We start from the raw sequence: 232613 nt of genomic DNA, 5'->3' as shown, positions 1-232613 counted from the left end.
CCAGAAACTGTACATATAATTAAAAACCTTTTCTTATGACAACACTCAATACAATATCACTTAGATACTGAAGAAGTTATTTGTGAAGCTGGCCTTTATGGTATTTTTTCCAAAACTCCAGTGTTGTTCAGAGATCTTTCCCAATGCTGACAACTTAACAGTCTCCAATATGCAGGGAAAAGCCCCTCAGAGAAACTCTGAGCTCTCGGGTGCTTAACACTTCACAGATGGGGCCATAGCTGAAATAAAACTGCATTTACTGCACAGCATCAGAAGCAAACATCTGTTTCTAGATTTCATCTTAAATCTTGTTATATTAAAGAAAATAAAAAGTGGGTGGGGAGGGAAGACCACTACAGTAGTTATGGAACACAGTCATAGCCATAAAATGTTAAGATACATTCAGATTCACAGAACTACCAGGAGTAATTTTTTTTTATAACTGGTATGATACTGATGCAAAAAAAAATTCTAAATCTGCTAGAACAGAGTATAGAGCTGTTACATGATGGTTAAGGGGTATTGTAAAAGGTTTTGCATTAAATGAATTATCTACATGGCTAAACACCAGCCAAATTTTACAATACTTCCCAGTTCTCCCAGGCATATTTTCAAAAATCCCAAATTCTGCAACTACATCTGTACACAGTCCTGGGTACAATTCCACAGTGACATCTTTCTTTTAATGACAGGGCTGTGATTGAGACCTCTTATGGCAAGGATCATTTCCTTCAAGTTTAGATGATATTCAAATCAAATAATGCTTTGAAGAGGGAGCAAAGAAAACAGAAGAAATAAATTCATTTTTGTAGAAACAGATGGAGAAAATGCAGAACATTGTTATATTTCATGAAACTGCTGTCTGTGTAAGAAATGAAGCACAATTTATTATGTATTCATTTTGCCCATCTGCTAAGTGCATCATTAAGACAATGAATTCAGTTCATTTCCTTCACTCCCCAGCTAAGCAGTGCAATTAGAGTTTTAGAACACAGCTACTGATAAAAGGAACTTTTTGCCATTATTGTCTTTATTCCAAATATTCTATCATTAAATAGCTTGAAAGGTTTTCTTCCCCTCTCTTATTTTCTCTTCTAGTCTCACCAACTTCTCTTCCATGTTTTCAGACATTCTGAGTTGTAGGGTTCAATGCCCTTGGGGGCATTTTTTTTCCAAGTGCATTTTTAGCCACATTAGAACATCTAACATCACTCTTAATACCACAAAAGAGATGGTTTTGAGTTGCTGAAGTTTTTTCCTTCTTTTTAAGAAACAGTGTAATTTTCTGTAAAATGGAACACTTCAGAGATGACAACGTCAATGGTGAAATATGTTAACTCAGTAAGACAGGGCTCTTTATTGGTGTTACTCTACCACTGCCATGGAGGTGAGAGGTTGTGGGGAATAAACAACAATAAATTATAAATATAAATTATGTCTCCTCCTCAGTGTGGAATCTCAAAGGCTCAGGGATCACAGTATGCAAGAACCAGGACATTACCTGCTCCAGCACTGGCAGTATAAGCAGCTGGAACAGAGGATGGAGTGGGAACCCTCACATCACCTGAGTGGCTTCACAGAGCAGCACAAGAGTTCCACAGAGCCTGTGTCACTGGCAGTGATCAACACCAAGCCAAAAGAGAGGCAAACTGGGCCCTTCTACAATTTTCTTCTGCCCTTTTTATTGTTTTAACAGTATTCCAACACATAAAATAGCAGGAATATTTAGCTATATGCAGATGAGGTATAAAAAATCCCAAGAACAGAGTTCAAAGCTAGCAAGGTAAGATCTTCAGTACCATGATTTCTGCTATTCAAAGTCTTGGGCCTCCCTCACATTGTAATGTCTCATCTTGATCTGTATGAGGATCACTCAGCACAGATCCAAGAGGGCTGGAATTAGCAGCTCCAACACATCCCTATTTTTGGTAGTGTAGAGCAAGCAGCTTTTGTCAGCACAGTTATGTTGGACACAAATTATCCCTCAGATGCCACAGTGGTGTTTGTAGAAGCGTGGTTTGGACACCAAGCCAGACCATGCAGCTTCTCAGCAATCCTGTTTTGGCAGCCACCCTGATAGTTAAAGCTTTATCTTTGACAATTCTGACTTCAGCTTTACTGCCAGGCATCAAATATGTTATTTCATTAACTCCCTAGGCAAGTTCTCCAGCAGTAAAGGCTTTAGATGTAAAAATACTTGCAACAAAGTGATCAGGTGGTCTACTTCCACAAGAAACCCAGACAAACAACAAAACAAATTTTAAAAATCCAACCACCAAAAAAAAAAAAGGCAAAACAAAAACAATTTGAAAAAAACCAATACAAACCTTCCATAGTAACACACAAAAAGCACATCATTCTCTCAGGATAATGTGCTCCATATGGCTAAAACATTAAGGATGCCAATCTTTGTACATCAAGAAAATTGTTCAACAGAATTCAAATATACTGCAACTGAAAAATGATTCACATTAAATCATTTTCAGCAGAAGTTCCAACTAATATATGCTAGCCACAAAGTTTTCTAATTGTAATCAATGTGCACTCCATCAATTCAGCTCAGATGCATTCTTTGTTCAGCTCTCTAGCTGTTCTGACAAAATCCCTTCAAAAGAGAACTTGAATAAGACAATTAAAAATTGTGCTAAATGTCCCTTTCCTCAGTACTTACATCTCTCATCAACAGTTATCTTTACAGATGTAGGAGCAGCAGTGATCTCTTTAAACAAACACAATATTCACAAAAGCAAGAAAATTCCTAATTAAGGCTGATATCTCCAATTCATCCCATCCACCCTCCGTGCCCCTGCTTTCAGAGACTGCCAAGTCTGAAGACTGAAGCTGCATCACAGGATTCAACAGGAACTGAGAACAAGCTGGTTTGGAGCTCTCATGCTTTGAAATGGACTTGAAATTATATCAATCAGTAGTGGCTCCTGTGACACTTAAGATTTAATTCTCAGTGAATTGGTTTTCTTTTCACAGTATCTAAAATGTCCTTCTGCACTCACAACAGATTTCAATTCTGGTTTCATGCAGATGTTTGCTCTGACTCCAATACTAGTGCTGCATCTCATGCATGTCTCCTCCTCCTCATCAGGCACCCACTCACTGCTGGGGACTGAACAGGGTCCTTGGAACTCAGCAAAGCAGACACTGCTACTCTGACTGAAACCATCTTAAGAAATCTGATAACAATAACTGGGTTTCTTCCAGGAAGAGCTGACATTTTTCAGGCAGCTTCATTACACCTAGATTTTCCCAAATATTCTTAAAGCCACTGCAGACTGAAGCAAGAAGTAAGTTTTAGTCAAGATGAAGTATTCCATTGTATTTATCCATTTGTGATGCAAAGGAAAAACTCGGGGGAGGGGTGGGAAATCAGGGGATTCTCAGGTTTCTGTAATGCCCGTTAAATGTTAAGGCAGAAAAAGTATTTTGACATTAAAAAAAAGGACAAACTCCTCATGGCTTCCCTCATTTGTTTGTATTGTTCCATCACATTGAGCAAAGGAAGTTAAGAGAAATAACTTGGATCAAGACTGAAGTTGAGAGCATTCCTTGCATCAAAGTGAGGGAAATGCAGCAGGGAAAAGCCAGGTGAGGTGAGAAACTGCAGGCTCAAGCCTTGGTTTTACAGCTCTAAATGGCTGGTTTAGGAATGCCTGGAGCTAAGAAATGGTAGGAAAGGATATGCCTGTGTAAAGAGAAAAATCAATATAAATATGGCTTGCCTTTGTCAAAGGCAGGGAAAATACAGAACTGACTAGTGAGGTCATCTTGTTTACATCAAAGTGCTGCATGGCTTTGTTGATTAAACTGGTGAACATGAAACTGGCACAAGTTAGGATAAATCCAAAAAACTATTACTTCAAACAGGTAAAATATCAAAGCATTCCTTCACTTAATAGAATTTCTACACAAAAATTTCACAAGCCAGCATCTTTAAATTTTGCTGAACTGCAGCACAGAGTGTGGAAAAAATGGAATCCCACAGTCCCATTACCTAAAGACAGCTCATCCATCAGACACAAAATTGTTTATCACTGGGGTAATTGTTTGAATTATTCCCAGATCCCATGGCAAAACAGGATGCCCAGATCTAATTTTTATTGTACAAAATAAATTCTCCTCTGGAAATTTTGCCATAAAAAAAAGTTTTTCTGGAGCCAAAACTGTCACATCTTAACATAACTTGGGATTACAGTCTAAAACCTTTCTCCTTAGGGGAGGCCAAACAGGATCTCCCAATAATGTAAAACTATTTCTGATAAATTAACAAAGAGTAATTGTGGGTTCATTGACTCTTGAACCTTTGCAGTATGTTCATGCCCAGTGGCTGTCAGACATTCCCAGCACAATCTGCCCAATATAATCCACTCATGGGGTGCAGGATGCTCATCCCATGACTGTAAAAGTGGTATTTGTGCATATAAAACCTCCTCATGAGGAAAAAGGTTTTATTGAAGCAAGAGGATCAAGATGTTAATGAATCAGAAACAGACAACTCATCCAGGATTAAAGGATATTTTCCCTTATTCTCTAAAAGACAACTATCCAGTGCTAAAAGTGACAAAGTGTTAAAACCTGGAGCTCCAAGAGAGGAGTGTGGATGCCCTGATCCTGATGGGCCAGCTGAGCCCAGGATGGAGTGGCCACACCAGCACACCCTTCTCCCACCCTTCTCCTCATTCTTGAAAAACAATGTGAATTCTGCTGCAGTGAGAGCTCATTAAAACAGGTCACTTAGCCAAGGAGAAGCACTAAATATCAGTAGCCTGGAACAGAACTAAAGCAGAACTGCCCTAGCATGGTTGCAATTTTGTGAAAATATTTAGTGCATACACTTTTCTCAAACTGTTCTATTGCTTTATAAATTAAAACAGATTCATGAAAGGTTCTGCTAGAATACTGATGAGCACACAATGAATATTACTTTCTGGTTCATTTCTTGATATTAAAATATTCCCCACAAAGCAAAAGACATTTTTAAATGACCCCTGAAAGAATAAGCTATTTTCCAGGTATCAGTAAACAAATGTGGTTGTGCCATTTCAAACTGCTGATTTCTGAAGCAGATCTCCAGCACCTTTATCACTACAGACCTGGCTGCATTTTCCTTCTTATCCCTTCAGACACAATCTTTTTTGCTTTGCTTTGGGTATTTTTTGAGCTGGAAATCAATCAATAATCTTTGGCATGACAAATAGTTTACTTGCATTGTTTCCGTGCTGGTGGAAGCAACCCATTAAAATCAGAATTTTCTTTTTATATGTGAGGTAGCTTTACAGCTTTGCTTTCCAGCAAATAACACCACAGCTGAGAATCACATTTCCCCCCTTTTTCCTTCCACTTTCAACAGCTTTCTGTTATTACTTTTATCCACTAATGTTTTCTGAGTCACTCTGTTTTGCTGACAAGTATGGTCCCTCCCATAATGAGAAGATGTGCAATCTATTGTTCACTAGAGCCATTTTGGTTTTGACAATGACAAAATACCTACTTTATGTCATGTCCTACTGCATGGCTAACAAGAATACAACATTTGAGCTGTACATCTGTATTCTTAAAGCCTCAAATTAGCACCATTTTTAATATAACAATAATCCTATTAGCATAATTTCTCTGCTGTCGAATGATAACACACTCAAGTTAATTTAAGTGGTTGAAATTATAGACTTTTATAGATCATTAAGACTATTAAAAAGACCAAGCTAGCCCATTCTTGATCCAAAATTACATATCAGTCACCCTTACTATGGTTTGAATACAGACCCAAATAGTCTCATGTAATTTTTTTCTAATTGTTTCCAATTTGCTCAGTTCTACTCCTTTGCAGTTTTGTAACCTCCACATTATTATATCTGTTGCAACCAGGAATGTTTACACATGGCAGCTGATATTAAAGAACTGTATAAACATTATTGGCTTTGTAAGCATTCACAAAAAGCTTTGGCAATTACAGTCTGATAATGCAGTTTGAAGGTGTCATCGCCAATTTTGAAAAAAAGTTATGCTGATGAACATCACTGGAATTGATATTTAACTTAAATAACTCAAATACTCTTAGTTATATGTTTATATCCTTTAAATGAAATATGTTAATTGTTTTTCTTTCCTGGAGTGTACAAAGTGGAAAGCACAATCAACTTTAACTTTTTTGGGGAATTGTAGCATTTTAGTGCATCCGTCTTAAAGCATCAGCACTCTTACATTTTGTTCTAGTTTTTCTCTACATAAACCATGCACAATCTTTTTTCATTTGTAGTTTCCCCAATCCCTAAGCTCCTGAGAAAAGTCCTGTGGAGCCTTAGAGCCCTGTGGTGCTTTGTCCCTCCCCTGATGGAGCAGGGACTCCATCACTGCTGGAACCCGTTCCTCACCTGCTTGGCACCCACCGCCATCCTACGGCTGTCCCCTCCTCAAGATGCATCCTCGGCTGAGTGGGGAAAACGGGAATTGCCCCTCACAACTTCAGTGATTCCTCACCATCCTCTAGGCCAGGAATGTGTAAGGAGAAGGCTGAAGTGAGGCCGCCCCCAGGGCAGGCCAGCTCTGCTCCCTCACCAGAGCCCCACGTGAGGGCGTTCTGTGGAGCCTTTCCCAAAGCAGCGCCTAAGAAGGGAGCAGAGCACCAGAGAGAAGAGTGAAGACATGGCAGCCGACACGGAGGGGCAGCAGGAGCTTCCCCCGCTCCTCCTGCGGCCATCCCTACCCTCAGGTGTGAGGGGCGGGCCCGCTGCCCCTCAGCTGGGAGCCCGTCCCGGGTACAGTGGGGATGGCTCAGCCCTTCCCTTTTCCCGGCCCTGCCCTGGCCGCCCCGGGCCTTTCCCACAGAGCCGCTGGGTGCCCCGAGGCCGTTCCCGCTTCCCGGGGCTTCCCTCAGGCTCCCCCGCACGGCGCCCAGCGGCCTCTCGCACCTTCCGTGCCGGGCAGGCCCCTGCAGGGCGCTGGGGGAGGCTCAAACCAGTCCCCTTAGCGGCTCCTTCCTCTCAGGGTCCCATTTTACCATTTAATCTCTTGAGAAACCAACCCTGCATCGGTCTGGGGGCTTTGCCTCTCCCGGGTGGTGCCAGCTCAGTGTTTGACAAGAGGACTTTGGGCAGCTCCCGCTCCTCCATCCCACAGGGGCTGCTGCTCCTGCTCCTCCAGCTGGAGCTTTGCCAATGACTCTGGAAAGAGCGGCACGGAGGAAATGTCTTAGGTACAGTCCTTGTATTTTTCTTGCTGTGTATATACTTGGTGTTTTACTGCCCTGGCAAGCTGGTTGGTTTTTAGATACATAAATATGTAAATCTCAGTCGATAACGTTGCATAAGGTGATGTATAGAAAGCTCTCTATATTTTGGTAGCAAGATTTTAGGTGCAGAAAAATGAAAATTCCTGCAGCTAGTAGAAGGGAATAAAGATACATCGGGTTGGTTGGTTGGTTGAGTTTTTTGTTTTTGTTTTTGTCATTCAATATCTACTGGCCCTTTTCATTTGGTTAGTGGTTCTAGCAACAGAATCTCCTTAACAGTTAAATATCTTGGCTTTTCCCCAGTTTTATATCTTGTGCAAGATTTCTGCCATGACAAAATCATACATGTAGACACTATGTAAGAGTAGCATGGACGTTGCTTCAACCACTCTCGTTGATTTAGCAGAAATAAATGGGGACACAAAGGATAGGTGCAGCTAGAAAATGAACTTTTAACAGAATGAAAGGACTGAAGTTGAAGAGCAGGTATGAAGTTGGATGTACAGCTCAAAGCTCTGTTTCTGTGCATGTGTATTGCTGTGCTTGGCATTAAGGACCATTTGCTGCTTATCTCACTGCTAACTCTGATAAATATCCCTAAAGCAGCCATTTTTCTGCCTAAATCCAACATACAAGATCAGTAAGTGATGAAAAGCACACTGAGGTTGTGCCAGCAGGAGTGGTTGCTGCACAAAACCCAAAAGCATTCTTATTCAAGAATAAGGCATCTTATATTAAATTTGTGTAGAGGGCAAAAAGATCAGAGCTCCGCTATCAGATGAATTTTAACTTTGCTTTCCCAGATTGCTCTAAGGAAGTCATAGTTTCAAAATTAAAACAAAAAACAACCAACCAAATGAAAACAAACAAGAAAGTCAAATCCCAAGGGCCACAAAAGCACCAAATATTTAATTCTTAAGGGCATGTTTTGCTTATGTAAGATTGCACCAAGTGCAGAGAGGGGAAAGAAATAAAATAAACCTGTTACAGGTGTTTCTATGGGTGACATTTCTTCCATCCCTCTGACTGGTAGAGGTGGAGATACTATTCTAAAACACTGCACAGATATTTAAGAAATGGCTAGGAGTAATGTTTGCAGGCAAAATTAAGAAAATAAGATGGGAGGAAGGAGGTCAGAACTTCAGGAAAGCTTTTAGCCCTCTCGAACTGGTGGGTTCTCTTTATCAGAATAGCAGGAAAAGGTTAACAAAACTATCATAATCAAAGTTTTAGTTATCTTTTTGCTGATGCTTGAGTGTTATTTTCTTTGAGCTAGCTGTGCATTTCTCCTTCTGTCTCCTTGTAGTTGATGCATAACAATTTTTAATTTTAAAATATTACATCCCCTCAGTCTGTAAATAGCAGTTTGGCACCTGCGGCTTTTCCAGGACTAATTATGGAGTTTTATTTCCTGATGCTTTAATTAATCTTGTGCAAGCTGTAAATGTCAGTACACAGTTTTACAGCATCTTTGCTGTTGGGAAGTCAAATAGTTGAAGGATTTTCTAACAGAATAACTTCCTCTTCCCTTTCAATTTCCTGGGTCTAAATTTATGGCAAGATGCATCTGCCTGAAATGACTGCAGTGATTTTAGTTTAGTTGTGCATTTCTAAGCTCTGTTTCTTTGCAGGCTGTCACTCACTGTTTTGTCTGTGCTCCATTGGAATCCAAGTGATCCATGTTAGCTCAGACTCCATATCCTCTTACCTTCACTCACAATGCCTCCAGGCTGGAGCTGCCCTTCTGATGTTGATGTAACCTAAAGTTTTTCTACTCCAGAAATAAAAATAATGTTTCTGCCCAGTCACAGCTGGAAGAGTTGTTAGCCAGAGAACTGCATAAGAAGCAATTTCCAAACTTGTGTCTCCTCTGGCTATGCAATATCAGAATTATGAGAACCTAATGGCTGATAATGAGCTGCCTGTTTTTAATGAAAACTGTGTGCCAGTCTCACTGATAGCTCTTCCCTGTCCTTTTGCCAAAGACTTTTGGCCTCTTTATATTCTAGATAAAGCTTTCAAAATCTACCCAGTGTGCTTTTGATCTCTTCTTCACATGCACAATCCAGTGTTACATTTTCTGGGAATTGTTACAGCAGACATGTCACTGTATGAACTATTGGCAATCAGTTCCTAGTTAACTTTCAAAGTTTATATCACTCTATCATCCCAGCAGTTCTTTGCTGGTTTAGAGCTGAAGGCTGATTTGCATTTGAGGGTTTGGCTTGTTGGTTTGGGGGTTTCCTCCTTTGTATTGCCACTGCCACACAAACAGTTCTGTTTGGTTGCTTCATGCAATTTACTGAAGTTTTGTGATGATACCTAAAGTAAAATTAGAGCAAGGTAAACTCAAAGATTTTGCTTTCAGGTCCTGGGCAGTAAATAACTTGTGGCCACACGTGGAAGCAGCTTGCCAGGAACAGCTGCACATCCAAATGATGCCAGCAGCATTTTTCTGGTTATGGAAACAGTGATCTGACAAAAGATCCCTGGACTTTAGATGTTGATATCAAAACATCTTTGCCAACCAAATATTGTAACATCCATGATAAGCAGATCTGAGTTTAACAGTTTCTTCAAGTCCTCTAGTAAAATGCTCTACCAAAACACTCAACTTGTTTCATGCTTTTGTGTGTTCAAGGGGAATTCTGGAGAACATTGCTGTATAAACAAATATGTTAACATCAAATATTTCAGAAGCAATAGGGACTCATGGGAATAAGATCAAAGATTACTTTTTGATGTCTTGAGATAGAAGCCAGACGGGGATTTATGGTTCATGTCATCAGTAGGAAAAACATGGCAGAAACTAAACATGAAAAGCTGTTGTCTGGTCTGACTGCTTTGAAATGGAGCACACCAAGACCTCTCAGTGAGCTGCATTGTAAAGTAACAGGGGCCACTGAGCCTTTTTCATGTGTGTGAAGTTAAAAGTAGTTTTGCTTTTCATTTTGCTTCTCTCTGTGAGTCCTACAATATGCACTTGCATTGATACATTCACAATGTCCAACATAGTTTTAAATAAAGTGGATTTACATCAGTGTATCTGACAATTGCTGAGAAAGATGCTCACTTGCTATTTTTTAAAAACAGCATGTCTCCAAATAACTTTGGGTTTGAAATGTTACTTTCTGCTTCAGTTTCTCCTTTTTTAAAAATTTTGTGATATCCAAGTGTCTGTACATCATTTATTTTCTACTATATTTTTCCCACTTAGTGCTGGTTTTATTTCTTTTCTGCTTTTCTCTTAATTTTTCTTCAGGATTATCTCGAGCGATTGATTTTCATACCAGTCTACTTTTAAAGCAGTGGTTTATAGGACTGTGTTGCCATCCAGAAACATCTTTCTTTTCCCTTCCCTGCTATGTTTTATCAGCTGTGCTGGCAGAGATGTGTGTGAGCGAGGCAGAGGATGAAATCAGGCAGCAGCCTGAGGGGACAGCCAAGGTGGCACTTCCACATCAGGATCAGGATGGCCCTTGCACAAGAGGGGCAGGGGGCACTGGGCTCCTCTGCTCCCTGGTCTCACCTGCTGGACAGTGTCAGTAGAGTCAATAGTTAGATTTTTCTTTTGCTGTACTATTGCATTAAATCATGTGGAGAGCTGGGAGTGCTGTGACCTAACCCCAGACAGAAATGAGGAGAGCAGAGTAGAACAGAGCCATTTTGGGCTCAGAAGCTGTTGTGCTCCTTGCTGACTCTTCTGCTGGAGCCTCCTGCTTTTGGGTGTAGTGTCAAAAAATGTCTGAACTGATGCAGTGGTTTGCTACCAGGGAGGGCAGAACCACCTCTCACATGGATTGACTTTAGCACTGTAATCAGGAGCCAATTTGGCTCATTAAATGTCCTCATGAGGATCTTAGGGAAATATAATGAGCCCATGAAGAAGTGTCTTGTGGAATCTTCTTTTTGCCTTTTTCCTTATAATGGGGTCATGTAGTTCTGTGTCTTTAGCAGCAGCACTGGCTCATGTCAATTGACTGACATTAACTTCACCATCAGCAAGGGTGACAGATTAAGGGCACTCTGGAAATCTGTACAGACTGAAATGGGTGTCAAAATGCTGCATGCACTCTTTGCATATTAAGGTTTTAGTTTCATAGATATATATGAGTTTTAAGTCTGTCAGTACATGAACTATAAATGCAGATCCACAAGCCTTGGGAGCAAATATTGATTTGTTTCACTTTAACAAACTTAAAAATTCTGCTCAGTATGATGCTGATGGGATCTAAGTACTCGCTCACAATAGAGTAAAAGGGGTGGAAATCTGTTTCTAACTGAACTTCCAGTGTGTGATTGATGCTGCTGTTGATGTGCATTCATAGATGCTTGGCTCTGGATTATGCATGAGCTAATACATGGAACCAGAATGTCAGCTGAACTGGTGTGGAATTTATGTCCCCTGTGCAGGAGAATGGCCATGATGGTGATGCAGCTGCACTGTTTAGAGAATGCAGGTGTCAATGAAGTATTTTATCCGTTTTTTTTCTCAGATATTAAAAAATAAGCTGATGTTAAAAATAAAATATGTTTCATGTCACTGCAGCATTAGAGAAGTGCTTTTTCAGATTTTACAGATGACAACTCAGGTTCTGTTAAGTCAGGACGGATTGTGTCAGCCCCTCTCTGTTACATAACAGGATATGAGTGATAAAAACTGACAGTGTGCTGTGGATGGGAAATAAAATCTAGTTTCCTCAAACCTGGAATAGAATGAATGCAAATTCTCATGAAGCATTTTGGTACTCTTCTTGACACGGAGAGAGCTCTTAAGCAGAAATAACTCTGCTGATGTCTTGGAACTGGTTCTCTGCTCTGTACACCAAGTACTGCTCAATGCAAATAATTCTGCTCCAGTGGTGCTAACAAGAGAGTTTTGTTTTGCTGCTTATTTGTGTCTTTAAAGCAGTCCTTTCAATAAACATATTTAACTCTTCCTAGTTCGGAATTAAAAACCAAATATTTTGTGCTTAGATTATTCTCCTAGCCTGCTTTTATTTTCTTGTTGAATATTCTTTCTGAGGTGGTTTTGCAGCCATAGTAGTAGTAACTGAGGTAGTAACTGCAGCCATAGAAACAACTTAATGGCTCATTTTGCTCTTTGTCTTTTAATATCTCATTTCTTTTTTGTTTCTGCATAGCTTCAGAACCTACAGCATGTCAGATACCAGTTTCCTATTTTTTGTCCAATACAGATTTTTGAAATGTTGATGTTTTAATTTAACATAAACCTTTTAAATATTATTGTATTATTCGTTGTGTTCTCAATTCTAAATCTATTGAGACAATTAATTTCTTTTTTTACAGAATCACTCCTGTAAATAGTGTAGATATTGCACATACTCCAGAAAAACACAGTTTGGAGTACAATAAGGTATAAGCTGCACTAAACCTTATTTTTGAACTGGGCTTGGCCTAATGATGGTATGCAAGGACTAGAACAATTCCTGGTCAGACTGGGAAATTCTCATTTGGTGCAGCTGCTTTCCTGACCAGTGCTGGGTCCTTTCCTGGGGCTGACCTGCCCCAGTTTATTCCTCAGGCAGCATTGTGCAGTTTGTCCTGTGCTTTGGGGGGGCATTTTCAGCAGTTTGCCCTAGGAGGGAGGATATAAACTGTAACTCCAAGGCACCTGCTTTTTCTTACCTCTGTCTCCTTGAACTTCGAATTGATCCCTCTGATTCTCCTTTATGTGGAATTCTTTCCTGGAGGAACAACTCCAATCTCCTTTCAGGGTTCATTCTAGACTTAGTGAAGAGACAGAGCAGTTTGGGGCACAAAGCACCCCAGTGATGCCCTAATTAACCTCAGAGGGAAGGCAGGAGTGCAGTTGCAAGGAGGAATATTCTGAGTCTGTGTTGGTTCAAGATTTGGTCCTGTGGCAGGTAAGGAGCACGGGCCCATGGCTGTGCAGGGCAGTCACGGCAGCTCTTCCTGCCTGTTCCCCTTCCCTGAGTGTTACACACGGGCACTGGGCACTTCTGCTGCCATTGTGTCAGCAACACAACACCCTGAGCACAGACAGCAGCTCAGTGGGAGCCTCCCTGAGTGTTACACACGGGCACTGGGCACTTCTGCTGCCATTGTGTCACCAACACAACACCCTGAGCACAGACAGCAGCTCAGTGGGAGCCCTGCCTGCCTGCAGAGCTGTGCTGGTGATGCTGCAGACTGCACACCCTGAACTGCATTGCTGCTGCAAATGTGCTTTTCCTGTGTAACATCCCAGCCTGGCAGCTGGGATTAATGTACAGCATAGCAGGTGCCACACTTGGGCCATTTTCTGTCCCTTCCTCACACATGGGCAGCTCTGGGGGCTGAGAGTTCCCAGCTGCAGTGTTGGTTATGTGTGCTGCAGTTTGCTTTAATCCATGTGGTAATGCTCAAACTGCAGCTTCCAGCTGTTCCACTACATGCTGAACAAGTTTTTGACAATATTTGGTGTTTGAGGGATCAAACTCCCCTATTTATTCAGTTGGAATAGATACTGTCCTTTCATGGTGGTTGTTTTTAACACTGATATTATCTGTGTCAGTCTGCAGGAATTTCCTGCCACCCTAGCAAGCCATTCGAGGTGTCTGTGTCAATGGGAAGAGCAAGTTTGGTACATAACAAAGGTACAGGCTGTGCCCTCTGCATGCACTGCTTCACTTGGACTCCTTTCTTTTTGATATTGTGTGATGTGTGTCCCTTCTCCCCCTTTTTTTCCACTTTGGAAAATTGACCTCATACTCTAGTTTCCAGTTTTCACCTGATTTTTTAAACTGTGTATTAGAAATAACACAAAGAACAAAAGAAAAAATTTAATGATGGAAGGAGGTTTCTGTTTTGTTTTGTTTTGGTTTTTTTTTTTTTTTTTAATTCAAAGTTAAAATAATTTCACTGAGTGAATTATAGCCCTTGATTATGGGAGTTTGTCTCTGGAGTTTGTTTCCTTCTAAATTTCCTCACAATATTCATGTTTTTCACTCTTTATTATACCCAGTTACTAGTGAAAAATACTTCTATACCTTTATATTTTGTGGTAATACCTATTTAATTCTCAGTTTATTACTTGTTCTCTAATGACCCAAACCCTGATGTGTTTCCATTCTCTCTTAGTTTTCAATAATTTACCAGCCCACACAGAAGAATGGCTAAATCAATAAGCAACCAAAGAGCTCATCCAAGCTACTTAATATTCACTTTGTTAACTGATGTTGGTGAAAGCTACACATTGCTAGAGCCTCATGGGGCTCTGTATAAAAAATAAAATAATTCATTTATACTCTTTATCTCTTTGTCACCAGATACCTTTCATATGTGAAAGTTATTAAATATTCCTTCCCCCTCCCCCCCACCAAATTCTTTTAAATTTGCTGATGAAATATGCTGGCCTAGGTGTTCCTAGCAGATTTGTCTAGATGTGTTTATTGGATACCTGACTGTGTTTCCACTGAAAGCTACAAACATAACAAATGATATTTTCATAGTAACACTGCAACATCGACTCTCAGTGGAACTCTTTGAAAATATGCATGAAATTAACTAATTTATTTTACATTAAAATAATTGTATTATAGGATCATTACAAGTCAGATTTGAGAAGAAGAATAAAAAGACCTAAATGTAAATATTTTCTTGGAAAACTCCATAGAACACAAATCTAATGCTTTCCCAGAAACCTGCATTAATGCATTAAGGGCCTTAGCATCCCAGTTCAAGAGAAATTATTGTAATATAATGGAAAAGAATAACTGAGATGGACACGACCCCAGATTAGGGCACTTTCATTGACTATTATATACTGTTGACTTAGTCTGAGAAATTCATTTTCCAGCTTTAATGGTTTTATGTTCAGGACATTGTGGACTTGAGGGTTTACCCTTGCTGCTAAAGGGCAGAAGACCATTAAGGTTGTTATTTGATTTTTGTATCAATGTCATATTTTCCCTTGTGAAGTCTTGAGGGCTTGCCAGCAAGATTCCAAAGTTTGTGCTTTGGGAGCAGGGTACAATAAAGCTTTTGGAAGTCTATGTCTCTGCAAATGGTTCTGTTTTAATGCAGATCTCAGAGCAACATTTTGACATAAGGAAAAGATCTGACTAAAGGTAGGTTTGGTATTAAAGGGACTCAAATTCCTCAAGTATCTTGGACCAGCATAATCTTTTCAGGATAATTGCACCCCATTTTTTCTTGTGCACAAGAATATTTAATGTGATCTCCATAAAACATTAGTCACCAAAGATGTAGAGCGGGGTTAAAAGTATGCCTCAGATATTGTAAAAACAAACAACGAATTCAAAAAAAAGAAAAGAGAACCTTAATGCCTTACTAATTACCCTAAAATTGTTCCCATTATCAGGGAATTACAAAATCGGTGAGTTAATTATCCTGTGTAAGGGCAAATGGAAATCTCCAAGGGTAGCTGAAGTATTTTTAGATACAGAATGTGCCACATCTGAGGCTGAGGAGAGATTTGTTGTTCTGCAGAGTACATTTTGCTGAAGCGGGAAGAGCTGTGATTGCCTCAGTTTAGGAAATAAAGGGGGAAATCCATCCTGGAGAGGCTGGTTGTGTTTGGGAAAGAGGTCTGGCTGCTGCTGACTCACTGTGAGAGGAGGAGAAATTACTGCAGCTTTCTGGTTGGTTCTTGAGAAGCTTCTTTAATTATTTTGTAGCACTTCCTGAGTATTCCACCCTGGGGAAACAGAAGCTGTTTTCTGCTATTTCCAGAGGCCTAAAGAGAGTCCCAGAGAAGGGAACTGGATTGAGCACAGCTTTACAGAGTTAGTCAGAAAGATGGGTATAGTACTGACACCCCCAAAACTCATGTTGTGCAGTTTGCCTTGAGGCACACTGGCTCTGCAGACCAAACAGCAGAGGCTGCTCCATGGGCAGGGCTAAAGGCAGGGGCTGTTCACCCTGTGCACACATCAGTTTGTGCACAGCTGTGTGCAGATATACACATCAGTTTGTGCACAGCTGTGTGCAGATATACACATGTATTTGTGCACAGCTGTGTACAGATACACACATCAGTTTGTGCACAGATACACACATCAGTTTGTGCACAGCTGTGTGCAGATATACACATCAGTTTGTGCACAGATATACACATCAGTTTGTGCACAGGTATGTGCAGATATACACATGTATTTGTGCACAGCTATGTACAGATACACACATCAGTTTGTGCACAGATATACACATCAGTTTGTGCACAGATATACACATCAGTTTGTGCACAGATATACACATCAGTTTGTGCACAATGTACAGATATACACGTCAGTTTGTGCACAGCAATGTGCAGATATACACATCAGTTTGTGCACAGCAGTGTACAGATACACACATCAGTTTGTGTACAGATATACACATCAGTTTGTGCACAGCTGTGTGCAGATATACACATGTATTTGTGCAGAGCTGTGTACAGATACACATAAAATTGTGCACAGCAATGTGCAGATATACACATTTGTGCACAGCAATGTGCAGATATACACATCAGTTTGTGCACAATGTACAGATATACACATCAGTTTGTGCACAGCACTGTACAGATATACACATCAGTTTGTGCACAGCAATGTACAGATACACACACACACGTGCAGCACACACAGGGGCATGACTGAAGCCTGTGGTGGATGTGCTTTTTCAGCTCATGCTTAGAACACCAAACTCCTCAGCTTTAACATTTTCCTCTTTCTGCAGGGGCTGAGACATGGTTTGTGGGAATCTGACTTGGCTCTCATGTTTAAATAAATCCTGGGAATTGGGGGAGGATGTGAAGGGTCCAGGTCAAGATGAAGATTATTAAACTTGCTTAATGTGAAATGCTTTTATTTTGCTGTGTTTTGCAAATATGTGTGTGAGAGTGGATTGCCAGTTATCAGCAATGAATCTGAAATACATGTTGGGTCTTCTTTTGGCTAACATAAATGATTTCATAATGCAGGTTAAACCTGGCCTCTTCTCACTTACAACTTAGAATTTTTAGTGTCAAAACCATTTGTACTTTATATGGAAACCATAAAACAACTAATATGACTGGTAGGATTTGATAACAATTCTTGCCTGTCTAGGCACTGGAAAAATGAACAGATGCAATAGATGCCATCAAAGTAATTTTTTGGAAGTAGTGGAAACCCTCTTCACCTCTGGGTTCCATTGCCTGGCAGAAGTGCTGTTGATGCCCAGCTTTCCTCTTATTCCCATAACATTTTATGTTACACTACATTGAAAAGCTCACTGGAAGAAGCAATAAACAATCAAAATTTTCATGAGTTAAGCTATGAATCCCCCATTTGTCTAACTGATATAGCCTGGATGTTTACTGATAGAGCATTCCATGAGAGACAGATTGTCCTTATGTGCTTCTAGGTATCCCCAGAAATCTGTAATAGCAGGCTTTATAGTGACAGCAAGCTAGGAACATAGTGTGTGGCAGGATTAGACAGGGAAAGCTATCTAACAGAAATAAATTCTGCTTCCCCAGAATAGCTGGTGCTATTTCAGTCTTTAAATCATTTCATTTAAATAGTTCCTGTCTTGAATTGTTGACAGGCTCCACATTAATGTCTTAGGTTTTTTTAAACCTTGCCATGTAGACTTGTGATGAATATGTATATATATATCCCCTGCCCTCTGGTTATGGAGTGAGACACTAAACAGCATCCAGGAGTCTTTACTTAATTTTCAAGGCTTTCTTTAATCTGTTATTGGACTAACTTTTGTAGCACATAATATAAATTGGTCCTCTTCCAGTGGCCTAGCTCTCTCCTTTATAAAGAGAAAAGGAGAGATGTAAACTTGCCTGCTTAAGCCGTAGAGACAGGAAAAGAAAATACAGCAGTGCCAGTGAAGCTGTGCCATTCTCTGGTGGATTTTTCCTTTTTTTCCATTTTCCCACAGTCCTCCATGCCTGTTTTCCTTCTGCTGGTCCTTGCTGACTCTCATTTATAGTGAATATAGGGAAAGCTGTTTTAGAGGGGAACCTGAACAGTCCTTTTTCTCTAAATACAAATCATGTTTGAACTGTTTTGTCCCACACTGACACTTGGGGTGCCAGCCCTGTCACTGCTCCCTTTGGTGTCCCACAGTGACAATTGGGGTGCCAGCCCCGTCACTGCTCTCTCTGGTGTCCCACAGTGACAATTGGGGTGCCAGCCCTGTCACTGCTCTCTCTGGTGTCCCACAGTGACAATTGGGGTGCCAGCCCTGTCACTGCTCCCTCTGGTGTCCCACAGTGACAATTGGGAGGGTTTGCATCAACATTCAGTTCCCTCTCTCTGATATCTGAGTCTAGCACAACTTCTAAACCTAATTTGTCGCCTTATTTAGTGTGAGACATTCAGTCTTTAAATTTGCATGCTGTGAGAGTCCCTAAAACCCAGTTGTGCCCCAGTCTGTGACTGTGTGCTCTCTGGTGTAAATGCTGCCTGTTTGCCCATCAAAGGATCCACAGAGTGCTTTGTGGAATTTGTACAAAGTGTCTGAGGGTAGAACACTCTGAAAGGGAGTTTACTTTCAGTGTTGCTAGCCCTTCAATTGGGAAAACTCCGAGAAATCTGAAACCACTAGTACAAAAAGGTTATTTGATGTACTAACAAAAAAATGTAATTAATATTCAAAATGTATTGCACTTTCAATTTAAAGAGATCATTACAACCTTGGTTTTGGCTGGTTAATGGATATAGGCTTTGAATTTCTGAGTTATGAATGTTTTTAAATCATGGAAGAATTAATAACACTCATGAAGGATCTCAGCACAACAGTTCTTCTCAGAGAATTTAATAATTAATATCAAATCTGTAAGAGGAAGCTGTTTGTGGTTCAAAATAAATTCTAGGAGAAATCAACAGAGAAATCTCTCCTGGCAAACTTTGTGTGTTTAAGTCTGTAAAAACAGTGCCTGACGAGAAGGGAATCCAAACTTTCCTTCCTTGCATTCAGTCATGTTTTCCTGCATCTTGGAGCAGGCTGAGCTTTTCAGCTGCCTTCCCACTAGAAACAGAAGGCATTGGATTTGTTACACAATGATACAGAAACCACAGTGGATGTCTAAAATGAGACCTCTGAGAGAGACCAAAGGTAACAAAGCTTCTGACAAACTGTCCTGATTACCCAAGATTATTTTGTTTTGAGATTTTTGCTCAGCCTTCTATCTTTACAAGTTACCTGCTTGCAGTTATTGCATATTCCTGTTACTGGCTCCAATGTATGAAGTATTTCCAGTCAGTTTAATAATTTTTTTTTTTTGCTTGGCTCAGAATTTGTGTCTGTATCATATTTTGAGATCAGCAGAAGCAAGTTGGATGTATTTGCAAAGCTCCTGTTGCAGTTCTCCTGAAAGTACATACAGCTTCTCTGTTGGTGATGCTGGTTTGGTTTGATTTCCCCACCCCAGAAAAGAAGGTGAGCTTCTTTCTAAATTTTGTTGCTATTGCAAAAACACCTATGTAACTTGAAATAATTTTAAAGTAAATATTAATAGTAATCTTTCCTTTGCCATGTAGTCTTCCTTATCTAAAATGAGAAGGTAAAATGTTGGATTTATTTTCTTCTCTTATACAACCTTTATTTTAACAGTGTTGCCTCTGTGGGTGGGTTTTCAACTAAAAAATTTCAGTATTTTTAACATGTCTATTGTCACCAGGATTTTTGTGCAGAGGGTGATGTAAAATACTATTCATTTGAAAATTTCAGCTGCTTTGTTTGTGCTGATCTAATTGTTGTATCCATGGAAACTGCAGGGCTAATTCCAGACAGCTGCTGAGTTCTCTGCTAAAATGTTATTGAAGTTTGTCAGTACACAACTTCATGGGCCAGTTGCCAGTGTGCAGGCTTGGGGAGTGGAGATTTTCTGAATGATTATCTAAAAGGCATGGTGAATATTCTAAACTAATTTTTTGTTTCCTATCCCCCTGTAGACTGTTATTGAGCAAAATGAAAATTTGAGCTGAAAGCCTCGAACACCCAGTGCTGTAACCTCTGGAACAGCTGGATGGAGCAAGGAGCAGAGAGGAGTGACTGCAGTCACAGGAGGAGTCAGTGGCAGCCTCAGGGGAAAGCAAACATGGGTAACACTGGGGAATTGTTCATTATTCACTCAGACACTAATGGAAGCCTTACCATTGGTGTAGCAGAGAGCAGCATCCCACAGTTCAAGTGAATGGATTTGAAAATCCTGTCCAAAAATAGCCCCCCTTGCTGGCCTGGGTGCATTTTTAATAAAAGTAATTTAGTAGTGCTGTAGTAAAACTCGTGAATTTGTTGTAACTTTATGGCAGAAGTTTTTTTAGCAGAAAAAAGTAAAATGTGGTGTATTGAATTACCATGAACAGGCTGCAGTGGATTTCTGCATCAAAGAACTGTTGTTCTAGGAAAGTCTGGGTCTAGCTAATACTTTAGTATAGGTGTGGCTTATTCATGAGCTGTCCTGAGTCTCTGTTACCAGGGCTCTTCTAAGACAGGATCTAAAATAAAGTTTGTATCAGTTTTCACTTGGCTCTTTGATCCAAACCACTGAAGGTTTCAGAGGAAGTGTGTTTTGTATTGAAATTTTACATTGAAAGTGATTTGTCAGTGGGATTGTATTGGAGTCACCTTTCTGTACAAGACCTGGTTTTCAGCAATCTAAAATTAATTCCAGTTCATCTGGTAGGAAGCTCTGAGTAAATTAGTCTTACTGCCTTAACAGATCCCTGACTGAGATACAAATGAAATGTTGCCCATCTTGTCAGTGGAATGAACACAGGAATTGTTTGTCTAAAAGTCCAGTAGAATTTGAAGTTCTGATTCTGTACCTATGAAAGTTCTATAAGAATAGAATACAAATAACTTCCTATGCATTAACTGTCAGCTTTGAACTACAATTGAAAGCAGACTCAAGCCCTGCAATGACACCTTTGTGGGGTTTTTTGCTTCCTTGTCTTACACTGAGCCTATATCCTGTGGAGGCCTTTGCACTGGTGACAAAATCCTCTGCAAAAGCTGTTTTCAGGAGAGGGCTGGGATGGAGCTGTGCTTTGGGGTGAAGCCCATGACAGGGTTTGGAAACAGACCAAGTCTCCCCTGTAGGTTATCTACAGTGTAACTTGCTTATGAGTGCAGTGAAAAGGGAAATATTGCTTACAGTATGCCAAGGTGGTATTTTTTTTTCATGGAGAGGTCATTCCATCTTCCAGCAGTCATTACAGAGCATTGATGTTGGAGCTGGTGGCTCTAGTTGGCAGTGCCATGTAACAGTCTGCTCAAAGCCACAGCAAAACACAGGTACAGCTTTGAGGGGGCTGCACAGAGGTTTGTGCCAGCTCAGGCCAGAGTGACTTTGGTCATGGAAACAAGGGGGGCCATTAACAGAACATCCTACAAAAGCATTTTGGCTGTGTCTGCTCCTGTCTTTGTAGGAAGCCAAATGTTTTGATATCAGCTTTAAATATTTGCGTGTGAAATTTTATGTATGGAATTTGCAAGCCCAGAAACTTGCATGTGTAGAACTAGAACTCAGCTTAAAGGTGTGCAGGAATGCAGAACAGGTGTTTGCTGGTTTGTTGACTGCAAATTTGAGTCTTTTATGCTGCTTTTTAGTTTCTTGATATTGATTTCAATCACTTAGTGATGGTTTGGTTGTCAGTTAAGGCATAGGTGATTCCATTCCAAAGCAATGGCAGCAAAAATCTTTAAATGATTGGAAAGAATGAATGGCTGCTGCCTGTGCAGTGTAAGGACAGGTAAGCAGTTCTTGATTTGTCCTTGTCCTCCATCTTCTCTCTTACATAACATCTTCCATCTCAAATTCTTGCTTTGCAAGGAACTGCAAAATACTTGTTAAGCAATAATTTCTGTAACTGAAGCTTGGTTCAGAGCAGCATTCCAGTCTGACAGTGATTTAGGTACAGAAGAAATAATAATGTATCATGATGGACTAGAAGAGCTTGCTGACACCCATGGACAAATATTTACCTCTGCTTTATGCATTTTTTGGGTTGGTTACATTAAAATTAATGAACTGCTGCTCTCTTTGAAGGTTTCTCCTTTTCTATATGCAAATTGCAGTGTCATTAGAGCAGTTCCACTGCAATCTGTGTGAGGGGGGAGGTGTCAGTGACCACAGAACATCCACTCCAGCTGTCTCTTAACCTCTGTTATTTATATCTCAAAATGTGCAAATTTTGTGCATTTTGTTATATTTTTGCATGACAAGTAAAATGTTCTAAAACAAAAGCATTTCAAGCAAACCAGAGTCAGGTCCAATACAAGACTTGATATTGTAGCTGGGTAAAGACTTTTTTTAGTCAGTTGAGGCAATGGGATATTTAATATAAAGGCTTCAAGATACAAATGAGTTCTCATGAGCACACAATTAACCTGATCTAAGGTAATGAATAGGAGGCAGATAGCATTAAGCTGAAAAAATAAATATCCAGAAGCAGTAAATTCATTTTGTCACTTGAGGCTTGATCCAAAGCTTGTGTGAATCATGGAACTGAAACAGAGGCTGACAGCACTGAATCTGAAACCTGCATTGTGAAGAAAGCTTAATTTGAGAAGAGTTGATGAGTTTTCTCTGTCTTGGCCAATGCCTCAAAGGACAAGAAGGACATTACAATTTCTGCATGATAAGAGGATTTGGGAAACAACTTCAAAGATAAATGAGATCCAAGTACTATTACTTGTTTTCATATTCTCATATCTCCCTATAAAATGTTTTTAATACATCTAACAAAAGTAAACTTTCAAGGCTAAGGCTTCCCAATCTATTTGCATTTTAAAATATATATATTAAAATATTCCAATACTTTTTGTTATATGTGGCATAAAAGGTGTTAGCAGAAAATATACAGGAGGAGGGACTGTAGCCTCCCCAAGCATGGTACTTGAGCAGGTGCCTTCCTGCTCATAAAGGAGAGGCTCAGGAACCTGCCAGGGCTCTGGAGCAAAAGTCTCTTGGATCTTTGCTGTAAAGCCTATGCTTTGAAGAGAGAGAGCATCTATTGCAGCTGGACATACAACATACTTAACTGGGTGCTGTGAGGGCAGTTACCCATTGGTTGGTTGGGAGAAGAAAAATTTCTAACCATGGATCAGGTTCTCTCTAGCAGAGATCAGAAAATCAGACTGCCAACCTGGACTTCCCATTTTGAAGGATTCTTGTGAATACAATAATTTACCATTTCCAGCAGTACACCAGTGAGGTGTGTACAGTCTTTGGGGAATATTTTTGATGTTACTGCTTTGGCTGAGTGAAATCAGGCACAGGAACGTGGCCAGAGTGAGGCTGGGAGCAGCAGCCTCTGCTGTCTGCATGTCCAGGAGCAGCTTATGAGGGATCTTCTGATCCTGCCCAAAATCCTGTGGCCTCCCAGCCAAGAGGGAGCATCATGGGGGCTTGTCAGCCTGAGCTCCAGTGCAGATCTGGCTGCTGACAGTGGTGGGAGGGCACTCAGGTGAGGATGAGGGGATTCATTGATATTTTCCCTGCCATATCCTGCAGGTGTGCTCTGGGATGCAGGAGCAGGCTTGAGCATTGATTTCCCTGTGTGTGGTGCTTGCAGGGCTTACAGCAGCATGCTCAGCCATGTGACAGAACACCTTTCCTGAGTTCCTTTGCCTGGCTCTCTGTGCATCTCTTTTCTCTAATTTTACACTTGGGTCTTCTTCATCCTTGGAAATCACCAAAAGTAAGACCAAAGTACAGCAAGTGCTTAAATCATTTCACTTGTATTTAAACCTCTGAGGTCCCTAGCACTGCAGAGAAAACAGCATTGTGGGAGGGGTATTTGTTCACAAAGAAAAGCATTTGGATTTAGTGGATTAAGTTAGCTGGCTCAGTCTGGAGATGTGACATGAAACTGCAGGGGTTCATTTTTGCATTCTTAAAGGCAGTTTTCTTTTTTCTTGCAAGGCATTTATGTCTGAGCCAGCAATGTTAAACACCTTCCAAGTACATGAGAGTCTTGTTAACATTTTCTTTCTGCTTTGTTTTTATTACTTACCATTGATTATAGAGAGGATGCACAAACACTCAGGTTCACAGAATGTGCCACAATCTTCTCTAAGCACATGGTTAAGGTTTCCTTTAGAACTGCTGCAGCATAATTTATCTTAGGCAGTGCACAGTTCATCTGTGCAGCTCACCTCACCAAACACACCTGGCCTGTTACAGGAACCCACAAATCTGCTGGGTTTGCTCAGCCACAACTCAGATTAGTCCTGTGAGGGTCTGAGTGCAGCCAGGTGACCCCTCCATGGGCAGGAGCAGGAATTCCAGCTTTCCTGGCACTGCTGGCAGCCCTGCTGCAGGGACCCCTGACTGATCCAGGAGCCTCAACAAGCAAAGCAGGAACCTGAGATGCTTGTGGGCATCTTGGGCAGCAATGTCAAAAAAGACACACTTGGACAGAAAATCCCAGTCCTGTTCAAAGAGCAATTATGTTTTAGCTTTTGGAACATAACCCAGGGGGACATCCATACATTATTCTTCAGTGATGGGGTAGAAAGTGGGTTTAGGAGGTGTTATTTACTTGCAAGTTCTTTTTTAGTAAATTGTGTTTCCTGCCAGAATGGAGTGATATGCAAGGTTTAGGTCTGTGGTGCAGGTACAAACCAGCATGATGTCCTCTCCTCATACAGGCCCTTGCACCTGGATGGATTTCCTCATGTGGCAAGTGGATTTCTCAGTGGATTTCCTCATGTGGCAAGTGGATTTCTCATTGGATTTCCTCAGTGACAAGTGGATTTCTCAGTGGATTTCCTTGTTGTGGCAAGGCACAGAGACCTCTTTCTTTTGTTTCACTGGTATGAAAGTAAGAAATTATTCCTACATAAATTTATTTTCCTATGTATGATGTCACCCTTTCCCTCCTTCTGTCTGGCCTCAATTTCCATAAAAACATCAACTATGGCATTTTTTGTGGGCTTCCTGAGCTTCCTGCAGCTTTCCCAAAAGGACAAGGCTGAGGTGAGATCAGTCCTTACTGTTGGGTGGTAGCAGGACCCCCTGTTCCAAAGAACATCTCTTTTGTCTCAAAAGGTGATTTTTTATAAAATGAGAAACTTAATTTTTGACCTGATTTGAAAAAAGTAGCAATTATCCTGTATGTATTTATGTGAAGGGGGGAAGGAAGTTTTTAGTTCCTGTCTCCCTCCCCTTGTTAGAAGCATGCACTATTATGGAAGGTTACAGAAGGAACCCTTGCAGCCTTTTAGGAGACTCTGATTCAGGAAAAGACTCACCACATGGAGACTTTTACATTCCTTATATCTGCTTTTTCTGCATTTGTTTTTGTTCCAGCTCCCGCCAATGTGCAAGAGGAAGAAGCATGTTCAGGTGGAGAGAATAGCATTGATAGTTCCTAAAGTCAGAATGCTGCATGGGTAAATGCACATTCCTTATTCCACTCCCAAAACCAACCCCCTAGGGGAATCCTTTAACTTCTCTCCAGCCAAGACCCCAGCTGGGTTTCCTCCTTACCTTCTCCCCATATTCACACATCCCCATGACTGGAACTGAGTGTAGGTATGGACAGTGGATATAACAACCCTGCACATTTCCTTTGGGCTCTCAGCTGTGTTTTCCAACATTGTTGCATTTTGTGTTTATAGCACAGCAAAGATTTTCTTGCTCATTTAATTTTCTCTTCCCATGCTGCAAGGCTTAGTTCATTAGCTTAAAAGACTGTCACGCTTCTGGAGAACAGAATATATTTGGCAGGAGTGGATAGTAATTATCTAAAAATTCAATCAAGCCATTTTTTGATTGATTTTTGGGATGAAATATATAGGCTTCAGTGGAATTAATTGCATCCTAGTATTTTTTAAATTTATGTTTTAAGCATCAAATTGCCCCAGCACTCCCACTTTCTTTGGTACATTTATTTTTTCCTCTTACCAACTATATACAAAATCTCTTGTAGGTAAATGCTCTGACTGTATTGATTTTTTAAAAATTACATATGTCTTCCACTTCCAGTGATATTAGTATTGTAACACCCATGTAGCTGAAAAGGATTTTTACAGAAGGATAATTTTCAGTCTTAAAAATGCCACTGGCCCAGCAAGTAGACTTTCTTGAAACCTGCAGAAGGTGCATGAACATAACACTGATTCTGACTGATGACCAAATTTTCAGGAATTTGTTTTCATGACATGAACTTAATGTATAAGGCTTAAGGAAGTATTTTAAATAGCAGTGAAAACAAAAAATATGAGACCTAAATTACAAAAGCAGAATGGTTTTATGACAGTAATGCTAAAGCTGCTGTTATCAGACACTGCTTGCTGATGGACCTTGATGAGAAAACATTGCTCAGAAAAATGCCCCATCAGTGCTGTGATACCATCACATGCCCTGCTCCAGGGCTGAGCCAAAAAAAGCCTGCTCAGATCTGCATCTCTTGCTACATTCTCAGCTGTGATAGATTAGGAAGTAATGAAGAAGATTTCTCAGAGACTGATTTATTATTAACCTGATTGTGCATTTTTTTCTGTATCTGTTCTGTATCAGTTGTGCAGACTGATTTGTAAGAGAATAAGACTGAAAATTCATGTGGAGGAAAGCAACAAAGCCAACAGCAAAAATGCCAAGAGAGCCTTGAACTGCTTGTGTCACCTTCTTCCCTGCTGAATTCTCCTGAGGACTCCTGCAGTCTGAAATGTCTGATGCACTGGGAACATGACACCTGTTAGGGGCACAGGAATCCAGTGTGAGGACTGGTTTTGGTAAAATGGAAGGTGACTGAGTTTGGGGGTGGAGAGGGGAGTGGGGTTATGTGTGTTTCAGTCAGGAGTTGATACTGGAGATTGGTATATCCTCTAACAGTAGAGGATTTTTTTTCCTATGGTTTACTTAACTAAAATAATTTGGTCTTCTCAAGAGTGTCTGATAGAGGAATCTGGAAAAAAAGTGGTGCTAAAACCAACCTGCATTTACTGCACAGCTGAACTTTAAGTTTTTCAGCTGCTGTTTTCCTATTGTTTTAATGGATGTCTCTTCCCCTGGAAGCAGAATGGGTTCTCAGGTTGTGGAGCACTGTGAAGGTGTGTAATAAGGGAACTGAATGGTGTGAACCCTTTGGGACTTACTCCTTTCATACCTGGAGCAGCTCTATTGCCAGTAGGTCCTGCAAGTACACAGGGCCCTGCAGTGACTGCTGCACTGCAGTTACTCCCTTGTAACCCCAAAGGGATCTCCTTCCTTATCCTTTTGAGGCACAATGTTTTCAAAGAAATTAGGACCAAGTTTGTTAAATATTAACCACACATCACTTGGGATGTGACTGTTTAAAAAATGTCAGGTTTACCCAGAAAAATATTGAATATATTTTAGTTTCTATTCCAATTGCCTTGTGTTATCTTATAAAACTATAATTTAAAAGGTTCTACAAGAACCATTTGTGGCAAGCTCCTGTGTCTTGCTCCTGCTTCACCAAGAGAAAAATTAATGGTGTTGTCCCTTCAGATTCAAGAACCTTTTTCAGAGAATATGGACTCTGCTGGATTTTGGTATCTTCATCTTCCCATTTATCCTTATTTTGTAGCAGCTGAAAAACTGTCCCAATCATAATTTCATAAACCATGTGTTCAAGGTGATAAAGGAAAACAGGAACAGTTTGCATGCATTTTCATTCCAGGTCTGTATAAGGGTAAATGGTCACTGGCATTTTCATTCATTTGCAGTTCCAAAGTTCAGACCAAGATCAGCAAACCTGAGACCAATAACTGAGGTGCAAATGGAAGAAGAGAGAAGGAGAAAGCCAGGGGTAAGAATTAAACTGAGTTACACTTTAAATTATGTGCAATTGCAAAACCAGAACCTGAGCTGCTGTCTAAGAAACTCCAGTGCTCCTGGAGTCATGGGGAGGGTCTGCATGTAAAGGATTGTTTCCTTTCAATAGGATTTACAGTTTGCAGACAATGTTCTGTATTATATGGCCAGAGATATATTCATTTCAAATATTATTGGTGAAATCTGCTGGAAGCAGAGATCTTGGTGCTCATGTGGTCACTGAGCCAGGGCCAGCTGCAGGCACCATGGAACAGAAAGGACAAGGGGAGTCCAGTGCAGTTGGTACCTCACCCCCAGGGCAGTAATGCAGTTGGTACTTCACTCCCAGGGCAGTAATGCAGTTGGTACCTCACTCCCAGGGCAGTAATGCAGTTGGTACCTCACTCCCAGGGCAGTAATGCAGTGAAGTGCCAGGTCCTGTTGCACTGCTGGAAGCAGTGGTGGGGCAGTGTGCTCAGCACTCTGCCAGCTGGGGCTGCTGCTGAGCTGTCCCCTCCTTGCTGCTCCAGGGACAGGCCCTCCCCAGCCCCCCTGAGCCACGGGCTGTCCTCTGGCTCTGCTTCCCTGGGCCCTGGCACCCCCCTGCGTGCCCAGGGAAGTGTGTCACAGCCAGGGGACAGCAAGGGACAGGGGCTTTGCAGTGTGCCAGCAGCTCCTTCACAGGGAGCTGCAGCTCCTCAGCAGCAGGTTAATTAGCAAAATGTTTAAGGATCTGATCTAGAGCTTAATTGTGTTGTGTGCTGCTGGAAGTGGCACTTCAGTGCTGCCAGGTGGTTCCAGTAGCAGGTCAAAGGTGGCCACTGCAGTCAGCAGGAGGCTCTTTGCATGGCACTTAGAGTATTTCTGACAGGTTTTCCTTTTTTACAAGCATTTGCTTTTTATTATTTCACCAAAATAAAGCATATAGCATACAGTGTTTTCACACATTTAGGAGATAAATAAGTGTATCTTGGATTCTTTAACACCATGATAACATATGTAGTACAAAGTTATTTCTTCACTGATTTTAATTTAAATACAGCTTGTTTGCCTTTTTTTAAAAAACAAACTTTTATTGTGTTACATTTCCCTTGTTAACTTACAGATGTTTAAATAACAACTGGGAAAATACAGTGATGTGTATTGCTAGAGATAAAAAGTTGCTCTGTTAGGATGAAACCTGTATATCAAGTTACCAGCCTGTAAATTAAAAACCCCAACACATTAAATGAATGCTCTCACTTGAACTGATAAAGAAAACCTTAAGAGAATAACAAATACTTCACCTCCAATTTGTTTGTAGAATAATAAGAAAATAATCCAGTTTTTGTATTTCCACACTGATTGGTATGCATATTAATTTATCTTCTACTTGTTTGCAATTATAAATAAATAGAGGTATAAAGACAAAATCTCATACTGCCTTCCCTTGAATTTACCAGCTACAGTAGATGCATTTTTAAAATCATAAATACATTTCCATTCAACTTAATCAAATACCACAGGACTAACTTCATGTGCTCAGTTTCATGCTGCATAGCTGAGAAAGGAGAAAATCTGGTGGCACTTGGTATCTTTAATGGCACTTCTTTCAGCAAAGGAGAGGATGCATTTGTGTCACTAGCCAGGGTCACCCTTCAAACCAGTCCCTTAGAATTGGCCTGAAAAACACATGGAGCACTAAGTAAAGCAACAATTGCTGTGCTGTGTGCCAGCCTTAGCTAACGGTGCAAGGATCATCGTGGCTTGATTTCATCTCCCCTTCCAGCAGCAAAGTGATCACAGCCTTGCTCAGGTAGCTGCAAGTTCCCTTCTTTCCAAGTGGGTGGGTGTTGTAGAATGCAGTCATGTCACTCTGCAGAGGGAACAGAGGCTGCCATTAGTGTGCATGTGCAAAGCAGCCACACACAGGCAAACAAGAGCAACATCAGGGTATGTTCAAAATGCAAATGTGCTTTTTGGACTCTAAAACTAGAGAATAATTCTGCTCAATTTTCAGAAATCTCCCATATGTACTTACCTGCTTCTCTTTCCTCACTGAGTTTTCCAGGACTGCACAGATTCCACCTTCTTAGCATTTCTGAAAATGTCAGAGCTGTCAGAGAACAACTGCTCTGCTGAAACATGCAGCTGTGTGGGGGAATGGTGAGCCAGGCCTTGGGTGTACATGAGGTGTAAACTGACTGAAGATTTATTCAGAAGGAAAGAATCCAAGATCCAAACCACAGGTAGCACATGAACTCATTCATTAATCAGATCACCAAAATAGGTGTCCTTCACTGAACACCTGTTTTTCTCAGTTAGTGACATTAAAACACCTGCTTACTCTCAAATTATGTATTGGCTGCTCTAAAAAAGGTTTAATGCCTTAATTCAGGAAATTGGTTACTTTTATTAAATCAAGGGCAGAGATTGTGTGGAGAAAGTAATAAGACTTTTGTAGTTTTAGGGTGTTTCTGAACATACTAGAATAAATACTTTGGATATTTATTACATGTTAACAGGGAATCAACAAAGTTCAAAGTATTTGCAAATCCATTTAAGGGAAGACCATATTTCAGACAGATCAGGAGATTTTAGCAGTGTTAGGAAACCTTGAGGCAGCACCCTAAGAACAATCCCAGCCAGGGTTACAGCCACTGCCAGCAGGGATCCACCTGGGAATATGGGAGAGCCAGGTTCCAGAAAATTTCCATGCAAGGAGCTGAATTTCCAACAACAATCTTAAATATTAATCACAACTCCAAATTGGAGGCTCTTTCTGAGAGACAAAAAGGCATTATTCTAAGTAGGTCTGGGCTTGGAGAAAAAAAAAAAAAATCTGTCACTTCAACAGAGGCCAGAGCAGCACAAATAAAAACTGGGGTTTGCATGGAATTTCCCTTTCTGTTTGTAGCCATTGGGGATTTGCAGCTTGTGACAAAAGTCAGCAGCAAATTCCAAATTCCAGGTGCTGTGTGGAGCTGGCACTTGAGAGCCATTTGTGTGTATGATGGCCACAGAGTCACTGCCCTCCAACATGGACCAAAAGGATCATCACTTCCAGGAAATTGTGTTATTTTCTAAACAAAGGCATTGTGCAAATTGACACACTGCTGGGGCTGCCCATCTGCCTTGCTTTCAAATCTTAGTACAAAAAATCAGTGGCACAAGAGTGAACACTGAAACATTTGAAAGAGCTCTTAAGCAGCACATCCTTCCTCATCTTTTAAAGGAACTAAAAATTCAGCAAGATGAAGGGCTGCTGCATGTCAATGTTATGAATCAACACATCCTTCAGAGCAGCACAGATAACTTCAAATATCTGGTCCACAATAAAATGCCAGCTGCAGTGAGGAGGATCATCCTCAGTAGCTCTGGGACTTGTCCCACTGTTCTACTCTCATCTCCTCCTTCTACCAGGCCAATAAACCTGGCTTTATTACAGAATTTCAGAGCTTTGAGGCACCAAAAATTGTACTGAGACTATCCAGAGATCTTTAAAGCATAAAACCTGTAATTCTAGTGAAGAAAATACTAAAAGCATTTATTCCTTTATTTGAATTTTAGTCAAACTTTTGCCAGTTCATGAATGCAAATCTAACAGAAAAATCAGTAACTAACAACAGTTCTGTATCTCAAGTTCTTACTTTAATACTGTCAATATGAATTCTTTGGTTATTAAAGTTTTCTTAGTCTCTGTGTTCATAAGATCCTAAGTTCACACTTCCTTGCTGAACTTTAGTTTCTTTTATTTTTAACTCTTCTCAGTTCTAGTGCCCCTCCTTAATGAATCCTTTCCCCTTTGAGGAGAACTCTCCCAGCTCACTGCTAGTCCCATTTCAGAGCCATGGAACACAGAGTATTCTCCTTACTGTAGCATTCTGAATTTACAACTCAGCAATAAAGTGCACCTCTTTCATCTCTGCTTAGAGGCTCTTTGCAGACCTAGGCAGCACTTGGGTATATTAATTTCTTATTTGTGTTCCATTCTGAACTTCTGTCAATTGCTTTTTACTCTGAACTGCACAGAATTAACATTTAGAAGTAACTTCAATAAGAATGGTAAATTTGGTAAGACAGCAATATTTTACTCACTTGATTTTCAGCTCCCTTTGGACTGCTGTGATCTTTCTGAAAGTCATGAAATGCTTCTTGCACCACCTTGTCCAAGTCCACTTTGTCCTGGAACTCTAGCTCAGGATTTCTCTCCAGAATAACAGATATAACCATCAGCAACTAGAAGGCAGAAAAAGATTGTAAGGCTTGAAATTTCATTTTTTAAAATTCAGGTTACATAATAGCACTGTTAGTAACTGCATATGCCTCTCCCAAGCAGGAAGCCATTTAATAATGGCACAGGTAATAATGCACAGATAATAGAATCCTGACTTGGATAAAAATCACTGGAAAAGCAGGCTTTTATCAAAGGTTACAATTGCTGGGGACTGCCTGGGTAAGGGCATGGTGCAAATGATTGACATTAACATCCAGCTTGGCTGGGAGCCAGGGAAGTTATTTTCCATTTTATTCAGTTCATTCTGTGGCTGCACAAATCCTGTGGAGAGAGTGAAAGGCAGCAAACACTGAACCTCAGCATTTGGTGTTCTGAGGCACAATCACAGATGCTAAAATTCTGTTATGACAAAGTTTATCAAAACCAAAGAGAACAGCCAGCAGCAAAGCCTCAGCTCGTCAGAATTGATGTTACTTACATCTGAAAAGGGTTTAAAATAGGAAGGTGAACATGAAGAGTGTTCTGTTGTAACACCTGCAGGCAAGCAGTGGAGTCTGCACTGGCCACCTTGGGTTTGGGAATTTTGTTATCTGTTAGCAAAAACTGGGGGTGCTCCAGCAAGCAGGCTGAGCATGAGCTGTGAGGCAGAGTTTGGGGTGGGATGTTCCTGGGAGGGGCACTCACAGGCACAGGGGCACAGACCTGGGCACCAACAGCGAATGCTGCTGAAGGTACCAGGTACCAACAGTGCAGTGCTCCTGGTCTGTTCTAAAAGCAAACCTTGTGTGCACTGGGGGAAGGATTTAAACAGCACTGGGGGAAGGATTTAAACAGCACTGGGGGAAGGATTTAAACAGCCTCTTGCCCTCCTGTGAGGATGGGGAACACAAGGCAGTGGGAAGGTGGCTGACTCAGTAGTGCAAAGCTACTCACTAGGCACCCTGAGCACAAAGGGAAAGAAGAATCGTTCAGGGGGCAAGCTGGTTGTTTTATTTCGGTTTTCCTTAGATCTGGGAAATTGTTAGGAAAAGGCACAGGCTAAGGACTTGAAGGAAAGCTGCTCTGGAATTATCAGATTTTTACCTTCTCTGACCTAACTGTATTGCTAGTGTCATTAATATTTGCTGAAGGGGAAGAACACCATGAACTCACTCTGTTCTGAACATGTAACAGAACCTGTTTAATCATCAAAACCTCTGAAGCAAGTGTTTCTATGGAAAATCCTGTTTCTTCAGATATTTGAGTCTAGGTTATTTTTTTGTTTTAGGCTGTAACATACTAATGCACAGTATAAAATGTCATTGATTATTGGCCACAGACCTCCACGATGATCTGCCTGTATTGAGGCTGGTCAATGTTCTGCAGCATATCTTCAACTAGGAGGGAAAAGTTCATTTCATACATCGTCATATCCGATAAGGTTGGTTGCTGGAAAACAAACCATACTTTTATTAAAAGACCACATGCATTAAATCAAAGCCACCCCCAGGCAGAGCCTACTGGCTTGCTGAACAAATAATATTCAACTAAGAAATAATAACCTTTTTGTAGGATCAGAAAGGCTGCAGATTTCAGAGTTCATGACTTGGAAAGAATCTTCTACACTTACAGTTTTATAAATGTGCTTTAATAGAAATTATTTGCTTTCATTCTATCCCAATTGTATTTTACTCCTAATGAAATAGAAAACTTGAATTTTTTTTCCCCAATTACCAAGTTACTCTAAGTAAAACATGATGGCACAAATAGCCACTAATGATAATGTCACCATAGCTGGGCAGGTGGAACAGCAGGGGCTGAGCCTGTGTTGGGATTACCTGGGGCAGGAACCTCCCTGCCACGATGAGGCCGTTGGGGGTTCTCTCCAGGATCTGCCACACGCGGTCGTAGAAGCCTGCAGGAGTTCTGTTCAGGGAGCCATCCAGCTGCCTCCTGTTCAGCCAGCTCCTGGGGACACAGGAGGGGACAGCTCAGCACACCTGCACCCACAGCCTGGCAGCTGAGCAGTACAGACCCCTCTGCTGCACACACAGCACAGGGGCACCCCTGGGGCTGGCTGTGCTTCATGGAGCTGCAGAAGAAGCAGCAGCTCTGAAATCCACCCAGTGCAGGCCAGTAACAGTAGCAGATCAAATTCATCAGGTCTAATCATATAAGAAAAATGCATTGCAGCAGAATTGTTGAGGGCAGGGGTCTTTCCTGATGGTCTGTAGAAAACAAGTGGCCTGCAAATTTAGAAAATTCAACAGAATGGTTTTGTGAAACTAAGGCTTTGAGCAAACTGAGTCACATTCTTCATGAATCACAAATCCTTTTTGCCTTCAGAAATATACCAGCTTTTTTCTTTTTTACTTATGCTATCAAGTATGGAATTTAATTTTCCTATTTTTTCTTCTCAGTGTTACTAGAGAAATGGGGCTTTAGCCAAAATGTTTAAAACATCAGCAATGGAACTTGAAGAACTGGCATCCATGGGTATGAATTAATTACTAGATTCACCAGGTAAATTTAAGTCTTGTGTGGCTGTCCTGAATGTATTTGACAGAGAGGAGTTCCTCAAATTACTTAGTCCTTAGATGCTTTTTGAATTTTAAGTAGAAAAATCAATACACATTATTTTTTAGAAAAACTACAATTAAATTCCTGCTTTGCAACATGCCTCCTGCCTTTCTGTATTTCTGAGACCTGGTTCTGGTAGGCTGCTTGAAAAGAAAAAAAAAAAGGGAAATTCCCTGGTCAACTTGAACAATGTTGTTTTGCAGCCCTTTCTCAGCCTGGCTCAAATGAATTCAGCATTAATAACCTTGGGGGTTTAGGTTTTGCTCCATATGTATTGGGAGATTAACATGACATGCTTAGAATAAAAACACTTGTCTATAAAATTATCTGTTCCTGCAGACACCAGTGTGCTGGATGAAATTGCTAAAATATCTTGCATTAAAAAACTCTTATTAAATACTGGAGAAATTGTGAGAATTCCTTCTGAGATACAACCAGTAAAGAAAACAATAATTCTGACAACTGCATGCATGGTTTTACAGTTAAGTTTCTTAGTGTAGCTCAGTCCCAGCTACACCACAAGACAAAGCAGACAGCGTGTTGGTTTAGGTTTTTTCTGTGTTTTGTTTTTGTTTTGTTTTGTTTTTAAGAATAAAAGGGAAAAATTATCACTAGGTGGTGCATTTTCTGAGCAGGTTTGAGCTCTGGGTAATTGGGGTACACGTTCTGAGAACAAAGGAGATGTTTAAAGTTAACCCTATAAAGCCAGGGCTAAGCCAACATGCAATGTGGGCTCTTTCCCTGTATAACTGTATTGGATAAACATGGCAAGGTAAGAAAAAGTTTCTCATAAATCACCTCTCAATTAAACACTAAACTACCAAAAAGTCCTGTCTACTATGGCAGTTTCATCTTATTCTCTGTACAGCTCTGTCCTTGGATTAGGATAAGAAAACTTCCATAAAAGCAAAAAGATCACTGGTGTATTAAAAATAACAAGTTGTTTTCTTAAGACAAAAAAAAGAAGAATTTGAAGATGTCAGAAATGCTCTGACCCACCTACATTAACAGGGTCAGGAAGAGAGTCTTGCAAACTGAATAAGCAAAGTGAGTTTCAGAACTGTTTGGACCATTAAAAGAACAATGCTCTGTTTAAAAAAGAGTTTCTTGCACTCTTGTGACCCACATAAATAGATTAAAAAGTGTAATATGTGGAGTCTGTGCTTGCAAAAATGTCTTCTGTGAAAACCTGGAGAGAGGTGAGTTGTGGAGAGACGGTTAGGGAGGTAAATAGACCATTAGCCCTTTCTGTATGACAAATTAATTGGCAGTGAGCTATGGTATCACTTTACCAAAGATTTTTTTTTCTAAAAATATCATAAGAGTAGGAAAAACTGTCCTCAAAAAGAAAAAAAAGAAAAGGAGGAGGAAAAAGAAAAGTAGTATTCTGTATTTCCTGTCAGGAAGAAAACTTGTAAAAACAAGTCACTAATGGGCAAGGAAAAATGAGTTAGCAATACTGTACAGGAAGAAGTTAGAAAAGAAGTTAGAAGACTGAAAGATTTGAAGGATATGCTGGTGAGTTTTTGTACTCAGATAACCACACAAAGAATCCTCATCCTCAGAAACCCAAGCCAGTGCCCTTCAGTGACCTACCCTGTGTGTTACAGGCATCAAAAGCAGCAGCAGCTGTGGCAGTGCAGGTAAAATCTCTGACAAAAGGTGGTGCTTGAATTCCTTACTGAGACTGAGCAAGTGCTTCCCAAAGAGCATTAATTCTGAGTGGAGAATGCTGCAAAAGGTTCTGCTGTGGCTTCACAGGACAGTGGCAGCACCAACATGAGCAGAGGCAGCAGCAGGGACTGCTCAGCACAGCCAAAGCTCTGCAAAGCATCTGGGAGATGCAGAACAGAGCCCGTGGGACTGAGAGATGAGGCAGTGACTGAAGGAGCTCTTTTCTCAGGGATTATAGACTGGGGAAAGACACAGGTGTGTTTTGAATGAAGCAGGAACATAAACAGCAGGATGTGTGCTGTAATTCCTCTTTGCTGAGAGGAAAAGCCCATCACCCATTCAGTCAAGGACTGTGGAAATTATCAGCAATATTATGTGCCAAAGTTTAACTTAACCAGAAGTAAAACCAAGAGGAAGAGCTTTGACTTCACTCTTATCAATAAAGTTAAGTGGAAATATTGCAATTTTAACTTTTGTCTTGCATACCTGGTATCACAATGAATGTTCTTTTTGCAGCTGGTTACAGCTTGGAGAAAAGATTGCAACTTTCAGGCAGTACCACTATCTTTTAAGAATTCTAGAGAACATCTGCTCTTACTCATATAATAACCTAGAAGAAAGCAGGCACTGAACAGATAAACTGTTCCTACAAGTCACTTAAGTGGAGGTACTGAGTAATTTTTGGCTTCTTTCCCCACATCAAAGAGTGTAACAGTTCACATTATAGCAGACAGATCTCTATTCTCTGGCAGTAAAGAGATTTCCACAAAGATAAAGCTGAAAAGGGAATATGCAATAGAAAAGAAACAATTCTATAACCTGGGCCCATGTGAAAGAATGAAAAAGTGCTTTATTGCTATCTTCCCTTTAAAAATTACAGATGATTACAGATGCCTGGTGATTTCAGGTGCACACAAAGCAGCTCAGGAATGAAATGCACTTGAACTGTTGTGAATGAAATCAGGAGCCCCAGCTCAGCCCCCGTTACCTGCCCGGCTGCTGAGGCTGCAGAATGTCCAGCAGGAGCTGCTTCACCTCGCTGGGGGACATCTGGTACAAGTCCTTGGCTGGCATCTCCCCAGCTCTGATCTGCAGTTCATACTTCATAGCATGGATAATCCATCTACACAAGGAGAGGAATAGAGTTAGTCATTAAATACAAAGTTTCCAAATAGGAAAAATCAGTCTAATAAAACAGCTCCTAAGAATTCCACACAATCCTGCTATTTGGCTGTCAGGACTTGCATAAAATATCAGACAAATATTCTCCTACTCTTCCTGTTTGATTGGAACATGATACAAACTGAAAGGGATAATGCAATTAAGAAATGTGTTGTGGACCATGTTTTCCATAGAGAAGATTGATTGGACTACATTCCCTGTATTCCATGTTCATTAAAACCAACATTTACCTGCCTTTTGATGTTCAAATTCCTATTCAGAATTATGCTCTGCCTATATATGCATTTTGCTGATGAGTTTTAAAAAGCCATAAAATTTACAATATTTTACATTTACCAAGACTTCGGGGCTTATTTCTAGTTTTAGCCTTTGAAATTCAATTTTGCAATCTATCACACTTTCTTTTTCTGCTCCTTTTTGAAAAAAATTTGATTCAATAAAAATATAGCAGCAGTGAAGATTTTTAGCCTGAGGTATCAGAGGGGCAGAACTTGGCAAAGTGTTGAAGGAAAATGCTGAGCTTTGTTGTGCACATTATGTAAAAGCAGTGCTCCAGCCTCTGATGCAATATCAAAGATGAAACAAGGTACATCAGAAGCCAGGTAAGCACAGAGCTCAGCCTCTTACCCTCTCCACTGGTTCAATTCCAGTAGGCATTCCTAACAAAAGGAAACTGAACTAGCTTTTCTTCAAACAGTCCATAACAGCTGATCAAGGCTTGGGTACATCAGAGCCTTTCTGTGTTTATCTGAAAATGCAGTGAGAGATTCAGGCTGTCATCTCCACAGCCACATTCCATGGTCATTTACCTGTTTAGCTACCCAGGTGCAGAATGTTTCTGCTTACATAAGTCAAGTCACACTCCTTCCCAGGGAGTTCTTAGGAACTACACACAATTTGGAGATGCCTGGCCAGCTGATGCAGTGTTGATTTCATCTGAGGTTTCCAGGACTGTGCATTGGGAGGTGCAAGATACCAGGGAGCATTGAGGTCCATTACATTAGCAGAACATGCTACTTTCATTTAATTTAGCAGGTGATGAGCCCTTCTCTTGTTACTGATGAACAACACAGCTGGCTCAGGAGTTCTTTCCCCCCTCATGCCTCAGCTGTGTCTGTGTGAGTCCCTCACTGGTATTTTCCCTTTGCAGTGGCCTGCAAGCCACACCAAAGTCAAGGGTGGACCTTCTGCTGAGCTCTTCACTGATAAGAGGTGAATTCAAGTCACTTGGCTGGGAGTTTTTACAGTAATAGGGCTGTCAGAAACTTGATCTATTTCAACATGAAACCCTGAAAACAAATCAATAACAAGACACTAAATCAAATCATTATCAAACTGGAACGGCATTTCTGTGAGAAGGTTAATTTTGCTCACTGGAGTGGGTGATAACACTGAAATAAAGGAAATTGAATCTCTAGCATTAACCTTGGGAGAAAGAAAAAAAAATTGCAAAAAGGATTAGCTATAGAGAATAAGGAAGAGGAGGAAAGAGGAGTAACATGGATCTGTGGAGGGGACAGAAAAGCATTTAAGTGCAAAAGGATACTTCCAGTTAAATGTAATACAGGCAATTTTTTGTTTTATGATGACTGGAATGTACTGCTAAAGAAGAAATATGAATCTTGTATGCTAGAAAAAAGGCTGCTGGTATCTACCTTCAGTGCTGAAATGCTGTATTTTTCTCTATGGAAAAAAATATGGAAAATGAAACACTTAAGTTCTGATTCTAAAGCGTGCTCAGTGATTCAGTAAATCTCAGTCAGTAGCACCTGGCCTCTTCAAAGGAGTGCTTATTCAAATGCATGTCTCTTCCTAAATGTGAAAAAAATAATTAACTTCTGTGGGTAGCAAAGTAAGTGCAGATACCATGGAATGTGACAGCACTCCAGCACAGCCTGTTTGTAGGTCACCTTGTCAAAGAACAAAGAGAACAGGTGGGAGGTAGATGATGTTTGAACCTTGATTCAGGTTTGTGGCTCTCTGAAGTCTCCATTCCCCTGCTTTACTGACCCAATCCGTATCTTCAGCATTCCACTGAAGAGTTCTGGGGAGTTGGAGATGATCCAGCCAATGTGGATGACCAGCTCCTGCTGCAGCACAGCCTCTCTTTCATCCTGCAGCCGGCGTTTATCATAGATCATGTCCTTAATCACTGCGGGTGATAAGGGGTTAGAGATAACAGCTTCCTCCTGGCCAAACGCTCCCAGCGTCACCTGTGGCACAGGGAAAACAGTTCAGAGGCTGGGGCAGCAAGAACAGCAAAGCAATTCAGAAACTAAACTGCACCAACTTTCCTTTGTTTGTTAAAAGTTTCACAATACAAGGGTGATTTTAAGTCAATGGCTGATGCTTGTTAATACTGTTAATTAGATGCTATTGAAGTAATAAACTTCAATAACAACCACAGTGAATATGGAATCTATTTTTCCAAATTAAAATAAAAATACAAGACCACTGCTTTATAATCAGGACTGTACATTAGGTTTAGACAGTTATATAATTTCATACATTTCAGCTGTAGAACTCAATTAAAATTCAGAATTAAATTTATAGTTTTGTTTTCTTATTTCTACTAGCATGCTATAAGTTACAGCCTTAATTTTAAGAAGATATATTGCTGGTACCAGATTGTTTAACCACAAAAAAGGAATTTTATTAGAATTCTGTTTTGTTTTTAATCTACTGTCATTAAGACAGCAACACTAGTTTTTCTGCTGTAATAAAGACCGAGGAAGGGATGTTAGGTTAAAAAGTTGCCAATAGCCTCAAATTCTGCTGCATGCAGGTGTGACCTCCTCTACAGCTGAGCAGCACCAGAAGCACAAACCCAGACCTCAGTCTGGAGTAAGACAACAACATTGCATGTCAGCAGGTATACACATACACATATTTAACACAAAAATACAGAAATATTCAATTTGTATTATTTAGAAGCAACTGTTCATGAATTTAATTAAAATTACTGTGCTGGGGAAGAAAAACAATGTTCTCCTAGGAAAGGAAAAAACACAAACTTTCTTGGAAACAGAAAACCCTGACAGACCTTTTGCTCAGCTGCCACCCATGTGCTGTGTTATGTTCAATCACACAGAAAATGATTACATTTTCATTAAAGAAGTCTCTCAAGAGATGCCTTTATACTTCATCTACTTTTGTCAAGTAAGAGGGCATATAGATGCAATCACACGAAGGTTTGGGTGGGAAGGGACCTTAAAGATCATCATGTTGCAACATTCCTGCTCCAAACCCCATCCAACCTGAACATCCCAGGGATGGGGCAGCCACAGCTTCTCCAGGCAGCCTGTGCCAGGCCCTCCTCACTCCCACAGGGAAGAGTTTCTTCCTAAGATCTAATCTGAACCTGCCCTATTTCATTTTAAAGCAATTCCCTCTTGTCCTGTCTCTACATGTCCTTGTCAAAAGTCCCTCTCCAGCTCTATGAGCCCCTTTAGGCACTGGAAGGGTTTCCAAGGTCTCCCCAGAGACCTTAAACCCAAGGAGTTTCAGAAATCATGCCCCTTCCTGTCTTCCATAAATGCTGAACAGTCTTTTCAGTCTTATTCTTTCATTCATTAAAACTATTATTCAATTCCAAATACAATTATTAAACACATATTTATTTCCTCTGGATTTCTCTTCTTTGGTAAGGTTTTTTTTAAGCCATTGCATACTTTTAAAAGAAGCATCAGAGGCCTTGAAAATGAACAAGCCATTTGTTTAGTTTCTGTTATCATTCCTTAATGCAGTTCTGAGGAGCAAAGACTTACCTGCTTGCCCTGAACTAAAACATTAGTAATAGATGGTGCAAGGCTGTCCACTAGTTTACCTAAAAGACTTGCTGCGAAGCGCACAACAGACCTGAGGGCAGAAAACAGAGCAATCCCACTACATATCACATGCTAGTTTAATGAATTCAGATAGAAAGCTGCAGTCTGCCACAGCAGAATCTCAAAATTAACTCAGTGAATACATACAGTATGTACAAAGTGGAATTTGGATCAGATTTTATGCAATCTTCTGTAGGTTCTCATTTTTTAGTTCAGATATAGGTTAATGGATCAGAAATATATTTAGTTAGAACTCATTAAACTACCAGTTCCATAAAAAGCTTCTTGTTCTCTTCTCAACACCATCTTAACCAAAGGCAGGTAAGAAATGCCAGCTCCTCTTTTATGACATTTTCATCATTTTGCAAAATAACTTTGGTAATTTTAAAATCTATTTAAAAGAGTCAGAAAGATTTTGCAAGAGAAAGTATAACACATAACACCAAAGCCTTGCTGTGTGTTCCATGCTGAGGTAATATTTTGCATGTGCAGCATGAAAAGAAGAGGCTTGTGTCACCTGCCAGGTTAAAACAAGCTGTAACTTCTAAGAACCACATTTTTCTAGGTATGCAGTTAAAGATATGAACACATTTAATAGCAATTTCCTGACAAAATACAAACCTAACAGAACTGTAATTGAGCTTTTCTAGCATAGGTTTTGAGGCTACTAAGAATCATTTATTCACAGAGATGAGGAATAAGCTGTAATATTCTAAGGTGTTAGTAAAAAACTCAAACAGTTGATGTTGATTCCTGTGAAAAGTGCTACACACTCCTTAAGATCAAGAGCAAAGCATTTCAAAAATGCATTAGCTGATACTATCAAAATGCAAATAAGCAAAATAAAAAAATCTCACAGAGCTGCACTTCAGATTTCTGGGCACTTTACCTGTTTCCCATGTACCAGTAAAGTAGTAATATGTGGGGTTATAGAAGAAGAAAATTTCTGTGCAAATGCAGCACTGTAGCGCAACACCAACCTATATGTGTGTCACATGGCAATCAGGGAAGAGAAATGAAAACAGTTTACATATTTTGTTCCTAAAAATACTTCTGATTTTTATTAATTACAAAAAATACCATCAAGGTATTTTGGGTCTACCTCATTATTGGCAAAGGCCCATTTAACCGTACGTAGAGACAAAAACAAAAAACAAATTTATATTTACTGACCTGTTAGGAATAGTTACAGACTGAGAGAACAGAGTTCAGGACAGGCTTGACTTTGATAAAAAGAAATTAAACTTCTACTGATCTTCAGGGCAAAGAAATTAATAAACAACATGTAAATATCAACCTACGTGCTGAAACCTTTTAAAGTTATTTAAAGTGTCAAAGTCAGGCTCAAAGCAAATTACTTCAGGGCAATAAATCTGAGTTAGTGCATCAGCTTATGATTTATATCTTATCACCAGCCTTCCTACATGGAGCTATTGACAATATTTTTTCATGCCCTGTAAGAAATAAGAATATTAACATTCTTCTCACATTATTTCAATGTAATGGGGCCTGTGTAATGGCAATAGCACTCAGTGCAAAACCAGCCTATTGGTTTTGTATTTCAAAAGATAACAGTAAGAAACTGCTTCTTCATTTTTTAAACCAGACCTTTGGCTGCCATGCACCAATACAACTGTCAGGAAAGCTGCCATTTTCCTCCTTTAAGTGTGTGAGAATCCAGCCTTACTTTCTATATAAACATTAGGAAAACAAAACTGGTGTAAGCCAGAAGGAACATGATATTTGTATACAAACCAGAGCTTTCTGCTGCCAGCTCGTCTGTAGATTCTTTCAATGTGCTCAGCAACAGTACCTAAAGGGAATGAACAAAGAAAAGAAAACAAAACACAAGCAAAAAAAGATGCACAGGCTTTCACTTAATAGTAATAAGGCAAGTATGATGAGACCAGTTAATTCTGAAGCTGCTTTATAAAGCACGTATCTATTATGCTGTACATCTAAAATTCAGATGCAATCAAGTCCCATCTCCTAGTTTATGTTCTTATGAAAAAGCCAAACCAGATTTCAGCTCAATTTGCTGTGCCTGCTGTAGAGACACCTATAATATCACCTGCTCTTGCAATACACTGGGGAAAATTAATCTCCATATAGATTTGGCCTATAATGGTACACCCCATCACAAAGTACATCCTCATACTGCAGAACCTGAAGTTCTTCAGCCTCTGTGTTGAGATTTGTGTTTTATTGATTGGGTGATTACTGATGTCAGTCTCAGCAGTGTCCATGCAGAGAACTCAGTCAGTGACTCAGCCCATCCAATCCAAGGTGCATGTTAAAAGGTGATCAGCACCACCATTCCACATGGGATGGCACTGAGAGGTCTGCACAGGTTAGCTCTGAGCACCCAGAGGCACAACTGCACATTTTTGGATTTAATTGATTTCAACAGCGTTTTTAAGTTCATCATCACGACCCAGTGGTTGTAGTGGTAACACTGCTTGCTCACAGGGGTTAGGGAATCTGCCCTGAGCTGTTTCTAGAGCAAAGAACACAACCTGCAAAGGACTAAAGGAAGCTCCTGAGCTCCCAAAGCCTCCCAACACTCCAGGTGACTGCTGGAAAAGGCCTCTGCAGAGCCCACATGGCCTAATGTGCAGATTGCAGCCAGCACTTGCAGCAATGCACTGGGTTTCCAGCCAAGGGGCTTTATTCCCTAGAGGTGGCTTTCCAGGCCTGTGGGCAATTTTGGGCACCACAGCAGAGGAAAGATAAAAAGATATTAGAAAGTATCCAAAGGAGGCACAGGAAGATGGTGAAGGATTTAGCAGGAAACCATGTGAGGAGAGGCTGAGGTGACTTGGCTTGTGGAGCCCAGAGCAGAGGGGACTGAGGAGGGGCCTCACTGGGTCTGCAGGATCCTCACCAGGGCAGCAGAGGGGCAGGAGCAGATCTCCTCACTCTGTGACCAATAACAGGACTCAAGGAGATGGCTGGAGTTGAGGCAGGGGAGGTTTAGGTTGGAGATCAGGAAAAGGTTCCTCACCAGAGGGTGGCTGGGCACTGACCAGGCTCCCCAGGGCACAGCACCAGTCTGGCAGAGCTCAGGAAGCTCTCAGGCACATGGGGGGATGGCTGGGGTGTGCTGTGAAGGATGATGATCCTTGGGGGTCCCTTCCAACTCAGAATATCCTATAGATTCTATGATCTTTTTAACACAGCAATGCAGATATAATGTATGTTTATGTCAATATGACAGCTCTTCTCCACATGAAGCAGCCATCTCCTACCAAAATTAAGAAGCAGGACTCTGTAACATGAGGTGGGAAGTCCCACTGCTTGATGAATAACTAAGAGTATATTATTTGATTTGAACAGCCCTCTTTTTCTCAGTAATCATATATAAAAAGGCAACTAGAAAGCAATCTTTGGGAAAAAAGACAAAACAGCAAACTTTGCAGCACAAAACCCCAAAGCCTCAGTGGCCTTCTCAGAATTACATTACAGAAATTTAGACCCTCTGCTCTAAAACAAAGCCATAACACAAAACCAGAACTTCACAGATACATTGAACTGAAGTGAGATTACATCAAAGCAGAATAAAAATTCAGTATAAAGCCTCATATAGTACAGACTGTTACAGACATTTAGACTTGTCTTTTGTTTGTTTTCTTTGTAAAGGCAAATCCTGTATTTTTTTTCTAATCTATGCATTCAAAATTACAACCAGATACAGCACTGGCCTACAAACAGTCTAAAAGCATTCATATATCCAGCAGCTCATTCCCCACCACACCATCAATCTGCATCTCCTATTTAATGCAGAAATTGCTCTAAATGGCAGAGAAAAGAGCTCCACAACTGCTGGCAAGCACAGCTACTATTCCTGTTCATTGCAACTGAGCACAGAGCTGCTTCCTCAGGACAGTGCCATGGCAGGAGCTCTTACCTTCCTTGGTGATGAAATTCGGCCCTTCCCTTTTGAGCAGTATACTGGAGAGTAACACTTGGCTTGCCAGGCAACTGCAGTCCTTAAATAAAAAACAGCAACAGCAGAACCATAAACTGCCTTCAGATTGTCACTGAAGCAAAGCCAGAAGAGCTATTAAAAATTTCAGGTGAAACCAAAGGGCCTTTTTTTCTTTTCAATTTAAGGAAAAGTATAATTATTTTATTTTCAAGGGGATTTCACAATTATCCCATACCCTGTGTGTGCTGTATCCTTGTCACTGCTGCTTGAAGAGCCTTCTCTGTGGATCATATTAAGCTGTAATAATTTGACCTTGGAAAAGTTTCCTGATTTTTCAGTCTCAAGTCCTTTAATTTACAGCAAAAATGCTTGTAATGAAATAGGGAACCAAGCAGAACACTTGGTGTGTTTGTATCAACACCAGACCTAGAACAGTCACTGGTGGTTTTCCTCTAGGTACAGGAAACAAGTGGCAGATTGGAACTGTCCCTTGATGCTATTAAGAAGTTCCCAGTCCATCCTAGTAAATACCCACTGCTCAAGTCTCTTTTGATTAGCAGTTTATCAATAAAATATCTGTTCTTAGGACACATGCAAATGGATCCAGAGGGTCACCTGGCACCAGGGATGATTGGGGCACCTGGGAGAACTGAGAGCCAACAGTTACATGAAGGGCCAAGGAGCCCTGTGATGAGATAAAGAAGAGGATTCCCTGAGTATGGACAGGAATATCAGATATTTCATGTACCCCAACACTGATCATGCTGATCTAAGGCTGCTGGTAAAAAGAGTATCAGCACAGAATTTATTTCACAAGAATGAAGTTACACTGTACTTTTAGCAAGTTTTCTTACATTAAGTTTCTGCAGGATCTCATATGTTGACTTGTTTATCCAGTCATTAATATTTACATCTGGTTGCTGCTCAAGTTCAGAAGCATTGGGAGTACTAGATTGTCTCTTGACTTTTGAATGTTTTGGAAGATCCAGCTCCTCCAAACTCTTAAATACAGGAGCCCTGAAAAATAAGTATTTAATTTCTTCATGGTTCAGAAAGTATTTTAATAATCACATAAATCATCACCACTGTTTACACATAGCCTTACTCTTCTGTTTCAGTGATGCTTAGGAAGTCAAGTTGTTCAACAACTGCTCCAGATATTAATGTCTGCAATGAAAAATTGAAAACAAATTTTAAAATATATACAGAACTATATAGCTGTCTTCTAATCTCAGTATGTTGCTGCTGGTTTCCATTGAGAAAGTAGTTTTTTTAACTAAAGTTCCAAATATTTTATGCTTTCAGAGTATTTTTGCTCTTTCATGAGGAAAAAAAGCTTAAGGCAGCAGAAGTCTCCTGGGGCTGCTGTCTCCTTTTTGCTTGTGTTCCATTGTTCTTTTGTCCTGTCCAGCTCCATCCAGCACTGCCCACCCCAAAATGGAAACACTGAGACTGAGGATTTGCCTTCCTCAGAGTCCTGCACAGTCCCCACGTTCTGGAGCCCAAAGCTCATTCCTCCAGGCATGGCTGAAGGCCAGGAAGTTTTCCTGTCAGCCTCACTGATGTTTCAGGCAAAAACTACAAAGAGCATTCCCACTCTCTGCTCATTCCCTAATCCAAGCATGCCTGGCCTAAGTTTGCACATCAAATGCAGTTTACAAATACATCTCAAAAGATTACAGAGCTGAAACTCAGTGCTGCATTTATCTGATGTCATTACAATTCATTCACTCTGAATTTATAGGAATTCCCCATTTATCTACTGCCAGAGGAAATGTACTGTAATACAGCATTTTTAGGACTGCTTTTGATTGTTCTCATTAGCTAAATAAAACTGAGTGTGTTTTGTGAACTTTTATATTCCATTTTCATTGTACATGAGTTGCAGTAAAACATTGATCTGTTACACTGTGAGATGACAGAATATAAAAACCCTGCTTTGCTTTTATTACTGGTGCCATTCATTCTTTGCCTTGCACATCTGCTTGAACACATGATGACAATGAAGGTAAAAATCAGAAAAGAGCTACAAAACTTCTGAGCATACAAATTTTTAAATCAGATTTGATATACTTTATAGGAGAAAAAGAGCATTCACCCAATTAGAGATACACATTCTCTCTCAGGCATGTTTAACATGTGCACCTAAATGAAGCAGCTGAATGCAACTGACAAAGATCAATATATATTTTGTTGGAATAAATGAATTATTCAAGAAAACACCAGGAATTAGACATGTCCCTTGCTCTTTTCCCAAATCCTCCCCTATAATGAAACAAGACTGTTAATGAAATGCCAGCTGTGCAGTAAGACAGATTGCAGCTCAGCTGCTGCAGAGGCACAGGGTGCCCAGCAGGAAAGGCACCCACCACCTTCTCCACTGGCCTTCAAGTCAGACAAACATTTGTTTGTATCTTCCCATGTGCTCTGTTTAATGGCTAACAAATAAAGCAAAGACCAGTGACTGTCACCATCTTAAACCCTTTAAAACAAGTCCTTACTGTTTATATTGGAAAAAGATCTTTCCAGAAGGACAGTGAGTATGAAGGCAAAGTTTACTCCCCAATGGCTGTTCAGAGTAGTGCTTAGAATAAGGACACAGGTGGATGGAGAAATTTCTTGTCTGATAAATCTTTCTTGCAAGGCAAGAAAGTCATTGCAGTTGAATTCAAAAAACAATAACCAAACCAAATCACAACAACAACAGCCCTGCAGCCAAATGAAAGGTTTGCCATGGGCAGTGATGGCATCTGCTATAGGAAGAGTCAGTGGTACCAGGAGAGACTCCATGACCTGCATGTGAGCCCAAGAAATACATAAATACTTAAAGATTGCAAGGATATCTTAAACCATCCTAGCTAGAAGCATTCCCTTTCCCAAGCTCTTCTACAAATTAATAATCTTGTAGGAAACACGAAGGCATTACTCTGTCCTTAGTCTTCTCTCTTACATAAAAAATATAGTTCAACAGGTGTAAACTCAGATTAACTACCACACAGGAGTATGTAAAATCAGCACCTGTCTTGGTAATTTTCACATTTTAATGAAGGAATGTTCCTGCTTTAAGATTCATTCAAACAGTAAAGATGTTAAAACTAGACTTTAGTTCTTGTAAGAATTTTAATATATGTGAAGCACCTTTTTTCCCCCTCTGTGATTACCTAATCAAAAGAAATCCCTCAGTGCCTGACACCGTGGCTTTATGCTTTGGTAGTAATTTCACAAGATTGCCTAACAAAAAACACCCCTTTCCCTTCTGAAAATCCTCTGTGAAGATTATGACTTTCAAAAGACACATCAAAAGGAATGAAAATAAACCCATGTTTCTGTTGAGACAAAACAAACAGTACTAAATGTCTTGACTCCTTATCTGTATGAAACTAAATAAAATCAGAAGTCACATAAAGCTCCAAGCGGTAAGAATACACGTAGCAGTATCAGGAGGGAAGAACACAAGAGTCAGAAGAGACACCTTACCTGTACTCTGTCAACGTGAACCTTCACTCCTCCAACGAGTCCCTTTCTAAAGGCTGCCAGCATATCCAGTATGGGATTGAATCTGCTCCCTCTGCCATGTGAAACAGAACTCCATGAATCTTGCCCTCAGGTGAGCCCCACACTGCAAATGCTGCTTCTCTCCCTCCCTACCTGATGTTGTCCTCCCGGATGAGCACCACGAACAGCGGCCGGCCGTGCATTTTCCAGTACTGCTTAATGAACTGCAGGGCATTCTGGGCAAGGAGGAGCCTCAGTCACAACACACCCCAAAGAACACAGCCAGCACAGCACACAGTGCAAGACAGCACAGCACCTACAGCCCTGAGAACCCAGCAGCCTAAAAACTCCTCAGCTACTACAGCACCAACAGATTTCTGCAACAGAAAGCTGCTGTCAAGCCCTGCTATTCCCTAAGTGTTCTGAAAATACTCCTAAGAAAATGCATGGATCATGGAGCAAAGCATGAGACAGGGCAGTACTCTGAACTACAGGCAGCAACCTAGAAAAAGGGATCCAGGGCTTAAATCCCAGCCACTGGGATGGAAGCACCAGGGCCATCTTCTGTGCGTGTGGGGAGTGAGCTCTGAGCTGCTGTCAACCTTAGAGCAGGTTTAAATATTTGTGCAAAATCAAGTAGTGTTTCCTCCATGTAAGGCTTTCATATCTCCTGTAAACACCAGTCTTGTTCCTTTTTTCAGGCAAGAACATTTGTTCTCCCAAAGAAACTAATGATAATTTGCTTGCTGCCCTACAGCATTCCCAGTCACTTGGGGGGCAGGATTTTTTGTCACAGAGAGATACTCACTAGAACTCATACTGGGCTGACAGGATATTTGTCTCAATACAATTTCTAGCTGCAGGTTTATTTTTTTATTATAATAATACACACTGTACTGTGTTCCCCTTTCAGTCCCCTGTTTCATCAGACTGCACAGTTAATTCTTCTGCAGACTATTTTTGTCAGTTACTCAAATGAAAAGTTACAAATACCTTAATGTCATCAATCAACATCATAACATCCTGAGACATGTAGAAATCACTGAGATCAAAAATGATCGAGTAGCAAACTACAGTCTTGCCCAGGATTCGATAAATCTGTTGAGAAAGAACACTTCCATTAATCTTGTCCTTAAAACATCCATCAGAGCCAAATACCAGGACTTGAACAACATAAAATATGTATAAAATAACATTAGATTTCAATTCTAGTTAAAATTACAGACTAAATGTTTATCTGAAATATTTATCAATAATAAGAATATAAACTTTTCTTGTAATAACCTTTGATGTTCCAAGGCATCCTATGGGTCTGTCCGGTCTTCCTGATAATCCCAATTTCTCATTGACTCCCAAATGGAAGTAAGCCTGTGAAAGAGAGTCATGAAAACTGATAAAAACCTAGATCCCAGCCTTTTTCCTGCCACATCTCACAAAGAAAGCTGTGTGCAGTCTGCTTTGATTAGAAAATGATTTAGAAAATGTGGCTGCTATTGCTGTTCAGGGCTGTGTTTTCTAAAAAACACTTGTTGTTTCCTATAGTAGGTCTTCTTTTTAACTTCTTCCTCTGATTACTTTTCTATTCTCTGTAAGTAAAATATTTATTGATTTTTCAAATTGCTTATTGAAATAATTTTAAAGGATCATTTGCATTTATTGGCTAGCCAAATTTGCCTTCTGTAATGCTTTTCCAGAGTGGATACAAAAGTAAAAGAGTAATATAGGAACCCTTTAAATATCTTTGTACAAATTTGCAAAATTAATGCATCAGCAACACAAGCAAGAGGGAATTATCTCATTATTCACAGCTTGATTCTTATTAGTTATTTGTGCCTGTCATTCAACTGATGCAATTTTGCAAAAATAATCTTCCCTTATTACACTGTATCAGTACAAAACCATAAGAAAACAACTAATCTGTGAGCATTACAGTATAAATGCATCAGTTCAACCTGACTGAAAGATGTAATTTTTCCTTACTTGGCCTGTTTTGGGTAAGGAACACACCATTTCTGCAGAATATTCAGAATTCTGAACATTTTCCAAAGTTCAATCTTTCTTTGTGTTATAGGAAGATAATTCAGAAGCAAGTGAAAGCAAACACTTGAACAAACATTACACTCAGTAGCTTTCTATTGCTGTCAGCCTGGGGTCTTCCTGATCCTGCCCATGCTTCTGCACTAATACCAAGAGCTGTTTAAAAAAGAAAATAAACAAAATTACCTACAAGACCTGTTCATCCAGAGTAAGGAACTGGATTCAAGTGGGGCAGGATGGAGACATCAGAACACTGATAGCCTTTAATAACCCACCTGTACATAACAAACAATGCTGACCCTCTGCTGGGGTAAATAAGGGAGACTGGAAGAATGGCAGCAGTCAGGGCCAGTTCATGCTACAAGGACCTTCATTTTACTGGGATGCAGGACATGATTGCAGTATTGTCTGTTTCCTTGAGGACTCTGTAGCTTGGGGCCCCTGTTGGCACACAGGCTGCTGCAGCAGTTTCCTCCTCTAGTGAGAGTTCTCCAGCCTGATCTGTTACAATCAAAGCTCAGATGCAGCACCAGGCACAATTCATTCAAGTCCAGCTGCTTCAAGCACCTTTGGTTTTTTTTATTAAAAAGCCCTTCAATTCTGGATTATTAAGCTGCTAATAGCAAGAAATGTTTGTGAAAGCAGACTGGGCTGTGGGGTTGATTTATGAGCATGACCCAAAATGCAGCTGTCTTGCACACCATCTGCTTCTGTGCTCCCTCTCCTCCTCTCAGTCTGTGCCCAGGGGTTCTGCTCCTCTCCTGTGCTGTAATTCCACTCCACATGTGCTTTTTTCCTGTGTATTACATGTATCTTGTCCCATTTTTATTGTTTATCTCTTTGTTCTCTTTTCCCCACTGCCCTCTCTTTGTGGATATCTTTACATGGCTTAAAGTTCTACTTTCAGTCCCCATCCATTTGTTTTACAGTACTTTTTTGGACACATGCTTGTAAATAAGTCTAGAGATTTAAACTGTTACCATGTGCTACTAGAGCAGTTCAAAGATTTCTGATTAAATTAAATTCTCCTTAGAAATGACAGCATCAGAGTAAGGAATATTGAGATCCATATTTTCCACAGATCAACCTTCTATTCCCCAAAATACATTGACTGTTCCACTGTTGGCTTCCTTTCCCCTCAAAGGATGACAAATACTGCCAGGAGCTTTTGTTTGTTTGCTTTTTGGTTCATTTTGGTTATTGGCATAAGCCCCAAGATCAAACCCCAGTTCTCATAACATCCCAAACACTCTCTTTACTTCACAGCTCTGGCAGAGCCTTTATTAGAAGCCCATTAAGAAGAGGTTTTGTATCAGGTGAATTAATATTTTCATGGCGCTCCTTCACATAGAAAGTTTTGATGAGGCAGCTGTACCTACCCATCACGAGGATAAAGGAAGTGTCAGAATTGCCAGATGTCTCAACAGCTTTAGAAAAATAAATCCTAACACAGACTTTTCCATAGATAGGAATTTAAGTGATAATAATAAAACTTAATGAAGGTCTCATCTTTTTGGCAGGGAAACCAAAAAAGTGATGGATGACAGAGAGACAATGTATACCTTTACAGTAAAGTTATGGAGTATTCATTTGTTAAACCAAAGTTTCAGTACAGAACTTCAGGACAGATACAGACAGAGAGAACATATTTTGGAATATATTATCATGAAAGCTACTGAGTAAAAATGGGTTCAGAAATGAACAAGGATGAATGGAAACATGGATTTTTCTCTTCCCCCTGTTTTAGTCCTTCTCAGATGTTAGTGGCAGCCATTATCTGGGGTAAGCATTTTTCTGAATAAGCCACAGCCAGGTTTAGCACATCCTTCATCCTCACAAACTTAAGAAACCTGAAATATGTTGCTATATTCTCTATTTTTGGGTTGATTTTTTTTCTTGTGTCCTACAGATCCTGATACATCATGGCACTGGCCATGTGACCTGATTTCTGAGGGAGAGCCCTACACAAAGATCTGTTCTACAATGGGGCTGACAAACAGGATTTGTCACTGCACTGCCCCAGACATTCAACACTCTCATGTGTGACACCATTTGCACAACACAGGGCCAGCAGGAGCTTTGTGTCTGACCTATAGCCAGGACCAGCAGGGCCAGCCCAGGCCTGGAAGGATGTGACTGACCCTAAGGAGACTCCTTGCCCCAACAGAAAACAGATTCTTCAGGGAGGATGAAGGGGATGCTGACGATGATCCTTCATCCCAGTCATTTCTAACTGAGCTATGTTAAATGTGCTCAGCTAAAGGGGTAGACCAAGAAGGATTTCAAACCCAAAACTTCCTGGATATAGTCAATCCAAGGAAACCAGTGACAGAGCTGTGGATATTGCCTGTGCCAGGGGCTGCACTATGAAATCCTATGATGGTTTATGCCTACTGACTTAATCTATTTCTTTGACTATTGCTCATTTGCTTGTTTCTCCATCAACATTCATTCAGGTTACCAAGCTACTAATGTTATTAAAATTTTATTATTCATTCATTATACTTTGAAAGTGGCTCAGGCAATAAGCCTAATCAGATAATACAGAACATGTGGGCTCCTACATTTCCCTGAAAGCTGCAGGAATCTGTAACTTCCAGTGCCAGCACACCTTGCAACTGCTTTAGGAGGACAGAAATATGTAGACAACAGCTTAGGGAGATACAAGGCCAATAGCTTGATATAAATCTTTGTTTTTACAAAAGAAATACAGAGATGGAGAAATAATTTTAAATGCAGAATTCCTTACTTTGACAAGTTCTTTCTGAGCCCATATCTGAATTGGTTCCACCTGCTGGGGGGTCTGAGTTTGGATTCCATATGTGTTCAGAAATACTTGCAGGCTACAAATCAAATACAGATAGATTTAATAACAAATCACAGAATAGTTTCAATAATTCTCTTGGCAGCAGATGTATACAAGTAGCAGCATTTTATTCTACACCATTTCAGATGTATTGTTTAACTCTTCCTTAATACACAGGTACTCAACAAAAGCAAATACATACCGCTGGCTTTCTGCTATCAGGGCCACATGGACCACCAAATCATTTTCTAAGGGACCCTGCAAAATAATGACAAAATCATTACTGGCATTGCTAACTAAAGATTTTATTCAATATAGCATGACCAAGGTCAAACAATCCACAACTATGACAGACAGCACTGCCTGCATTGCTTTTTCTTGTGAGCAAAGGTGTGAGCAAATTGAAAGATTTATAAATCTTAAGAGTACAGGAAGCCTGTCCTACCAATAATAATTCTGCAAAACAAATTTTGGAGAATTAGTAATAAACAGATTTCTGGTAATCATTACACTGCTTGGATTAGTTTGGGGGTTTCTTTAATTAAGAAGAACTACGTAGGGAAAACATTTTATTTCATACAAAAATTTGGAATTTATCCAATCAGTATATCTCCTATATGCCTGATATGACCTAATGTTTTGATAAATATTTTTGTAATGAGCAAAATTCAGCTTTTTGGGTAAACAATAAAATTCCCTTAGAAATAATGACCTATGATTTCAAACCTTTACTGTGAAAAATTGTCATCACACAGCTGCTCTTTAGTGACATGAAAGACATAATACATTTACTGCAGACAGCTCCATTTCCTTGCACTGCTTATTACACTGACACTTCATGTCTGAAATAAATACCAGTATTTTACATCAGGAAACCATGCAGATAGGAGTGAATTCAACATGTTGGGTGAAATCATTGACTTGACTCTCTGTGTTTTGATCTGGCAGAATGAGCCATGAACACCCCCTGGTCCTTGTTCATCCTCTGGCATTCACTGACTGTAGATCAACACAACTAAGAGCAGCTCACATTTTCATTGCTAAAATGCTTTTGTCTGCTTTTGTCTAGAAACTACCAGAACATGAATGACAGAAGTTAAACACATCTTCTATCAATTGTACAAAGAGACAGCATTTTTTGTGATGATAGAGGGATAGACATTGATTTGGAAGGAGAGGTTCTGAGGGAACACTTGCTTGCTCAGGCAGCTGTGAGCTGTGAGACTTCATATCACTAAAGATCTTAGGGATTTGCAGGAGAAATTCTTGGTAACTTTTTCCCAGAAGTCTGCCAGCACTACATTTGCACTAAAAATTCTGGACTTTTTGCCACATGAAATGTTTCTGATGAAAGTATGTGCAGAGACTAGATGAAGCAGTCAGAAGTTCAAGCAACATTAGATTTTCCTGCTCAGAATAAGATCATTGTGCTATCACTTGTATTTATACAAACAATAGGGAAACTCAGCCCAAAACTCAGCCATAATCATTGTGTATAAACAAAAAGCAGAGCCCCCCCCAACCTGAAAATGAGAGAGCCCTTCCAAGAGTAATGATTTGCAGACAGCCTGTGATCTAACCTGGGCAGTGGCCTTTGAGCTAAGACTCAGTTCCCCTCTCACTGAAGAGCTGAGCAGGACTGTGTAAGCACAGCCTGTAAATTGTACATAACCCATGAGTTCTGCCTCACACACAGCCAAGGACAGGATTCACTTACAGCCAATCAATGGTGGCTCTAACACAGGCCAGAACTACATAAATGCAGCTACAGCACAACTGGCACAACACAAAATCTGTGTGAAACACTACTAGACCTTTGAGAGTATTGTGGAAAAAATATAACTATCATTGCAGTACAACTACAGGACTGCTGCAACATTCAACAGAAAGTTACTGTCATTTGACATGTCACAGCCTGGAGGATCACAAGTAGTGACCTAGAGAGACACAGATCAAAATAATAGATAAAACACTCAAAAAAAGGAAGGCACCTTTTCCAGTGGTGATTGTGCTATATAGTATTTGCTGTGTATTTTAATAAAAGAGATATGGAAAAGCATTTAACTGCTAAATATTCCACTAAATAAATCTTCTTGTTAAAAATTCCATTTTAATGTCTTGGCTTTCTCATTTCTAATAAGGCCAGCTCAGGTATTGTTCCCACAACATCCATCACTGTCTCCCCAAGACACCAGGACAGCCCCCCTGCCCAGGCTCCCCCTCCTGCCTTGTGCTGCCCCTTGGATCCTTGGCAGAAGGGCTGGTTTCAGCTGGATTCTGCATGCTGTGCAGATGATAAATATACTTCAGAAGAACAAGATAAAAGACTGATTAGTTGTTCTTCCTCTCCAAAAAGGAGAATAAAAAAAGATTAAAAAAAAAATATTCACAGTTTTTAACAAGGTTATAAACTGCTGGAGGTAGGATAAAGGGAAAAATCCCTGACTCCATTCCTGGCACAAGGAGACAAAGCAGCTCAGTATCAGCCTCTCACTGCACAGATGTTATCACTGTGCCTTTCTGCTTCCAGTGCCAGGAAACCTCAGAACTCTGAAAAACCATTCATTGAGCATGTCAGAAAGGGGGCAGAGCATTGAAGAGCCTGATGGAAATGGCACCCACAGGGATTCCTGAGCACACGGAGTGAGCAGAGGCAAATGGGAACAGCTCACAACAGGAGAGGCTGCACTGCCCCCCCATGAGCCCTGGCTGCTCCTGAGCCACACCCCAGCTAACCCAGGGCTGCCAGGCACCACTGACCACTGCTGACCACCCTGTGCCCACTGGCACTGAGCTCCTGGCACTGCTGATCACCCTGTGCCCACTGGCACTGAGCTCCTGGCACTGCTGATCACCCTGTGCCCACTGGCACTGAGCTCCTGGCACTGCTGACCACTGCTGACCACCCCGTGCCCACTGGCACTGAGCTCCTGGCACTGCTGATCACCCTGTGCCCACTGGCACTGAGCTCCTGGCACTGCTGACCACCCCGTGCCCACTGGCACAGACACACCAGCCCCTGAAATCAAACACAGCACACTTATGTGCCTCAAATTCCAAACCAGCATTGGCAGGTTTAGAACTGTGTTAACTGTGGTAGGCAATTGTATTAAAGGGAATAAAGCAAGGACATGTTTACAATTAACATGACAAAACAAATCATCCAATATGGCTCCATCCAAATTAGACAGGCTCTAATCCTAAACATAAAAATCTTAAAATATCTCAGTCTATCTACAAGTAATAAATTTAGTTCCTTATTTACATGTTATCTATTTCCCTGAATAAGTAAACAAAACAAGCAGTTTATTATTTTGACTATTCTCTTCCCAATTCTCTTCATCACTAGGCCTTAATCTTAATTCCCAGTACCTGAAATAAAATCCTTACAAATGCTTATTAACTCTACACAGTAAAACATTAAAAGAATACAGTAATCACATGCAGAGAATCCACTTACTTAACTGTAACCCTAAACACATATTTCAACTTAACTCAGAACATAAAATAATCCTACTCTGGCAATTTAGTCAGATTATGATTTTTTGCTAAAGATGAAATTTACACAAGACAGCAATAAATCAGCTTTCACATGTGCCAGTAAAATACAAAACAATTCCAGAAAAGCCCCACCCTAGCTCACTTCTCAAATGTTATTGTTACCATCCAGGCCCTCTCCTACACCACATCCTCCCAAAAGAGGATGCAACAACCCCAACCAAGACAGAATCTCCTGAATGTGGAGGCACTAAAGAGGAGTCACAAAAGCTCTTGAAGGAATTCAGCTCTAAAGAGTCCCCCTGAAGCAGAACCCTGCAGGATCTCCTTTCAAAGTAAAGGGAGTATGGCTGGTTCCATTTCTCTGGAACTCCTGGAGGGGCTCTGACCTGACTGTCAGGAGTGCAAAGCACACACAGTGTCCCAGTGTGCTCTGAACACAGACTGAGCCCACAAACACAGCCCTGCTCCAGCACCACACTGGCACTCCCCCAAGAAACAACATATGGATGGACACAGCCTCCTCAAAGTGGGAAATAACAGGTTCTGCCATTGAATTAGGTGAAAAAAACATTTCCTTCAAACTATAAACACACCAAATGAGTACTGGCAGCCATTATGTTTTTACTGTACTGCTCATTTGAGGCCTGTTTTCTACAAGCAATGAGATTGTCCTTGATCTGATTTTCTGATGCACTCCCACTGTAATTATACACACTTATATATACACAGCTTTCATAGCACTTTTACCTCTGGAGGTCCATATTACCTTACTTTCCTTCACCTAATTCTTCATTGATGCTTCTAAGCTGTAAAAATAAGGTTGGAATATTTGAAACACTTTCCATTGCTTGCTTAAATCTACACTATTGTGTGAGTATCAGGCATATTTTTGTAGTGGCACCAAAGCCACAAATATATTAAATTAATCACATTTTCAGTGGCAAGTGTTTAGAGTTTATAATTAATGCAACCACAAAATAAAAATATGCCTACATGGAAAACATATTTCTTGAAGAAATATTTACTTAGCACAGAGCTTCAAATAAAAATTTTAAAAGCCTTCTTTTTGGTACATCTCCTTTCAAAACACAGTATCACAACAAAATTTATAGACACAGGCTTCTGAAATGTTTACATATCCTTGTTTATTGCTTACAGGAATAAAATTTAATACAAATGGAAATAGTTTTCTGTTCAATTTAACTGACTAATTCTTTAGCTATATGGAAAAGAGAAGACATCATTAAAGAGAAGAAACTACTTTTGATTTCTAAAGACATCATTAAGATGTGCTGTGTTCTCATTTTGTATGGTATTTTTAGTCATTTTCCCTGCACTTTAAGGCAAATATGATACTGATTTTGCATAAATTAGCTCAATTAGATAAAATGGCATAATCAAATATTCAGACAAACTGGTTAAGCAAATCTAAAACATGGATTAAAAAAGCCAAACTCAAGATTCTTGTCTGGAACTTGAAGACCTTTGCTGGTACAGCTCCCCTGAGTCATGTCAGGGCATCTTCAACCTTCTCTTAACAAGGACCCATTTGACATCTGCATGAAGGAATATTTTGCTCTGATACTGCAGCAGTAAAACCACCCAAAATACTGCAGCAGCTGTTCCAGTACAAACTAAAGAAATCCCACAGCCTCCTGGCTGCCATGCCAAAGGCCTGATGCCACAGTCTCTATTTCCCACTAATTCAGAAGGGCATCCCTCCCTTCTAACCCCCACTGGGTACCATATCTTTAGTTCTGGCATTTACATTTCAAAGAAACACATGCACTGTCATCTCTGGGAAGAACACAGCTAGAAGCAGACCTGGGCATGCCCAGAATTTCCTTCCTTCTTCATGTACTGTCTGAAGTTGAAGTAAAATATCAAAATGCAACTGTTATTCTCAACACTGTTGACTTTTAAAGTCCCTACTGCATTGCTGAGTTTTACTGGGTAGCTGCATTTTACTAAGTTCTTTAGTGACTCACTAAGTGGCCCTCAATGTCTAAGCCATGAGAAAACAAATTATCATTGCATTATTTATTATCACTTTTGGGAAGCTCTCGGAGCAGAGGCTGTTTCTCTCTGAAGATCTGCAAACTGCCTGTCACATACTGGGTACCCCAAATAGTTGTAAAAGTGCTTTTCTGCTAAGACACTTCCTGATGAGTCACAGAGTGCCTGCAGAACAAAGCCTCATCTTCTTCAAAGTGCTCAGCTGTGGCATATTAAAACTGACTGGTTTGAAGAATCAAAGCAAGAGGAATCAGATGGGCTGACTCAACACAGGCCCCTCCTGAGGGCACCCCAAAAGGGCCAGCAGCCCCCAGGCTCTGTCACATTCATAATCCCATGATGAAGAACAAACAAAGAAACCAGCAACAAAGGACATCACTGAGCTTTCATTATGTCACAGGAACATGGCAAGTGCTGCACTGTGAGCAATGAAAGTCTCCTTATGAATGAACCAACATCAGGCACATGGATTACCTTGGAAACAGGAAATAGTAGCAAACTGAGGGGATAGCAGCATTTGGATAGAACAAGAAAAACATTGTTCAGTTCTGAACTTGGAGTGAATCTTAAGATAAATCTCTTATGCTTCAGTAACATCTCTTATGCTTCAGTAACAAATTCACAATGCTGAACAAGGAACTTCTCAAATATACATTCCTCATACAAAAATAAAAAAGGCTGAAACACATCTTTGAGCTAGACATTTCCACAGTTCTTACCTGTTTAACTCAAGGAGGTCCCTACACACAGACATGTACATATCTTGCTGTCTCATTCACTACAGATTTGAATTACCATGTTTCAAGCATTCCCCATCCCTGGTCACTCATTCCTGCTGTGCATTTAATCCAAATACAGAACATGGAATCATAGAATCATTAAAGGGCCTTTACAGTCAGAGTCCAACAATTGAGCCAGCACCCCTAAACCCACTGAACCCTGTCCTTAAATGTCACATCTGCACATCTTTTAAATATCTTCAGGGATGGTGTATCAACCATACAAAAAGAAAAAAAAACCCAAAAAACCCAAAACCAACAAAAAAACCCCAAAACCCTCATTCTTATAGCTCTTAGGAGCTCCAAATACAAAAAATATTAATATATTGCAGTTGAAATTACTTTGAAGGAATAAGAAAAGCAGATTCATTCTTGCCTTCCTGACACAACTTAAAACTCAAGACACATACCTGTTTATTAGCAGTTATTGATATTTACATTTTATCTATCATTTTCACTGCATCACTTAATTTGAAGGCAAACGCTCATCACTTCCTCAAAACTGAAGATGTTATAATTTCCTTCTAAAAGCAACCCTCCATCAGTTCAGAAAATGTACACACACTGAATATTTTCTTTGCACTTTAGCTGCAATATTAGAGGAGCATGCATAGCACCTAGATGACAATTTTTCAGTACAAATATAATAACAGCAGGCTGATGCTGACCTGGTTGGAGAACCTCATGCTGACGTTGCGCTGGTCCTGGGGAGCCACGTAGCGGCCAATGGGGTCCAGATCTTTAGGGCTCACTAATTTATCAGCTGAAAGGAAATGAGGATAGAAATGCAGAATGACTTCAGTACTTTCTGCAGCTTTTGTGAAGACATGTCAACTTTTGTGTTGTAGTTGGTTCTGCTTTGTTTTAGATCAATGATTCATAAAAGCACATTTTGAAAAATTCAGAATTCTATTAATTTTAAAATGGATGACTCAGGCTTTGTTCTTGCCACAGCTAATTACAGCACTGTGGTATAAAAACCCAAGCCTTTATTTGCTCACAGGGATATGTTAATAGATGATATGCAGACACCAGACTCCACAACATAAGTCACTTAAAAAGCCCTTAATCCACAACCATGGAATTATTCTAGAGCGTTAACTATGAACTCAATAACCAGAAAAACAGCCTCTATCTCAAGTTAATCACATGACTTGAATCCTGGAAAGAACAAGAGATATCAAAGGTGCCTCTCAATAGGTTAACTCAGGAAGAAATTGTGAAAAAAAACTAATTAAAAATATTTGAAATCTAGCAGTTGCTACCTGGAGTTCTTTTACATGGGGGAGAAAAACCCCACTAAACCTAAACCCCCAGTATTTTAACCTTCTCCTGAAAAAGCACTCCAATAAAAATACACAAGTAAAAACTTTAACAAATTCCTTGAATACAGGTTCATAATCTAGTATGAGCTATTATACCCTTAAAATAAGCTTTCTTCTACCAAAATTGTATTTTGACAGGAAACTGTCCAAACTTGATCTAATTTCTAACACAGAGTAAGTCACAATATATCAACAGACTAATATAAAACTTAAGCTAACTGCTAGTGAATATTCATCACCATTATCACAAGTATAAATGTGCTGGACTGCAAAAGCAGTTTCTTTTGTTAGCTCCCTATCTGCATCAGCAGCAGCTGACAACATTTAATCCATTTGGTTTACAAAAATATTGCTAAAATTCTTAGTTCTAGGCAGCACTGAATCCACAGAACAAGATATAAGAAGTCTAAGGAAAAACAACACAAAAGGAGCTACTACACAAAAGACTGAGTGAATTTTCAGTTGAGTGAATTTTCAGTTGCATGAAACAGCTAAATACCAGGGACTCCTTTCCCTTGCTCCAAAATGGGGACCTTAACATAAAGGTTTTACAAACCTCATCCAAAGCAAGAAGGAAATTCTGTGGAAAACAGCATCACCACCTGCAAAACACATGCTTTTTTCCTTCATAAACAGTTTTTTCAGTTGCAGAAATGTGCCCTCCAACAGTGACACACAGGCACTTTCACTCTGTTACTCAGCATTTGTAAGCAGGATCAAGATTTTGACTTCCCTGTTCCTGTTTGCCCCTCTGTGGGAGGGTAAGAATTGACTCAGGCTCACGTTGCTGCATTCAGAAATATTTGCACCTTGAGAGGCAGAGCCCAGGCCCAGAGACAGCAGCAAAGGCTACAAAGGTGGTACTGTGTGCTGCCTACACAGCACGAGCAAGGAGGCTGAACAAACACAGATTAATTGATACCCTGGAGGCAACACAATGATTTCTGAATGGATAATGAAATGGGAAACCAATACCTTCCCAGATATCAAAGTATTTGGAGCCAGGCTTCCACTTAATTAGCAACCACCAACAAGCAAAGTAAGACACACAAACACTTTCACCAAGGACAAGATTGTTATTCCAGTAGGTTTTCACCAGTAAGGAGCAAAATTGAATGCACCAAACTCTAAATTAGCAGGAATAAATGAAGTCCCTGATATAACAACCTCTGATGAACACATTGCTGTAAGATCTCCAAAAACTATGAGAGAAGCAGGGAAAAATTGCTATGAAATTTTGCATATTTTGAAAAAAAAATAAAAAATAAATAAAATAAAAAAGCAGTGTGTAAGAATGCTCAGCAAAGAACTGAAACACAAGAATGTTTATGTTACACAAACAACAGCTAGCAAACTATAAATAGAACTTATTAACCAGCATTCTGCAGGTACAGAAACACACAGAGATCAGTACAAGATCAATACTAGCTGAACTACTACAGCAACCTACACACACACTGGAGGATTACTTGGCTAATACTCTTATAAGATAAATTATTGTTTTAATTATTAGTGAGATTGCCTGCATTTACTTTGAAGTGTTGGCAAAAAGAGGAATTTTGCAAGCAAAACCAAACAGGTGGAGTACCAGACAGACTCTGTCCCTCTATACCTAAAGATACATCCTCCAGTCTTCTTGCCAACTGCTGAATTTTTAAACTCCTCTTAAATTTCTCTCATTTTTATTACCAACAACCTGTTTCCCTTCTGTGATAACAGAAAAATAGTTTCCAGAACCCCATCTACTGATTACTAGGTAACTGCTGATCGTGTTAAAATAAAGTAATATATCTTTCTCCTGAAAGAAATACTAAAGGAGAAACCCAACTGTGAAGATTTTTCTGGATTAAATATTCTTTTTGCATTAGCCTATAAAATCATTCCAAGTGAGACTGAGAGTTTGTGACTGAAAATCACCAAAACAACCTTCACTGGTCAAACTTTGACACAAACATTCAATTGCTCATACAATTGAAAAAGGGTAAAAATAACACAGATGAATGAATCATTGCCTTTCTCTGAGACCGCAACGACTCAAAGTTTCAACTTGTCTTGCTTAAGCAGTCAATAATTGGAATTAGATGCTATAAATCATTTACAATGTAATGTTAGTTCATAGGTGTTTGCATGAGGAGAGGAGGGTTAAGGGGAGGAGTATTGCAGTTGGGGTGATGATTTTTAGTGTATCTGTACAGTGATGAAGCTGATACACTTAACCCAGAAAGCATCACATTAATATACTCTGTCATGAAGAAAAGGAAATAGGAGGGAAAGCCAGAAAAAAAAGAAAACTCATCCTGTTTAGGTTTTCAGTACTCTATGAAATATTCCACTAAGCTGTATAGTACGCAGCATAAAACCAAGAAGACCGCAAAGCAATTTTGATCTGTCCCAGATAAAGGCAATGCCAGGTTGGATTGAGGAGGAAGGCAGGCCAAAGGGCAGGAGGCAGCTCTCACCCAGCAGCTTGGCAATGATGTACACGGCCTGGCCCCACAGGAACAGCTTCCCGTCCCGCCCGTTGTTGCTGGGGAAGCGCCGCTGGCTGCCCGGGCTCCTCTGCTCCGCCTCCACAAAGTCAGCAGGCACGTAGTAATACTTGGGGACAACAGGGCACCCTGGGGACAGCAAGCACAGCCAGAGAGCAAACATCACTGCCAGGACTCGATTGCAGTGCCCTAAGAAAGCTGAAGTGGATCCGGACCAGGAAATCTTGCACCCCAGTAACAGTTTGAACAGAGATTGTCATTTGTGTTATCTCAGTGAGCAATCCCAGGGCAATGTTAAACTGCTTTGGATTTCACCAGACATTTCCTCAGAATTTCTTCCCAGAACAGGTATGTTGTCTGCGCAGCACCTTCTGTGCCAACTGAAACTAACAGAAGTCACCTGAAGGAAAAAGCAGAAAGCCTTAACCAAAAGCCATGAAAGCTGGGTCCCAGTGAAACACTCAGGGGTGCTGTGCCCCCAGTTAGCACAGGCTCAGTATCAGACAACTCTTTCTAACTAAAACTCCTGCTCAAAAAAGAGTCAACTTGGTTTTGGATCATTTTATTCATCAAATGTTTAAAATGATTCTTGAAACACCATGAAACAAAATGGCATAACTTCTCTACTAAAGATACAGACCTTGTACCTAGAATTATGCCACAGGTATTGCTGATCATTTTAAACTTTATTTCAGAACTTTTTAAGTGGACATGCATCAGGAATTTAGAGACATGATTATAAATGACTGACCTAATTATATGAAATTGAAAAGCAAATTAATATGCTTCCTGCATAATTAAATTCCACCTTAATATTGCTCTACTCTTGAACTAATTTGGATAAACAACAGGTGATAAACAGAATAAAGCTGCAGTGTCTTACTATTTGCTTAGGAAAAAATCAAATTACTGGGAAGAAGCAGAGAAAAAATGGAAAAGCAACAGTTATTAGAGATATTAGATTCAAATGAGTGAGGCACCAAACAACACCCAGAAATTTTAAGATGTGACATTTGTGATGACATGCAACAAAAGAAACCATAAGATTAATTTAGTGTGCACGAACCTTCACATACTCATTATTAATCAGAAAAAAGTGACAACCAGCAAGAAAAATTTGCTACATAATGCAAATTTGGTAAGGGAATGTTTGACTGCCTTACAGAAATTAGTTCACTTCAAAAAGTTTAAAGAACAAGGCATATTCTGCATGCACTTGTGTAACTGTACCACAGATGTAAGAACAGGTGACTTAAATGCTGAGTTTTAAAATTGGATTGTTCTGTTCTCAGGCCATTTCTTTTCCTCCCACTCAAACTTATGGCCTTTTTCTTTTTTTAACTGAAGTTTGGATGGCTGTGCCTGTAGGCCACCACTAGCCTTTTCTGCAGTGCCACAAAAATTCTGAAGTGCTCACTTTAAATAAGAGAACATTTATAATAAAATTATTATGTAGCCACTTTCCCAGCTCTAAGGTAGAAACAATTTCACATGCATATACCAAATTATTTTTTAGAGCTTGCAAAATTAAGTGACAATGAATGATGAGAGTAATTCTCAGCTGGGTCCAGGTGGGACATTGAGACAATCTGACTGCTGGTAGTTAATACTTGCCTGAAAAGGAGAAGTGAACTTTGTAAACAATGAAGCAGAGGTGAAGGAGGGGAGGAACAAGTGGGCACAGTGTAAATCTTACTTTAGGATCACATAAATTGTGATAATTAAAGTAACATTTCTCTGGGAAAATGCTACTGATTTTTCCAGAAAAATGTTACCTTTATTATCACAATTTATGATGCAATATATCTACATAAAAGGTAATTTTAGAATTAGTATTTTTCCACTAGGAAACATGTTGATGCCCTTACTTCTCATTTGTTCTGACCACAATATACATTAGGAAAGCAATTAATACATTAATAGGTAAGTCAGGATTTTTACAATTTCAGGTCAATAAAAAGCTACAATTGTTTCAGAAGAACAATTTCCAGAGAATACCTTCAGGTGTATGTTGAAGCAAAGGGTCCAGAAGATCCTGATATTCCTTTACTTGTGTAGGATTTCCTCTAAAAATGCCTAAAAATAACCAAACAATAATTGATTTAATGGAAGAAATAATTTTTCCATGACCTCAAGGTTCATAAAAGAGGAATAAAAAAAAAACAAACCAGTGTTTACTTTTCAAAACTAACTATTAAGTGCCTAGACAGTAAATAGCTCACAAAAAGGAAAAGACTGAGCTGTAGATCACAACAGTCAACTCCCTGATGCTGCTTTTGGGGAGACACTGATATGTTAGGGACTACCAGTCCATTAAAAGCTGTTTTAGCAGAACTTCCCAAGATGAATCTGATGAATGCTAGCATGAGTAATGTTCAGTTCATGGAAAGTTCTTAAATGAAAACACATATTAACAATACAAACCCCATTTCTGTTCATCAAAGAAAATATTTGTCTATTTGACAAGCAAGGTGATGTTTTAAAGCAGAATATTTTTTAACATTCAAAGAGGAACAAGCTAGATGAAAACTTGGCATTATAAATCTTATACTAATATTCCCTTCTTCAACTATCAATTTTTTTTTCTTTCCATGGCTCTTCAACACTCCATCCAAACTCAAAGTTTAACAAGTATTGTTCACCATACTTTCAAATCTTCCTGAGTATATACACAGGAATATTTACAGCTATCAAGAGACACAGATGCAATCAAAGTTTGCACACAAAAAGGTGTGTGACAAGTGACACACTGAGCATTTCCAAACACTTGAGGATACTCATGACATAGGAGCAATGTCTGCTCCTCCCACATCCTTGTCTTTTTGCCATTGCTGCACTTCAAATCCACAAGCTTCCTTAATGCAAAATCTGGAGATATTTGCACAAAATCTACCAACAGAAATGTTCTGTTTCCTAAAAGTGTGGTCCAGGCAAAAAGGACAAGGACAATATGTGCAAAGTATGTAATTTTTAGGGTTTTTTGGATACAAGAAGCGTAAAATGCTTTTTTTATTCTTTTGTTAAGCTCAGTTGAAGATGACTATCTTTTTGTTCTCAAAACTGCAAGTGGGCAGCATTAAATGTCAGTGCCTTTCTCCTCAGTTTTGGGCCTCACTCTTTGAAAAATGTCAAATTCTTCTTTAGAAATATCAATTGTGAAACCTTATTATATCTTCAAACACAACATTTTAATCTGTGGGTGGCCACTGAGCAGTTGGGGCTGATGGAAGATTTCTGTGCCCCTCACTGTCTTCATCTGCAGACTATTCAACATGCTAGAAAAGATGGACAGATTTTAATCCATTAAAAAATCTTTTTGACAATTGTAACCCTACTCATGTTCTTATTCAGACTTCTGTTCTATGCAAGTTCCAGCTTCCATCCTGAGATCACCCCCTGAGCTCCTTTGGTGTGTCTCCCGTGCTCACGTCAAGACCGAGGGAGTGTCATTTTTGTTGGTTTTGTTTTGATGTTTTTATTTTGTTTTATTATTCAATCAGACTGACTATGTGAAAAATTGTGGCTAGAAGGAAATGAAACCTTTCCTGGTTGCCTTTCTTCTCTTCTGAATTCTGATTGAATTGCCACACAATGCTCAACTTGAGAAGCCCTGGTGCACATTGAGTGTGGCAGTATGCTCTCCCTCCCTTTTCTTTCCCGTGCTGCTCTGAAGTTCTGATACATCTGAAAGTTTTTCAGGCTTAAAAGGCAATGCAGGACAATGCCACAGACTGAAGCTTTTAACAAATCCTTACCAAGTTATATTCTAAAAACAGTTCACATTAGAAATGCTGAAATGCAGCGGGTTGGGATGCTTGGGGTTTTGTGAGCCAGGAGGCAGAACTCTCACTGAGACATTTAGTGCCACTGCATTATGGTTTATTTTGGCAGGACAGGAAAGTAATTTTGTATCTTTCCTCTAAAAGCTCATTTCTCTTATGCCTTTAAGGAGCAGGAATGTAAAACTATACTTACCATCAATTATCATGAAAATAAAAAAAATAGGGAATTCACACTCAATGCCATCAAAAAGCTGCAAAGAAGAAAAATTCATCAGACATTTCATCATTTTCATTTAAGTAAATATATATCTGAATAATCCTGCAGAGTAATTTCCTAGCAACAAAAGGCAAACTTGAATGCAAAAATATTTTAGTACATTTAGTATCAGTTATTTCTATGGGCACTTTAACTGTGCCTTTACATCTGCTGTGGCTTTTTCTCAAGCAGACTATTTAAATAATCTACTTTTCATTTTTTAGAGAGAAGCTATGGGGGAAAATATAAATAAATTTTCATTTAGATAACCTTAACTGATAAATACTGTGATCAAAAGCAAAATTGTTTTCCACACACTCAAACTGTAGTCAGCTGTGAAATTAAATGAAATGATAAATAATTTCCTTATTTGTTATGTGAAATCAACTGTACCCTAAATGTAAATGAAAGCACATTCATTACAAAACAAGCCAATGACTCAATGCTGACTGAGCAATCTCTGAAAACTGCAGATGCAAATTCCAGCAGGCACCTCCTTGCCTTGGAGGCTGTGGGAGCCCCTGAGCAGTGTGGCTGCAGGGGCTCAGGGTGTCAGGGGGGCAGATTTACCTTGATCTCTGCTGGTTTGTAGTAACGCCGTGTCCTGTCCTCCAGCGCCGTCCTGTAGCCATCCCTCAGAAACCTCTTAAAGCCATATTTGCCTTTCAACTTCCTAATAATTTTATCTAGTGTTTGACCAAACAGAACCTCATCATCCAAAGCAAATCCAGGATAACTAAGGCAGGGCAGAAGAGCTGCATCAGTATTCTGTAGGAGAGGGAGAAATGACATTATGAATTTAATTAGATCTCTGACAATTATTTGATGCACAAACAAAGACTGTTTAACTTGCTAAGTGAAATATACATTTGGAACATTATCTTATCAAAATCATAGTGCTAATATAGGAAATAGTGTGCAAAATAAGACTTCTTAGGAAGTATCAAGATAAACTACAAACCAAATGTGCAGATATACAATTTAGAAGATAACTAATTTAATTCAGAATGTCACCTGTTTTACAGCTGATAATGTGCAGGCACATTTGAAAACATAAAACTTTGTGTTTTGGGACATTTTTGTTTGTTTTTTAAATACATTCTCCAGATTATTCCTGGAGAAAACACAAACATTTGGGTATCATATGCTCAAAAAGAAGCACAAGTATTTCATAAAGGTGCAATGCTGAGAAGTATCTGTGATTAAATCGTCATTTTTGAACAGCTTTTGCAGAAACATTCTTAGGGTGCTGGAACAAACAAGCCTATCTGATTTACAATTAAGAAGATAAGGGAATAATTCCAGGAAAAAGTATGAGAAACCTTCTCAGGAACCATGCAGATCACTCATGAATTACAAACACTAGAAAAATTACTAATTAGCGCATCACCTCTACAGGTAAGCTTCCAAAAACACACAAAAAGTATCATTTTCTGCTGATATAGTCAGGATACTTAACTATTTAAAATTTCTGCCAATATGACTGAAATTAACCCAAAAAAGGAAGAAAAGAACACAAAGTTTTGTATGGGAGAAGTTATAAAATCAGCTTCTATTGGAATATTTCAAGTCTCCAGCAAATAACAAACAGCAAGAGCTCAAAAGACCATTTGACTATAGAAAAAGTAGCTGACAGTGCCTTTTATTTAAATTATCCAGCACTACAACTCTGCTATAATTCTTCTACACAATAAGTAAACTATTAATGTTTCAGATTAATAGCCTGTTTCATGAACAAAACTGCTATTATATTCCAGAATGAATAAAAAAGCAGAACCCTATTATCACTCATTTTAAATTACTGATTCTCTACCACCAAATTTACCTTTGATGGTAGCACTGAACTAGATGTTTTTTTAGCTAATCTATATTTATGTCATTTAGATTTACTCACTAAGGAAATACATTTGTAACGGTAGTTTATAACAACAAGAAATTGTTCATATTCAGCAATTTATGATAAGCCAAGCTTAAAGGCTTTTTTCCTAGACAAAAGAAAGAATTAAAGCTAAAACAAAGGGTTTCAAAAGTGCAGACACTGTGTATAGTGGAAACTAGGCCAAAAGAAAAACAAATCCCCAAGGCTGCAAATCTCACTTAAGTTATTTCAAATTTTATTTTAAAATTGTCTGGAAAGCTACCAAGAGGTTACCATTTTAATCTAACTATTAAAAAAATAAAGAAGATCATATTAATTCCATATCAACTACAATGCAGTGACACTTAACAAGCAGAACTTTAACAGCTTCCCAGCAAATTTCACATTTATCAAGCAGATCAGAAGGTCATATGCACTTGTTTCCCCCACACTCTGCTGAGGTGAATTTCTTTAATGACTTACATGAGACCTTGACTCCCGGGGCAGCAGCGAGCACAGGGTCTGTCTGTTCCTGTTATGGGCATCGAAATCCACAAATATGACAGACCAAGAGCAGCCCTGGAACACAACATTGCATTTGTTTAGGCAAAGGGAAGAAGCTTGGTGCATCCTGCTGAAACACTGCTCCTGTGTTTCATTTAGGTTATGTTGTCGTTGCTGAAAATTCTAATCAGAAAACACAGCACAACATCAAGTCGAAAATATTTTGATTTTTCAATATATTGAAGTATAGCCAAAATTAGATGGCTTTATCACTGATTAGTAATTATATGATTCATTCAAGCTGTTAACTCTTCTATTAATACTTGAAAAATGAGGCCTGTATTAAGGACAAACAAAAAAGAGTAGTTGTTCTTCCCTGTGAACACAGGAAATGTTCTAAACAGTGATGCTGAATATTTCATTACAAGTCAGTTAGAACACAAACAATTGGATATTCAGCACAGGTACTGCTTTGGAAAAGGACTTTCATAGCAAATAAAAATAGTCTGCTTTTCACTTATTTTAAGGTTTGCATTATCAACATCTATTCCTTGGTAAAATTCACTTCCTAGTAAAATCAGTAATTTCACACTGTATTTCTCTGTCAACTTCCTGATACTTCCTGAAACACTAAATTCCTCTGGCTGAGACAGAGTTTAAATAGAATCAATATAATTTAGAACTATTACCAGGAGGCAACTTCTTCTTCAGGTTTGTTAATGAATAGGTATCTTCATAAGTGTTGCAACTGATAATGAATTTCAGAATGTGAATCTCAGTCAATGTGAATTCATTCCACTAATGGTCATAAATCCTAGAAATTTTCATAAATCCACCAAATTTCTCCTAAACAGCAGCCAATTTTTTTGTATACAACTTTCCTAGGAAGACTGTTCCAGAGCCCACCATTCTAATTATTAAAAATTTCAATTTCCAGTGAAGTTTCTACATAAATACCTCACCACCCTTCTTTGTGTGCCAGTACCAACATCCACTAAGATGCTTCTCCAAAGGGTTTTATTCTTACTTATACTTTACTGCACTCTAATTATATATAGTTATCATAAAAATGCACAGCTTTTGCTTTACTAGGGTAAACAAAACCCCAATTTTTCCACTGTCCCCATGGGAAATAATCTGTTTTCTCAGTCATCATTCTAGCAAGATACACACTGACTAGTGTTGCAATAAGAATGTACACAAAAAAAAAAATCACATTGGCTTTGATGGTTTTAACTTTCTTCTTAATCCAGGTTCTGATTATTCACAATTCTCTAAACTCACCTACAAACCCTGAACACAAGCTGCCTCCACGTGCAGTTCCAAAGTCTGTGCTGCAGGGAAGGATCCTCTGGGGGTTCAGGAGCAGCCTCATTTGCATTCCCTAAACCCACAAGTACCTTGTTTGACAAATGAACTATTTTTCACTTCTCTAAAGACTGTAAACTTCTGGAGTAAGAACACTGTACAGAGACTTGATTTATGAAAAAAAAAATTTTAAAAATTGTTTTTGCCCAACCCAGTAGAGGGCATGCAGCTCATACACAAACAGCTCTGCCCAGGTCAGGCTTCAATGTGCTGCTCTTGCTGTGAGCAGTGCTCCCCAGCAGTGATTTCTGCAGGCTGTACCTGTGCAGCTGCAGGTGCAAACAAATCTCTTGAGGGGCTCAAGGGGGTTTCTCAGAGCCAATGGAACACAGCTGGAGCTAAGCACAAAGGCAAACTCTGCATAGACTGAAGGTCAAAATAGGTTCTGTTAATGCCAGCTACAGATCTCAGAAATAAACTCTCAAACAATCTCTCAAAGCATTTAAATGGGTCTTGCTTCAGCAATTTATTCATACTTTTTAGAATTCAGCAAAAAAAATTGAAAAAAACCTCAACAGCCACATTTACTGGTGCTTGAAACTATTGGGAAGGTAAAGATTATAGATAAATGTCATTTCTGAAAGAATAACAATGCATATACAGTGTGTGGTCATCACTAAAGATCCTTACTACTCCTAGTTCTGAACACCTGACATCAGCTTTTAGAATGTATGGCATCTCTCTCCCATATATACATTTTCTAAAGCATTAATTTGGAAGCTTTTAGCTACAGACTACTGTATAGCACCAAAGACAAAGATGCACACAGAAGGGGAACCCACAGCAGATATAAAAGTCTCAGAAAAGGCTTGCTTCCCAATTGATCCAAGCCATATAAAGGATGAGAAAACACTTCACAGATGTGCAACACACTGAAATTAAAAACAGGTTAAAAAGTGGGATTATATAAAAGCAGCTTGTTTAAAGTCTTGATCAAAAGGCACATGAAGGAAGCAGACAAAAGGAAGGTAATGCTTGAAGGGGGAAGTATATTCTAGTATCAGCAACAGATACAGTTCTGAAGGAAAAAAACATTTTGGCAACAAAATTCTTTTTCAGACTAAGCTACAACCACTTTAGAATTTTTCTAAGGAAAAATCTCAAGTGATTCTTGATAGAAAGGGCACTAATGATTTTATCAGATAAATTCTGTACCTGAAACAGCAGCAAGCAGTTTGCTGACTTTCTTTAAAGCTGGACTCTAACAAACTGTGCTAGACACTTCTAAATATCCTCTGATTTACCTGGTAAATCATTATTGCTAACAACAAAGGAGGGAAACAAACACTTCTATTACCTGATTTCCAAAGAGATTGAAACCATTAATTGCTTCTAAAGCTGCTTTTGCCAGTCCCACGGAGCTGAGGAGAAAGCAAAACAAAACCCAGAGGTATCACAATTCAAGCCCAGGCTAAAACTTGACACACTTGATAGCTTTGAGTGCCAGGACCTTTTCTTGATTTGAATTTCACGCTTAACCTTTATGTTACTAAAATGATGATGCAGCAGATTTGGGGTTGGTTTGGTGGTAGGTTGGGTTTTTTTTCTCTGAAGTACTAGCCAGCATTTTTATTTGTCTTCAAATGTCAGAGACCATCTCATAAATGAACTTTTGTTCTCACCTTGCTATCAGACATTGGCATTATGCATTTCAAGGTCTTGCTAATAGCACAGAGACAGAGGATTTAATTCAGCACAATTTTTCAAACCAGCTCTCGAGCATTAAACTTTAAAGACTGATTTCTAGCTTTCAATATAATAAAAGAGCTCATCAATCTGAACTCACAACAGAAGGATTTTCTGATGTCAACCATACAGTGACACATCTTTAATTTCACTTCATCACAAAGAAAACAGGACCCAGAAATTCCATCAACAATTCCACTCACATTTTAAGACACTATGGATTAAAATCACTAATAATTATATAATTAAAAATATCAAATTATATATTAAAATTATTTATTAACCCTTATGTAAATGCCACAGTACAAATAATACACATTTTAACAAAGTTTTCAACATTTTCATTTAAAAAGTGTCCTTTTCTATTTACCTTGTGAGAATTATTTAAAAAAGTGAAGGAGCATTCTTTTCCTTTCAGTTTCACTTCTCTTTTTCTCAGTTTTTAAGATTACATAATTATAGATAAATATTCAGATAATAAGCACTAACTCACACTTCTATGTAAGGGGTGTTGTGACTGTATTGACAAACAACATCATCATCGAGCCCCCCACCAAAAAACTGACAACAATTAAATTGGCAGAAATCTGCAAACAGGGACTGCTTCAATCTTTATTTTTCTATACTCCATGCAGCACTCTGGGATGGAAGCAAACATTTTACCTTACTCTAAATAAACTGATTTTTACTATCTAGTATTGTAAAATATGTAATTTCAAATGATTACAAACAAATTCATATTTTTAATATGGGGTCTAATTATGATTACACAGGAAATACTGAAAAGAATGAAAATAATTCATTGCAGTTCCAGAATTTGGTTTTTTAAGTATTATTTTACCTGTGTTAGTTCTAATATTAGAAATACTTTGTACTGTTTTCAGACTTTATCATTTACAAACCCCCATGTTCCTCTCTGAAACACTGCCAGGAATGATTCTCCTGGGCTCCAGTTCTAATTGCTCAACAAGAGAAGGCTGAAGCAGCCTAACCACAGCCTGCTCTGAGCAGCTGCCTCTGCCTGGTGCCCTCTGATGCTGAAAGCTTTGAGAGCTGCAGAATGAGATGAAGAAATAAACTGAACTCAGAAGAGCTGGGAATGTAATTATTTTTCTGGCTTTGTTTCATACCTAAAAAAAAAAAAAAGTAATTGTTCTAAAAATTGCTTTATTCTAATTATCACCTAGCCATTGACCAAATAAATTGGTATGATGACTCAGAACAGAACTTTTCAGACGAATTCAGTATTATCAAACTGCGTATACAGAAGGTAAAAATCAGAGAAATCTTGCACACTTGAGGTTGTATCACATGTTAAAATCTCATATTTTCCTTTCAAGTAACAGTCCTAATATCAACATGATCTATTTTCAGAGTGAGAAAAAACTTACTGATAAAAGGTAGAGAAGTAATAAATGTTCAGTTGGTATTCAGATAACGTAAAACTATTCAACCTGTCTACAAAATAGGCTGATACTGCTTGAATGACATTCAAGACAAACATGTACTCCTTCCTTGAAATCATCTCTGCTTTGCAGACTCAATCATTATTCTACAATAATAGTCATAAAAAATTTAGTAATTTACTGTAATTTATCAGCATTTTTCTACCTCTAGTTATTGAAAGCCCCTGGAAACTTCATTATTCTCACAATTACTTGCCAGTGACCATATAAACATCCCAACATTGTCAATCACTCTCTTCACCACACACACAATTACTACTTAAATTATCAAAAGTTTTATTGGGTAAATGACAGGAAGAAGTCCTTTAAAAGAAAAAAGAAGTCTGTGAAGAGCCTTTGTATCAAGTGTGTCTTTACAAGAGTGAACAATCACAGCACAGCACTCTTCAGGACTGTGATCACACTTCACACTCATTTCATTGCTACTGATTAATGCCTTCCTGTTGGGAAAATTGCTAAAGAGGTTCTGTAATAAACATTATGCTTATGTCTTTATATAGAAAATACATTCCTCAGACTCTACAATTTAGTAACAAAAGAAATGGAGTGTCTTAACTGAGTGGATGAATGGCAAAATGTATTTTAATAAATGTGTTGCTTCCTCCACTCATTAAGCCACTATGAATAGACCATACTGACCTGTGGGACTCTGCCTGGAGAAAAAGGAGATGGGCACAAAGCAAAACCTCACCCAAACCCTCTTCAAACAGCCCTCTAAAAATGTCACAGGATGATGAAGTCATTGGCCAGAAGGGACATATGGAACTTATCTAGCCCAACACACAAGCTCACTTGAAGGCCAATATCTAACCAAGACCAATTTAAGTAAACCACAGCCTATACTAGACAAGTCTCACAAACCTCCAGGGATGGTGACTCTGCTTTGAGCATCCTGCTCTTTCCTTCTCTGTGCTTCCAATGAAAAGGTTTCTTCTTCATGTCCCCACTGAACCTCACCAGGTGCAATTCTCAGACCTTACTGGAGCTGCCAGTTATTTTAGTGTGTCAAGGATTATCAAGAGCAGCCTTGCAATCATAATGCTGCTGCAAGGTAACATTTGACCTTGAGCCATATATAGGGCAGGGCAAGATGAGACTAACCTAGAGGAACCACTTCCAGCTTGCTAAAAGAGATTTTCTAAACACACTTAAACAACATTCATAATTCTCATTACTTTTTAATTGTTGGATTCAACCCCTCAGTAAAATACCTAAGGGCAAACACTAAAATTTGCACATTTTTAGCAAATGTAAATCAAAATACACCTTCAAGTATATCCATCCTTAATCCTCCTCCTATTCAATTTCTTGCCTCTATCTGAATGCTGTGCATTTCAACTGGAACATCAAGCAGATGTGAAAAATAAGCAAATGAGAAAAAAGTTTCTACATCACTAATAATTTTGTAACTCTATAACCCAAAAAAGAACAAGGAGGGACAGCACTACAGCAATGTGCTATATACCCCAGAGAAGAGCATGACTGAGGCCCTGCAGCTCCACATTTGGGATATGAGGATGCTGCTTTGGTGATTTCCTGATTCTCATATGGGAGGTGTCAGAGGCACTTGGCACAGCTCCTCAGCAATGCCTGCACAGCAGCTGGATCAAACAGCTACAGGACAAATTAATTTCTGTCAAGTTCAGCCGTATGGGAAGGGATCACACTACAATAAAAGCTGTTACAAATCTTGCCTTTGAACCAATAAAAGACATCAATTTGCATACATCAGTGCAGACGTGCTCCACAGAGTGTTCTGCTATTTATCATTTATCACAAGTGTTTGGAGCTGTACTGAGAGACTGTGAAGGCTTAAAATATCTGCATCTTTTAACATGGGCCATAATGTGCAGCTATTATTCACAGACTTCCAACTGTAAAATATCTTCTTTGAACAGAAAGCCTCTTTCAATAAAACACAAGAATTACCTACTTATTCTGAAAGCAAACACAGCCTGTATGGAGATTTCCATCACAGAATTTAAGTGTCAGGAGTGCACCATCCTTAACACTGCCCCTGAAGAGAGCACTTCGGGGTCCCTAATCACAGGAGACCCCCATATAGCATTTGTGAGTAGACCTGATATTCATAATTGCTTCATCAATTTGAAACAAAAGGGGGTTTTATAGCTCTCTTTGGTAGATACAATTGGAACATAAAGTATAAAGAACATTTCAGTGTACACAGAGCTTTCCTCAATAATATCTAAAAATGCCTTTTGATGCATGTTGCCCTCCCATTTTTCCTGATTTATGAGAACCAGGGAAATTGCCTACCAGCTTTCCACAGCGAAGCAGAGTATCCACATGTACACCAAGAATGATAAATAGAGGCAATACTTGTTTCTGATGACCAAAGTCTACTTCTTCAATTGGGACCAAGCTCTGTGCTTCCCCTTATGCTAGCTCAATGATCTGTTAGATTGGCCCAGTCCATCTCACTAAACTTTACCCTTAGAAAAACCAACCTATAAATGTCAGCCTAGATTAAGATAAAACAACATGCCCATTTCCATCTGTTTAAAAGATGCTCAGTTGTCCCTGAAGAAAATTCACATATTGAATAGCCAGGATGCTGAAAACAGGAGACACAGGAGTTTCAGTGCTCCTTTTGCACATTTTTACAAGGTGAGATCTGGAAAGAAGCATTTGTTTCTCTATGTAGTCATGTAGTCTGGCATTTGACAATTTTACAGACACAGTAGGAGAAAAGAAAATCAGCAAAGTCATAAAGCAGATTATGTAACAACTCTTTTTTTTTTAGCTCTCATATTGATAAAAAGGTTCTATAAAAGCCCTGAAAAACAGCCCTACATTAATAGTTTTGCTGCAAGGACATGTAAGTATATCTAAAGGTTAAAATATACATGCCTGCATGTGGGCTAAGGAAAATAATTCATTCTCAAATGACAAGACAGATTTCTTTGCAATATTGAAGGCTGGAAGAAATGTGTATTCTTTACAAGCCCTTGATAATAAGGATGATCAATAATATTTTCAAAATCCAAAGATATCCAAGCTATAGCCATTTTTATGATTATTAAAACCTCAGAAGTCAAAAGGTGAAGGAAACAATAGTAACACTGGAATAATCAAGTTGTCAGATTACAGATTTGATCCTTCAAGGCAGACAGCACATGAGTGATTCCACTGAGGTGAGCAGGACAACTCCAGCATTAAAATGCTCCCAGCATTGCTCCCTGTGCCTGACAGGACTCAGAACTTGCAGCATCTGAAGAACCTGGAAAAGAGCTTGGCCCTAGGCTGCTCTCCAGTCTACAGCATTTCCTTCCCACCACAGTGCAGAAGGGAAAATCTAATCTCATGATTCCACACCTTTTTAAAGCAGGATAATCCTAACCAGTTTTTTGAATATGATTCCAATCCCACTGCACATGCCTAAAGACCCTGAGCTGCTCTGAACACAAGTCTCAGAATTATATACATGCAGCTGCACATAATTACTGGAATTTGAATACTCAAATAGCTAAGCATCCATGTGGTTATTTCAGCATGCATATCATGATGAAATTATCCTCACATTTTCCCAAAATACATCCCTCAGTCTTTAGAGAACCTTAATCTAGTTCAAGCAGCATTTTCATGCATTATTATTTATAGCTTACCCATTATGAATTCTTTCCATTGATTTACTTGCCCTGGCTAACAGAGCTGCATTTGCTCACCCACCTTGAGTGCAGCTCTGGACAGCCATTGTTGTACTTGCTGCCTCTCTCCCACACACCAAAGTCTGGCACACGATAGGCTCTCTCCACACAAAACACAAGGTTCTGGATAAAGGACACCTACAGGGAAGAAAAGTGACTGGAGGAAAATGAAAGCACATCTTTTCTGTCTTTTTCCAAAAGATAAACTTGCTATTCCTTGTAACTGTTCTTTCCATCCTTTTCTGTCTCAACTCAAAGGATGGTGTTCTCAAGTTCAAATATTCTCCTTAAAACCAGTTTTTAACCACAATATGTTAAGAGCTGTCCCAACTGATGTGTGAATTTACACAGAAGTTGCAACAAAGGCAGGGATAAAAATGATTTCATATTGAAGACACATATTTGAAGAGCTCCAAAAAGCTCTTCAAAAAGGTGATACCCAAAAAGGTGATATTTTGATATTTTCAAAAAAATTTATACTAACAACATCAGAAACAAAACCAAAATTAGAACACATAAATCCTGGTGCTTTTTCTTAATTCATTTTAAGAGAACTGATATGCCAAAGTTTTATTAAATAAACTCCAGATAACATATATTTATGCAGATTCAAACACACTCCTTTGTAAACATAAATAAAACTCTAAGCCAATTTATTATAATTAAAATCTCTTCTGGGACCAACACATTTCAACTGAATACCAAAGTACTGAAGGTATTTAAGATGTATTCAACTATAGCTGGGAACTTATTTAAACAGATAATTTTTCCTGATTTACACTGTTGAAAGAGACATTTAGAGTTGCTTGACTGTAGAAAAATGAAATTGAACATAAGTTTTATAGTTCACTTTAAAGAGTCCACAGATTGGAGCTTAGAGAAAATGTAACCACAAGCACAAGATTTACACTGGTTCATCTCCAAAGCAGGGATTTCATCCCCTCCCATCCAAATTATTCTAGGGGACTGTGGAAAAGAAAATACTGCAATGGCTATTAGTAAAACCTTACTGAGGAACTACAGAGAAGCATCCACTTTGTTTTTTTTTTTCCAATGAGCTATGTAACAAAACCCCAATCTTTTACTGAAAGGTATTTGCCTGTACACCTTTGTTTTGCCTTTTTTCTCCATTTTTCTTTAAATTTTAAAAATTTACTATTTCAGATTTACTCTTTATATTTTTATATTTACTCTTTTATCTCATACCAATATTATAATTCTAGACACACTGGTCTGTCTTTATTTAATGTCTCTGCTAAAATGTCACTATGAGGTTCACAACTATCTGCACACTAGATCTGGTCATAGTTACTGCTTCCAAGAAACCTCTGTCTCACTCTTCAGCTATGCCCAGTATATTCATCCCTGTAATTTAGCATTTGGTTGTATTAAAATGAACTTTCTCTGAATGAAGCCAAACACCCAAATATTAAGAGTGTGGCTTTTCCCATGCTCTATCAGTAACTGAAATTTCTATGAAGGAGCAAATAGCACCACATAGAATCAGCCACACAAACCCAACAGAAAGTGCAGGTCTGTGGTAAAAAATCTGAGTATGAATGTCCATAGTGCAGAGATTGAGAGGGGACAGTTGCTAGGATAAGGACATCCTGGCAAGGAAGAGGAGAATATCCACTGATGGAGAGTCTATAAACATGCACTTCTTCTGCAGAATCTGTAATTAAATGCAAACATCTGGAGGATAACATAAATTATATATCAAGCTAATTAAATCCTTAATTATATACATTTGCCTCCTCACAGATATAAAGGCAGTTCAGAGGAAATAATATAGGCCTATCATATGATCTAAGAAAGAAAGAAGGCATGTTGCAAAATTTAGTTTTGTAATTATGTAAAAAAATAGATTACTGAAGATATATGTTATACAAAAATAATGCAAATTCACTATTAGTGGAAAAATCTTTCTTTTTAATAGTAGTACTGCAAGCACATTTAAGCTTTTTAAGGCAATACAGCAGCAACTATCAAACAGAACAGAGTAAATTTAAACAAATCCAGATTAAGAAAATTGGAGAAAAGAAGAATTAAAAAAGTATGTACATCTGTGCTTTCTATTCCAGTTTCAAAACATAACCTCATTTTAGAGCAGGCCAGCAGGTTGTCCTGACATGACTTGTACTCAAGCCAAGGCTATTATTATCTTATTTACAGAGGAGTTAACACTCTCTAGAAACATCCCTTACTATGATATAAAATTCTTTTATTTTCAATTAAAGATACAGCAAAAATTCTTAACACTCATATTCATATTGTTTGAAGAAAGCCCTGCAGCTTCCCTGAAAATTAACCCCAGTATTTATTACACTGAATTTTCATTGGACAGGGTGAACTGACAGAGTTTGAAATAATGTGAAAAGTGAGAGCAATGTAAGTAGAGGTTAATTGTCCTAACATGTTGGAACTCTGATCTTTTAATTCTTGACATTGCAGCTATCAGAAATAGCAGAGAACTATAAAACTTTCAATGTCATGTTATATTTACTCTTTGCACATCTAACACTTTTTTAGCTATTATTTCACTATCCATTCATTCCATTACTTTTTCTGAGTTCCACTCAAAGCACAGAATACCTGCAGCATATTTTCAGAACAATTAATTTGCAGTTGGTAATGAAATAAAAGCCAGAAAAAACAGAAACAATTTGAAGCATGTTTTAGGACAGGAAATCAATTTGTACCTCATCTGTGTTGTAGATAATCTGCAGCCCCGAAGAGATCATCTCAACCAAATAGAGAAGAAATAATGACAAAGCATTGATCTGGAGCAATTAAACACAGAAAGGAAACTGTAATTAACTTTATGTTCGTTGGAGTCATGTAAACAAAATAAACATGGTATAATTCACTAGCAAAGATGGTCCCACTGTAACACACTACTGCTTCTAAAAAAGCCTGCATCTAATGATGTGGAAACAATCAATAGGAAAAGGTGGCACAAACAAGCCTTGTCTTCTAGAACCTCTGATGTTTTATGACTTTTAAATTTCAAACTGTGCTAGCAAAATGTTCTCCCTTAGGCACATGCTTTGACCCACAGGTAATCACTTTGTCCCAAGCTGTTTTCATGTTTCCATACATGACAACTCACTAGCCAGTGGGTTACCAGAAAGGCAAGCAGCACATTGAATAGTGCACAGCACACCCAGAAAGCAAATCCCTTCTGCCCTGCTGGGAATTTTGGCATTATCAGCTGATAGGAGGAGAATTACAACATTCAGATATGATCAGATATTGAAAAACTATATTTTTAGTACCCATAAGCAGCATTTACTGTAAACAGTAATTACCTTCAGCAGCTGAACATCATCATGTCAACTCACTGAGGAATCAAAGGAAACTGCTGGTTTGGTTTTTATTACAGAACTTTCCTATACTTGAGAATTTCTATAACTTCAATAGAGAAACTAAGCTTATCACAGTATGAGGTATAAAATAACAATCTCATTCCATGAAATTTAAAGAAACCATCTAGAACAAAAAAAAGTGGACTCTTATCTGGAACATAGCAGATCAAAAATTCGGTCCAAATTCTAAAAATCCATAAATATTTAAAGACAATTGACTCTAGTGTCTTAATACAAACTGAAAAGCACCAAATACAGCAGTAAGGGCTAGATAACATATTCAGTGTTTCCCAGCTGAGCCCTCTCAGTTACTCTGTACTCTTGTCTCCACAGAGCTGAAAACCCTCTAATTCTTGAGGTATGCAGATGACAGATGGCAATGTGCATTCGTGTTTATGGGAAGGGTTGAGCTGCCACAAAAAGCAGACTCTAAACTGTCATACAGAGCTCCCCAGGTCCCCAGATTGTCTCCTCTCATAGATAAAACATGTGCCTTTTCATGAAATTTCCCACAGTCCAAAATGCTAACTTAAGATAATTCCATAAAGCATTTTCCCCAGAACATACAATTTCTGAATCCAACACATTCACTGTACAAACTATTTAAGTAATACTGTCACCATGAAATGAAATAATCATCAACCCACTGTGTCAGTTCTGAATAATTTCACTAGCAATTTCTGAGCTAGAAGTTGTGTGCAGACTTATGGAATGCAAAATAACAAGATCATGAAAGGAAAGGTGGGTCTGAAAGTAAAGAGAATGGGAAATAAAAGGAGTAAAGATTAAAACTCTGGAAAATGAGAGACAACAAAACTATCAGTTATGCAATTAGTCTGACTAGGAACCACTATGCAAAGCAGGGAACAATTCCTAACTGCTGTCAATGTGCATTAAATGAATGAAAATTGCTCAAAATGATGGAAAATGAAACTGGGAATATTCACCATAAGATTACTCTAAATCTTTCACTTTCCTGACCACAACATTCTTTTGCCAGGATTATTTATTGACAGCCATCTGTTGGTTTCAAAAAGAAGCAACTCTGTAAACAACCAACCATCTACCTCTACAATCTCACAGTTATCTCAGTCCCTTCTGACCAAAGCACATCATTCAGTTATGTTTCAAAACACTGTCTTTTTCAGCAGAAGATGGAAAGGAAACTGACTCACTTTTACCACAGACAGCACATCTAACACAAATCTAACCAAACTGAGACAGCTGCATGGAAGAATGGAAGACAATATTATTAAAAAATCAGCCAAACTTGGATTTACAACAGCATGGATGTGTTACCTGAAGGTGTCCATACTCCTCATGGGAGAAGACCTCATCTCCAGTTTGTGCATTGAACACAGAATGCAGACATGCAGATGGTTTGGGGTCTTGTTTAAATTTCTGAACCTAAAGGTGAATGAAAGGCAAAACATAAAAGCAAAGGCAATAATTTCAGTATGTTTGGCAACCACAAATTCACCATATTTAAATTATTATTACTATTGTTATTATTTCCAAACTAAAAACTTTTTTAATTTGACCACTATGTAAACCTTATCATCAACAGTGTATTTTCAGAACAATTACTTTATAGCTAGTAATTAAATGAAACCAAGATAACTCCATAACTCTAAGTCACACTTTGCTCTCCAACAAATTTTAAAATTTTATAACCATCATTGCCAGTACCTGATCCACTTTTCACAGAATTGCCAACATTGATGCTACCCTCATAAGATTTTCTTCTCTACCAACAAAACACAGCACGTGCCTCAGAACAAGCAAACAAGTACTGTATTGGAGTCTGCTCTACAAATACATTTAATAGACTTCAGGTCATGACTCACATTGGCAATAGAATGCAACATCTGCATTTTTGCTAAAAGCAGCAGCATTTCCTCAAGTCATGTCTTAAACAACTAGAACTAAAAATTATCTTCCTTTTATGAGGCCACACAGTCTCTCAGAATAAAGTCCAGCTTGACTTCTGTCTGTTGGCTACCAGAAACTGTTTATTACTACACTGTAGGAAGAGAAAAACATCTGTAGTAAACAAGGCAAAAGCAGACAGGCAGTGTGCCAGCAGTGGGACACCTCTGGTAATTTAATGCTCATTATTCTTATCTGGCACTCCTCACCCCAGAACAAAAACTGCACATCAAAGAGAAAAACAACAGCTTAAATGTAACAAGATCAATTTAGGTCAAGATTATTTAAAGATATGAGACTCTCAAGAAGCAATCCAACCCCTCAGAAAATATATGTCAGCATAGATACAAGAGGCAATACAATACTTGCTCATTATTACTGCTACTGATACCCCATACCTGTGGGCTTCCCATTTCAGATTGTGTGCTCAGCTGTGAGGGAAGCTATGGACTTACACAAAAACTATTTCTAATAATACAGTTAAAAGTCAGCGACCTGAAAATTCAAATAACCACATGGAATATGTGTATCTAACTACTTCTAGATCTGCTGCTGACCAATATGCAAAATTTATCCACCACACCAAATTTTAATAAGAAGGCCTGAATATTCAGAGTATATTCACAAGAGAATTAAGGGCTGACTAAATCAACTGTGTTGCAACATAAGTAGACTACTCTGTTTCCTTACTCATTTTGGAAATGTGTGCCCTTCTGAAGTTATGTCATTACATAAAATAGTGCTGGAAAATGTCTGCTAAAGAAACCAAGCAAAAAATTAAAATGATCACCTAGGTAAGGAGAACAACTACAAACACAATAACCAAGACAACAGTGCAAAAAACCCTCTCCAGCCTTAACAAAAAGTACTTCTACATCTTTCCAATTAATCACTATAAAAAGACATAAAATCCCCCACAAGTACTAATGGTGTAATATTTGAATGGGACAAATAACTGCAAAATGAACACAAAGAAGTTTCAAGCGTACCCTGCACTTTCCTACCCAAAATGCTCACATGTACACCCTAAATTGATGCTGCCACAACAATGAAGCAGCTGCTCTGTTAGGGGCACCCTAGCACTGAGAATTTGCTGTGTATTTAGGATTTGTCTCCCAGCTGAATGAATCCCTGGAGGGAGGCAAGGCTGTGCCCACAGCAGTCTCACCTTATCGGCCTGGCGCATGTAGCAGTAGAGAATTCCCCTCATGCACTTGATGGCAGAGTGCTCCAGCTCGTGGGTCCTGCCCTTGTCATCATCAATGCGCCTGCACGGGGAGAGAACTCACAAACAAACTGCAAATGCAGCACTGGGGGGAAAGGGGGACATTGGTGCTTGGGAATACTCAGTATTTAACTAATGCTGGTGCAGAGCGGTGCCCTCACTCATATCTACGTATTTACAGCCCTAGCCATCCCTCCTCATTAATAAAAATCATAATAAAAATAAGAAAAGGGGTTTTGTCTGGCAACTTACACAAGCATTCCTCTTTCAAAATTTAAGAATTAAAAAAAAAGTCCTTCTTGATATTATAACATCCAGTCCCTTGCAAGTAAATGATTCTTAGGACCAGCAACAAGGCTGCCAATGCCCTGAACTCTCCTGCTGGATTTAAAAGTATCCCGAGTACAATTTGCCAGAAGAAGCTCTATTTTTAGTAGCAGGCATTAATTCCACTGCAAAAAATGCTGGCACCAATTACATTATATGAAAACATGTTTACTAACCTAAAGAAGAGTGACATTTTTAACCTAACACCTTCATAAATATTTTTACTGAGATTTGGAAATGCACCATTCCCTATGGGTTTACAAATCTATTTTTGATAAAGCCTCATCTTTTAAAACTTTCCCAGGAAGCTGAATAAGAGAGGGGTAACCTGGCAGAGACATGAGGGTAGAAGTTATTCACCTGTAAGCAAGGGCCAGTGCCCAGGCACAGGCAGCACAGTAAAGGCTGTCATGGACTTTTGCCCTTTGGTTACTCCCAAAAGTCTTGGTAGGGAACAGACCTGTGGTTGGGCTTTGATAGACCAGCAACGTTGATTTAACTGGAAAAAGGAAAAATAAAACAGATTGTTAACAACATTTGTATTTCTTCCAGATTCTAAACAGATTTCCAGGAACAGATCAAGGTGTAAACAACCTGTTAGAGCATGCACAAGACAAAATAAGGGAAAGAAAGGTAAGGAGAAACACACACAAAAATTTGTTACATTGTTTTTTCAGACAAATTAGACCTTTTTACACAAAACGCCAGCAGTATTCAAAATTATTTCTATGACTGTTCTAGCACAACCCACTTTGTACAGAATTTCTACAAAGCAACCCAGTAACTTCCTTTCTATGAAAACAGAAGAAAAAAGTGACTACAGTATGTCAACTGCCCCCCAGTCAATTAAATGCTTAAACTCTCCAGAAGTCTACATTCATAAAAATTACATTTTTAACTCAGGCCTGATGATTGTATCAATACTTATATAAGTAGAGGGGAGTAAGCAAGGAGAAAGGACAACTACAATTATTTAACTCAGTACCTTGATATGAAAATAGATTAAGACAGGAATTTTCAGGTTGCCAAAACCAAAAATACATTATGGCACCATTAATAACAAAAAATAACTGCCAAACTGTTCCAAGTACTACACAAAAGCTTTTGTCCATTTAAATTTTTCCTCAGCTGGACCTGGTCAATGCTACAATCCTAAGCTACCCCTTTATTCAAAATAATTCTAAATTCAATCTTACAGCTGAACTGGAATTTCAACAGACATTTTGATTTACAGAAAAAAATGTAACTCAGCCCTTCTCTTTGCACCTTCCAAACTTCCAGCAGCAGTTTAGGAAACTATCCTTAAGTAGGAATAATGTAGAGCTGATATTTATCATGCAAATATCAATTCTAACTCACATCTGGGTTAGTTCAAGCATTATTAACTTACCAATTCTATAGTAATGATTTAATTTGTCCCACAGAGTTTCCCCCTCTGGCTTTGGGAGGTTAATACATTTAAGTGGCTCATAAATTGAACCTAAAATAAGAAGAAAAAAGAATACCAAAATCAAGATCAGAATGAGTTTCATAATTGTAATATTGCTAAAAATTACTGTGATAAGGCATTTCTTCATGTTTGTTATTCAAGAGCACAATTTATCAAATTTCAATTGAAATAGAAAAGTTGTTATCTCTACAGTCTCAGAGAATTTTTTTTTACACTACCTGTCTACAAACCAGACCTCCACCTGTATCTCCAGTGCCTTGCAGATACAGCAAATGCTACATAAGTGTAGAATTAATTATTGAAGACAACTATTAAATGTGGAGAATTTTCTATGAACATTTTCTTAGAACTTAAGTATGTTACAGAGAAAATTCAAGAAGTAGGAAAACAGAAGAGGGACAAAAGTAGACCATACTCAATTCTTAGTGCCCTACCTGCCTTCTAAATTGTGAAGGTGTTCAGCACCCTCAGTGTTTCACCTACCCTGTTTGCACCCACCAGCCAGCCCAGCTGATTCATGTCAGCACAGGGATTGGCTTGTTCCCACATGCTGCTAAAGCCTAAACAAGTTATCCAACAGATAAAGCCCTCAAGTCACCTATATTCCAGAGAAATCCAATGCTATCAAATCCCCATCTTTCATTCTCACTACTTCCCTACCTGCACCTGAAAAGTCACTTTTACTGAGAGCTGAAATGAGCCACCCATTCCAAATTATTGGGGTGAACCATTTCCAACTTCTGATTTCAGAGTAATCCTGCTCTCCCCCACAAATCACTCAGGATTTATTCAGTGTTCTGGATGGCAGGATCCCCACAAGAGCCATGTGCTAACAGAAGAATGAGAATTTCCCTTGCCAGCCTGCACCCTGCCCCTTGGGACAGCTCAGGGGATGCAGTGCCAGGGCAGCCCAGCCAGCCAAGCAGTTCTGGCAGGACACAGCCAGTGCTCCTTTTCACAGAGCCTCCTTGGCAATCCCAGCACCCTCCCTGGCATCAGACTCGTGACTGTCCATATACAGCACTCTCAGCCCAGGAAATAAAAAAACAAAATGAAGAAAAAGAAAAGTGTTGAAGAAACAAGCGGATGTGGGACTCAGTGCCCTGCCCAGCTGCCAAGATGGTGTTTGGTCAAATGTTGGAGTTGATGACCTCAGAGGTCCTTTCCAACCTAACTGGGATGTGTGCAGAATGGTGACAGAGCTTCATGAATCAAGTCCTTTGGGGGAGAATGAAAATGTGTAGCCATTCAAGATTGCAAACCTCACCCCAAGTTAGACTGCCTTGGCTTTGCCAGCACAGGAGAGAAAAAACCTCATCCCTCCCCAGGCAGGGCCCTGGGTGCCAGCTCTGCTTGGATGTCCTGGTGATGCTTCCCAACCCATCTGAGCTGCCCCTCCAGCCTTTCCTCCTTGGGACAGGTTAAATGAGAAATAAACACCTGCATGTAGGAAAGGGCCTGAAAGGGAAGCACAGAGAGCCCAGTGTATTTAAACTGCCTTAAAAAACAAAGGCAAAAGAAATGAAATTGTTCTGTAATGGAAAATAAAAACTTGCAACATATCACAGCTTTTGTATCTTCTATTAAAATAAATAAATAAATAAGTAAATAATGAACATTCTGAACCTATTTAAATCCATTTTTGAAGCTACTTTGTTTTCCTACTTCTTTTAGCCTATGAATCCCTGTCCATGAAATGATTAATAATTTATACAATTAATTACTGTTACACAGTTAATTCAGTTATCTTGCAAAAGCACACAATACAGTGAGCTGCAGTAACTGTAATCTTGTACAGTGTTGTAGTGAAAGCACAGAATAGACAAAAGAAAAAAATCTTCATAAAGAGCAGCAATTTTATGAGAAATTCACTTAGAAATTTTCAAAGGCAAAATAAAGATTCTAACTCTTAGATTAGCTGACTGAATATCCACCATTGTTTGTGTGTGAAACAGGTTCAGAACGTTCACCTCCTGCAGGCTGCCCACCCCAGTGTGGCACAGGACACACAGGCACACACACACAAGTCAAAAGGTCCTGAACTAAAATTGTTTTCATTTAAATACTCACCAGACAAACTGTGACCCTCTGTGGCCAACAGAGAAACAAAACAAAGGTATCAAGAACAAAAAGCAAGCATATTCTTCTATTTCAGAGCATTCAAAGATTTCAATTTAGTGCAGAAAGAAGATTAAACAGAACAGAAAGCATGAAAATGTCAAAATGTCACTACAAATTACATTATTCTAGATGTTTGAAACTTTAATACAAATATAGTAAAACAGTCAGAGTAGAGTGCTGATGGAACAGAAAGGTGAACAGAATTCAAAGTTTGAAAAACTGAGAAAAAATAGTTTTAAACTTTTGAGTATTCCCTAAAATTACTCCTACTATAAGGAGGAGAACTTGTTTAAATCAAAGTTTTTCACATACTCTTCATTAATTCCTTATTAGCATCTATATAGTTTATGTTTTGCTTGGCTGTTACAGCATTCTTCTGGAGAAATCATGTGGTAAATTGCATTTCATTATTGCCACAACCTAATCAAATCAAGGAACAGTCAGGACAAACACGAAGCTGCTCCTTCCTTGAGCTTTTGGAGAGAGCCCATAACAGAGGAAGCTATTTTAAGGATGGCTAAAAAAAGCCTGACTCCAGTCTCATCTAAAATCTATTTGAGCTCATTTCAGCAAGATAAAAACCTGTCACAGAAAGCTATTTTCAATTACATATTTAAAATCAATTTTCAAACTAAAGAAAAAAAAATTAAAGAGATGACAACAGCAAGACTGCAGCACTCTAAACGTAACAGAGGGACATTTGCAAATGGGAGCCTGGAGGTCTCACTTTGTACAGCAGCATTCAGAAGAAACAGAGTGAGGACATCAATTTTAAATACTGTTTTTCATAAATACATCACTTTGTTATAACCATACAGTGGGAGTTTTATTTTAGGCAAACAAGTAGGTATGCTAGGAGGAACACAAAAACCTGTTCTGTTGATTTACTAGTTTGTCTGCTGTCTAGGGGTGTAACAACCCCATCCAACATTTAAATAGGTTATTTGGGAATTCAGCTTTTCTTCCTACAAAGAATGAAGTGTGCCCATTATTTCCTTACACCACAAGAGCATTGCTGCAGGCAGTACCTACTTCACAATCAGTAAAAAACTGACCAAAACTCCCAGTGTCACTTTCTGGGTTAATATAAATAATGTCTGATAAGAGAACACTCAAAGTCTTGATCCCAAGTCCAATTAAATCCCTGTTTGTGGTCAGACATTGCACTGACTAAATGCCTTTATTCCTAATCTGAAGGAAAACTAATCCCCTTTCATTTCCCACCATTTACAGCTCCCAGAGTAATATGATTTCAACTCTCTTCAAGTTGATTAATCACTAAAAATGATAGAGATTCCTTTCAAAGTAATAGAGAACAGGAAGAAATTTCAATTCTTTGTACAACCTCTGGATACTGAATAAACTGTGTCATCCTGATGCTACTTTCCCATCCCCCTCATTTTTATTCCTTTTATACCTGAGATCAGCATTAACTGCTCTTCAGGGAAGAGATGTGAACTGCCCAGATGTTTGGATTCAGAAGCTATGGCCAAAATGGCTTTAAAACAACTCTGTTCCAAATTTGTATATATGGAAGCTTTGGACACACACACATCCTTGGAGATGGCAGTAATTGTGCAAATTAAAGAAAAATAGGGATTAGAATGGAATTCTGCACTGAGTCTATGGATAAAGATTTGCATATTTCAACAAGGACAGTTTATTCAAATCTTTCAAAGTACAGAATTAATATAAACAAACACTTCCACAAAGCTAATCCCACACAAATGGAAGCAACATGGCAAGAAATTTATTTCTAATATTTCACATGCCAGAATAAGAAAACATTGCTTTGCATAATTCTATCAGGCCAGGCCAAAAGAAAAAAGCTGAGAACACAAGATTTCTTTGGATATTTGATAAGAATGAAAACTGATCACAGGCTCTGATATGACATTAGGTCTGGACATAATCTAACACTTGAGACAGGCAAGCCCTGGAGCTCAGATCCCTGTAACTTTCATTACCCAGTAAGGGCAGTGGCAGCTTCACCTTACAGAAGGCACTGGGACCAAAGAGGATTTGATTTCTACTCACAGCAAAGTTTAAGAAAAGATATCCCAAGGGGATTTTAATCACTACATACAGGAGGAAACCATGATCTCATAGTTGATCCTGCTTTGAGCAAGAGGCTGGAGTAGGTGACATCCTGAGAACCCTTCCAGACTGAACTGTTCCACAAACCAGGGTAAGGGAACACCAGGAGAGGGCTTGGAGAGGCAGACAGAAAAGGTATTAAAGTATTCCTCTACCTGAATACACAGCAGAAGTAAGCAAAAAGTCATAAATCTTGGTTGAGTGACAATTACACATTAATAAAAATGAGTAAAATCTTGTAATAGTTTAATTTAAATAACACTAAAGAGAAAAGCTTTAAAACTATAATTGATCAAGAAAAATCACGTGTTACACTGTGCAAGCAATTCAGTCAGTATTTCACAGAGTGACAGAACATCCTGAGCTGGAAGGGACCCACCAGGACTGTCGAGGTCCAGCTGCTGGCCCTGCACAGAGCACGCCCAGGATGGCACCCTGTGCCTGAGAGCATTGTCCAGACCTTCCTGAGCTCTGTCAGGTTGGTGCTGTGCCCACTGTCCTGGGGAGCCTGTTCCAGTGCCCAGCCACCCTCTGGGTGAAGAACCTTTTCCTGATATCCAACCTAACCCTCCCCTAACACAGCTCCAACCATTTCTTCACTGATCACCACAGGGGAAAAAGAAAAAAATACACACAATTTATTCTGTCCTTTCTCTATTTCCTATTCATCCAAAGGCAGCTCTTTGTCAAGTATATTGCACTTAATGGAAACTATGATTTCAGGATTTACAGTAAAAAACAACAAAACCAACAAAAGCTACTAAATAGCAGAAATAAAATCCTGACCATCATGCCAGTACACAGGAGCTTCACACAACCAAAATGCCAAAGTCTACCACACAAGCCTTGTAAATGCTACAAGCAAGGCTGGAAACCACTCAGGATATTCAAGGCAGGCATTGTCATTTCTGAGAATTCAAAACAATAGGTGTCAAAACTATTAAAAATGTTTATTTTGCATCATAAAGGAGAAACATCAAAGATCTTTACAAGAATTAGGAAAGAGTAATTTTTCTTTAATGCTGTCAACACCTGACATTTTTTGATGGGTCAGAGAGGCACAACTGAAAAGCCACAGGAAGGGCAGGGGAGTCCAAGCCACCCAGTTGTGTTGCCTTAAACTTGTTCTCCTACTGAGTTTCAGCAAAGACTACCCAAGAGTTTCCCCCATCACAGAGTGTCACATATGGATACACCTCATCCCAAACTCCCTTCAAAACACTCAGGAATGGCCTTGACAGCTTCATATATTCCAGCTTCTGCTGCACCTGAGGAGAAGCTGTGCCAGGGGGCTTTACTTTGCTTCCACTTAATTTCCAAATGCCCAACTTTGTAACCAGTGACTGACTGACTGGAAATTTTACTTCTCTCTAAACTTGTCACGCTGGGGTTTTTTAGGAGTCAATTACAAACAGCATTCCTAATGCACCTTTTACATGACTGTCATCTTAAAAGAGAAATTGGAGGTCAGAGGTGGTTGCACTGAGGGATACTGACAGGAACACTAAACAAACAAAGCAGGAAGATTTGATAGTAGATTTCAATCTAAGTAGATTACAATTGTCAGAAATTTTTACTGAAAGAGTTCAAATTTTTAAGTTTTATTGTACAGTACTAAAGAGCTACTAACACAGAACACTGCATGAAACAAAACATACAATTATTTTTTGTTGAATCAAATAGCCACAAACAAAAACAAAACACAGAACTGCACACTTACCAAATTTTAAAAAAGCATGCGCAGAGGAGGCTCTGTCATCATCCAAACTGGCCATTTCAAATTGGTGCAGCTAATCACAAACGGCTCAGGCTAAGCTACAGCCATTTTCAAAACTGTTTAGTAAATGTTAAAGGCAATCAGCATTAAATTAAGTGAAAGCAATGTTAGTGGAGTTATTAACACAACACAGTGCACAGCACAAACTTTCATTACATCTTATGTTTCTTTCTTCTACACTGACCTCTTGGTTTTATTTTGTTTTACTTCCATAAAACTTAGTAGTTTACTCCTTCTGAGTGAAAGGACACAGTTTACAAAAAAATCCATCTTTTGGATATTGACATGAGCTTCCTTATTCAATAGGGAATTAGCTACAAACACCAAAAGGTGATTAATACCATCTGATATATTTCTAGATGAAATAAAGATACTGATTTAACTAAAGTGTTAAGGAACAATGATAAGGAGCTAAAACTGCTTATGCACAGTGCTGCTTTCATCCCATGTGAAATCTACACCAGGATGTTTCCTGCAGTCATACACATTACTTATGCACTGAATATCTCAGTTATTGGGGGTAGGACATCTTTCACTTTAGGAAAAACATGTCTGCAATTATGATAACAAGTTTTTCCAAATCTTTAAAGTTTATCTTTTTTAAAGTAAGAAAAATTTTGTGGGCTTTTAACTAATTAACTACTATATTTAGAATCTGCTCATAATCAGAGTAGCAACAAATGAAACAGTATTTTATTGCTTCAGGAAGGGAAATGAAAATTTCTGAATAAAATTTGGTTTTACTGGAAAAAAGTAATTCATCATTTAATACACATAAACATGAGGATACAAATTCCCTCCTACAGGATTTGAGTCTTACATGATCCATTGCTGCAGGCTATAAAACATGAGTCACTGGTGCATTTCAGGCACGTGTGTCTATACTCCACATTTACTACATCTTACTCCAAAAAGCACACTAGTAAAACAAAACCCAAATCAAACAAAACAGTGCTGTCTGTGAGCTGGGACTCCAGCACAGGCCTCAGCCAAACCAGGAACATGTGGGGGACTTTCAGTCACTTTCTATGACAATCCCAAACATGTCTCCTTCTGACAGGGCCAGGAAGGAAGAAAAAAGCCCTGAAGCTATACAAATTTCAACATAAAGACGCAGCAGTAAACTTGAAATGTAAGAACATTATTCTTATTTTTAGCTATGAATGTTACCTAAAAGATATTAAATAAAATTTGATTTTTAAATCAACTCTTTAATCAGAAAAACTTTTCAACTAAAAATAATGTTTATTTCTTGACCAAATTTATTCAGTTGTTATGTAAAATGCCATGAACAAATCTCTAGACAATGGGAAAGATGGAAGTGAACTACAACCTGTCATTGCTCAGAATACAATTCTTTATATATGTAACAAAAAAGTATCAGGCAGCAGCAGCAGCAAAGAAAACGCGAAGTGTTTGAAACCATCAAACACCTTCTGCAGGCAGGCTTGACCCTGCAGGGGATTCCCTTAGCCCTGCTCTCCCTGAGGGCTGACCCTGCAGGGAGATCCCAAACCCGAGTGCTCCCTGAGGGCTGACCCTGCAGGGAAATCCCAAACCCGAGTGCTCCCTGAGGGCTGACCCTGCAGGGAAATCCCAAACCCGAGTGCTCCCTGAGGGCTGACCCTGCAGGGGATCCCAAACCCGAGTGCTCCCTGAGGGCTGACCCTGCAGGGAAATCCCAAACCCGAGTGCTCCCTGAGGGCTGACCCTGCAGGGAAATCCCAAACCCGAGTGCTCCCTGAGGGCTGACCCTGCAGGGAAATCCCAAACCCGAGTGCTCCCTGAGGGCTGACCCTGCAGGGGATCCCAAACCCGAGTGCTCCCTGAGGGCTGACCCTGCAGGGGATCCCAAACCCGAGTGCTCCCTGAGGGCTGACCTTGCAGGGAAATCCCAAACCCGTGTGCTCCCTGAGGGCTGACCCTGCAGGGAGATCCCAAACCCGAGTGCTCCCTGAGGGCTGACCCTGCAGGGAAATCCCAAATCCTTGTGCTCACTGAGGCCTGACCCTGCAGGGGATCCCCAATCCTTGTGCTCCCTGAGGGCTGACCCTGCAGGGGATCCCAAACCCGAGTGCTCCCTGGGGCTCGGGATTCCCGATCCGCCCGGGGCTGCACTGCAGAGCCCCACGCTCCGTCTGTCAGTCACACTCCCGGCCCCGGTAATGGTAACCGGCCGCCAGTGACACCTCCTTCAGCGGGCAGTCCTCAGCGCGGGACTGCCAATCAGTCTATGCACAAACAGAACTTTTAAAGCCAAATTAATCGTACCAGACTTTAAACAATCAATTCTTTAGAGCCCTCCTAAAGCCCCGTTTTGGTCTCACAATGTCTGATCAGTTACTAGCAAAACAAAACTAACCAAACATGCAAATAAGCAACAACTGAGTGTTACAAGCATGTGTGGTGTATAAATAAACACAGGGATCTTCCCGAAAAGTTTTTCCGTTAGAACAACTAAACGCCTGCTATGACTGTACTTTACTTCAAAAAAAAAAAAAAAAAAAAACCCAAAAAAAACACCTACAAGTTTTTTGAAGTTTAGAAATTCAGGCTAACTCAGCAAACATCACCCTTTGGTTTAGGCCAGAACGAGCTGCCTCACGCTCAGAACACTGAATTCCCACGCTGTATAGCAGTTACCTTTAGCTAAGAGAAACCTGCCAAGAGCTGGGACTTTCCCCTAAACACTGTATCTGCTCCACAGCCGCAACACTTTATACAGCTGCGGTGCTGAACACGCTGCCTTTGCTACCATGGGCACAGGTGGCACATGAGGGCACCAGGGGCTGTGCCAGCCGAGGAGGGCTCGGGCGGGGCCGCCACCCCCAGCTGTCCCCTGCGCCCCTCAGGGCCGGGCCCGCCCGGGCACCGCCACCCGCGGTGGGGACGGGGAAACAGCCCCGGGCCGGGCCGGGAGCGGGGCGGTGAGTGACAGGAGGCACAGGGGTCCCCAGGGCTCCTGCCGGGCAAGCCAAGAGGTCAGACCTGAGCGTTTGGAGCGAGCGCGCAGCTCCAGCATCTTCCAGCTCACGTCAGCCATGTGAGTCGCCGCCATGGCGGAGCGGTCCCGGAGAGCCCCGGGCGCGGGTGCGCGGCGCCGGGCGGGCCCTGCCTGGCTCCCGCCGTAAAGCGCTCGCGCAGGCTCCGCCGCCGCTGCCGCAAACCGCGGCCGCCGGGCCGGGCCCGCCCCGCTGCCGTCAGAGCGCGGGCGGGGCGAGGCCGTGCGCGATGGGGGCCCGCGGGCCGTGCCCGCCGCTGGCCCCGCTGCTGGCCCTGGCCCTGCTGGCCCTGGCGGGGCCCGCCCGAGCCCTGCAGAATGTGACCGCTCAGCTCTTCGGGCCCGAGGCCCGCGGGACCCTGGCGGCCTTCGGCGACTTCAACTCGGACAAGCAGACGGACCTGTTCGTGCTGCGCGGCGGTGAGTGCGGCGCCGCGGCGGGCCCGGGGGCTGCGGGGCACGGGCGGTGTGAGCTGGGCTCCCCGTCCCTCATCCAAGGGGGACAGCCGAAGGTGCTGCCACCCCCGGGGCCCGGCAGCCCGTGCGGGGCGATGGCAGGGCTGGGGCTGCGGGGCAGCGCTGCCGGTGCGGGATGCCCGGCCCGAGAGGGATGGGCTCGCCGGGCCCTGCGGTCCCTGCGGTCCCTGTGGCCTGTCCCTTCCTGGCTGCTCGTTCGCTCCCCGAGCACGGCCCGAGTGCCGGGGCTGTGCTGCCGGGGCCGGCGCGGTGAGCACAGCGTTGTTTGCAGGATGAAATTGACACTTGTTTTGCTCCCAGGTATTTCCTGTGTGACATACGGTGTTCGGTTTGCACTAGAATGGTTCACATAGGGCGCATTTGTTTTTAAAGTTGAATTTCTGGTTGTGAAATAATGTAGAGACTTCATCCTACTACTTGAATGGTCACAAATTGTTGTTTTGCTCCTGCTTTCACTCTAGTTTTGGAAACAAAGATGAACATTTCACAGATGTGAAGGAAAAATTGCACATTGTTCTACTCTGACCATTAAAAGTTAAAGTGCCATGGTAGCTGTCACTTGCCGCAGGTTTCTCTTCAGGCTTCAGATATGGGGAGACCTCAAATCAGGATTTATTTTCAGTGGTCAGTGTTATTTGCAGACATTAATCTTAGAATATTTTACTTTCTTGAAGCACATTAAGATAGTAAATTTATTCTCCGATTCACCTTTTTTTATTCCTTCCATCTCAGAAATTTTTTTCTGAGTAGCTTTGGTAAAGCATGAGTGATTTTCCCATATAGTTGAGTTATTGAAATGCATGGCTCCCTGGAAATGCTCCACTGGCTCATCTACTGAAAAAATGGTCAGACTTAAAATGAATGTCTATGATAAGAGATTTAATTTTTACTTTCTTATCTTTCAGATGAGTGTGTATAAAAATGTGAATAGTTATAAGTTTCAGGAATGAGATTTGTGATTTCTTTAGCAGCACTTGATAAATAATTTTCCTATGTGGTACTTACTGTAAAAATCTGATTGAAATAACATAGTTATTCAAACATTATTTTTCATACCATAAGCCTTGGTGAAAAGTAACTACAGAATACTCTCAAAACAAAAGGTAGTAGTTCTCAATGGTGGCATTTATGGCAGCCAGTTGTAAACAGCATGAGCAGATGAGCACTGGAGATGACATGAGACTTTGAGGAACAGGAGTCTGTAAAGCAGCCTTGTCCTAATAATCCTGACCCTTAATAAAGAAATGGGGATGATGCCTTGGACCTTTGGCTGGATATATATTATTTTTCTGATCTTGCCTTACTTCAGTTGAGTGAGAGTAATGTTCCCGATACTCAGATACAGAAAAGAAATTCAGATTGTGCTGATACCTTTGTAGGAAATAGTCAACTCGCTGAATGTAAGGGATAGTCTGGATCCAGGAGTATCCCATTGCAAGGCTAATTCCAAAGTACCAGTGGCCTCTGGGTTTAGTCACTTTTTGAAACTCAGAATCTACAAATAAATGGAATTGTGCATACACTTACCTGTCTGTGAGTCTGTGCATGTAACAGCTCAGTGGGGAAGCTTGTGCTGGTTGCTTTTTCATGTACCAGCTCCTGGCTATGCTTGATGCCTCTGCTGGAAGTGAGTGAGCATTCCCTGTTCACCTGCTGCATTTCATTGGGGAATTTGGGAAATTTCTGTGCTATTTATTTCATATATACCTATATATGTGTGTGTGTGATATATGTCACACAGATACTCAGCCTGAAGACCTCTAATCTACATAATTGTTGTTTGTATGGGAACTGTTCCTGTTTTTTCACACCCTCCAATGCACTGATTTTTTCTTACTGTCCTCTTATCTCAAAAAGAATACAGAACTGCAAACAGCTTTTAGGATTGATTGTAGTGGCATAGTAATTCTCTTTTCTGTTCATGTAATAAATAATTTTTAATGGTTAATTTGCTTTGACTTGAGCACTGAGCTGAAATTTTTATATCTCTATCTTTAATGACCACAAAAATCTCATTTCTCAGTGTTGCAGCTAACTTGGAACCTGATATGTGTAAAAACACATTTCCTTCTTCATCCTAGTCATTACTTTACCAAGTAACCAGTAAAAAGGCAGGTGAGAGGTGAGAAATGGGAACTCAGGTTCAGCAGGCAGCCCCCAGGTGAGGCAGCCCCAGGCTCCCAGCCCTGGCCTGTCCAGGCCTTTCCCTGCCCCAGGAGCGTGGCTGCAGCTCAGGCAGGGTCACTCTGGCCTGAGCTGGCCTCTCTGAAAGGGCTCCTGGTCATTTGCTCATCTGCTGCTGGATTCTCCTTCTCCTCAAGAGGTTTGTGGCAGAAGCCTTGTGTTCCCTGCTATTTCCCAGCTCTGAACTCTGCCACAAAACAATACTCTAAAAAAGTACTGTGGTAGCTCAAGTTTGGAGCCTTAGAATTATTCTTTAATAGAGAATGATTTTGTGGTGCTGGAGGTGGGTTTATTGGAGAATGAAGCAAAGAAAAAATACTATTGTGGCACTGTGAGCTATGTTTTACTTACAGAGGTGTGTGTGTGTGTTTTGTGGTTTACTGACTGAAAATTTTTATTTCATCACTGAAGTTGAAATTCTTCCTTTCCTCCCTGAATTTCAGTTATTTCTGCAACATAAAATATGGGCTTTTATTTAGATTATCCTGAAATAATGAAACGATACTTACATCATTGCCTCTAGATGGGGAGATGCTGCAGGGAACCAAGTAAATTCTGAGTTTCCTTTAAAGTGCTTTGGACAGCTGACATGGGAAAGCAGTATCAGATCCTGCTATGTGAGACATACTATGAAAAGAATTAATTTGAGTTAGACTTTAAGCTTTAATTAGTTTTGTGGAGCTGCTGCCTATTACTTTTCCATGTGTAATATTTCTTAATTCATTACAGAAAGTTTTATTTTAAGCAATGTGATAAAAATAACAGAGGGAAAGTTCTAACACTAAACCCCCAAAGAAGATTTGTGATATTAGCATTCCTTTAAGATGCAACTGACTTTGTTTTGAAGAAGTGCTCCTTTTGTCTCCTTTTGGATGAGGAGGAAGTAGTGGTATGAGATGTCTTTGAAAGTTCTTGCTGCTGTGGGGAATGGTCATTTGTGGCAGTTGTTTAAATGTTGGGTTTGTATATAAGCCATTTCCAGTCTTCCTCTGTTGCTCATGGTCTGTTTGCCTTGGCAGGAAATGAGCTGGTGATTTTTTTGGCTGACCAGAAGGAGCCCTACTTTAAGCCCCGTGTTAAGCTACCAATGAAGTAAGTATGGCTGTTCAGAGTTTGCTTGGAAGGGCCTCTCTCCTCTCAGGGGGAGCTGCTGCACTTGTCTGTGCTCTTGTTGCCTCTTTGACTCATTGCTCACTTGTCATTCCAGCTCTGGTTCTTTGACCAACTTCCTGATCCATGCCCTGATGCATTTTTGTTTTGTTGGTCAGATGACAGAGTCTATGGAGATGAGTTGTGTCATTCAAGTTGTTTACTAAAAAGTGTTACTTCCCAACCCTTATGGAATATTTATGGTTTAGGTTTTGTCCTCAAATTAGTATTTAAAGTACCCATATGTGAAATATCTTTGCAGTTGATTTGGATTTTCAGGACTATTTCCTAGTGAGGTAAACTGTCGTTCCGTGGCATCCATAGGTCTTTGTGGTGGGCAGGTTTAGTATCAATGCCAAGACATGTTTTCAGGGAAATTCATGCATTTGCTGTAGTTACTAATGGAATCCAGCCAAAATCATCTGATTTAGAAGAGATATGAAAGGTGGTGTTCTGGTGTTTCTGTGTAGAGATGTTCCTTTGTCAAGTTTACATGTGGCCTTTAAAAAAACATCAGTTTTTAATAAATATAAACCAATCTGTTTATATGTGCATATATATATGTCTAGCTTCAATATCCTGTTATATTATTATGGCTATTGCTTAGGAATAATGCTTACCGATAGTATTATGTTTATTAAAAGTTAAAATGCCTTTATAGCTCAGCTTCATCTTCTGTACTCTACATATTTTTAGTTTTCCTTATTCCCTCCTGTCTTGGAAGGAACTAATTTGTTTAATGCATTAGAAAGGATCTGCTTTTAATCCTTAATGTGACCTGTGTTTGTGTGTGTAAAGCAGAGTAGGTAAGCAAATAAAAAAAGATAGAACAAACAAAGGTAGGAAGGAATAGTATGACCTGGCAGAAGGTGTAGGAGGAAATGGAATTGTCTTAAAAAATCCACCTGTGCCTGACTCCTGCTGTTTAAACAGCTCCTGTTGCCTTATGTTCTTGCTCTTGGAATGCAACCAGAAGATTCTGCTCTCTGAAACACATTTGGTTGACTGGTTCTAAACAAATGTGAGGATTTAATGAAGTGTAGATAGCATTAACAGGATATGGCTGAAGAATGTCTGGTAGCTGAAGTTTGAAGTGTCAATTTCCTTAGACAGGGACAGCCGATCAGGTGCCTGATTTTGAGATACTTTTGCAATAGGTAAGGACTTACCCTTCAACTACCTGGTTTAGGATTAAGATTGTATTGGACCAACTAATAATAATAGGGCAAGCCTTTGACTACACAAGTGCTTTTTACATGCACACCTTTTTACCATTATTTGCATGTGGGGGCTTTTGTTTTTAATTCCAGATCCCTTGGTGTCACCATAACCAGTGTAGTTCCTGGAGATTATGATGGAGATTCCCAAATGGATGTGCTCCTCACTACCCAGGCCCCAAGTCATGGCAAAGATGAACTTTCAGTGTTTATTTTCTGGGGACACAACCAAACCTTGGGTGAGTTGCTGAGACTGGTTCTTAGTAAGATTGTTAGATTTCCTTATTCAAAGTATTGTCAAGAAGTTACAACTCATTTTTACAATGTAATGATTGTTTTTAGCACTAAAATAGAGATTAGCAGCTATTCAGCTGCACACCCATATATTATCCTGCTGTTAAACTGTGTTCAATAATTAATGAAAGAGAACAATACTTGCAGTGTATTATGCAACAGATAGAACCAAACATTATTCTGATTTGGCAGTACCTATTAACTGAAGAGCTGCTTCTCATGGCTTCCCCATCATGCATGTCAGCTTCACAAAGACTATCTCAAAAAAATTATCTTCAGTTTAAAATGCACAGGGAACCTGCTGTGAACTTAAGTGCATCAGCTTTCAAAATCACATCCCTAAACCTACCACCAGTAATATAATATTTGTGTTAAACGAAATTCTTTAAAGACAGTGACACACTAAAGTGAGTATTGGAAGAAAGGTTTCTAGAGTCTCTATTGCTGAAAGTTTTCAAGACCTTTAGAATTGATTTTTCAGGAGTGTCTTAGCTGTGTTCAAGTTGTAGCTGATTCTGTCTTGGGGTAGAGTTATGGATTGTGTGAACTCTTGAGGTCTCCTCTGTTTTCTGTTGACTTTGCTAGGAAAGGGTTTGGGGAGGAATTTAGGGTTTGAACAAGGACAGATAAGCAAAAGAAAATACTGTTTAATCTACAAAAACTACTGAAGATTAATCACTATTGTAAAGAACTGTGTCATGGCATAGTTACAGGTGAGGCAAGTTTGCCTCAGACACCATTGCTTCTGGCTTTGATCAGAGCTGAAACAAGCAACCTGGAAACGTGCAGTGGATCAACATTAAGTGAATAGCAGGTATCTAGGATTGGGAAGAATATGAGGACTTGAATTAGGTTATTCTGTTTTGTTTCAGAAAAAAACCCCAAGTGTTGGGGGAAACACAATGAGCTATGGGGGCTGGAGGAGGAGTCAGAGGTTAAAAATTCAGGCAGTGGTTGGTTTGTGCTGAGGCCACTGGCAAGGTATGGGGTCTTCCCTTGGGTAATAGGAGTGTGACACACAAGTCAGTAGGAGGGGACTGCTGTATGAAATGTGGAAATTGTAAAGACAAACATTGTGGAGAGAGAAGGGAAATGGGAATAATCTGGCAAGGAGTTTGGATTACAAGTACAAGTGAAGTCTAAGGTGATAACCTGATTGGAGCTTAGTGCTCACTTCCCATTTAGAAAGTCTGCCTTGATTGCTTCTTTCAAATACTCAGTGTGTATAATTAAGAATGTTATTTAAACAGAAGTCTACCATACAATTAATGTTAAACTTCTAGCCTGTCTTCATCCCAACTGTTTCAGTTTCCCTGTATTGAGTTTGTAATCAGTTTCCTGACTGAGTGATTGCAGTCATACACAGAAATAGGTTTCACTGAGATCTACTTGGAATAATTTGTTTAGGAATTTGGTGGAGAGAGAAAAAGCCTCCAGTCTTTTAACTGTAACTCACCTTTCCTGCAAAATTTCAGGAAGCCATTTAGTTTTTTATATTAAATGGTGCCTTTTTTTTAATCATATGACAGACAGTTTTAAATAAATAGAAGAATTATGTCTTAGTTGCAAATGCAAATGTCAGAATATATTGGTAACTGAATCAAGTTAATATTTTCATTTTTCAGATCTTAACCATAAAACTGTGTTAAATAAGACTTTTCATGATGAGCCTCTAGTAATGGAGTAAGTATAACCTACATTTTTAGAAAACCACATTTATAATGGTGACTAAGAGCAACTTAAATATATTTTAATGCTAAAATTTGAAACATATGCTCATGTTCTTTATCTTTTAAGAACAGGGTGGTTTGTGTAATGTCAACTAATCCAACAAAAGATGATGAACCAAAATGGTTATCTTTACAATTCTCTCTGTTGTATATTATATTATCCTGGCAATAGTAACTGCATGATCTTTTAATTTCTTTCATTCCAGTACTGTGAGTATTCATTAAAAAAGCCATTCATTTCTCAGTGAATTTTGTAAAGCAAAAACCTTACTGGTTTACCACAGTGAGCAAATGTCCCTTTCATAACGTGCTTGCCTGTGTGTGAAATGCTGAACAGAAGTGGAGGGCAGTAGATCTGTAAGGCAGAGTGGGAAGCACTGACAGACCTTTACAGCAGCTCAGACAGGAGCCAAAATTCAGAGCCACAGCTGAGAGTTCTGCACGGCCTTTGTGAAAATGTCCCAGTGCAGATGAGTTTGGGAACAGGTGGTTTGAACTCCTGTGGGGACTGAGGTGGCACTGACATTGTGTTCCATTTTCAGCTTCAATGGAGATTTGATTCCTGATGTGTTTGGTGTCACCAGTGACTCGAGTAAGCCACAGATCCTGCTGGGAGGGTAAGCTGAGGGCTCAGCATGGCTTTGGAACTTGGGCATTGTGTATTCACTTCCCTTTAAAATGTAGGATTTGTGTGTGACTCTTCTTGCTGTCCCTGGCAAACACTCAGTGACACTCTTCATCTGCTCTTTAAAGTGCTATTTTATAGTGCAAGTAGAAATTCCATGAGAGCCGAGAAAACAGAGCCACTGACACTAGACATCAGAAAGAGGAAAACTGACTCTTGGAACAATTAGTTCCTAGAAGTTATAGTCTAGTCCCATTTGTTTAGTACATTTTTGGTGTTTAGTATTATAATCTGTTATGGAACTTGTGCTGTATAAAAGCTGCTCTCAGGTTGATGATGCAAGAACTACTGAAATAGATCTTATAATAAAAGGGATGGCAAAAGAAAAATCTGCAGATGTTTGGGGTAAACTTAAAAAAAACATTCTCATCTGTCTGGGAAATGATTTGTAATGGGAAGGTTGTGCACCATAGGAAATCAAAAGCACAGGAAGTGCAGGATGTAAAAGTATTGAACTAGATATATAAAGAAAATAAAGAGGAAGAGATTTCTGAAGTGGCATAAAGCAGAGGTGACTAAGCAGCAGCACAAGTGTGCATACAAGTGATGTCTGTATCACATCCCTTGTGTTAAGGAATGCCTCAGGCCACTCATGAGCAGGTAGAAGTTGACTGAAGCCTTATTAAATGAAATTGCAGCAAAGGGGACTAAGTTTCATGATTAAATTTCTGCTAGCCCTAAAATTTCTAGAATGGGCCCAGTTATCAAATACTGGAGTAAAAATAATGGCAAACTTAAATGTTTAACAAGGACTGTGAAAATGGTTATTTTTAACTGTCTTGGATATGAATGCTGAAATCAAAATATAACAAAAGATTGTCTCTACTGGCTCAGAAGAACCAGTCTGTAACCAAGTAATATAGAGTAGCAAAGTCTAGTATTGGGCAGGATGCCAAAGAACTTAAAGTCTATCATTTGAAAATAAAAACCCTTATACCTGTAGTTCCTGTCTCTTTTCCTTTCCTAGGTTAAATAACATTTGACTGTGTCAGTGGAAGCTGTGCCCTTCTTGGCAGTGTGCTTTTGTTCATTAATCCTAACTTGAATTGTATCACCATCCTTGTACTGGTGGCTTATGAAACAGATTTCAGGTTCACAAGGATGTTTCTGAGCACTTTGTAATGATTATATATAAAATAAATTGTATGAGCTCTTGAAGAAATGGAGAAGTGGGAAAGATTTGTTGCATTTTGTTGAAGAAATTCTTTCAGGACCTTTAAGATAAAAATAAAATTACTCATCAGAGCTCAAAATGAGACTGAGTGCTATAGGTAATAGCATAAGCCATGTCTTGTTCATGGAAAACAGCCTTGTCATCTGCTTAGAAAAGCACTTTTATATTTTAATCCAAAATATTTTAAGATTTATTCTAGAACTTTATGACTAACTTCAATGGCAGTCTTCAAGACTGAATACATAGAAAAACCTGGAGAAAATAATTATTTCTTTTGGACTAAGGGATGCATTTTAACATTTCTAAGACTTGGTTATGATCTTTGGGAAGTAATCAGAATATTATTTATTTTCTTACCATAAATTAGTCAAGGAAGATAAGGACTTCAATAAAATGTATGTAATGTCACTGGAATAAATAAAGCAGCTCCCAACTAGTAGTAGTATTTGTACCTGCTGTTGTATAGTGCACATTGAGATTTTCCTGAGTGTTTTAGGTAAGGGTTCTGAAAGTCATATTGTGACTTTTGAAGGATTTGTTGCACTTCAAATCACTGCTAACAGGGAGGCATGCTGGAATTTCAGCCATTTTTAGAACAGAAACCAGCAGGGCATGTATATTTATAAATAAATAAATAAAAGTATCACCTGCTTGGGAAATTACATAATTAGCTAGTAGTCCATTATAATGTGAAAGTTTAATTCATATGTTGATTTTTAGGTGAGCTGAAATAAAGTGAATTTTCATGCAGCCGGCATGAGCTGCTCTAGCAGCATGTGCTTGCTTCTGCTCATGTTTATTAATCAGAAAGTAAATTCCAGAAGTACTTGCAGCAGTAAAGCTGCTTGGGGAAACTGAGGACAGGGATCAGTGTCTCAGGATCTGCAGTACAGGAGCCTTGGCACTAACTATAACTTCGTGGCTAGTGACACTGTTCTGTGCAAAACAAAAAATGTTGCTTTAGAAAATTAATAAAATGGAACTCACAGAATCTTTCAAGCAATTCCTGGAGTTACTGAGTATATTGTAAGCTAAACATGAATTTTGTTTTAGCATTGGGAGAACATGCTTTCTGTCCCATTTTTATTTAAAGTTTCACTGTTTTTTAAGCTATAGTATCATGATTAACAGTCCCTACACATTGATGAAATGTATTTTTATTCTTGTCTGTAGGAACTTGTCATGGCATCCTGCACTGGAAACTCAAAGTAAAATGTATATACCACACTCCCATGCCTTTATAGATTTAAATAATGATTTCACTGCTGGTAAGTCATAGAAGTGTTAGATATCATCCTAAAAATAATTATCACTAAGTGTCAATGTCATGTGTTGCAGCTTCCTTCAGTAATTATGTGATTTTGCTACTTCTGATTCGGGTTTTCCAGTTACTTAATTTTAAAATCTATGATTTGAAAATTCTGGGTTTTAAAAAACAACTTTTAAAATAAATGTCCTAATAGCATTTGCTACTTCTTGATGATAATCATAACTGCTGCATGTTCTGAATGATGTTGTGTTCACCCTTAAAGTGTTGTTTGCTGCTCTCCACAATTCTGTACTCTAGTATTTGTGGCAACTGCTGCAGGGCTGCAGTTTTTCATTTGAGTATGGAAATAGGTAGTTTGATTCAGCAGAAGGTTTTTAAGACTGGACTTAAAATTTGCTTTCAGGATTTCATTATGGCTTCAGTCTATTATGGTGTAGTTAATTCTATCACTGATAGAACTAACTGTGTTCTCCCTTTATTTTGTTGGGGTATTTTGTCAATGTGATTCAGTTACCATGGTGAATCTGTTTATCATTTCCATACCTGACTCATATTTCCAAGCACATTTAAATATTGTGATAAACTTAATTTCTTCACACACTAAATTAATTCTGAAGTGCTTTATCTTCTGCTAGATGTGCAGTGTACACCAATTCATATATGGTAATTTTGGAAAGAGAGCTTATCTTTTTCCTGTTTAGTTGCATGGGAATGAGAGAGGAATGATTCCATAAATTTAATTAAGATGCTTATAAATGTTGGGGATTAAGTTAATTGCTTTAGTATGCAGTCAAACCTTAATATCCAGTTCTGGCACATTGCTATGTGAAGCTGTCAAGTGGAAATTCCAACTAGAAAATTAAATATATGGTTGCTTACCGTAATCAGTGTCATGTAATAACCAGTTCTAACACACTAGCTCTAGAAGCCTTCTGGAATTTTTTTTTAGTGGCATAAACAGCATAGATGAGCATTCCAGGTAGCATTTTAAGTGGAGTACATTGAAATCTAAACTCAGAGGTGAGTAAAGGTAAGAAGTCTAAGATCCTTGCATTGATCGGTCACACGCTGATCAATTTTTCAGGGTTTTTGACAGTTGCCAGACTAAAGAATGTTCCAAGAGTTCTGGTTAGTGCTGCTGCTGTGGAAGCTTCTCTATTAAACAGAGATGAGAGTCAGGATCTTTGTGTGGGTAGTGCTGGGAGCTTTTATAGAGTCACATCTATTTTTATATCTCAAGATGGGAGTAGAAGCTCCTGTGAAGCTCTTCCCATAAAGATCCTGACTTTTACTTTCTTGTAGCAGCAAGGCTGTGACACCTCAAGCTGAGGTACTATGTTAGGGTGTTAATGTTTAGTGCTGTGGGAAGTGTTTGTTACAGGAACCTGGGGAAAATTGTAAGGAAAATAATTCATCCTGACAAGAAAACTGGAGAAACTATTGCAGTATTATTATTTTTTTAAGTAATGTTTTACTTCTAAGGTGGGAATGATAATTTTTTTTTACTGTCCCTATGAAGATGGGACTAACCAAAAATAATGCTGAAAAATAGTATCAGTATATCTGATATTTCATGACTGATGTGTTTTTCCTGCCAAAATGAAAAGTTGCCAGTTTTCTAGTCCTGCCTGTGCATTTGTGGCAGTTCCCTGACATCAGCTCTAGTAACTGCTTGGAACTGGGGCTGCTGAGGAGCACAGTTCATTGTCACTGGAGTTATTAAGTTGATCCAGCTCCCTATGCAGGATTGTCAGAGCAGATGTAAGCACAGGGGAAAGGTTGACTCCTCTTTTAGTAGCAGCAGTTGTATGCTGCCTTTAACCAAGCATGAAATTGTACCTTGAATCTCACTGTGCCTCTTCCAAAAAATACCTGTGCAGTGTTCTCACCACGTCTGCTCTAATTGTGTCTGTACAGGGCTGGGAAGTGACTCACAGGCAGTCATCAAAGCAGTCAGGTGATAGAAATTCAGGGGAAAAAGGGCAAAACAACAGGAGCTGGAAGTGTGTGCAGGACTGGTGGGAATCCCTGGGGCAGGCAGGGCACAGCAGTGCTGGGTGCCAGTGTTTGCCATGGGGCTGCTGGGGAGGGGAGTGTGCTGTGGCTCAGAGCTCACCCACACAGCCACTCTGCAGGGGGAGCAAAGCCTCATCAGGAGCAGGGCTGCTGCACGTTACAATTGTATTAATTAAAAAGGAGGCATTCACAAGATGCAGGGGAATAATCTGCCTGCTGAAATCATGTGGCCCAAAACACTTAATAATCATGGGATTTGATGCTGCTGTGGGATTTTTGGACTGAAATATTCAGGCTGTTTACTCACAGGCAATGCTACTGTTCATGATTATAAGGATATAATTGCACCTAAAATTGATGGAGTGATTTTTGTTTACAAATAGATCACCAGGACATGCCATTTTACTTACTCTCCATGGGGTTTTTTTGCAGGTATTTTCAAGGTTTTTTTAATATTCTGCAATATTTTGGCGCTCTTTGTATTCTGTAACAGATGCAGCCAATTTGATGATTTTTAGCTGGGCTATTTTTGGCAACTCTATCATTATAAACAGCTTAGGAGATTTAAAGTGTGCTTGACATAAAACAAAAAATCCTCTCTGGGCTGAAAAGCTTTTTGCTAGTTTATTGCCTAACCCGTTTTCAACCTGCTGATATTAAACACTCAGAGCAGAGCTTTTAATTGCCACACTTCTCATGCTCTGGGTGAAATGAAGTTGAATTGTTATGATTTCATTATAGGAGAACTTGCTCATAAAGATGTGTTTAATCCCTGACAATGCTTCATGAAAGGCTAACAGTGTAAGGATTTTATAATCCAAAAATCCTCTAACCACAACAAAGATAATACTAATCTTTCTTGGTCAGAGATAAACTGGGCCATTTCAGAGAGTAATGCTGCTGCTGTTTTTAAAGAAAGCATCCTCATGCAGACGTCTCAGCTCCCTATAGTTATTAATTCAGTAAGGAATTCTGAGTTAGACCAGGAATTTCATTAAAACCATGCAAAAATTTGCAGGATAAAACCTTTACTAAAGGGTCTGTATGTGCTTAATGGATAAACTAAATAGCAAACTTTAAAGTATTTTTTGCATGCATATTAAGCATGTGTTGCTCCAGGGAGGAGTATCTGCTTCACAGAGAGGCTGAACTGGGAGGGATGTCTGGGAATGGGCTGGTCAGGCAGCTCCCATCACTGCTGGGACAATGGTCCTGAGGCTGCAAGGTGAGGAGCAAATGTGCTGGCCCCTGGTAGAACAGGGCTGCTGGGTGTCTGGAAATTCATACTCACCCTTGTCATTAGTTCTTTTTCACAGCTGGCTTAGGACAATGATCTCCAGCTAATAATAATAATAGGCTTGTGTGAACAGATTAACATTGGGTGTGTTTTAGGAAGCAAACAGTCCAGGTGAGCATTTCCAAAGAAGGATCATCAAGAGGCCTTTCTTAAAAATATCACAGTTGAAATTTTTAGGATAGTGATTATTTTGCTGTGTCATTTTTTTCTAATTAGACATCTTCATAACTTTTATTGTAAACATCCTACCATGTCAGGTATTCACTTAGTGCTAGTGCTCTCTTTTTAAACTTGGGGGAAAAAAAACAGAATTATTAAACCATAGATTAGTTTGCATTCAGAAATACAAGTCTTCTACCAAGAAGTTAGGCCCCACAAACACTTTTAAAGTGCTCAAATACATGAGACAAGCTGCCTTGGACTGTGAGTCCCACTGTAACTTCATACTGTACATGTGTCCCTGTATCCTTGAATGCTGTGAAAAATAGCTGATGTATTAAATACTCTGTGTGTCACTTGGATATGTGACTCCACAGCTTGGAAGTCCTGATCTCATGTTGAACACTAGCACGTGGTGTGTATAGTTGGAGATATTTCTGGAGCTGTTTATATAAAATGAAGGAAAAATCATAAATTTGGGTTTGGGAAAACTAAAATGGAAAAATCATTAGTCAGAAACAGCTTGCTGTAAGCTAATTGCTAGTCTCTTTACTGATTTCTGGTGTTAATTTTCTTATGTTGTTTTGCTTTGGGAATTTAGAAACCTAATGTACCAGAACGTTCACAATGTGTTTTCTTTTTGATTCCCACTTAGTTTAAATGTATAAATGTAGATAGTTTTCTTCTTGCAAACCAATCATTCAAATCACAGGTGATATTTCTGTTGTAGTCATTTAAACCTAGATTCTGAAAATAGTCTAATGCTCAGTGTCAGATTCTCTGGTCATATTTTCAGGGAGTTTGCTCTTCATGGAAGCTGGTAGTCTCTCTGCAGCTCATATTACCAGCAGAGCTGATTTTCTGCAGTAGATCTGCATTTATTCACTATTCAGATCACTGGCACACAAAGTATCTGGTGGCATTTTAAAACTTGGGTGGGGCATGGGGGTGTGTACATATATTTGAAGTTAATTTGTTCTCTCTGGTTCTGCCTCCTCCCTTATATCTCTTCCTGAACAAATATTCAGTAAAGCCATGTCACCGTGTCATTTGTTGAACAGGTACAATTTCTAAAATTTCTCAACTGTTTTAGCTCTGATAGCAGAGCATACCTCTGAGTTTACAGCAAATAATGGAGGCAAAAAATGTATCATGTAAGATAGACAGGATATATTTCAGAGGGCTTCAGTCTGTAAAGTTTGGTTTGTTTTTCATTACTTCTGCTCCTTACGTGTTTGTTATGTCTAATTAAAAATGTTTAGGTTATATGATACCCTGTCACCCTCATTCCTCCACTTGCTCCTTCCCAGGGTTCAATCCCACAGGAAGTTCCAGCACATAAAATCAAACCACAGCTGGGTGTAGCTGCATCTCCTCCTGCTGTGGGAATGACTTTTGCCAATGCCTTTTCTTACTCACAGCTTTCCTTGCAGAGAGAACCAGAGGATGGATAGAGATCATTAGAGAAAAGAAAGAGCTTTAGGTTTAACTTTTTTCCTAATCTTTCTAAAGAAGCCCATAATCTCTGCTATCTGCTTAGCAGTTTTAATTTTAAAATTGCCATTATGAAGTGTCTCAAAAGCTATTCCTTTTGCAGTTTTTAATTATATACTGATATAGTTATATACACTGGGGAGTTATATTATATTTTTATGGGAATCAATAACTCAATACAGGTGAGAAGTAAATTGGTTCTGCCCCAAATAGCATTTTGTTGAGAAAACATGAATGTGAAAATGGGTTCTGAAAGCACTCTTGAGGGACATTATTTTTTGTTCCTTAAAACAATGTTGTTGCCCATATTCTGAAAACAAAGAGCACTTTCTGTCTGAAAGCTCATGTTTAACAAGTACCACATGTAGAGGGTTTCTCTAACTGAATAAAATACTTAGGAACAGAAGCATGAAATTTATAAGATTTTGTTTTCTATTTTGATGTAGTAAAGAAATAAAACTCATTATATCTAACTTTTTTGTATAAAATTAGGTTTGTGCATAGTAGAAGTATTGTACAATTAATATTGTGTAGTTACAACAAAAAAATTGTAAGTAACGTTTGGTTTTGAATACTTTTTTTCCTACCAGTGTTCAATCTGTAATGTAAATAAAGTTATCTTTTATTTTGCCTTGGGTTCTAGGGTATTTAATGATTTAATACAGTTGTTACATTACCATTCTGTCAACACACTGCAAAGCAGAGATTTTTACTTCAGCGCATTATTTACATATAGATAAAGCAGGCACTTTTATCTCCAAAAGTAACTCCTGCTTAGAGAATATGCACAGACTCCTGTTCTTCCACACTGATGAAATCATTTTTAGGCATGTTTGGAGTGTACACATAAATGTTCTAATTGGGAACTGCCTTCTCCATGGCAATAGTGTTTATAAAAAGGGCACTTCCCCCCCTCCTTTATAAACTTAAACTTCTGAAGTCAATGTGAAATCAAACAGTTACTTCGTGTTGCTTGTACCCTGGTGGCTTCTCAAGACAGTCAGGTGCTGGGGGGTTTTATTCTGAAATAAAGCCCTCTGACATTAAACAGAAAGGTCAAAACAGTCATTAGTGAAATGAATGCTCCATCTAAAAATAGCACTATTTTTATAACACTCAAAAGTGACAGAAAATAACAAGGGTAATCAGAAGTGAACTTGCAGCAGGTTCTGTACAGTTAGGTTTTATTGCAATTTCTAGTTCTAGTAAGTAAAATCAGGGGAAGCAGGGTGAGACTGCACTGTACTTTTTTACCCTGACCTGTTTTATTTACTGTTGATTCAAAGATTCATTGAAGCTAACCAGTTTGAAACAGGTTTCAAATTCTCAGCTGGGGTGCTGTTGCTGTTTTCCTTACTGGCTCTCACTGCCTTTCTCAGGCAGCCATCAGGAGAGGCCAGGGGTTGTGGAACCTTTCCCTTGCATGGTGCCTCTGGGCTGTGGTCAGTGTTTGGGTGCTCAGCTGAGAGCAGGGGCACAGGCAGGAATGGCTGCAAAGGGGGAGGGGGAGAGGAAATCCAGACTGAAGGCAGAGAATTTAGTTGGAGATGGTGAAGAGCAAACCCTGGATGAATTTCTATAAAAGAGGATGTTCATTTCAGATGGACTTGAAATTCTGAGAGGAGGACTGACCTAATGGTGTGTGGGGTAAAGGAAGCACAGCTGCATAAGGCTGGGTTGGGGGGAGTCTAGGAGTCTTTCTGTGTGACAGAAACCATGGGATATGGATCAGGGCTGGACCTGCTGTTGGGTGTGGAGGTGGGTGGTTGGAAACTGCCTATATGTTTAGTTCTGCAGCAAAACATATAATAATCCCCTGTACCGATACAAGCTGGGGATGGAGTGGCTGGATAGTGCCCAGGTGGAAAGGGACCTGGGGGTGCTGGTTGACAGTCAATTGAATATGAGCCAGCAGTGTGCCCAGGTAGCCAAGAGGGCCAATGCCATCCTGGCCAGTATCAGAAATGGAGTGGCCAGCAGGAACAGAGAGGTCATTCTTCCCCTGTACTCGGCACTGGTGAGGCCTCACTTGGAGTATTGCATCCAGTTCTGGGCCCCTCACTTTAGGAGGGACGTTGAATTACTTGAGCGTGTCCAGAGGAGAGCAACGAAACTAATAAAGGGCTTGGAACACAAGCCATATGAAGAGCGACTGAGGGAGCTGGGGTTGTTCAGCCTGGAGAAAAGGAGACTCAGGGGTGACCTCATCACTCTCTACAACTTCCTGAAGGGTGGCTGTGGTGAGCTGGGGGTCGGCCTCTTTCTCCGGGCGACAACGGATAGAACAAGAGGACACAGTCTCAAGTTGCGTCAAGGTAGATGTAAGTTAGAAGTAAGAAGGAAATACTCCACAGAAAGAGTGGTCAGAAACTGGAATCATTTACCCAGTGAGGTGGTGGAGGCATCATCCCTTGAAGAATTTAAAAAAAGACTGGATGTGGCACTTGCTGCCATGATCTAGCTGAACAGTTAGAACATCGGCTGGACTAGATGATCTTATAGGTCTCTTCCAGTCTTGAAAATTCTGTGATTCTGTGATTCTGTGAAATGCTTTCATGTTAAAGGTGTTAGAGTGCTGTCCTGCATTTTAATCTGTCTTGTTTATGGATTTCCCTTGTCATGATCCATAAGCTGTTGCAATTCTCCCAGAGTTGTTTGGGTTAGAAGGTACCTTAGATCTCATCCAGTTACAACCCCTGCCATGGGCAGCACACCTTCCACTATCCCAGGCTGCTCCAAGCCCCATTCAGCCTGGCCTTGGGCACTGCCAGGGATCCAGGGGCAGCCTGTGCAAGGCCTCACCACCCTCACAGGGAAGAATTTCTTCCTTGTTTCTAACCTAAACCTGCTCTCTTCCAGCCTAAGGCCATTCCCCCTTGCCCTGTCTCTGCATGTCCTTGTCCAAAGCCCCTCCCCAGCTCTCTTTATGTCCTGGAAGGGGCTCTGGGGTTCTTCCTGCAGACTGAGCAGCCCCAGCTCCCAGCCCATCTGCACAGGAGAGGTGCTGCTGCCCTTGATCAGTTTGGTCCAGGCACTGGGTTCTCAGCAGCTGCTTCTCTCCAGTGCAGCTCTCTGGTTCCCAAGCCCCATGGCACAAAAGCTGTGCTCTTGCTGCTCAAGGTGGGCACCACAGACAGTAAAGCTCCTTTAGGTACATTGTACAAACACTGCCAAAAATATAGCTAGCTCAAGATGGGCTGTGCTGTGTTCAAATTACAGTTTTAGTGTTTGTGGCTGTGTCTGGGGTGACTTGGACATTGATACAGGGTAGTTCTAAATGCACTAAATAAACTCAATGCAGTCTAGCCAGTCAAGTTTTATGTTGCTTTTGGGGGAGATTTTTCAGTCTTCAGTGGGCAGTATGTTGATGCAGTGTCAAAATTCCCTGATCCTATCAAGAAAAGATGGATGGAGTGCTGTGCTTCCTCTGGAGCAAGCTTTAGGATCTTGGAGCTAGGAGCACTGTCCTCAAATAGCTTCCCTTTTACAGGCAGAAACATACATTCTAATAATCTGTTTCCTTTTTTTTGTAAGAATGAATGCTGAATTCAGTATTTATATATATATATATATTAACTGGTGATCAGATGTAGCAGAGGTGGGGTAGCAGCATCTTATTACTAAGCCAGTTACTAAGCTAAATTCAATTATAGCCAGATTTGCTCACCAACTCACTTTTTAGGGTGAGTTGTGAGTAAAATGCTAATGCACAGTGGTTTTGTGCTGCCACATTATGAGATATCTTTTGTATTAAGTGTCTGGTGTATATTTTAGTTGATTTTCATTATTGTAGATCTAAAATGCTGGATAACTTCCATGCTTCCTTATTGTATTCTCAGGCTGTTGAATTTTGTTGATGAATATTCCAATTGCTTATCTTGTATTTATGTTAATCACTGGCTGTTAAATCCAAAATAGGAAAGTGTATTTAAATGTGAACACATTTTGCATTTCTTTAAGAGAAAGGTTTCCTCTCAGGCAGCATTTGTTTTTTACTTCTATCCATTCATTTATGCCATAGGTGCTACATCTCAGGAAATCTGCCTGAATCTGACAACAAGATCTTCCCCCATCCCAACTATTGAGTGTTTTCCTTATCTTTGCTGCATCATGTCACAAATTAGGGATGCAAGAAATGCCCTGCAGGCTTAGTCTAGTGCTCCATCCAGCTAGCTCAATATTCTTTCCCTGGCAGCAGAAAAGTGGATTTTTTTTCCCCTTCCTTTTTCATATTTCCATTTTTATATCTATAGAATCTAAGGCTGTTAATACCCTAAGGCTGTTAAAGGTACCCCCTTGCCTTTTATTTTTACCATCTCTTCATGTACCTGTTGTCTGGTAAAACCATCACCTTTGTATTCTGTGAAGAATTGCTTGTTGAGCTCCAGATTAGTTGGTTTAATAACCTCAGGTTGGAAATATCTCTCACTATGCTGCCATGAGGGTCATAGGAATTTGAACAGCCCTCAGTACTTTGTCTGTGCTTTTTAAACTCAGAGATCTTTATGGAATAGATTCTAACAGCTGAAATTGCAACCTGAACTGCCTTCCAAAGACAGTGTGCGGCATAGCTACAGACAAGTGACTTTTTCTGAGCATATTTAACATGATAGGAATTCCTTGTAGGAACAAGGGGCTGAGTTTTCTTGATGCAGCCAGAAGCAAAACAGAAACGTTGCAGTTTTCAATGTGATTAGTGTATTGTAACACAGAAAGTGTAGAAAAGAACTGTACATGTCTTCATTGTTGTGTAACCCCAGTACTGATCATAGAGATATTAATGCATTTGTTGGCTCCATCTGTTCTCCTGCAGCTCTTACATCTTTAGGAATTTAGTAATAATAGACATGGAAAGCAGTGACAGTGAGGTGGGAGAGATGTTGTGGACACCATTCTTTTGGAGAGGAAACATTTGCAAGGATTCTTTGCTATGGCTGTTAGGTATTTTAAAGTGCACATATTCTTGTTGCCTCTCTCAGATTCTCTTGGGGTCAAAAACTTACATAATCAAACCAGAAAGAATCATGAAGTGAGGTAGGTTGAAAGTAAAATTTGGGAATTAACTGATCTAGAACACTGTTCCAGACAGGACTTGTGTTTTCTTACACATTTCTTTCACAAACTTAGGAGAAAATACTTGTAATTCTGAACTATACAAATTTGTGAGTAGTTATTTCAGGTGTCTAAATTGCATCACCTTTTTATACTGCTGTTGCAAAGAAATGCTTTTGTTTTGCTTGGTTTGAAATCTGACATTCTTGATCCAAATGGATAATTGCTTGTAAATATTAACAATTTGACTTGGATTCAGTGCAAGAGAGTTTAATCCCAGAATCATGCATAAGCATTTCAAACTTGTAGCTTCTAAGAAGGCTTAAGGATAAGAAAGAGGACAATTGGCAATAAGGTACCAGTGGAGCTGGCTCAGAGGGCTCTAGAACTAGAGGTGGTGTTGTTGTACCTGTATTAAGTTGTCCTGTGGGAAATCACAGCTTGTTCCTTTAATGCAGGAGCAGCGTGGCACCAGCTCCTCTAGACTATTTTTAGAAGATTATCTGCTCTCTTAGTCTGCCTTTGCATTTGCCAGTGTGACATTACAGCAGCCTTGGAGCTGCTCTGCTGTGTTGGTTCCATTTGTTCTGTACAGTGTTATGTGCCTGGAGTTAGGAAAAAGGAGATGGAGGAGTACAGGGAGAGGGGCAGAGAGCAAAATTATTTACTGACTTTAAAGAGAAGCTGGTTTGGGGGAGGGAGTTCAGTGCAAAGCAGGAATGTTGCTGAATGGAATTGTCTTTAAGCTGCTGGGGAGAAAGGCAGAGCAGGGTCCTGGGCAGGAACAACCCCAGCACCAGCACAGGCAGGGGGTGACCTGGAGCAGCTCTGAGAGGGGGCTGGGGGGTCCTGGTGGACAGCAGGAACCAGCACTGTGTCCTTGTGAGGCCACTGGGATCCTGGGGGCTTTGAGAAGAGCACTGAGCAGCTCAGGGAGGTGACCCTGCCCCTCTGCTCAGCCCTGGTGAGGAGCACTGGGGGGCTGTGCCCAGCTCTGGGCTCCCCAGTGCCAGAGTGACGTGTAGCTCCTGAGCAGGGCCAGCTGAGGGTGACACAGGTGGTGAGGGGACAGGAGCAGCTCTGCTGAGGGAAGGCTGAGGGAGCTGGGGCAGGTTCTGGCATGGTGCCATTGGGTGAGTTCTGTCTGGTGTTGGCAGCTGGGCCACTTTGTCTCAGTCTGGGGCAGAGTCCCAAAATGTGGGTGCAGAGCATTAGCAGAAGGAATGCTGAGTTACCCCTGGCCAGGATCTGCCCTTGCACTGAGGACTGAGCAGAGAGGACTCACTCAGCAGTGGAGGTGGGAGATCAGCTCAGCAGTGAGAGATGGAGTCAGAGGTGCTGGGCAGAGGTTACAGAGCAGACAGGATGGCTGAGGGTCACCCAGCCTGCCCCAGCTGGGGAGCAAATGCTCATCCTTGGCTGGGCATTTCAATAGAACACTTCAGAGCCTTGCAGCATAACCTGGGAGCACTTGTAACATAACCTGGCAGCAACAGAGCCCAGAGCTCAGAGTAAATTTCAGTAGCAAGTACAGCAAGAACCCTACTTGAAATGATTATTTAAACCTCAAAAACATTTTTTAAGAGCTAGGTGCATTTTGACCTGTAGGAAAATTAGTTAAGGCTTCTGTTATTTCATGTTTCTCTTTCTGCCCCTATGAAAATACAGGATTTTTAATATTTTTCTGGCTTATATCAATAGTAATCAACAGTATTGCACAAGCTTCCTTCTAGATGCAAAGTTAATATTTGAAAGTATATCTAAGTTTTCTAACTTACATTTATAGTGTCTTCAGATTATTTTCATTACTTCTGTCTCACCTTCAGGAAGTCCTTAAGTATCACTGTAATTCATTCCAATGAAGCACACACTATCATGCTTTTCATGTGTATGCTGTAAAGGAAATAGCCATTTCAGATATTCAGAGGAATAAAATGAAATGGTAAAGCTTTTAAGCTGTGGGGGGGAGACATCTGTAAGGAGAATCTTTGTTGTTTTTTGTGAGTATGTGGGGTTTTTGTTTGGGTTTTGCTTGTTAGGTGTGGGGAGGTTTCTAGTTTTGTGGTTGTTATTTGTTGCTGGGTTTTTTTTCCCTGGAATACAATATCCCTTATTGTGCCATTTGAAATTCCCTGTACAGCCATCTACCTGCTTATTCAGTAAAACACCTCAGGGTAAAGCATTAATATTCTTTTTTTCTTTTTTTTCTTTTTCCTGCAAAGTAACCATTGTGTTCTAGCTCAAAGAATGGCAGTTGAAATTGCAGGGAGGGAGGAGACAAAGAAAAAGAAAACAGGTGTTTAAATCTTAAAGAGTGGTTTTCTTAAATCTTGATTTCTAAACACTTGACTTAATTTTTAAAATTTTTTTTATTCCTCAACTGTAAGAGACAACCACTTTTTTTTTTTTTTTATTTTTAATAAAAGCTTTTTTTACCCATTTTCCTCATTTGGGGACTTCTCTCAAAGGCAGCAAATAAGCTTCTCTGCAGGCCTTGCCAGATAAATCCTTTGAAGCTCTATTTTGCACTGGTTTGATGTTTTAAAGAATTTTAGTGTATAGGAAGCCAGAAATATTTCTCCATCTACTTTTCTTCTTCTGTCAACAGTGTATCTGTTGCTTAATTCACCATATCCCAAATAAAAGGCTAGTTGGTATTTATTGATATCTATTTGTACAGAAGAGTACAAGACATGAAAATAGTTTTGAGGGTTGTGGTTTTAGTCTTTCTTACTTAATTTACCACTAGAATACAATGTATTTATAACTTCTAAAATATAGGTAATATTTTTAAACAATATATTTACTAAGTGATCATATATTTGAGAGTGTGGTCTACTGTTAAATATCTCTTTTCTCTTACATTTTCCTCACAGATTTGTTCCTTACCACATCACCAAATTCCAAAACCATTCAGTTTGAGACATGGGTAAATAAGGTAAGAAAGAAAAAGTTATAAACACCAAAGAGTTCTCTTCTGACATTTATGGTGATTTATAGATAGAAGACTGATCAGTTTGGTTTTATTCTTGCTGTCTGAAAGATTTTTTTTTTTATTTTAAGTGAGCTTTATTAGATGTATGACTCTAGGTCTTGGGTGAGATTTTCTGGGACAGAGGTTCAAAATGTCACTTCTGACTGTGCAAGTTACATTTGAGGAAATCCCAAGTCCTGTGTTAACTAAATATCATAACTGAAATTCAGGGGTGAGGAGTAATAGATCAAGGGATTAATAATTTATTGAGATTCTGCTTTTGTATTGTCTAACCTGGCCAGGGGCATCCTTTGTACCTTGATATCCAAAAGGACTAGAGCTATCAGTTCACGTTTTAATGATGATGGAAAGTGCTCAGTGTGTTTCTTGTTAGTTAAGGGATGAGGTTTTGCCTGAAAATGAATCCAGCAGATCACAGTGAGTCACTGCAGAACAGAGTCTTGTCTGAGATAACCTGGCCATCTTCTCCCAAGCAAGAGTACTGAAAGCACTGAGTCATGAATCCTGGATTTACAGCTTTAGGTAGACTGTAAAAATCATTGCCTGGTGAGTGTTTGTTAGTACACAAGGTGTTTGTCCCATTAGGGGGATTTCTTTGAATTTTCTTACAGATTTTGGACTCGTATTGTAAATATAATCCTGCATTATACATTTTGTACTGATAGATTTGCTTATCTTTAGAAAGAAAGAATTCTGTTCTTGGGAGTCAATCAACCCAGGAAAATAGGTTATACATGTAAAATGATTGGACATGTGTATGAAACTACAAATACTTTAACTGATCCATTAAAAGCTGGTAAACTGCTCTTTATAGAAAAAAGTAATTCCCTTCATTGATGCACTATAAAATGCTTTTTAAATATTTGCCTTACACAAGATATGCTTTTAGGGCCAATTCAGGACCTCTTCTATTTCACTGCATGGAAATGCTTCGATATTAATTTTCCTCATCAGAATCACTGTAAATTATGTGTCAAGGTAAAGATAAATAGTCAGACATGCAGTACAAGTAGCACTGTGTCCAGAGTTGCAGTGAAGTCTGCAAACTAAATATGATGTGGGTCCTGTTGGATATGGATAACTCTGCTCCTGTATGGCATGGATAACTCTGCTCCTGTTGGATATGGATAACTCTGCTCCTGTTGGATATGGATAACTAACTCTGCTCCTGTTGGATATGGATAACTAACTCTGCTCCCTTCCCAAGCCTTTGGCTCTGTGCCTGTGTGTGCAGAGCCCTGTGCTGAGCTGGTGGCAGTGCCTGGGGAAGGAGCCTTGGCTCCTCTAACATGGCTGCAAAAACTCAACACCTTCAAATGGGTTTGTGCCAGCTGTGATCCAGTTCTGTGATAAACAAAGACTCAGCACTTTTTATCTTTCTGATGGTATAATGAACTGTTGTTTTCTCCAGGCATAGATTTTAATAAAGGATAAATAAAACAAGTTCTAAGCCAGACCTAATAAAAATCAATTTATTTCCTAATTAGAAGGCAAATCAGGACCCTATTTTTAATTTTTATGCAGGTGTATTGTTATATATTACACGTGTCTATAAAATCACATGCTAATATGCAAAAATGCACAGTTGTATTCATAATCATGTAATTATCATTTAGATAATGTTGCTGAAATAATCCAATCTCTTCCTCATCGCACAGCAAAATTTATGGAAAGTGTATCTGAATATTACTATGGATGGATTCCCACAAGAATCCAGGAAGGATTAGAAATGCAAAATCTCAGTCCCAATTTTTGAAGAGTGCAGTTTTTTCCATAGCTGAGATGTCTCTTTCTTATCTGCTAAAGCCCTTCCCTAGTGATCTGTATTTTCTTTCATTCAAAAGTCAGGTTTTTTCACTTACTCTGCAATTCAGTCTTTCCATCATCCGTGTTCTGTTTTCCAGGATGGAAACTTCTCTAAAGTCGGAAAAAGTAAGGAAATGCCCAGTGGTGCCAAAGTTGTTGGACAGTCTGTGTTTGCAGATTTTGGTGAGTTTGCTTCTTTTACACTGCCCTCAGTGTTGCTTTCTCTTGTTTTGGTTAGCTGCTTTACACCAGAGAACAAATAAAGGTGCTTAGCTCCAAATGGGGCTTTTATGTTTCTCTGCTTTTTCTCTTTAATGTGTTATATTTGTTTGTAAATCTTGAAATGTCTGGGAATAATTATTTACAAATTCAGCTTTGGTTATCCCAGTACATTCTGCCTCACATGTATCTAATTTTAGTTGCTTTGAGGTGTGATGCTACACTAAACTTAATTTTATCACACACTTATTTTATTTGTCATGATTTTAATTTTGTTGTCTCTAACCTTGTTCAGAAAACATTATCTGATTAAATGTTTCTAAATTCTTCACTTGTACAAACTAATAAAGACTAAATGAAATAAAATTACTTGAATAAAAATTGCTGGAACATGGTAAAATCTTAATGGTTGTAATTGAAAATTCTGGAAGGCTTTTGGACAGAAGAAAAATTTAATTTATATGTAAATCTATTTTTGCAAGGGTTAGTGAAAGCCTATATTTTTCTATTAGAATGTACCTTCCCAGTCAATTGTGGCTTATCAATGTTTTGTCATGTTACAGAGAATGGGGCATGTTGGTTTTGTAGTGCAGACAATAATATTTTTCTATGCAGTAAAATAGCAATTTTCCAACCAGAGGCAAGGTGTTGCAGGCCTGACTCTGCTGATATAATTGACTGTAAATAACATCTTAAAAAAATTAATTTACTGTATTTATACAACACACTTGTTACAATGAGACTGACCCTGTCTTCAAATGTTGAAACAGTGCTATTGTTTGACAACATTTCCTTCAAAAACTTATTTTAAAGAAAATGACAATTTTTAAACTCCTCAGAGTGTGACTCACTTGCTCTGTGCTGCCACTTCCAAGTGTTTGGAGGCTGACCTGTGAATGCAAGGCACCTCTGCTGGATGGGCAATGGTCCCTAGATCAGATCTACAGGAGATGAACTCAGGTAGAACCTGAACTGTGCCCCAGGCTCTTCTGTGAAATGTTTGCCCCATTTTCTAAAATCTTTGGCAAAGTTTTAATAAAATATTTTACTATTTATCTTCAAGTTTGAATACTTACCTATGTAATATATGAAGGAAAGAATAGAATAATACAGTTTTTCCAGTTAAAAAAAAAAATTAAATGTGCTGGGTCTTTTGTAATAATTTTCCAAGCTGATGTTCTGAATAATGTGTCTTAATAGGTACTAAATAGAAATTTTAATAAGTTTTTAACAATGGCAATGTGAAGAGCTATCTTAATGTAGGATAATTTTATCTCTAATGAGCCCAAATGATAAATCATAATCTTAGAAATTCATAGTAATTAATAGAATTGTAATAAACCCTAGATATCTTCACAAAGAGAAGTGGAACTGTTCCAATGTTAAAGTTAAAATTTTGACTGTGTGGCTAAATGGAGAGCACAGTGCTGTGGCAGGGCAGTGGTTTGGTACAGCTGAGCTTGGGAGGAGGGGCAGTGGGCCAGGGACTGCTGGAGCTCCAGCACCCTTGTCCAATGCCCTCACTGCTAATTATCATCAGATTGATTGTTCTGCACCAGCCCAACCAAGGGGCAGCATCTCCCATGGTGGGTTTGCTGCTCTGGCACAGTACCTGCATTTCCCCCCTGTGCTATGTCTGCTCACATTTAGGTACTTCACAATGCTGGCTTTGAGCTTACAGCTGCTTGTGCTGAGCTGGAGTTAAAGACAATGATTACTAGAAATGGATTGTCAGACTTGAACCTCTCCTGTTTTCAGTTTTCCATTTCAAAACTGACAGAATCATGATTGTGAGTCAAAGGAAGTTAAGGTGTGGTGGTTTGCAGTTTGTAATAATGTGGCCATCTATAATAGGGCTTACTGATTGCACAACAAATCAAAATACCACAATGAAATGGAAAATGAGATATATTAGAAGATTGTGCTGCCTCTACCTTTGGCAGGTTCTGCCAAGCTGTGCATGATGCAGAATGTGCTGTGCACTCACACTCTGCTGTGCCACAGGCACCCTTGGCACGGGGACACGGCCACTGGCACTAGAAATGTTCAAAACACAGCACAAGCCTCTGACATTCTTACTTCTGGCTTGCCTGCCTCTATTTTTCTTCCCTTCCTTGACATTTTCTGTACCTCACAGCTGATGTGCCAGCTTTGCCATTTGCTCAAGGTCTCAGAGGGTTCTGTATCTCTGTGCTTTCCCTCTGGCACTTGCCATGAATTAACTGTGTGCCTGTTGGGCTCCGCAGCAGTGTCAGACCTGAGCTTGGGGCTGCTGCCTTCCCTCTCACACCCTCCTTTGTGCTTGTGCCTTCTTGCACTCCTGCAGTGCAAGGTTCTGATTTACTGATCACACCTGCCTCTTCACAAAACAAGCATTGTTTCAAAAGGTCACTTTGTCTAACATTCTTTCCTGCTTCTGAAATTTTTATTTCAAGTACCCTTTCCAGCCATGAGTATTTACCAGTCATTTGAAAAAAGGGGGGAGCTTTGTAGAAGCTCTGACTGAGCTTATACAAAGCTTATTCTGACTGAGAACTTCCAAAAGCAACTAATTTGGGGTAAGATTTCCTTTCTTAAACTAAGCACGTTGAACAACAGCTATCAAGTATAAATTATTTGGCTAAGTGGAGTTGGAAAAACCAGCAATTAGGTGACTCATGAGAACCTGTCACAGATGTTGGTATAATCTTAGTACCAAGTGTTCCTGAATACTGAAAAAATAAAGATTTTTTTTTCATTAAAAAAGTATGCAGATCTATGTTTGTATGCATCTGAAAGTCCAGTACATTTATATATGTGTGTGTGTGTGTGTGTGTGTGTGTGTGTGTGTGTACTTTAATGGAAAATTACATAGAAGGATGTGTGTGTATATCAATACACTGATGGTAATGGAGCAGACCTTACACTTTATGACTAAGTTGGAACCTCTGTAATAAGTAGCACTTCCCCCTGTTACATGATAGCAGTGATTTGTACATCAATCTGATCAAAGGACAGGGAACAATTGACAAATTTGTATTGCCCTTTTAAAAATAAATCAGAAATGCTTTTTGACATCTATTACAAATGGCATTTCAATTGATTAAGGTGAGCAGAGTTGGACGCTCGAGAATTCTGCACTTATTTAGTTGCCACATTGCTCCAAACAAGTAAGAGCTCTTCATTATTACTTTTTCTATTCTTCTCATGTCACTATGGTAATTGCAGTGCAGTGGTTGCTATAGCAAAAATGATTAATCCTGCACTGTTGTTATCTGTGAGCTGGCAGAGGAGTTTTATAAGATCTGCTTGTACTGTCTTTAGAGGAAATCATAGATGTTGTCTAGAATCCTGATAAATACTTGCAAGTATATAGAGAGTTTTATTAAATGTCACTTAAATTACTAGGAAAATGTGGTATTTTTAAAGAAATTGAAGGATTTCAATGGGACAATCTGAAAATGACCAGTTTTTTTAGCATTTAGATGAATGTGAACCATATTTTGGACACAATAACCTGCTATTTTCTCATTAATGTAAAGATTAATGACATGGTTTTGAAGTAGTGAGTCAGAAATGATTAGCACAGGATATTGTGCTGATTATACGAGCCATTAATTCATTTCTATAGGAAACTGGTGTTGTAATTGGTATTTAACTATGATTGCTTCAGTTGGATAGCAGAGATTTAAGATCATCCTTTGGTATCTGAGACTGTGAAAGTTTGATTAATCACTCATTGATTTTGCTTAGTTAAGGCAAAGAACTTTGTTTTGGCCTGTATTTAAAGGAGGGAGAAAATGGCTTTTTGAAATCAAACTTGATCATGGTGTCCTCATAAGTAAATACAGTGCAACTCCTCGTTTCTCTAGGTAGCTTTTAGCCAACCCAGTCCTTTGTTTTTTAGTCACCATTTGATTTCTTAGCTGCTGCCCTTTCTCTTCTCTAAGAAGTTTGCATTCACCTCTGCTGTGCACACTTTCTGAACTATGCTATGCTTTTTGAGCAAATATGAGTTGGGTTTGTTAAAGTTCCATCAAAGTCTTTTGAACTCAATTTTTTCTCATATTTAAAATCCAGTTATCCAACTAATAATCCTAATAGAATCCTCTCTGTTCTCCCCCCTACCAAGTAATTGAACTATTTGATGGATGTTAACTACTTGTATGACATGTGGTAGTAATTATCACTTTCCTTGTAGGAAATGATAGCTCATTATTGCCAATTAATTATGTTTAAAGAGGATAACATAGTGCCTAACCTTTGGGGGTTTTTCAACCTTTCATTGCACAGTGCCAAATGCATTTTGTTGAAAGATTTTTTTTAAAGTAGACCTTAATTATCCTGCAGCTGAATATACTTTAAATGCACTGCTTTTCTGCCTGCAGTTGCATTTTGATTTTGTACCTTTTCATTTTATCTGTCAGCTTCGTTCTAACATCTGAATTTCTTTTTTCACTCAGAATGTTGCATCCTCAGATGCAGTAGCAATGTATCAAAAGGAAATTTTATAGGTTCATTTTGGTAAATATGCCCTTAAGAAAACCATTCTCCTTTGAGCACTGTGTTGTGAAAATATTTAGTGCTCCTGTAGTCAATGGAAGGATTCTCTAAGAACCTTAAGATGCAGGGTGACAATACTTCTGTGTGTGAAATGCTCTGCATATGAGGGAAGCTGGGTTTACTGGGATCAGTTTGGGTGGAAAAGGTATGAAAGTTAATGGAAATGAAGCCCTATGAGAGACTTTAGATATGGAAGAGATTCTTTTAGTACCAGATGCACTTCTGAAGCAGCAGTGTATAGAGACATAGCAAGATAATTGGCACTTGTGTTTTGAGTCTGGGAAAGTGTCTTTAGGAGCTAAGTCTGTCTTCTTTGTTAATTTGTAACCAGCAGTGCTCTTCAGTGATACCTCAATGTTTTAAATGTAGGTCCCAAACAGTGTCAGTTTCTGAGGGGCGAAAATCAGGTTCCCATGTTTTGCCGAGGTCTTTATGTCCAGACAAATGCTAGAATCTCCTGGGAAAAAGAACTGCTGATGCTTCATATTATTTTTTGTCAAAGGGGCTTGAAACTTAAGAAGAACCTTTCTTTGTATCCAACAATAAAATTGGTGTAGTGCTGCATGTGTCACTTGATTGTCTGTTCCTTGTTGAACAACTTCACAGGATTGAGTTTTTCTTTGTTGATGGTTGGTGCAGGAGGAGCTCTGGGCCCAGGCTGAGCCGACCCAAGGCAGTTCCACCAGTGCCTTGCCTTGCTTTGTGTTACCCATCCCTTCCTTTGGCAGCACCTGGAGCTTTGTTGCCATGGGAGCTTTGAAGATGAGGAACATCACAGAGCTCCAAAAGTACAGCCAGGCTTGGGAGTTTGTTTTAATGTGAAATGGGTGAAACAAGCATCTTTCAGCAGAAACAGCCCAGGAGTTCAGCAGTGATTTTGTGTGGTGTGGGGGCAGTTCACATTGTATTTGCTGCAGTTTCTTTTCCCTGCTTGGATCACAGCTAGTGCTGGAATTGCCATTTGAGGCAGAAGGCTGCTCTGTTGGCTCTGCTGCAGCCTGGAAGTCTCACTGTGCAGTTTGCTGGCACGCTGTGTTTAAGTGCTTCTATGCAGTGGAGCTGTGAATATGCCTTCTTTGGAAGGACTTAAAATCAGAATTGATTTAGTGTGAAGAAGAGGGTTATGAGGCTTTCTTTAATGTCCACAGAACTTTGAATCATCTGTAAAAGCTCTTTGCATCTGTTTATTGAAGTTATGATTCACATTTGCTAAAGGCGGCTGACATTGATTGTTTTAATAATGTGTAATTATCTTAGTAATTTATTATAACTGCCTCTGTCATGACCATCTCACTGAACACCTAAAGGCACAGAGTGACAAAAGAATTCTAATGATTTAATTTAATTAATAATTTAATTCTAATTATTTGATTACTTGAGAAGATAAATTTAAGATAATCAGCTTTCAAACAAACCTTTATTTTATTTGAATATCAAGCTCAGTTGTACTTATTGTAGGCTTCTTGCCTGCCCCAGAAGGGTATTGCTGTAGTACAACCCTGACAGGGCTTTTTTCTTCTTTTTCCTCTTATTGTTCTTCAGAGCTGTAAATTGAAGACTCATGAGAGGATACTGAGAACTGAGCAAAGACAAGAGGGAGAGATGTATGAATGAGAACTTTGTGGTACATGAATGTTCTTGTTTTTATGTTCAGAATTATGAAAGCTGACTTTGTTGGCCAGTATAGTTAACATATTTCCATTTCACCAAATAGGGTTAGAAAGGACCTCTACAGATCATCAAGTCCAACCCCCAGCTTGCTAGAAAACTTCTTCTCTATTTAACAGAACTTTCAGAAGTTACAATGATCAGTCTATGATCTCAGAATAACCCCAAAAAGTTGATTCCATTTTTGTTTTTAAAGGAGCAGAAGATTACACTGCAGCAAAAGTACAGAGCATTTAAATTAAAAAGGTTTAGATCATACACCCACCAAAAGCTGTCTTGCTCTTCATAGCTACAACTTTATCTTGCAGTATTATGAAACAGTTTTGGAGTGAGTGATCACAGAACTTGCCATTGCCATCACAGAAATTGCCCAAGTGCTTTTCATAGCCCATGTTGGAAAGTACATTGCACAAGCATGAATCTAACAGTCCTTGAACCTGGTGTCACTTTGTGACACCTTTTCTATTTTTGTTAAGGAATTTGAACATTGAGGTTGAATTTCTTTTGCCTAGGTTTACACATGCTAAGGAAGTTACAAGTGTGTTTGTTTTATAAGCACCTCTGATAGCTCTGAGTTTGGGAAGAAGTTTCTTGTGTGGAGCTCCTTTGACCATTTGCTATTTGTGAATTCAGTTTAAAATGTGTTCTCAGACTGCAGTTCCTTGGTATTGCTTTTGGAGCATCTAACAATTCCAATAACATTATGTTGTGTTTAATCTGATTGACAAGACTTTTTCTGCTCACTCCCATTCAAATTTACTTTTAGAACAGATTGAAAATACTTGATCTGTGTGAACATTGACAATCAGTGTTAAAGCTCAGCAATGGCTCTCACACAGCCTGTCTGTGCAAGGTGTGCTCCCAGGACAGTGGTTTTGGGGTGCTGGGATGGGGCTGCCAGCCCTTGGCAAACATGGGCAAGTGTTGGAAAGAAGGTTCTTGTTAGAAATACAGCAAACAGGCAGTTGTAGGTAATGATTCTCACATGATTCCTAGATGGAATAAGACTTCTAATTTTATCTTTACATATTCAGACATAAGTGCTGTTTTGCAGGTGATGAGTACGTAGGACTGTTCTTTTTCTAGCCCTTTTCAAGCCTACAAGACTTGATCTTTATTAACCATGGGGTTATGCTGGATCACAGTCAAGCCAGAATTTGTGTAGAGAACTTGCTCATTAACAGTTGAGTTTTTGTTTCTTGCTCCAAGCTGAGTGCTACTAGCACAGGACATTTGGAGTCTGGAGTGTTGGGGCACACCTACTGCTGCAAATGATATTGAAATTGCAAATAAGATTTTCACCAGTTTGGAATGAGATTTCAGTTTTAAATGAAAGGGACAGAAAGACAGAGTGGTAGACCCCAGAACTCTGTGAAGATTACAGAGGGTCTCCATGACAGGTTTCCTAGGTAGACCTAGGCTGCAGGAGATTATTAAAGACATGTATTGCAAGGTATTTTTCATAAATACTTGAAACCAGCCTAGGTGTGATGGGATCATCCAGCTGCTGTCACCAATGCATGTTTTGTCACCTGTGCATACCTAATTGCACTGATCAGTTGTGCTAATGATACTCCTTTGAATTTGTGTCTTCCTTTGTGGAGAAATTTAACTTCAAGATCAGAATTAAAAACTGAAGGATGTTTATTTACATTGGGATTGAAACCAGGCATGAAGATAGGAAGTGTTTCTTCGATCCAAAGTGAATTTGTTGTTAGTTAAAACTCTTGAATTAGCTGCTGCTGGGGGTGTTTTTTCTGTGGTCTTCAAGGCCAGTAGTTTGCATTCCAGCAGGTGCTTCCAAGGTGGAATCATGTAAAGATGAAGAAGGAAATATTTTGGAAAAGCTGCTGTATCGATTTGTTGGTTTCACAGTGTCTTTGAAAAAGCTTCAGAAATGCAGGAAACATTTTATTTCTGGTTATAAAAGATGGATATGTACATCCTAAGATGTGCTTTAGAAATAAAAACTGTAAAGGAAATAAGATGAAATGTTATGATAGAAATGAAGAATGTCAGGCTTTTCTTCCTTTGATTGCATCTTTTCTGTAATACAGAATTTGACTAATTGTGGATTTTCTTAAACTATTTAGGTACAACTCAGAAGATATTCTTGTTTCATTGATGTCCTATTTCCATCTACATGTTCAATGCTGGAGCTTTACTTGAAACCTTTTAACATTTGTTCTGTCTGCTCTAAGTGCCGAATTAATGTTTTTATATCTCATCTTTGTGATCTTTAAATTCAGCTGAGCAGAGTGTAAACGAGGAAAATAAAGACCAAACAAACAAAATCCAAGCAATCTGATCCAGTCTCCATAGTATTTATCTGGGAAACTTCTGTGAGGTGGAAACAACAATAATTTGAGTTGTGTCAGCTTAAGAATGGCCTCTCATCTTGTTTTCAGGATGTTTTTTGACAAAAAAATTTTAAAATAAATATTTTTTTCAAAACTGTGCTGTAAATTTTCAACAGATTTTTCTCTTTATCTTGAATTTTTTTTTTGACTACTGGATTCTTAAATATCTGTTACACAGAACTGAAGAGAAATTGCAACTGAAAACATGATTCTGTAAGAGAAATTATGTAAATGGACGTTTATCTTCTGGTCAAAGGAATTGAGGAAACTCTGGCCTACCAATATGGAATATATATCCTAGTATTTTCAATTTGCAGGGACAAAGGCGTGGTGTTTGATGCATATTTGTATTTATTTATTCTTTGATCATACTGGATATTTTAATCAAATCTTTTAATCAAGTCTTGAGCTTGTAATTTATCTGCAGCACCTTCACGTGGAAGGTGATGGCTCTGTGTGTAATTGTGTGCCAGTTCTGTCCCTCCTGTCCTATGCATTGGTTATTCCTCAAAGCTCCAAGGGTGTTTTCATCAATGTCCTGCCCTACTCTGAGCATCTCCTACCCACACTATCAAACTGAGTTATTGGTATAACAAGATGAATGTTTGCAGTATAAGTAGAATCAAACATTTTATATTCTCCTCTGCTCCATAGCATAATTTAAAATGAGAACATCCTCATTCTTGTGCCTTTCTCAAACACAGGAAGGTGGCTCTTTGTCCTTGTGTGTTATTGAAAAACTTCTAAAATCACTTCAGACTGAAACTTTTGTGGAAATGTATTTAAAATGTTAGGGCTTAGTTTACATTTTATATTCAGAAAACACATATCTCTGCATCATTAATTAAATTTTAGCAAATCCTTCAATATTCCCATGGTTTATAATTTGCAAATTGAACACTTTCTTCCATTTAAGTTTAGAAAAAACTGTAGTCCAACAGCATTTTAATGTGTTCATGCAAGCAAAGATTGAAGATGACAACATGTTTTAATTGTTGTTCTTGAATGATGCAGAAGGAAAACCTGTGCTGATTTCAGACAGATTCAATAGTTGCTGTGTTGATTTCTCTGTTCAAGAGTGGGGATTCCCTTTCCCTTCTCTTTGGGTGTGAACTTCCTGGATTTCTATCACCTAGGCTACTTCACTTCCTAAATTCTCTATCCTGGAGCAGAGAGCTGCCACGAGGATTTGGGAGGGCTTTGGTGGTGAGGTAAAGTAATTCATGAGGCAGATGGGATGTAGGAAGCCACTAAAAGTTTGGCTTTATCACTTGGAGATATCTGGGGAAGTCTGATATTTTCATCACTCCTCCTCCCCTTATAACCCTCCTTTCCATCTCCCAGCTTGCTGATGGAATAGGGGAGGGACCCAGAGCTGCAGCTGCCCAGCCATGGATGTGCACACAGCCCCAGAGGGAGTGCAGCCTCACAGAGTCATGGGCTGGCAGCTGAGGGAGCTTTCCCATGGTGCTGGTGAAGTATGACAGGACCTCTGGGCTGGGGCCGGTTCTGGACTGGAAAATGAATAAGGGCTTCAGTGACAGGCAGCTCTGGGTTTTACATATTAGCTCAGGAGATTTCATCAAGGAATTTTACAAAATCCACTTCCCTAAATAAACTGGTTTGGATTTCTGCAAAGCCAAGCAGTAGATGTGCTTGAGGCCCCTTGGTGCTCTCAGCACCTTTGTGGTTCATACAGAAATCTGTTTTGTAGCATGTTCCTAAGCTGCATTTCTGAAACATCAGACCAGCACAAATTTCATTTATTGTGGGATAGCCAAGCAGCTGTCAGGGAGCCAGACTGAGAGGATGTTTGTGGCTGTAACCTGCAATATTTTATAGGTATAATATAAATCCAGTGTGGAAATGATTCAAGTAATTAACGTGCCAGCTGAGGACCTCTCTGTGTTTCAGTGCTCACAGTGAACACACCCAGCTCCTCAGAGCTGCACAGGCTAAGGGGCAGGGTGAAGAGGTGTTTTTGTTACACTGTGAGCTTTGGTTCCATGGGCTGCAGAGGTGGATTGCCTGCAGTGTGCCTGAGCTGGGGTGCCATGGCAGGCTGTGGTTCTGCTGGGGTCTGGCAGCCCAGGCTCTCAGTTCCTGCTGCTGCTGCCCCGGGCCCTCTGCTCCTCTCCCTCTGTGCCTCCCAGGGAGCTGCCACTGCTGGCCTGGCCCTGGAGGAAGGCAGGGCTGCAGGCTCACCATGGCAACACTGAGATTTCTCCCGCACTAGATAATGGACAGTAAATTATTACTTTTTCCCCACTCCATGCTCTGTGTGTCAGAACTCCAGATGCAAATAGTCATTGCTTGTTTAAATATTAAAAGGTCATTATTCTACTCAAGGTTTTGGAAATCCATGGATTAAAGGCTCTTAAAGAACATTTTTGAAAACCTGTAATTTACTCAAATTTACCTAATTCTGTAAGCCTGGGATTTATTAGCCATTGTGTTAATCAACTCCCCAGTGTTGTGTTTTGTGTTAAGTACAGATTAAGATATTACTTGTGAACTCATGACTCTTCCTGAAGTCTTGCTGACAGCACAAGAGTTTAAAACTAGTTCAGAAAATTAAATAAGTTTTTATGGTGGACTTGTAATGGTGGACTGGTATCAAAGGTAATTTTTTCCCCAACTGAACACAGGGATTAAATTACTAAGGACTTCCTCTTCTCAATATGTGAGGAAAATTTCAAATTCTCTCAATATTATGGGTCAAGATGAAAGTACATTAGCAAAGGCAATCTTCAAACAGAAAACATAAATTATTAAGGTTAAGGATTTGAACAGGTCTAGTTTATATAATGTAATTTTTTACATTTAAAAAAGGTGTAAATTATTCACAGCTGATTATTTCATATAAACAGGGTTTCTGATTTTGCAGATACAAAGCTGACAAGCTTTTTTTTTTTCTTTTTGACAGATGGGGATGGACAAAGTGAACATTTATTACCAGTCTGTGAAGATGAAGCATGTCAAAGAAGTGCCATCTACCTAACCAAGCTGGGACTGGACCAGGTAATGAGAATTTGGAATAGCAAACACAAAGCAAAGTACTGTGTTTATATAATTATATAAAAGAGAAATTTTTCAGGAAAGGAGTAAAATCTCCTCACCTTTAATTACAGAATACAAGAGACTTGTATTTATGTACTTGTGTGTTCCATATCTGAAAAAAACATGGGTTTGGTGAAAGAGGTTCCTAGAATTTTTTATAATGGAAAATTCTACTCAAAGAAATGATGGAGGCTCCTGAAGAGTGACTTTCTTGTAAAACACTGCATTCTAAGCACCATAACTGTTCCAGCATGAGATGAAAAACAAGGTTTGTGCTAAGAGCTGGAAACAAATCTAATTCAAATGAGCTTGTTTAATTTAACTTGGGGAGTTATTTTAGAGTAAAAATAGATATGCACACACATATATCATTGAATCAGCCCTCACTTCTTACCCCTAATTTCTACTTTGTCTTTGTTTCTTACTAAAGAAGTAAATTTCCAGGTGGTATAGAACACTTTTTAGGCTGTGTGTGTTCAGGGCTGGGATCTGTTAAATTATTGGAGGGTTGTTTGTTTGTGACACTACTGGCTTTCACAGACTTGGTTATAATTCATGGAATAGATTATTATATGTTCATTTATTTAAGGATGTGATCATCTGGTTTAAGAATATACAGGCTCTAATAAAGTTGCAGCACACAATAAATTAGCCAGATGTCTGTTGGATGGCTTAATAAATGTTTTACTAAATTAATACTTTGCAATGTGAACCTAAAGGCCAAGATGACATGTAAAGTGCTTGTACCTGACAGCAAAACCCACTGTAGGGTACTCAGAGAAATCTAAAATGTGTGCCATACATGTTGCTAACCATGTTATGAATTACTGATTATACCCTCACTGAAAAATTTTAAGTTGAATTTTGTGCTAAAAGTAGTACCCTCTCTGACCTAAAATTCAGAATTTATAGCTGAACTTGTTACAATCTGCAGCCTAAGTTTAGAGTGTAGATTTTGTCATGTAAAGAATCAAAATTTATAGAATACAGGCTGTAGCCTGCTAGTGAGGAAAGTCACTCTGTGTAGGAAAGGAAAGCACAGAGCTCCCAGTGAGTGCAGGGGGGATGACTGGGATGGAACATGACATCAGAACATGAAAGAATAACTCTAAATTTGGTCATTTATATCTTTCAGCCTTCTGAGCTCAGCAGCTCTGTTCTCCAAACCCCCTTTTGCTGTGCACACTGGTTGGTTGGTTCTGGGTTCTTGGGTTCTTGTTTGGGTTTGGATTTATTTTTTTTACATTCATTCATCCCCTCTACACACAGAGCACAGCCAGTGGAATGGAGCATTGCTGGGTGCTGGGGTACAGCAGGGTTTGAGTCAAGGGTCAGAGCCTTTGCAAAAGCAAGGGGATGCTCAGTTTGTGATCCTTGCAGTGCTCCAGGAGAACCAGGCTGTGTGGAACAGGGGTGCCTGGGCTGCTCCTTGCAAAGGACAGCTGCACTGGAGCCCTCAGCTTACTTCCTTACTCGGGATAATACAAGAATTAAAAGGAGTTTGAATTTTGCTCCTCAAGTAAATTTGAGACAAACACTGTAAATTAAAGTAATTTCTCTGTAGAAAGTGAACCCCTCACAAACAGCTGGAACCACTGGGAGCAGTGAGGTCTGAGGGTCCTGTTGGTCAGGTTATGTTCCCAAAAGGAAGTGGTGCAGTAGTGCCAGAGGAAGGTGTGGGTCAGTTTGCATAATTTCAGAAAGTTTCAGGATAGAATCTGTGATTGTAGCCTGCTCTGATCTAACATTGCATACAGCCAGTTTTTATAGTGCTTCATAAGTTCATTTTTTGACAATAAAAACTACTAGTTTGAATAAACTACTTAGTCACAGATAAATCAGATATTTAACCTATATTTAATTTGTTTACTCAATTTAGCAATTTCACTGTGTTGTTTAAATTTGAAAAAAAAATCCAAGTATAATGACTTCTGACATAAAAATTAGCAGTTAAATATTGCCCCTTTATTTTAAACAGCAAAGAACCCAAAAGATTCTCACCCTGCTAGGAAAAAAGTGTTAACAAGTATTTGGACTTACCTAGAAACGTTAAAGCAATTTTCCCTCCCTATTTTTAGAATTACTTTAATTAAAAATGACAGTATCAAATGGCATGCAATAATGACTTATTCTGGTCTAACCTTTTAAAGAATTCTATCTGGAATACTCTTTTCTTGCACTCATCTGGAGGTGATGCAGCTTTTTGCTTTTGAAACTTTTTCTCTTTTCTGTTCTGAAACAGTGAAAATATCATGTCTTCATTCTGCAGCTTTTCCCTTGTGCTGCATGCTTCCTTCAGGTAGAAATCTATTCAAATATGCCAATTCTTATGTTTATTTGGAAATAAATGTTTCATTTCACTGAATTTGGTCATTGTGAGGTCAGATGATTTTACTAAATCAGTTACTCTTCATGAGAAATGATAAACTTTATGGCAACAGACTGGAATAGATTCTGTTCACCAATCCCTTCACAGTTTGATGGAAATAATAAGGAGCCCTTGTAGTGGGCAGAATGTGTTTCAGCAAGGCAATGGTACTGGAGGGGAATCTGTGGGAAACTGAGAAATTGCAGGACTATCATTGAAAAAATAGAAGGCTTTGTATCTCCATTGTCTTTTTTCCATTTTTGCTGTGGGGTTTTGTGCCTTTTTTTTTTTATTTTTTTATAAGAAACTGATCTCAAATCTGAAAGACCTCAAATGAGATTACAGTCTTATAAAAAAATACTTTGCCTATTGGGCCTGGTTCTGTCTTTCTTGCTTGTTTGCTGTAGCATTTGATAAAACCAAACCGAAACAGTTACTGCAGTTCCATGATGGTGTGTGATGCTTTGGGATGAAATGCATAAAAGTCAGAAACACACATCTGTACAATTAGTGGCTCTAGAACTTACACTGAGGAGAGGCAGGCAATAGCTTGTCAGGCTTTGGAGTTGTTCCAGGAAGATCCTGTCTGTCAGGATATTTCTCCTGATGTCTTTGGCACAACTGGATGGCTCCTGGAAAGCCAGGCCAAGCTAGGAGAATTATGTCAAGGATAACCTTTCATCATAGGTTTTAATTTATGTGGTGCTTTTTGGGGGGGTTAAGTGTTAGGAATATCTCAGATTTTTTCTTTCAGATGATGGAGCAGAAGTAAAGGCCAACAAAATACACATGAGTGGCTTAAGGAGATACAGACCTCCTAAGGTTTTAAAGGAATGTGAGTGTTTCCATAGCAACAGCAGAATTGCTGTCAGATCCAAGTGGAATCCTATATGCTGCTTCAGATTGTGGCAGGTGTTAGGACACCTCAGACTTCTTTAAATTCACCTGCAATAACTACAGTCTAATCTGGGAAATGTTTTGAAGTCCTTGGTACTGTTTAATGTAGGAACTCTAGATGCTGTGATATTCTTAGAGATGACTAATTCTTCTTTAATTTTGCCAAGTATTCTGTATGATTTTTCATTTGTTTCCTGAGGCAAACACTATTATTTCAGTCCCTTCATCTGAGAGTTTCTTTGTGGGCTTGATAGTTCTCATAACCTTTTTCTGTACAATAGGAAGGTTATAGCTTTATTCCTCTAGGAAATGGAGCAGGTCTGAAGTAGAGCACAGCAGTACATGCTGCAGCAAACCCCAGGTCTTCATGGTGTCATTCTCTGGGCTAGGGAGGGAGGTGGCAGCATTGATTATCAGCTGCACTCAGTCAATGTCAGAAGTTTTTCCTCATTCCTGTGTAGCAGTTTAAAGGGGGAAATGGATTCATGCTGTAGTTTTTATAAATGTCATTTTCTGCAAGATCCTCTCATCATTTCTAAGTTGTTTCTCTTTCTGAAAGCAGCTGGGGGCTGTGAGCATTGAAAACATGACTTCTACTGCTTTGGTTACTTTTTTCTGTGATTCTGAACCAATGCTGGGGATTGTCACCTTCTGGGCTTTGAACACCATAAGTTAATGGTGCAAAGCACAGTAATTTCCTCAGCTGTTGAGGGATTCAGGTGCCCCTTGGATGCACTGAGAGCCTAATGCATGCTGAAATCCTGAGTTATTTGCTGTGTGCAGTGCACTGAGAGAGGGAGCCCCAGGGAAAGGACCTGGGGCACTGCTGGTGCTGGGGCAGCTCTTTCAGGCCACTCCTGATGCTCATCTTTGGCATTCCCAGGAAATGCATTGGCCAGGAAGGGGCTACTCATTTCCCAGCTTTGTGACTCTCAGCTGGCTCCCTGCCTGTGTTCTGTGGCCTGGAGGCAGCAGCTGGCTGGGGGTGGGTTTTGTGCTGCTGGGTTTCTGGCCATAATTTAAAAATGGAGACATGTTAATCCCACAGGTTGGGCTCAAAGACCAGCTCACAGGCTTTTGAGCAAGAGAAGTGCCTTCCCCAATGTATAGCAGAGTGTGAACTTTGTAAGAAATGAGCCCTTGACAGTGACTGCAAGGAGCTTTACATTTTTCTCAAATCCCTACATCTTTTTCAAAATGAGAATGATGCTGTTTTCACATTTCCCAGCAGGAAAGCATTCTCCATTCTGCTTCTTGAAAAACAAATATTTGAGGAGTTTAAAATTTTCAAACACATAAATATTTTTCCTGTATTAGCCTACAAATCATTATTTGAAGGATCCAAAATATCTATATAAATGTTTTAAGTGATGTTAGCAGTGATGCTATGCAGAAGAATTTAACAGAAAAGGAAGAAGTGAATCTGGTGAATCTGATTTCTCTGACTGAATTTTATGTGTTCATTTAAAATTTCTTTTAAAAATACACTTACTCAATTTTTTTGTCTTTCTCATTTGAGCTGTGTAGGAGAAATCATATGATCAGAAAACTGGAAAAAAATAGCTTCATGTGTCCTCATTATACCCTCCAATTTCTATCTTAGAAATTAAAAAATTAGTTTTAGTCTTTTCCTATTAACAGCAAATATGAAGCTTAAAGTAATTATCTGGATTATCAAATACAAAATAAGCAGGAGATTTATATTGTTGACAAACACATTTTCATTTTTCTGCCTTTTGTACTTAACTATATGTCCCGAGGCACAGGAACAATTAATTTTGCATTACATTACACAAAGTGGAGTTTGTAGTAGAAATCTACAGAAGGAGTTTCACCAAAAGCATGGATTACTCTAAATTTAAACTGTCAGTAAGGCACAGCTGGTGCTGGGATGTGATCTGGTTATGCATCTACCAAGGCTGATGTTCTGGGATGTTACAGAGCTGCTTTAGGGACAAGTCCCACAGCTGCTGCAGTGGCAGGGATGGATTTGCTCTGTGGTGTCAGGGGTGCTGGTGCTTGGTAGCAATAGATGCTGGTGTGCTCACCTGTTGTTTTGTATCTCATTGTAGACCTTAGGAATGTGAAATTGCATTCTATTAATCACTCTGAATAGAGGGAAAAGAGAAACAAATATGTATTTCTACCTAAAAATTCATTTTTAATTTTGTCTCTTTAAGATAGTATTACCATACCTGGGAACATTTAGAAAGTATATGATAGATATAATTGGATTTTACTGCAATGACTGTGTGAATGGTACCATGTAAAGGAAAAGCTATATTATATTTCATGGTTCTGATTTCAATCACTGTTTTTCAAAATTAGACTATTTTGCAGTAATATTGTTTCATCTGTCTTCTGCATGACAAATAAGTGCTAAGAAATCCAACCCTCTGAAAAATTTCCCTCACGATGAGAGTATTGTCGTTATTTTCTGTTTCTTAGATTTTTCCAAGCCTTCAGCACCTCCAGGTAACTAATGAGACACGTGCACGTTGTGGGTGTGAGGGTCCAAGTGTGTTTGCTGTCAGTGGAGTTTGCAGCAGGTGCTGCAGGTCAGATCCAGCTCGGGGCCGTGGCACACGCTGGGTGTGCCAGTGACAGGCAGGACTGGCCCAGGCTCCTCAGCCATGGCTGCACCCAGCTCCCCTCAGTGCACTGCTGCAGGCATCTGGGGCTTCTCCCGTCTGCCTGGGGTGGTTTGTAATCCCAGGGGAGCAGTCCAGTGTCACACACAGCTACCATGTGGCAGGAGTCTTGCTGACCACTGGACTGTGCAGCAAGGGGGTCTTTCCATGGCAGGATATGATACTGCCATGATCTCATTCTGGTTCCTGAAACAGTTGAATTGAGGCTTGGCTGAGAGAGAGATGCAAGATCTGTTAAGTGCTTTTGATGTTGGTGATAGTGATCCTTTAAGATGGCACCCCTCTGTCCTTTTGAAGGCATTGTCAGTTAGTTGACATATGAAATTACTCCTGACTTTTAAAATGACACTGATGGTTTTTTCTGTAGCATTGAAATGTTAACCCTGCCACTTCAGCTTCATACTAACTTGCAAAATTACCTTGATTTTAATTAAGATAAATTTTTATTTAGCACCTCGGCAGTACTTTGGAAAGTAAGTGCAGATGCATTCTATTTCCTGTCCTGGAGAAATTATACTTTGCATTTCTTTTGTAGTCTCAGTTTGATACTTTAATCTTAATTTCTTATCAAACAGTTCAGTATCTGATGCTTCTGGGGATATAAGAGGGGAATTGAAGCTCTTGAACTTCTAAATATCCATGAATAATAAAATTGTTCAAGCTGAATTGAACCTTAGGAGATCCAGCCTTCTGCTTTAAGCAGGAGCAAACTGAATTCAGACCATGTTGTTTAAAGCTTTGCCCAGGCAGATTTTGAAAACCCCCCAAGGACAAAGATCCTGCAACTTCTCAGGGCCTCGTTTGCTGTTTAATTAGGTTGTTTATCCCTAGTCAGAACCTCCCTGGTGTCAGTCTGACCATTTTCTCTGGCTCTTCTGCCATGTATCACAGCAGAGAGCCTGGCTCCATCTCCTCAGCTTTAGTGGTGCCTATTGCATTGCCTTGCAATTCCAGAGGAAAAAAGAGACTCAAGATCTCATGGCCCTGATGGTTTGGTCTTACCTACATTTAAAGATTAGTAGAAATTCCAGGCAAGCCTGAATTTCAGTTAAGGTGTTCCTGAATGTTTCCATATTCTGGTTGTATTCTTACAACCTTAACTATATTTCCCTGTTCCGGAATAACTGACTGCATAAAAAATACTTCAAATTATTTTTTTCTTTTGGTGACAGAGTTAGGAAATAATCCTTACTTGTACATGGTTAAGAATCCTGATGATGTGGTGTCAGCTGTTTTAAATAGAACTACATTGTTTAAATAAATAAAATTAATTTCTTTACGTTGTTGTTCTTTTTTGTTTTTGTTGTTTCACGTTACAGTGGATTCCAGTTTTGCAAGACTTCAGAAATAAAGACACAGTCTGGGGCTTTGTACCATATCAAAATGACAAATCTTCAGCAGAAATTTCATTTCCAATTACACTTCACATTGGAGATTACAATATGGATGGCTACCCTGATGCACTTGCTATATTGAAGAACACTTCTGGAAGGTAATGCAAACCTAGAAATAAAGCTATCAGATTCATGTTCAATCATCAGTCATGGAAATTACTAACTTTAGTGCATCTCATTCATTTTATCAAGTGAACAAGACTTTTGATCTCTGCTAAGTGTTTTCTGTTGAACCCAAGAGTGCATTTACATGCTGTATTCAGAATACATCCTGGGACTCTGGCTGGGGAATTCCATCAGGGACTGGAGTATGAGGCAGCATCTTAGGCACTCCTCCCAGAGCTCAGGGGCTGATTCTCTGCCTTTCTTTTCCCACATCATCTTCTGTAAATTCCTGACTTCAGCTGTCAGTGCTGACTAGTAACACCAGGCTGTGTGAGCTGGGGAACCTATTCTGTGCTCTCATGGAGTGAGCACTGACTGGTGACTGCTGGAAAATGCAGCCAGTAGTGCTTTGCCCTTTTTGAGAACCAGGAATTTACCAGTGATTTTTACATTGTCCAAGAGAACTGAAAATAGCACACACATCCAAGCCCGTCCAAAAAGAAACTTCTAACCCTTCTTATTAAATTTTTCTGTGTAATTTTCTCATCCTCCTTTTTTGCTTGCTTTCCCACTACTTTCTACTGCTACCATCTGGTGCTAGGTGGAAGAGGGCATGTGGGGATGCTCTCAGGGAGCCTGTTGTACACAGAGGAGTCAGTGATCCATGTAAGAGCTGACCTGGGTAGGTGAGCTCGTGCCGCCAGTGATGGGAACAGATCAGCCTGTGGGCAGCTCCCACCTGGCACCTGGGGATGCTGCTGCTGCCATGTCCTTATCTTTACCTTCAAGTGCAGCAGCATGTTTGCATGTGAACGTGCTTCTGCTTGACAGTAGGGATGATGAATAGACTTGTTTACTTGGGAGAAAAGCTGAGAGCCCCAGAGACCAGGATGCCAGGGAAGCTCAGCAGAGGCAGGATATGTGCACGTGAGGGCAGTCTGTCTGTGCTGCACAGCTGACTGCCAGCCTCTGCAGGGATGGAACCTTATCTGTGCTGTTCCCTTTTGCTTCATGTTACCACTTCTAAAATGTTTTTTAACCCTTGCTTTGTGGAGTCTTAATGTCTTCCTTACTTGACAAATACTTGCACTAATGCATTACAAAGCAGAATAAGTCTCATAGGTGTATTTGATATCTTCCTCTTGGTATTTGGAATGATCTTGGGTGCATAGTTTGAAAGTATACTCAATATGGAAAACAAGTGAGGACCTCACTTTGATGCATCTGATAGTAAGAGAATTTGGTGCTGAAGTCCAAGAAGTCAATTCAGGTCTTCTAGTGGTTGCCTAAACATGAGTCAACCCACTGACATTTTTGTGTTAGAACTCTTTAGATAGTGACACACCTAAAAATGACCCAGTTTGAAGAGTAGCGTGCCTGTGTTCAGCCTACATGATGTGATTCATGACAAGGCTGTGAGCAGCTGAGCTCTGTCTGTACCTCTGAGCCTTAAAATAACAGCAGAGCAGCTGTTTCTATTCAGACACGGCAGACGAGAGGGAGGTGATGCTGGTAGGGCCCAGACCTTGCCAGGCAAAGTTAAAGCACTCAGGCCCTGAATGTCAGGTGTTGCACTGCTTTCCTCAGCTGGGACTTTGCATTTTCTATTCAGCAGTCACTGAGCAGAGGCTGCACAGAGTCCAGAGAGTGAGCTGGAACCTGCCTTCCCTTTGCCAAAGTAACACAGTGATGTGGGAGCTGTAAAGTTGCTGTCTTTGCTTTTGCCTAAGCCTCAGAAATTTTGTGTTTTGATATACAGCATGTGTATCCTCATAGATGGATAGCCTGCATGAAGGTGTATGGAGTTCAAAAATGTACTTGAAGCTGTTTTAAGTCTTAAGAGCCTCTGTCCTCTGGCTGGAGTATAATTACACCAATGTAATGTCATGTAAAATCATTAAACAGTTTGTAAATAGTTACTCCTGTAGAAGCCCAGAAGTCACCTATGTCTTGTTGCAATGAACTACTTGATACACTTTTATTCTCCTTGCTTCTGAATTGTTTGCTTATTCAATTGAGTGCATTCAAAATTATTTTTAAACTTGACATCAAAGTTGAGTGACACAATAAGGCATAAGGACTGAAAGCACTGGCAGATGATGTGACAAGCTATTAAAAAGGAGATTCAGAAAACTGAGGAATTCTGGCAAAAACAGAGTAAAGTAACCTAAAAATCAAGAAATAAATTGCATATTACCATTGTATCTATCCAGTATTTCTAGAGAAGGAATGGAAGCATGCTTTGTAGTTCGAGATGGGAGCAAAAGTCACTTTTTTTTTACTCTCACTATGAAATGACACATTCAATAATAATTCATTGGTTCTGAGAGACTTAGGCAAATACTTTCTTTTAAAATGTATAACTGGGTCACTGATTGGAGAGTATTAAAACAGTGTGGGAATTAAATTAAAAGCTGTCCTTAAATTAGAGCAAATTAAAATGAAAACCTTATTTAATCGATTTTAAACACTTCTGGATCAAGCTGTTTATTTCTTTCTCTGAAGTCTTTCATGCTACATCTACAGATCTAATTTCAGTGATTGATTACTGTGATTAAATGATAAAAGCATTTTTGTAAACTCTTGACCTCAATCTGTGCTATCGTTTAGGAAGCCTGGTTTCTACTTGCTGTCTGTAATGTAAAGAAATTAAAGCAGGCAGAAACAATTTTGTTCATCTGAAGGTATACCAATACATGACGATGGAAGAAAAGGATTAAAATCAATTATAAGCCTCCATCACAATTCAAGAAAGCACTTTCAGATCAAATCCTTACAAATCCCTACAAAAGACTGAAATGAAGATACCACAGTTGGGCATTATGTTGGTTTAGTGTCCTGCCCAGTGAACAAGTCAAGAAAATTATCAATAGCTTCAATTACTGCCACAGCTGTTTTAACACTCTGCTGTTTCATCTCCTGCCATAATCCTTTGATTTGGAATTACACTGTGTAATATTCTGACAGTGTAGGGACATTTCTTTACCAGAAACAGCAAAAAGGAGTCTCACTTGTGGTTGCAGGTATTGTGGGGAGTTGAACCTTTATTAAGACTCAATGAATTCCATCAGGTACTCAATAAATTCCAACAGGTGAAGGTGCTAAATGCACTGTAGATCTTTACATAGTTATCTGTTCAGTCTGAATTCTTGTAACTTCTGACTTGAGTCAAAACCTGCACATTAGAATTCAAGTCCATGGGTTTTTCTTCAGGCTAGATATATACATGAATTCTGTATTAGAAATTGTGTGTGTATATAGAATAATAATAGGTGAAGGGATTTTATCAGTAGTTAGTAATTGGTTCACCTATACCTCCTGTCTTACCTAAATGAATTCATTTTTTCACATGCTGATTTTAAATTGACTCTGGTAACATTGGAATTGTAAGTACTGCATGTGAGTTTATAAGCATCTATCTCCCATCTAATTAGATGAAAGGAATTTTGTTTAACAATTGTTTCCAATTAGACACTAGTAATTGGCATCTGGCATTGTAAATATGTAATCTAAGTCTTTCAAATCCATTTTTATTCAAAGGGAATGTTTTCCACTGGTCAAATTGACAATACTTTATCTCCGATACATTGATAACAGTAAAGACTGAAACTTGGAGACAAAAGCAGCTGGATATGGAAAGCTAAATAAAAAACTTATAAGTATGAGAGACTTCTAGAAAGTTTTCTAGGTGTTCATGCTCAGTTTTAAATTAATGTATATATATTAATCCTTTATATGGAAGGACTCTTATTTGACCAAATTATCTCTTCCTATATCATTATTAGCTGTCACTTGTCAGAAGGAAGGTTGGATAGAGGACTTCTTTTAAATGAAGGATTGATGAGCACCTTGTAATTGAGCAAATCTAAAAAACCAGAGGCAAATTCAATTATTCTGAACGTCTGGAGTAAGATAGTGGTGATTTAGATGTCCCTGGTATTACTTTAAATGAACTACCCTAAAACTGACAGCATGAGAGATGTATGAAATTAGCAGTAAATATTTAATTCTAATTGCAAAGGAATATGTTAAAATAAAACTAAAATAAGTCTTCAGTCTGTCTTTGGTGTTAAGCCTTATTAAATCTCCTTTTCCTGCACAGATGCCTTTGGTCAGAAGGTACCAAATTGGGATATAATGTCCTTTGGAATAAAGCTGTGGGTAGTGCACCATTTATCTGCAGCTGTGGATTGGTGTGTATAGCTCAGTATCTGAAGTGCTGCAAATGGCATGTTAAGGGCAATGAGCTGGTCTTAGTTCAGAGTTCTTGTGCTCTCTCTTGTAGCATTGAAGCTGAGTTGTTTGGTATTGACTGTTACACTTTGTAGAGCACTTTAGCATTGATTTTTTAGGTTTTACCATTACAGTAGTGTCTGTCTTTATAGGCTTTCAAGGACATTGTTTTATCATTTTAAGGATGCAGATGATTATCTTTGTTACATGGAGATTTTTTCTGATGGGAACTCTTCAAAATTTTGTTCAAAATAATAGGAAGGTCATAAGCTTGCACTTATTTATTACAGTATGTATCAGAATGAAACATTGCAATAGATACTTCAATTCTAGGGATCCTTGTGTATCACAGGCCTAAATCATAGAAGAATTCAACTGGCAGCTCACAGGCCAAATCCTAGGAACAACCCGAGCAGCTGAGGAGGCAGAGAACAGCAGGTTCTCTCCCCCCTGCAGAAAATCAGGGCCTGCAACTCCTGTGGCTGCAGCATGGCCTGCACAGCAACATTTCCTCCTCCCAGGCACATGGGACAGGGGATGCTACATCTATGAATTAATTCATTTCCTCTACAAGAGAGCTCTCCCACAGTGCATTTCTTGGGTCTTCAGCATCTGTTTAAGGTTTCAGATTGCTTTTTTCTTCCTGCTGTTTGTCTTCTGTTTCTCTTGTAGATACAGAAGGGTGAAGGAAAGTGGCATTTCCATACTCAGTGCCACTTTGATTAATGTTTTCCTTTTTTCTCAGTTGTAAGGAAAAAAAATAAGAAAGTTTCCTGTAGTGAATAAACTACGTGTGTCTATCCATTCACAAGGCTTCTAGCTTAGACTTGAGTAGTGTGCAGAGTATAATGCAAACGTCTTTCATTATTAATTATTATCTAAGTAATTTCTGACAATTTAAAAAAATCTGAATGAGTCTTTGAGTCTTAAAATGAAAGAGTGTTTGTAAAAGTTTGTCCAAATTTTAAAAAGCTCTGTTGAGATAATGAAAAAGAGAAATTGAAAAAAACTGCGTAGCTCAGCTTGTCACCTTACCTTGGAGTTGGCTATTCTGATGTGGTCCTTAGGTAATACATTAAATGAATGTGAGCACTTAAGAATTTCAAGTTGTGATTATGAGCTCTCAGAGACAGATAATGCAGCACCTGGAATATTGCAGATGACCTCGTTTCCCTTTGGCCATAGTTAATTCAGTGATTTGCCTGAGGAGAAGTGCCTGTGTGTGCCTGTGCATGCTGGCTGCTGCTGAGGCACAGGAGCCACCTCGCTGTCCCCTCAGAGCCAGCAGCGTGTGCAGGCTCACACTGAGGACGTGGCTCTGGTGTTGCCCTGGGCTCTGACAGCTGAGCTGCCTTTACACAACACTGCTCTGGCTCCTGGCTCTGCCCCCACAAGGAGAGGAGGAAACTTCATCTGTTTCCATTGCTGAGGCAATGAAGGATTTTAGCAGGCTCCCAGGATGCAAACCTGCCTGAGGAGTTGGAGGCTGGTAAAGTGTGAGGTTTTCCCAGTTCCAGAAGCACTGATACATTCTCAGGGAGAGTGGGAACCTTGTGTCTCCCACTGACCCATAGGCACCTGTTGGATAGTCTTAAGAGGGGAGATTTTCCTACACTAGCCCAGGCACTCTGCTTGGTTTCTACATTTCTTGTTTAGTTTTGCACCTGTCTTTGTGTTACGTGTCAGCAAGTGCCTAACTTGGTTTGTATTGCCCTATTTTTACTGCACTTTAGCAGGTTGGGGTTTGTGTTTTGTATTTTGCTTGAAACAGTGGAAAATGTACAAATAGAGGTTTGGTTTAATCTCAGATTTGCTTAAAACATGCACTGTGTAAGAAAAAGTATTAATGGAGCTGGGATAGGAAGAAGCTGTCATGCAATAATGAAAAAGCATGGACATGTTTTAAATAATGTTTAAGCTGACAGACTGTGGCAGGGATTAAGAAAAATGGCAGATAAGTTCATTTGTAGTTTTTTCAGAATAAAGTAAGGATATGTTCAGTCCTTTGACTGAATGGTTAAGTTACTCCTGTTGGTTTGGATCCATTTATTTCTTGTTTTCATTGTTCTAAGTCAGGCATGACAATGATTGTAGTTCTGTCTGTAAAGTTCACATAAGTACTCATGGATTTTTCAAGTACCCAGCAGCTGCTAGCTGAGCTTTTATTACATCTAACTCCAGAGCACTTAAACTATTTAATGACAATATTTTTAAATTTCTGTAATTTAGACTTGTCTCAAGTTGGTCTATGTATTATATATGTATGTTTTACAGCAATCAACAAGCATTTTTGCTAGAAAATGTCCCATGCAACAACGTGAGCTGCAAGAGCGTGCGGCGCATGTTCAGGGTGTTCTGGGAGCTCTCAGATCTCAATCAGATCAAGGATGCTGTGGTTGCCACCTTCTTTGACATCTATGAGGATGTAAGTGCAGCTCCTTACCCAGCAAACAGGCTCTGGGTGTGGCTGTGCCCATCCCTGGGCCCTGCACAGACCTTACTGAGCTGTGGATGGCCCTCTCCATCCCAACTTGGTTTGCATGATATTCATAATGTTTGCAAGGTATTAAAATAAATAGCAAAGGTGTAAACTTTGCTGCACAGCTTTTTTTCCCAAGAGTAAATAAGCATTCTAATGTAAACTTGGGATTTTTTTCCTCCAGGGAATCTTGGATATCATTGTGCTAAGCAAAGGCTACTCCAACAAGGACTTTGCTATCCATACATTGAAAAATAACTTCGAAGCAGATGCCTATTTTGTTAAAGTTATTGGTAAGTTATCAATGCACAATAAAGTCAAAATGGGATATTGTGAATATTTGAGCCTTTGCCTATGAAAACCTTATGGTAATGTTCTGTATCTGTGCCATAGCAAGCCTGCTTTGCTGGAGTTCATGTGTGTGTGTCATGTGGGAGTGATGCAGAATCACCTTCCAAAGGGGCTGCTTTCATTTCAGGGACTCCTGCATGGTGTAGGACCCTCTGTTCTGAGGGTCACTTTGCATCCCTGTGGGAGTGACTTCTGTGTTCCAGCCCAAATCCATGTGGCACAAACCACACCCTGAGAGCAGAGTGGCCGTGAACATGGCCAGGGTGTGTGAATTAATGAGAGCTGGTTTAAAAGGCTTCAGTTAAATTACAATATTCATAATTAGGATTTTTAACTGCATGCCCTTCTGTGTTCTTCAACTGCAAAGGCATTGAGCTTTGAGCTCATTTCTCATCTGTCTTGCTTGATTTTTTGAGATTGAGTGAAAAATGAGGCTGTATGGGAGCCTATGAAGACAGAGCTCAGTAGCAACAACTGGAGGTTCACCTTCAAAAATTGTATTTGCCTTCATGTTATTTAAATGCACCCAATCCTCTAAAGCACACATTCTGCACACCAGAAGAGAACAGAACTGCAGCTACTGCTGGGGGCTGATGCTATTATTACTTTGTCCACAGCCTGAGCTCTGTTCTCATCGTGATAGTGTTTAATCATTTATCATGTTGGTGGAAGCCTTCTTTGAAATAATACCATGTATCTGTAGTGTAATTCACAAAAGCATGCAGAAAATCCTCTGGGAAAATCTTGCACTTCACAAAGCCCTACCAGAACTACAATTGTGTGATATTTTAATGGGGAAGGGAGTAATTTGCAACATGCTTTTTTGATTCACTCTGTGTAAATCTGTCTTAAAAACTGGGGCAAGCCTTTTTTTAGCACCCTTTTAGGGTGTGAGTATTTTTGCATAGAAACTCCAGGAAATGGGAATTAATGAGAGTCTAAAAATATTTTTGCTGTGATATTAGGGAAAGTATTTCTAACAAAATATGCTTTGTGTGATTTAGTGTATCAATAAATGCATTGTGTTCACTTATTTGGCATATGGACAATGAGAACAGCTTTGCTCATTATAACTGATGTCAAATATACTTGGCCAGGTAATTTGTTACAGGGGTGAAGCTGAACAGCAAATTTCAGTGTGCCCTTTTGCATCAAAATGGGAAGAGTTGGATCCACTTGCAGACTCACCTATGTTTAACAGATAAAATTAAAGCTGTAATGTTGAAAGTCTATCTGTAGGTGCATATAGTCTTCAAATTCTGCTTTGCCACACACATTTGCCTTAACTGTTCAGATATTGGGGGGTTTGGACTGCATAAAATATTACATCTTACTGTATATAGAAATTTCAACATTTTGAAATCACAAGCAAAGAATGGTAATTTAAGAGTCTTGACAATTGTTAATATTCACACACTAATTATTAGAAAACTTCGTTGACTAGAGCAGTGCCATTTCTGACTCACACAGGGAGTGATTTCTAATCAGACTATGAACATCTTACATGCACCTTTCAGTATTTCCCTGGTCCTAAACATTTTGTACCCTTAGCTCAGTGGACCCTTAAAGAAGACAGCAAATGCTTTAAGAAGCTCCTGATGGTTAGGATGACCTGCCCTCAAATCTGGTCCAAATCTTCATTTTCTGTCTGCCATGTTTGCTTTGTGATACCATAATTCATGGAGCAGTAATGTTTTTCCCTGGCCTCAGTACCTGGTGTGCATCCTCCTCCCTGCCCATGGCCATTGCTGGCCTGCTGCTCAACCAAACTGTTGTCATTAGAAGTCCAAATTTTGCACCAAAATGGACCTTAGATTGTTGTATGTGTGTGGGTTTTGTTGTTTTCTTCTAATACTCAGTGTGACAGGATATCCTGGCTTACAGAACAGATGGCTTTCACTGTCCCTCATTTAGGTTTTTAACAGAGATTTCTGAATGTAACTGATTTTTCAAACTAGTAAGTTTTAAACAATTAATTGGAACAAATGTCACAGGCTTTAGATATTAATTAGCATTATATACACCTGCTTATAATACTTTTGAATTAATAGACTAAATTGGTAATGGGATTTTTGCTTGTTACAGCTTTTTTGAATTCCTTTAAACCAAGTTCTAAAATGATGCTTTGTATAGAGGGAAAAGCCTTTATCTTTTACCAGTTAAAACAGTAAAGCTGAATCTCTGCCAGTATTTTAAATGATTAGAAATGAAGAATAATGAATAAAATGTATAGTTCACTGTTTTACAAATGTTTTAATTTGGAGTTTTTCTAACTGGGAAATTTGCCCTTTTGAAGCTGGTTTACCAGTGAGGTGGAGTAAAACAGTGATGAATTTCTGCCAAGTATGTTTCCAGCTGATTACATTACCATAAATCACAAAGAAGATATTTATTTTCTTTGTGTTTTAATGACCACCTGACACTTTTACCAGACTTTACCAGATTCCAAAGGTGGTGCTTCTAAGATGGTTTGTGAACATAAACACAACATGCTCACTTTTTGTTCTTGCAGTTCTCAGCGGCCTCTGTTCGAATGACTGCCCTCGGAAAATAACAGTAAGTGTAACCATGGCCTTGTTTAGTGTTTAGCCTCAAATCAGCTGAACTCTAATTATACCAAAAACTCTCAGCATATTAAAAGAGCTATTGACTGGAATAATGTGTAATCCAAGTCATGACTGGCCAACTTCTGCTTCTGTGAGACCCATAACTCTGGGCAGCTGCTGCTCAGAGCTGGAATCAGTTGATGGTTGTTGTGCAGGAGCTTTGTTACCCACACTGGGGGCTGGGAGGTACCAGAGACAGGAGGAACTTGGGTGCCCAAACTGTGAATTGTGCCAAGTCTTGGTGGGCACTTAGAAAGTCCAGGCAAAACTGACTGTAGGGTAGAGGCAGCCACTTCTGGGCCCACCTCCAGCAGTGGCACAGCCAAGGAAAAGTGCACTGGGCTCTGATGATTCTGCAGACAGTCATACACATGTGGTGTTTTCTGTTTAGATTATTTTATTCATCTCCAGAGACCTGCAACTCACCCACCAAACTGCCAGTTAGCAAATTTGTTTAGCAATGTTCACAGTGAAAGTTGGCCTGAAAGAAGAGCTTAGAGTAATCAGAGGTAGCAGAAGCACTTTAGCTCTGCAAAAGTTTCACATTTAATTTTGACTTGAAAATAGAAAAACTGCTTCAAATGGGGCTAACCTTTGCTTCAAGCCTATTTTGAGACATGGAGTTTAATTTCTGTTATAAAATAATGAGGTTTGATAGTATCATTAACTTAATTACAAAAATCGAGGGTTTAAAAAGCGAATCTTCACAGCAGATGTTGGTGGAAATTTCATTATTGAGATCACTGAAACACCATTGCTCCCATTGTAATAGGAGTTCTCTGACAAAGTAACATAAGGCACATTTTGCCAGAGTACAGCTATGTGGCACCAAAAAAAATTAAATTTCACCTTATTCACTCATCTTTCATAGATCTGCATTAGCATCACCTCTGTGGTCTCCTTACTTTTCATTCTAATCAGTTATTATTGTCAGGCTTTGATCTCATCTGTCATCATTATCACTTACTCTCATGGTTTAAACTTACTACTTTTGAGGCATGGTGTGAAACATGTCATCATCTCTTTTAGTGTTCCTTCTGTAACTTACTTGAAAGCTCTCTGTTGGATTTGATGTCCTAATATCAGCTTGAATTCAGACCTAGGGAAAAAAAAAAGAAGGAAAATTCCTTTAAAATCTGTTCTTGCAGTTGTCTCTCATCCTCTCCCTTCCCACCCTTTCTTACTTGGGTGCATTTCTTATGGTTCATCACTCAGTAATGCACAACTTCCTTGGGTGTTTGTTTGTTTTATTTTTCCTCATGACTTTACTTTGATGCTTAAATACATTTTCCTCCTCAAGAAAATTTGCTTAAAATAGATAACACTACTTGACAAGTAACTGTTCAATCACTTTCATTAATTAAATTAACTACTGCTAAATAATGATAAAAAAGATGAAATTTGTGTTGTATTTTTCAATTCAGAAATACCAACAAGATAGTGCATTTTCTTGGTATCAAATGTTCTGCTTTTCCAGAACATGCAGTTATTTCTTTGAATTTTAGGGGGTTTTACTTCATTAATAGCTTCCAAGGAAACATTAAACCTTTTGCCAGAGGACTGAATAGTAGAGCTTTCTTCATGAGAAACTAAACATTACTTAGCCAGCTGATTACTGTGATTTTGAAAATTGATTTCCACATAATGCTATGACCAAAACAGTTGCGAGATTTTGAAGTTAAAATATAAAAAATAAATTCTTTATATAAAAAAATGAATTTCTTAATTTCTTAAAAACGTTTTTCTTCAGTTTACTGTTTAATTACTATAGCTTGTTCTGTTCCTAAAATATTGCCTGCCTTTTTCTTTGACCCCTTGTAGCCCTTTGGAGTTAATCAGCCTGGTCCTTACATCATGTACACCACTGTAGATGCAAATGGGTACCTGAAGAATGGGTCAGGTAAGAGAAACTCACTGTGGGAGTACCCTGGGCACAGTCTGGCTGTGCTTGTGCTTCTCAGCAAGCTGAGGAGTTGGAAAGGTGGCAGAGGGAATGGGAATGGTTTCAATGTTGCTTTCAGTTTACAATGCCAAACCCCCCACTGTTCTCTTCCTTCTTTACAGATTGCATTTTTATTACAAACATTGCAATTGCATTATTTTTTCATTTGTCCTGTGCCAGTTAGGTTTGAACAGTTGGCTGTAGCAAAAAAATTGTTGGGTAAAATATCACCAGTTTGTGAAATAGCATAAGCTTCTAATTGCTTCCTAAGCAATTATGCATTAAGAAACAGCAGAGGCCTTGAAATAGCTCAATACAATCCTAGCAGCCAGATGAGAAAGGGTCAGGATAATGTTCAGGACACACAGGATGTGTTTGTCTGGAGTTGTTCACTACCACTGGCAGGTAACAAAATCACATTCTGAGTAGGCCTGTGTCCTTCCAGGTAAAGCAGGGAATCAATCCTCAGGGACCAGGGTCAAAATCAAGGGGAAGGGGTGCTTGGTGCAATTTGGAGCTAAAGCTTTAGTGGCTGAGATGGGGCAGCTGCCACAGGAGCAGGAGTCCAAAAACAAAGCAGCCAAAGAGAGAATCATCCATTGGGCTGTGCTCCAGGCAGTGCCTGATGTTAGAATGTCCTGGGGTTTGTGCTGCCTTCCTAGGTGTGTACTGATGGCTCCTAGAAATTACAGGAGACTGTACAAAGTGGTTTATTAGTCTCATTTATGATTGGTAATCTTAGGGCTATAATGGACTCATTTCTTGCTTAGGCAAAAATCCCAAACTCATAAGCTGAACATGATCAGTAGGTGCAGTCATCTGTAGCTGTCACTCCAGTTTCAGTTCAGATTAAACTAAGATTTTAAAAAATTGTTCCAGTAGTTCCAGATTATATTCTGCATAACTCTAACTTAAATAAAAGCAATAATTTAGAAGGGAAAATGCTGATATGTTAAGGTCCTGAGTCAATCTGAGTCACTGGCAATGCTCTCACCATGAGTAGTGTGCTCAGGACTGTTAATTCCACCTGGGAAAAATTAAAGACAAAGAAGATGTCCTGAAATACAAACTAGATAGCTTCAAAAACATATCTGGATACTCCAGCATTTCTGTGTTTGTACATGCTTAAATAAAGACATTTTTCCAACTCTGCGTCATGGAACAATTTACATCTTACAAATTGAATAAAACTAGCTTAAAATTTGGACCTATTCCATGTATCATTTTTCTAATTTTTTTCTGTTTCTCTCTTCCAAGAACAAAAGCAAATGCATTTTCCTTAAACATTTTCTTTAGGGTTTGCTGAGTTTGGTTGGTTGTGGCTTTGCTGGTTTTTTGTTTGTGTTTGGGGTGGGGGGAGCAGTTCTTCTAGAAATGCAATGTTTTTACTATTTACTCTAAGAAACAGTTATCAAATGTGATTTAATACTGCTATATTCCCTTCACACCATGTTTACAACAATAAAAACCTAACAGAGTCCAGGCATGATGAATTTCCTTTTCTGTTCTGACATTATGAAATAACAGTAATGAATTCCAAGGGTATTTATGACCCCAGCAGCATTGCTACAGGGAATTTTCTAATGCTGTCTTTGATCAGTTTCTCAACACTAATAAGTTAATAGATTTTTTTGAGTCTGTATAATTCCTGCAAGAACTTTTGAAAGTCATGTTTTCTGAGGGTGTGACATTACATTTGTAGCTAGATTTTCTTCTCCTGCAAATGTTATGTGTAAGATTCAGTAAATGTTCTAACTAGAATTACTGGTCTATACAGGCTGTTGTCTGGAAAAACAACCCATTACATCACAATCCTCTTTCATTTGACTATCAGGATAAATCAGGATAGATCATTTGATATATCAAATGATATCATCATCATTTTTGGGCCATGTATAAACTTTCAAAACATCTTTTCCACATTAAGCTTTTATTTGTATAGCATCCATATGCTATTTTAAAACTAATTTAATTTTCATCAACCTATCTGCCTGCCTTATGTAATATTACAGGACAATCCATGCTTGAAGCTTTTAATTCTCTGAAAGGAGTAATGAGCTAATCGAAATTTTAAAATAATTAATCCCTTTCCCAAGAAATAACATGAGTAAAAATATAGTTATTTTTCTGGTGAAAAGCAAACTCAGCATTCCTTTTCATGTCCCTACTGTTATTTATTGCCTTTATGGCTGCACTCAGTGGGGGAACAGTTGTTGGCTGGACACTGCAACCAATCACCTTAAGTTATCCCTCCAGCCCTGGGCTTAAGTACATCATAAAGTACTCAAAGCCATGGTCCCCACTCTGTTTGTGATCCCCTAAATCCTGCAGGACTTCAGTTGTGAGTTATGGCATCTTTCATATAGGCAATATTCATGCAAAGAGTAAAATAAAAAAGCCCATATGGCTGTCCTTATCTAATTCATTTTAAGGTTCTTTGATCTGCCAAGCCTTAACTACAGGAAATTTGCATAATTATGAGGGTTTTCTTCAAAACATTGTTAGAATTGTTCTGTCTCCTATTAACATTCCAGTATGTTGTTAAAAGATAGCAGAATAATAATTAGCATGTATTCTGTGCTTTTACTTTCACATTGCTCAATCCACTTGTAGTCTTACAAGAAATACTGTTAAATTAGCTACAAGGAGTAGCAATTGCCAACATGGGCATTAAAATTGAGAAGTTCTGGGCCTTACATCTGCAGTAAATATCTCCACAGAACTTCTCTTCCTGAGAGGAAAATCAACTGCAACAACTTCTTCAAATATTTAAGGAATTTCATGCTTGAGATCAGACCAGGTCCAATGTAAATTCAGGAGAAGTACACCAACTCAAATTTAAGTCATGCTTTCTGATCCGTGTCCTGCAACCTGCCTTCTCCCTTTTCTTTTGGAGTTATTATTTTTAAGGAGATCCCACAGTTAAGTGTGAGTGTCAGGATTTTCAGCTCTACATACACATTTCCAGGCTTTTATTGGGAGAATATCTTCTGTGTTTCAGCCTGTGCTATGCACATCTGAATTTTCTCTCCTGAAGTAAAAATATGCTGATAGAGTTTGGAATAAATAGGCTCATACTTGCAGCTTGTGTCTACCAAACATTAATTCTGTGGGCCAGGAACAGGTGGCAGTAAATATCTCAGGTTTCCTCAAAGCTCCATATCCATGGGAAGATGATAAGAGTAGTTTCACTCAATGGCTGATATGCATCAAGTCATAATTTGTTTAAGCATCTCTATGAGTGAAGCTGTGTGGACTGATGGCCTCTGCTGCTCTCATTCCAGAGCTCTTTCATTTTGCTGCTTTTGCTTTGTTTTGTTTTAAACCTTCCATGGCAGAATGACCTTTCACATGCTGTGAAGTCGTGCCCTTCTGGTTTTTTGAAATCTGCTTACTCTTCCCTGTTGTTGCATTGAGTTCTCCTGCTGTTTAACTAAATTGAATTGTGAGGTGAACACAAATGTCTAGCAGCTATTATAGTCGTGAATTTAAACATAAACATTGCAATATGTACCAGAAAAAAAGCAAAATAAGCTTATTTTCAATGGCCATTTGACACTGCAAGGTTCATTGTGTCGAATTCACTACACAGAAAGAAGAGTGTATTCATGGAACAAGCTGGAATAATTTAATAATTGAATAGCTGCATTCAATGAGAGGGATTTTCTGTTTGCTATAGGTAGGAGTAGTCTTCTAGTATGTTTTTCTGTATAACTCTCTTCTGTTTAGAAGGCGTACTTGAATTTGTAATGTTGCTTGCAATATTACCAAACCTTGGACATTTGGGCATTACAAATGACACAGCTTCCCCTATCAGCAATATGATAATTTTATTGTTTGAGGGGGTTTTTAAGTTACCAGTTTTACTTTTACAATTTTATGGTGTAAAGATATTTTTCACAAAAATACATATTCTCATAAAAATGCATCAGGTTTGGAGTTTGGGCTTGCAGAGGTGTCCCAGGTGTTGGCAGCTCTGCAATCATTGGTGTCCAAGTCCCAGGAGTGCTCTTTGAATTCCCTTTCCCATGTTTGTTATTTCTGGTACTCCAGAACCAGGTATTGCAGAAAAGGTTGAGAGGTGAAGCTGTGTTCTGCATTAATCTGGAATTCCCTATTAGGGAGACTAAGGAAGAGAGGCAACCAGCTGGGGAAAGCAGGGAGGCACTCCCAGCCCTTAGAAAAATGAAGTTACCATTGCATATTCTAAGCAGAAAAAGAACTCTTTGACCACTACATTTCTTTTTTCCAACCAGTGACCCCAAAGGCAATATGAAAGGAACTGAAGTAAAGCTTTCAACTAAAGCCAAGCAATTCAATTTCTCCAACTTTCTATGAAGCTTCCAAGTTTGAAGTTGTTGGGGTTTTGTTAGATTAGTTTTTTTCCTGCAAGCTTCTTTGTAAATTCTTAGGCACATTCCATGGGTTTTTCATTACTATCAGTTATATTTTCCCTTTCTCTTACCAGCAGTAAGTGGTTGGCATATTTTCAAATAAAAGAAGGAGCTGCCAGCTTTGAAAAAAGGGAGAATATTCAGTGCACTTTATGCCAGTGCTGGTAATGGCAGCAGAGGAAGCATCACTGCAGTGCTCCAGCTGTGCAGGGAGGGGACACTCGGTCACTGTGTGCCCCCAGGCTGCCTCTGTCCTGCTCCAGCTTGGCCTGGGTGCTGCTCCCAGCTGGGCAGCAATCCATGCAACCTCTGCATGGCAGCTTTGGACTCATTTTGACTTTTTCTAGGATACATGTGTTTGTCTAATCGACCTAAAATGTCATTAATGTGCTGACCTCAGTGATGATACAGAAGAATTTACATGCAGGTCTGAGACTAAAAGATACACTTTTGGAATCCTAAATAGTATTACTGAATTTTGAATTACACAGAATGGCTTCTAATTGGCTAATTAAATGCAAATAATATTTTGTTAAGAAGAGCATAATAAAAATAATTATAAGGAATGCTTTGGGAAACCACAAGTTTGAAATCAGATTTTCCATTAGTCTTTCAGTTTTGTGTAGTGATCTTGCATGTTCTGCTGTTATTTCACAAAATAAGTGTATTTAAACTGACTGAACACTATCAGTATTGTGCATCTATTTCTGTGGGTTCAGCGAGGCTGTTCCTAAATCAGCACCAGGTGTTGTCAGTGCTGTTTAAACAAGAGAAGGCATTGCTCCTACACGTAACTGCAACCACTTTGCCCTCACAAAGTTAAATTCTCCAGCCTGAAATAAGCTGTTGCGGACATTTCAGTTCAGCTCAGGGGAGAACAGGCTACCCTTGAGCTTTCAGCAAGTTTACATCAGGATAATGGAAACAGAAGGAAAATGACTTAATTCAGGTATAAAAGAACAAGTACTGGATCTGTCACAGACAACACATGGCTCTGGTTGTCAGACAAGACTTTAGAAAGGTTAATGATATGAATTGCTTCCAATTTTATATGCCAGACTTCAGAGGTAAGGAGATTGATTCCAAAAGGTCCAGAATGGTTTCTGAATATCAAACTCTGCAAAATCTTCTGAGGTTTGGCTGCCTAACATCATTAGCTTTTTCTACAAATTTGATCTCCGATAGGCTGAAACCACAGAAAACCATGTCCTAAAATGTTGGGGATTTTAGTCTGCCCAAGGTTTTTTGAAGCAATAAACTTAATGATTTATTATTTAAGACAAGAATATATATACCACCACTAATACCAGTACCATAGCCCATGATATCTGCATGCTTTGAAATGGCATTTTTGAAACAAGAAGCTTAAGGCAAAAGACATAGTATTGAATAGTCTTAAAAGTAATATTAAAAAGATCATGTGTAGCATGATCAGGAGAAGGTTTTTCAAGTCTTGTTTATAGTAACAGTTCTATGGATGAAGTAAAACAAACTGTGAATCAGCAGCCACTTCCTCCATCTTGCCTACACTGACCTCCAAAAACCTAAAGAACAATTTGAATGTAAGAAATAAATCCCACTTCCCTCCTTGAAGATGTAAAACTATTTTCAGATTTTCTTGAAGCAAGTAGAAAGTTGTTTCCAGTAGTTTTACAAGAGGGGAAATTGCTGTGGTTGCCATTTAATTAAATTTTAAATATTTTCATAAGTAAATTAATTACCAGTGACTGGGAACCTCAGATAATGTCAATAAACTGTTGACAGTACTCTCTGTAATTTCTCTTTTTATTTTTCATCTTGGTTCAGGGCTTTTATGTTTCTCAGGTGAGCACTTGTCATTCCTAATTACTTGGTTGCAATTCTATGTGGAACTTTCCAGTAAGCATCAAACAGAATTTATGATAGAAATAGGCTGAGGAAAGCAAGGAACAGTCTCAAAGTTCTGTGCTTAGTCAGCTTTAGTAAACTGGAACCTTCTACATGCTATCATCCTGCTTAGCCAACACTTCCCAGTTTTAAAGGCAAATAGAAAATAAGTATATGCACATTTCTGCCTGCTGTGTAGAAGAAAACATTCTTCTCTGACCTTTGCAAATGATCTGTTTACATCCTGAAGCGTAAGATTTTGTTATCCTTATCTTAGGCATAAGAACCAGCATTAGTAGCCATGAAATTATTCAATGCTTTAAGAATTCTGGATGCAGTATGTGACTCTCTAACCTCTTTAAGGCTGACTGCACACAGTATATGACATTTTCTTCTATTCTCTTTAATTTAGTTGACATTCATTTCATTTGTAAGATGAAAGAAAAAAAGCAAGATCTTAGTTGCAGTCTTCTCATGATCCTAAATATTTCACTCAAAAGTAATTCTAAAAGCTTTTCAATGTTACAGCAGTACCTTGTTCTTTTGGGGAAAGTCCTTCAGCATGCAGCATTAGTGAAAAGATGCTAAAAGAAAATCTTTCTTATATTGCAGTGTGATCAAGTAACATACTTGGTTTGTTTCTATAACCAAGTCAAATTAAATACTCCCACCTTTGCTCCTGAATATTTGTGTGTGGGTAACTGGAGGTGTCAGATATTATGTACTTTGAGAATTACTACCAGTTTAGATTTGGATACTGACACCTGGAGATTGAGCAGTTTAGCCAAGATGATGTTAGGGAAGTCACTGGCAAGGCAGGGACAGACTCAGGACTCAAACCCCTTCCTGTCCTATCCTGTGTTATCTCAACTTCCTGGAAAAATCCCTGTTCCTAAAGAGAAAAGCTGCTCAGTCAGTGCTTTGTGCCACATCTTCTGTAATTGAGAAATCTACCCAACAATGTGCACAGTGCACCTTGTCCTCCCAACAGAGACCTGAAAGTACAAATCCAACTTCAATATTTCCTCATCTGCTTGCTCATTACATGGTTCTATGTGAGGAAAAAATAAATCTACAATGTATATTATCATTAGGAAGACCATTATTGTTTCTTTTTGCTAATAGCATTTTTGCTTTATAACAAGATAACTGCATCAAGCTGATTTTTCAGATCTCAGTTGACATTTACCTTGCTTTTTAAAATATAGTTATTATAATTCTAAATGCACAATAATACAGAATATTTACCTCCTGATTAAACAGGCCTATCTCAAAACATGCCTGACAGCATAAGGCAAGTGGGTTCCTCCAAAGCTGGTAGGGGAAGGGAGGTTCACAAGAGCAGAGCCATGAAGCAATCACTGTAATGAGCAGGGGTCAGAATCCCCAGCCTGCACTACCAGTTTGTCCCCAGAGGAGCATACAGGAGCTGAGAGAACAAAGAACCCACACAGGAGCTGAATCTGTTGGCCAGAAATTAAACTATTAGAAGATTTTTTTATTTAAATTGAATACCTAGATACTTTGGAAATGAATCAACAGTGAACGTGTTGATAACTGCAACACTTGTCTGTTCAGGAAACCTGTTCTGTCTGTTCACTGCCTTTTCAGGAAACCAAGAATCGTATTTTCCATCTACAGTTTCTTCTAGAATTAACTTGCAACCACTGCAATCCTGTTTTCATTAAATTAATTTATTCTTTGAAAATTTGTTCATGAGAATTTACTTAGCTAATTTTATGACAGTAGCAATTACAGTTTAACACTGACAAGAATTAAAGTGAACCTTCACATGTTGAGTCTAATCTTGTAAATCAGTGGGCAAGAAACTTGGCACTAATCATATAAAAATACATGCAGATAGTTGATTTCTTCTCAGCTTGTAACAAATAATGGAGATTTGAGTTAACATAAAAATAGTACTCAAAAAAATATTTAAAGTATTTAAGCTCTTCTCCAAGTGAGTACTCACAGATGGTTTGGAAATGTGGGACTGAGCTTTAAGAATTAAATAATCACGCAATTGGTGAAAATCTTCAAACATTTTTATTACAGACGGGGTAATGTGTACTTGTGTAGCAAGTTGGTAGTTTGGAGGTTGATTGGTTGATTGATTGGAGTTTTTTTCCCCTAAAATACCCACTTGGCTTGCTGTGTGCTTTGCTTGCAGCTGGCCAGCTCAGCCAGTCAGCACATTACGCTCTGCAGCTGCCCTACAACGTGCTGGGCCTGGGCCGCAGCGCCAACTTCCTCGACCACCTGTACGTGGGCATCCCTCGGCCCCTGGGAGAAAAGGTTGGTTGGCATTTAAGGTTGTCAAGCTAATTGTTTATGGTGTTGCCTTTCCTAAGAGACTTTAGATGGAAATACTGCTGGGACACTGCTTTTTCATTTGCTGAAGTAAGAATATCAAAGAAGTTTGCATATAGAATGGTTTGCCCCAAAGAACCAGTTTGCCCAGTTTTTTGAGGAGTGTATAAACTCTGAAGCTCTGAAGCCAAAATAAAACCAAAAGATGACTGAAACTGTCTATAAATGGTATTCAGTGCTTGTTTGTAAAGCAAATGGGTATTAGGTCTGAGAGTCCAATTATTGTGGACTGCAGTAGCTGCAGGGCTTTCCCAGAGTTGCTTGGGCTGGGCTCACGTAATCCCTTCTGCCTCAGTGATAAAACCATGGGCACTGTCAGGGTGGGGGGAGATTGCTGTGATTGTCTAATCTTCACATGAAACATAAAAGTGGGGTCCTCACCACTTTCAGTCTTTAAAGATCTGATGGTACTACTTTGAAAAGTGAGATACTCAAATGGGCCAAAATTGTGGTTTGGATAATTGTTTTCCTGCCTCCTTTGTAGAATCAGCTCTTTTCTTCTTGCCCTATTATGTTGTTGCTTTGTACTTTTAAAGCAGATGCTGTGTTTCATGTCAGCAATAGTTATGTTGCTTTTTACTTTTGAGGAGTGGGTTTTAAAGCATTTTGGAGCTTTTAGAGGAACAGGCAACAAAGATAAAGGGATTAATCACTTATATTTAAAGTTTTTTTAAAAACCCACAATGTTTTTATTTCTCCTTTTGTATGTTTCAACAGAGAATTTCTTTGCTTGTATATATGTTGATTTGTTAGGAATTGACACAGCCTTTGTTTTTCTTTCAGTCCATAAGAAAACAAGAATGGACAGCTATCATACCAAACTCCCAGCTTATAGTCATTCCCTATCCACATAATGTTCCTCGAAGGTAATGTCATCATTTGGATTTGCACTTCCCAAAATTGCATTAATACCCAGGGTAAATTAGGCATTCTGTGTAGGTTTAGAAATAGTTACTTGTATAGAAAGTTACTGAAGAAGAAGGGCAGGGGGTCAGTGCTGAGCTGGAGCTGAAAATGCTGCTCAGGTATTTACAGAGCCTCTCAGATGGTGCCCATAAACAATCTACTAAAAAAAACCCTATTACCAGCTCAGGCAAACAATCAAAATGTATTACAAGCTCCACTCCTGTAAATAATAACATACTTGCTAGATTTAACAACATCCTCGGTGACAAATTATAAACACGGTAATGGTTGAATTAAGCATTTTTGTTTCACCAAACATGCAATTTCTGTCTGGTTCCATAGAAGAGCTTTGCTTCAGCCCTTCTGAATGCAGTAGCTGTTGCTACAGGAATTAATGTTTGCCTCTAAGTAAAGGTGAATGGGTTGGTTGCACGAGAGCTTGAACGTGGAATTCACTTTGCAATTAAAATGTTTCTCCCAGAAAGAGAGCATGTTTCTCTTTTTGCTATTAGAGAAAACATTAGTCAAATATTCCAGCTGCATTTTGCCGCTTGATCTACCAGTGAGGTCAGTTGCATTTATCATGCAGAAATGATTCTGACATCAGTTCAGCAGTTAATTTTACTAGAGAACAAATAACAGTGGAGAATTGATGTGCTGCTTGAGTTGCTAATTAACAACCACAGAAATAACATCTGCCAGATGAAAATTTAGTTACAGTCTTGCTGTATTTAAAGGTATGTGTTATGCAAAACCATTTCTGTTATAGTATCCTTAAACTATTTTTGCTTTCATATAAAGTCTGTTTATGGACATTGTAGAATAGCAGAGGATGGAATCCCCAGAAGAAATCTGATTTCATAATAAAAGCTTCTTAATTTATATATTTTTTAACATAGTATGTGATTGCCTGAGAGGCCTCAACACAGAGCCTGCTGCTGACAGCTTTCCCATGATAGGAAAGCTGTAGTACAAAAAAGGGGTTCCCTGGGACTCAGGACCTCACATGATTTGAGTTGTCTTCCAGGAGCCCTAAAGGGTTTAATTATGTTGATCTTCAGCCATAATCAACTGCTTATGTTTAGAACTGCAGTTGTCCCTGGGTAAACTTCAGAAAAAGGCCCATGAGCCTGTCCAAGAGGAGCTTCCCATGTGGTGGAAAAATCTTCCAGAATTATTTTCCCCTGCTGTTCTGTGTCCCCAGGCCCTAGGCATTCCTGTGAAAGGTTTCCCTATGCATTTTGCTTCGTCCTAGGCAAGGGCAGGAGATAAATCTCCTAATGAGAAAAAGCTAATTCCCTGAGGATATCCATAGCATTCATGAAAAGTTAAACAGAAACTGTACTTAGACGTGGTATTGCTCAAAAATAATTCTATTAAGCCATGTATTTCCAAGTAAACATCATTAAGCTTCAGTCTCTAAATAGAGCTGCTCATTTCTGTAGACCAGGTTGTCACCTGTCTTATCCTAACAGGTTCTTTTCATCTTTGTAAGCAAAATCTGTTTTCTGCTTCTTAATGAAGGGTATTAATGTTTCCTTGGATTTTCTTCTTTTGTATAGCTGGAGTGCCAAGCTGTATTTGACCCCAAGTAACATTGTACTGCTAACAGCTATAGCCTTAATTGGTGTCTGTGTTTTCATCCTGGCAATAATTGGCATATTACATTGGCAAGAAAAGGTAAGCTAATTTACTAGAATATTTTACACTCCCTAATATTTTACAGACCTGTACATTAGTTGTTGTCTTTTTTTTTTTTTTACATTTTTCTACAGTATAGTAACTTCTGACACAGACTGAATTGTCACAAAAGGTGTTACTACTAATTCAGTGTTTACCACAAATTTAAAAATTGGCATTATTTTTATTTAAGTTCTAAGACACTTGAGCTTGTCCATGTTGCTCTTCATTCCTTTTTTCCATTAAGCTGTTACTTCCAATTGAAATGAGCCATCTTTATTTCATATCTAAACTTTCCATTTTGCAGTTTTAAGGAGAATTGTTTTGGAAAATGGAACATAAACTCAGTTTACTTACCTTAAGTTCTGCTGGTAATCTAAAAACAAGGAGAAAGTCTTTTTTGTGTAACCCTCTTAGCTGGTTGCACTGACATTAGCATTCAGGAACATATAGGGAGTCAATTGTGCATATTGGCTGCTTTGCTGTCTGAGTCTGAATTACACATGCAGGGTATAGAAATCCATTGATTTGAAGAAGCATTTTGAAAGGGGCCTTTCTTGTCACAAAAGAAATGCATTCCCATTTTTCTTAACTATGCTCAGTTCACAGGCATACCCAGCTGGCAGAGTTGCCAATAAATGCTACTACATACCCAAACCATAATCTTAGCTGTCAGATAAAATTACTGCACATTCTGACATGGAATAACTGTTTGTTTTTGTGATGGTGAAAATAAAATGACCTTGTTAAACATTCAGACAAGTTTGCGCATGCTTCATATTTAAATGTTATTTGTCTGCCAGTCTTCACTCTTCAAAATTTTAAATATAGTCTCCAACTAATAACAAAGCTGGGAATAAGACACACAAAGCAAAGAAATACAAAGCTTATGATGGCTGTCATTAGCATGTCCTGTTGTACCAGGAAAGCACTGCTCACTTGCAGCTCAGGGCTGGGCACTGCCTGGGTTTGATTCTCTTTCCAACACATCTTTAGCAAATAAGGAGAGCAGAAAAGGTACTTGGACTTCAAGTTGGGGAAGGATTACCTGTGCATAATTCCATCTGGAGAAATGGAGATTTAATGGCAACATTCAAAACAGTTTCTATACAATAATTCAAGCATTGTAGAGTAAGGAAGGACTGAGCCCAGAGTGCTTTTAGAGCTGTTTTCAGTCCCAGGTTTGTGTGAATGAAACCTGGGATTTTATATTGTAAACTCATTTCCAACTCTGCAGCACAAAATAGGCACAAATATTTGGACAAATTGTGTGTCTTTTCAAACCATTGTATAAACAGGTATTAATTCCTATATTCTTCCTATAGATTTTTACCTTCCCAATGTTTAGAAGTACTTGAGATATTGAACAGATAAGAATGCTCACCAAGGCTGTGTTGTGCATCATTGACATGTGTAAAGTTAAACTCCAAACAAAGTTCCTTGTTTCTAAGCTTGTTCTTAGTTTACTGTCTCTCAGCAATCCTCTCCTAAAAATCCTGTCCTGGCTAAATGCCTGTCCCTTGCAGATCTCTGGAGTACATGTAGCAAAGAAAGGCAGGGGAAATGAACTGGCACTTAAAATCTTTTCTTTCCCCCAGGGAACATATGTTACTGTAAGCTGCAGTGTTTTATTCAGCAGTTTAAATAAATCCTGGACTTTGACCTCTGCAGATAAATAGCAAAGCCCTTTGTCTACACTAGTTCTTACACACTCATCTCCAGCCAGGTATTGGAGTACTGAAATAACTGTAGGGCTTAAGGATAGGTGTTGCTCTGTCTTGCCTTAGAAATTTTGAATGCATTGAAGAAAAAAAAAGCTTTGAAATCTCAGTTACCAGATTTTAGTTTTGATACACCAAATGAAAGAGAAAATGAGGAAGAATTGACACCATTATTCATCCTACAACAAAGACAATCCTGGTACATTTGCTACAGCCCTCCATAGTCCTTATCCTCATTCTTGAGAACTTGCTTTGGGGTCGTGAGGCCAGTCATGGAAACACTGCACAGTGATGGAAATACTGCTGGAAGGGGTTTGCTGGATCCAGCAGAGTATCAGTTACTGTCAAATTTGAAGCAGTAATTTTTTCAGGAAGCATACAAGAAATGGAGTGGAAATTGTTTTCTAAGTGAGACTGTGAAATTTTGTGGAATGTGACAAGCATTTCAGTGTAGGAAAGAGTGTGCCACTCCCTCCTTCCCACCCCTTTTTTGACATCCAGAATACTACTGACACTGATAAAGTCCCTGCCAAAAAAGCCAGACTGATATATCTTAAACCTCACTGACAGCTCTGCTGCTGCTACAAAATGCAGTAAAATCCATATTTAATCCAGTGGAGTTGCTATCACACATAAACATTGTGTAACGAGGAAGTCTTTGGCCTTGAGCCAAAGCAGAAGATGAACTCTCATGGCAGAAGACGGGCACCGATTTCTGCCACAATTGTTGTGTATTTTTATCAACTGAGACACAGTTCTGAATGCCCACGCAGCACCTACTGGAGAGGCTTTTCTTCATTTTACTCCTTAAGAAAAACAAAAAAGAAAGAAAGAACATGGGTCTGTGCAAGCTAAAAAGCATTTCAGTCTGCTTTGCCAAATTCTCTCATGCTGGGATTTACACATACTGTCTGTCATGACACAAGCACAAGTTTGCACTCTGTGTTCAAGAATCTTGAAGAAATGCTTCCATCCTCTGCTAAGTGCTTTAGCACACGAGAGCAGACGAGTGGGAGAGGACTTGTTTTGACACATGACATGAATTCTAGGTGCAATTTAAATGTGCTGTTTTTTTCCAAGCACCACCCAATTCATTCTTTCAGCAGGTCAGTGTGTGTTCTGCATAAATAAGCAGGGAAATGCATCCTACTTCACATTTTCATAATACAAACAAAAGACACAGAACATTTTTCACCTACTTGGTGCTGTTAGTTGTTGGTTGAACTGCTGTCTTGCTCTGAAGTTGCATTTAACAGAATGTTTTTTAAATGAGATTCTTTGTACATGTAACATAAATTACATTTACAGTTAGTCCAGAGTAATTTCATTTTATATTTCTAATGTAGACAAAATGGACACCAGAAAACAGTCTTCAGGTTTGAATCATTCCTTTTAAAAAGCATTATTAGAAATAACAGAAAAGAGTGGGTCGTAAATACTACGACAGCAGAGCAGTAACAGCAGAAGCCAATTTTGCGTAGATTATTGCTATTTCAAGCTGACATCATTTAAAAGTTAATTGTTGGGGCTTTTACTAAGCCTTTTTGCCTTTTGTCAAATGGCTTGAAAAAAATCAACCATTCTCTGACACTTGACAGCTCATTTCTGTAACAGTGTTGCTCTAGATTCCACAAAGTGTTTTTTTATTATTATTTTTCAGAAAGCAGATGACAGAGAGAAGCGACAGGAGGCTCATCGGTTCCATTTTGATGCTATGTGACATGCCTTAATATTTATGAAGGAGCTGCTACTCATTTGCTTAATTGAAAGACTAAATTCTGATTTTTAAAATTATTACCATGAAAGTACTGTTGGTGTGTTATTTGTAAATGTTGCATTATCTGGTATTTATTTGGAAAGTATTAAAATTAGACCTGAATGTCTCACAAGGCCTTTCAGTTAAGAGACTGTATATAATAGCATTTGGCCTTTATTTAACAGAACTGTAAATTTATTTTTCTTAGTAAAGGGATCAATTGCATGTACCAGTTTATGTACCAATTCTTTAGTAATATTTGATAGAAAGAAAGGTATGTAAATGAAGTGTAGCATTTCAGCGAGCAGAATACCTTGTATCACTTGAATTGGTCTTGTCCTTTGTTCATTCTGCAAAACAACCTGGTTTTTGAAAATTAAAGTTGTGCAATTTCTCAGATGACTTAATTGTTAATTGTCTTGATTGTATTAAATGGTGCTTAACCTAAAGTATTCTGTATTTTTCTTTGTTTAAATCCATATGTGCAATAGTTAAAGAGCTTAGGAATTAGAGAGCCAAAAGGAACCTGCAGTGTGATGTGAGTTCAGTCATCCTGGGATGGATGCAGTATTTATGTGTGCTACTTCAACAGAGAAGACAACGTATTAAAAAATTAAAATCATAAAAATGTATCAGCATTACATAAACTGCTTTTATAATTAAACTACAACTACATTTGTTTTAGAAAGGCACAATGTTGTTATGAAAGTAACTATTTTTTTTAACATAAAAAAGGTATGGGATTTTTTGTTTGGTTTTGTTTTTCAAGAAGTTAAAAGAAACATTTTTGAGGAGAGATTGACACCCTAAAATGTACTGCTAAGTGATGAGATATGCAAAGATTAAATTAAGAATGTAATAGGACACTAAGAATAATCAATGCACATTTTCCATGTACACTGCTATGCCCAGATTTCCTGAGGCTGTAATAATGACAGAAGACATATTGCTCAACTTTAGATATTTTTAGTGGTGATAAAGTAATGATTGCTCAGTGTACTTGGGATCCTGGAAGAATCTCTGAGAATGCTTTTACTTTACATGAGCTTACACTATTAATTCTGCAGTTACATCAGTTAATTTGCATTCCTAATACTGTTTGATAACCTAGAACATCTTTCTCAGCAAACTCAGTGTTGGTCATCGAGGCACTGCCGTGTGCAGGGGGTCCCTGCCGGGGCTGGCCCTGCCTGGAGCGTTCCCTGTGCCCCTGGGCAGCCCTGGGCACGCAGGAGGGAGCAGGTCCAGAGCTGGACCTGCTGGTGGTGCTCAGCTGAGTGCCAGTCAGCCCTGGGGTTAGCATGGCAGTGCTGAGCACTCACCCGTCCATACAGCAGCACCAAGCACCAGGCACAGCAGCCTTGTGTGCTGTGTCCTGAGCTCTGAAGGGTCACTGGGTGTTTCCAACATGCACTGATCAATGCCAGCACAAGAGACTCGCATGTCACATTGCTCTTATTATTCAGGATAGAATATTTCCTTCATGCACACCTTCAATTTTTCTCATGAAAAGCTTTTTTTTTTTTTTTTTTTAGATAAATACTTAATGCTTTTGGTCTTTTTAAACCACATTGATAGAATCGGCTCCTACCAGCAAAAGAAAGAACTAATTTCATGATTAGGACGATCCACAGTTCAATATATTTTCCTGTCTTTTTCAGATGGTTGGAGAATAATGCTAAATGCATAATGCACTGTGGTAACAAAGTTGTTTTTACCTTATCACAATACAGTACACATAGATTAGCTTCCTTTTGTTTTTGAAAAAGCAATTAGGAATAAAATAACCTCATGCTGACATTTAAGCTGTTGTACAAAACAATGAACTTGGTATCTTTTGCTCTGAGGTGTTTTGCATGCTCAGTAGTGCATCATTGCATCACTATATACAATATAATAAAGTTTACCCCAGGTTCTAAGTTCTTGTAGCATGGCTCACAGTCTATGCATACTGTTTTGAATTAAGGCATTAAATATTGTTGAACCTGTCATCAGAGGTTTCATGTTGTACTTTGGTTCTCTATTCTCTATTTGGGTAAGGTTATTGCCCTTCTTCCAGGAAGTTTAAGAAAGCAGCATCAATTAGAAAGTTGTAGTTCCAGGTGATTGTCACAGTAACTGAGAAGTGAGAAATAGTTTGAGCTACATAAATTTTCAAACTGCAGCCACTGTAACACAGCCCTGGTGAGAAATGCTATTGGAAGCTTCCTCGGTGTGAAATTTCACCTATATAAAAACACTGTTGACAGGCCAACTGACAGATGGCTGTTGAAATACCATCTTTCTTTGTTCTCATTTTCCATGAGAAGCTTTAAGACTGAATCTTCCTACCAGATTTATCATTAATGCACTATAATCCCCCAACAAAAGAACCAAGTTTTCTGCTGCAGATTAATAGGCATATTCTATATAGTATGATATTCCTCCTGTGCTGAGGCCATCATGCTTAACAGAGACATTAAAAACCCTACAGTTAATGGAGAAGTAATCACTGCAAACACAGCGAGTTTGGTCAATTCAGGGCTTCTGTAGAATCACAGAATGGTTTGGTTGGAAAGAACTTTAAAGATTATCCAATTCCAACCCCCCTGGTATGGGCAGGGACACCTTCCACTATCCCAGGTTGCTCCAAGCCCCATTTTTCACCTGGCCTTGAACATTTTCAGGGATCCAGGGGCAGCCACAGCTTCTCTGGGCAGCCTGTGCCCAGCCCTCACTGCCCTCACAGTAAAGAATTTATTCCTAACAATCTAAACCTCCTCCCTGCCAGTGTGAAGGCATTCCCGTGTCCTGGCACTCCATCCCCTGTACATTGTCTCTCTCCATGTTTCTCTGTAGGCTCCTTTCAGGCCCTGCAAGGCCACACTGAGCCCAGCCCAAAGCTTCTCCTCTCCGGGTGAACAATGGCAGCTGTGCCAGCCTTTCCTCCCAGCAGAGCTGCTCCATCCTCTGCTCATCCTGGAGCCCCCTCTGGGCTCTCTGAGCAGCTCCAGGTCCCTCCTGAGCTGGGGCAGCTCTGCAGGTGGGGTCTCACCCGGGCAGGGCAGAGGGGCAGGATCCCCCCTCCCTTACTGCCCCCCCTGGTCCTTCTCTGCAGGTTTGCTCTTGACCTATTGCCCCAGGCTGTGCCAATATTTGATATTGAATAGATACCAATGGATTGTAATTGATATATAACTTCTTTCAAATTAATGCCACAAAAACAGAGCAGGAGAAGTCAATCCATAAGCTTCTGCTATATTATAATCAACAGTGTAAAACCATTAACTGTCTCTGTTTTGAAGGTATTAATAAACAAATATTTTTTTAAAATTTAGAAAATACAATTATGCTTAAAATAATCCCATACTTTGCAAATATGTAGTACTAGTTCTATAGGGATAAGCAAATATTTTGTTCAAAGAATTATGTTATGAAATCAAGAGCAGTAGAGGAGTTAAATCTGGCACTGCTGTGCTGCTCTAGTAACCCTACTATCCACAGGAATAGGATCTAGTGGTTGAAGCAGTGGTAATATTGGCCTCCCTGTCACTTGAAAATAATCAGCCACACAGAACTAATTTTATAATTAATTCCTGACTTCAGTGAAAAATGGGATCCCATCTATGATACAATCCATAACAATTATAACCATTATAACCTAATGTTCAAATTAATGAGTTTTTCAACCTAAGCCAGAAAAGTCTGTAGGTATATTCTAACAGTCAGATCTAATGATATTACCTACCAAACAGAGAAGTGCACTGTAAGCTTTCTGAAAACTATGAGTTTCTTCCTGACTATTCAAAAGTTTGCAGTGTTCATTACTTAGTAGTAAATAACAAAGCCAACTGTGCATATTTATGTATGATTATGTATTACATATTGTAATGCAATTACATTTGCATTGAAATACAATACTGAGGTACTTGCATCTTCTATAATTTTCTAATTATAGAAATTATATCACAAAATTAGGATTTATCAAAGGCACCTAAACTGTACTGACAAAACCAAGTACCAGAACATTTAAAACATAATTCCTCATCTCCTTTCATAATTATCCACTGTTGACATCTATATTTTGCAACCTCTTTTAAAAACAATGTCCTAATAGCTGCTGGTCTAAGGCTGTTTGGGTTGTACACTTTGCTACTCAAGAGCAGAAAATATTTCAGGTAAATTAAAGTTAAAACTTCTCACAGAACAGCAAATCAAATGAAGTTTTAAGGAGGATGCAAACCCAGTTCTAATAATTCAAATGTAAGCCTTTAGCTGCAGTTCTAATAATTCAAATGTAAGCCTTTAGAGCACTGTTGTGACTCATTCCTCAGCTGCTCATGCAGGTGTTTACCTACATCAGAATGAGTCCCACTGCCTTCCCTGAACTACTGCTACTCAAAAATAATCATGAGGATAGAGCATCAGACCAATCCACAGCTGGCTGTCCAAAAGCTGTTTTCAACCTTTCTTGACTCCCAAACTTCAGTTTAATTAAGTGCAGCTTACTGCCGGCATGACCCAGCAGCAGAGAGTTTTCCTCCCTGGAAATCTGCACTCTGCAGGCTCAGAAGACAAGAACTGAAAGCTCCTTCAGACCTGTCACCAGTGAAAGCACCGCCTGTAACAAGAACTCCAGCAAAACAAAGCAACAGGGATGTCCACGGGAGAAATGTCCCTGAAAGCAGCAGTAAACAGGGGCAAAATGTGCTCCAAATTGTACAAATTGGTGCTACTCCCTGCCTCTCCCACACTGACAGCTTGACACAGCCCTGGAAAGAGAGAGGATGGAAAAGCTGTTCACTTCCCCAAGTGTGTAATAGCTCTGTTCAACCTTCTAATGGACAAACCAGAAGTTGAGCTCTTCAGTTAAATTGACTGTAGCAGATTGGGTCTTTGCAATTACAACCCAAACTTGTACTGAGCACACAGCATTACAAGAGTTTTCTCTCGTCTCTTTGGTGAGAGACAATTGACCACAAATAGTTCTCTTGAATGCAAATTCAGCCCAAGATCTAAGAATTGGGCCAGTTCTCATTTCCTATATCATCATGAGTAATAAAAATATCCAAGTCAAATTTTGCCATCAGCTGTACTGTGCATTCCAAAAAAATTAAAAAAGCAGGCAACCCCCTGTTTCCTAACAATCTGCACAACAGCACAGTCAGATTTTAATGATGTACTTGCAGAGAGGATAAAAAATGTGAACGATGCCAGATACAGCAGTCTTGGATATTTTCTTGCATTACTGCAGTAAACATTTTTGTTAGTAAAGAAAATGTGAAGTAGATACGCCTACTGAGGACTTCTCTATGTATAGGAGTTTCCACTAAAGAACTTCACATTTCATCACACTGCCCTAAATACATGTTTAAGAGGGGAACAGAGGAATCGCTTTGTCCACTGCTGGAATGTAGCAGCTATTTCACAACTCATGGAAAAACTATGCTTGGAGGAGGACTGTATCATCTCTATTTGAAATTGAAAGGACAATTCAAGTAAGTAGAATAATATAATTATGTAACTTGGGATTTTGCCAGACCATCAACCTTAATACTTCGTGAAGCTTCTTGCAACACTGAAATGGATCTTTAATACCCAGAAAAGCTCAGGACCTTTGCTGCGAGGTCTCGCCGGGGGTCTGGGAGGAGCTGCTGCCCCCGGGCCCGCTCCCTCCCGCTGCTCTCCGCTCACTCTCCATTGAATTCGCCCTCGCTGACAATCACACTGACTTGAAGCGCCTGAAATATTTAACAGATAATCTGAAGCAAGAGAATGACCTTTTCTAACAGGATAGGCTGACCTTTGAACATTGTAGAAAGAATTTAACATTCAAATGCACAGCACCTAACCACAAGGAAATCAGAGCTTCACCTCGCACACTCGTGTTAGACACTACTGAGCTGCCCTACTCCTTACGCAGACGGACTCCCAAGAGGCAATTACGCATATAATTTACAGTTTGCACAATCTGTTGGATGTAGCGAGTGGGTTGGTTCCGAATTGCTCCCACAAAGTGCCTGCTCTGGGGCAGCTGGAGGTGCAGCCGCGCTTCGCTGCGCAGGACCCGAGCGGGGACCGGACCTGCTCCGTCCCGGGGCAGCTCCGGGCACGGCGCCCCCGCTCAGCTCCTGCGGGCCCGGAGCGCTCCTGCCCCCTGCGCAGAGCTTGGCAACACGCACAGGTCTGAACATCTCCGCGTTTCAGCACTCCTGGAGCCTGAGTGAAAGATCCCAGCCTCGCCTAAATCGGCAGATGCAGGGAGGAGACATCCTGTAGGAAATGCCCAGCGATTCTTCAAGCCGTGTTGCTTATGGGAGATTTGAAAGCCTCTCTAGGGGACTACCGTGTCGCTATCATTTTACACGTAGCCTATGGGCAGCACAGCCTTTCCCGGGCATGCCCCGGCTGTCCGGCACGGCCGCGGCTCTCGCCTCACGCACCGCCCTGGGCAGCTCGGAGGGCTCTGGCAGGACGGAGTCCCCGCGGCGGGATCTGCTGCCCTTCCCCCGACATCGCCACCTGCCTCCTCCTCGGGCCCTTTCCCGAAGTAACATCTCCCCTCACAAGAGAACCCGATGTGATGGATAACCAGAGGGACGGGAGCCAGGGCAGGCAGCAGGCTAAGTGCGCCTTTTTATTAACTTCTTGTAAAGTAATAGCTCCATTTTAGCTGTCACTCTTATCAAACAACAGCCGCACAATAGCGTGTGATGGGCTCTTGCCGGCGCCGGAGCTGCAGGCAGCACACTGCAGCCAGGCAGGCAGGCAGGCAGGCAGGCAGCTGGGCACGCCGCACTGCCGGGGCCGCGCGGGCTCCCTGCCACCAGCGAGGGGGCGAAGGGGAGCCACGGAAGACCGAGGGAAGCACCGTGTCCCTTTTACCCCATGGGGACACACTCAGATCTCAAAGCCGAGCAGCCGGGATTCAGGCTTATCCAAGCCACCGCGTGCTGGAGTGGGGCCGCACGGCTCGGCCCCGGCGCCGCGGGGGACGCTGTCCGGGCACCCAGCACCGCACACGGGAAAAGCCCGGCACACGGGGGCAGGATGGGCCTGGGCGTGAGGCACGGCGGGGGCCGAGGTACGGGACCGAGGCGGGGCGCTGCACCGGGGCCAGCCCCGGCTCTCCGTGGGGACGGGGTGAGAACGGGCGCTGCTCCGGCGCTGTCGCCCCCGCCTCGGTGCCCGGCCGAGCGGGAGGAGCACAGCGGCCCCGCCGGCTGCGGCTGTGGCTGCTTGCGGGGCTCCGTCGGGGGCGGGCACATGCGTACAAGCGGCTCATCCAGGCAAACACCCCTCACATCTTAAATGAGCTTCATTTAGCAGCAGCCGCTTCAGTCGGGCTGGGAGCTGCCGGGCTGCGCTCCGAGCGCCGTGCGTGGAGCCCCCCGGGGCAGGCCAGCCTCGACGGAGCCCGCCGCGCCCCGCTCTCCATGGGACTGAGCGCGGCGGCGGCTCCGCGCTCGGGCGGCGGAGGCTGAGCGCGCCCCGCGGGGGCGCCGGGCATGGCCGCGGGCGGGCGGGGGCCGAGCCGTAGCCGCGGGCACAGCGCCCTCGCGGGGGGCACCGCCGCGGCCATGGAGCGCCGCTGATCGCCGCCGCCGCCGGGAGACAATGGCCCTGCACAAACTCTGCTCGGTGCTGGAAGGTAGGAGCCGCGGGCGGCACGGCGCCCGGCCGGAGCGGGGACCGCGGTACCCCCGGCGGTGCCGCCCCTTCGGCCGCCCCGCGCTGCCCCCGGCGCCCTCCCTGCGCCGGCAGAAACTTCGGGGCTGCGGGCGCGGGGGCTGCGCAGGGGCTCCGCTTCTGCCGGGGCTGCTCCTTTCGGGCAGCTGCCGGAGCTCCGCACCTCCCCATCGCACCGCCCCGCGCCCCTGCCCCGCGGCCGCCGCTCGCTGGCCCCTCTCTGCCCCACGGCAGACTCAGCGCTGCGGCGCCGGCTCGGGGCCGCGGCTGCCGGAGCCCAGCGGGGGTCGGCCCGGGGGCCCGCACCCATCCCGGGCTGCCCCCGGTCCCCCTAGTGCGGGCGGGCGGCCGAGACACCTCGGGCTTGGGGAGGGTCCCAGCGGCGGGGACACCTCCGTACCTCGAGTTTGGGGGTTTTAGGAACACCTCGGGTTCGGGGGGGTCCCAGCCTGCAGAAAGGTGGGTCACAGTAGCAGCGACCCTACCCCGGTGACCCGTATATTCTCGAGACACGCCGGCGGAATCCTACGCTCGTCTTTTCACAGTAAAAATACTCTCTGCTTTCGTGACTCTCCTGACGAGCTGCTCCACACTGTTCAGCTTATCACACTTGTTATCGGGAACACGGTCTGGTTTCAGTAAGGTTTTCATAAAATCAGTCACCCGAGTCACAAGCTACACGCTGACCGGTGTTTACATGTGCTTTTCTTCTTGAGGCTTTTAAATCTTGTTTCTAACTTATTTCTGTTCAGAGGTAAACAACGGAGCAAGGCTCCTCATCCGAGTATTTCTTTGTGCTATTATTTATGCAGCTCGACAATGGGCGAGAGGTTTCTGTTAGGAAAGAAATCTTGATGTGGCACTTAGGCTTGTGCCTCAAGAGATCATTTCTAGCATTCTGTATCTTCTTGAGCAATAGCAGACTTGATGGGGGTTCCAGTCTGTTGTTGTTTTGTTTTGGTTTTTTTTAATGATGATTGTTATTTTAAATTATTCTGTTAGGAGATGTTGTGACTGCATGCATTATTGAAGCCAACAAGGCACTACTGCAGAGTGGAGAATTGCTTAGTGTATACATTGATGTCTTCCCACAGTATGAAAGTTGTAAAGAAGTCTGTTTTAAATCCAGAATGTTTCCATGGGCCATAAAATCCCATGTTCCTGGCATGAAGGACTTTATGTCTTTAAGGTTTCAAAAAATATTTTTCATTTATTCACATCATAACTGAGAGATGGAAGATACTTGTTCTTAATAAATGTCTGTCTCTATATTGTTAACCACTCACAGAGTTTAGGAACAACGTAGGAACATATGGCTTACATGAGGAATACAAGGCATTTAGATTCTTTTTTCTACTACCTCTTTTAAGTAACATATCTAAATATCAGAAGCCACTATAAAACAACCATAAAATACATCTGTTGTATCTACTACTTAAATACTTTATACACATGCAGGTTTAATTACATTTCAAAAATATGTGATTGCTGCAAAATTGACTGTACAGGTTTTCCACTGAATAGACCTGTATATTTTTTTATGATCACACTAGTGTCCGGGTAAAAAGTCCCTCTACAGGAAGTTTTTTGTATTATCCATAATCCATAAATTGCACAAAGCCATTAGTCAATAAGCTGTTAGTATTCTAAACACATCCCTTGCCATGACTACAGAAACAACCTATCATTACTTAGCATCATAAACTCCCTTTTAGCTCTGCTTCAATAGAAGTCCTTACATAGTCCCATTATTACACCTAATCAGAAACAAAAAAGTGTATTCCTGTAGATAGGGGTATAGATTCAGTTCCAGAAGGAAATTGCTGGGAATAAAATTCAAAGTAAGCATCCATATTTTAAAAATGGCATCTTAAATTCTGCATGGAAGCTCTACCTAGATTGGCAGTAATTTTTTTTTTCTCCATACAAATAGCTTCATGTGCAGAACTGGGGGAGTTCTGCTAAACCACATGTAAAGTACTATGAAGCTTAGTGTATCATGAGAAGTCATATTTTATTTAATACTTCTTAGAAACAGCTTCTGTTCTTAACAGGGAATGCACGTATACATTTCTGTCATCCACAGAGATTCTATTTTGTGGCTGTTACATCAGAGCAGAAAAGAGCCCCTCATACTTTGTGGCTGTTGGAATTTCTTACATTAAGCTTGTTCAGAGCTATTCATCTGTTCTTCCTCAGCTATCAATATCAAGGACTATTTAAATAAAAACCTAATGTAATTCTTTGTCTCTGTCTGTAGTGTTCAGCAGAACTTTTAAAAGTCTCATCCTGAGCCCACCATCCTGCCTGGATTCTTTGCTCTCCTCCAGCTCTCCCAGGCAGCAGTGCTGCTGGAGCACGACAGCCCTGAGATTTCAGTGGCTGCAGCTTTTGCTCGAGTGGAGCTCAGCCAATGCCCACCTGCTTTCTCAGTGGGCTCTGGAACCCTTAGGAGGCCAAGAGCTTGCTGCATTTGGGCTGTTGGAGGACAAAGCCTTTGCCTCCTGCCTTCAGTTCTCAATGCCATCTTAAACATGCTAGAATCCTTCCCTGAGCCTGGCACAGCTTGCAAAATGCAACTGCTCTACAAGAGTGAAGCACCAGAACCTCCAGTTCATGAGAGAGAAAAGCAGCTGCTTTCGTAGTAAAGCCATGCCCCTGTCAGGCTTAGGAAGTAAATATACCTACCCTGAATTTCCTCATACCTGGTGTTCCCCCAAAATGGGTTTGCTAAGGGCTTGTTCCCATGCTTCAAATATGCTCCCTCTTTCATTTCCATATGCTGTTATTTGCTTTAAAAAACTGTACAAGCTGTCAGTTAAATCCTTCCTCTACATTAGTTTTGGTCTATTTCAGTTAATATATTGGATTAATTTAGAAAGCCAAAAAGAGAATTCTCTAGCTTCTGACCCAGTAATTCAACAAGCAGCCAGGGGTAGAACAAGTTACTGCTACATTCTCAACCTTCCAGTGGACTACAGAATTATTTCCAACTCCATCAGGTTGCAAGAATGTGGACTGCTATGATTTAACTTCCTGCCATTCTGCTCCAGCTTCTCATTTGCATTTTGGCATGATTTTAACAGTTAATTTCTCACAAACAAGTAGTGTTAGGAAGTAATGCTTCCTTCCACACAAAAGCTAGAAATTATGGCTGCCTATTTCCAAAACCAAAAGGTGTAGTAATGCCACAAAAAGCTGAAAACAAGCAGGAAAAAAAGGTTATTCAAAAATCTCCTAATAGTTTCATGATTTGTTCATTGAAGCCAAAAGCAAAAGTACTGACTGTAGAAGCTACAGTGACCCTAATAAAGGCAGTATCAAGTGATACTTGATATTTTTTACTTAAACAGTATCTACTTTCCACCTTTTCTGCTGCACTGAAAGAAAAAAGTGAAGCTCCAAACTGCTTGCAGTGCTAAGCAGTTCAGCAAAAGTAACTCAGGTAACTGCAGACCAGGATTCAAAAAGCTGCAGTTAAAAACAAGGCAAGTGTTTGGTGGTGTGTATTACACCTTGCTCTTCATACACATACAAACTTCATATTCAAAATGCACCACCCTGAAGCATAACTTGAAATACATTAACTCCCTCTTTTTCCTAAGACATAGATGGCAGTGACTGCTAAAATTCTTACAGAACAGCTTGGTTACAATTACATTGATATTAATAGCAAATTTTGGTGGGTAAGTCATGTATATGGCTGTAGCCAGAGTATACTGTAACACTGGGTTGAAGCTAAAGGAACTACTAAATTATGTATCCCTATCTAATGAAAAAGTTAAGATTTTCAGCATCTTCCTTAAGGTTTAATTCACAGGGAGAGATTAGACAGAAAAATTACCCTTGAAGTAAAACTTTATAAGCTATTCATCATTTATGAACCTGTCAGAAAGTCATAATTCACTGGAGGAATGAAGAGAGCTGCTAATTGCACATACTCCAGTACTTGCAGTTTACATACAAAACAAACCCAGCACTAGGAGTATAACTTGTCTGGACTGAAGCAAAATTTTAGTGTCTTGGATTCAAGCTGGGATTCTAACACTGCAGACAAGCTTGCTGCTTGTCTGCCTTGTACATTCCAATTTGGTTTTTTTTAACTAACGAAGCACTTAACAGTTTAGGACAACTTAAACAGCTTGCTACCTTTAAACAGCTTGCTGCCTCTGTCAACATACAACTGGCAACTGCCACCTCAAATACTGCAAGATATGGGATTGGGTGAGTGTAAATTATACAACAAAAACCAGCAGGTAACTTTTATTTTAAAAAATCCACATTTCTTTCAGATTATCTTTGTGCTTCACTCAGTTTTCTGTTACTACAAAGCTGACTCGACTATGCAGCAGTAAAGGATGGCCAATATGTTAAGAAAACATTTCACAAAACCTCCTTCTATATCATATGGTAAAATTGATGAACACTAAGTTAAGTGTCTTTTTAAGGGACTGAGACTGAAAAGGGGGAAAATAAAAAATTATAGTCTGTACATAAATTGTTGCTAGACATGAAGGAAGATAGCAGAAGAGAGCTTTAAATACTAATTTTGTAATAGACATTCCAGAAATTATTTCCACTGAAAAATATAGTATATTGCTAATAAATAAGAGGAGATAAAGAACTCTGGTATAATCTGATCGATTTTTAAGTCAAAAGTATCACTATCCAATTTCTCTAGGAATAAGCTATTTCTGGGAAAGATGTATTCAGAATAGTCATATGCAGCAGGATTAGCTCTTAGCTCTGTCAGCCAGAGGGAAGTCATCTGAACTTAGAAGTCAGTGTACATATTTTAATAAGGTTTTGAAACCCCTCATCAACATGGTTTGCACATGCAGTCTTCTCATCAGTCTCTTGCTGCACACAGCTTGGAGATGAAAAAAGGGCTCTTCCATATAAAAAGGAAAGTTTCTATTTTAAAAATGAAAGCTATCATTATTCTGGCAGAAGTTTTGCTGGCAGACAGAGCCAGGGATGGATTATAAGTAACAGGATGTGGAGCAACTGGTAAAATGAAGCAGCTCACAGCTGCTTATACATTTCTAATGGGGGACAGGATCAGAAACATTAAATGTTCTTAGCCAACCTAGAGGGGACTCTGTCACAGATCCATCCAAGCATGAATTGTTCTGGAGATGATTTTTATCAAAGGGACGTGGGAGAACTGCACTTACTTCCTGAATCAGTTAACCTGGTTTCTCTGCAGAGATAGAGTCCCAATTTGTTTCTCTGGCAATCTTAAAGAGAGGAATCCCTACTGGAAACAGCTGGAGTGAGATGAAACTGTTATATCTGAGAATAGACCTGAGTGCATTCAGATACCCTGCTGGCAGTTAATGGCTAACAAGATTTGGATCTTAGAAGGCACCAGAGTCACTGTTAATAGCTGGTGAAGCCCACTTCTGCTATCAAGCTTCTGTGAGAAGGATTAAAAATGTGTTGGCAGCTCCACTAGCATGCTCTGGGTAAGACTTAAACCAGCTAAAATATGTCTTGCCTGATGCACACCTTCATCTCTGTACTTCATTCTGTGACAATCCTGCTGTATGTTCCAATATGAGGAAACCACTGGAGCTGTTAATAGGATAAGTTGTAGGCAGCCACCTTAAATGCTCTTTGATACTCATTTTACCAATCTGCAAATGTTCTGTTGAGACTGCAATAGATTAAGAAATGTATACAGGCTATGAACTATAAAAATGTTGGGGATTCAAAAACTGCCATGTTTTCATCCTCAGCAGCAGAACTGTTAGCCTTAAATACAGCAGCAACAGATGCAATCCAGTATTCCTTTTGTCAATTAACAAACACAGCAAATGCTAGGAAGAGAGAGAAAAGTCTCATTCCTTGAAATTTACAGTTTCTGTTTCTGAGCTAAAAATGGCTTGAATCCTAAAGCCATTAACAAGCTTTTTGAAAGAAAAGGAGGTGACCATGCACACAGAATTACATGAAATCCAAGGTGTCTGGACACTTTACCTGTCTGTCTAAATTGTACAAGTTCTTTATGAGACCATCCACCAAGGATTCACTTTGAATTTGTGCAGCAACTAATCCTTGATCAGAGTCCTTACAAGCAACCAAACATGTAGTTAATGTTGGCCAGAGAATAGGACAGGATATAATAATCATAAATGTCCCCAACTCATTAATAGCTAATATTACTGTTTCGATGCATGAGTAAAACATGGATATAAAACCTGAAATACTGTGATGAGCAGTTGCTGAAAGTAACTCTAATTTTAGTACACAGGGCAAATGAGGAGCTAAGTTTAAGAAGAACACACAGAAAAGGAACCATTCCCATAAGGCAAAACAGAGTACATAATTAAGATCAAGCATTTGTTACTCCAGGCTGTATCTGCCAGAAAGAAGCAGGCATCCTGGCAACATCTTCCAACATGCATGACCCATGTGCTGCCAATTACCATCCCTCTGGACTGTGTGTGTACAAGGTGCTGCCTGATCCAAGGAGCAGAGCACAGAGATATCCAATGAATCCTGCTTTAAGCAAAGCCTGTCATCTTTATCCCTAGGATTCTGGCTACCACTATACTAAGAATGTGTAATACTCTAAATGATTAAGTCTTTATTTTAAAACATGGTGGAATGTTTCTCAGCTGTGCCTGACTGCTGCCCAGTTTGATATTCAGCTTGCCCTGCATGCATAGATCCCCCATTGTCATCACTGAAGACAGACACTGCTCTCAGAGCCACACAGCAAATCGAGTCTGCTGTCTCTGTGGGAAGATCCCTAGAGCATGCAGAAAGAGCAGGGGAAAGATGGATCATAGGGAGCTCAGAGCTGAACTGTATCCCATGAAATCTGAAGAATGTGTTTTGCCATAAAGTACAAGCATATGTCAGATTTGCAGCCTAAAGCACTTGTTTATCCAAGCAACATGCTGATTTCTCAGTATTGGGTTGAGCACCCATTTACTGCAAAACTAACTATAGTATTCTCATTTTTAAAGAGAAGTAGGAGCCACACATTTCTGAGCCTCCCTCTGTATACTCCAATGCAGAAATTGCCTTCATTTTTTCTTTTTTAGCTTAGATTTACTTCATAAAATTTGGGAAATGCCAACAAAGAACATCTTGACTTCTGCAAACAATGCAGTTTATTACACCAGTTCAGGGGCTTCTTTTATGTTATTCTGTAAGCCTACTTCAGCAACAGAATAGTAAGAACTTGAATTGCATGTTTAGTGTCTTCACTTTTCAAAATGTATACAGCTGTCTGCAGGCTATGTGATCTAAAATATTTAATGCAAAGAAGTGAAGAAAATGAAAAATCCATTATTTTAAAAACAGACAGAAGCTGGCTGCTTTTTCTGTGTTTCTAGTTCATGCTCACACAGGTATAAACTATCAGAGCTCTAAATAGGAGTACAAGAGTGTGCACCATAATTCATGAAATACAAGTACAAATAGCAGATTCATAAATAAAAGAAGCTCCTCAATCTCTGCCTTGTGTGCATGCTGCTGTTGGCTTAAGGATGGCCTCTTCTGCAGGGTACAGATCATCAGGGGGAAGCCCACTGTAAGGTGCAGAAGCATTAACTTTTATTACATTTATCACCTAAGTATCTCTGAGTTCATGAGGTCAGTGTCCCATAGCTCAGGCTCCTCTGGGAGAATTGTCATCATACTCCTCCAGTGAAAACAAAGCCCCCAGCTCCCCCCCTGAATCCCTTGGATATTCAGTGCAATCCTGCACTGTGCTGTTGCTTACATCAGCATGCCATGTTCCAATGGCATCTTTACTCACTGCTTGTGCTTCCTGTACCATAATAGACTATGGAGCTAAGCCTAGACTTATCTTTCATCCACACTGAAGAATAGTCATGTCAGAGAGATCTGTGAGAGACTTTAAAAGAGGAAAAAAGGAGCAGAGGAGTACTGTGTCCCATTTCAAGTTCAGATGCACAATAAATATTTGAATTGCAGTTTATTAGAAATAAAAAGATCATTCTTCATCCTTCTGGAAGTGCTACAAGACTGTTAGTGAAAGTGTTCAGTCTCTCATGTCTGTTCCAATTGCTGTGACTGTGTCCCTGCTGCAGCCCCAGGATAGTGGTTCAGCAATGGCTCTCTAATGCACCAACTTCCAGGATTTGTCTCTTCCCTAGACATCTTCCTCCTTACGGATTTGTACTGTCCAAATTAGTCTTTGAGATCTGAAATTATTTTTCCAGGAAGTAGTATGAATTTAGGACACCAAGAGATTGCTTTGTTGTTTTTAAAATGCACACAAAAATGGAAACAGTCTGAAAGGTCTCAAAATATCCTGACTGATTATTTTTTTCCTTTTCTTTTCATCCTGAGTATTGATAGATCTTGTTTACAGCCCCTTAGCTCCTGTTGGCTTTCCCACATGATACTGTGTCATGTCAGTGCACTCAGTTCAAGGCAATACTACCTCAGGCAATCCTGCCCAGTACTCTCAGGAAGAACAGGTAAGTCCTCCCCACCTTTCTGCCAGCAGTGTCTCTCTGATGGAGACAGCACACATGCAGACCATTAGCCAGAGACACCTCTTTTCTTCATCAGACTGTCACCCCGGATAAAAGTGCCAAAGGAAGACCCTGGGACATTTGCTACCTGGGCTACTGAATGCATCTGAAGGGTTGTTGAGAGCATGAGGAGGATGGGCACTGCCAGGGAAGGGCAAGAACAAGGTGTAAGAGATTAAAACTGAAGAGGATGGAAGGGGCAGGGAACAAATGGAAGGTGGCCCATACCTTCCCAGTCATCCACAGAACATGACAAAAGAAGCCAGTAAGACAAATATTCAACCCATATCTTCTGCAGTTGCCTGAATATCCATGTTCCTCTGCAAGGAACAGGCTCTGTTTGTTTGCATTTACACACATACAGGACTATTTATAGAAACAGCACAGCTCTAGTGAAAGCCAATCAGGCTTTCTGAAGTCCTTTTAGGGGGGTTGTTGCTTTATCCACATCAGCAAGAAGGGAAATCAATGGTTAGTGTAACAGAACATCTATTCTTATGTTGTTTCCACCAGTACAATCACTGAAATAAATGTAGATGCATACTGAAATTTTTAAAAAATACTCTATTGGAACAGTGGTAGCCATAGGAAAGAGCTGTACTAAATAAAAACCAAAGCAAACCAACAAACCCTCAATTTTTCACTGTTACTTGAAAGTGACTATTTGCATTCATTTTGTTAGTCACATGTTAATTTCACTCACATTTCTCTGTGTGTTTGCTTTAAGAAAAAAAGTCAAAGCTCGTTTTGCATTTTGAGAAGCAGCATAAGTTACACAGAGCTTGCTCTGTCCTTGCAAAACAGAGGGTGGGCACAGCTCATCTTTAAGAAAGGTGAATTCAATAGAACATACTGCCACATGATTTACACAGGACTGGGGAAACTGCCTTTACTTTAGCAATAAAAGTCAACATTGAAGTGTTGCACCAAAACCAGTGTAGAAAAGAGAGTGACAACTTTATAACCACTGTCAAGATTCTGTGTAAGGGACCAGTGATCTCAGGAGTAAAAATGCATTGGAAGTTCATGCAATGCATAAACTCAGATTCTTCAGTGTACAGTTTAAACAGAGGAGATGGAAAAATAAACTGTAAATAATTGTAAAATAATACCTATGTAAGGAATAGTAAAAACTAAAACCAGCAGAAAACTATTGTCAATCATGTGTTAATAAAGATGGGATATTTGTTCATTTGCTTTAAAGACATCCATAACTGAATACCAGTAATGGGTGCTAGATACTTTCTTCTGAAGGAGGAATTTTCAGTTTAGGATGAGTCAGTAATGATTAGCAGCATCTGCTTTGTATTTGGATAATGACAGATAGTATATTTTTAAGTATATTAATATTGATGAAAATGCAGAATTATTGCAAAAATGGAAATTGAAAAACTGCTTAAATCTTCACCTACTCTAACATAATCCATCTCTAAAAATCAAATAAGCTTCTAAGAACATAGCACTTGTTTGCAAGACCCATATGGTATTTTAGAAGACACCCACAGCTATGAACTGACTTACACAGGAAAAAGCAGTTGTTGGTGAGGAAAGTTTCAGAATGAAACACAGTCTACTTCAGTATGGGTAGAGAGAAGAAAGGGCAGCAGAAACATACAAAATAAAATATAAATGCTGGATGGACACTTTCAGGAGCAGACTTTGATCCCTTTAATCTTTTCCCAAGGTGATATATCCATGCCAGTGTTAGAGGAGCATCTGGATGAGTTGAGGCAAGATCGCTGTGGTTCACAGTCAGTGCATGCTCACTCTGCAGCTCCAAAGGGCTCAGAGTCCAACAGCAACACAGGGAAAAGCACAGATGGAAAAAATGCCATTTCAACTGAGCCACTGAAATGCCTGAGCAACAAGGCAGGAAGGCTGGGAAAATAAAATTAACTTCTTGAAAGTGACAATAAAATTCCTGCTGAAATCTCTTTTTTGCCCTGCAGTGCTAAGGCCATGCCTGCCTGACAAGTAGATTAAGAACATGGGAAGGGCCATACCAGGTCACATCAAAGGTCCATCTTGCTTGGTATCTTCTTTTACAGAGATATAAAAGCAGAATGAGTATAAAAATAGAGCAAATTATATTTGCCCCAAATACATCCCAGAATTCCAACAACTTATGGCTTAAGGGGTTTCTGAAACAGAATTTTCTACCTCAAGGATGCATTATGAATTATGTGCATTTAAAAAGAAAAAAAAAAAAGAAAAAGCTTTGTTTAATTCAAACATGCCACCTGCTTGCTTTGTCTCACACCCCCTGGTTCTCTACTGGAAGAGACAAGCAGTAGTTGCTCAGTTCCCAATCTCAGTGATACTTGTGGTTTTGGAAATTGTCTTATCTCCCCTCAGCTGCCTTCTGTCCAGGGCAGTCCAAGCCTGCTTAGGTAGTTCTGTAAGAGCTGTGGCCAGGATTTCTGAGATACTCCAGATGCAAGCAAATGGAAGATTTGAAGAGTGGCATATTCATTTATTCAATTTCATTCTCTTTTCCCCTTCCAGGGAATCCTAAACAATTTGAAGTGGCAACATTGACAAAGCATTTTAGGACAATCTAAACATTAAGGCTGCTTTAAAATTGCTGATGGACTGTGGAATATGGAGTTTTTCATATGGATGCTTCTTGGGTGCAGGGAATGTGTAAATGTAAGGGAAAGACCAAAAGTAAAACAGCCAGAAAGGAAGGAAAGGAAGAAGGAGGCTGTCCATCTCCAGAACGTGCATCTGCCCATTTTCTACTGCCTCATCATTTGCAGAAACCACTGCTATTGTGTGGCAGCATCACAACAACCACTCTTGCAAGCACAAATCTGTGAAATCTATGGAGGGGTTAACACCACTCAGTGTCTCCTGTGGTCGGGATTAATTTCTTGGAAGCTGAAGAAGTCTTTTGCACACATTGTGCAAATAGAGTTTTAGGATAAATATGATTCATTGTAGCAGTGAAACGTCTTGTTGCAGGATATAAAAGTTTTATAGACAAGAGATACCATGTAAACTCTAGAAAATATTCTTAGAAGTCCCCTCAAACAATGAATTACTGTTCTCATTCACACTTTCTTGAGGAACCTGGAAGAAGGACCAGCAGTGCACATAGACTGCATTGGTTTCATAAGTTGAAATTTAAAGAAAACACATTAATTAATTACATCCTTTGTGTGTTCTGAGTTGTTTTGGTCAGTGATGCCAGGATTTGCATGAACTGGGACTGCAGAAAATGGTCTATAACTTTGAAGAATTACTGATGTTTCTCCTGTCCAATTTCTCTCATCAGTGTTGCTTGTAACAATCCTGGTAGTGGAAGGCATTGCTGTTGCACAGAAGACACAAGGTACAATTTCAGTTTGATTATTTTCTCTCAAAAAATTGAACAGTTTTACAACTTTTAATTTAGCAATATAAATGAAATGTTTGTATTCAGATATGAATAGCTCTTGAATTACCAATATGAACTTCAGGATTTTCCATTTCCCCCCATTTGCTGCATTTTCTCCCAAATGAACAAAGCCATGCAGTTACAAAGAACATGGAAGTTTCACTTTCCTAGGTAAAGTTCTACACTTTTAGATGTTAGAGGTGGGAAAGAAACCACCACAGAAATTCATGTTTTCTGTATCTGACAACAAGCTTTTCAAATAGTCCACCCACAAACATTTTTGAAACCTGCTGAGTGGGGAAGGAATCAATTGCACAAACCTTATTTTTTCATATGTGGGATTACCCACAGTTAAGAGAGAAGAATTCCTTGAACTGCCACCTACAGAATTTCCTTGAAAAATTTCTGCAGAATAGAGAGAGTTTTCACCCCCATAAATCAAAAAGCTGTCAAGGTACCAGTGGAAGGTGATGTAATTTACTGGGGGCATCTAAGACCTGTACCAGCATGGATGTTCTCTCACAGATCTGCAAATTAAAACTGTGCAACTATAAATAACACTATGAGTACCCTGTGAGATTTAGGAAATACCTAGCTGAAAATATATATCCTGTATCTTACTCTCTCCAATTCTGTGGATACCAAGGAGAAGGGCCAAAGGTACTTAAGAATGTCAGAGATTCCCAACCTTATCTCCGTGGATGAGGAAATCTGAACCAAGCTCTGTGAATGATCCAGCATGAAGAATTACCTTACTAAACTGCACAATCTCAGTCACAGAACACATTTCCCTGTACATCCAGAAGAGGAGCTTTGATCCTAAATGAGACCTTTAGCTACCAGGGCAATCTAGGAATTTCATAAACTACCATTGCTGTGTTTAGTGTATTTGCATATTGAAATTCATTCTGTTACAAACTTCCTGTATTCCAGCAAATTACTGTAAATAGATATCCCACCTTAGCATATTCTGGAATCAGGGTCAAGACCAGTGAAAGCTGACAAATATTTCTGATTATATTTACATAGGAATGGAGATGACATAACCCATAAAATAATGGTATTGGCAGCCACTGTGACTGTTTAACTTAGAAAGAAGAGTATCAAAAACATGAACTGATTTGGGTTTAAAAAAAAATTACTCCCTCTCCTTTCCAAGGATTTCTGGATATATTTGATATTCGAAAACTGTGATTTCTTTAGGATATACCCCACCAAAAAATTAAACATAAGATTTTCTTAGATAGATATTAATGAGTGCTTTACAAGAGGGCAACCAAAATAAATTACTTTCTTCTTTATAGGCTATGTGTCATGCCAGAATTTTACTTTATCAAATCTGCATGCTTGCAGAAGAAACTTATTTGATCATTTTTGTTCTTTTGGCTTAAGGTGGGCAAAACATTGGAGTGAATCGCATTCCTCCCACCCAGTGTGACAACTGGGTCCGGACCAGTAATGGAGGACATTTTGCTTCACCAAACTACCCAAACATGTACCCACCCAATCAAGAGTGCATCTATATCTTAGAAGGTACATGCATCATTTCTGTTTTGTTTTGCTGTAATCTTGCTGTTAAATAGAAAATCTTGAACTGTTAAAACTGTCATCTTACCCTGCTGTAAAGTATTGCCTGGCCATACTGGTAATATAATGAATTTTGCAGTCATTTACATGAACAAGAAACGAAAATTTCTCTCTTAAGTAATAACAACAAATAAATAAGAAATGCAAACATTAAGAAATTAGCTATGTAGAATAAGACATATCCTCACAACCAGGAAAAGGAGCAGCATATATACTGTAATCCATGAAGATATGGAATTAGTAAGATAAAAATTGTAGCTTGTTACCTTAATAGCATTAATAATAGATTGCAAAAGATGAAGGCTATTTCATACCATGCTGTAATGTTCTATCTCACCAGCAGAAAACCTTTATGCTGTCCTTCATTAATAAAAAGATATATCTGGCTGCCATAGCACTGTACTAAAAATACAGAGATTTGTTAGCACTGCTGAGGTCACTATTCAAATAATGTGATGAGGACAAAAAATGTCATTAACTAGAGTAAAACCATATTCCAATGAGAATGTCTTGAATAAAGGCTGCAAGACTTGAGACACTCCAATTATTTTTCCTCTTATTAGAATGCACCCAAACCCCACTGAAGTCAGCTAAAAATACTATTCAGCCTAATCATCAGATTCATATCAATTAATTGAAATATTTCAAGTAATGAGGTTTGATGAGTTTTTATTTGTACAGCACAGCGGTGGTTCACAGGCCCCTCCTTTTTGCTTGTTCCCATTCCCATCCTGGTTTTGCACCTTTCCTGCCCAGGAGTGCCCCAGGGAGCAGCCAGGCTGTCCTGCCGGGCTGGGGCACAGGAGCAGTTCCAGCTCTCCTCATCCTCCCACAGAAACACTCTGGGTGCCTGAGAGGGGCCAAGGCCCTCCAGAGCTTCTAGCCAAGATCTGCTCCTTCATGCAGAGCACTGCCAACATTGCCAGCAGCTCCAAATGCGTGTGGCTCTTGTGAGTGAGGCAGAAGATCTGCTGGGAGGGATGGAGATGCCAGAGAAAATCCTTCTGGCACTCAGGACAAGCAGCAGCGTGTGATTCCTCAGGGCTGTCACTCCAGAGCCAGCCAGGATCGGGAGGTTCACGCAGCACAGCTGATGTCAGGAGTGAGGAACACTGAAGCCATCCATTCACACAGGAGAAGGTTCTGGGATCCAAACCATGGATGTGAGAGTCAGGACTTAGGGCTCTGATCCCAATCCTGATGTGAGGCTGCCACAGGCTCACACTCACCTGTAGCCACCTGCATATAATTGACATATATGAAGCACTTACACTTCTCTGAATATTCTAATAAAAGATGTCTTCTGTGAAAAGATCTACAAATTTGGACTTTATGTTTAAGAAATATTGAGTGGTTATTCTTATGTTTCTCTTTTCCGTTCTTTTCTGCATAGCTCGGTGCTTTGTCCTTTTTTATGTGTTTTGCTTTCACAGAACACGTTTTAATTTATATCTTAATATTTAACCTTGTTTGAATACCTTTGTACATATGTTCATATCTGTTATATGTGCTGCATTCAATTAATGTGATTTCTGAATTTTCAACAATTAAGATGAGCAAGCAAAAAATTTTGTATGATTCTATGCAAAAGTAACTTTTAGAAAATAATTTTTTAAATTTTTGTAGTTGTGTGTTTTGAGAAGTTTCCAGTTTCTCTATTATCTTGCTGTTTTGGAGGCCTGTCTCTTCATTAATGAATGTCTTTATGTGTTTTATCAAGATCTTCATTTAATCTTTTGTTCAATTTTTTTTATGTCTAGCTGCTCCACGACAAAGAATTGAGCTGACCTTTGATGAACCTTATTACATAGAACCCTCATTTGAATGTCGGTTTGATCACCTGGAGGTTCGAGATGGACCTTTTGGGTTCTCCCCTCTCATTAATCGTTACTGTGGTCTGAAAAGTCCTGCACTAATTAGATCAACAGGGAGATTCATGTGGATCAAGTTTATTTCTGATGAGGAGCTGGAAGGAAAGGGATTTCAAGCAAAGTACTCATTTATACCAGGTAAAGATGTCTAAAATTCTGATGGTGTTAGTGACTGTCTGCTCCCATTGAGCTCTGTGGGTGTGCTTGTCCTCTCAGCCTAGAGCTGCATTTCAGCATGGGCACTTACAGAGGCACAGTGACAGTGTGATAGCTGCAGTCTCAGTCCTGCTAATCCTGCTGGGCACATGGCTAAAAACACTTGGGGAACCTTGACTGAAGGAAATTACAGATCTGTAGTTTGCTAGTGAGGAAGACAGTTGAGCTTGTCCATGCTGGTCTTCCGCAGCACCCTTCTTTATTTCTCTACTTGTGCCAGTGTCACCAGTGGTAGGAAAGGAAAGACAATGTATGCTTGAGCTGCCTTTTCACCAACCTCTCTTCTGGGCATGTAAGGCACTGGACAAAAACACCTGAACCAATTTACAATAGCACTCCAAATGCAAAACATTTTAAATCTCCATTCTGAAAACCCAGAGCAAATATCTGCACAGTCTAAGCACAAGCTCTCAGTGTAACTGGATTCCCTCAACCCTTGGGCTCAGACAACAGAGCTGCTCTTTGCTCAGAGTGCTGTGTAGTTCACAGGTGCAAAGGAGAGGACAGTGTGCTGACAGTGCCTTTAGACAAACAAAAATTACATCTGCTCTGTAGAGCTACTTAAACCTGGCAGAGCATCCTTCTTACATGAAAACTTGACCTGATGTCCTTGTGCAGTGCTTGACTATTGTATTCATAGATACTACACATGTAGTTATCAGCATTTTATTGTCCTTTGGGACAAAAGGCAATATACAAATGTCAGCTCTACCACTTCAATAAATGTATATACAAACATAACTTCTTAATGTTATCCTTACCCCTACAGCACATGAAAACACAATTCATGATTATATGTTACTGCTTAGGGATTTAGACTCAGAAACTGCAGATTAACATGGTGACCAGACCATTGGGAATTACATGATAAAATGTTTTCACGGGGACAGTACTTATGCATTGTGCTGAGTCCATTTCCAAAGCCATTTATTTCATCAAGATCACTTTCAAAACTAAATTACTGCAGTTGCAGGGCTGGAATTTTAAATATACATTTAAACTGTATATTATTTTCACAATAGATTACAACAACTGAAGGACACATATTTTTCTTTTCCTTGCTCTTTGTTTATGTGAAGTGTGGTAAAATATTTTACTGTTTTAAAAATGAAAGGGAACATATGCACATACTCCTGCTTCATAAAAAAAAGCTTGCAAAGAAGGTTGAAAACCTTGCAGAATTTTGCATACAATGGTCATAGATTTTCATTATAGGTAAATAAAAAGAGGAGGACAAAGTCATGTCCTGGACTGTGCTGAGTCTTAAGCTCAGGACTGAGGCATTCTAGGGGAAGTGATGAACTTCCTATAGAAAAAATAATTTATAGGATCACAGAAAGAGCCAAACTCTGGACCTTCATTTGGAAAAGAACTTTGTACCAAACCAGTGTGCACTTCTGCATGAACTAGGGCTTTCTTTGCCTAGAACAGCATTTCCTAAACCATGTCTAGAGCTGTTCTGCATGGCCCAATAAAAGAGATAGATAACCCAGGGAACGGTACCTTTAGGATTGAGCAGCCTTCTTCCCATACTTTCTAAAGAGCAGTTAGCAATTTCTAAGTGTTGATATATTCTGCTAAGCTCAGTTCAGATTGTTCAGAACTATATAGACAGCAGTCTGATAAAATAAATCTAAATAAGCTTTTTGCGCAGAGAAAGATCCCCTGTACTCTTGTGGAGCTCCAGCAGTTTCAGTGAAAACTAACACGGTTAAATTCAGAATATAATGTGGGAACAAAATACTGAATAGCAATTTTTGGTGTTGTGCTGGAAATCTGAGCTGTCAGGGTAGAATTATGTTTTTTAGATAAGGTCAATCTTTGTGGAATAATATTCTCATCTAAAAAAACTTTGTCTTTATATGCTCCAATTGATTCAGTAAACTTTCTGGCAATTTTTTTTGTGACATAATAAAAAATGGACATAATCTGCAGATAATACTAAAGCTTGAAGTGATTCTCAAGCACTGATGGCCCTTGTGATTCATGACTTCTTTCTATTACAGATCCTGACTTCACTTACCTAGGAGGTATTTTAAATCCCATCCCAGGTATAGTATTACAGTAACAATTTCTTTATACATGAAATTTTAAATTAATGTCATATTGCATTTGACAGCAAGGTCTATCTTCTCCCTAGACTGCCAGTTTGAGCTCTCAGGAGCTGATGGAATAGTACGTTCCAGTCAAGTAGAACAAGAAGGAAAAACAAAACCAGGACAAGCAGTTGACTGTATCTGGACAATTAAAGCCACTCCAAATGCTAAGGTGGGTTTTGTTCATGTAATTCAGTATATAATGGGTTTCTGTGGCAGCAGCAACAGGTAATGGTCACTAACTGTGATTTACATAATGTTGTACTTGACTGAAGTGAGTCATGTAGCAGTGGCTTAGGAAATCCAGAGAGAGAATTGTTTCTCAAATTAAATTTATCTAAGTCCATAGTGCTGGCTTCCTATTATTTGAAGCTTCAAATACCAAATAACCATAAGAACAGCTTAAGCTACAATTTTCAGGGGCATTTGACTTGGATCCTGGTTTTATTGGAAGACTGCAGGCAAAAATGCTGGCTGACATCTTCAGTAATTTCCAATAAATCTCACTGCCAAAACTGAATGTTTTGCCTCCAGTGATTCTATTGGAGAATTTGGTTCTGTTCAAAGTCAACAGAACATGTGCCTGCTTCTCCCATCTAATTCACAATCCTGCACCTTGAACCCCACTTTCATCTGCAGTCTGAGCTAAATGGAAAGGCTTTACCTTGTTAGGCAGACAGCACGATAAAATCCTGTTCACAACCCCAGAATACAAAAGCCTGAATCATATTAGTTTCAAAATAATATTTGTTAAATATGTTGCACAGAAGAGCACCTACTTTTCTCCATAGAGCATACACATCTTTAATTTTGCTTCTGCTTGCAGATACATAAAAATTAAAAAATATTTTGAAGCAGTAGCTGCCAAGATAACAAACCTTCCCTCTGCCTTCTTACACACTCCTAACACTTAACTAACCAGCCCTGTTAACCACCTTGCAAGTGCATTCTAAAACAGTAACCAAAAAGATGATAAGAAGAGGACAAGACATGAAAGAAATTAAAAGTCCATTAATATATTTGAGCCTTTGAGGAAGTGAGTCAATTCCCAAGAGCCCTATACTAGGCTAAGTAATAGACACAGTTCTTCCAGAAACAATAACAAACCTATTTTCTCTCTACATTGCCATTGAGTGCACCAGGTCTTGTTCTTAAGTATTTTAATAAATTATTGAACGTTGCCAGAAGGCAGAGTTATAGCTGGGTGAGTCCTGAAATTAGATCATCATCCTAAATTATTGATTTAAAACATTACAGAAAAATAATTCTTAGTATTCTGACAGTGGTTTCTCAAGCTTCAATTCAGGCAGAATTATGATGATAAAATCCATTAGATCTGATACAGTGCAGTCTCTTGAGAAAAATAAGCATAGACATTTTTAAATTCCTCAATTTGATTTTGTAATAAAAATAAAGTTTTAAAACTGACACAAGTGTAGCTATGAAAGTACTTTTTAAATGTGTATAGCAGACACTTAATAAATTACATCCAGATTTCATAAAATTACTAGAATAATCAATATAATGTAAGAGTGAGGACCTTTTATACTTGCCTAGCTCATTAATCCAAAGGAGCATGTGAAGAGGTGAGCACTTTTAATGGGATTATTCCTTTGTTATCATACAAATAATAGCTCCACTGAAAGTGTGCTAAATTATTTTTAGTTTCCATTGTAATTTTGTAGCAGATATATGAAGTCAATCATTAAAGGAAAATACCATCTCTCAGTCCAAATACTAGCAATTACAGCTCCCATCTATGTTTTTGAGAGAAGTCATCAATGGAAAACAGGTTCTCCATGTAGCTGAGAATTTCCAGCAGTAAGTCTTAACAAAAACAGCAGGAAAAAAAAAAAGGAAACGGAAGAAAATAAAAAATACATATGCTAAAAATCACAAAACAGTGAGGTGAAATGAGCTAATATGGCACTGGCTGCACCTTCAGACAGAATGTGCAAGGGAAGGCAGTGCTGGCCAGCCTGCCTCTGGAAGCACTGGAAAGGAAAAGCCATGGGCCACCAGTGTCACCTGTCTTTCTTTGTTCTCATGTTTTCAATAAAGCCTGAGAGGTGTAGGAATGGGGAGGGGAATATTTTGTTTTGTCTCCCAGAGGTGTTTGGTAGTGAGCTATGGCAAAGGGGCAGCAAACTGGGTTCTAGAGCCCAGGAGTGGGATTCATCTGCCCTGACCTCCTGCACCCCACCTGAGCCGGGGTCCCAGAGCCCTTGGGCAGATGGACGGCTTGGTCCCAGCCCTTGGGCAGATGCTCACAGCCCCGTGTGCAGGGATCACTCCCAGCCCTTGGGCAGATGCACACAGCCCCGTGTGCAGGGATCACTCCCAGCCCTTGGGCAGATGCTCACAGCCCCGTGTGCAGGGCTCTGTGCTTGGGCAGATGCTCACAGCCCCGTGTGCAGGGCTCTGTCCCAGCCCTTGGGCAGATGCTCACAGCCCCGTGTGCAGGGGCTCTGCCTCTGCAGCAGCCCCGGTGCTGCGGGACACGAGGGTCGGCAGCGGGGCTCGGGCAGCCCCGGGACAGTGCTCAGACAGCCCCGGTGCGGTGCTCAGACAGCCCCGGTGCTCACACAATCCCGGTGCTCACACAGCCCCGGTGCTCAGACAGCCCCGGTGCTCAGACAGACACAGTGCTCGGACAGTCCCGGTGCTCACACAGCCCCGGTGCTCAGACAGCCCCGGTGCTCACACAGTCCCGGTGCTCACACAGACACAGTGCTCACACAGCCCCGGTGCTCACACAGCCCCGGTGCTCAGACAGACACAGTGCTCACACAGCCCCGGTGCTCACACAGCCCCGGTGCTCAGACAGACACAGTGCTCACACAGTCCCGGTTCTCACACAGCCCCGGTGCTCGGACAGACACAGTGCTCACACAGCCCCGGTGCGGTGCTCACACAGTCCCGGTGCTCAGACAGCCCCGGTGCTCACACAGCCCCGGTGCGGTGCTCACACAGCCCCGGTGCAGCGGGACACGCAGGAGAGCTCATGGACAGAGGAGCAGCACCTCAGCCTCCGCCTGGGCACATCGCTTCCCTGGCAGCACAATTTTACACTTTACAAACAAGGCCTTGTTAAAGTGTAAAATGGCCTTTGGAGCACGTGTAAGTGACTTGGTTTCATATCTTAAAATTTTCAGAAGAATTTTGAGAATTCCAACACAGCCATTGAAGATTTCCAAAAACCTTTTGATGTGTTAATGTAATTTTGACTGAATTACAATCTTGCACAAGTTTCCTGCTCCAGCAAAATAAATTATTTACTTACTCTTTAAATACCATCCCAATCTTCTAATTTCTTTGCTGCATGCGTTCTAACACATATGCTGTCTTCTCTTGGATTAGATTTCTGCTTTTAGAAGTATTAAGATTAGCTTAAATTCATTAATTCTTCCTACACAGCCAGCTTACTTCTCTCTCATTTCCATTTTTATTCAAATTACTCCTGACTTCATGGTTTGTGTCTTCCATAACACAGCTATGGTTCAGTAATTAGCTTTCATTCTGAAGCAATAAATTTTAATTTCCTTATTTTACTTCTGAGCTTTTCTGACTAGACTCCTTCCTTCCCCTATATTTTAACATTGTTTTTATGAATTAGAAAGAAAGGAAAGAGAACAGTCAAAATACTTTAAAATTATTTCAGTACATTTATGCATTCCTTATATCTCTTTTTAGAGAAACAGACTTCACATTTAGCATAAATTTTTGTGGGGTTCTTCACCAAGTGTGTTGCTTTGTAGTGTTTTTCCAAAGGGAGCAGAAATAAAGTAAATTTTTAAATTAATATTGTTTTGGGGAACAGGAAGAAGTGAAATAGATACCCAAGACAAATGTCAGGTAATGCTTCACATGGACATCTAATGAGAAAATCTAAGTTTAAAAGTGTTGTGAAGTGGGACTTACATTTATGTGTAAGGGAAGAAAACATCTTATTCAAGATTTGCTAAGAAAGACAAGTCTCCTCTCTGTATTTCTTCTCCTAAAGACATTGATTCCTCTTTCTTACCAGATCTACATGCGGTTTCTGGACTATCAGATGGAGCACTCTAACGAGTGCAAAAGGAACTTTGTGGCTGTGTATGACGGGAGCAGCTCCATTGAGAACCTGAAGGCCAAGTTCTGCAGCACGGTGGCCAACGATGTGACGCTGCAGACGGGCACGGGCGTGGTGCGCATGTGGGCCGATGAGGGCAGCAGGCTGAGCCGCTTCAGAATGCTCTTCACCTCCTTTGTGGACCGTGAGTACACTCAAAGGGCCCATTCTCCTGCTCAAGTCTCTTAGTAAGCAGCAGGAAAACATGAAAAAGGTTGTTTCTGTTTCCTTCACATACTGGCAGGTAAATTAGATAATTGCTTTATTACATTTCTAACGTGGTTCCTGAAGAAAAGCTTTCCTGCATCCTTAAAAGGTTTATTTTCCATTTGAATTCAGCAATACTGCCCTAGGCTACATCCTCCTCACAAAGACACATCCTTCCCTACAAATGAGCACAGAGTTATTTCAAAAAGACAGCAGAGGGATTGGAGCTTGCTATCCCACCAGCGCCCAGTTCCCTGCCAGACACCACAACAGGCTCTTCTTAAGGCCACTCTGGATGTTCAGAAGAACAGAAAACATGCCTGATCCTGTAAAGTCTCTCCTTCCTAAACACAGCTCTGTCTTCAGTTGTGGGTCTGGACCTACAGCCCCTCCAGCCAAGCTGCTCCCTTATCCTCAGCTGCATTTGGCTCTGATGGACCCCACATGTGCTCCCTTAGCAAAGCCCTGTGGTGTGGCACAGTGATAGACAAGTGGTTAAATTCAAGTTTATTCAAGAAGCCTGTAATTAAAGCTGAGTTGTAAATGCCATCTGGATTTTTGTTTGGATTCCATAGCCTGGGTTAGTTTTTATTCTCATTGTAAATTAAGATGTCTCTCGAAAGCAGATTTTTTGTGAGATTTTTTTTCTTCTAAGGGTGTTGTACCTGAATGGAATTTTGTTGCCTCACATATTTACAGAAGACAACACTGTCCACACTGCAGAACCATTGCACTAGTGTTTATATGGCACTAATGCAGATTGACTTCAGAACTGAGAGCAGATCTGAGATACATGGGGAGAGCTGAATGAAATATTCCCATTTCAGGAAGTCAGACCTATGCTGGTGCTAAAGGTTTTCAAAAAGTTCTGCTTGAAGAATAAACAGTACAGATTTGCTAACAAAAAAAAAAACTTTTCTGACAGAACATGTCTGTAGCCAGTCCTGAATAAGATCCTGGTCAATAACTTGCACAAAAGTTCAGGTTACAGGTAACAGGTAGACTTTATGTTATGTTCCATAAACCAGTGAATTTTAACATAGGAGAAAAGCTACTTTTTATAAAACAGCCTTTCTTAAGTAACAATATATATAAGAGAAGTAGATTTTGGCTTACTTTGAGTATATGGTAGTAAGGAACAGTTGCATGCTCTAGAATATTGCTTAGCCTACAAGAAGCATTTAATAAGCTTTAGATATTCAGAATTTAAATAAATGTCAGTTTTAAGTACAGCTTGCAAAAATTGATAACTGCCTTTCCACTAGCTTTTATTTCAATACAATTATTAACATTGGTGATAGTGCAAGTTATTCTAGCTTTCAATGTAGAAAATGCTATGAACTTTGCCAGGGAAATTGTCTATTCATATAATAATTATTGGAGTGGCTTTTTTGTTGTTGTTGACCTTGGATTTTTTTTTGTGGGGGGGGTTTTAATACAAGAGGTTGAAATACTAAATACTCCTAAAGGCAGATAACTTTCCAAATTCATAAGTTTAAAGCAACTCAAAAGTCATTGGCAGAAGAACATCTGCAAAGGTATGTGGTTGTTATTTACCCGAGATACTGCCTCTCTTGGGTAGGGCCATTGAAAAGTATGTGGCTGTAAAGTGTTTCAAGTATTCTTACATAATCTAGTCATAAGCAATGAAACTAACTGAAAAAAGTGAATCTGAGCTTATCTTATTTTCAGATTGTTAAGCTATCTTTCTCTTCTACCTTGCTAATGATTTGTAATTACATGAAGCCAACCATAAAAACAATCAATATTTCTGGAAAGATTTCCATAAATGAACTAATAGTGCATGACAGTCACCTAACACACACCTAGCACTGTTTGCAGGTTTGAATAAGTAATTCAGCTAACAGCAATGTGAAAAATCAATGTATTTGATTCCTGGCTTGATTCAATAGATGAGTAATGCTGGATACAAAGAGCACTGTGAGTGTTGCACCATTTTTGGGCAGCTGTTATGAGAGACCAGCTATGTCCTTGAAGTCCTAGGCTGGAATTGATCAACCATTGTCACTTTTAGACTTCAAACTCCACAAATAACAAACAAAAGGAAAATGAGTCCATTTGTCCCATCTTCATGAACTGTGAAAAAAAGCCATGCCCACAAAAATTTAAAGGAGTACACAAACATGTGAAATAGAGCCTGTGCTGGCAGATGGAGAAGCAACAGGAAAATTCATCAACCAAATACAGAACAGTAAAAAAAATTCACCTGTTCAGGGAAATGAGAAGGAGAATATGTTTAATATGTTTACATTATGGCATAACTGACAGAACAGGCCTGATCTCAACCTTCCAAAGGAGTGACCCTGTTTTAAAGCAGTGCTCTTCAGGCTAGAGCTGCTCTCCAAACAATCACATTCTCAACTCACTTGAGCAAGGAAGTGATGTGATGGTTACTGCTACATTTTTAAGCACTGAGATTACATAGATAAAGTGTTCCAAAATACCCTCTAAGTATGTTCTGTATTCATACTTGCACTACAATTAAAGCAAGTTTCTGTATGGAACTTCTTGCCAGATTGCCAGAGTTAAGCAGTAACAGCAAATACAGAGCTTAAAACCAATGAGTGTAGGTTACCCAGCTTCAGTGGAGTAAGCCATGGAAAGACAATAAATATTTAATTTAGGAATGCAAAATCAAAATTATAACTTTTAATGTTCTTTTTTTCTTAGGCATAGCTCCTCTTTTTGTCATTGAGATTCTCAAGCCTAACAGAATGACTAAGTGAGAAATGCAGTGCTCAGGAGCAGTCATTCCCTCTGCTCTACCCTTTGGGTTTCCTGTGATGTTCCAGAGAATCCAGGCTGCTCAATAACCCATTCTTTCTGTGAAACCAAATAGCAGAATGTCTACCACACATCTTTGCTGTTTAGTATATAAGTGACTCCACTAATAACAAACATTTCCGTCATAAAAATACCCCATTACTGAAACAAATGAAAAACCAATTTCTTGGTTTCTTGGTGCCCTGAATATATAAATAATTCCCTCTGTATTTGCTACAACAACCTGAAAAGAATTATCACTACTTTCTAATATCTTTTTTCTTATGTCAAGGAGCTGAAACAAATACAAAACCATGGGGCAGCCTTCTAGTTAATTTCTTTCTTCAGATTTCAGACTATATATAGATAGATACATAAAAAACTAAACTGTGCTCTCTCAATCCCTGCATTAGCTCTAATAGGAGGATCCAAGAGCTTTTGATTCACAAGCAGGAATGACTTAGATGCCTCTAGTTACTGAAATCTCTTGAAATTACTGAAACAGTCCTCCACAAGCTGAAATCTGATTTGCCTTAAGATAGTAATGGGCTCTAAAATGCAGATGCTCAGGGAGTGCTTCACAACATCCACACAGCAGATGCTCCAGAATAAATATATCATTGATAGTGAGCATGGGATTTTTAAGTATTAAGTTTTTAAAGACACAAACTAAAACCTTCTTCCATCATCTGTGTTTTGTGACTGTCTCTATTTGCTCCCTACCCCTTTGGAGCAAGAATGGGTTTGTAGCATTGATAATACTGAAATTGCTGAAAGCAATTACACGGAGGGAGAAAAGCATCAGATAGTGACGTGCAAGAGGAATGATTGTGTTTGAACCAGAGAGGAAGAATGCATGTTAAAAACCCCAGATACAGAAAGTTAATAGTTTTATTGCAAGGCATCAATTACTGAAAATTCTGAATGTTTTCTTTCTCTTCTCTCCTGCAGCTCCCTGCTCAGGCAACACTTACTTCTGCCATAGCAACATGTGCATCAATAATTCTTTAGTCTGCAATGGCATTCAGAACTGTGCATACCCTTGGGATGAGAATCACTGCAGAGGTGAATATAGTGCAAACCACAGCCTTTATGAGCTAGGCTGGTCAGTTTGCCTTTCAAGAAAGTCATGAAATGTCTTTTTCCTGGAAATATGCTGAAGACAGCTATTCTACTAATCTCAGGAAGGTGTTCCAAATTTTTTATTTAAACTCAGGACACATGTAAGCATCCTGGATATTGCTCTCACTGCTTTTAACTAAATTTCTTCCTCTTCGGCATATACTCTCTATTTTAAAAGGATATCAGCTTGATAAGAAGTAGAATTTAGTATTTTTGAGGCTGCATCCTATCAATTTCTAAACTGTAATAAAGCAAGGATTGTAGGGACAGGTAATACCTTTTAGAGATAAAAATAAAGAGCTGAAAAAACACAGAACTAAGTTTTCAAGCACAAAAACCCTCTCAGGGTTGAAATAGAAGCAACAGTCCTCAAAGACAATTTCAAAACATTTGTTTATATGTGTAAATCACAGGCTATTTCAGGATAAATTCAGCTGCTGTATATGGTGTGAGAAAGGATGGGAGGAAGGAGGAATAGTTAGGGAGCATGAAACAAACACTTATGGAATACAGACACATGTAAATTCGTGCTTCTAGAACATGGCTTGGGAGTATTATTTCAATCATTACAACTACAGTGAAGACTTGTTTCAATATCAGGCTTTGTAGGAAAAATTCTCATAATTTGAAGAAATTGTTATTCTGTTAAAGCACAGACTTTCTCCTGTGCTTCATGAATAGCTCAGTTGTCAGAGTTAGAACAAAACCAGTCTAAGGTCAACCATTTTTCTTGCTAAAGAAAACAATAGAACAAAATCACATGAGTTGTTTGCGTAGGGTTTTTTTACAAATGGAATGGCAACAATAGGTCTGAACACAAAACTCCAGAAGATTTAAGTATGTATTCCATTTCAAAGAAAACTGACCCTGCAGAAAAAGTCAAAACCTTCTCTATAGAAAGTCTTGAAAGAAAATTTCTTTTCAATGCAAAAATTCTGCTAGCATTTTTTTAGCAAATAAACATTACAAAACCCCTACTTGTTAATTGCATTTTGGGTAAACAAAGAAATTCACACCACTAGTAGATATTCTAATGTAATACTGTGGAAGTTTTCCAGTCAACAAAACTGGTCCATAACTCCCAAGTTTGCAATGTAAAACTAAGCTTCCTCTAAACAATCCTTACCTTTGATAATACTCAATATTCCCTCTTAAGTTTAATTTCTAGATCTCTTTCCCATCTTTACCATTTTCTAGACTCTCCCCTAGAATTCACACATCACTAATGTACTGCAGTATTAAAAAAAATTAATTCCATAAAAACTGTGTCGTTCCCAATATTTATAAATTGCTGTATCTGATGTTGAATAACCCATCATGTTTTATGTTGAATGCAATCTAAATTCTGCTGTAATACTTGCACAGCAGAAATTAAGAGACAGCTGAAGACTAGAGCCACATTGCCAGCTAAGGGAGACTGATGCAACCAAATAAGCAATTCTTAGCCTTAGAAAGAGCTGCTCACAATTGTGCTCAGTTCCTGCAGGCACCCAGAGTTCTCATTTAGTCCATATCAATAGCTGCATAAATCTGAGCATATTGTGACCTACTTATGCCTAAACCCTGTAACACAAAAATTGATAGAGAAGTCAGTTGTGTGCAATTTATTTTAAGAGACTGGCGAAGACATCGCCTTTTGCAAAACAACTTTTTGATTAAAATATCTGCCAAGAATTAAGAAACCTCAATGCCGACAAGAGAACTGCCATAGCAGTGAAATTCATACCTCCCACCATGGATGGCACCACTGTAATCTGAGATAGGACAAGGGGAGAGCTCTTCCTTCACTTCAAAGGTAAAAAGTAGCTCAAAGGAAACAGCCCAAGCTCTGAAGCAGAAATGGAATTTCTTATTAGCCAGCTACTTGGGAGTCTCTGCTCAGCATAAGGATTGTTTCAAATTACACATGATGGTGTGTAACTCTCCCCATGCACTGTGTGTATGTTTAGGTACATAACACACTTATTAAGATGCCAGGAGCCAGATACCTGAAAACATTATGCAAGATTTAGGCTACTACATTTTCTTCTTCATAGTCTTAAATTCTTCTCTGCCACTAGCCAGTGTTGCAGTGTAGAAATCTCTCAGTCCCTCAGGACAAAACATTAATGGAACAGAAGTTCAACTGGAAAACTTTAATCTTCAAATAAGAATTTTAAATATGGAAATCCATCTTGTTCTGATGCTGCCATCTTGTGTGTTTTCACATGAAGTACTAGCCAAAATTGCCAGATGATTTGGGTTGGTTGGTGTATCCCCCTACCTTTTTTTTTCAAGTAACTTTATCACTGGACTCCTAGAACTGGAATAAGAGTTTTGCTAAAGCTCCCTGTGATGAATTAGGTGTAACTGACTCACACAATAGACACAGCCATTACATTTCCAAGAGATGTTACAACAGTACAGTTATTCTTATCTCTGATAATATTTCACTTTTAAAGAAGAATGAGACAGTTTTAAATCTAGGTTTCCTACTACTGACATCACTGACAATGTTACCAGCAGGAGCCAACCATGGTAAGAAAAACATCATCTGTAGCTGGATTAAAGCTATTTAAGGTTAATTTAAGCCTATTTAGCTCATGGATTTAGGAATATAGACATCAGTAAAGGTTCAGGATGGAAGGCTCATCCCAGCTGAGTCAGCAGGCACTGGTTCACAGAGTTGCACCTGCCACTGAATTATCCAGAATTATCATATGGTAGCCACTAATGACAGGGAATTAGACAAATCCCATTGACATACAGCTCTAGTCTCCAGTCCCATTAAGTAATTTTATCACTTGCATGGCAATCACAATACAGTCTTGCTTTGTTTAAATACATTATCAAGAGTGTAGAAACTTATAAATGTCTTGTCATAATCCCTTTCTTCCTTTGCAGAAAAGAAAAGAACTGGATTGTTTGAACAAATCACCAAAACCCATGGGACAATCATTGGCATCACAACAGGGATAGTTTTAGTTCTTCTCATCATTTCAATTCTAGTGCAAGTAAAGCAGCCTCGGAAAAAGGTTATGGCTTGCAAGACTGCCTTCAATAAAACTGGTTTCCAGGAAGTTTTTGATCCTCCTCACTATGAACTGTTCTCACTAAGGGACAAAGAAATTTCTGCAGATTTGGCAGATTTATCAGAGGAACTTGAAAACTATCAGAAGCTGCGCCGCCCTTCAACAGCTTCCAGATGCATCCACGACCACCACTGTGGCTCCCAGGCCTCCAGCATGAAGCAGAGCAGGAGCAACCTGAGCTCCATGGAGCTGCCCTTCCGCAACGACTTCGCACAGCCCCAGCCCATGAAAACCTTCAACAGCACATTCAAGAAAAGCACTTACACTTTCAAGCAGGCTCACGACTGCCCCGAGCAGGTGATAGAAGACAGGGTGATGGAGGAGATTCCATGTGAAATTTATGTCAGAGGAAGGGAAGATACAGCACAAGGTTCATTATCTATTGACTTTTAACTTCCTGCTGAAGGTGGTGTCGGTGTATATACAAAGTGCTCATGGTACAATGACAGTGTATATATCAAAGGTGTACCATACGCAGCGTGTGAGATGCACACACTTTTAGCTTACTATACTTCATTCCAAAAAACAAAACCAGTCTTCATAATTAATTCTTGCTGGAAAAGTGGTGGATTTCCTCCCATCTTCCCAAGCTACCTATCTAGTGGAGGAATAAGATGGAGACCTGCATGGAAATTATCAGATAGGATGGTGGAAGAAAAAACCTACAACTACTAATCATTGAACACTGAAAGCAATGACTACTACTCTCTTCTTCATACCATTTACTCTTCTTTAGATGTCTGCTTTTCAAGACAATTTTAATACCTCACTTGCATAAATAAAAGTAGTTAAGTGCACTATGTGTATGTCAACATAGGTGTCTTATTGTATTTGTCAAATTGAAAGTAGAGTTAGTGTTAAGTGCCAGTTAAGACTCACGAATTATGTTACAGCCATCTGTTTCACTTGCCTTTAATTATCATTTCCACACTCTAGGCTTTGTGAGAAATAAGTGAAAAGGGTCACTGCCTTTTAACAATATAAAGTTATAATAATTTTAGTACATGTGGAAATAACTTTGCAGCTTTCAGTTAAAACACAAGTGAGTAGTCATTTTATTGTAGATGCAGACTTTTACAACAGTTTTCTTTGAAGAAGGTTTAGGATTTTAAAATATTCTGCCATATATTATAGCTCCATATGGCACATTGATTTCACAGCTCTGTACTTAGGAAACAATTTTGTTCCTGAGTTTTCCAAGTATTTACATAAATAGATTGTACTGTACATTTGTCTCTTAAAATAGCTTTTTACTCCTTGGTGCAGCCAATCTTCCCTACTGAAATCAGCAATGATACTTTTAGCTCATGTCCTACTTGCCTGAAGAGAACTGCTCTGAGAGCTGTGTGATTACTGGGTGTATGAAGGAACTGGAAACAAAGAAATCACAAAGCAACTCTAATTAACCCCTATGGAATCCTTCTTGTGCCCCTTGTTTCCATTTGCAAAATTGCACATTTCATACATTTTTAAATGGTGGTTTGGACCTAATTTAAAAATTTTTACAATATAGAAGAAAATTTTTAAAATATATTCTCATTGTGGTTTTTAAGCTTTTTATATAGTTTGATACTGTACAGCCTTTTTCTTAAATCCCAATCTAGCACCTGGACAGCAGGCTTCTTTCAGGGTCCCTCTTAGCAGTTCTGACTGACCTGTAGTTGCTGCTGCACACATCACAATTTCACAATTTGCCAAGAATACTTGTCCTGACTTCCACATTAGCCTACACTTTCTTCCCTGGGTAGTTTGAACTTATTTGTGTATTGTGTTTACAGGAAACCTTTGACTAAAGCTGATGCCCCAGCTAGCACTGGGCACAGCCTTTATTTACAGATGGATGTCAAACCATAGTGCTTGTTGTGCTGATTGTAGTACAAAAAAAGCCCCAAAAAAGTCTTAACCTATGACTCTTGCAACTGAAAATGAATTCTTTGAAATAAAGATGAAAAACAGCTGTAATCACAGATTTTCACTAGAATGATAAAGATTTTTTCAAATGCTTAAAATGTACAACACTTGAGGGGAAAAAAGAAAGGGGAATTGAGTTTCTTCAGCAATCCCCAGCTTCAAAATTAACCCTGTGTCTCCTGTTTAAAAAGAACTTAATCAGCTCTTATCTTAGACCCACAAGGCTGGATGTACCCTGGTGCCAGTTTTTGTGCTGGTCCCAGAATGTATTTCAATCTGAATGAATGAAAATGGGCTTTATTTTTAGATGCACTACATGCAGAAAATAAATGTTAAAAAAGTCTAGTTAATTGTTACTTGGAAAATTTTGAATATTTAATGCGAACATTTGGCAGATTTTATTTACTTCTCATTGATCTCAGGATGAAATATCTCACCATGACCTATAGGACACACCATGCTATTTGTGACAGTTTGTTAGTTCCAGATTCTTTCAACAAGTAATATGTAGTTTTACATGAGTCATTCTAATCCATATAACTTGTAAATGCTAGGTTTGCATGCCTGAGTTTTCTTTTTAAGGTGTATTTATCCATGTGCTAAAAATAACATGATCCCTACTCTTTCCCAAGCTAGGTTGCCTTTGAGCAGTAAAGCTGTACTAATAAAACAAACAGGAAGCCTGCAGAGCCCAAGTGTGTGGAGAAGAGGGAAACTGAAGAAGTTCCCAAATGGTTTGAGTAATATTTCAGTCTCTGTGGTAGCCTTGTGATTACATGGTCAGAACACAGCTGCCTTTTGGCTGCCCCAGAGCACAGCAGAGCTCCCACAACCAGTCCTGGCTTTTGAGCATAACTGGTTCCAATATGCCATGGGGTGTTTGAAAACCAATCTGCCTACACAGCCCATGGCAGGCTGGGCTTCAGTCACTGAGCTGTGCTTTAGGAAATGAGTCAGAACTACTAGAGCCATACTTGCACTTGCACTAAAATCCACTTCCCTTCAGAGAAAAGCTAACTGGGTGGGCTGCTGGGTACCACAGTACAGAGAACTGACACATCTAGAAAATGAATCTAGCAGTGGTTTGGAAGTCTCAGTCCTGTTGAAGCTGATGTTGTGGTATTTAAAGTTTTTGGGGGCATTAGTGAAAAATGTCACATTTCATACTACTGCAGTATCTAAACACCATTAGGCTATTTCCATTGTGTCTATCTTAAATCCATGCATTTCTAGGATCAGCCTCATTTTGCACTCCATTGTACCCATACCTGCAATACCCTCTGCTAGCACTGAATGCTCCTTAGCAATGTCACACTCACTAGGAACACACACTGAGCAGGACAAGACCAACAGCATTGATCACTTTTTGGGATTTCAAACTCATTTTTACCTTTTATCATAGTAGGCTAGATTATCTGAACAAACTAACATGAAGAATGAATTCTGATGAAAGTTGTACAAGTAAACCTACAGCCAACATGAAAATAAAAGTGACTGTGATTCACAACTCCAGTTCTCTGAGGAGACATCTGCATTTACAGAGGTGATGGCAGTGGCACAGGAAACTCAGGTTTATTGCTGTTCCTGACTCCTCAGTGATCACAGAAATACCAATGTGTACTTAAAATGCACAGGATTCTCTTGTCTGCTATAGACAAGATGACCTCACAGTATCTACAAATTCCAATGGCACATTGCAATAATGACTGTCTATTTTTACTAAACCAATAGTAAGAAGGGTTATGAAAAGAACTGTCATTGATTTACAAGAAAAGGTGCTTGTCATGTGAACACTTCACAGAATCTTTTTGTCATTAAAATATGCTTTGCTTTGTTTTTCACTTGGTACAAAAAATTCTGTGCATTAACAGCAAACCCATTGAAAGAGGGGAAAAGGTTTGCCTTATTTGTAAAACTAATTTGTCCCTAAATAAGTTCTTATATCGTTGATCACAACATTTAATTTTCCAAACTAAGTACAATCCTTTATCTGAAAGGATATCAACAGCACAAGTAGTAAATAAAAAGGTTAAAAAAATTAAAATATTCAGCACATATACCTAGGAAGATGAGTAAATTACTGTGGAACAACTGAATTCATGTGGATGTACCAAGCCACAGGTACAGTCTGAGCTTCCTGGATGCTCAGGCTCTGTGAATCTGTTCACAGCAAAACTCAGAGAGCCCATTTACTTTTCCATGTCCTTATTTCAAAGTTGACATGTAAGCCCTGTGATTGCTCAGGTCTGTAGACTGTTTATCAAAACAAGATTCCTAATCCATGCCAGCCTGAAAGATAAGCTGATTTTGCACTGAGATCACACTGCTAGAACTGAATATTAATTATAATAGGAGAAAGGATTTTAAAATTAAAAACCTGGATGAGTTGATTCATGCTTTGAAAATTAGTATTTACATCACCCATCTCAATCTAACAATATAAAAGCTGCTATTTTTGCAACTGCAAAAATCATTCCTGTGATATCTAATAAGCATCTCTGTACAGCATCAATCCCCCTTGTAAATGCTTAAATCACATGTCAATATGCTGTAATATTCTGTGACAGGTTTATTTTCATATTCAAATTCTTTTGCTACACTCAATTTTACACAATCAGCTTAACAAAAACTCTTTTCCATCTGTTTCATAAGTCAACAACAGTAATTTCTGAATGGTCAACTTGTTCCCTCTTATCTCACTATTGAAGATAATCTACCATATACCAGATAAATCAGATTAGTTTTTTAAGTGTGTTCTTACAGAGCCAGGCTCAGGGAGAAACAAACTTGATGTCTTTGTACCTCTTTCCACTAAGATGCCATCATTTATAGTAATAACTTGTATATGGAGAAACCCCAAAAACCCTTCATGCCAAATTCTGTTCAAGAACTAAGTATTGTGATAAACCAAATAACAGGCACCTAAGACCTACATACTCAAAAATTCAAAATAATTTCCTGGTTTGGAATCTGTATCAGTCCTTCAGAAAAATGGAATTATGTCAGTGCTCTTAAAAGATGCACATCACATCACTTTCCCCAAATAAATACTTCTCACCCCAAGCACAGATTTCCTAGACATCTTTTACGTGCTAAAACTTATGTCAATATTTTATTAATTCATATATAGAAATATATGCATATTACAACTTATAATTAGCCTCCAAGTTCATAATCACCTACATAAAGTTACTTCTGTGTTCCTTGCAAATGTTATTTAGGAGCAAGGATTACACTGCATTTATCACTAAACCACAGCATTTGAGAGATGAAACATTGTGTTCATTTCTGAGAAAGTACTGCAGCTTATTTTCCACCAGAGAAGTGAGAAACTACAAAGGAAATTCAAAGCTCACAGGATTATCTGCTTAACCTCAAATGAATATGGCTAAACTGGAACAAAGTACATCAGTGCTCTAATACTCAAGGTTTAGTGTTTCAGGGGGGAGTAATATCAGCATTAAATGGGGCTGTGGCTTTTTGTGAGCAGATTCTGTTTGCCCCAGGTTTGCTCATAACACATCTGTAATAAGTGCTACATTCACTGTGAATAACACAGGAACCCAGGGCTTCAGCTGTTTGCAGGGACAGGACAGGAGGTGACAGGTAAAGAATTCATTGTTTAAAATACAAAAGGAGAAACAAACAAATAATAATCACTGGACATCTGATACAATCACCCCCCAATGCAGTTGAATTACCCTCAAGATAGTAGAGTCCATCATTCTACCTAACTAATATTTTAGGCTGCCTCACTTCAGTAAGCACCTTCAAATACTCCTAATAATTTGGAAAAAGCCAGCTGTTAGGACTGAGTTTACTGGCCAGCATTCTCAGCTACTACTGATTATTATAGAAAAAGATGTTTCAGTGGTTAATGGAGGTGAAAAAAGCAGGAAAATACTCTTGAAAGCAATTATGAGATAAAAAATTCCTAGGAAGACAAGTCAATAAATCCCAAGTCTCTTAACCATTGTAATCAATCTTCTGTTTTTAAAGAACAAACAGCCAAGGTACATAAGGAATACCACTCATTACTGGCTCCTCACTGTATTTTTTATAACCCAACAGAGCAATTGAAGGCCTGAGGCCAAGTCAAATAATTTTAATTTTTCTCTAGTAATGAAAAACAAAGAGATCTAGTAGCATGAAGATGTTTGCTTTTCACTTACCAGAGGCGAAGGATTCTGCACAGGCCATTTAATCTTCTGCCATCATTAAATGCTATCTTTAACAGTAAAGGGAATTCTGGAATATAAAAAACACAAAAACATCTATGTATCATTCAAGTGTATAGTAAACAAACCAAAAGCAACATACACTTAAAATATCCTCATATATTAGGTAACTTGTAGAGCTCAGTGTGACCCCCAAGGTTATCACGTTCTCCCAGACATTTCTGCATTCTGTCTGTTTTAATACATTTGAACACAAACTCTCAAATCTGTGCAAGAGAAGTAGGAATAAAAGAAAACTAAGTTCTCTGCCTTTAAGATCCAGACTTATTAAAGCTTCACTGTACTACACTTTCCTCACAGAGTAGAAGGAAGGACAGACATTAGCATAAGGAAAAGAAATTCTTTACTTGAACTATCAGAGTCCAAACATGGCTCATGAATTGTTAGAACATACAGTTTGGTGGGCTTGGTTGTTTTTTAATTGTAGTTCCAACTTTCTTTCAATTATCAACATTTTAAGATAAAATGCTCTCTAAAGCATGTGTGGAGCTTTGCCCACAGAGCCATAAGAAGTAAATTTAAATATTGCATGACCATGTTTAAAATTAAGAAAAACCTGGTGTAAATGCCAACTTATAAAAGCATAAAAAGATGTACTACATACATTCAGAGAATAGATTCCATTACAACTTGCCAGATGTGTAACATGAGGATTTAATGACATTTTAGCAGCACCTGTAACATTACTGCAGCTGAAAAATACTAATAGTGAACAAGAGGAATAGAAAGCATAAACCCACTCCTTGTCCAGAACACCAGAAAAGGCTACCAACTGTTCTTGAGCAACTGTACCAAACAAGGAGCTCAAGGTAAGAAGTAGCCCTCAAGGCTTAGGGGAACGTAGCAAGCAGTAGAAAAAAAAAAAAAGTTATTTCTGCATTAATTTTCCTATTCCTACATAGCTTGTGCATCACTTAAAACTAAAGAAAAATATGCAGAGAGATCATACAAGGACCACACTTACTGAGGGAAACAGATGCAATCGAATTTAGTTTTATGTGAATCAGAACTGGAGGTCATGGCTTATCCTTGCCATAGAACTGCACAGAAATTAATCTTGCCAAAAACCCCAAAAGATAAGAAACAGTCACTTCAGACTGAGTATAATGGAATATTATTTCTGTACAACTGCAAGAAACTGCAGCTTGTTTGGCTGCCTTGTTAAGTTACAAAGAACAGCTGACACCAAGTGAAGGAAGCGGCAGAAAGCCAAGCCTGTCTAAAGCAGAACCTCTGGTCTGCTGGATATTTGAAGGTGTAATAACCTGGCTCCTGCTTGCCTAACCATGGGGCTGCCTTCCCCTCTTTCATCATGGAAGCACTTCCAGGACTGATGGGAGAATATTTGAACTGAATGACAATCCTACCTGTGGGCCCCAGGCCAGTCTTAACAGAAATACCCAATATGACAAATCCAGGGGGAAAAAAAATACAGCTTTGATTCTCTTTCAGACAGGAGTCAAATTATAGGGTCTAATATAAAATCCACCAGATTCAGTGTAAAAGCATCAAAAAACCCCACACACTCTCCTAAGGAGCAGGATCTGGATGCCCTATGAATAATAGACGTTAGCTTCACTGACTGTTCTGGAATACTTTTCTACACAAAAGTACACTCAAGCTGAAAGATTTCAAGACAGAGCCAAACATCTAGAGTGCTATTTTGAAGGGTAATTCATTATGGTAGTGATCCTATTGATTAATAGCAAACCCCTCTTATTAAGGTTAGATGTGCCTATTGATTTTTTTCTTTTTAAGGAAGACTTTGTATGAATATTAATGGCTAATGCCTAGAGTTGAAAAACTGAAGGACGATTTAGCAAATTAAATGAAGCCGGGTTCTCTGTTCCCAGCAGCCAAGCTACCTAAGCAAAATGCCACATCTGATCTAATGCTTATTTTCACTATTTTTAAAAGGATTTTGGATGAAAATCTTTGTTGCAACCTCTTATAGAAAGGGAAAAGTTAGGTAGGAAAGTATAAACAAAGAAAGGTTAGGTTACAAAAGTATCAGAACAGATACTACACAACCACAGCCTACAAAGGGCTGAGAAATTGAATTGTGGAAGTAACCCAAGGCATAACTCATGTGTCTCTCTAATGCCAATAGAAAGCTGCAAATTGAAAATAGGTTTACTTTTCTAGAGCTCAGAAACACTACAGCACCACTGAAACACCCCAGTCTTCTAGTGCACGATTTGTTTCATTTATTACCAGTGAAGTTTATCCCCCATCTTTGGGTCTAATTTTCCTGACACCCCTGAATGCTTTACACTGTAGCATTTGGCTGCAGAGCTGCATCTCTCATGATCCTGATGGGGCATAAAGTAGATAAAGCACCAAGTTCCTCATTTCTAGTGCAAAAAACCTCTTAAGCACCGACAAAGCTGATTATTCAAGAATATTGTCCTCTTTAGCCTGCTCCAGCAGCAAACATTTCAAAAAATAGCTAAACCTATTTTCTCATCAGATGGGGCCATGTGTCGGTAATGTCTGCACACAGCACATCTCAATAAATGTATCTTCATTAGTTTCATGTCAGTGTTAGCTCAAATAATAACAAAAGTACCCTCAGACTGAATGTGCTGCCAAAGCCAGCCAGCTCTGCTTTTTCCTACAGCATTATCATCCATTAAAGCTGTTGATTATGAAATTATTTTCTATCCCTGTCCTTCACACTATCTGACCAAGCCCAGACTACTGCTCTCTGCTGTCTGCATGCAGATAATAATTCATATTCCAACTCAAATAAACATAAGTAAGTACAATGTCATGTTCCTGTAGCAATAATTTAAAATACTGATCCATTAATATCTGTCACAAATAGGGGAGACAATCTAAACAGTTATCCAGCAACCCTATAAGAATGCACACATATTTCAAATATGTATATTTTCATCTTGGACAACCTAAATTTAAAAAAAGTATGTATAAGGGAGAGAAAGTAGGATCTTGTGGAAAATACAGCAGAAGAGTTAGATATTTCCTGTTTTATTAGCAGTTTACTATCAGCATAAAGATGAATAATGCACGACTATCTAGAAATTAGACGTGCAAACAACTGAAGAGAGAGGTAAGCTTGAATAACCATCACATCAATCTGCAGGGAAACAAATTAGGGTACATTACTGCCACAGCTTTTGCTTGACATGGTTTCAGATTTTAATCCAGTTACGTGGAAAGCCTTGGGAACATCAAAGAAATAACTTTTCCCCCCTCTCCTGAACACAAACAAGTGAAAATGCTTTTAATAAATCCTTTTAGCTGGATACATAGCTCATACAGAGGGAAAGAGAACATAAAAAAAATATTTCTCTAAATTCTGATTCACTCTGCAAGAAGGAATGATGCCTCTGTTACACCCCTACCAAAAGAGAAGCTTTCAGAAAAGTCTTTCACTAGACAGCAGTTCACTGAATTGCTGCATTAATGCACCTTTCAGGCTTTGAAGTCAAGGGGCCAAAGCAGAAATTACTCAAGAAAAAAGGCATGCTGTGCCCTCTTTACAATTACATTAATTATTTTTCCCATCTCCATGGAAAGGTTATTTACTGTATCCAGACTTCTCATTTTCCTAGCAAGACTGAATGGGGAGACAAGATAAATACTTGTTATCTCATTTACAGAACTTGTGCAGCTCACTTATTTCATTAGATTTGTCATGGCAATCAGTGGTCAAAGTAAGAGCAAAACTCCTTTTACATCCTGATAAGCATCCAACAAAGGCTTCTGCTCCTCCCAAAGGCCACCCAAAGCACCCTGAGGGCAAAATAAATAAGCAAAGAACAGACAGGAAAAACTTGCTTGCAATGATGAAATATTCTGGGAATAACTATGTCACAGCATTGCCATGGAAGAAAAATCTCAGGGGTCAAGTACCTAATTCCTGTGCCCACTCCACCTGCAGACTCAGAAATCATTCAGTAAAGATTGGGAGTAAAGGTGGATCTCTGTTTGTGCCTTTCTAATTAAGTATTTCAGCAATTTCAAGGTTTTGTCTGCAGCTGTGAAGTGTAACTTTAAGTACACAGCTGTACTACATTCATATCATAAAATTATACTGCTTGGATGGGGATGTGGATGGAGACAAGTTCCAAAAGACAGAACAATAACTTTCCTCTCAGGAGTCATGGTTTTCCTTCCCACTTCTGCCATTGCTAACTGTGTTTTCTTGGTTGAGGCATTGGAGATCAAATTATCCAATTTGTCTATTAATTTAATTGATGCAGTAATAAAATGCAACTGTCTGCCTAAATATTATCAATGATGTAACAATACCAGTTTCCTCTAAAATTCAGTTTTGCTTCTAAATGTTACAGCAGACATGAAATATTCACCTGAAGGTTTTCAACTTTAGACTGCTGTGTGCTCCTGAAACAAGACAGCATGAGGAATCTGCATTCTTGTCATTATGTTTTCCTCCAAAACAATCTCGGGCAATTTTTCCACAGCTACTTTCCCAGCTTAGAAAAAACCCAAAACAGCAATGAAGAAAGAGGAGTATTAAAAAACCACATACAAATAAGCATGTTAGCCAGGCTAGAGGAAAGAAAGAAATCAGCAACACACAGAAGTGCTCCAGTTCCCAAACAGTTTAACCATCTTCCACTTCCTTCCATGTGATTTCTTCCTGCTGTCTCTGGGCAAAGAGTAACCACTACTCTCCTTTGTGCTAAAAAAACAATAAAATTGTGCTTTGGCATACAAGCAACGAAGAGCAGAACAAAATCTGACCACACTGTCCCTTTCACAATGCAGGGCATGATGATTCTGACGCGTCTCAATCACAAGATCTCTTTAAAATTAGATTTTAAACCATACAAAGGGAACAACCAGAACAGAAAGAAGGTAAATACAACTTTTTGCCAAAATGTCAAGTTATCTGAACACATTAGCAGGATCCTGACTACACAGCTATCAGATCTTGTCCAAATTCTCTTTACTTTTTGTCTTTTATCCAGATCCTGAAATATGAGCAATTGGAATGTATTTATTAATGAGTAAATTATATTTAGATTTTTTTTAAAAATCAGAACTATTCACATAAAATTGCAAATACACCAGGTACATTAGTGACAGATTTCAATTTTCTGCACCCATAATACTGGCATTGCTGTTGCTATAGGGATTATGCTGCCAGTAGCTTTTGGCAGCATAAGAGCAGGTGACATTCATTACTCAGGTCATGTTCTTCTGGAGTAAACATTTGTAAACAAATTACTGCTTAAACTGCCATTTCCTGGCCAACAGCACACTCATGTCATCTGGTTGTGGGCACAGTTCCTCCCACTCTATCAGAGAGGATACTAGAAGTGAAAAGAAAGAAGTCACAAAATAGATTCAGCTGTTTTGACACAGAAAGGAGCAGAACAGGAATGGCTGAACTCTGTTCTGGACCAGAGGCAACTAACAATGCCAGGGAATTATGTTCCCTTTGTCTTTCAGAAGAAAAAAAGCCAGCAAAACAAAACCAGAACCTAGCTAAAACCTGAAAAGGGTGGGGAAAAGAGCAAGTTCATTTTCTGTACAGCATCATCAACAATTCTGACTTTGTAGTAACTTTGAATTTTAATTCAATTTAAATCACCACAATTCTCTAAAGGTTGGAATGGTCACAGAGAATGGCAGCAAAGGTTAGTGACTATACTTGATATTAAATTGAAATGTTTCCCTTTGCTGGCTTAGATCTATTAATTGATTTTTTAAAAATCTATTGTTTTTTAACTTATGCTCAACTCTTCTCTGTGTCATGTCTAGGTAGAAAATAAAAGCAGCCTTTCCAGCAGGAAGCGATGTTTTAGATTACAATACTGAACAGAACAGTCCATTCCCTGTCGAAAAAAGGCCCATAACATTGCAAGAAAAAAGCATCTTACAAATGGATTATTTAAAGCCTCAAAGAAAAGTTTGCTTTTGTAGAAACTAAACAGAAAATTAGAGAAAATGGAAACAAATACTTCAGTTATACCTGTGGCTATGAAAGCAGATTAAATAAAGAAGATGAAAGGTTTCGAGTTCCACTGCTGCCTATCTTGAGCCACAACAGGCTCAAAGGGCTACACACACATTTTTGCTCTCCCAGGGAAAGAGAGGAATAGAATAGAAATTCTGAACTCCAGAGATGATCCCTATCCTTTCAAAATATACCTCACCAATGGATTCATTTTTTAAAGTAAATATCGAGAGAACAAACTAAATATTCAATAGATTTTAAACTGCTCTAGTATTGGAAATGTTTGAGGATTGGTATTTTTTTAAGAGCAACCTAAGAAGCATGTAAAATCTAGTATAAATAATTGCCTAATGAGTCTCAAGCCCTTTTACATTTATTGCTAGTGACAACATTCAAATACAAGACAGTGTAATAATTAATATTGCAATTAATTATGGCAATTAAGTTTCTTTCAACTGAAGAAACCAGCTGCTTGACAAGAGATAAGGAATACATTATGACTTACTCAGCTGAGCAGTTATTTGTGTAAGCAACATACTATCTCTGAGAAATCTAGTCACATAAATAATGACTGTGTGGAAACAAGTAGTTTTCATGATAAATTAAATCCCTGCTTTCAGGTGCTCATAAAAACTCATGTTCCAGCCAAAGAGGAGCTCTAGACTCAGGCAAAGCAGGTGGCTGCCCAACGTGGAAGGTCTTGGAGGCACAAAGCTGCAATAGTGCTGCCACCTGCTACTCCTACAAGTGATCAAATCTACAGAGATCCTGACAGCTGAATTTGGGGTTTATGGCTTAGAGAGTGTTTGCTCCTCCAGGGTCTCAACATTAAAATTTAGAGACGGAGCAGTGATTCTGTAGAATGCCTCTATAAGGAAAACAAGCTGTAAAAACCAGCTTGCTTTCTTGCCACAGGACCATAGAATAACATGGCTCCTTTAGGGAAAGGTGTATTATTAAAAAAAAAAAAAAAAAAAAAAAAAAAAAAAAAAAAAAAACACAAACAAAATTTTCACCCTTTCACCCACATCTGTCTGCTTCTGGGAAATTCAGCAGAAGGTTCTAGAGAGAGCAGAAGGAAGATTGGCACAGGACAAGGCTTTGTTCCCTTGTCAGTAAAGCCACATTTTGGGCTCACAGTGCCCTATTCTACTCATATCTGCACCACCAAGCAAGAGGTCACATGATTTCTGTCCTTTGAGGTGTGTCAGTGATGCTTTGTTCATGTGTTTTTGTCACAGGGGTTTGCATTCTTTTTCCTGGGAAAAATGCTTACCAATGCTGCTCTAATACAGTTACAATATAACATTTGCCATCACTATTACTTTGAAGATTTTATTTCCAGACTGCCCTGATAAAATGAGTCTGTCTCAATGCTACTTTATCCAACCTTATAACATAAGGTTTAGAGATGACAGTTGAATGTTACAGTCTTTGTTTTGGCAAAGCACCATATATCACATCTGTCCAAGTTGTGCACTGTGAAATAATATATCCTAAGCACTAGAAACCCAAAAATACAGATCTTATGTTTTTAAGCAAGAGTGGATAAAACCAGTCCTTTTTCTATTTGTCTGTGTTTTCTTTTTCTCGATTCAGCATTATTTACAGATAAGCTACAAACTATATAAAGTCAATAAAAGAAAGCTGAACTAACAAAGCACATGACACAAAACAGCTTATCAGCAAGAGCTGTATCATCTCCTTGCCTGTCTCCTTCAAGTGAAAGGAGATCTAGAATTTATATGGCGCTGGTAAACACACTTTGGAGATTTGAAGCAGAAGCAGGAAGAACACAGCACTTGCCAAAGCCCCATAAGGGCAGAAAGATATGAAGAATCATTATCTGTGCAGCTCAGCTGGAGACAACTCCTCAGAAGTGTGCAGTGAGAAAAAGCAGGGCTGCAGAGTCAGCTCACTGCAGACCTTGCTGCCCCAGCTTTCCCAGCTGATGTAGCAGTGACTGACAGCACCATAGAAAATAATACATCACAGAGTTTTGGGTCAAGCTGCTTTCCTCCTATAGAATATGGCCTCAGATTTAGAAGAGACAGAAAATAGATAAACAGGAGGGTAATTGTAACTTTTATCTATAGATATCTCAGACTTGGATGATGCAATCCTATAAGTAGCTTTCAGTGCATTGGCTTTCTTTAACCTCTGCTAAAATAAAAGCCCTTTACTACACAATTGATCTTGCTGCTCCCCTGAAGCACTCACTTCAAGAAGTTTGAATTCTAAAACACCAGTATTTATACAATGAAAAATTACCTTTTGGCATATAAAGTTGGCAAGACAATAGAGATTTATTAAGCATTAATAGATCTCTGAAAGCCCTCAATTTATAGTCTGAAGCTATTCCTATAATCATCAACATAAATTTTGGTTAGAGAAACAGCTCCTGCTTTGTGCTGCCATAGAGTCTTAAAAGGATACAGACACAAACCACAATGCACCTTCTGCACTACTTATTACATAAAAAGGTAGAGAGGATGATTGGTCCTTCTGAAATAATTTTTTCTTTAGTTGTTCAGCTATGAGATCAGCAGGACACTTTCAGCACTAATGAATGTAGTGCTGTGTTGAGTACATGTCACTGGGATAGCTCAGAGAAAGAAAACCAAAAAGTCTGGAACACCAAGGAAATCCTGTTAAATCAGAAAGATGTATTAGCCTTGAAGCCTTCCAGGACATTATCTCAGAGCCAACTCACAGACAAAGGTCAGAAAAGAAGTAATGAGGCTGCCCTGGCACTGTGTTGAGCAAGAAGACTGCAAGACTGTAATTTAGACAATGTTAAATCAGACAGCACAGTCTTGTAGAAACGCTTTTTAAATTTTAAAAGCACAACTGGAACCACAAATTCTGTTATTTTTTAAAAAATTATTTTTGCAAATACTCATAAATCCTCATGCATTAGTCCAAATTTATCAAAGGACTAATCATAACTGCTGGTTTAGTTTTTATAAGATCTGTTAAAGGCAGCTTTGACTATAATGACATGAGCCATGTAAGTGTACATTTGTACAGGTGCACATCAAAGCTTCTGAACACAGCCCTAATTAAACTTCTTGCCTGCAAAACTATCTGTACTCCATTATGATGATGTTCTCCAATTCTCAGTGCTCTGTGATCCATTTTAGCTACCAGTTTACTTTCTTTGGTGCTCCCTGGGGCTTACAGGGAGCTCCTTTCTTCCAGTCTCTATACTGGTTCATGACTGCAGAATAAGGAAATTTGTACTTGTATGTTTTTGGAGAATCGATGGCCACGTCAGCTACAATTCCTACACTGATAAAGGATAGCAAAAAAATTTAATCCTTGCACTGAATAATGACAGTACAATAAAGTAAGAGGTATTAATGAGTCCTTAAGTCAACTAAAACATGACTTCTTAAAGGAATATTTTTAACTGGAACTACTGCTAGTATTGCCCTAAATTCTGGCCTCAGGTACAAGGACTAATACAACAAAAAAGCCAAAAAATCCCCAACCTAATAAATAAAAGCAAGTGCAACAGCAGAGAAACATGTCCTGATTCATCACTGTGGAAGCACACCTGGAAACTGAGAAGCTCCCTAACCAGTTTAAGAATTGGCCAATATTCAGAAGGAATCCAGCAGTTTGGCTGGGGAATATAAGACAAACAGAATCAAGCATGTCTGACTGACAGCACTGATAGAGTCCAAATTAAAATACTCATCAATGTAAGTGGATTGTAAAGTATATGACAACTTCAAACTCAAATTTTAATTAAATATCCAAATTTTATATATTTGAAGTCAACCTTTATGGATAGGTATTTTTCAGGAATTTCTTCATTTATGGGCATCATGGCAAACTGGCCCCAGGGACAGAGAGGATGTGGGCTGATCTGGTGTACTGACAGTCTAGGACATAAGAGTGACAGCTCCTTAGCACCTTCCAGCAGGCAGGCATGAGGTAAGAGATGTTGAAAACAATCTTGTGGCAATGAGGACACAGGGATTACTCTTTACAGCTGTTGTTCAAAGCCTCTAGAAATCCAGTGTGAAAAAAGTCAAGCTTGGATCAACTCTTATTAGGTGTCTCTCCTTACAAGTCACCTGCTGATACCAAGTTAAAAATGCTTTAACCAGGTCATAAAGGTGAAATTCAACTCTACAAAATACCAGTTTAAATCTCATGCACCACCTGGAGTTTACATAAAATTTAAGAAGCACACAAATCTTGTGTCAAATTCCTGCTCAGGAATCAATTTTGCCTTAACATACAAAGCAAACTACAGTGAGAGAAAGGTTATAGCATAATATTTAAAAGAAAATATGACATTCAGAAAAAAGTAAATATCATCATAATCCCTATAGTCTTCACCTCCTCACTAAGCCGAAAATGAATAGGGTAGCTATCAGCTATCAGTTCACTCAAGAGGCATCTGCATAATACACCTAAAACAGGTACACAATTACACTTATTTTCATATAAAATCCAAAATTTCTACACAAAGAAGTTCTAAACACAATCCCAGATCACATCCATCTTTCTTTGTTGGAAGCATAAAGAAAGAAAAAAAAGAAAAAAATATTCTAGAACAATCTTCCTCCTAACACATCCAGAAGCACCAAGCCAGGAGGATCTTCAGATATATTTGATTGCAAGGATTCTTCAGATGCAATCTTCAGGTGATCTTCAGATGCAATGATTGCAGGATTTCAAACATTTTTCATTGCTCAGACTGACAACATGAAATGAAGGCAAAGAATCAACCAGCTAAGGAGCTACTTTAAATTACATTGTACAACTGCCAATACAGTTGTACACCAAACCAGCTGAAGGCTTTTCACCAATGCAGGCAAAATTCAGCACTGCAATATAGCAACAAGGGCCAAAGAGCAGGAGGAGGAATTAGTGCCCAGGCCAGTATACTTCTCTCTAATATAAAAATGTAAATTGCTCAGTCCTCCCTTCCCCATCATTATCTTCAGCAAAAATTTAATCTGAACAGTGTTAGTATAAATTTATATTAGCAGTATACAGGTTAGAGAGTATAAATTATTAGATTAGATTAGGAAGGAAAATTTGAGTATATTTAGAGAACAAATGATGTAAATCTTGCTATTACTATTCATGGTGATATTGGGTCAGAGTGGAGAATAAAGCAAACCTGGTTGTTCTGAAAAACAAATTATTTACTACTTGTGTAGAAGTGTTTGGAATCTAAGTGCATAAATCTAAGGAGCTTACTTTAATTGTTCAGGAGAACAGCAGATGCCAGGATTAAAATCCTAATTTACAAATCCCAAAAACCACATATAGGCACTCTCTGAGCATGCTCTCTAACTCTGGAAGACTTCATGCACACACTATAGAATAGAAAAAAGATCCTCAATACTTCTGTAGTTATTTCTATTTTATACCCAATACTTGTCTCTCAGGATTAATGCAGCATATTCCTTTTCCAAAGGATGTCTAAGCCATTTTGTAAGGGATGACTCCCTCCTCTATTGATCTCCTCTAGCCATATCACACTTCTTTTGATGCAGCTCTGGCAGCAGTAGGAGGAAACCATTATTTGATTTAGCTCATCTTGCTGCTGTGTTGTGGGCAGGCTCTGTGCCCTGTGTCAGCTCAGAACCAGCACTGAACTCTCCTTCTCTCCCTGTTCTGGCAGGGCTGGGCTCTCACAGAGCAGTGGCCAAGATGCTCCTGTCAGGGCCCTGAGCTGTTCCTGCCCACACGTTCCCACACTTGACAGGAGCAGGCAATGTTGAAGGTACAGTGTTTGTGAGCTGCAGCAGTGCTGCAGGGCAGCTGGGCTCATTACTCACTTCTCCAGCTGGAAACAGAGGATTTATTGTTGGGAGACCTTACCCCACCAGGGCATCTCAACCCAAAATTATCAATATATACCCTCAGCCAAAGTCAGCTGCTCACTTCATTGTCAGCATGTCAGAACCATGGACTGTAATTTTATTACCTGAGCCAGATCAGCTTGTTTGACTAATTGTGATTGCTCCTGGGTTTAGCCAATAGAACTGAATGAATTAAAAGCCCCAAGGTTTCAGATTTTTTTCCCCTATATAAGCCAAACAGTTTTAAAGCTTAATAAGGCAACAACCACTTGGCAACACACAGGCTGTTTTCCCACAAGCAGTTCAAAAAAAGCTCTTCTCCCCTGTTCAGTGAATCTAGTTAGGAAACCAGTCTGCACCACAACAACACCAGTTCAATGCTGGAATACCAAAGTAAAAAGCCACAAATTTTAACTTCATTGTTATATAGGTCATAAATGATGAAAGAGCAAAGTTGAGACTCTTAAAAGGATGTATTTTTAAAAGTGTGTCCTGAAACCTGAAATCCCTTGAAATTATACCTGAGGTGATGTTAACCTACTTGCCTAGAAATAAAAATTTTCACAGCAAATTACTATTGCAAATATATATATATTACATAGTGAACTATATATGCATAACTCACTCAGGAGGGTACCTTAAACATGCTGACATTATTAATCAGAAATATGCAATATGGTTTCTGTAGAGTATTTTAAAATATTATTAATATTACTACTACATCCCTTTCTTAAAATGCACACACAGAGAAAACACACCCTACAATTTAACAATTTGCATCACCCTGTTTTGTCCTTAGACTTTTACTTTGCACTCTCTGGTGTCTGCCATCCAGTGATCTAGCAGCAGTGTTCTATCTCTGTTAAATGACAGACCACATCTACAATCAAGAATACTACAGGAAAAGCTTCTCTCAGTCTCTTCTGTACGTTCAATAATGAAGTTTTCCCTTTCAGCTTGTAATCAGAAGCCCCAGGATTATTGCCAAATGTGTTTCTTGGATACCAGGCAAAGGCTTCCTGTCTACCATTTAGTTCTTTAGTTTCATTTTCTGAGTCCAGCTGAAGGCTCCAAAAAATATTCATTCACAGTTTAAAGACTTGCAAAAAGGAAAAGATTGTCTTCCCCAACTCTTAGCAATCAGTAGGAAAAGAGAAAATTTAATTTTGACTGTTGAAGTTAAAAATTATTTTCTGATTAACTATTTCACTAAAAATCACTGAAGTAACATTAAAGAAGAAGAAGGAGATACAGACCTTGTCATAACTTGGATACCTAGGAAATAATCTTTAAATTTATTGAAGGAGTGAGTTTTCCCTCTTGTTTCCTCACAAGTGAAAGATCAGGAAGTAGAGAATTCACTTAACAAACAAAGCTTGATCTCTACTGAAACACAACACAGGGTGTTCTAAGTCCCAGCTATGATCCTGAGACAGTCATGAGAGGTGGTGGCACTTGCCATGAAATGAAACAGAGAAGCGGCCATGGCTGCCACTCTCCATGACACAGCACTTCCCTGCACTGCCCTGTTACTGCAAGATCTATTACAAACATTAGTCATCCTCTGCTTTCAGTTTGTTTGCCATTCACAAATCTTTTTTTCCCTTTTCTGCTGTTACCTATAGGTTTCAAAATGCACTATTTTCCTTTTTTTTTTTTTTGAAAGCATGACCTTATTCTTCTCACTATTATTTCTATTACCAGGTCCAAACTGGAAACACTGGATTGTATTCAAATTGGTTTCCTCCATACCAAAATACAACCAACTGCCAGAGCTAACTGACCAGGCAAGATGAACCAGATTTTGCTGAAAATGACAATTTATTAAATTTACAGAAGTCCCATTACGAAAATTATTCCAAATTTAATTTACTGTCAGTTTAGTAGATTGTGTTTCTAAGCATCTATTTTCAAGTTACTGTGGAAACAATTCCTGACACTTCTACCCTAACTCAAAATTTAAGATGAGTAACTTTAATGTAAAACGCTTAATGTGACAAAGTGAAGTTTAAGGGGGGTCAAGCAGGATTTTAGGCGCGGGCACGGCAGAGGCAGGTTCAGGTTCAGGTGGGAGCGGAGCCATTTCCCGAGCAAGAGCTCCCTCGAGCGGCGGCAGCGGCGCCCGGGGCTCCGCAGCGAGCGGGGGACACGGGCCCAGCTCCCCGGCTGGGGAAATCATCCCTTCAATGGACGGAGACGATTAAGGGGACAAATAACACACAGAACATAAGGGAGTTCATAACCTTAAGGTAATTGAATTCAGCTCAGGTCAGCTGCATCTCCAGCTGCCACAAACACACACAGAGTATATATATATATATATATATATATATATATATATATTTTTTTTTTTTTTTTTTTTTTTAAGTCACCAACATTACTTAGATTTGGGAAACTGACACATTTTAAACACCAGGCTTTTCTCTCTCTCTCTTTTTTTATTTTTTTTTTTTTTTGTCTTCAAGATTTGCTGGTCAAAATGAGAAAGGAACAAGAATGTTCTTTAAACTACATGCTTCAGTTTTGACCAGAAGTTAAGTATGCCCATTTCATCTTACTTGAGGGGGAATAATTTCTTTCCAGATAGAAAGAAGATCTCAAATTTATCTGGAGATACTCAAGATGAACCAATGTAATTGTTCTTCTGGAGTGCCTGCCTCTCTGGCAGTGAAGGCAGAACAGGAAAGCCTCAGCAGGGCAGCACGGGCACCCTCGGCTGCCTTCAGCAGCGCATTCGCACAGCACCGGGACAGCCCCGATCCTCCTCACACAGCCAGCCCGCCCTGCTTCACTGCCACATGGAAAATCTCCGGGATGCAGGCAAAAAGCAAATAAGCAGCAAGAGAAACGAGTTGAGGTCCTTTACCACAGACTTTTCCTAGAGGGAGCTGCTAACATGTACCACAGCACAAAGCACACCCTGACGACAGCCATCGCTTGGCACACGGTCTAAAAGAACTGTTCCCAGCTTTAATCAGAGAGGGCTGGAAAGCATTCCAGGGATGAGAAAAGCCGGCGTTTCTCAAGCCTCAGACCTCTGGCTAAGGAGTATTTTGTCAGTGTCTGCCACCTCCAGTTCAATAGCCTGGCTGCAGGAACTCCCCGGCCAGGGCTGGGTGCAGGAAACCAGCCGGGTTGGGTGCAGAATTGCAGGGGCTGCACTGGGCATCTCCTGGCAGACATAAACACACTGTAACGAAGCACTTGGAATTTTTCTCACAGGCAGCAGATGCCAAATTCCTTCATTCCTTACACAGATGAGAGAGGGAAAAAAAAAAAAAAGGCAGAAATCTCCAATACAGAAATCTCCAATACTTGTCTGATATGCTAAATTGCATGTTGTCCAACATAACACAGAGTATTTAAATGACATTTAAAAGGTGGAAAAATTGCATACACAAAAAAAGTCAGAATCCCTTTGCAGTACCCTCTTGCCTGGACTCTTCCTATTTCCCGATTACTTTGCAAATCAGATTTTAGCGGTAAATGCTGCATTTAGTTAATGAAAGGGATAGCTACTGTGCTCTATTAGAAGCATTAACCAAAATTTCCCCAAAATTGGGAAAAATTCTTTAGAACAACAACTTCATATCACAAATAAGCTTAGCTGAGAAGACAGTCTGGCTTTATTTTTGGGGGAGTTTGATTAGATTATCTTAAAACTCCCAGTCTTATATATGAACCCTGTGACCAAGTCAGGACAGCCATCTTTGAATATCTCAGGTATTACTGTTTCTCACAAACTCTTCCATTAATTTTTTATTCAGGCCTTTTCTCCCACTTCAAATTAAAAAAAAAAAAAAGTCATTAAGTAACACAGGAAGAGATTTTATTTCTTCACCTTTCTCCCTTCCCAGACCTCTCAGAAGAAGTCAGAAACGAGTCATTATTCAAGAGAAGCACAATGAAGATGATAACAAGCTAACAGTTATTTTTCACATTTTCAGAGAGTGCAAAGGTAGCAGATGCATGAATACACAATTCCTGCTTTTAATACAAGAGAGGATCTGCAAGTCAATTTTAATATTTCTCTCCCCTAAATTCTGCATTATTCCTGCAGCCTACAGAGATTGGTGGTAGCTGAAAGGCAAAAATCTCACTTTCAGATACTCTGTCCACATTATTACTTCAGTGACAGATAAAAAACTTTTCTGATTTTAACTTGTTATTCAAACATGTTTCAAATTGGTAAAGATCAGACTGACATTGGGTAAAGCTCCAGACTTGCACTTATGCTGAAATAAATGGTAAAAGTCAGATCAACTGGAACAAGTCTGAAGCTAAAGTTATGAAGTAACCTTTAGAACTACAACAAATAATGCAATAGGTTTTGGTGCATGGTTAAGCAAACTCATAAAAATCTCTTCATAAGGACAGATGTGCCCTTTAGTACACAGCTCTGAAACAGCATTCTTGAACCAGTCAAGAGATACTGCTCCAGCTTGTAAAAGTGTTTGATGTTAGAGAGCCTCAAATGTGACAATCCTCTGCATTTTTTCCAAGCACAAAGATCTATCTTGTACATAAAACTTTTATCAGATGCACTTCCTCCAAAATAACACATAACTCTGGACATCAAAATTTTGACTATATAAAGGACAAGAGAAAATGCAGATGCCTTCATAACTGAAGATGAAATATTATTCTTTGTTATTTGTTTTGTAGTCTTTGCACTCACAAAAATAACTGTAGTGAAATATTTTGTGTAAACTAATTTATTTGCAACACAATGTAAACTGGGAAGAGTGTGTGCAATGGAAAATGGAAACCTGATATTCAGCAGTTTCCAATAAATTCCTTCTGCATTTCCTAAGCACTGACTATAAATTTGTTGATCTATTAATAATTTGACTCTTAGCTATAATAAAATTACAAATATAAGCTTAAAGCATAGATGAAAGAGTCCCAATTCATCACCAACTGGAATTCATAACAACTTTCAGGAATCTCTTTACCCTGTGGAAGGACAAGACTCTGTCAGAAGCAGGGCTGGCTTTGTTTAAGATAGTTTATGTGTAGGCTGATGAGCAGGTGTGGTTTCCTCTACAGAATAAATAAGTTATTCAGTGAACTGTTTCTACAGAATACTTCCAGTACAGCTGACACGTGTCCCAGCCTCAAAATATTTCACATCTTTGCTGCCTCCTTTCTTCTCAAAGGTTTGTTTTATAGCAGATGGACTTTCAGAGGCAGCTTATTGCCTCCAGAAGCCACCTTACTGTTGGGTTGTGGTTTTGCTAAAGCATTCTTAAAATAAGTAAACATTAAACAACTGCTGTTTGTACCCAGTTACCTTCTCTAACAATTTCTTTCATCCTGGCTTAAATTTTTGTACAGTCCAGCACCACCTTACCACCACTCTTCACAGCCATTCCCCTCTCTCTCTGCTTTCAGAGGGCCTGGTACAGCTGCAGATACTTCAGGAACATTTAAATACATCTAAAGGTGGAGCAACAGGATCTTTACATTCATGTGACAGGAAAATGTCATTGTTACTCTGCTTTTATTGAGAACAGGCCTTCTCATAAAGAACAGATACACCACAAAGTAGTAAATGACAGAATGGTTTTTTTCACTGAGAATGTTTCCATCCATTACAGAAACCAGGCCCTAAGAGGAGAGACTGTTAAAAGAAGATAAAGATGCAAACTTTAGCTGAATCCAAATTTTAAGCATGAAATACAAAACCTGTGTAAATCTGTGCGCATGCAGAGATGGTGGGTTTGCAGGTGTAATTACCAAATGTAGCCTTTATCTTAGGAATGTGCTTTGTTCTGACTCCACACAGAGTTAAGTGCACACAACCAGCAGGGCTTCAGTGTGATGCTTGTGAAGAGTTCCTGGAGTGTAAGTGAACTTGAATTGTCAGTAAAATTAAAAGATTGCATGCTTCCAACTCAGGGAAAAAAGAAAATTCTTCCAACACTGGAAAAAAGACAATTCTTATACAAAGTAGTGAATGCAGGCATTACACAGTTATACTACAAACTGTGATAACTAAAAGCAGCAAACAGCAAAGCCGCTTCTTACATCTCAGCTGTTACATTCACTATTGCACCCTAATCAATTGAAACACTTTTTCCAAACACAAACCTTATTAAAAACATTTTTGTCTACTATGATGATTGCAGTAGCACTGAGATCTTTACATTAGAAAAAGGAGGAAGTTGGACTTCATTCAGAATCTTATATAATAGAGAGACTGCAACAGGGCTGGCTGATCTTCCCTTAGCATTGATTTTTATACTTTTCCTCCCAAATCATGTTTCAGCAAAGATGCTTTGGTTTTTCTGGTTTTAGATACAAATTATGGGTTTGAAATAAACTTCTCACAAACATTCTCAAGTCTTAAGCTCTTTAAAAGCTATTAAGAAAAATTTCTTAAAACCACTCCTTTTTGTTTAAGGTGAAACACTGATTCCTTACAGAAACTAATTTTTACAACACCTTTTTTCAGTATTGATATCCATATAACATACCTGTACCACACTTCTGGTGCAATAAGCTCTGCACTCCACAGAAATCCCCCAAAGCACAGGTTTGGCACCTCAGGAACAGCAGACAAGGCAGCCAATTACACAAGGTGAACCTGTCAAACAATACCAAAAATGATGATTAGAATAAAACAGTAGTGTGTTGATGCTTATCCAGGGTTAAGACACAGACAGAAATGCACAGACTGTTCTCAGACATTGCCTAGTACAAAGCTTCCAGGGAAATCAGTGAGAGGGGTTGCAATCAGCTGCAATTCAAATGGAGAAGGAAGGTCCTTGCAATGTCAACTTTTCAATGTGTATATGCATGCACGCACTTTTAACTTTTTATACACATACACACTTTTTTCTTTACTCATCCAGCTCTTACTACAGGATAAAATAACAATCCTTTTGAGCTTTTTCCTGAGCTTAGGAAAAAAAGCTTTTCATCTTGCTAAAGACCATTATAAATTCAGCCTGATAATCTAACTTAGTACTCCATAACTTCAGCTCTGACACCATGTGCCAAGCTGTGTTGAAACTTTCAATTTATCTTGCTCTGGCTCACAGAGGAAGGTTTGTGATCAAGAGTTAATTAGGAAAAGATAAGGTTAATAAAGTTAACTGGTATATTTTTCTGATCACTCCCAGTCTTGAAAAAGGTCTATACATAACACTTAACACTGTTCATCACAGAGAAATCTCTCAGTGAGGAAGAAATTAAATCACTTTCCCCTCAATCTCTGACTCTACACCCAAAAATTCCAAAACTTAAATCCAAATTCAAAACACTTTATTTACAAGAATGAAATTATTTGCCACATGCCCTTCAGATGGAAACAACCAGTAAAGCCCAAGTGCCTTGATAACTTGGCATTTAAAAATGCAGAACTCCTAAATTCTTCTAGCTAACTCAGAAGGAAAATCCCTTTAGCTCACCCCCTCCCTGCTCCCCTTTCAGATCCCCACAGTTCAGGCTTTTTATCTTGTTTAGCACTACCTGCCAGTGCTCCCCTCCTCGCTGATGTCTGCTTTCATTTTGTAAGGAAAACATGCCCAGCACTCAGATAAAAAGTAAGGAACTTTCTGGTTTTTTCTCAGCTATGCTCAGTTGGGGTTGCAGGCAAAGGACAGACCAGGGAGTTGGTGTTGGCATGAGATTCAGTGAACTGCACAAAATGTGTGGAACTACTGACATGACATTAAAAAAAAATCACTGGGAATTACAGATAACACCATGAGGGGGTGACAAAAGTTACAGATAGTGCTGTGAGGGTGCCACAGGTGCTTAAGGAGGAGTTGGAGGAGAAACTGTCAGACAGCAGAGAGAATGGGAAGGGACTGCCAGGGACATTCCAGGACTAAAGTCATGCAAGGTCAGCACCTCAGGGGAACCGTGTCACTAACACCATACAAGGCTGGCATTATCTGAGTAACCCAAATCTGAGGGCAGATGGAGCAAAACTGGGGCCAATGTGCAACAAGTCATCAGGGGTGGATTGTTTATTTGGGAGGAGCCTGCGCTGGAAAAACAGAGGTGTGATGACAGCAAAAACAGGGCCAGGAAATGGCCAAAGGAAGGAGGAGTGCAGCTCATTCCTGATGAGCCCTGGCTTTCATCACCCGCCCTGGGCAGGACAACAAACCAGAGCTGCTCTGAGCCTGCCCAAGCTCCCCCTGCTCCCCGAGGGAACAGCTGGCTGCCTCTGCCTGCTGTGCCCTGTGCAGCTCCCTCTTCCCAACAGGCTCCTCAGAGCCCTCAAATTCTCCACAAATGTCATTTCCTTTCTTTGTTCTTCACTGGCTTGCTTTCCATTGCTAAACGGGTCTAGAGTTTAGACAGTGGGCAGGATACACTAACTGCCTTATCTGATGAAAGCTGATACCAAAAACATTTCAAAGAATGGCTACAGAGGCTCAGCAATCATCTTTTTCAGTGTAACTGCATTCTTTAACAGTATTTAAACAGAACACCTTTTTTTAAAAAATTTAAATTTGATTGTTTAGTAATAAAACAGGAGTTAGTGATGCCAAGTCATATTTTCATGTTCAGACCACACTGAATACATAAAATAACTTCATAAATAAGCCTCAACAGGGGTTATTTCATTTGTAGTAACATGAAATTGAGGTCTTTCCAATTTTTGCAGTGATGAACATGATCAATATTATTATATTTCTAAGAAAGCATCATTTTAAAAAAGAAATTAAATTTGTTTTATATAAAGAATGAAAAAGAGGCCTGAAACAAAAACTGGATTTGAATAGTCCCTTTTGGTGTCTGTGTAAGGATAAAACAATACTTCAAAGAGCTGAGAATTGTGCAGTCTATTTAGAAACAAACAAGCATTCATATAGCTACTGCTTTTTATCATAGTGTGATAATAATACATTAGAACTAAATGAAAAGCTCTTATCTGAAAGAAGAATAAAATAATCTTTAAAAATGAAAAAGACATACAAAGGAAACAAAGAATGTGCAAATGATACCAAAAGAAGTGGGGGAGGATACAGTTTTGGATTCCAAGGGAAGTCTCAATTTGAAGATATTTTGAAAGCAATTTGAATGTGAGATATGGCCAGCTGTGTGTCTAATGTGTTCTGTCAGTGCAGCTCACAAGTCTGTGGTAAAAGCAGAGTGCAGGAAGAAGAAACACCACCTTGCTCCTCATCCACATTTGAATTCAATAAAAAGCTAATCATCCCAGCCTAGGATTCTTTAGCTCCAGTTAAAAATAAAATGCAAAGTTTCATCCCAGAGGAATTTTCATATTATTTATTGCTTAGTTTGATTGTGCAAGATATAAACCAGGCCTGTAGTAAAAGACCTGGCTGTTTTGGCAGGGAAGAAGCAAGCTGCTCTAAAGTGCCTCCTTGGGCTGTGCTGCAGCTGATGGCCTGAGCTCAGCTCCCCACAGCCCTCAGCCCTGGCTCACCTCTGCCTGCCAGCACGGCCTCACAGTGCCAGGTGCCCTCAGGAGCCACCCAGCTGCCAGGACAGGAAAGTCTGGGCTCAATCATCCCTGCAGTGAACTTCCTCCCCACAGGCACAGATAAGAATGGCACCTCACTGGTTTGAGCAACTCACCTTCTCAGAGCTTTAGATTTTTAATTTTTTAATGCCAAGAAAACATAAACACTATGGTATGCTAAACATTCCTTATATGTTAAATACTGCTTATATCAGTCTGCTGATTCTGCTTAACACCTAAAAAACCAAATCTGAGCTGTAGGGCAAAGAAGCAATCCTCCACACACTCCTAACTTTTCTTCCTACCTGACTGCCTGCTAAAAAAAAAAACCCAACTGTATGACAAAAACTATCTTCTCTAGAAACACATCAATCTGTCAGCAAATACAATCTAAAATAGTCAAGCCATGTATGCACAGCAGAGAGTTCTTAGAGCAGATTAATTTAGATGAAACCAAGTAAAGTGATGCACAGGTAAACCAAATCATGAAGCCTTACTGGTTCTGTAGGTTAAACCATGAAATTCCCAAAGGCTGTACAGGCAACCTCCAAAAACACCAATGAAAAATACCTCTCCTTACAAGGACTTTTCTTTCTTTCTGTGCATCTCTGAACCAGACTAATAATTACTAATTATTAGTAATTAGTAATTAGTAATAACAGACTAATGGCTGTTTCCCAGCAGCCATTCTCTGCCTGCCACTCTTTTTCTCCCTCCAAAACTGGTCTCCATTTTCTTTTGAAGCTCTTGACTGCTGCCACACCTGCAGCCCCAGAGGCAGGTATTAACCATCATGTGCTGAAGCAGATCATTACAGGCAAATAAACACACTGATGGAATTTAGGGCCCCAAAAACACCCTCCCAATAAGCAGCAGAGAAGCCACCAGCAGACTGAACCTCCCAATCCAGCCCCAGGATTGTGCAACCACAGGCTGTGTCCCCATGAAGGGCACCCCTACACACACAGAGGGAAGAAGCCTTCAGGCACTCAGATCTGTCCCCCTGAGGCAAAGGACCCATTCAAATCTCTGTGCCACAAGCACAAGAATCTTTTGAAAGGGCCTTTTCTCTTCTCTCCCACAGGTCAGGCCAGTAATCTGTTCCCAGCAGGCTCTCCTCAGGCCTCAGCCTCGCTCACCTCTTCCTCAGGGAGCATCCTCTCTGAGGCACAGCCTGGCTTTACCCAGACACAAAGCAAGAAGGCAGTTTTGGGGTTTGCCCTTATGCAGACCCCATAGCATCACCTTTAGCCATGCACCTGCCACAGCTCCTAGAACCTTCCAGCAGCCCCTGCCCAACAAGGGGGTAACAACCAAGAGACTGCAGCCAGGGAAGGGCTTAGCAGTTGCTCTCCCAGCCCAGTTTGAAGAGCCAAACATCTAATTAAACACAACCCAGCTTTTTATTTGCCTGCAAAGAGTGGTGCCCAGCTGGAGCCTTGGGGTTGGTACACTTTGTGAGTCACTCTGAGCCTCACACAGCAACTGGTGCTTCAGATCCCAGCAGTGGAGAAAGCACAAAACCAGAGCAGATGGGTACCAGTGCTATTTCTAACCACTTGGCAATATGTCCCTGCAGGAAAACCCACTGATGCCTGAGGACAGGCAGCAGCTTGGGGTGCAGGTGCCCCATGCTCCTCAGTGCCATGCTTGGGGAGGAGGAGCTGGGGACTTGGGGGACATGGCTGCACAGACAGTGGCATTTCATGTTCAAAATTTCAGCCCAAGACCAACAGTGTTGGCATTTCTGGTTCAACAGGACCAGATGCCAGTCCCACCCTTTGGCCACAATAACACCCTGCAGCACTCAGGGCTAGGGCAGAGTGGCTGGGAAGTGTCTGGTGCAAAAGGACCTGGAGGTGCTTGTCAACAAAGGCTGGACATGAGCCAGGTGTGCCCAGGTGGCCAAGAATGCCAATGGCCCCTGGCCTGTACCAGGAATAGGGCAGGGATTGTCCCAGGGATTGTCCCAGCAGGACCAGGGCAGTGACTGTCCCAGTGTACAGAGCACTGGTGGGGCCACACCTCGAGTGCTGTGTCCAGTTCTGGGCCCCTCAGTTCTGGAAGGACATTGAGGTGCTGAAGGGAGTCCAGAGAAGGGGCAATGGAACTGGGGAAGAATCTGGGGTACAGGTCTGATGAGGAGCAGCTGAAGGAGCTGGGGAAGAATCTGGGGTACAGGTCTGATGGGAGCAGCTGAAGGAGCTGGGGAAGAATCTGGGGTACAGGTCTGATGGGAGCAGCTGAAGGAGCTGGAGAAGAATCTGGGGTACAGGTCTGATGGGAGCAGCTGAGGGAGCTGAGGGGGCTCAGCCT

The 232613-nt window shown here is 39.5% G+C and overlaps 3 protein-coding genes across 9 annotated transcripts; 2 read left to right on the top strand and 1 right to left on the bottom strand.

The window, feature by feature from the left end:
* Window positions 1–28873: 28873 nt before the first annotated feature.
* On the bottom strand, window positions 28874–95828 carry PHKB (phosphorylase kinase regulatory subunit beta). 5 transcript variants are annotated; one of them, XM_063167733.1, is made up of 32 exons: window positions 92661–92774; window positions 88793–88810; window positions 86663–86752; window positions 85633–85771; window positions 84889–84988; window positions 83091–83198; window positions 81126–81206; window positions 78446–78561; window positions 72901–72964; window positions 70215–70310; window positions 68444–68641; window positions 67811–67868; window positions 65834–65911; window positions 63806–63964; window positions 60690–60784; window positions 53928–53983; window positions 53669–53762; window positions 50167–50250; window positions 49876–49980; window positions 49036–49118; window positions 48865–48955; window positions 46493–46554; window positions 46242–46404; window positions 45367–45448; window positions 43215–43272; window positions 41400–41490; window positions 39643–39845; window positions 37439–37573; window positions 34035–34164; window positions 33538–33645; window positions 32079–32219; window positions 28874–29856 (listed from the first exon to the last, which is right to left on the bottom strand). In XM_063167733.1, exons 1-32 carry the CDS (start codon window positions 92713–92715, stop codon window positions 29719–29721), a joined length of 3279 nt encoding a protein of 1092 aa, XP_063023803.1. In that variant the 5' UTR covers window positions 92716–92774; the 3' UTR covers window positions 28874–29718. The 5 variants fall into 5 exon arrangements, with proteins under 5 accessions (XP_063023803.1, XP_063023804.1, XP_063023805.1 ...); XM_063167734.1 differs by lacking the exon at window positions 41400–41490 and adding an exon at window positions 42349–42439 and having other exon boundaries at window positions 92661–92771; XM_063167735.1 differs by lacking the exons at window positions 88793–88810; window positions 92661–92774 and adding an exon at window positions 95706–95828.
* A 128-nt stretch (window positions 95829–95956) lies between these two features.
* Window positions 95957–166734, top strand: ITFG1 (integrin alpha FG-GAP repeat containing 1). The gene is made up of 18 exons (XM_063167731.1): window positions 95957–96138; window positions 99399–99471; window positions 100839–100984; window positions 102665–102722; window positions 103312–103386; window positions 105802–105896; window positions 118793–118854; window positions 120816–120900; window positions 132433–132527; window positions 139802–139974; window positions 146489–146639; window positions 146878–146986; window positions 149557–149600; window positions 151472–151550; window positions 160023–160147; window positions 161006–161088; window positions 162691–162808; window positions 166190–166734. The coding sequence occupies exons 2-18, from the start codon at window positions 99467–99469 to the stop codon at window positions 166247–166249; spliced, it is 1563 nt and encodes a 520-aa protein (XP_063023801.1). The 5' UTR covers window positions 95957–96138; window positions 99399–99466; the 3' UTR covers window positions 166250–166734.
* A 6137-nt stretch (window positions 166735–172871) lies between these two features.
* On the top strand, window positions 172872–203713 carry NETO2 (neuropilin and tolloid like 2). 3 transcript variants are annotated; one of them, XM_063167729.1, is made up of 9 exons: window positions 172872–172891; window positions 185750–185806; window positions 187244–187384; window positions 189199–189447; window positions 191532–191576; window positions 191666–191793; window positions 195649–195877; window positions 199675–199788; window positions 202729–203713. In XM_063167729.1, coding segments are annotated over exons 1-9 (1545 nt in total). In that variant the 5' UTR covers window positions 172872–172890; the 3' UTR covers window positions 203310–203713. The 3 variants fall into 3 exon arrangements, with proteins under 3 accessions (XP_063023799.1, XP_063023798.1, XP_063023800.1); XM_063167728.1 differs by lacking the exon at window positions 172872–172891 and adding an exon at window positions 173799–173915; XM_063167730.1 differs by lacking the exon at window positions 172872–172891 and adding an exon at window positions 181149–182415.
* Window positions 203714–232613: the final 28900 nt, after the last annotated feature.

Source organism: Melospiza melodia, chromosome 13 (assembly GCF_035770615.1).
Source record: "Melospiza melodia melodia isolate bMelMel2 chromosome 13, bMelMel2.pri, whole genome shotgun sequence".
NCBI lineage: Eukaryota > Metazoa > Chordata > Aves > Passeriformes > Passerellidae > Melospiza > Melospiza melodia.
Note: the sequence above shows the minus strand (reverse complement) of the source record. Positions and strands in the feature narration are given on the sequence as shown.

What these genes read in the sequence shown, in the direction of transcription:
- PHKB (XM_063167733.1), bottom strand. Translation starts at nt 92,715, where the DNA reads ATGGCCAGTTTGGATGATGACAGAGCCTCCTCTGCGCATGCTTTTTTA. An exon ending in TGTCCAGAGCTGCACTCAAG is followed by an intron (nt 72,965 to 78,445) that starts GTGGGTGAGCAA and finishes CTTTCTCCTCAG; the next exon opens with CTCCGTGGGACTGGCAAAAG. An exon ending in CAAAGGGAGCTGAAAATCAA is followed by an intron (nt 29,857 to 32,078) that starts GTGAGTAAAATA and finishes TTCCCTCTGCAG; the next exon opens with AGTGACATGACTGCATTCTA.
- ITFG1 (XM_063167731.1), top strand. An exon ending in TCTTTGACATCTATGAGGAT is followed by an intron (nt 146,640 to 146,877) that starts GTAAGTGCAGCT and finishes TTTTTCCTCCAG; the next exon opens with GGAATCTTGGATATCATTGT. An exon ending in TATTACATTGGCAAGAAAAG is followed by an intron (nt 162,809 to 166,189) that starts GTAAGCTAATTT and finishes ATTATTTTTCAG; the next exon opens with AAAGCAGATGACAGAGAGAA.
- NETO2 (XM_063167730.1), top strand. Translation starts at nt 182,163, where the DNA reads ATGAATTTAGGACACCAAGAGATTGCTTTGTTGTTTTTAAAATGCACA. An exon ending in AAAGTACTCATTTATACCAG is followed by an intron (nt 189,448 to 191,531) that starts GTAAAGATGTCT and finishes TTTCTATTACAG; the next exon opens with ATCCTGACTTCACTTACCTA. An exon ending in TATTTTAAATCCCATCCCAG is followed by an intron (nt 191,577 to 191,665) that starts GTATAGTATTAC and finishes TCTTCTCCCTAG; the next exon opens with ACTGCCAGTTTGAGCTCTCA.